At 38.7% G+C, this 288358-nt stretch overlaps 8 protein-coding genes and 3 long non-coding RNA genes across 21 annotated transcripts in view; 7 read left to right on the top strand and 4 right to left on the bottom strand.

The window, feature by feature from the left end:
• The first annotated feature begins 28548 nt into the window (after nt 1-28548).
• Nucleotides 28549-37679, top strand: AGR3 (anterior gradient 3, protein disulphide isomerase family member). Its single transcript, XM_027684791.1, has 8 exons — nt 28549-28586; nt 30835-30967; nt 33084-33147; nt 34529-34581; nt 35232-35308; nt 35566-35629; nt 36632-36715; nt 37495-37679. The coding sequence occupies exons 2-8, from the start codon at nt 30862-30864 to the stop codon at nt 37542-37544; spliced, it is 498 nt and encodes a 165-aa protein (XP_027540592.1). The 5' UTR covers nt 28549-28586; nt 30835-30861; the 3' UTR covers nt 37545-37679.
• A 26739-nt stretch (nt 37680-64418) lies between these two features.
• AGR2 (anterior gradient 2, protein disulphide isomerase family member) lies at nt 64419-69664 on the top strand. The gene is made up of 8 exons (XM_027684883.1): nt 64419-64520; nt 66159-66296; nt 66588-66651; nt 66734-66786; nt 67711-67784; nt 68167-68230; nt 68647-68730; nt 69337-69664. The coding sequence occupies exons 2-8, from the start codon at nt 66167-66169 to the stop codon at nt 69384-69386; spliced, it is 519 nt and encodes a 172-aa protein (XP_027540684.1). The 5' UTR covers nt 64419-64520; nt 66159-66166; the 3' UTR covers nt 69387-69664.
• Nucleotides 69665-72752: 3088 nt separating this feature from the next.
• Nucleotides 72753-91743, bottom strand: TSPAN13 (tetraspanin 13). The gene is made up of 6 exons (XM_027684882.1): nt 91611-91743; nt 78633-78800; nt 77547-77627; nt 76583-76696; nt 76159-76269; nt 72753-75008 (listed from the first exon to the last, which is right to left on the bottom strand). The coding sequence occupies exons 1-6, from the start codon at nt 91671-91673 to the stop codon at nt 74934-74936; spliced, it is 612 nt and encodes a 203-aa protein (XP_027540683.1). The 5' UTR covers nt 91674-91743; the 3' UTR covers nt 72753-74933.
• A 5934-nt stretch (nt 91744-97677) lies between these two features.
• On the top strand, nt 97678-107997 carry LOC113968366. The gene is made up of 2 exons (XR_003534489.1): nt 97678-97791; nt 100036-107997. It is a non-coding gene; the product is annotated as an uncharacterized LOC113968366 (long non-coding RNA).
• Nucleotides 107998-108698: 701 nt separating this feature from the next.
• Nucleotides 108699-163160, bottom strand: BZW2 (basic leucine zipper and W2 domains 2). 2 transcript variants are annotated; one of them, XM_027684873.1, is made up of 12 exons: nt 163028-163160; nt 144911-144975; nt 138330-138506; nt 137124-137227; nt 133726-133791; nt 127018-127153; nt 123993-124102; nt 122173-122343; nt 121557-121703; nt 117356-117494; nt 110774-110896; nt 108699-109156 (listed from the first exon to the last, which is right to left on the bottom strand). In XM_027684873.1, exons 2-12 carry the CDS (start codon nt 144966-144968, stop codon nt 109128-109130), a joined length of 1260 nt encoding a protein of 419 aa, XP_027540674.1. In that variant the 5' UTR covers nt 144969-144975; nt 163028-163160; the 3' UTR covers nt 108699-109127. The 2 variants fall into 2 exon arrangements, with proteins under 2 accessions (XP_027540674.1, XP_027540673.1); XM_027684872.1 differs by lacking the exon at nt 163028-163160 and adding an exon at nt 162457-162542.
• Nucleotides 163161-163381: 221 nt separating this feature from the next.
• On the top strand, nt 163382-185231 carry ANKMY2 (ankyrin repeat and MYND domain containing 2). Its single transcript, XM_027684871.1, has 10 exons — nt 163382-163568; nt 166743-166807; nt 173243-173381; nt 175197-175295; nt 177315-177475; nt 178344-178558; nt 179705-179840; nt 181597-181725; nt 182133-182274; nt 184493-185231. Exons 1-10 carry the CDS (start codon nt 163502-163504, stop codon nt 184714-184716), a joined length of 1377 nt encoding a protein of 458 aa, XP_027540672.1. The 5' UTR covers nt 163382-163501; the 3' UTR covers nt 184717-185231.
• Nucleotides 185232-187455: 2224 nt separating this feature from the next.
• On the bottom strand, nt 187456-206449 carry LRRC72 (leucine rich repeat containing 72). Of its 5 annotated transcripts, none has more exons than XM_027684875.1 (10): nt 206353-206449; nt 204647-204720; nt 201252-201321; nt 198687-198768; nt 197351-197464; nt 192998-193087; nt 190884-191048; nt 189855-189950; nt 189663-189690; nt 187456-188109 (listed from the first exon to the last, which is right to left on the bottom strand). In XM_027684875.1, the coding sequence occupies exons 1-10, from the start codon at nt 206386-206388 to the stop codon at nt 187944-187946; spliced, it is 921 nt and encodes a 306-aa protein (XP_027540676.1). In that variant the 5' UTR covers nt 206389-206449; the 3' UTR covers nt 187456-187943. The 5 variants fall into 5 exon arrangements, with proteins under 5 accessions (XP_027540676.1, XP_027540675.1, XP_027540678.1 ...); XM_027684874.1 differs by lacking the exon at nt 206353-206449 and adding an exon at nt 205848-206064; XM_027684877.1 differs by lacking the exons at nt 192998-193087; nt 206353-206449 and adding an exon at nt 205848-206071.
• A 250-nt stretch (nt 206450-206699) lies between these two features.
• On the top strand, nt 206700-207967 carry LOC113968365. The gene is made up of 2 exons (XR_003534488.1): nt 206700-206813; nt 207677-207967. It is a non-coding gene; the product is annotated as an uncharacterized LOC113968365 (long non-coding RNA).
• Nucleotides 207968-209768: 1801 nt separating this feature from the next.
• Nucleotides 209769-222582, bottom strand: LOC113968367. The gene is made up of 3 exons (XR_003534490.1): nt 222315-222582; nt 222156-222242; nt 209769-210968 (listed from the first exon to the last, which is right to left on the bottom strand). It is a non-coding gene; the product is annotated as an uncharacterized LOC113968367 (long non-coding RNA).
• A 13965-nt stretch (nt 222583-236547) lies between these two features.
• SOSTDC1 (sclerostin domain containing 1) lies at nt 236548-240733 on the top strand. The gene is made up of 2 exons (XM_027684880.1): nt 236548-237216; nt 239422-240733. Exons 1-2 carry the CDS (start codon nt 237012-237014, stop codon nt 239835-239837), a joined length of 621 nt encoding a protein of 206 aa, XP_027540681.1. The 5' UTR covers nt 236548-237011; the 3' UTR covers nt 239838-240733.
• Nucleotides 240734-255006: 14273 nt separating this feature from the next.
• The window catches only part of ISPD (isoprenoid synthase domain containing), a 114000-nt gene continuing 80648 nt past the window's right edge, over nt 255007-288358 (top strand). For 2 of the 6 annotated variants that reach the window (XR_003534471.1, XM_027684716.1), the window contains exons 1-3: nt 255181-255380; nt 261571-261850; nt 278718-278867. Coding sequence is in view for 5 of the 6 variants with exons in the window: in XM_027684716.1 (XP_027540517.1) it covers nt 255241-255380; nt 261571-261850; nt 278718-278867 (570 nt within the window). In the remaining variant the exon portion in view is untranslated. Of the gene's footprint in view, nt 255098-255180; nt 255381-256699; nt 256823-260152; nt 261369-261570; nt 261851-278717; nt 278868-288358 lie in introns of those variants that run through there. The other 4 variants (XM_027684717.1, XM_027684718.1, XM_027684720.1 and 1 more) reach the window with 4 other exon arrangements.

Genomic DNA, 288358 nt, shown 5'->3' with positions numbered 1-288358 from the left:
AAATAGCCCCCAGTTCTGTTATTTATGGGTTTTTTTCATGTAAATTATTGTAAAATACTGCGCTGTTGTGCATTCACCTTTCTGGCTGCTCTGGGAGATATCACCTTGAGGCCACCAGAGTAGCTCTTCTGTTTGGAGTGCATTACTCTCCATCTTGCAAAAGGATTTTCCATTATTGTAAGGTACATTTATGTTATAGTTAAAGCATTTCTACCCCGAGGTAGTGTCAGACTGGCATCACCCAGAAATGCAGCCATGACACAGCGATGGTCTTGTTAAATGCTGAATAAAAGATGTTAATATGCTTGAGTGCTGCCCAGGGAAGGTAAAGGGCTGCACCATCTTGTACCTGCGGCACAGTGCACTGTCAGCAAAACCTCTCCTTGCTGTACTGCCCAACTCTGCTTCAGTGGTGCCTTTGTGTGTGCTCTTAAAATCTTTTAGCTTCAAGGTGTAAAAATGCTGTGCTGATTTAGACTCAATATGATTTTTTGTTTTCAATGGTCAAATGCTCCAGAAGCATTTTCTTAGAGTATCTAAAATTATTTTTTAAAGATAACTCACAGACCATAATTTTTAGGTTCCCCTTTAGTTAGAATCTTAGAAAGTACATCCCAAATTGCATCCACTCATGAAACACACATGGAAAAATGTAATAATAACAAAAAAAACTGTGCAAGAAACTTCGTATATCTGTATACCTTCTGTTTGAGTAGGGGAGCTGAAGTGATCACCAAGATAACAGTTTCACAGGTCCCTCAGATCCACAAGGAAGGGTACAGGAGAGTTTTCTTTCTCCAGATTGTTGCTTCTTTCTCAAAATTGTATGCCCAGCTTTACCAGTGATCAGTGATCATTGAAGTCAGTACAGAAGGCTCTGTCTGTCTCACCTCTCAACTTCACTCCTACAGTCTCAGTCCCATAGACTCACATCAAAACCAAAAAAACTCACTCACATGATCTAGAGAGGCATGGATACTGTGAACCACTGACTAGAGGTAAGATCTCCTGGATCTGTGAAGTGGAAGAAACAGCGGTGAATGCGAGTGTGTGAAAGCCCCAGGGAGAACTGGCACTCTGCTGCTGACACACAGAGAGACGCTGCACCTGCCTCAGGGAGCCTGTGGCCCCAGAGAGCAGTGATGCTAAACTCCAGCTTCCAGAAAGCAGAAAGGAAATAAATGCAAGGTTTGTCTTTTGCAAAGCCATTGATAAACACTTTCTTTCTTCGTAAGAGTAGATCACAGGCAATTTAAATTTGGCACTGCAAGAGACAGCCTCATTCAGCAACTCTCTTCCCTCTCTTCCAGCTCATGAACTATATTACAGAAAGTTTCTGTTTTTACACTGTGTTTTATATTTTTGCTAAGTATTCCGCACTAGCCACCTTAGCTGACAAATTACTGAATCAAACAGATTGGATGTTTGACTGATTGTGGCTGTTCTTATGATGCCTTCTCATCCAATTCATATCACTTGCTCAAAAGACAAGGGTCACCTCCTCTTGGCTCTTGCACTTGGCACATTGTGTGCATCTTGCTAAGTATAAACTGACCTATCGGTATAGCAGAACTTTGCTCTCGTGTTTTCACGGAACAGGACACAAAAAATTAGAGCACAGCCTTGTGAAATCAAGGTGACAGCTCCGATAAAATCCCAGACACCTCTCAGAAAGCACAGCAGTATTTCCTGACCCTGAGAAACTCACAACAATGATATTAAACTAAATATTTTAACACTTCCTCTGTTTAATTTGTTTTTCACAATTTTGTCCTTACAGTACCCATGGTGATACATCCATTTGGTGATGAATTCCCAGCACGAGTTTAGCATGTTTCCTGTAGTTTTAAGACTGCTCTGAGCTGGCAAAACACATGGCCAAAAGTACCTTTTGGGGAGATGCACCGAAATGCGGAGACCCATTTCTTTGCATTCATTCATCTAGAATGATGTCTCCCTGCAGAGCATCACACTGACTGCAGTCTTACCTCGCCTGAAGCCTTGGAGGAAAGATACACAAAACTCCCTCCGACATCCAGATGGTGCACTGTGAGGCTGGAGTGAAGAGAAGCTCTGGAGTTCCCTGCCTGCGCGGAAGCAGACAGAGCCACTTCCAAAAGCTACACAAAAGAGCCTCTGTCTCTGTCGACGAGCGATCCTTTTGAAGCTTAGGAGTCCTGACTGGCAGCATTTCATATCTGACCATCTTTAGATTTGAAGGAATGAAGAATGGGAAAGAAGAAAAAGATGGGGAAGGAGAGAGCAGGGAAGAAAAAAGGTAGGATCAGCTCAGAACAGGTCTGGATAAACGCCTGTCACAGCAACATACATTTTGCATTATCTCCCCTTTGCTATTTTTTTGCTTTCAGGTTTTCTTATCAATATGGAAATTTCCAGTTTATTTTTGACCTTTTGACCAGAGAGTGGGCAACTGCTCTCAGCTAAGAAGACATGTTATAATTCACAATTAAGAAATACAAAACCTCCTCGATATAAAGGTACTTGGTAAAACATGATAAGCCTAAACCAAGAGCACACAGTTTCATTTTAATGAATGCATACACTGCTGCTTTCTGTATGAGATTACAGGGAATTCTTTACACAAACAAATATTCCAGTTACCTGCAAATAAACTGATTAAGTTTGATTATGAATATTCCCAGGTTTAAAAAACTCTAATTCACTTCTTAGCTTCCTATTGTGTTACAGTTACAAAATATTTTTACACTTCTGTGTCTTGCTTTCTCCACTTGTAAACTATAAATTTCCTTGTTGAAAATACTAAAAACACTGTAGTTGATTCTTGAAGAGAAGCAAGCATTTGTTCTTTAAAGATGAAAAACCTTCTAGAAGTAAAACTTTCAATATTAACGAATCTGTTCCCTTAAGATGCTTTCTTTGTCACTGTCAAATTCATGTTTGTCTAATACGGAAAACAGAAAAACTTCATTCACCTCTCTGATCAATAGTTCTTCTGGCGGGTTTTCTTATTCTATGTTATTCAGTGAAATGCCATTTACTGTAGCTGCAGTGGCAGAAAATAGCTTACAAAATAAATTCAGCTTTCACTTTTTGGTCTTTTAACACAAAAATAATAAAAAATTATAGGTTGATATTCTGTTATTATTTATTCTGCTATTTTCTCTTCCTCTCTTTGAAATGCTTAACCTAGTTCTTATGAGCAAACAATCTTAATATTAGATATTCAGAGGGAGAGTAAGTGCTAAGGATAAGACTTTTTTGATTGAATGCACAAGGGCTCAAGAAAATACTCTCTACATCTAAAAAAAGGATGGGCTGTGATTCACCAAGGCCAAAGCAAGAATGGTAGCATAGTAAACCTCAAGAATTTGTGAGCTGCCTGTCAACTCCATTCTCCAAACAGCTGATGCTAGTCTGGCTGCGAAAGAAATGGGTGTGAGGGAAGGAACAGTAAGGAGGGTTGGATATACCTTGATTAGTGCTTTCATTTCACTCTAATGTGTGAACACCCCAAAAGAAAGGGGGAAAAAAAAGAAGAGAAAAATATTTCAGTATTTTCCTCTTCCTCCTGCATTTCAACACAGGAAAACAAAATAAAACTCCCTAATGATTAATTTAATGGGTGAGGAGAAAGGGATTTTTATTTTTCACAATTAAGTAGGTAACAATGAATGCTGACATTTTTCTTTAAGGTCTAAAATCTGTCCTCAAATCATTAGGAGTAGCTGGGTGAAAGTATGTGTTGTGGGAGAGAAATAGGAGACTGAATTACCACCCCTCTTAGCCTCAGGAAAAAAAAAATAAAATATTTAAAGCCTATGAATATAATTTATTTGTGACTTGCCTACAACTATTGTGCTCACTGATTTCACTTAATCTGCACTGGCAGAGTACGTCAGCCTGGCAGAAGTGCTGCTACATTACAGTGCACTGACTCCATTAAAACACTGCACAGCAGCTAAACTGGGGCAACCTTGCACTTCTGAAATCCTCGGCTGGCCCCACTGACCCAGGAGAGAAGTCAGCCTTAGCAGAGGGGAAGCATAGGCAGGCTGCCCTCCACTGCACACCTGGAAGCCTGCATTTGCCGAAAAGAAATCCCAGTTATTCCTCCCGTCGGGGGACTGACTCTTAACCTCACAGGGATATTGTGCCCCTGGATACAGCACCTCTGCTCATGAGGGAGCAGTTGCAGAGCCCCGAGCAGAGCCACTCCAATTGCACTTCGCTTGTGCTCATATGAACATAACTTCTTGGTTGCATTGTAACGATCAGACAAGTGAAAAGGTAAAACACAGCAGCAATTAAGAGAAGACTCGTCAGGGTTCAAACATACCCACTACCTCTGCCACAATTCATTTGATGGGGACAGAGAGCCATGACTGAAATTCAGCTCATCAGCACCAAATCAAATATTTGTCATTTCTCCAGGTAGATCCCACCTGACATCCAATCCGGTGCTAGCCTAACTTCTGGCTGTTAGCTGATGAGACTTCATAAAAACCCAGAAGCAGCAGTTATCTCATATGCAAACAGGCAGTTATTAACATCACCTTATTGGGTCTGACACCGTACAGCAGGTACTGTATTCTTCCTGAAATAAGTACACACAGGCACTGAGAGCTTTAGTTATAATCACTGTTACTGTTAATAGCCAGGAACATTAGGGCGCTTACCACCAGGCAACTGCTTCCCACATGAGAATCTCTGCTAGGAGCACAAGGTGGGTAACTCACCCCTCCTCTTCCTCTGGGACTTTGCTCTTCCTTCTCCTGAGTATTTGAAGTCCACATTATCATGATAAGGTTTTGTTTTGCATTTTTTTCGTTTTTAAAAGTATTCTTTTTCTTACCTGGAGTCCTGTGATATACTTGCCCGACTCTGTTACTCTGAATGGTCAGACAGGAATTTCACCAGGACAGTTAGAGCTCTCAGTTTCTCCTGAAAGCTTGGGAGGCAAAGATAACTCATTTCACTCAAACAGTCCACGACCTTCCTCTTGGACTTAATACATTCATAAAACAGGTATTGCTTTCTCTCTTCTATCCCATATCAAAATGCAACTTAGTTTTTATACAGTCATTTCAGTCACAGCAGTTTAAATTGGAGGAATTACTAATGCTTTTTTGAGATGGGAAACTCCATGCAGAAAAGCCAAGTGACATGCCCCAGATAGCTGAGCTGGTGTGGTACATACAGTAGTGAAACCCAGGTCTACACCACACAGGAGCTGTAGCTCCTGTGCAGCACAGCAGAGCTGCAACAGGGTCCCACTCCAGAAGGGCTCCCTTAGGATCTCCCACAGAATAAATAAATACAATTTCCCACTAACACTCCAGGCATTTCCTGCTATTAAGCTGCTCTTCGGTTAACATAGCAATGTCAGGAGATCAATTTTAGAATATTTGGCACCTAGATCCACAATTACACTCAAAAAGATGTTGCCCAGACTGTCAGAGGCAAACAAAACTTACACCTTGCTCTCTCCTGACATGAACTGCTTGCCCAAGTGCCTAGATAAAAGTTATATCCCTAGCAGATGTCACCCAAGTAAAAAAAGTTTGTTCTTTCCCATAAATTCACATTATTCCCAGTGTGTTGAATTAGCACCTGTGATAAAGAGCTTTGTGTCTGACTGAGAGTAGCATATTTTTTCCTCTGAATAGAGCAACAGCTGACTTCTCTGGACTTCTCTCTTTTTCATCCAGGCACCTAATCATCTTGGGAAAAATGATCTGTTTATCAACTTAAACAAACCAACTGCTCTCCAGAACAGACCAATAAAATAGAATTTATATGAGGAGCTGGGGGCTTATTGGCTATTGCTTTAAGCTGTTTGTCCTTTTTTAGGAGAGTATAATTTTTATTAGTTTTTTTGCCCTGTAGAAAAGACTATTAACTACATTGTCATAAATAAGGAACTGCATTGTTTAACGTGGCCATTAAAAAGGAGGTTTATAGATCACATGATCACAAGGGTTCATTTGGGTCTCATAGTAATTAATAGAAATGGATGTATAGCAGCAGTTCACAACATTCTCTTGTTTGACCTTTTCGCCCTACATTTTAGACCACTTTGAGATGGTTTTATGTAACCTCTCAAAAACTGACCTTCATTGCCCTCTGCTGGCTACATCATTTTCTCATTGCACAACTTAATTCACTGTGTACAAGATGGGATGTGTTGTGGTTTAACCCCAGCCAGCAACTGAGTTCCACACAGTCACTCACTCACTCTCTCCCACTAAGTGGCATGGGCAGGAGAATTAGAAAAAAAGTAAAAACTCGTGGGTTTTAAAAACAGTTTAATGATTAAAACAAAGATAATATAATAATAACAACATTAACAACAACAATAATAATAATATTTGTAATGAACAAAAGAGAGAGAAATAAAACCCAAGAAAGACAAGTAGTGCACAATACAATTGTTCTCCACTCGCTGATGATGCACAGCCTGTTCCTGAGCAGCGATCTGCCCCTCCCAGCCAGCTTCTCTCAGTTTATACACTGGGGTTGACATTCTATGGTATGAATATCCCTCTGGCCAGTTCAGGCCAATTCTCCTGGCTATGCTTCATCCCAGCTCCTTGTGCTAACAAAGCATGGGAAACTTAAAAGTCCTTGACTGAAGGTAAGCACTAGCTGGTAACAACTGTAACATCAGTGTGTTATCAATGTTATTCTCATACTAAATCCAAAAAACACAGCACTGTATCACTTACTAAGAAGAAAATTAACGGTGTCCTAGCTGAAATCAAGACAGATGTAGCTGGACAAGTTACAGGGCACCTGAAGAAGGCTTCTAGAAGTAGGAGCTGTCTCAGGGACTGACAGTAACAAAGCTGTGGTCTAGCTTTGCTGTCTACTGCAACCATGTTCCTGAGCTTAATGGATAGTTACCTATAGGTATATTACAGCAAGCACACTATCACTTAGTCCAGAGACATCATCTTAGGAAAAATCAGAATTAATATTTCTACAACAAAAAAGAGTTTTTTAAAAAGTAATATTACTTCAAACCTGTACAATAGAGCCTGCTCTGATAATCCAGCACAAAGGCAGTCACTGTACTTTAGCAATATATCTTAGAAAGCTTTCTTAATTCCTGCATTTAAAATAATTTTTTTTCAGACCAGCATAAAAACAGTCAATTTCTGCAATAACGTCTATTGGTGATTCAAAGGAACTGAGCAGGAAACACACAGCCCTAATTTATTGATAGTATTTTGTTTCATGCCAACAGTGAATGGTATTTGCTGGTAGTATGGTGATATATGTGAAATGTGGCTGTGGGCACAATCCAGCCTCTCACAGATGCATCTTAATGAAACCAGGGAATTTGATAGTAGGTTAGTTGGTTGGCAGGGACAGCAGAGGGACCAGAGCTGTAGCAAGTATTGAAGCAGAGTTTGTCTCTCCCTTAGCAGTGAAGAGCATGCATTGCATGTTAAATGCACTGGAGAAGTCAGGACTTTTATTTGCATTGTGGTTGCCTTTAGTACACATATTTCTTGAGTAAGTACACTGTTGTTGTGCCTCCTTCTATGAGTAGCTAATTCACTAAATAAACTCTCCCTTCATACAATCTCCATGTGCTTGGCAGGTGGTGATCACACATGTAGGAAGCTGGCTTTGAAAGAGTGCTGAAAATCCCCATTCTCACAGAGATAATGTAGCTCATGACTCTCTGGCTCTTCTATTTTTTTCAGTCAATCCTTTTCCTTGAAAATAGTTCTAAGAAGATGTTTTTATGAAATATAAGACAACATATTTGATAGAGCACCAGGTAGGCATTTTTTCACCAAGCTGAGGATTATATTACAGAAGTTGAACTCTACAGTTACTTTATGTAGGAAAAAGATTTAAAATGAGTAGAACAAAACATTCTGAATTTTCAGCAGTTAGATTAAAAGAAAATCACAGTGTGGTGGACATAGCAAATTGTGGAGTGGAGTTGTATTTTGTATATGAGGAAGAAAGTATTGCCTTAAATAATAACAATAATAAAGAAAGAGAGAGGAGACAGAAAAGAAAGTTATATGAGTCATGGTCTTAGAATGGAGAAGTGGGTATTTCTCTTCTTTTGCCTGAGTTCCCCTTCAAAATGATAATCTCCTGTGGTTTTCTTTAAGACACAATCGACTGCATCCATTTTCCCATGATTCATCAGTGGACTTTACCAACGCTGTCTATAAATTTTAAGTGAGTTACTGGAAACTCGTGAGACTCTGCTAGGTCTGCTAGGTAAGGTGAGGTTTTTGCATGAGATTTCCAAGTCCCTTGTGCACAAGAAAGTAAGGAAAGTCCCCTCCCTGTAGCTGCCATAAGGTATTTTAAAGCCTGATACACTATTTCCTTCAAAGGAAAGAGAGAGGGGGAGATTGCTGTTCTATTAAATTCACCTTTCAGTAACAAGTTTATACCAGCTCCCTGGTTCCTGTCCCTCATTTATCATCATTGGGAATTAGACCATTTTCAACCCTTTAGTGGGTTGCCATAAGAAGAAAGACAGACTATTCATTGGAGCAATAGATGATACCTCAATGGCAGCTTACAGAGAAGATGCTCATCCTTCAAGGACCTTCCAGACTTCCCAAAGTGCAACATGTCTGCTCAATGAGCTACAAAACCAAGTCACAAAAGGTTAAACCTTAACTTAATTCATCTAATTCCCTCTGGTCTAATTTGGCTGATAAATCCACACGTCTTGAAGGAGAAAACAGCTGTGCTAAGTCCTGCTAGCCGCATTTACCTAGAGATGTGAAGTATTCTCTGCTTTAGCTCAACAGAGTCTCTGTATGGCGACTTGCAGGTTTAGCTCTCTGAAGTGAGGATGAGTCAGACATGAACAGTACAGTGTGGGTAGAGGAAGTCTCCTCAAACTGAGGTAATGCTGAAAGTGGCTACAGTCAAATTCTTCGGTATCACAATTGTTTGCCACCTGTGACTCATCTATCTGTCTTACCATGACAATGTATCTGCTTTACAGAGTCCCAGAAAGGAACACTTCCCGTCACACACCTCCTGGGTTTGAAAATAAACGTGCAGTGTGACCTAAGGCTTCAGATCCAGTACAACTTAACCTTAAGAAACAATATCATTAAAATGGTGCGCTCCTGGAGGTTGTTATGAAAGGCATATGTTAGAAAGATAAACAGCTATCCAGTTACCTTACATTTTGACTTTACACAATCAGGATTCTGAATACTGACTGGAGTTAAATGTCAAAATTAAAATAGGATGCATTTGGGATTTTTTTTTTTTTAAATTGAAACATCTCCAAGAGTTGAAAGTAAAGTATTTACACTCCCAGGAGATAAGAGAGAAAGACCATAAATGCTTCCCTGTCATTAGAATTGAATATTAGAGTATCTATCTTGTTCAAGAAAACCCACAGAAATGGGAAATGTCATTTATGAATAATTTTCCCTTTTTCTTGGCTCCTACGCACTTTACCAAGCCATCTGTAAAAGTGGCCCCACCTCCATCAGAGCAAAGGCAAAAAAAAGTTTATTTTTGACAAGATGACAAAATGTCAAGAGGAGTCCTCAGCAGGATACTAGGAAACTGATTAAAGAGAAAGCCTTCTTTTTAAAATGGTATGAAATCAGATTTTCTAGTGGTATCCCATGGCTTTTTCCTATTCCCCATTAGTCTGGAATGGAAAATGTTCAAAGGATCTTGCAGTGAATGTGCTTCCTATAGAATAATGAAAATCTCTGCATCCATCTTGAAAGTAACATGAGCCTGCTATACATTAAAACGACAGACAACAAATGAAATTTACTTGCAAGTTCTGGAAAAAGAAAATTTAAACTCATACTCATCTCTCCCTTGTCCCTTTTGATGTCATGCATACATTCATCAAAGGAATGCAGAAATGAACAGAGTGGAGGATAACGACTCTGAGGAAAACTTTCAGAAAGTTCTGGCTTCTCTTTTAACAAATACCAAATAAAGAACACAAGATTAGCTCATAAGAGACCTCATTCAAAATCAGTGAAATCAGTGGGAAAGCTCCCAGTTGGCTTCAGCCTGCTCTGAGTCAACAAAAACACAATTACAAACGCTTAATTTTTTTTCAGTGAAATAACTTTTTTAATGAAAAATTGTTTTCTAATAACAGTGAAATTTTCTTGGGACCATTTGTTTTCATTTATGTACTTTTCTTTTTTGGTGGAGCAGGCTGGAAATAAATATATTTCATCTCACCCATACCCCAAATTTTTTATTTCGTTCCTTTATATCTACTAGAAAACAAATATGAGAAATGGCATAAAGCAGGGGTGTGTTCAAGAAGGCAACACAGTGGTCAGATCGGAGAGCTGGCCCACCTGGAAAGCTGGATGACTGCCAGAAACAGGGGACAAATGATCCCAGAGGTAGCAAGCTTAGTTAGTTCCTTTGTTGTCCCAGCAAGTCACTCCTTTCTCCTTTGCTTTTTTTGATGTTCCACACAAATTGATTACAGAAACGCAGAAATGACACTACATGGAGTCTGAGTAAACCTTCAGAAAGTTTAAAATATGTTGGCAGGATTGCTAAAACTCAAACAAATACTACATTTGAGCAGAAACAGAAAACATCAGCTGTTTCTTGGTCAGATAAAGGTATACAAGGACCACACATGGTTACCCATGACAGCCTGAAGAATTCTCCTTCATCATTCTTCCCTTGTCTGTCCATTCAGTTGAAATGAACCAACACTGAAATACTGGAAGATCACCTTGCTGGGCTTCCGTGTAATTCTCCTCCTCAACGGAAGGCATGGCATACACACAACTGTTCTGAATTCAAGTGAAACACACCTACAGTAATGTTAAACACCTGCTTTCCTGAATGTGTCCAGACTGGGACAGTGGTGACCATTATCTATGTGTATTGAGAGATGCTCTTACTTAGAAGGCAAGGATTATCAGCTGGGTTGTTGTTGGTAGTGCCCACATAGCAGACCATGGAGCACCCAATTCCAAAGTTAGTGGACATTTTCTGAAGGAACAGCAGCCTGTGGACAGGCCACACAGAAGCTGGTTTATCTGAAGGAATGCAGCCTGCAGAAAGGACCCATGGTGGAGCAGCAGGAGAATTGTGAGGAGGAAGGAGCAGCAGAGGAACTCTGATGGACTGACCACAAACCGACATTGCCCATCCTCCCTGCACTGCTTGGGGGGAGAGAAGGTATAGGATTTGGGAGTGACGTGAGCCTGGGAAAAAAATGGGCAAGTGAGGGGCAAAGTGTTGCTTTAATTTTTGTTTTGCCTTTTCTCTATCCAAATATATTTTCATTGGCAATAAGTTTAATTAATTTTCTCCAAGTAAAGTCTGTTTTTCCTGAGATAGGAACTGGAAGTAATTTACCCATCTTGATCTCAACCAACAAGTTTTTAAATTCTATTTTATCCCCTCTGCTGTTGAGGAAAGGAAGGGAGTGAGAAGCTGTTTGAGGATGTCTGGCTGACGGGCACAGTTAACTTACCACAATTGAACACCTTTCTGTTGGTACTGGCTATCAGTTGCACTGCACGACGGTCTCAAAGTTCCAGCTAAAAAGTGAGTTTCTTTATTCAAGATGTTTCAAACACAAATCTCTTCTCAGCCTCTGCCAGCCCCAATAGGTTAATAAATATGTGAGCTAAAACACTAAGAAGCCATCTCAAAAAATGCATTAATTACATCAGGTTTTCCTTCTTCTTTTTCAATTCATAAAGTGTTGCATGTATTTCACACTGTCCAGTCATCCCCTCAAGAGTAGTCTCCAGCCTTGAGTTTAGCATTATGAAAATCTGTTTTTCCCGTTTTTTCCTCCCCTACAAATGTGTTTTAATTAGCAAAGTCTTTGAGCCTTGAGAAGAGATTTTCTGCGTGTCAACACACGAAATCATGTTATTTGAGTCCATAACACTTTCTCTGTTATTTCATAGCCATAATTTACTGCATTCAAGCATCCTATTTGTTTTGCTAACTACTGATGCATATTGGCCAAACACATTTGCTGAGATCTCTGTTTAATAACAGAGTTCCTCAACAGAACTGAGAGCCAGGAAGCTCTGGTGGACTTCAGCATTATAAGAAGGCATTTTACCCACAGAAACCAGGAAAGGCAGGACAGGCAGAATAGTCAGATTTTAAACTTTCTTATCACACTCAAAATGTCTCTCTTCTGATTTGCAGTATTTATAAATCTGCTTAGCTGAGTAGGTCTAATTGAAAGAGCTAAGAGCATGAGTCAAAGCCTCACACCTTCACCACAGTTAATCAACTCAGAACTGGCTACCTGGCAATCAAGTTGGAAGGTCAGAAGTGACTGTACTTAATGCCAGCTGCACCACTCCCTTGTGAAGCTATGACCTGCATAAATAGTTCTGTTCCGACTGCACTAGCACACAGGCTTATGTAGAAGCGTAGGCAGAAGCTCAAATGACTGTCTGACACAAAACAAACCTCACTCCGATTCATGTCTTTCTACGCAGTGTTGTGATACACCATGTACACAAACTACACATTTGCATTCATCCTTTTAATGATGAATACCCAAAAATACCCAACTAAGTCCTGTCTATTGCACCCTTCATCTGGTCCTCCTCTCACTCCTTCCATCTTTCTCCTCTTTTGCACTCCTTCTCTAACAATTCTTGTATCATGTGAGGGGAAATAGCTCTCCATCCAAACTGACATGGTCTTAACTGGATGGAACAAGGTCTCTGTCACTTTTCAAAGTAAATTAAGTTTCTGAGCTTAGGACATAAGAGATCTTGAGACTGAATGGGTCTTACAGGTATCAAGGTATCATTGCAGTATAAACTAGATTTTTCCACATTTATTAACAGCGTAGCACTATGTTTCCTGAATAATGCCACATGGCTTGAAAAAGATGCAAAATGCATTATATTTTCTGTGCATACAGAAGTATGTGAAAAAATGTTTGTTTTCCATATGCAGGAACTCTATGAACTGTTTTTTCTCTAAATGCCTTCAGAGTTCCATGACCATATGTGAAAATGTTTCCTGTCATCCCTTCATGTTTCCTATAAAAATCCAGTATGCTACCATAAATGTCAAGAGTGAGGCCAGATAGTTTCAATTACTTGTTTCAAGAAGATGCTTTTTCAATCACAACTTCTTACTTAAAGGGCAGCTGCTTGGGTCACATTACACGTCAAGAGGCAGACTTCATGATTATTGAAATTTTCTATATGTGTATGTCTCAGAAGGCAAGGAAAAACAGACTGCCTACATAAAAGAGCATTTCATTGTGAGAATTACTTCAGATACATAGGCTACCACTGAAAGGATGGAAATCATAACAAGAGTATGCCTGAACTGGACAGTTTAGTTTCGTTTGATGTGTAATACTGTGGCTAGAGTTCCACAGAACTACAGTTATACCACGCCAGTGTTTCCAGCAAAGACAGGTGAGGGTTAATAGGTGTGCTTTCTTAGGGGCAAAAGGCAACACCTTCTAAAGTCAGTGGAGTTTCAAGGATAATGAAGAATTTGGGATGAGGTGGTTTCTTCTGTAATTTAGCCAAGAATTTAGACAAAATATAAGTGGCTGGCCATTATAGATGGCCATGTACAAAACTGTTATTTTTTCAGTTCTTTCCCTAGGTTTCGATCTAAAAAACTCATTCTTGGAGTCAGAAGGATCTGGAAGACATATATGCTGAGAAACCTGAGATAGCAGTGAGGTAGAGCCGGGAAATCTTGCTGAGGTACACAACATAGACCAAATCTGACAGGTAGGCATAGATCTGTATTACTTAGCCTCTCTTAGTTCATTAATTTAAATATCTCCTGCAAACTGGGATAATTCAGTTCAGCTGCAAAGCTTGCTGGTGAGGTGGTTACAAAGGAAGGAAGATTCCTTTCTCTATCTGTAGCCTCTAACAAAGCTGAATGGGTCCATGAATAATGGCTCTCCTGCTTACTCAAAAGGATAATCTTTGTAAACCCGCCATGGACTTCACATTAGCTGAATAATCCTATGAACTGAACTCTTAATTGTCAATTTCCAGAATCTCTTTCCTACCCTGTCTTAATATAAGTTGTTTCTGTAAAGCTGAAATCTGTCCCACAGGAGCAGGTACAGAGCTCTTTACATAGGTTCCCTTAAGCTTGCTCATTCTTTCATGCAATTACCTAAACCAAGCACAGAATCAGGGATCTTCTCCACCTGTGAAAGGATTTGGGAGAACTGCCAGTAACCAGTGGCTTTAACAAATCAACTCAAACTTTAAACACTTATTAAAAATTAAAACAGTCTCTCCTTTTTTGTGATATCAGTTTTTTAGAACCATCAAAAATGTTGCTTTTTATATCACAATTCTGCCATAGTTCTGAAAAGAAAGTTCTGTCTAGACATTATTAGACATATCTATACTTTAATAACCTCTAAAAAAAAATTAGGGCCCTTTGTGGTAAAAGTAATTTGGTTGATAAAGGTAGTGGTTTGTAAGACTTCTCTTGCACATCCTGTTCTCTGAACCAAAGAAGAATGAAGCAAAGCTAACTATAAAAAGCTACAAACAAGTTAACTTTTTGTAGTAGGAAGTGTGCTTCTAGCTGGGGAGAGGTTCAACTGACTGCACATGGAACTTCCAGGTAGCACTCTTTTTTTTGAGATTTCCTAAAAATACTTCAGCAGTTAATCTCCGTCTCGCTAATGCAAGAGATTGCATTTCTCTTTGTCTTCTAATACTGCTCCTTACCTGCATTGTCTTCTAGAGGCTCATCTCCTTATATAGTTCATATTTAGGTAATCATTTTTATCACAGTCATTTGCCATGAGAATATGAATAATCGGGATGAAGTTTTCACATGATGAGGAACAAATTAAATTAATTAAACATTTCACGTTAAAAAACACTATTACAGTTCATCTGTTATAAGAGACACTAATAGTGAAAATATTACTGCTGATTTTTTCAACTTTCCAGGAGTCATCTCTTTGCTCAACCTGAAACTGAGCTACAATAAAATGTGCTATAAAAACTCATATGGACTTTACATCTCTGTGTCAGAACTGTTCAGTGAAAGCTTGGATGGTCATAACACCAAGCATGAAACAATTATAGCTAGAACTGGTAGACAGTGTCATCATGATACAGATATTATGAATGTATTATAATGCATTTCCCAGGGGCACAAACACACCAAAAATACTGTGACACCATAACATATAAGTGGGTATTTCCAAAACAATTTATGAAAGTGATAGCTCACAAGCAGCAGAAAATGCAATTCCTGAGACTCCTCATGAATATAACCAAAAGGCATCACCACAGACTAACAGAAAGTCATTAATTATTATTAATGGCCAGTCTTCGCGAATGAAGATCTGGGGAAAGGTCTTTTACCTTTCCAGTCTGCACAATGGATTTTTTAGGTGAGACACAGCCTGCGCTGAACTGAGCCCACCCTTTAATCCTAAGGTTCATCTGCCGGGGCCAAGCAAGCTTGGACAATGGCAGTGAGGTCCTCAGGACGTAGGTTTGTTTAGAGTGACCTTCTCATAGATGGATGGCCTCACAGGGCTAACGGGCTCCATCTGCCCGGGAGACCGAGGAATCGAACCTGGGTCGCAGCAGTGAGAGTCCTGCATGCTAACCACTAGGCCACCAGGGGTCTCGAACTAACAGAAAGTATAGCTCAGGCAAACATGGTGCAAATTATTTAAACCAGTGTTACACAACAAAAAAATATACTTACAGAAACTGTAAAATATCGATTAATTGTTAAAATGTGACATGAAAATTGAAAGATTTAATTAATTCTTTGGAAAGCAAAATATCAAAGTCACAGGGACAAAGATTCAAGAAGTATTTCCAGATGTCAGGGATCAGAAGCATGTGAAGCAAATGGTAGATATGATAAAATACCTTGAAATAAGCTATTCTAGTTAATGAAATAAGGAGTCACAGGAAAACTATATAACTTTTTGGTTGGTTTTTTCATTCATAGAAGTTGGTCATAAGTAACCTACTTTAGATCTTCACTTTTAACGTGGAAAAGATAAAGTAGTATCAAGATGTTCACACATTTTTAAGATGGTCATGGAGAAGATGCAGGAATACATCATTTTGAATGCAACATTCTCAATTACTTCTTCACTGATGTAAATTGTCTTTACATAAAAACGGTAAGCAGAGGAGCGGCAATTATCACAGAAGTTCACGTCTACTTTCACAGTTATAAAAGGTATTTTTAATTTTTTTCTTCTTGTATTGGTTTAGATAGTAATCTTTTAGGATTGAGAATAAAAGAAAATACTCTCACTCCCAGTCTTGTCCATAGACAAAGGAAATGCAGAGCCTGATCTTTGCCTGTTGTGCAATTGACTGCATTGCCTGTCCCTCCCTCAACCCACCGGCTCATCCTGCAGTGGGTTATTCCTGCCACATGATGTCGAATAGACATGCAAGTAGTCTTCATAGTTCTTCAATTACCAGCTTAAGGCCTCCTCCACAGCAGAGGTGACCTCACCGGTGTAGGATGAAACTTATACTGAAAGAAACAGGACATGGCTAGAGACTGGGGAACAGTAACCCTGTGCTGTGTGTTGGTGGTGTGGTATTGCAGGCACCTGTGAGTTAGGAATGTTGTGCATAAAATAATGCGACAGCTAGAAGAGCATAAAGTACACTTTGAACCTTTTTGCATTCCAGACTTCTCTTTTGTGCATTTTGGATAGACACAGAGAGATGGTTTGAATAACCTGAGCTAGGTTAACCTAAACCATCATTTTTAGAATTAATTACTTCACTTGGGGAAGAAATAGAACAGTTTTGCTATTTCAACAATATATTTAGATACTGTGAGTTTGTTTTGTGAATTATTCAGGAGTTTCTGTGACAATCATAGCTTATAAGCAGAGTACTGGCACTCTGGCAGTAAAGTACCATGCAATCTGAAATTTGGCTGGAGTACTTCACATTTTTGTTCTCTTTCTCTACCTCCATTTTTCCTTATGCAATAGCTTTGTGCAAATGTTCTCCTATTTATTTTTCATTTTTAAAGTTTCTCAGTGGTTTTGAAAATACTTATTTTTTGCTGTGCATAATGATTAAAAAATAGATTAAGTTACATTATTGCCCCTATTGCACAGAGAAATAAATAAAATTTGGACACAACGCTCACCAAAGACATTATGTACAGTATTTTGACAACATGCTAAAGTCAGAACCAAAGAAGAGTGGAATGGATGAAAAAATGCAAAGGAAGACTAGTACAGGTGCAAAAACAGGTAGGCTGAGTACTTAGCATGTCTGAGATGACTAATTCTAGTCATAGAATTAGTCATAGAAAAATAAAATTTCCTTATTTTTCCCATATAATAGCTACTTTTATACATTTGGAATGGCATTTCTCTCAGCACAATTAGTTTACTAGTTTCAACTGTGCCAGCTGAGATGATTTTTTCCAGGTTTTTCTGGGTTTTGTAATGTTAAAAACGTTTTTGAGAATCACTCCTGGGATAAATTCTGAGATATACAGATATATAGATATAATTTCCAAAACTCGTTTTCCATCCGCTTTTATTAATATATGAGACATGAGAATATCAGAGGTAATTTTAAGAGGTGTTTACACATTGTGCCAAGTACAAAACATAAAACCAATTTGGTTCTTCTCATACCCAAGAACTTTTCATTACTTTAGGGCATGGTTGTGAAAAGAGAATGTTTATGGACATAATGTTGCGGACTGGAGCTTTAAGCCTTTAATTGTGAACTGCTAAATCAAACTGAGAGATTGCCTCTAGGTCACTGCCTGGTTTTAATCACATAGTCTTATTCTGTGGTTGTCCTATTCTAACCATCTCTGCTTTTCCACTCTCAGCATTTCTGCTAGTTTTTTGAGTGGGGTGAGAAACTAGATGTGCTTTGTTCTGAGCCCAGTTTAATGTGATTACACTTCTGAAGTGTCATGAAATTCACAAAGAAAAAATGCAAAGTCCTGAACCTGGGAAGAGCTAACATATGCAGCAGTGTAGTCTGGAAACTGAGCAGCTTTAGTAGCAGCCTTGCTGAAAAGGACTGTGGTCTTGCTTGACAATATGCCCAACATGAGCCAACAGTGTGCCCTGGCAGGGAAAAAAAGGCCAACAGCACCCGACTGAATTAATAAGAGTCCTGCTACTGATTATATCCCCTTTACATGGCATTTATTAGACAGCATATGTAAACCTGTATCCAGTTTTGTACCACCAAATACATGAAAGATGAAGATAGACCTTGGCAAGTGTATGTAGCAAGATGCTGCCAAGACTTAAGAGCTGGAGCAACTGACCCATAAGGAAAACCTAGAGGATTTGGGCTTGATCGGCCTGGGGAAGAGATGTTTTAGGGAGGACCTAACAGAAGTCTGCCAGTGTTTACTCAGGGGTTAAAAGAAGGAGACAAGCTTTTCACTGGGGGAAAAAATGTTGTAAATTGGAGCAGGGACGGTCCTAACTGGATTCAAAGACACACAAAACCAAAAATCCCTGAAGAGAATTAAACATTTAATTAGGTTACCCAGACAAGTCATGGAATCCCTTTCCTGGAAGGTTTTCAAGACCCGACTGGACAAAGCCCTGAACAATGTGGTCTGAATTCAGTGTTAAATTTACCCTGAGCAGGAGATTGGACTAAAGACCTCCCAAGGCCATTTCCAACTTGAATGTTTCTGTATTTAAACCCACCTAACAAATTTGGATTCATCTAAGAAACAGGAAACACACTTCTCTTTAAACAATTTAAGAAATCCTTTATTTCTTCATTTTAAAAAGCATGCTTTGGAAAAAGTCAAAATAGCATGACCTGACAGCCAAGTAGGAGAGTTTTATAAAGATGAGAAGAAAATAAACAGGCAAGAAATTGCTAGGTTTCACAGCATCATCCTGTTACCCAAATACCATCTTAGCACTGTAGCTAATGTGATCCCTCTGAAATGTGTTGTGTAGTACAACAATAGCTGAATTTTGCTGTTGCTGTCATGACTTGTGCCTTTACTTCCTTTTTAATTTGGTGGATATTGTCAATCTAAGAGACCTCCCTTCAGTAAGAGCCCAGGGTCAGCTTTGTGTCCCTGAGGATGGGTTCATTTTGGTAGTTGGTTTCTTCAGAGGCTCCTCCACTGTGCTCTCCCTCTGTCATCCACAGTTGAAACACATGGGATAGATTTCCCTCCACACAGCTTTACTACAGATGTCCACAGTGCAGACTTCCATATCTGAGTTGGTCAACTTTCATGAAAGTCCTTATGATCAGTGTAAATACAAAATTTAGAGTTCTCTACCTACTGTTTTAGGCTTCTGTGTTAGAAGGCATCTAATGTAGTGCATGTATCTGCATTTACCAGAGGGAAAATCCCCACAACTCCCATCTCAACTAGAAGACAAAAGCATGGTCAATTGTGCTATGGCATCCATATAGCACTGCCATGCAATTTATGGCTACTGGCAAGCTAAGTTAGAATTAAATCAACATACAAAAGAAGGAGAAAGTATTCGTAAGCCACTAGCATTCTCCCACACAGTCCAGTTCCCTGATGGTGAGCTGTGCCAGTTACCTCTGCAGTAACGCTACACTGTGGACTCAGCTCAGCCTTCAGTCTAGTTCGTGCTCTTCTGACAAACAACAGATGTTCTTTTCAGCAAGTTTCCATTGATCTTTGCTATGTCATTTGTGCTAGATTTTCCTGAAAAAATTAAATATTGTAATGAAATATTTTCTTTGATTTTTATTAATTTTTTGAATTTGTGTTTCTTGCAACATTAGCAAATTAACTCAGCCATTGGCATACACTCCTTTTCATCCCAGTCTCACCACTGAAATCTTACAAATACTGTGAAAACTAGGTAATTTTCCTTCTGTCTTAACGCCCCAAGGAACATTACAAAGCACCCTGCGATTTGTATGCACCTCTCAAATGACAAATTATGAAAACATTTGTCAGTTTAGGAGTAAAACTGTCCTTCTGTGTTCTTCCAATTGTCCACCCTATAGACTTGTTCTAAAAAATTTTTTCTCTTCTCCCTCACGTATGGTCTTCCCTTAAAAAAAAAAAAAAACCAGTTCTGCTGTTTTACAGAGGGTCAGGGTCAGGATTAGAACTATTCTTAAATATTGTCCTGAATAACAGTGGTTAAAATAAGGATTTTCCATCACTTAGGAAAATCATTAGAGAAAAGGAATTTTAAAACTTTTTTTCAAAAACCATTAGGAAACTTTCTGGATAAAAGTATATGCTGTCAAAAGATGAGCTTACATTTCAGGAGACATATCATCACATTGCCAGAAGAAAAAGACCGCTGAAGGTGACAGCATGGCATAAAGGAGAAAGTTGCTTTTTTCTTGCAGTGAGATCCAGATTTTGCTCTTTTTTGTTGAAATGAAAGAAACATACTGAAAATAGCCCCAAAATCTTGGGTAAAGAAGATAAATACCAGACCTACTTGCTTTCCAATGATCTATGTTTACCCATATATTTGGGAATCACATGTTTTTCCCAAACATATTTTTTTCTCTTTAGGCAACAGTCCTTGCAGAATATGGAGGATTCTACGGTCAGAAAGTCCAAGACTCACTTTACAGAAGAGGCCAATTTTCTCAGGATCTGTCTTATGAGAAAGGTGGAGTCTCCCAAGAGGGTGACTGAGAACAGGACCTAGCTAAGTTTAGCTTAGCCTAGACACAGTATCTTCCTCCCTAGCCACATAAAGTTAAGAAATGTGACTACCACTTCACAACCTGAATACATTGGTCTCTTTGTGACCTGTCTCCCATTTGCAGTGGTGTAAGCTGAAAGTTCATTAATTTCCTTTTCATCTTGGAAATGCGACATGGCAGAAGCTGAGCAGTACCCCACAAACCATGCTTCCTGAACCACTGCACCGAAATCTTTCAGCCAAATACCAGTTGCAACACTTTACATGCATATGTAACAATAACCTAGTTCTTATTCAAGAAAGGGAAAAAGATTAAGTCACTGGAATCTCTAACATTTTTTGAGCAACATCACCATCACAAATAACAAAGAACTGTCACGTTATAGCTGTCTACTGAGACTCCTCACTAATTCAAATAAAAATCATCCTTTATTCTGAAAAAACATATATGGAATGTCCCACAGCTGGAAGCTATTATGTAGGCCTTGGAAATGCTTGTCAGCAGGATATCAGTTAAACAGGTGTATGGTGATGGGTAGGGCATATAATAGGCTCATTAAGGTTAGTTTCAGTATCAGTAATACAGAGTTTAGTGTTTCAGATATCTAGATCTTTGGGTTTGAAATCTGTTAAGAATTTTTTTTTTTGGTACATCCATTTTGATGTACTTGCTAAAGAAGAACACAGATACAATGCGATCTTCCAGAGATGTGACTGGAAAGATATCTAAAAGACTAACATCAGCTGATAGGAGCCAGTCTCCTAGGGTGTCTTTATCTGGTGCCTCCCATCCGGGTCCCATCTGGCTTCTCCAGATGGTGATTTAGAGTAGACTTAATCCATATGCTTGCAGTCATCTCTGTTCATCTCCATTGCCTAAAGTAGTGGCTTTAGGGAGACTAACTGCTTTAGGATAGGCATGGAGAGGAAAATGCAAGATGTTTCAGTTTTCCTCAGTGGCCTCAAGGCCAGCTCATCCACATCTTATAAAGATTGTTAAAGATGGAAAAGGCACTCATATAAAACAGTCTCTTTACAGAGACTACTGGTAGATATTTCTGCTCAAAGTTTGAGCACTGTCAGTTGGAAAAAATCCTGGAAGAAAAAAGATATGGGTGTAAATATAGTGAGATCATTTTATAGATTGATCATTAGTATATCAAAAAGAACCTGTAAGAGAAGCAAATGGGACACAAGGGGGTGTAAGACAACATATTTTCAGAGAGACAATAGTTGCACAGGCACATGTAAGACCATATCCGGAACACAGTGGTACATCTCTGTTCAGGAACTCTGAACTCCTGCTTGTGTAGATGCAGAAAAGGACAAATAGATGTGGTAAATGAAGGAACTCAAAATTCTTTCTTTTTTCCAACCAGAAGAAAAAAGACCAAGCTGAGATGTGATTTCCCTGAAGAAATAAGAGAGAGAGGGAGATAGAAACAGCATTTGGGGTAATGCTGGCAGAAGAACGCTTGATCAGAAGTTGCTAAGAGTAAGTTCAGGCTAATTAAATCAGAATTTCTCCAAAGAAGTGAGTTCCAAAGGCAGGTTTGAAAAAGAAGAATGGCAAAAATCCTAAGTAATTTTAATGTATATATAAGCAGGGTATTATGGTGTGGCTGCCTGCAGTGGAAGACAGCACTTGATGACTCAGTCTTATGTTTCTGTCTGTCTCCTATTAATCCTTGGCTTTAAAAAAGCAACAACAAGAAAATACTGTAGCTAGAAGCTAATCTGAAGCAAAAAATTTTTCTGCATGAATTATGTGGGCTATAAATGTAACAACCAGATAACAAAAGGTTATGCTTGGCCAGGCTAAAAATATATTCCAACGTTGAAAGCAAACTGTTACTCATTGGAAGCCAGACTGTGATAATTAACAGTTTTTAATGCCCATGGAGATAAAGAAAAGCTAGACCTGGGATACCTCTCAACATTTCAAGGTACTCCCATGTACTTTTATATGTTTCCCGTCTCCATCTCTGCCACTCAACGTGAAATTGTTTTCAGTCAGGTAATGTTATTTTCATTCTGCTTCTCAGATGTGAATTGTGACAACAAGAGGCCATAACAAGCCATAAAGGTTTTGTTTGTTTTGTGTTTTTTAAAAAATCTGATTAAAGTTTTCTGAATATACTAAATATTCTCATATATTCTGGAGAATAATACGTGTGAAAGCAGCATGACATTTTAGGAATATGGAAGTCTGTTGTCACTTATCTTTTTCAGACTGAAAGAGAAGTGCTCAGTGTGACAACAGGTTTCAGATGAAGGAATCAACTGCACTGAATGAGCTCTGACTTAGGGTAATGGGTGAGCGCCACCAAAGGGGTTAGTGCAGGGGCTTCAGGTTGCAGCTCTATGAGCAGTTCTGCATTGTGATGGCCAAAGCTGAAACCTTTCTGTTCGTAAAGCAGCATGGTCTGCTCAGTCAGTGAGAAATGATCTGCTAGAGACCCTTTCCAGCAATTAGCTGCTGGGGATAAACCTGGCTGCACCAGGACAGGTCCACATCAGAAGAGAGGCTTGTCTGTCTTCTTTAGGAGAAGCCTGCCTGGAGATTTGCCAGAGACCTCAATCCCATATTCTCTGATCCAGTGTAGACACTCGAGAACATGTTTAACTTTAAGCATATGAGTGGTCCTATGGACATCAATGGGGCTGCTAATGTACCTAAAGTTAAATATGTATCAAGCACTGTTCTGGAATGGAACCAAGGACTCAAAAATTTACAGGATCAAGGTTTGGCTGAAGAACAGAGAGTAAAAGGGGAGACAAAAGTTCAGAGATACTGAGTTGCTCTCATGCCCTCTTGCGTCAGTCCTTCACAGAAGCAAGCCCTAAGGTAAACCTCTCATTATAGTAAAAGTTAAAGGAATACCTGTGCAGAAAGCTGAAACACTAAAAGATACTGTAAACACTCACTTTACAGCACACAGTGTCTTTTGATTTTTAGATGGCAGTACATTTTAAAGCAGATACAGTGATGTCACTGCAGGAAAACATGACAAAAACATTGCAGCAACAGGATCTCTTTCAACAGAGGCCTGGTTGACTCACTCTCACAGCTGCAGCAAAGTAGTCCAATGTGTTTCTGGAGAGCATTCTTGCTTGTGAAGTCTTTATTGGGACACCGACTGCAGGGAAATGCAGCCGCTTTTCATTTCTTGTGGTAGTCAGAAAGTTTCATTGAATATTTCTGAGCTCTCAATCTCTTCCAAAACACATGCTGAATTTCCTGGCTCTCCTCCTTAAAATCTGGTCTGGGTTTCTACCCCTGTCACCTCTCAAATTACTTTATGTGCACATAAATTAAAGACAACAACAACAAAAAAATAAAAAGCATTTTGATTTTTCAAAATTAATTTTAACTGTTTTTCACAACTTCACGAATTTTTATATGCAATCACTTTTATGTTTAAATGATTTGTATTATGAATTTATAACTGGAATCCAGCAATGTTGAAACAGAAAGATTTGTCCTTTTGCTATTAGTAAAGCAACACTGCCAACTAGAGGCATTGGTAACAATCAAATTTTTGTCTTACTGGCCACATCAATAAAGAGATGCATACCTATAAATAATAAAATATCATATTTGCGTTAGAGAAATCCCACTCGAGTCCTCCAACTACAACAGTACTTGCATTTCATTTTCTTTAGATATTGATGCTTCAGTATACCATTTATTAAATCCAAACACCTCATCACATCATCCAGAAAGTCAAATATAATCATGTCAGATATCAAACTCTTTGAGTTCCTCAAAGAGTTACTGAGCCATTCTAACAGCTTTTGGAAATATGCCTCCACAACACACTGCGAATGTTAAAAAAAAAAATTAAAAATTATAACTTTGAGGGCAAAGTAAATTCTAGATATCGTTTTCTCAACCCACAATTTCAGTAAGACTTCACAATTTGTTGGAATAAAGAAATCATAGTCTATTCAGGTGGTCTAAAAGGCAATTTCTGTATAAGCTTTCAGATCTGTCAGATGATGTACATTTTGAGGAAGGTGTTTGTTCACAGCTGAAGCAGTCATTGAAAAGAGAGAAAGATTGAAAGACTGAAAATAGAGAAAACATACCCTTGACCAGAAAGGCTCAGCCACAGCCTGCTGCATGTGGTACCCTGACATGTATGTGCTTGTTAGTTCTCTGTATGAGAGGAGACTTGATGCAAAACCATCGATGTTCATGTACCACGCACAGACTGGAGCTGCCTGGGCCCCACACCACTGGCCTTGCCCTTTTCCCTGCCATGCCCATGATGGTGGGGAACACCAGCCCACAGCTACCCAGGAAGCAGCAAGAGGAAGCTGGAAGAGAGGAGGACAGGGACCTTCTGCAGGTCCTCATGCCAACCAAGGTCCAATGAAGCCTTGGGGAAACAGTCGTTCCAGCTGCCCCCATCCCTCTGCTGCCATATGACCAAGTCAAACGCAACCCTGTGTGCAGGCGGAGTCTGCTGGCCGGGAGAGAACTGAGAGCCTTGAGCATTCAACAGGCTTATCGCTACTCTCCAGACTTACAGTGTGCAGGACATGCAATTCTCGCCTTTTCTAATTAAGGAGTGCAAAAGGTGGCAAGCCTTCACACCCCTTTTCAGCAGCCGGGATCTCCCCAGCCATGGGCATGGAGTGCACTGTACCCCTCCTCTGAGCTGGCAGTGTGTGCCCTGGGGTGCACCAGCAGCTTGGCAGGCCAGAATGGCTTCCAAGTCTTCCCCTGGCATGACTAGAACCACACTGTAGGAGGAAGATCCACTGGCAGAAAGGCAAGCTCTGCCTGTCAGGGCTCACACAATGTTAAATAAACAGTCCAGAACAGTTTGTACTTTTGAACTGAAGGGAGGAACCAACATCTAGCATTGGTTTCCTTTTATTTACCAAAACACGTTTATTCCGTAAATCTCAGCAAAATTTATGAAAAATAATAAATTACATTTTTCCCCTTGCAGTCTTCAAAGCTTTGTATCTATAAAAAGTTCTGGGAAATCTGAGAAGCCTAGAGGGCAGGAAAATAAACTTGTTGGGAAGTGGAAGCCAATAGACAGTAGTGACTCACAGAGGCATAGAACTGCAGACAGCTGAAGTAAGGCACCAATTAAGCCTGAAACCAAGTTTTCCAGGTGCTGTGCCACAGGGTGGTGGGGTTAGTTTCCAAAAAAATGCAGAGTAACCTCTGGAAGGGGTTGGAGGTGACAATACTGGAATAAGATGCAGACTTAGAAGTGAAAGCCTGGACATTGGCCTGGGAAGTAGAGAATACGGTTTGCAGCCAGCATAACCACTGTAAAAACTACTTCAATAAATGTTTTTCCACTTATATTATTATGCTTGTGTTCCATAACAGTGTCTTTACAGGAATACAAAGCTACAAAAGTACAGTGGTCCAGTGGAAGCAAACTGCTGGGGCACAGATAACGCTGGAGTAGTTTGTTCACTTGAGCAGTACCTGGAGCTTTCCTTTTAGGAAAGGGGGTTGGGGGGAAGTACATCTGTTGTGAATCAGCTTGTAAGCCCTATTTCCACAATTGTGACTATTTTGAAAGACTCATTCAGAAACAAACCAGCATGTCATATCTAGATTTCTCTAAATGACTTTGTTGAAATGATCCAGAAATTTTCTAGTAATGATTTTTGGCTGTCCATCAAAACTTGAGTCCAATAGACATTTGTAGGGTTTTTCCACTTATTCCTTTTTGGCAGTGAAAGCTAATGCTCAGCAGTCTAAGCTTGTAGTTCTCTGCTCTGGTACCATATGCTACTTGAATGTACCCTGAGGTCCAGACCCACTCCACACCAAATACCTGTGTTAGGAGCCAGAAATATCTCTCATCCATGAAAATATGTGTTCTGTGAAGCTTTCTCCTACTGTTTAGTGTAAAAATTATTTGGGCATTTGTGGTGGTGTATCTCCAGGCCACACTACAATCTCCCTGTGTGATCTCCTAATTAATTTTGTATTGATTTGCAGAGACACATTGATCGTATAAAAGCCTTTTGCAGAGTTGTCAACAGAGGTTGCAGGGATGACTCTGAATTACACCTGTCACAGGAGCTGTGATCTTATCCCTTGCTCACACATGAACTAAGGCAGAGTTGGACAGAGTAAGAACTTCATCAGCAATGTCATATATGCAGCACTGTGTAAATTAAAATTTAAAAGTCAGCTTCACTTTTCATAAATGGGCTATCCAATGTATAGATAAGTACCTAAATCTGCTGCTGCATGACTCACACGAAAGCAGTAGCATGTGATTTCAAGTGTCAGTTATTCTGCAACATTTTTCTCTTTCTAAAAGTCTGTCCTCTTCACATACTTTATTGCTGTTTTGCTCTGCCCTATATTTAGCTAATTGTTACATTTCCTAATTTTGATCTGGATAGAAATGTATATACACACTTAATCCATAATTACTTGTACCTCCAAAATTAACCTTTTAGACTAGAGAAGAAAAATGCAAACACCTTCCACCCACATTCCCCTGGAGACTAAGTTGGCCAAGTTCAATGAGCAAGAGACACTAGTTTAATGAAGGAGTACGGAAGCATGTGCTCTACATTTCAGAGATTCAATATTTGGCTGGTAACTGCTGCTGCACAGGTCAGCCTTTTGAGTGTCAGGCAGGACAGTTTTGGCTGGGATGGAGCTCTGGCTTCACAGTCTGGTCATGTATGGATACTGAACATATGCAGAAGAAATTAAGGACAGGGAGCTGATAAGATCCCACTTAACAAGCAGTGACTGAAGAGGTTTACTGAAGGCATCCAGCTTGGATTTATAAATTATTACAGTCATTTTCTTTCAGCATTAAATCTTGACAAGGTCTTTTTCACCAGGGCTGCCAATCTCTCTGTGGCAAGACTGACAAAGGCTGAAATTGTGACCTTCAAATATGGGGACAAATTGCTGATCATCCTGCCAAAGGGCACTCGCAGGTAGCTCAGCACTAATTTTAGGCTGATTGAATATCTTCCCCTTTACTTCTTACAGTAAGAAACCTGTGCCATGTAAAACACAATACCTCAGGGATGAATAACACAATATGACAGGGATGAGAAACAATACACTTCAGCAATTTTGGAAAATTTCTATATTTCTAACTATAAGAAGTGTAACCATATTAACAAATACCTGGGAGATCAAGAACCAAAAGAGGATTGCTTCTGATTCCCTTGCAAAAGCTATCCAAGGAGGAGGGAAAAGATGATCCAGCTCATTCCTTCTTTGTGCAAAAATGGTGAATAAAGGACTTTTCCTGTATTCATCAAATTCAGTAAAATTATATCAAGCATCATATTCAAAGAATCAGGTAGTTTTAAACTACAACTCCCACGAGCAATAATCAGGATAATCAGGTACTTCAAACCATATTCTTTAAATAAATAATTTTATTTCTGTCTCAAAAAAAAAAGTTTGTTTTATTTGTTAATTACACTTCTCTACACAAAGTAACCCTTGTGTCTTCCTATTAGGTTCATACCTGTCTTCAAGCACCAGTGAACCCTGCCATTCACTGGGAACAAAAGCACCTACAGTTCCAGCTTTCATTGGCAGTTTCTTTTTACACTGGAAATAAGCCAGACTCAAACTGTTTGAGGGGGGAAGTAGCAGACACACATAAGCCACTATTTATTTCGAATCCTCATAACAAGACACCTGATACAAGCAAGATGAAGAGAAATGCAAGGATTCAGTGTATAAGCATGGGAACTCACAAGGATGAAAGTTGGAAGGATGGCAGAAAAGGAAGGGGGAGGGTGGAAACACATTAATTTGGTTTTCAGCTCAAAGGTTCCTCTCATTTTTTCCCAGGTGAACGCACTGTTGTTGCGACACAGAGACCTGGACAGCTCGGGTGTTCTGTGCTTAAATCACACTGATTTTTAACTAATCAGTTCCAGGAAGAGGACCTTCAATCAGGAGAATTGATTGCTGCTGGTGAGCAAATATTTCTCATTCTTAATTCTCCTTTAGTACAGCAATGAGGTTTGGTTCACAAATACCTTACAAAGTTAGTTATACAAAAAGACAATTGATAGATGCATAGATATTAGCTAGCAAATATTTGTTCTGGCAGAGAGTTGAAGTTAATCTATATGGTGGTGTCTGTCATTGTTTTCTCTAAATCAATTAATTAATGTTGTATCATGTAGTATCAAAAATTCAGATTATTAAATTTAAACTGCCTCCAGCTGCAGCTCAATAAATTATCCTTCCAAAACCCTACTGATTTTCAATAGAATGATAATCAAATATTAAGCTTCAGATAAATATATCTGTGATTTGAAGAGATCTACACTTTGATTTTTTTATGAATACATAATGAAAGAAAGAACTGAATCCCACATTCCATGTCTGCTTTAGAAAGACATTATCTGGTGTGATTTCAAGCCATATCTATTCACGTTTAAATATAATTTTAACATGTTAACAGAAATGATAATTTGATTGTCAACATCTAAGTAAACTAAATACTGATACTAAAGATAGTTGCTGATTTTCACATAGAGTTGCTACAAATACTCATTTTTCCAGACTATAGTAGTATGGTGTAATGGCCTGCTTTAGCTGACTGAAGTTAGTGGTTTGCACAAACATGGGGAAAACTTGGGGAAAACTTGAATGGAATTTTTGTTGAGGATTTATTAAAAAATTCTCATCCCCCAATCTTAACTAAAAATTACAGTCTCGCCTTAGGAAACACTGGAAAACTTCTCATTTTCTCATTAAACATCAATAATCTCCAATCATCACATTACTGTGCATAATAAGTAAGCTCCAAAGGAGACTCTTTTCTAAAACTCATTAAAGAGTAGCCAACATGAATGAGCCTAGGGGAGTATGTAAAACAAAGAACAGCTCTACAGTTGTGATATCATGTGCGGGTAACGGGAATCGTTTTGGGACAAGACTGAAGAGAAAAATATTATAATGAATATACTGCTTATTTTAGCAACCTAGGGAAATTTTTCAGAAATATAAGATTCTTACTACAAGATGATATTTTTTCCTAAATTTTTGCATATTTTAATATACAAATTTTTCTCCACAGGAATAGAATGCTTTTCTCGCATTGAGATTGCCAGTTATTGGAAACGGAGTTTTAGCTTGTTCACAAGAAATTTAACTGCTAACAATGATTCTGCAATGTTAAGAGATTCATTAAAGCATCACTTTTCTTGCTTTTCAGTCCTAAAAAACATGAAGTGTTTCTTTTGCCAGTGCTCAGAGTCATAATTCCACACTGAATATTATTCCTCCAAAAAATTGAATCTCTAGTGAGGACTGATAAGACTGGGTGGTATTCTGGGCTATATGCATCATATTTTTTAACTCAGTTGAAACCATCAGGTATCCACCTGAATATCAAAGTTTTCATGCCTAAATATGATTATACTGAACCGAAAGACCTATTAATTAAAAAAAAAATTGGATTTTTAATGCCTTTCCTCAACTCTTCCTTCTGTTCTCTGACTTTTATCAAGGACAGATGTTACTGAATTTCTTATAATGATCTTTGTCAGGAAGAGAATACTAAAGCAGCCAGGAGCACAGATGAATTGTTTTATTCAGAAGGACTTCAGCTGAAAGTCAGTGTAAAAAAAAAACTGTGAAGAATAGGGAAATTTTTTAAGTTTTCATTGTGAGAAACTGTTGAAAATTTCTTTGATAGTTATCTCACAGTCTTTAACATCCTGGTTCACAGAGTACAGACTTTAAAAACTATGGCAATTTCAACATTTTGGATGGATTTGCCAATTTAAAATGTATTATACTTGGAGGCAGATATTTGCCAATTTTCCTATTTTATTAAGGAGGATATCATGAGACATCTTTTGCCAAAAAAACCCCTAATATAAAAAAAAATCCCATGCTGTTATGTTTCACTGAAATTAAGAACCTATAGCACTGTCTTGAAATTGTCGTGATCCAGTGTTACAACATTTACTAGTTCATAAGAATCAAATGAGAACAGTCTCCTGCAGCCTAATTTTGACAGTTGAGAGCAGTGTTTCACCGTAAAATTAAGTACTTCCATTTTGCATTTTTCTCACAAAAGCAGGCATTTCTAGAACTAACCAAAGCTGTCTCTGAAGTATAGATTGTTAGAATGCCACTAACGCATTGATTTACACTGTGCAAGGTGACAAATCCATGTGACTAAAGTTGTTGCTTTGTTTTCCAGTTTCCTTGCTGCATTGAAAGGGAAAGAATGCTCCATTCAACATTGGCCTTGTCCCTTCTGCTAATTGCAGTCACTTCCAACCTTGCAATGGCAATTAAAAAGGAAAAACGAGCACCTCAGACACTGTCAAGAGGTATTGTATATTTACTGTATGTAGTTACCTCCTTACCTTGCCATATAGGCCAGCAAATGTTTTTCTTTTAAATGTACATTCATACTTACCGAGGTGTGTTTCTCTAGTGTTAAGTGACACTCTGAGTAATGCATGTTCGTATTTCATGTCATTTCACTCCATCACTTTATTCTTAAGGATATGACTGAGGGCCTCATATAAGCTGCATAATTTATGTAACTCACCTTGACCCAGCAGAAGCAAATAACTCAAACTGAGTCTCTCAAATCAGGATGTATTTTTAGGACTATCAGGGAAAAAATATTCTTTCATGTACCATTTGAAAGATATTTTATTATGGCAACTTACCAACTGCTGAAACAGTTTCATAACTTCAGTTGCTATGGGACAGTTTTTCTACAGACCCATTTTTGTACACAAAACCATTTGAACCATTGGTGTGGTTTTCTGTGTGACTTTTTTTTTCCTTTTGATTTTCATCAGATATCCACTGCAAAGCATGACTGTGAGTAATTCATTTCCTTGTGGTGCATAATTTTCAACCTGGATGTTAAATAAAGACCCTGTTTTAAGTAATTTATGTCTGATCAATCCTTAGAAATACAAGCACAAAAAAAGCTCAGCAAGCTCTTTTCCCCTTCTCCATATTCCATCTCCTTTTGGAACTCTTAAGCACAAAATATCTCCATCTCCCTTCCTGACCTCTTCTACAAACTGTGCAAAGCTTGCAGATCCCACAGCTCACCACTGAGGTTTCCCTTTTCTAGCAAAGTTGCACGTGTCACAGAGGTCCCATGTGAGCCTAATTGCTCCAAGACCACTTGACAAAATCATGCAACACCTGGACTATCCAAAGAGAAATTTCAAATTACTTTTTGTAAGCAGTATCCTGGGGGAAAGTCTATAATCAAGCCAGAATGTAGATTAGGATTTATTTTTCTCACTAAGCCTAAACGCACAGGAAGATAGCAAAAACTCTTACATTCTGGTGGTTTTGAAAAAAAAAAGCAGTGACAGAAAGCAGGTGTTGCTTTTCTAATTCTGATTTCAGGCCCTTCGGGATGCCTTGCACACTTTACAAGTAATTTTCACAGATCAAAGGGGAATACTTAAACCTACTCCAAAATGACTCCTACTCCTCTGTGTAGATGCCTTCATCAGCAGCTGACTGCGGCCAGGGTTGGGAAGGCACTGGTCAGCATGCCAGAATCCCATCATCAGCCAGAAAAATCTGTCTTCTGAAGGAAGAGGTGATCCAGTAGAATCACAAGCAATTGTCCTGTGAGAAATCTAACAGGAAATCTGGTCTGGTTCAAGCACTGTCCAGATCGCACAGAAGAAACAGAGCTCTAACCTGGTCCAGATCCAGAAATTGTCTACAATTCCCATGAGGGCTGTCATGAATTGAGCCACACTGCCTAGGATGCAGGGATCTACTACAGAGGGGCTGACACCTTTGGGAGCTGAAGGCGTAAAACCAACTGGACAATTTGCTTTTTGAGATCTGTGCTACGGATGAGTTATGAAGCTGATGACCCATTGGGATTTTGTTTTGGTGGAGATTTTTATTTAACAGCCGTTCTTTTATGAAATTATTTAATTAAATTACATACTTGCAACTCCAGGGATTGAAGTTCATTACTTTGGAGTGAAATTTATAACCTAAGACTGTTCTAATGACATTCATATTAAAGCTGATCTTATTCGAGCTGTCATATTTTGTTTTTCTCTCTTTTATATGCCATCTTCTCTTTAAGTGCCAGGGTCAACATGAAATATGGAGCAGACAACAAAAAGATATAAAGGATTTGGGTGCTCATTTAGGGACTTCTGAGCATTTAGAAAGATAGCCATCTAGTCTGTCAAAGAACTTGAGCTGGATACACAACCAGCTGAGATTTTTGGGGGGGTTGGTTGTTTGGTTGGGGTTTTTTAATCTTTCGGTGTACCTATCAGGAGATGTAGAACTAGTATATCCATAATGTTAGAGAACTTTTGACTAAAAAACCCAAATCTTTTTTGTGTACAAGTGTTAATAAATATTAAAAAAAAAAAAAAGGAATTTGTTATTAGTTACTTTCCTGGCCACCAGCTAATCCACTTGTTATACTTCTAGGGTGGGGAGATGAAATTACCTGGGTACAAACTTATGAAGAAGGGCTTTATCAAGCAAAAAAAAGGTAAGAGATTAAAAAATAGTATGAAGACAAAGTTGTTACTCTGACATGCTGGAATACACTATAATAAAACAGAACAAAGAAACACCGTGACAGCTGATCTGCAGACCACCCAGTTAAATAAAGCAGACTGTGTCTATAAATAAAAGCCCTTGTAGGGATCTTATGACTCTAAATTACATTATGGGCTAACAATGTAATGCTCTCATTTCTTTGTCATAAGAGCAGTGTTGTCATTTGAATTAAAAATGATAAATAGATACCATAATTTTTCAATTACATCTGTTGTGTTTTAATATCATGTACCTTTGATTACTTCCTTGAAATCAGTTGCATTTGTTCTTGCATGGAGATATGCTGCCTCTGATGTTTTCCCCAACACTTTATTAGTTGGAATATGTCCGTGATATACTCACAATTTCTCACTGTCTTGGTAGAAATGGAAGTTCCAATCTGAATTTTCTTTGGAACTCTGCTGAAAATGTATTTGAGAATTCATAACAATATCTATTCAAATATATTTGAATAAAATGAATAAATTTATATAAATTTAATGAATTATTATATTATATATATTATATTAATTAATTTATTATAAATTAAATGAATAAATTTATATAAAATGAATAGTTCATTTTAGATCACAATAATGTAGCATGAGCTATTGCTAAATTAAAGGCAAATTATTTTTAAAATAAAAGACAATTGATATCAGGTATCATAGGTGAAAATGGCTAGATACTAACAACTCTTGACAGTGATAGCAGATCAAGTATTGGTAACTGATTTGCTGAACAGTAAATATAGTTTAAAAAAAAATACAGGAGAAAATGCAGAGAGTTTTTTTGTTTTGACATCCAAAATATAAAATTTTGATACTTTACCAAAATATTTACAGAAAAAAATAATATACTGTATATCTGTTCAAGAAAACTTAAAGCACATGAAACTTTTCATGGGAAGTATTCGATGATAAACCAAATCTTATAAAAATTATTTTATTCCTGTTCATACAGATTATTTTTATTTTCTTAATCATGGAGAATTTCATACCTAAGCAACATTAAACAGCTCTTCAGTTTGATTATTTATTATCTGGGAATGAAATGATGAAGGAACTGTTGTTTCTTTCTTCTAGAATCTCTTACTATAGACAACCTATTTAGATGTAGAAACTCTATTTCTCTATTTCTCTTTTATGAAGTATTTATGTTCTTTTCCCTTGCTCAAAAATATCTGTAATACTTTACTGAATGTCTGTATGGTTTTACTGTGGGGTAGCATGGAATTAAACACAACTTGCCTTTTTCAGTCTGCTAGTAAAATCACCCATTTGCCTACTTGTCAAATCATCTAACTACATCTTTTATTATTATTAATAAAGTAACAAGCCACTGATGGTAATTCATCATTTGGAAGACTGTCAATACTGCCAAGGTAATTCTGATTTTTTGTGTGTTAAAATGTTGTGAATATTTTTATAAGAAACTGAACCTATCTATATATTTATCTTGCACTTAGGAAAATTATTTAAAGAAACAGGCAAATGAAAGTGTATCTGAAAATTGAAGAATTTATTACCGTTATTTACAAAAACTCCACTATGAAACTATCCAATAAAGAACATGAAAAATACTCAGCGCTGCTGTACTGCTATCCCAAATGCAGCACTCATCAGTTCAAATTAAGAGGCACAGATTTGCTACTGACTCATTAAACAGATTTAATATTATTTGGGTCTCCTGAACTGGTAACTAAAGAAGGAGGCGAGGATAGGGCTGCTGAAATTGATCTAACAAGAATTTTCTGAGAATAATGTACTTTTGTCAAGCCAAGACATGATATCCATTGAGATGACAGGCTTCATAAATAACAGAAGAGAGCTTCCATTTTCACAGCCGGGAGGTTGTACTGCCATGGGTCAAAAAACCCCCAAAAGCAACCATAGAGCCCTTAAGTGTCTCCTCAGGAATGTGACTCAGCAGAGTCAGGAACAATGTGGCCAGTCTCTGGCCAATATGGTGCCGAAACACAGATGGAAAGGCAGAGTTTGAGATGGACTTCAAAGTTTATCCTGTCTTTTCTAGCGTTGAAGAAAGCTTTTGCAGAAAATGAAGAAATACAGGAAATGGCCCAAAATAACTTTGTTATGCTGAATCTCATGGTATGAAGGGTTTGGGGCGATTTGACTGGTATCTTTTCATGGTCTGTGTTTTCTCTTTCTTTGTCTTGCTTTTTCATGTCATTTTAGCTAATATCTCTGGCATTTTAGTTATATAAGTAGAGGCATTTGTGCATGTGTATTCACATACAAGTAGTACCTATCCAGTTTTGTTCTCTGGTACAAGGTTATTCACAGGTGGTACTACTCAGCAAAATTTACAGAAGTATTTTAATAACTAGCTTTCATTTTTCTACCAGCATGAAACCACAGATAAAAACCTGTCACCTGATGGACAATACGTGCCTCGAATCATGTTTGTAGGTATGTACAATATTTATGTTTCTTCAAGGATGTGATATCTGAATTATGCCAGTGTTCTCCTTTGGGGACATCAGAATCATTAATTTTGCAAAAGGTAAACAGATTACTGCTTCTGTTGCATACTTTGATCCTTGTAAACTTCCTGAAATTAGAGATATATTCTGGAGGGTACCTAATTTTGACCTGGGGACAAGATGCTCAAAAATCTATTAACATCTGGGCTTTTGCTCTTCGTGCTTCTTGCTAGTGCTGTTACAAGACAAAGTTTACTGAAAAAGTCAAATATCTGACTGAATGTAGACATCTATAGTGTGGATATTACCACAAAATAAATCAATAGTCAGTGGCATCTAAGGAACGATTTATCCCATTGTAAAGCAGACTTCTGGAACGGATCAAATTAATTATGCCCTAGAGTGCCTGTTCATTTTCACTGATTGAACAGGAAGCCTAGAGTGACTGGCTCTTTGGTGGCAGCCAAAGTTCAGTGAGATGAAGCCCACACTCAGACAGAGAGCAGTCCAGTTACAGGAGTCAGTTAATTGCCAAAAATCTTAGAATGGAAACTGGAACAAGATATGTCCACAATAACCTGTTCCCATGCTGGAAACATTAAGAATCACGAGATTTTGATTCTGAAGTCTCTTGGTAGGTCATGCTAATATTGCATTAGGGATGCATGACCCTCACTGTGCATGCATCCAGCCAAATTAGCTTCTCCTGATGCAAACTCAAAACTTGTAAAACAGAATATTTTCCTTTAAATATGGATGAAATGCATGTGCAACCTAGCACTTAAAAATAGCTGCATAATATAAAAATGAGCATAAGCTTTTGTTCAGGATTTCTCCAAGTAAAGAGCAGTTGGCTGGAACAGAGCGTAACGGCCTCGTAATTGCCTCGTTGATGAAATCAGAAACAGGGCTGACAAAGCAGTGCCACACAGTCACCCACAGCTGCTGTGGGAATGGAAGGCAGTGGTTAATACAATTACTTTTTCAGACCCATCTCTCACAGTACGAGCTGACATCACAGGAAGATACTCCAACCGGCTTTACACGTATGAACCACAAGACATACCATTCTGTAAGTGCCCCATTTGTTGAGTTTGCATTTCACATTGTAAGCAGCCAGATACCCCATCCCAACCATTTGTGCGTGAGAATCCATTAGGATCTCAAAGTAAAGAATAAATACTGTGGGTGAGCATTTGCAATAAATTGTAACGGTCTAACCTGTTCAAGCAAAACAATCACATCTATTGTCCCATTGAATTTATTGGGGCTACTCAGGCAAGAAAAATTGAAAGATCATGGGTGAGAACTTTCAGGATCAAGATCTGAGCAGTCTGCTGAAGAACAGTGAAAGTTATACTTATGCAAGTTGTACTTGGACACTCAAAATTATCCAACTGCACAATATAAATAGCCAGTGGTGGGAGGGAATCGGTAAAGAAATGCTGATGCTTACCTCGGTACCACCTAACACACATATTTCAGAAAGGAATGTGATTTTTCAGGTTCAGCCAGTCCTCACTCTATACCGTCTATCTGACACCAGTGCAATATCTCACCACAAATATGCACTTCACATCTGATTACCAGGCTTGCTGTTGAGAAATGAGGGAGTTGAAAGGAGCCTTGTCAAATCCCTTTAAGTTAAACATTCTAATTCATTAAACTTTTTACCTTCTGCTTTAGGAACAATGCCAGAATTTTCACAATAGAAAGCTCTAAAATATAATGTGTGACCATAAATTAATTTCAATGTGAACAATTTACTAAATCAAAGTAGGAAGGGGGTTTTTTAATTGTACAAATGCACTTTCAGTTCGTTTTTACAGTTCTTATTTATTTTTCTTTCAGTAATAGAGAACATGAAGAAAGCACTACACCTCATTCAGACTGAACTGTAACCAGCAACAGTGAAATTACCATAACCTCTACGAGGTGAAGCTGCACCTCTGTCTCTTCCAGAATTTTGAACTCTTACCAAGAAGTTTGGTATATCAGATTTCTTAAGAACAATTTGGAGAACAAATACAGAAAGACTATCAAACCCATTTGCAAAACAAGAAGATAAATATATTAAACACTTTGAAATTAGTTATCTGAGTAACTGAAAGTGATGGTTTAAGGTGTGGCAACTTTGAGCTGTATTTTATCAATCCAACTCTGACTTTATTAAGTCAGCTATGACTTCTGACCAGGAATTATAAACAATCTTTTGGATCTCTATTTGCAATTTATTACATAAGTGAATAGTTGCATGTTGGCTCCCCATTTTAATTTTTATTGCAAGAAGCTTGTTAGTTGTTAGTGTACCTCTTCTTTATACACTTATTTCCTGTTAAAAGAAAATAAACTTTGCTGTCAAATCAGACAAGAAAGCTCTTCTGATAGATTTTGGAATAGCTTATACAGAAAAAAAAACAGTGATCTGGGCTTAGCTTTCCCCTGTATAATCCTTTAACTATTGTTTTGATAGCTGAAAACAGGACAGACATTCCAGACTGAGCATATGGTTTCAGTGAGGTGATAACCATCAAAGAGCAACCACAGGTTTTGCTATGATAAAGATACAGTGAAGCAAGAGAGATGGAAGGAAATAGTCCCAGAACCCTACTCCTAAATGAGGATAAGTGATGCTTGTTAAGTCTCATATGGGAAAAATGAGGAGGCTTTTCCTAGCTCTTTTCATTTAAACAGTGCGCTTGAGTCATGGGAAACTCATCCCAGGTCGTTCCCTCTTTCTGTAGCATTCCACTATGAAGGTGGCAGCTTATTGAGAGAATCTGTATATGCAAAGCCTTTGCAAAATTTCCCTAGGATCACTGTATGCAAGGGTGGACACCTGTTTGAGTAAAAAGCTGAAGTAGTTTATTATCCCAGCAATGTAATTTTTTGTTAGAGCAAAATAGTCATCAATTCACCTGCAGCAGAACCATGTATGTTGTGTGACATGCAAAGCACCGGTGTCATTTGTGCTACCTGTCGTTTCCTATGGTGCTGCCTGAATACACACATAAAAGATGAAGGAAGGACCTCTGCAGCACAGCCTTGCTAATTTATAATACCTAGTGGTTATTTGTCATTAATTAGTTACATTGCATCTATTTATGTCTTCAGAATTACTTAAAATTTGGATATAAATGTATATTCCAACAGAGTGGTGATAAATTACCTGTACATGAAGAGAAAAAAATTATTGTATTAGTCATTAATAATATCTTAATAATCAGTTAAATGATTTTTTTAACTTATAGGGAAAATGCTAGAAGTAAAATTTAACTGGAAATCACATTCCTTTGATTTGTGTTTAGCTCTACTCATTTTTGTCTTTATCTGTTCCAGATTTGGCAACATTTCCCAGTCTGTAGGCACTGCTCTTGCAGGCATGCCAGCGATGTTCAGGAGAAAGGGATGTGAGCTAGCTGCCAGAGATGACACAGGATAGCCATGACAGCCACTCAGCCTCCTTTTCTCCAGGCTAAACAACCCAGTACCCTCAGCTGCTCCTCATGACACTCGTGCTCCAGATCCTTCACCAGCTTCGTTGCCCTTCTCTGGACACGTATCTGCCCTGCTGGCCTTCCTCTCGATTCTCACCAATAAACAACCCTATCATCAACATCATCAAGCTCTAGACAATCAAAAAACTCCCAAAAAAATAGGGCTGCCCCACCACCTCTCCTTCCTTGCCTGTCCTTTTTGAAGAGCTTGTAGCCATGCATTGCAGCACTCCAATTGTGCAAGTTATCCCGTCATGTTTCCATGGTGGCAACCTACACCATAGTTTCCAGCTTCACAGTCTTCCAGCTCTTTCTATTTGTTGCCTACGCCGCGTGTGTTGTGTAGATGCACCTCAGTTGGGCTACTGACCCTGCCACATTTTTGGGGTAGAAGCCCTGATTCCTACACGACCATTCTCAGGTACTTCCATATTTTCTAACACATCAATAACCCTTGTGTCTTTGCTGCTGCATGCATCTCCATCCCCTATCTCCACTGAGACCAAAGGACCTCGCCAGCACACTGTCCCTCAAATATTTGTGTGCCACTACCAGACTTATCTCTAGTGAACATGGTTTTATTCCCTTCCCTCTTCAAATCTAATTTAAAATTCTTTATTCCTTTAGTGGATCCACTCATAAGCAAAGAGATGTCTGTTAAGAATCCACAGAGCTCGAATCCCAAAAGATTTGTGATACAGAATCACAGTCCAGAACTTGCTTGGGCTCAGGAAAGCTAAACTCCATAGTCTGTCTTACCTCAGTGCTGCAAGAGAAAATAAATGGTAGAATTATCACTTATTTGGATCGTGAAAGAAACAAGCAATGCAAGGCCTGGCCTAAAAGGCTACTGTTGTTTTGCTTATTTTTGACATTTGATATTGAGTCAGCAGACAGGAAATAAGCTGCGTAAATTAAATAAAATAAATAACCAAATTTTCAGAATAATACATTGATCACCTACTTCACTGTTGAACAAAAGTTAGTGTTTAGATCTACACTGCAATGCATGTTATTTTAACATTTGAAGAAAATCTGGATGAATTTCCAAAGGTATTATTGATACTGATTACACCTATAATCTAGAACAATATTATCTACTAAAATAGAAGTTTGTAACAGTTTTAATAAACCACTCATTCAAGCAGAGAGCATCCGTTTTCCAGAGATGTCACATGCACATAAGTACCACTGCGTCAGATGAAATCTCTTTGCTGAGTGGCTAAAGGGGATTTCACCCTCTTCTTTCCTTTCTAAAATCCCTGTAGGTAGCTGGCTGAAATCTGTTCTCAGCCTTTCAAAATGAGACTAAATCTTTGTGATTCTTAAAGATTCAGATCAAGTCCTTTTGGTGGAGCTAGATATTCAGGTAAAAAACACCCTGTATGTTGCACACGTACTTTTTATTCACAGCTTCGTTCAACATTCATCCTTAATTTTAGAGCTGTGACTATATTTCTGTCTTCTCCTCTTTGAAGACTGTTTTGCCAGGTAATATTTCTCCTGACGGAACAGACACTCAGACCTCAGATTAAAGTCCCATTGCTCCAGGAGAAGATAATAAGACTGTAACCTGTACAATAACCTGTGCAATTCTTTCCCCTTTTTTCTTCTGAAATAAACAGCATAATAAATGGTATGATACACTAGTCTCTCTTTTCTTCCCTTCCTGTCTGCTTGCATGCCACACAGATTTATTCACAATATTAGTGGGCAGATTTTTATTCATATTCTTTACTTCCCTTTTTCTTAAGAAAGAGTTGGAAACTGTTCCTTTTGTTCCTTGGTTATCTGGAACTAAACCAACTGGGTTTGTTTAACCTCCATTGTTCGTGTTAGAGCTGAAGGAGGAGAAAACAAGACTGAAAATGTGGGTGTGAGAGCAGAAGTTGTTTTACACTGAATAAATTCAGTCACAGTATAAGGACCAATAGCTGAGAAAACCTACCTGTGTAGACTGTGTGCTTTTACAGAATTCATATCCCGTATTCTATATGTTGGATGTTAATATTAACATAAGCGTAATACAGCATCACCTGTGGATGTACGTATTTTACAAAAAAAGACTTCTCTGAGTTCTGCCTTTACTATGAACGCAACACATTCTGGGAAACAAACTTTATTGCCACTTGTTCACATATCCGTGTCTATTTTACTGTCTGGACTTATCTGTTGTAATCAGACCAAGAGTAGTCAAACAAACGTGGACTTAACGTCAGTGAGGTGAGGCACAGGAATCTGAGAACTGACAGAACAGGATCCTCCCCTATGTATCCGTCTCAGCGCAGAAAGGCGTTGCCTTTTCCAGACAGATGGCTGATCTATTGGTCTGCAGAGCTAAAACATTTTCCCGTGTGCAAATATTTGCGCTTGACCAGAACAAAAGAAAAGGCACCATACCTTTGTGTACCATGGAGGTAAGAGACTGTGGGACACCTCAGCACTTAAAATGCAAAAGTAACTTGATCTTGCAGAATAAGACTGATATAATTTGGCTTGTTTCATGTACTACGTGTGCTCTTGCCAAAAGCTGACACAGAGAAATTTCCAAATGCTGAGGTGTCCTCCACAGGGTCAGCCAAGTCATTGATCTGCTTCCTTTTATTTGTTCCTTTGTTCAAACGGATGTACAGATCTACAGTATGATTCAGGTGGAAATAAATAGTCTGTGGCAATTAAAAAGCCCAAAACCACCAATCAGAAGGGGAGGAATATTTACTTTTTCATCAGAAAATCTACAGAATTTGCAGTCTATATAGTTATTACTTTTCTTTGATGTTCAAGGTTCTTATGTGCATCACTTGCCATCTTTGGTTGTTACCATGTATTGTAAAGTCACTGACACACTAGTCAGTACAAGTGAATCTTTCAGCAGACTGTTTTCACTTAGGAGGTATCGGATATTTCCTATCCCTTCAGATTAAGAAAAGACACACAAAAACAACAGCTTCTCCTATCTTTGTATAATACGAAAGAACCCAAATATAGCAGAGTCATCCTTTAGTGTATGCTGTCATATCAAGCACTGCATTTTGACATTTCCCAATAATTTCAACTACAGCTGTTCTTAAGTAGGCATTCATCAAGTCACCCTTTGCACATGTCTAAGTATGACTTGTGAGGATGAGAAAAGATACCATATGCAATAATTTTTCAAGGTTATAACACTCATGTTACAACACTCCTCATGGGGTGTTTTGATGCTTAGACTTGGTCATTGCTTCAGGAAAGAGCCTAAAAGTACTTCAAAAAGATCTACTGTGTCTTCTGTTACCTTTCTGCAGTATCACTTTGCACACCCTGGCTACATGTCTTCAAGTGAGTGTTTGTAAAAAGTTGGCATACATGAACCCACCCTGTTATTTAGGGTTCAGCCAGCTGCAGAGAAACAAGTTCACGGATATATACAAACCACTGGCTTCATTGCTTATGTTCACATATAGGGAAGAGGACAGGGACTGCAGGGAGAAAAAGTTACACCCTAAGGTGAGGATTATTGTACAGGATGAAAAGAACAGGAGCCTTGCTCTGCTAAGGGTTTTTTTTTTTGCTCCAAGCCTACAAGCAGGTGTGTCTATGATTTTAAACAGCTCTTGAGCATTTGTAACAGAGCACCATAAGAGCGGAACAGAAGTTCACATCTTCAAGACCTTCACTGCTTCACTTGGAAGACAACTCCACATCCAGCAGACATTACATATTACTTTCACATATCCATTCCCACCGAGAAGGATTCTTGCCCTAATTGAAAAAAATATTCCCCCATGGCCTCAATGGCTTGGTTCTTGTTAATTCATATACTCCCGACCTTGACAGAAGAAAAGACAAAAATTCTCAAATCCCATCACGAATTCCAAAAAGGGAATTCAAAGATTCAGAGCAGCGTTACCCTGGGCCTGGAGACTTAATCTTTCCTTCCTTGGAAAAACGCCCTTTCTTATTTACCTACCAAACAAATGAATACACAGGGAGTCATACTCCAGTGAAAACGTATTATGGGCTGTCCTGCATTCTTTGACTAAAGATATGGGATGTGGAACAATTCCATTAGAGAGAAAGAAACCTTTAGTGTTTGTTTGGTTGTTGTTTATAAAAGCCAAGAAACATCTTTGTTGATATCTCATAGAGAATTTTAAATTAATAAATATTTCATATGCTATTTCTAGAAGGCAACAGTGCAAATGTTGCACTTAAGAACCTCTCTTAAGTGTTTATGTGGTATCCACTATATTAAGACCAGCGACTATGACAACAGGGGATACGTCGATGCTGCCCTTCCCGACCAAATGTGTTGTCTACAGAGAGGGTGAGCTGAGCTTGTACAGCCCTAGGTACAGCTATAGGACATTTCTGGAGCACAAAGGACCAAACATCTTAAGCGTTAGGCAAAGCTGTATCCACTGGCAGGTGTGCTGCCTGAAGGTTCCCTATGATGCAGAAGTAGCATTAACGAGACTGACAGCTCCTTTGCTTATTTACCCTAAAGAGAGTCACAGGAGCTAAGGATGCTTAGTTTTTATACTAAGCATTTTATACATATTTTTATACAGAATAAACTAAAACATAAACAGGTTAAGATCACACAAAAAGCATATGGCCAGATAAGGAACTGAAGGTGCATTTATCCAGCTAATATGAATTAAAATAAGCAGAAACTAATTAGCATTACCTCTTCCTGACTATTAAATGTGTTCAATTTGTCATTTGAATTCTTGAAATTAAGAGGGAAAAGGCATTGTGCTGAGAAAAATAAAAGAGAGCATCCACAGTCTTGTATCCAACACATAAACCTTAAAGCCTTTCCTTCCTGCAGTGAAACAAATCAAAGGATACGTGTCCTTCAAGAGAGAGGATGACTCACCAAGAAAGTTAAAGAAAATTCTTCCTGCTATATAGTTTCATAACACGGCCTGCTGAGCCATAAAACCAGTAGTATCAACATCTTTGAGAAAGAGTAGATTCCCAAAATATTTGTGGTAAACATAATTCCACAGTGCTAGATGGTAGAGGTTTTTTAGTAGCTACCATGTTTCCAGGTAAAGTTAAAATTAATTTAAAGAAGAAACTGTGGTTCCAAGTTTGACAATAGCAAGTATTGCTGGTGCCAGTAAACACTCTGGCATTATATAATGTGTATATTTCAGTCATATAGACTTAATACATTTGTGGTGGTATGCTGATATATCATGGAAATATTCAAACTACATAGGGACTACAGGGACAAGTTGCCAAAAAGATGTGAGGCTGGTAGCCACATTTTGAAACAGTAAAGTTGAAAACCAAGTAAAATCTACCATAAAAGTAATTATTATAATTTAAAACAGTGCAGGAAAAAATAAAAACCTCATCTATTTGTATGCACAATTTCTGAATGTATTGGATACACTTGCAAAATCTGGAATAAAAAGTGTACTCCTAAGGGTATTTCATTTATGGAAATGTAGATTGCTTTGCCTGCTGATGCAGGGGTGGGGGAAAGACAGGTGGCATGATTATGGCTTCCATGCCTTTTGCAGGTAACTGGAACAACTGAGTACCTCTCTGAAAATGCCTCTCCGCTGACGCACATGGCATGGGGAACAAACAGGAGGAATTAGAGGTCTGCATGCAGTTGCTGGGCTTACTAGGACTCCAGTGGAAGTGTTCAAGGCCAGGTTGGCTGGGCCCCTGGGCAACCTGGTCTGGTGGAAAGTCTCTCTGTCCACGGCAGGGGACCTGGAACTGGATGATCTTTAAGGTCCCTTCCAATCCAAACCATTCATGGTGGGAAGTGGGGTGAGGAGGGGGAACAGGACTTGGCCCCAATAGCAGAAGTTATAGCTGACATGAACACATTTCCCCTTTTTGGCCATTATACCTCTCACATGGTAATTCAGGTAAGTGATTAATGCACAAGTGAAATGCACTTTTCCCCATAGACAATACTGGCTCTGCCTTGATGAAGGGAAGCTATGGCAGCTGCTATTATTGTTCTTCTTGGTTCATTTTTACACACGATTAAACAATAATCATAATCCTTATCTGAGGTTTAACAAGTAGCTAAACGCTATTTGGCCTTGTCCAAAATAAGTGGTGAGGCTTATGTTTTGAAGGCAGAGTATCTACTACAGCCCAAGGCAAGCTGCAGGAGGAGTGAAGGGTTGGCACTGTATCTACCAAATATGAAGCTAACTTCTACCTAGAGAACAACAATTACTTCAGAGCAGAGCCTTGGCCTTCAGTGTGCAGCTAGTTTCCAACCAAGTCTTGAAATTTCCTTACAAGTTCTTTTCTCTTATACTGGCAATATTACTGTAAAATCAGAGTAAGTGTTAGCATGAAGTGTTTGGATTAGAACAGATTCCTAAATTCCTCATTTTTACCCAAAGGTGGATGTACACAAGCACCATGAAGACCTATCACTCTCTGTGTGATTTACCTATACATCAAGTGCTTTCATACAATTTAGGTGCATATTTGTAACATATTATCTCTTCTGTAATAGGTGGTAGTATTTTTAATGACTAATTTTATAATGTAAGAAGGACATAAACTTATTGTATGAAACATCAAACACATTGTCATGTGTTTCTGCAGTTACATTGTCAGAGTGGTTATAATCTCCTTATAAAATCTTGATATAGAAAGGCTGCCTCCTCCTGGTATATATTAGCTTTAATCACTCCTCCACACACCTCTTCAAGCAACGAAACATATCTGTAATTATCCACATAGATACCAAGGCCTTATGTGCAATGATTACAGAAAATTTTCAAATTTATCTCCTATATAAGCTAGACTTTGTGAAACCAAAGTAGAAGAGAAGATAGAAATTAGCTTGTTTAAAATAAAAAGGACAGCTTTTACACAGTTGAAGTCAATGCTAGGCAAGAGTAGATGCTGAATGAAAGCACAAATTTCTTTGTTAATTTTAGGTTCAAACTCACGAAAATAAGTAGTGACTTGTATAAGTAACTTACGTAAGTGTAGCCATTCGACATATTAAACTTGAAAAATATATTCTCCTTCTACAGTTAAAATTCTACCTAAAATTCTTCTTTATATTTCAACTTGTTATTTGGATAAGACAGCAGGAGAGAATATAGTTGGGCGTGATAATTTAGCAACCTGTGCTACTAAACCATTAGTTAATTTACTGCAAAACATTTCATACTAAGAAACATGACAGTGATAAATTTTCTTAATTTGTTTTTAAAAAGCACACATGCATCTCAATTCTCCTGGTCATTATTACCTTGTCTGCACAAAATTTTTATCCTCCCTTGATTTAAGAGGAAAAACATGAAAGAAAGCAAGTCAAAAAGTAAGGCTAAATTTGAACAACAGTGGAGAAAGAAAGGAGGAGTTATTCACTGAAAAATTCCTCTGTATATCTTATATTTTCCTGAACTTGAGCCAAAATGAAGCCAGGAACTAAAGCCTTGAGGCTGTTGTTCTCTAGGAGAGAAGCATGAGCCAGCTGTCAGTGGCTGCCCAGGGGAGAGAGGTTCATCACTAGCAGATATTTAAAAGAAATACCGTAACCTGTAGTCTTGTCCTACTCAACAGAAAATGGAGTGACAGGGGAAAAAATTTATCATGGGTAGTAAAGAACAACATGCAAAATGTGCCTTTTTAGGTTCTTTTCTCCATGCAGTCTATACCTGGGAAGTAAAAAAATAATTCTTTGCATCAAAGACGCTGGTCTGAATTATTTTAAGCTGCCATTTTCCAGCACAGATTTGCTAAGGAAGGAGCTCAAGAATCTGACCTACCCATTTACGGTGATTACACATTTCTCTCTCTCATATCACCAGACCGTGCAGCTTCCTTACGTAAGCAGGTTGTGCCTATGTCTTGGTCCTTCCCAGAATGAAGAAGAAAAGGAATTATAAGTATGACCAAAGGAAGGACACCTGGATTAATTGAGCTGGTAAATTAAGCAAAGAAGGTAAGAGTGGCAGCTTCTACAGCAAGGGATATAAATAAGGAAATACTTCTGCAGCTGATTTTTCTCAAAAGATACTAGAAAATTATTTTATCATCATCTAAGTAATATTCATAAGTCAAAAGAATTTTCACAATCATAGAAAAACTGCTATAACTAACACATTTATTTTTAGGTAAAACAATAGGTATGGGGGGGGTTCCACTAAAACACACTTTGTCTTTTTCTGAATTATAAAGTCAGCTGCACAATTAAAATAACCTAGAAATGGGCATGTATCCATGACAGCAAACTTCCAGTCCCTGCATAGAGTTTTGATTGCTGCTCAACTCTTCTTTGTCATTGTCTGGTTTCTTACATTACTGATTCTATTTATCTTCATTTAGAGATTCTTCTTTCTGAAACACCTGGGAGAACAGAAGTGAGCCAAACCCGTCACAATGCAGCTATTCACCGTGGACTGCACTAAGCAGTCACTCAAGGTTATTCAAGGAGTGGCTGCAATTGTTCCCACAGGGTTTGTGGGAGGCCTTGTCAGAGATAACAGCATCCTTTCCTATGCTACAGGAAGTTCACACCATGAGAGTGTGTATCACCACCCCGATTCTTCGCTTCCTCCTCCAATCCAGAGGGGCAACCAGCCAGGAAGAGCTGTCAGTGAGCATCACACCCTCCTTTTTGTCACAGAAAGCACAGGGTTTCTGTGCTTCTCCCCTTTTCACAGCATGATCACTCCTGTGTTTCATCGAGGATCCTGTGCATGGCAGGCAAACCAGTCCAAGCTCCTATCCACTTTCCCCACGTCTCCAGCATCCACCCAGCTAGGCAAACAGGGCAAGGCAAAACTGTGTTCAGCTGCAGCGGCAGCCAGTCTGTACAGTGATGCCACTCCCTCTGCAGAGGCACAGCTTAAACTTAATTCCAGAACACATCTATCCTCCCAGGTTGGTTTGCACAAAGCAGTCTGTGTCTCTTAATTCTTTTCCACAGATACAAAAACTTCACTGAATACACAGCAGGGCCTCACCCTGAGCAGTGAACTTAATGTGACCAGCTCAGGGATCAAAGGTCTTACTGCACATTTACAACACAAAAAGAGTGGTCAAACAGTGTGACAAGAATGATCAAGCATTCAAGAATCATTCCCTGCCACTTTATTTGATAGGATACGCTGTTTCCTATGCTCCTTCAAGCCCAGAATATTACAAGGGCAAGAAGGCAGAATATTAATCTTCAATAATCAGGCAAGAAGGAAACAAATAGCCTGGGTCAGAATGACAGCCATCCCCCTGTGTGGGTCTGTTTAGGGGCATTGTTGAACAGGCTACCACATGAAAAACCTCCTGATACTCCCCCCAGTGCGGTAGCTTAGTGCAGTTGTTTTGTGTCTCATTTCTGAGCTCCTCACCACAGGAATACAATTAGAGCCAGCATTGAGGCACTCCTCAGCTTGGGCTGGCAGAGCCAACCCCCTGCCCTCTCCTTCATCAGAGAAGCAGTGATCTCACGGAGCACAAACATGGACATCACGCTAGGCACCGTAACAAGACAGTGTGTCCCTTGTCAGTGGGCAGATTCATCCAAATTGACAGTCCCCATCACCAGGCATGACTTACGAGTTTGGAACAGATTCACCTTTAGAGGAGCAGGGTTGCCTGTTGACCATAATAGAAAGACCCTCTGATGGATACTTTTAATGTCACACTTCACAAAACAAGCAGAAAAGTACACGGGGCTTTTAAATTTTGCACCAGCAAGCAGCAGTCTTAATAGATATCAAATGTTTTAAATGGCCATGCAAAAAAGCTTGTTTCCTCTTCCCAAATATTAACTGAAAAAGAGGCCTTCTGCATCACTGCTTCAGTAAGACCCCTCATCCTTTCTGGAATCTACATGTATATAGTCATACATAGACAGATGTTTTAAAAATGTAGATTTAACAGACAGACACAGCAATTTGAAATCTGATTCGAATGATATACAGAGATTTGTATTTATAGAAACAGGAAAGAAGAGGAATGAAAGTACACAAGATCTAGGATAGGTCTAAGATCTAGGACAAATTATTTAAAACTATCCAACCTATAAATAATTCCTTAATAGTAAAGGAAGTTCTTGAATTAGCAGCAGCTTGAGAAATGGAAACCATCACGGATAAATATAGCATGGGTATATATAACCCCTGAAACTGTTCTTCAAATCAACAAGTCAGTAAGGAGTAGAGTGGCAGCCATTCACAATCTGACACGTTTTCTCACTATCAGTAAAAGTGTTTTGAAAGGGATTTGCATCACAAGAATTCTCAACAGATTTGCTGTTGCTTAGCACAACATGCTGCAAGTAGAACAGCATTTGCAGCAGACCTATTATCTGACCTAGGTCATCTCCTGATTAAACATATATAGATTGGAAGAGATTAGTCATTAAACAAAGTAGAAATGTAAGCCAAGCTACTGCTTACATGAAGAAACTATATCCAATTAGCTTTGCAAGTGAGCTAAATGCAGGAATTAAGAGAAAGGTAGTTCCAGGACACTTCTGCCAGCATATCCTGTTCAGGATGCCTGACCACATGCCTGCTCCACCCTTGCATTATATGGAGTTATATTTCCACATTCTGTCCTACAGGAACAGTGTTTCAAAGATTATTAAATCTTGACATCAGTATAATTGGGAAAAATGAAACATGAAGGAATTAATCAAAAAAAACTGAGTCAGGTAACAAAAAAAGTTGCCCTGCCATGTTATTTTAAACCAGAAGTTATAATCACATATATATATATATATGCATTATCATGCCCACAGGTCGTTCAGGGATCAGGCTGAGATCTCACTCTAAGCTGGTGCTTCAGTTCAAAGCCAGTCTCCAGGAACTGGACAGGAACCAGGACAGAACTGAGCATTAACACATGACACACAGGCCATACCTCAGACAGCTTAACCTCAAAACCATGTCCGGCAGAAGTGAAACTCCTTATATAGTCCTTGCAAAGGAAGGGCTACTCAGCAATATAGCAAAGCTCACCCAAGGAGAAAGGGGAAGTTCTCCACTGACTGAAAGGGACAGTGTAGAAATGAAATTACCTGGCTAAGCAGTTAACTGATCACCCATAATGATGAGGCCAGTACATTCCATCTGTCAAAGTGATGGTATGCTCACTTCTGTCCCCCAAAGAACCTCAGTGGTGCATAGGCCAAGTTTATTCCTTTGGGGATTAAAGTATCACACAATATTATATCAGATAAGCCAAGATTTACCACTCAAAAGGAGAAGTTTTTCCAAACATTCATGTAGCTATCCTGTGACCTGCCACTTCCTTCACTGATGTGTGTACTTACAACTTCACTCTGCTGTGGTAGGTCTGGCATAGGGGACACCATCAACCTCACAAGCACCCTGCACTCTCACATCTCCATTTTTGTTATTGTAATAGTAACAGTTTCATAACTGATTTAATCTAAGTGAATAATTTTACAGGTTTACACTTGTTGGTTATTTGATTTCCTCTTTGGAGACATAATGGTAGAGGTACTAAGAAAAACTGGACTCAAGGTTTAGATGTCATAGTGAGATGCCCTACAAGAACTCTAGAATGACCCAGGTTCATGTCCAAAACAAACTCCTTCCGAATGGTAAAAGCTGTAGTCATTGTGCAGAGCTAAACAACTAACCCATGTTTAACAAAGTGTTTCTAATCAACAAGAACATGAGCGTGACTTAGTAGAAAGCCCTGAGTAAATTCAGTAATAGTAGGCACAAAATGCAAAACTTGGTTGTGCATCCAAGTCTTGGGTCCAAAATTGCTCAAATTTCAGTGATATTTTGTCCTGGAGTTTTAGGTTGAGTGAATAACAATTTCAAAAATTTGAATCTACTGCTCTAACATTTTCAAAAGCCTCACTAAGCTTCAAGGAGCACTTAAATTCTTGATTTTACTCCACAAGGCAAAATTCTGCTATCTGATTTTCTGCCAAAGGTAGAGAGTCCTGTGGAAAACTACAAATTTCATCTGTCGTGCCATGTTTTACCCTACCATCTGACTTAACCTATGTTTTCACCTAACCAGTCTTCCACTAGACTGTTCAACTGGTTAAATCCTTTCTAAAACATAGACTTTGTAACTGATTCATGCTTTCATTTAAAGAATTCTTCACAAAGAATTCTTCACACTCTCAGTTCTTACTGGATCTCCACAAGCAGAGGTAGCACAGGCAATTCCCTACAACACAATGCCATTTTGAGAAGTGAAGCCAAAATAATAACTTTTTCTAAACAAATTTTATTTCTTTAATGAGAAATTTTTAAAGAGTCTTACTTTTCATATCCAGGTTATTTTTTTCCAAAATGACAATTTGACACAGTAAAAACTCCTATCTTTGATCAAGCACTCAAATATTAGGCACAAAAGTATTAGTAGTCCCCAAAACACTTTTGTGATACCACTGTAAAGCTGTTATGTTTCAGACTGAACCTCTATACTGTGAAGTAAGTAGTGGAAAGCTTCACTGGGGTTTTTTTATGAGTAGGGGTTTTTTTATGAGTAGGGTTTTTTTTATGAGTAGAGGTTTTTTGTTTAAAGTGTTTGGTTGACAATAAATAACTCTGGATCTACAGTCACCCCTTACAAAAAGCTTGCCTAAATCATAGTTTTCATCCCACTGCAAAAGTCTGGAAAAAAAAAGAAAAATGAATGAATGAAAAAAAGGGGCCTGAATCTGACTCCACTGTTATTTTGAAGTTACACAGTGCAGAACCAATGAATAGGCCAAAGGATGGGGGTACCTTCACCAAAACAAAGAACTGGTGTTATTATTACAGCTTCCAAATATGCATTTCTTTTCCAAAATATCAACACTGGCACCTGCAGCTAATGGGGAAAGAGATGTCACTGGGTCTGTCATTAATCTTTGCTAAGTTCTTGACTTAGCATGAACTGGAGGGTACAATGATCTTAAAAGTGTAGAATAATATAACAAAAAACCCAAAACTGTAGAGTGGAGCTTTTATTTACATTTAGTTTTATATCCAATTCACTTCCTGTTAGAAGAATTGCAGTCATACCCTTGGTACAACTTAGCTGCAAGCTATTGTTTAACCAGTACAGCAAACCCAGCATTAGTTTTTAGCCGTCTCAAAATTGCTGACTGACAACTGCTTTCCTACATTAGGATGCCCTCTCTAGCATGTTCAGAATGCAATACTGTCTTGCAAAGAACACATGCAGAGAAAGGAAAAGGGTATCTTTCTTTGTGGACAGAATAAAGTCTTTGCCATTTATCTGCCATAATATTTAAACCTCATTACTGTGTTAAGCCACAGGTAGGCTCTCTCTCCACTTCCCTAGTCAAACTAAAGGCAGAAAGTAGAATATTTTGATTATTAATTAAACAAAGCCACTCCCAAATTGCTATGGTACCACAGAGCAGAGAACCAACACCCAGGGCTGCTGCTATTACAGATTCCTGCTTGCCAGCTCTGTGAATCATCCTGAGTGAAACGCAGTTACCAGGCAAAATCCAATGAAACCGAGCAAATTGGAGAGCAGCATTGACCTGGAACCGGCTAGAAAGCTTTACAGAATTCAGCTCTCACTATGATGCATCTTCCACTTGAACCAAAGCATTTTATCAAGTAAGCTTGGTTTCTGTATAAACCAGCTTGCAAAGAGAGTTGAATTTATCATACCAGCTGATGCAGTCAGAAAAAGTAAATGGTATTCAGTCTGAGATTCACTTGAGAAGGGATCACCTGTAAAAACTGAGATGCTTTCAGACTCAAGTGCCCTAATAGACCACCAGAGTAGGATTCCTGTACAAAAAAAAACCAAAACAAAACAAAACAGAACTTTTGACAAGGGGTCAAGAACAGAGTTTGTTTTTAATCTAAAATTTTTAGAAAATGCAGTAAGACAGATGTAAGAGAGAGTTGGGTATAGAAGTTCCAAGGTTAAGTCTCTCTGCTTAACGTGAACCGGATCATTGGATGAAATCACAGAAGGACTGTTTGCTCACCAAACAGGTAACAGGAAAGAAACATGGCACCATGGTGTGCTCTCATGAAAGCAAAACTCTTGTGACTTTCCTGGAGGGGTCCTTGCTAACAGATTGACCTTGGTAACAGAATCAGATGCTGCAGAGCCAAAGGAGTCACTATCCTTTACATGAGCAACTTCAGTGACAGGAAGAAATCCTCATGATTGTGAAGTAAAAATAATACTCTTGGAATAATTTTTCTTTTCAATTTAGATTAGCTGTAAGTATAAAGCACTGGTTTCATTTTCCCCAGACTTCTGTGGATTTAACACTTCTTCCCTTAAATGAACATCTTTAATCTTTTAACATGAACATAGAATGTTCTGCACTGGAAGGGACCCACAAGGGTCATCAAAGTCCAACTCCTGGCCCTGAACAGGACACTCCCAAGAATCACACCATGTGCACCTTTAAGTATCTTTAGTCTTCCGAGGCATGTCTCAGTTATCTGGAAAAGATTTGTTAAATTAAACTTTAATTTTCCTCATTTTCCAAGTCCAAAGAAACTAAAAGGACTGTGAGTCATGCAGACTCGAGTTCTACTAGACAAATGCACATGCAACAAATGGCCCTGCTGACTTCACTGGAGCACCTCACAAGGTGTGTAGTACAAGACGTTTCCACACCACAGGTTCTAGCAGGCCAAGCCCATACAGATAGATTCAAACAATATGGCAGCTCCCAGAAACTCTTACAGCCTGCAACTGAAACAGTTAAAAGGCATAGCTACTCACATTAGGAGTTTTATACTCCTACATTTGATGTATTTAACAGAAAAAATAGGGTGGTTTTACTTCAAAACCAATCTGACTGCCTCAAAGAGACAGTTGGAAACTTCTTGTTATTATGATGCATTCATGCTCAAGTTTCATTAACATAGTAATGTAAATCACCAAAAGGATGGTCTCATAGTTCAAGATGCAGCTTGCTACTTCTTACATCAATTCTTAGGCTTTTATGACTACTCTTCTTTAATTAACCATTTATAAGAATGTTATTTATTTTCTTGGGCTGAGCCAGGACAGTTAGAAGCAGAAAGCAGGACTGATTCTGCATAGCAGCTACATAAGAGACAAAGTCAAGCAAACTAGATGCTGATCTTTTGCACACATCAACCAGGAAGTTTGCGAGGAAAGACAGGTGTGACAATCTTATTGGTCAACAGAGAAAAGAAACCTGAGTACAACAAACATCTCTCAAAACAATGAAGGGCATCTTAGTTGGACCCACTGTCCAATAGACTCAGTATCTTCTAAAAGAGTAGAAAAAAGAAAGATTTTACAGGAGATCATGCCAAAGGTCTCAACTCCTAACCACAGAGAACAGCTTTGCAAATACACAAGTGTGACATTTGCAACGTCCAAATGTCCACATGAAGCTCATCTAAAACTGAAAGTAATTTTTAACTTTTTAGGGTTTTAAAATAGAAAGTATGGGGAGCTAGAACAGATGGTGGAGTGTACAAGCTGTCTACAGTTTATTATTTAATCATCACATGAAACAAGTGAAAGTAGCACCTATTATATAAACCTTTAATGAAAATAATAATAATACTACTTACAGGCTCCCATGCCTGGGGTCTTTTGGCATATGGCACCCATAGGAGTATAGCATTGAATAACTGCTTCTCTCCAAGTAACTGACATCATCTACCTGACTGCTATTCATTACCCTTAGTTTGCTTTTTAACTTTTTGATAAGATATCTGACATTTAAAATGTTGAGTCAGTGGACGGAGCAGCACTGCATATGGAATTAGCAACTTGGATTCAGCACTACCAGTCAACCCACCAAAATAGCAGACATCAGATCTTCACAACAGTCAAACAAACACAGGCACTTCCTCCATTCCTCCTCTATTGCTGATTTATATCCCCTCCACCCATGCCAGAAAGCAGGTGGGTGCTACCAATTGGCCCCTGGTTATTTCTGCCCAGCAACACCTGCAGAATGTAGGAGGTTGGCAGCTGCAGGCAGCTTTCTGCCAGCTGCCTGTTTGGTCTGCAGCTCCAGCAGCTCCATGATATAAAATATGAATGCAGGAAGTGAAACCCCAAGCTGCTGCTGTTCATAATGGCTCAATGCTTTCAACTCTGAAAACTCAGCTAGCCAAAGCAGGTTAGCCACAGATCCTTCAGGAGAAAACAAGAAATTACACCTCATTTCTTCTTCTCATTCATACATGTTCAAAGCAGAAATGGCTCCTAACAGACAATTGACACAGTAACTCTAGTTTGTGCATTTTTACGTATGTATGGTTCCTCATGAAGTGTTAAGTGGTCTATTTTCAGATCATACTGCCATTCCCATCTATTTCCACGTCATTTTTTTTGGCATACAGAGATTAAACCGCCTTCACTATGTGGGAATTCCCTGCCTCCCAGGGAATCTCCAAGGAATACAACTAGATCCAGGGAACAGCTGGATGCAAAAAGACCACATTGCCTAAGCTCAATTCTATTTCAGTCATTCTCACAGCTACTGGAATCACCTTATGGAGAGGGAGAGCAAATGAGATATGGCTGCTCTGTTTCAGCTTCTGAGCTTCTACGCTAAGCAAAGCTGAAATATATCTCGGCGCTTGCACGACTATAACTTAAGCATTTCCCCAGATTTGGGAAATGCCAGCTAGCAAAAAAAAAAGTAATTTTAAATGAGCATTGTGCATTTGAATGCCAAGATAGAGCCATGTTATCGTCAAGCCACCAGTTGGAACTGTGCCAGCAGAAGAATAGGAACACCCATCCTCTATCAGCTCCCTGTGACTGATACTGCTTATTTAGTGTCACCACCTGCGGGAGTGTGCTTACCATGTCCAGGCCATAACGTTTAAACAAGACTTTAAGTACACGTTGCCTTAAGTCACTCTGGTTGGCTTGAACAGCCAACCTCACTATCCTGATAGGGATATTACAACTGTATTTGTACAGTGTATGACTACACAGTGGTGAAACATGAGCACCTCATGGGTAAAACTTAATAACCATTCATTACTCTTCCAGTAATAATATCCTAATTTGTGAACATAGTATGGCATCTTTGCATTAATTTAGCTTATACTGGGCAACAGGTCAGCTGTAGCTGAGAGTGGGATATGCGTGGGTTCAGTCATAAGTTCGCCTTTGTATTATTTAATCTTTCTTTCATATATACTACATATGTAAAGTCACAAAATTACAGAATTGTTGAATTTGAAAGGTACCTTTTGAGGCTATCTTATCCAAGACCCCTGCTCAAAGCAGGGTCACCTACAACAGGTTGCTTGGGGCTGTACCCCATTGACAAGGATGGAGATTCCACTTTTCTGTGCAGCCTGTTCCAGTTTTCAATCACTCCCACATGACAAAAGGAAAAAAACAATTCTACTTTATATTTGCATGTAATTTCCTAAATATCAGTTTGGGCTCATTGACTCTTGTTGTGTCACTTGATGTCAGGGAGGAGTCTGGCTTTGCCTTCTGTACTTAGAGTCAAAAAATCATAGAATGGTTTGAGTTGGAAGGGACCTTTAAGACCATCTAGTTCCAACCTTCCTGCAATGGGCAGGGACACCTTCCACTAGACCAGGTTGCTCAAAGCCCCATCCAACCTCAACTTGAACACTTCCAGGGATGAGGCATCTACAGCTTCTCTGGGCAACATCTTCCATAGCCTCACCACCCTCACAGTAAAGGATTTCTTTCTCATATGTAATCTAAACCTACTCTCATTCAGTTTAAAACCATTCCCCCTTGTCCTATCACTACACGCCCTTGGAAAAAGTCCCTCTCCAATTTTCTTGTAGGCCCTCTTTAAGTACTGGTAGATGCTATAAGGTCTCCCCATGCCTTCTCCAGGCTAAACAACCCCAACTCTCAGCCTGTCAAAGATATGTTCAAGCCCTCTGATAATCTTTGTGGCCCTCCTCCGGACAAGGAGGTCCCCACATCAGGTATTTATACACATTGATGAGATCCCCTGAGCCATCTCTTCTGTAGGCTGAACAGTCCCAGCTCTCTCAGCCTCTTCTTGAATGACAGATGCTCCATCTTTTTACCATCTTTGAACCCCTTTGCTGGACTTGCTCATATGTATCCATATCTGTCCTGTATTGGGGAGCCCAGAACTGGCCCAGCACTCTGGATGTGGCCTCACTTTCTTTGTCCTGCTAGCAGTGTTTTGTCAAATGCAGGCCCATGGGCCGTTGGTTGCCTTGCTGCAAGGGTGTGCTACTGTCTAATGTCCCATTTGCTGCCCATCAGAAACTCCAGGTCATTTTCTGCTAAGCTTCTTTCCACCTGGTTGATCCTCAGCATTCACGGATGCCTCCCTAGGTTCAGGACTTTGCATTGCCCTTTGTTGAAATTTATGGGGTTCATTTCTCTGAGCTGTCAAGGCCCCTCTGCATGGTATCACAACCATCTCATTTATCAACCACTTCTCCCAGATTTGTGTCCCCTTCAGACTTATTGAGGGTACACTCTTTCCATCCATTAATGAAGATATTAAATAATATTTGTCCCAGTATTGACCCCTGGAGTACACCACTGGACTGGGATCCAGCTTGTATGTTGCCAATTACAACCCTAGCAGTCCATGTCACTCTGCTTACTTAGTCCATACTTTATTGTTTTTCCCATGGAGATGTTATGGGAGATGTATCTTCTCTCATGTCACTGTGTTGTGACACATTCCCTGACTCAGAAAACAGCTCAGTTCCTTCCAGAAAGATGGTCTTTGAGAAGCCACCATCATTGATCCTGCTCCTGTACTAGTTTTCTTCACAAACACATTCCTTAGCAAGAAACTCAGGGTAGTTTACAGGTAACATATGCTAAGAAATTATTAGCAGTAAAATGTTATACTTCAAAGAAATAGAGGAAAAGATTCTCAACCCTCTAGGATGGACTATTTTTGCAGTAAGTGGGGTTTAGGCAGGAGGAACATTGAAAATTCAGCAAAAGGTTTTACTTGCACAGTCATAGAAATCAAAAAGAGGAAGATTTCTGTTCTGGGACTATGCCAGGATTTGTAGCTCTCTAGGGATTTCTAAAGGTGATCATGGTTAAGAACTTTTAAAGGTATATCTCCTTAACATTTCAGTTAAATTGGCAAATAAACAATTACTTTAAGAGCCAGAATATAACTGTAGGAGAGCAACCTAAAAATAAGAAAACAAAAGAAAATCTGAATTTTGAGACCTTCTGCAATAGAATGACTTTATGCAATGGGAAGACAAATCAATGGTCTATGACACGTCATTAGGATACTGTGTAACAAAAGGAACTACATTATGTCAATATTTGCAGACAACGATTGTAGTGAGAAGCCTTCAGAAGTATATTCAGCATCCTGCATTAGGAATTACCCTACAGCATGAACCAGCTGGAACAGGCTGCTGTGTCATTTCAAAGTTCACACTATAAAGAGTCGAAGGTCAGCCAGGATGATGGTACTCTTTCCAGCCCCATCCCTCTGCATGACCACTGAATTATGGCATTAATAATCAAACTTCGTTGAAACAGCTCTTCGAAATCTGACAGCAGAGCTGTCCCACCACCTCTCTGTGTAACCTGTGCCAGTGTTACACTATCCTCCTCATGAAGATGATTTTACTGATGTGCACTACAAATCTCCTAAGCCACAGCTTATGGTCCTCAAACTGATGGAAGAGTTTGGATCCTTCATCTGTATAGCACCCATGTAGTTGCAGGCTGCTATTATATAGTCCCCCATCTTCCTCTACAAATTAGACAAGCCCAGCCAACTTCTTGAATTTTAGTAGAGGAGCTCAGTTGTTACACTGGACAGAAAGGTAGAGTACTGCACTCTAGGGGACAGGGGGAAGAAAAAAGAAAAAAACATTCCCTACACTTCTCAAAAAATCTCAAACCAGCAAGCAAACAAACAAACAAACAAAAAAAAAAAACAAAAAAAAACAAAAAAAAAACCAAAAAGAAAGTAAAGACATAGAGGAGTTTATCCCTGGTCTAAATTTGGAAAGTTAGTTTTAAAACTCAGTGGCTAAGGTGCAGAAAGAAAGATAATATTCATGATCTTAGAATCCAACTCAGAAATGAGACCGCTAAATCCCAGATTTAACCTTGACCAGGCAACTGACACTGTCCAAGCGAAGATCCTCATCCAGATTGAAGCAGAGGGAGAAAAAACGATATCATGATATGGACAGAGTGGGCACATGATAGAATATCTGAGACATGACAATTGTGAGATCTGCTGCACAATGGTGGATGAACCGCAACACTGGAGTCCCTTAAAACTGTGCAGTCTGTGACTGACTAAAACTGCACAGTCTGTGACAAATACACAAGCCAAGGCAATGTCAGGAATTTGGGAGAAGATGGAGGGTACTGTGGTGCACATCATGCAGGCCAGAGGTGTCAACACCACAAGAGTCTGCACAGCTTGGAGAAAAAGACCAACACTATCAGGAACAGAGAGAAACTTGGCAGAATGCATAGACTTCATTTCAAAGGTAATGCTGATTGGGATATTGACCCCAAAGCAAAAGCAATATTAAATAATGTGACAGTAGCACACAAGCAGCAGTGGGGCTAAGAAAGAAGTTGTGTCAGTGGGTTCAGCTGGAATTTCACTGAGCAGATGTATTTACTGGTCATTCATTAAAAAAGCAAGCAAACAACCATAAACAACCCCAAACCATGATGGAATCCTTTATCTTTTCAAACTTTCAGGTGAGTTAGTAAGAATAAAGGGACTCCCATCCTTTATTACTTAAGGACCACCAATTCTGGAGTCAGAGGTGGGACATCGTGTCACTGGTACTCACTAGAAACCAAAGTTTTCTGATCTTTGAGGTAAAGTATTTGGAAAACTGAGAGAGTTTGGGGTACAGATAAACAAATATAAATTCGACATAAGAACAATGAATACAAAGGAGGCACACAGAGAGATCACAGCAAGGTGGCAGCTCTGAAAACTCACTGAATTACAGATGCTGTGGCTCAGCTATTGGCCTGAAACAGAGTTGATCATCCAAGGAACAAAGCAGGCCAGAAGCAGAAGGGGGCTTAATTAACAGAAAGGCGTTAATTAAAAACTGTCTGTTAAAGACTGTCCATGTGATACTAAGTACAAAAATAAGCTGTCCAAAACATAAAGGTCTTCCCACCATTCTCATATATTACAGTATATCAAAAATAGGAAATTTCTAGCTTACAGATTTCAAGCAATACTCAAAATTGAATATCAGTTGCTCAGACAGGGGAAAAGTCATTGGCTTTAATCTTGGAGTACAGCAAACTTTCTGGTTTCAGACACAGTTACTTAAGTACAAGAATTGCAGGCATGAAGCTTTGCTAATCATAACTGACTTTCCCAGTTAAAAAGACCAGATAAACAGTCTTCTTCACAGGCTGTGGTAGACCTCCAGCTTACCAGTCCCCCTCATCACAGAATCCCTCTTCACTCATTCGCTGCCTCGCTGTGGAGGCTGCCAGGCTGCCAGGCTTTCTCTTACTAAACACAAGCTGAGCAATTAAGTCCCACATATGCTGAAAACCTTAACACTCCTTGGTGTAACAGACCATGACAGCTTCCTTATTGTGTGAAAAAGGGCATTAAACAATGCAAAAGCAAGTATATTTAATATGGGTCTTCAAACGACTTAGTGATTTTAAAATGTGTCATTCAGCAATGCCTCCCAGACATTCCAGTATTTCAGAGCTCAAAACAGAGTATGGTATAAGAACTGGCTACATGATAAACCCATATCTGTATCTCAAACTATGTAAGGGATGCTCCCTGCTTTTCATGCCAGCCTATATCAAGTGGTGGTGATTTGTATTACAAACATCCACATATAAGTGAAAAAGAATGCCTTCAGAGATATTAAAATCCTCATGGATTGGTCTTTTGTTTTGCAAGCAGCGATTAAAGCATCAGAATGTCGTATTTTAAATCCTCACCACTTCTTCTGCTAGCCAATTTGTAAAGTCTTACCAATAAACTATAGGTAATGTGAGTTAATTGAGTAATTCAATCAATAAAAACAGGAAAGTGTTGGGTTGACATATTTTGGGAAACCATCATCCTTCAGAAGAAATCATCAGATTCTTAGCAGATATTTATCTGAACTCCAGTTACCAGCTTTAAGTGTTCAGCAATAGAAATCTGCAGAACTTCTGAGTTTTCAGCCCTATATTGAAATGTGGCTTTGTACTGAAAGTAAAGTAGAAAGGAGATGGTTGAACCATGGTCTTCCAACTCTCAGGAGAATGTCTTCACCACTTATAAGACACCAAGTCCTTCCTAGTCTCTCCCTTAGTAGTGTGAGCTCCATTTGCATGTATTAGCAAACATTGCCTGAGCCAATGTGAGAAAAATTGCTTTCTTGGCTAACAGACCACAATTAAGCTGTGAAGTGGGGTATTCGGGGTCTGGTACCTGCTCCAGCATAAATGACTATTATACAAAAGAAACAGTTTAGACATGCATGACTGGGGACATCAATCATCATGCCATATCCCAATCCAGACGGCACCTACCTATAATATTCATGATAAGAATTTGAGTTATTTCAGGGGAAGAGAGAAATAAAATGGGACCTGCATCTGTCACAGGTGTCAGAGGTGTCTCAGCTCCCAAATTTTGGGTTGTAAGGCTTTCCAGAAAATTTCAGTCAAATTTCATCCAAAGAGCTTTTGGGTGATGAAAAAGTTAGTAATCAGTTCAGATGCAGTTAAAGCACTGACAACAGAAATTTGACCAGTTCTCAAATAAATTTGTTCTGCTTTCAATCACTGTATCTTACAATATACTACTACTTTAGGAGCACTGGAGGCTTGCTGATTCCCAGATTTGGCCCAGTCTCTGGCTTTGTCAGAGCGTTATTAGTGTGGGATTGACTATACATCTCTTTCATTACTTCATTACTTCTCACTCACCCAATGTAAAGCTTTGATATTTATTCTGAGCACTAGATCATAAGACTTCGAGGCATATGTTTATTATGAAATTAGGAGAAACAACTGAATTCTAAAACTTATGTATTACAAAACACAAGGAAAAACAAAGCACTTCAGAGAATGCTTTCAAAACAGCTATAACATCAATCACCTGAAGCTGTGCTGATTTGTGCATAACCTAATGAACAAAGGCACCTGTTCAGGTGGAGGAATCAAGATCATATTAAAAATCCAATTACTAGTTTTGTAAAGGTGTTAAATATTAATGGTAATAGGGTCTACGACATCTTAATAGCAAAAGACGAAAAACCTTCTGGAATAGTCCTATTTTGTTCCAAGCTCTCTGGGGCAATTCCTGAAGGATTTAGTCAGTAAGGTGGAGAGAGTAGTTCATTATAAACTGCCAGAAGCTAACTTAATGTCTGGGTACAGTCTCAGGGTCCAAGCAGGGAGCTGTGGGAAAGGCTGAGCTCCCCTCTCTCTTCATTAGCAAAGCACAAGGTTGACTTAGATAAAAGTTTAACTGTCTGCATTGAGATCACTGGGTTTGAGCTAACAGGGAAGCCCCTGTGAGTAGCTGTATTTGAATTATTGAGTTTCCTGTAGGAAATAATTCTTTCAGAAGGCTATGTGGAAACAGGCTAAATGCATCTCCCGAAACCCGGAGAAAGCAAAGGTGCAAAGGAAACGGAGGTACATCTGAGACTGGAGCCAAGGAGTGTGTGGGGGCTTAGTTTTGAGGATGCATTTTTAGACAAAACCCAATTTTTTTTAAAAAGTGTGTGAAAGCCTACCTGCTTATTATCTCTTCACATCACCAGAGAGCAACTAGAACTTCTGTCGCTGATTTTAAAACTACAAAATGTTCTTAGGTGTGATCTGAGAAGACAGTCAGCAAGAACATGTAAAATTACAATTATGAATTATCTGAGCTGAGACAAAGATTTCAGAAATGGGTACACAAGGTTTACTTCTACATCTATACTAAGGCGGATTAAGGGTGTAACCTGATTGAGTGAGTGAGTGGTCCCATATCCAAATATGGATCTTGGAAACTTATTTTGGTATATGTTTTGAAGAAAACCTGAATGGATGTGGTTTGGATAGACAATATAGAAGCTAACAAAATACATCTCTAAATCTTCAGGGAGAAGTGCTGGAGAAGAAGAAATTTATATGCAAACTCTCTCATTTCTTTATCAGGAAAACATACACGTATCATGAAACATATAGAAAGGGAAGTCTGAATGACTGATGTCACTGGGAACTTTGGTTTCAGCCTTCTAATAAGTGAAGCAGCTAAGTAAAGCATGGTACTACTGAATATTTGTAAGGAATAGCAATAATTTTTTTTAGCTTGAGTTCACCATCTGGCTTCTGCACCATGTTTTCCCAATTATTTATGAAAGAAAAAAAAATCCAAATCCAGACTGTGATCCAAAGCTCTTAATTCTCTGAAGTATATTTGTAACAAATGGATGCTGTTAGCAGCCATCAGAGAGCACTGTGAATTTCAAACAGGAAAGTCCATATCTGTGGATTTCATCTACCCAGCTGAGTAATGTTAAGCACTCACTGCCCATGAACATGTGATTTTAATCTCACTGAAATATATGAGGCATGCACCAAGAAGAACATACCGTAGTTTTAACATATATTACTAAGGACAGAATCACACTGATCTCCCTGCAGAAGGACTGTCTGCGGACAGCACAACAGTAAGAATGGCCTTCCAGGCACCCAAAAAAGTCTCATTTTCCTGAGCATTGCACTGTATTATATGTGTATCTGAAAGCTAAAATTATTGGTGTTCATGTTGTAGTTAAAAATAAATGTCTAAACAACTAATTAATCCTGGAATTTGAATTAAATGCTGATTTAGACCCCTGCTTATGAACACAGTTTTTTGTTCCAGCTTCCAAATACATTTTTGTGGAGATTTTTACAAACTTTCTTTTGGGCTTTATTACAATTTTTCTATGTGTTGTTACATGTGCATGTGTACACACATATCTGTATAATGTGCATAGTTAATTATCTAATTAACCTCTATAGTTCTGAGTCATCAATTTAACTTTTTCTAAGGACTAAAAGAACAGTGATCCATACTGATTTTCCAACCAATCAAAAAAAGACAAATCACTCTTCAGGCAAATCAGGAGTCTTGACTTCAGCTTACCTGGACTTGGAACTTTGCCAGCCTTTGAAAATCACCTTTCAAAAAATATCCAAAAAGTCTACCAAAACATCTCTGAGCTTTAGATACAGTATATGACAGGAAACTGTAATGTTATTTAATTATGAGATTAACTCTGAATGTTTTGGTGGGGAAAAAACTTGAAAGTTTAGCTCTTGGGAAGTAGTATTCAAATTGAAATCTTGTGGGTGGAGTTGAGTTGTTGAGGTGCATAAATAGGCAGTAGGAACAGCAGCATTCACACCGTAACCAGGAACACCTTCGCACCCTGGCAGGCGTCTGGGAGAGTAAATAAGGTAAGGCACCGCACGCTCAATGCTTCTAAAAGTGCTGGGGGAGCTGTGAAGCCACGCTACCTGGGGCTGGGGGATCTGATCAATGGAAAGAAAAGACTGCAGCAAAGCAGGCACAGTCCAGCACAGTGTGATATGAAGGAAAATGTGTAGAAAAATGTTGGCTTTGCAGGCTAAAAGAACTAGCAAAGGAGGGGTTATTTTGGAAAACTTTTCAAAAGTGCACATATTCTTCCAGAGGCAAAGCTTTTAAGGAGCAGGTTTAATGTTCTGCTGTCTTTGGTTTCTGTACTCTGCCTCCACAACAGCACAAAATGTACCTGGTCTTCGATTTCCTGGTTGTCCTATACCTTTTTGGGTTTTTTTCTTTTTAAAGAAGCATTACTTCCGCCATACAGCTCTAAGCCAAAACAACCCTTGAGGCAACCCTGACAATCCACAGAGTTTAACTTCATGCAATTTTCTTTCTTGCCAAAGAAATTTTTCTTAGGGCAGGAAGGCAGTCTGATGGAAAAGTTGTATTTCAGACCCTTGAAACAGTGACTCTTTGGATGTTTGAGCTCTACTGGACATCCCAGTAGCGAAGAGTGCTGTATCACTAATGGAAATTCAGCTAATGTCTCCTCCTGCAGCTCCTACCCAGAAAAACACTTCTGTTTCCCCAGAGTTTAATTTTCATTGTCTGAACTTTAAAAACTGTCAGCCTGTTGGTGTTTTGGTTTGTTTTTTTGGTTTTTTGCATTTTTTTAATTAATCTTTTGAATGTTCTGTATCACTTTTGGAGTATCTTAAAATTTTCTTATTTCACCATTATATTGGTTCTAGTTTCTAGGAGGACATGTAATGAGTAAATACAGGGTCATAAGTGCTTTACCCCTTCAGAGAAAGAACCCAGCTGAAATGCTGAGGAGCTTCCCATTAGACATGTCTCGAGTCTGGCTCAGGAAAAGCCCTCTGCTTTGTGCTGCTTCTACCCTCAACCTCCATTTCAGTTCTCACTGTGCCACACAGCAACTTCTCCCCACTCTTTTTATTATAGACTCTGCTGGTTTTAAGGATTAGATGATACTTCTAAGGGAGAAGACAGTTTCAACACCACCACTAAGCTGTGTCTGTGCTAATGCTCACTGTAAAGCCTGGCTTAACATTCTGACTTCTCATTTGAGTTGCTCCCACAGCCAAGACAAGTTAATTTTTCAGCACCTGCTGCTCGGTTACTATAGCACTGGGAGATCAAGGTAGAACTGTGAAATTATTAGGACTTCCAAGTACTTCCAGAATTGCCAAAACTCAGTTATTTTACTGAGCATATTCAATACATATAAAAAGAAGAGAGATAAACTAATAAACACATACACACACATCCTAGAAGGGCCACAGCCCAATGGCATGAGCAGGGCAGTGAGAAACAGCCGGTTCCTTCAGGGCACTTTGCTAAGCAAACCTCACGTTTCCTCGCCATTCCCCCAAGCCCCTGCCTGGAGCGGTTCGTTTCAGCCCTGACTCCACCCACTGCATATTTGTGACTTGATTTACTGCCTACCCATCCTTATCTGCTGTTTGCCTCACAGCCAGCACCAGCCTGTGCTGTTTGCCTCACCAGCCAGCACAGCGACAGGGAGTTTCTCTCATTTGTTCCAGGAGCAGCCATGGAGAAGAGTTACATGTCCATGTTCCTGCTGCTTGTTGCCATCTCCTGTGTTCTGGCAAAGGATGCAGGCAAGAAGGATACAAAAGAGACTACTGCTAAGCCGAAACTGCCTCAAACACTCTCCAGAGGTAAAAAAACAACCAACCAAAAAAGAACCCCAAATTTAAAAAAAAAAAAAAGTGCAATTGTGAATGCTTTGGTTACTACGCTGTTCTAAAAAAAGTAATTTTCTTGCAACTCATTTTGCAAATACCTTTTCCTAGCCCCCTCTCCTCCTTTATTCCTGATTTAAAGCCCCCTGGCAGGGGGGTTGTTCCAAGCCTCTCCTGGCAGAGGCTGGCAGGATTCAAACCCCAGGCCACAGGCCTGGGTTATAACGCTCTGCTTGTGTGTGTGTCCCCTCCCCTACCCTCCTACAGGCTGGGGAGACCAGCTCATCTGGACGCAGACCTATGAGGAAGCCCTCTTCCGTGCCAAGCACAGGTACCCACCCTGCCGTCCCTGTTGCGCCCAGCCCGAGCCCCTTGTGCCTCCCCTGTTCCTAACGAGGGCTCTTCTTTTCCAGCCAGAAACCCCTGATGATTATCCACCACTTGGAAGACTGCCCACACAGCCAAGGTAATCCCTTTGCACTGGGGAAAAAAAATAATATTGTTTTCAGTTTCTGGATAAATGCTGTTTAAAAAAAAAAAATCAGCCACCAGTCTGCTTGCTTGCACGAGCATGGGGAGCATTTTTCTGGTCACTATCCCACACAGGTATTTCCTAATGTGCAGAAATAAAATAAAAATGTTAATTCAGTATTATGTGATACAGAATGGATACAGAAATGAACATGGGTCAGCAGGGTTTGACTTCTGACAAATCTGGGTTTGGTTCACGTCACAATCAGCCAAAACCAATAGCAAGACCAGGAGTAGTGAGAAACAATAATTTATTGGAAAGGACATAGTCAGTTTTCAGTATCATCAATGATTGAGACTGAATCCAGCCAGGGACTAAATCAAACCAGGCTAAAACTAAGCTCTTGCAGGATTTCTGGCAACTGGGACTGCTCTTTTCCCAGTGTCTCTGAATTCATCTGGGGGCCCTTCTTCCTGCAAGTTGATCCACATGGCAAGACCTTTGCATCCATCCAGAGCTCCAGTAACTCCAGAAGATTCTTTTTACAAAAAATAAAACCCTTCCAAACATTTCAGGCCAAAGCCCTACATGTTGTATTGTCAAGTGCCTTAAGAACTGCAAGAAACTGCAACAGTAGAACAGGAGGTTGGAATAGTCAAATGCTCAAGTTCAAACCTAAGCAGACAAATCTGAGAGGCAGCTGCGCTGTCTGAAGATGGGGCATTTTGTATCAATATAATTACTCTTTAATGCAGAATATAACTGAGTGGGTGGAATGAACTGGAAACCTTCATTTGCTGCAACTGTAAACTGGGAATTCTCATTCTGATTCTGCCAGTTTGCTTGAATTTCTTTTTTTGAGGACAAACAATTCCAGGGGCATATTTTTAATTTTCTTTCCCATTTGTTTCACACTAGCCCTCAAGAAGGTTTTTGCTGAACACAAAGATATACAGAAACTGGCTGAAAAATTCATTCTCCTGAACCTTGTCGTAAGTTTCCCAGTTAAACTTCACTAAACAAAAGGGATAAAGTTGTATTTTTAATTATGGCTTCTCTAGCTTCAGTTTAGGAGCTAGAGTTGGCTAGGAAAATGGCCACTGCTGAAGCATAATAGATTTAGTACTAAGTCTTTTTTCATTTCTAGCTATCATAAACTCAAAATGTGACAGAATTGAAAGTTTAACAAGAGCATGAACTGTTGTTATCAATTTGCAATTCCAGCTGTTAAAAGACTGCATCCCAGACAAATAATCTCTTAAACTGCAAAATATATTGTTTGAGCAGGATTTCACAACGCAAAGTACAATGAAGGAAAAAAATATTTATGTAGCATGCTTTCCTTTACTGGGAATCTTCTCTGTTTTCTTTAAGTATGAAACCACAGACAAGAATCTTGCACCTGATGGCCAGTACGTCCCTCGAGTTTTGTTCATAGGTGAGTACCTCAAGCATCGAAGCTGAGCTCAGAACAGAGCCCCGGTTCCATCATACATCTCAAATCCTCAGGCTGATTAACATGAATTTATTCCATGAGAAGTATAATGGTTCTAGTTGGTTTTGTGGATGTAACATCAAAGCAACCTCAGCCAGCTTTACAGTTCCAGCATTCCTCTCTCAATGACATGATGCCACAGTCCCTAGAATGGGTAATCCATCCCACTCCTAATAAACCTGCAAACACAATTGAAACATCAGTGACTGTGTAGAAGACCAATCTCTTGGTTGTGCAGACGTGTCTTACAGAAACATTTAGGAAGCAAGCAGGAGTGCAAAAAGGTTGATTTTCTTCTATTTCTTTCCACTTGAAGGTTAGTCCTGTCCTCTACAACTTCTCTCATCCTACTTTTCCAGATCCTTCCCTGACTGTGAGAGCAGATATTACTGGAAGATACTCAAACCGTCTCTATGCATACGAGCCCTCTGACATTTCACTGTGTAAGTAGTGTTCTGAAACATTCTGAAAATATTCTTAAAGCAGTCACATTTTTCATGCAACAAGGAATAACACCAGGCATTACAGACTCTTGTAATCAGTACTTGCTGAAAGACATTTAACTAGGATTAAAATTAAACAGGATGCTAGACTTAAAGTCAGTGAGGTGAAGAGAATGATGCCAGAGCCCTAGAGTCTTAAGCATCCATCTGTTTTAAAAGCAAGTATACGTCAGTAAGAACTTGCATAATTCAGCAGTGTTCACTGCAAGTAATGTGAGGACTCACACACGAGTCCTGCCAGGCCAGGTAAGGAAACATGGGAGCAGGGAGAGATGTTTGCTACAGCCCTCCCTCACTGCTGCACAGCTCCTGTCTTTGCCCTGTGAATGCCCATGTGTTTGCATTAATAGATGTATGTTCTCACCAGTCAAAATTAAACACATGACATTCACAAATTGCTTGGAAGAGCAGGGTGCATCAGAATCCCTGTAGCAATAGGCATGAGACTAAAAGCTTTAATAATAATGACATTTTCTCTACAGCATTTGCAGTTGCTGGTAGAGGAAGTTGCAGCAAAAATAACATGCATGAATATTTCATTTCTAGTGTATTCAAATATGCAGAAGGCGCTGAAGCTTCTGAAGACTGAACTGTAAGGGGAAGAAGAAAGCCCTTAAATATTATAAAGTCTCATCTTCCATCTCTTCTCCACGCATTGACACTGGTGAAGAGACTATTTAGAATGATATTTAGTGATGTGTAGTGATGGTTTCTATACATAAACACTACAGTTTTACATTAGCCCTTTTGTACTGGGCAGCATTTTTAAAAGCTGGAGGCTTTTAATTTAAGGCGTACAGAAGAATACTGTATGATCCAACTGTAAAAATGATTTTTTTAAAAATAAATCCATTTTAAGTGTTTACATACAAAACATTGCTGTGTTGGTTTTTTTCCTTGTCTTCATCTACCACTATTAGAAAGAGTAAAATCACTGTGCTGCTTGAGACCACCGCTTGCATTTTACATTTAAGCACTTTGTTGTGTGTTAATCCTGGCCAGCAGCTCAGCCCCACACAGTCACTCGCTCTCTTACTCCACTTCAGTAGGATGGGAGAGAGAAATCAGAAGGGTAAAAGTGAGAAAATTTGTGGGTTGAGATAAAGACAGTTTAATAGGTAAAGCAAAAGCTGCGTGCACAAGCAGAGCAAAACACAGGATTAATTCACTGCTTCCCATGGGCAGGCAGGTGTTCAGACATCCTCAGGAAAGCAGGGCTCCAGGATACGGGATGGTTACTTGGGAAGACAAAAACCATCACTCCAAATATCCCCCTCCTTCCTGCTTCTTCTCCTGGTTTATATGAGTATGGCACCATATGGCATGAAATATCCTTTTGATCAGCTGGGGTCAGCTGTCTCAGCTGTGTCCCCTCCCACCTTCTCCTGCAGCCCCAGTCTACTCGCTGATAGGGCAGTGTGAGAAGCAGCAAAGACCTTGTCTCCATGTCAGTATCAGCAATCACCTTGTGTTATCAGCACTGTTTTGGTCACAAATCCAAAGCACAGCACCATACAAGCTACTACAAAGAGAATTAACTCTACCCAGCCAAACGCAGTAGAGGAAAGCAGCTTTTTATCTCCAGTTTCAGCAGCTAGCTAAACTCTGTACTGCTCATTCTGCTTTATCTCCATTTATTTTCTTGTAGCACCAGCGTATGTAGAGCTTTACACTTAAGATAACGGGAAGTGCAAACCTTTCCCAGAAAAGTACTTGAGACTAGAGAATGGGGTTGTTTGCTTGGAGGGTTTTATTTCTTTTTAAAAAAAAACTGTCTGCATTCTGAAGTGATTTAAGATAAAACTGCTACCCTTAAAAGGTCCCTGCTTACATCAGATTTCAGTAAAGCCTTGAGATGATTAATAAAGTGATGCCATATTGAGTATGTGGTTGGTTTCATGACTGTGTTACAGCTTGTGATTGCTTATTTACAAGCCCAAAAGAGACAAAAGAGAAGTTTGAACTAAAATTAAAGCTGCAGATGAACACCATGAGAGTGCACACCACCTTAAGACTTAGGCAAAAAGGAGACTTTCCATCCCCAAATATCTAAGAACTCAGCAGCAGCATGAGTGAGAAAAGCTTTGCCCAGGACCGTACCTTCATTATCTTCTCAGCTCTTGGGCAATGACAGCATTCTTATCACTACTATTAACCTGACTGTCACTACCAGTCATGGTGAGAACTACAAAACAGGAAAACACTGGGGAAGGCAGGACAGGTGAGAGAAGCAAGAATTTCAGCTCAAGAGAATCTCTCAGCAAAATCAGAAGGAAGGTACTTGCTAATATGTTTTGGCAAGCTACGTGAACCCTACCAACCAAAAAAATCTCAAGTGGTACCTGCAAATTGTTCCAGACATGCAATCCAGCATTCCTTCAGCAGTTCAGTAAGATGTTCCTTTCTATTGCAGCATCCAGAAGACAGAGGAAAAAGAGATGCAATGATGGGCAGAAATACTCCATATAAGCAGCTACTGGTGACAAAGAGCAAAAAATGTGGTCACATCACTTAGCAGAGGGACAGCACAGAGGGAGGCTGGAGCAACTGGTTATCAGAATCATCTTTACTTACTCAACCCAAAGTACACTTGCTAGAGCTCTGGATCTGATCTAAAACAAAAGCTGCCTGTGCCATCATGTTTTACAAGCCACTAACTTGTAACACTACTGAAGTAGACAATTTTCTTAAGCAGATGTACTGATCCTATGGATAACATCCAGTGAATGGATATAAGGCATAACCTACAAGGGTCTAGTAGTCTGTCTACATGCTATAGCTGCAAATATCCAAACTAGTTCAGCCTACAAGTACCAAGAAATTAGTTTTTGAAACTGAAATAATTTTTTTGCACTCAAGGCTAGGCTTTTGTAGTTTGCTTTTCGCCTTAGCCAAACTTTCGAGAATCTTAATACATAAATGGTCAACTTAATCCTGCTTTTTTAATCCTCTCCTCTAAACACAGATTATTTAGGTTTACAGAGCCACCAAGCCAAGCTATCTATAAAAGCCTCCTTCCATGTCTTTGGAAAACCTAGGAAATCATTGCTGAAATACATACGGTTGATAAGCTGAAGTACACAGGACATGGGGTTTTTAGAATTCCGCTAGCATTCAGACATTCATTAAATAATTCGACCTAAAAATAATAATGCAATTTATTAACTCTAGCACATTCCTATTCACTTGTCAGCTATAGCTTTTAAGGTACATTTTCACAGGTATCACTTCAAGTTATGCAAACTTTTCCTTTTGTAATAGTTACCTTCATGTGAAAGGAGGCAGATACTATACAGTAATATCAGTATGTTAGTTAAGATCTGGACTCACTTTCTCACACAGATTCAGAAGAATGAGATTTTATTATTTTACAGCCAGTTATTTTAATATGATAAAAATGTGTGTTTTGGAGGAAGTTGAGATATCTTTCTACCTTTTCCCAGAATAACAAACTTTAAGAGGGCATTTCAACACAACAAGGGTCAAAAGACATCTAATGTATGCAAAATGAATGCATCATCATTCCAATCACTCCAATACTTCTATACTCTGCTGCTGTAAACAGCTTCTAGAAAATCTGGTTACAATGAGGTCCAATTCTCAAGCAATATGCTAAAAATTAAAATGCCTCTCTAGAAAACAAACAACAACAAAAAAATCTTTATATGACAGACTCTTTTTTCAAAAAGAGAAAGCAGTGAACAACAAAAACGTCAATGACAAAAGGCATCACAAATAGGTATAAATGATTTTTTAAGTGCTCTATTTTGGCATGTCAGAACAGCACAGCATTTCTTGTATACTCACATGTGAGTCAGACCTCCCCTGAGAGGCTACCCTCTTCCCCTCACAAAACCAAAGTCAGACTCAGTGTGTGTTTTATTGCCCCCCTTCAGAATCAGGTTCAGAAAGCGAATCCACATCTCTAATGGAAATGTCAAGGTTTGTATGGGTTGTTTTGGGGGGTTTTTTAATCACGATCCTGAAGGGACAAACTATTATTAATATGATAGAAAAATTTTAATCAAACATGATTCACTGATCTGTCTTTAGACCACTAAAACAAATTCACATTATGAGACATGAGAGCTTCTGAGGTGGCAGTATTTTCAGTATTTTCGCACTGATGCACATTTGCATTCCAACATCATCTACCATATTTATGAAACCAGACCCACCCAAAACTAAGCACTAACAAAATAATCAGGAAAAAAGTCGAAACTGAAGCAGCAATATGGTATTATTTTAATCTTCATTAACTCTCTCCCTATGACTCTTCCTTGAATTTTTTACTGCAACATACAAAATACACAGCCTGTCTTGACCAGGAAAATGAACTGTTCCTAAAGACAGCCACAAGATCATCACTGTCTTCTTGACATATACTGAGAACAACTGATTGTTTGAAAAGGACAGTAACACTGGGGGGTGGGAAAGCACTGCATACACTTACTAAAGTGCAATGTAAGCCTAAAGGCTCTTAAGGTCTTTCAGCACAAGAGCTCTTACCCTGAATGTGCAAGTATGCGCTCAAGCCAGATAACAGCTGGACAGGCGCAGCAGGAACTCAGAGCAGCACCAGGAGGTGGCGCTGACCACGGATGTTGAACCAGCTACATCCGAAGAGAAGCAGTTCTAGCAAGTTCCTGACATCCCTCTGCATTCAGGTTCCGCTCTTCCCCTTCAAAACCTCAGAGATAATCCCTTCTTCAGGAGCACTCAGCCTGGGAAAGTCTGAAAGTTCTCTGTTGGGTTTGTATTTCAATTTCTTTTTGCCTTCTCTGCAGGATAAGGAGGCATCTCCCTAGTAAAGGGAGACTATGAGAACCTACTTGTGACTGCCCTCATTGATTTCCTTTCCACCTCACCCAGGTGCTGTATTCCTCGGCGGAGGGCCTTAATAGTCTTCCCCTTTTCTTCCTGCAGAGCTGTCTGTCAGGCTACAGCAGCTGTCTACCACACCAGAAGCAGCAACTAAATGAAGGTGGAGCGCAGCTCTGCAGTTCAGTGTGATTAGAAACAAATGGAACATTATGCAACTCAGGTGCTTAGATGTCTGCTGTTTCCAGCTGATGTAACACTTCTGGCACAGGCAGGAAGAGGGACCATGCTTTCCTTCACCTCAGACAATACTTACTACATGGATAACATACTGTTCTAACTTGAATTCTTTTCTTTGTTATTAGAAAACAAACTACTGGAAACCATCTTTGTTTGTTTGTTCTTTCTTTTTTACACATCATTCAATCTCTCATGAAATCAAGACTGTTATCTGGATGACAGAGAAATATACACTGCTGAGTTATTACAACAATAATTTTACACCATCCAAAAAAAGGAACTGTACAACAACTTTCCAGACATCAAGTTTCTTACATCAGAGATGACAGACATTGTTTCCAACATTGATTGTGCAAATACCAGACTTCATTCACTTGTCAAAGAAAAAAAAGTTTCAAGTTAATCAGCTGCAGATTACATTCTCCTGGTTTTCTTCATTCATTGTTCTTGTAGTGACAATATCCATTAAAATTATTTTTATTCTCAACAAAATTCTAAAACTACAGAAAGCCTAAACAAACAGGGAAGCAGAGGGGTGAAGACTACAGTAGTCATTAACATACATGTATGTGCACTACAGAAAATAACATCTTTAGCTTTTATTTTTACCTTAACAGGAAAATGGAGACAAAAAAGTTTACTAGAGTTCATCCTAAAACCTAGGCAAATCATACCCAACCATCCACCATACATTTTTATCATTTTAATGACAATTCATGTGAATTTTTGTAACCAGTGAATACAGCAGAAAATACTTCTGGGTTTTTTGACACCAGATAAGCCAGTAGTGCTATAAAACTCACTGTTTAGAGTTCACTGTATCAATTAACAAAGTCTCAAGAGAGTTATTTAACCAGCAGTTAAACTCTGCCCAGCTACTGAATGCACCCATCTACTTTAAGATAGAGATTCTTAGAAGAAAAATAGTGGAAATTAAATATGAAAACTACACATTTCTTATGGAAATTAAATTTTATTTTGGGTACATGTAGAATTCCTATTATGGAGAAATATCAAACTACGGAGAATCAGTATTTTTAAGTAGAGGGTGCAGAGAGAAGATTCAGTCCTTTATAAGCTTATCAAAGAAATGCACTAGGGTTTGCACGGGGATCCTTTTGGTTCCTGTATCTATAAGTCAGCCAGACTCCCAGAATCTGAAAATAAAAACCAAAGATATCATTAAGCAGAGGGTCTCCACCTCATCTTCTATCAGTTTTACAAAATTTGTTTTAAACACAAGTTTAGAATATTTTACTGCTGCTAAAACTGTACAGCCACACACCAGCTTTCTCAATTAGAAACAAGAATGCACCTTCTCAGAAAAAGATTCATTCATGGCAACAGAGAGAACAACAAAACAAAAAAGCCAACACTGTATCCACAATGCAATACAAAATATTACCTATAGTTATGTCTAGAGTTAAATTATTCTTCCCCTTCCCCAAACGATCAGTTTTCACAAACCTGTTTTTAGTATAATGATAAACAAATCCTCCAAATGGTTTCATTTTACAGTTACCACTTAACTAAAGTTATTTTTCTCATGTATTTTCAAATCTTGACATTCCCCCGACCACACCCCTCCTTTCCAGCAGCTTCGCTTTTTTTAGTAGGGAAATTGAGGGCTGATATCAGACTGATTCTGTATAAGTTGCTGTATCTCTGGTTGCTGTAGTATCTACAAACCTTCTAAAAACCGCACTATGCAGCAGGAAGAATATTTTCACATGCTCTACTATGGGGTCACAAAAGACATCCTCTGAGGATTTTTATACACTAATCAATAAAGCAAGTTATGTATCATCATAGTACTAAAGGAAAGAATCAAAGACCTTTTTTATCTTAACCTGCTTTTTCAATTCACTCATCCTGCAACTCTATCTTTGCACTACAGGTGGCACCAAAAAAAAAAATCCTCAAAAGACTGTGCCTGGGTGAGAGGGGAGTAGGTGGGAAGAAGAGGGAACAAGGTAAATAAAGCAACGGCACTCTTTTTATTACTGTTGGAAAATAGTAAGCCTGAATAACTAACTTTCTGAAAAACTTAAAACTTCACAGCACCACATTTGAACATTGCCGTTTGTTGCCTAAATAACAGAGTTGCAAGAATATCTAGTGCTGAATAAAGACAAACCTTCCTTTTGGCAGACTTAAGAGACCTAATAGCCTTGAAAAATTTGACCTAATTAATTATTTGACTCTTGAGATAGGACTGAAATTTCCTGTAATAAATCCCCTAATATTAAGTGTTTCACAAAACAAAGCCTTAGAAGTGGGGGGAAAGCACTCCATTTTCTAACTCACCTCTGTGAAACTGAAGAAAAGTCCTATGCCTCCAACAAATCTCAGCACCATTCCAGAATATTCCTCTATTATCGGTGCACATGGTTTACACTGGCGAGTTCTAAAACAATCCTGCAGATACAGAGAATTTCACTCCATTTTCTGATGACCCTTCATTGACTGAAAGCATCTAGTTTGCTCTAGAAGAAACTGCTAGCCATGGACAAACTCTAACGGTATTAAAAGGCTCCCAAAAAGCAAGCAACCTTTGCAGGGTGCTCTGTGATTGTCTTTCCAGTAAGTTACCAGAAGAGCTTGGCATCACTATAACAACTATTTTACACATTTGTTAAAAGGCTTCTGTCTGTAACTATGAAAACAGTTGTAAATTTTTGAACAAACACAGCATGAAAATGTTACATTTTTTCACACTTGAAGAACTTACAGCTGCGCAGGTTTCATTCGGATGAAAAGCTCTAAATCCACAACAATTCAGATTTCTCTCAATATCTGTTCTTGCACTGTTGGTGTTATTCCATCCCACCTCTAGAAGTTCACTCTAGAAGGCATAAGCACATACATATTATATTAGTTGAACTGTTCTGCACTGCAAACCAATGAGGCCAAGTTGATAATGCCCTAACTAAAACCTTCAGATATTGATGCTTATCAGGATAATATACTAAAAAATTACCTGAGTGCCCAAACAGCCTGTGTAGCTAATGAAATAACAGCACCTAACAGCAGCACATCCATGGGTATAATTAATTTTCTTCCTTTGTTTTTCCTAAACCCAACAAGAGCACTAGTAATGAGACACGCAATGAATTTAACTGGGACTGCTCAGACTTTAAACAAAATGTGTGCTCACATGTAAGAGCTGATTATTCAGTCACTGTACCCTTGCCCACTTCTTATGCAGTAAGAATTGAGTCTCACACCACATGGAAGACTGTTTTACTCTCATACATAAGGGTCACCTCTGTTCCTAATGCACTTACAAAATTTTTAGTTACACAAGAAGAATTCAGTGGCTTTATCACCTCTTCATTATAATTACTGTAGATTTCATCAGCTTATCTTAAATTGCTGAACACATAATATATTCAAGATACCATGCTGCTATACCTGTGACCATAAACCTAGAAAAGAAGCTAAAAATTAAATCAATTTAAAAAAAACCAAACCAACATCTGAAAGTCATTTTAGGATCCAGATGTATTTCTTTCTAGGTACCAGAGCCAAGCACTGATCAAAGTCTAGTCCTTAAATAATAGGATAATGCTGATTTTCTTCAAATGCGCTCTCCCCATTTTGTAAAAGACTATATACAAAGATGTGTGCCTGTGTACATATGTATTTATAGTATTATGCTACAGATAAACTGGGAAATCAAGACACTTTCTTACCTGTTGGTCCTTGTTTAGTGCCAAACAGGCACAGGAGACAGAAAACTGGACAATAAAGACTAGCAGAAGAATAATCATGTACTGGAAACAGTAGTTAAGGATATACTCTCAAATTAATTTTGCTTTTATAACATATACACCTAATGGTATTCAGTATTTCACTGGGTAAGTCTTTTGACACAAAAAAAACTATAGAAGCAAATTCTGGCTGGATGTGGAAAAGATGACCTAAATAATGTTCCCAGAACTCAATCACCATATATTGTCTCTTTTTGGCTACTACTACACATAGCTGGTATTGCCAGGTTAGATATTTCTTGCCTAGCAAGAAAACACGAGCAGAGAGGTTAATAAGAGGAGAATCTACAGCCAATTCCTCCAGTTTTAGAGACTCATGCTGTCATTTCAAAATATTTCACTTAAATAAAGTAGTAAAGAAAATATTTTTCTGGGTGTTGCACATTTAGAACATTTCTTTTCAATTACATAGTCTTGTAATTAATTACAAAAAATAACTTTAGCCTAGATTTAGAAAAGTTAAGAGTTGCTCTTGGAACACAGCCTCACACACTTTTGTACTATTGCATCTGAAAACAATATAAAACAAAAAGAATAAACTTTGACATTAAAGATCAAACTTTGAAAGTTGGGGATCACCTTCACAATTTGGTTGCTGTGCTCAGAGGCAGATACTTACCTCACACAATTAAGCTGTCTGTAAAGTGGAGGTCAGTACTTTTTCATAGACCACAAACATTAAACATTAACAGTTCACATACCTTAGCTCTGTGTAGGACTGAGCACATAGTAAGAGGCACTGTGACAATGTAAGCCAGCATAAAAAGCTGTCAAAAAATTACAATATGTGAATGCTATCTTCAGAGCACAGAAAAGGGAGAAAAAAAAAGGAAGCTGAAATCAAGTTAAACAGGAAGGAAGTCTAATTTAGACTGTACTTGACCAAAGTAAGATTGTGAATTTCTGTTCTGTTTCTGAAGCACGTTCCCCATCAGTCTCAGCTGACCGAGCAGGTTGTTTACATGGTTTGAACCAAGCTGCAATCAATGCAATGCATCAGAAGGATACAAAGAATAGCAATACTTGATGATGTTTCACTGCACCGATCAATCCAACTAAGGCAATAAAGAAGAGGAAGACGCCTACAGCAATTACCACTCCTACAACTCGGAAACTAGAAATGAGGCCAAAGCCGATTCCCCATGCCGCAATTCCAATCAGCAGCAGGCTCACCAGCTGGAAGGAAGAGAAAACACGAAGTTAGTCTGTGTATTAAAAGAGGCTCCTATACACAGATACAATTTTTTACATTAAAGTTGTTAGTAGAAAGGTACAATGTTTCTTTCCAGTGCAAAGAGAAGCAGCACAACCCTAAACAAACCCATCTTCCACTTCATTGCAGAGGAAATTTCAGTTCCAGATGTTTTAAGACACACATATTCTTCAATACTGTTGATGTGGGACTGTAACAATTTAATCTACCTACAAGTCAAGCCATGTTGCACTATCTGTGACTGACTAGAGACACTAACCGAGATTATAACATAACTGACAAAGAAGCTAAAAATCATCAGTTTTAATTCAACACTTGAATAAGAATGAAAATTCCAGATGTTTTTTGAAACTAAGGCAGTTTATTTAAAGAAAATGGAATATACAGCTTCACAGCTCTGAATGTGTAAAAAAGCACTCTTTGCGAAAACTAACTGTAATCAGGTATACAGTTGTATTAATTAATAGGGGAAGTTTTCACACAGTTGATGATATAACACAACAGTTAACATGGTCACACAAAAATACTTTTTAGATCTGAATCTCAAGAACTTCATGCAGTAAAATAATAAAGGTGTCCTGTCTCTGCTACATATTTCTTCAAGAAAACAGTTCTACTATTAACCCAATTCTATTTCAATACCCAAAACACTTAGGCTGTTTCCTTCCTTTTAAAGATGGTATTCAGGGAAGGCAGGCATAATTGGTTGCTGTTAGTTCACTGGGATTTATTGTTTATATGGGCAGGAAGCTCCAGCCTTTCCTCTTTCCATGCCAAAAAACACAGAAGCAAAAAAAAAAAAATCCGACATGAAAAGCTGAAGAGAAATCTGTAATGAGGTACAGCAGGAGTGAAGCAGCAGACAAAGCCAACCCAGATGTCCAATACACTCTCTGATTTGAAAGAGACCTATGTGTAACAACACATCACTCACTACACTTCCTGTTAAATGACACCAATTTAATATGCAAGTTTTAACTTTTTGGAACTCTGACCTCACCAAAAATATCCATAAACTGTGTAATTATTTAAAAAAAAAAAACAAAATCCAAAAAAATAAAACAGTAAGTGCTTAGTCTAGTCCAACTACTTGGCTTTATTTGATAACAGATGTAGAGCAAGCACTTGTACCTGCTCATTGGTTTCCATTCAAACAAGGCATATCTTATGACATTTTACTGCCTACCTAGAGGTGGGGGAGGGGATTAACAAAAATTAGGTAATTTCCAATTTATCATTTCAGTATACTTACCCTACAGCTGGGCTTTTTTGTTGGTTTTAATGCCAAATACATCCACATATTTTTCAGTGTAACTACATTTTAGAAGACTGAAGTATGCAATGCTGCTTTTGAAACATAGAAATCTAGGATAACATCAGGAAAGCTAGTAAAACAAGCTGAGATGCTCATCAAGATCAAACCCAGGGGGTGGGGATTTTTGTGTGTTCACACAGCAACATATCTCAAAAAACTTTTTACCAAATGCCAGTAATCCACACAAGAAATTAAGGGGTCTGCAAGAACAAAAGTAGGATATTTGTCATACCTACACTTCTCTCAATACATGAAGAGACAAAAAAAAATTCAAAGGAATTGTTCAATACTAGCAGAGTTTTGGGATTATTTCACGTTTGTTTCTCTTAAACAAAACTCATTAATTACCATGTTTATTTAAAACCAAAACAACAGGCCAAAGTGTCATGAATCAAAATTACAGAGGAGGAAGAAAAAAACCAAAACAAAGCACCGTGGCTCTGACACACAAATTTTCTGAATCCATTTTGCACAAGGCTATAAACTTTCTGATGTTAGTACATGCAAAATTAGCCTTGCTAAGCAGACAGTTATATGCAAGACCTGCCTGTTCCCACCTATGCCCATCCACTTTATTTCATTGTCTCATTTCACTGGCAAGATTTATTTTTCCACATAAGCACCAAAAACAAGCAAGCAACAAAAGAAATCCCACAACCCAACTTCAAATAAAAAAATGCTGACATCCCATGCTCTGCATCAACTTCTAAGCATTGAACTTGCATTGCCACTACACAGCTCTTCAAACTGGTATAAAAAACCTCAAAGGCAATGTCAAATTTCAGTTTATTTCACAAAGACCAGATGAAACTTTGCTCCTAATGATTTTCACCAATACTTTTCTGACTGAGCTGAACGTAAACCTTTACTTTTGACCAATTTATCTCCAGGATACCAAAACATGTATTTGTTCAGTTCTTTGCTCATCTGATAAGAGGTCCAAAACAATTAGATGAAACTAGATTTATTCTTAAAATACTGGAATTAAAAGAAGAGACAAAATCTGTGCTTATAACACCTACTGGATAAACGCAGTGCATGAAGTGCAGGGTACCAGTTCCTTCTTGCTGCTGTTACTCATCTCATCTTATATTAATCTGATGATATGTGCATGAAATTAGTCATATGACACTAGAAGTTATTACCATGACCCCCTGGCAGAAAAAGCATTTCTGGTAGGAACAGTCACATACAGAATCGAGACCAGCTCTGGTTTTCAAGTGGAAATAAAAGCATCTCTGGTTTTTAAACTCATTATTGAACCCCAAGTATTCAGGAATCAGTTAAATGGCTTTGAAAAATAAAGTAACATAAAATAGTTTAGTTTTCCTTTGGATCACATTAAAGTTTTAGAGCCATCAGTCTCCTTTTCAAGTGCTATCTCCATAACACCAAGTCTGTATTTTTTCTTCTTTCACTTCATGAAGTTGTCCAATTTCTTAAAACATCTGGAAATTCAGTGTGATCACAGATCTGTGCTACTGGTCTCTGGTTGACAAACTATATGAAAATGCTGTATCCAGTTAGGCAGATCCATGATATGGATCAAAACCATTATTGGTTACATTATTGTCTTGCCACTTGAAATCGTGGAAAATTGACTCTGTGTTTCAAAACTGAAATGGAGACTGCAGGTTTACAAACCATTCCAGAAATGGATTTGATATTAAGTTCCTGACTCCTCCATGTGTTGACTGAAAGATGAAATTATGCTTATTCTCTTATTTTCAGGTTTGGAATGGACTATATGATTGTTGAGCAATAACTCTAGATATAGTTTTATAATGCCATAAAGTGAAAAACTAAAGTAAATGCACGCAACTACAAACAGGAAAAATGTCTTAAGTTGTTTTGAGCACAGGTTTACAAGTCTGTAAAACAAAGCTCATAGCATTGGACACTGTTTAGACACTAGAAATGACTATTCAACAGTGCTTATTCCAGTGTTTTGACGTGAAAGGATTTAAATGCAGTATTTCTAAAAGTGAAGCTGCTAAGACTTCATAGTAAAACATACTTGAAACAAAGAGACCCTAACTACTAATTTTGGGCTGGAAGTCAGCTTAAAGAAGACAGAAGTTCTCTATCAACCTGCACCTCAGGAAGTCTTCCATCACCCCCATATCACTATTGGCCAATCACAGCTCAAATCAGTCTGGCAGTTTAATTACCCAGGTAGCCTCATCTCCTCGGATGGTAAGATTGACGGAGAGATAGACAACAGGTTAGCAAAGGCATATAGAGCTTTTGGGAAACTCCATAAAAGAGTTTGGCAAAATAAACACCTGAAGAAAAGTACATAGCGCTGTCCACTCTGTGGATCATGGGTCATCTACCGTCACCACCTGCGACTCCTACAACACTTCCATCAACGCTGTCTCCGTACAATCCTAAATATCCACTGGGCAGATTATGTAACTAATACGTCTGTTCTAGAACAGGCAGCAGTTATGAGTATTGAGGCCATGTTGCTGAGAACACAGCTGTGATGGGCAGGACACATCTCAAGAATGAAGGACCACCGCCTCCCTAAGATCATGCTCTATGGTGAACTTGCCACCGGTTGCCGCAAGAGGAGCCCCGAAGAGGAGATACAAGGACTCCCTGAACCAACATCTCAGCCTTGGCCATATTGGTCTTCATCACTGGTCTACTCTGGCCTCCAATCGGGAGGTCTAGAGACACACTATCTTTAACGCTGCTGCTTCTTTTGAGAAAGCACGCAGGATCACCCTTGAGGAGAAAAGACAACGCAGAAAGAACTGTGTCTTGTTGATACCACCTAAGGAGTCTTTCTGCTGTGCCTTTTGCAACCGGACTTGTCTATCTCCCATTCGCCTTTTTAGCCACCAGCGCACTTGTAGCAAATATGGGTAGAGTCCTTCCCAAATCTTTGTTCGTGAAGCCTAGCCATGAATGGAATGTACATTCTAAACGTACAAGCTTTACCTACATACAAAAAGGTCATGTATTTCCACTAAATAAGGGAAAAAGGACTCTCTATGGAGCTTTTGAATGTCACATTTTATTTTACTGAGACCACATTTCACAGCACCAGGAATCCCTCAAAGTAATCAGTCTCATCTTTGGAAGACTGAAGTACATGTGAAATTCCATTTTACCTATAAGAATTTACAAACATAAAGTTAGCTTTGGTTATGAACACTTCAAATATTTGCTTGATATATCTACCAGAAATAAATGAAATCACAGTCCAGTTTTTAGTGATTAGGGCTGATCCAGTTTCCCACACGAGTCTCACTACTAAGTGGAAAAGGCATGGGTTGGAGAAATGGCCTGTTACACTGGATGGCAACAGGGACTGCCAAGCTTAAAGGGCAATAATCAATGGCTCAGCATCCAGCTGGTAGCGGGTAAGAAGCACCACAAGGGCTGATACTGTGACCAATATTATACAGTATCTTCATCAACAACCTGAGCATAAGTCAAAATGAATCCTAAGAAGATTTGTGGATGATACTAAACAAGGAAGAGTGACTCACAACTCAGAAGGACCTTGATAAACCCAAGGAATAGGCCAACAGGAATCTCATGAAGTGCAAAATTCTGCTCCTGGGGTGCTTCAGTGGAGCCTGGGATCAGACCGGTTGAACAACAGCCTTACTGAGATAGATCTGGAGATCAAACTGGTTGCTGAGTATGAGCCAAGAGTCAGCTCTCACTGTAAACAGGGAAAGCCAAGGAGTGCAATCAAAGGAAACTCAATGCTAGTGAGACTAAGCTCAAATATTGTGTTCTATTTCAAGCCTCCCAGGTTGAAAAGGAATTTGAGAGCCTGGTAAGAGTCAGGAAAATGGCCTGGAGCCTTGAGGATGAGAAGCAGGTGATGGAGTTGGGTTTGTTCAGCCTGACAAAGAGGCAGCCTAGGGATAATCAAATAGTAACTGAAGCTGCAGGCACACTACAAGAACCATGGAGGCAAACTGCTCTGGGTATCACAAGTAACAGCTTGGGAGGTTTGGACTGGACATCAGAAACATCTCCAAGGTGGTTTGGTGCCTTACTCAGAAAGCTGATAATCTGTGTTCTCAGAGGTTTACAAGATTCCACAGACTATGACACAGCTGGCAAGACAGTGTTATTCATAAACCTGCTCTGAGCAGGAGCCTGGACTGATAAGCCTCAAAAGTCCCTTCCAACCAACACTCCCACACATCACAGCCAGCTCTTCCATCATGGAAACTCTGCCACTCTCCAGACCAAAAATCAAAGTTTCAACAGGCAGACAAGAGATGGATTTAGCACTGACCAAGGACTGTTCTGTACCTTCTAGCTCACTACATAGCTCCTAAATCCTGTATCAACAAAGCACCTTCTTACAATGAAAGCAAGTCTCTCAATAAAAGAGCAATGAATGATTCTCCAGAAGTACTTACACAACTTCAAAAACACAACTACAAGTCTTGTTCTCAGAAGTGATTTAAAAGGTCATATTCACTTAAGGCACGTTCACATAGAAAACCAACTGGTATTAAGAGCAAGAGAATTTATAATAATCTCAAACTGGAGTAATTTGTGTACAGGATGATGCTACAAGAACATACCGTCCAAAAACCAGAAAAGCAGCACAGAGCCATAGGAAGCATATGCGTGTGGAGGGGTGACAGTATTTTAAATTTAACATCCTCATTTACTATATACTATCTCCTTCATCAATATAAACCCTAGTAACCTTACTTAAAAAGCACACATGCAAATACAGGCAAATACATCCATATAAACGCATAAATTTGAAATTAAGAAAATGCTTTACCAGAATAAACCTATAGGTAGCCCAAATCCTAGGTGAAGATTAGTAGTTTTCCACATGAGACAAGAGTATTTCTTCCTTGGAGTCAAAACAAAAAGAAAATCAAGCATATTGTCATTAGACAAAACGTTACTACCATGTCAGTATTTGTACAGGGAAGATTTTAAGGACTGTAAGTTCAAGATGAGAGGAATGGAGCAGACTCCAGTTTAGGGGACTTCCTTTTTTTTTTTTTTTTTTTAATAATACAGATATATACAAACATTTGAACTTCAGAGGTGTTTCAAAAATAACAAATCTAATAAATCTACTAATTTGCTATACCCTTTAAATTCAAGTTCACTTGTGCACATAGCTGCTCATTTCCTCACTCCCAGAAAAAACGTATTTCTCTTCACACATACCCTTTGTATACTTATGTACAAGCTTACAGTCTAAATTACAAAAAGAAACCAAGATATCAACACATGATTTCTCCAGACAATGCCACTGAGAAACAATTCAAATGCTAAAACCGCTTCCTCCTTCCTACAACAGTAAGCCACCAGAAAATCTGCTGTTTTGACTAACTGGCAACTTTTTGATATTTCAACTAGCTTGGACTGCTGGCTAGGAAGGAAGTCATATGCAGAAGTTCATGTTCCCACTGCTTTCTTACAGCCTCAGCCCAAGGAGGTAAAAACTGCATTTCAGAATTTAAATTTCATGAAATACTGACTCACCATTCCCAGGTAAAGAGATTAGATAGCATTTATACTGGTACCAACAATGGAAATATTTACAGGATAGCTGTTAGGCTGGATATGGAACAGGAACTAAAACCACAAAGATTACACAGATGATGAAACACATCCTCCCTAACCTCCCTCTCCATATGAGCATGTAAGTTCATATTTCACTACTTTGAAGGAAGCTTTGAAGTTTAAACCCCAAATGGTATACTTACTTAAAGCAGAGCTGTTTCCACCACTCTCCCCTTCAACTTGGCTGTTTCTGCACAGCCACAGAGAATCAATTAGAGAATAGAGAAGACAATTCTGTTTCCCTGCACTTCATCTAAAAACATCACATTAAAACAACAGGCAAACAACAGTATATGGTGGTGTATCTTTAGCAAGTTAAGACTAAGTTAAAATGGTTTCTATCACAGCTGTAAGCTACTTAACCTGTAAGCAACTTTCTCTCCTTACAGTATTTCTTCAGCTCTATTGCAAGCAAAGGAAAGCTTTGATATCTCCAAAGGCTTTCTAACAGAAAGCATAATCTACTACATGACTGACTTAAAGGAAGAGTGACTAGTAATCTGGTTACTGAATAACCTTGAGACACGAAGTGTGAAAAAGCAATTTATGTAAAAGGCAGCATTCCTGACTCTTATCACAAAAGCCTGTTCTTTCAGTTTCAGGCCTAGTAAAGTTATGTTATTGGCCATGTAACAAACTACTTTCATGCTAAAATGTCAGTGAAATTTAACCGTTTAATATTCCCTAGTCTGGGGAAATGAAAGCTTTTCACTATGTAACAGGAACAACTGTCTTCTAAAATGTTTACTTGCGCTTTCGTTGGTTTTTTAAGAGGCTGCAAAATGTTTTCACGAAGTCTGGTGATCCCACAGATCCTTCTTCCATACATATATCTCCCTCAACACAAAAACAACACTACAAAGAACACAACTAATGACGTAAGCTACAAGGCTACTATAGAGGCTCAAAGGGCTTCTCAATAACTACCCTGGTTTTAAAGTATCTATCATCTGCACCACTCAGATGGCTGAAAAGATCAGCAGTATCAAACCATGCTCCATATTGTCTCCTTCTCTGTGCCCTGTCATTCTCCTGTTCCTTCCCTAAGGACAGTCTGCCTTCATAGCTCTAAATGCTACTGTGCTACTGTGTGCAAGACAAGTGAGAAACCAAAACCCACTCCTGGGTCTACAGACTCAGCACATGCCTCGATTCTGAGATGCCACCACAAACTGCTGTCACTTTGGCTATAAGATGACACATGGTATAGCTGAGGGGATTCCCAAGCACTGGCAAAACATTTCTCAATATGTATTTGTATTTTTGCTGTACTCTTCTGTGTTCTCAAGCGTGAGCATAGAAACCTTTCCAAAATGCCAAGGAAAACAAAAACCATCAACCTTCCTTGCCAAATACCTGGCAGCTTCTGTACCACTGTTTTATTTATATGTCAAGGCTAGATAGCACAGCTTATACTGCCACCTTCAACCCATCCTTAAGAGCAACAGAAATGGCTCCAAGGCAACCTGTCCCATTTGCTGAGCATCCAGTCATGATGCTGAGCTAGACCAGCACAGCACTGGCTGGTGCTGGGGCAAACTCTTGATGCTGCACTCCTAAATGCTGACTGCAGACTGTCAGACAGAGCAAACAGCAGCCTATTTACTTCTTACAGCAGAAAGCAAACTTACACAAACCAAAACAGAATTGCACTCGGAGATCACAGATCCACTTACCACTGTGAAAGAAATTGCCACTTGAAGCAAGAACTGTGTTTCTCTTATTCCTGGCTGCCTGTACCTGGCTCCATGTAGCCACTACATAGTCAGGAATTATCAGAGAACACAGAAGACAGTCACACTCTCTTTCCCTAGGAAAATCCAGATGTTCACCCTGCCTCTTAACATCAGGTTTCCCCTATGCAGCAAAACGATGGAGCAGACAGATTTGCATAGAAGATGCAACACGGTCACTCCTCTGCATTAGGAACTCTGCATGTAAGACAAAAATTACAAAAAACCCTATGAATTAAAAACTCTATTAAAATCTTCAAGACCAGGCTGGATGGAGCTTTCAATAACCTGGTCTAGTGGAAGGTCTCTGCCTATGGCAGGGGGATTGGATCTACGTGGTTTTTAAGGTCCCTTCCAACCCAAAAAAGTCCATGATGCCAAGCACACGTTGTGTGAGAATCTGAGAATTTCTGTACTCATGTTTGCATATTCCCATAATACCAGCAAAGCAATTTTGATAAAGAGGGCAGAAAGTACAAATGCACTTTCTCTAATTACAGCACCCAGAGAACAAGAGGCAGTGATAGGGAAAAAAAAAAAAAGAAAAAAACCAAACTTTCAAGCACAATGGTTTGAAAATGGATGCAAAAACCAACACACTTAATAAGCAAATAAAAAAAGAGTTTCAGAGAGCAAAGTAATATAAAAAGAAAATTATAAGTTACTTTCTAGCATTAAGAGGAAATGTGGATGCTTTTGAGGGATGAGCTTTGTGCTAATAAAAATGGTATTCTAATGGTAAAGGTACCACATATTTTACTTTAAATCAAGTGGCTGCTCTAGGTATAAGAAAAACTGAAAGGCTGCTCATCAAAACATATATGAGATGTTTACATACTGACAACAAACATTTCATGTTTGGTGCTGCAGCAAAAATTAAGTAGTTGCTTGGGTGACACAACCAGCACACAACATTCAAATGAACTGTATTTTTTTTAATATATATTTAAATATTTAGTCCTGTGGCCCACCTACCACTTCAATCTTTCACCACTAGATAGAACCTGGGAATTTCCCCTTCCTCTCTGAAAATCTGACTTGAAATTGGATATTAACTGTTCCCACTTAAACACAATTACTGAAGACTTCCTTGGAAGGACCACTGTCTTGAAATCCTTGTCTAGTTAAAGTGAGCAAATATCTACTTAAAGTGAGCATCTAGAGTTCTCATACCTGGAAGATTAGAACTCTTTAGCTGCAAATACATCCTTGAATTTGGATTAATTTTGCAGACAGGCATTTTTAGCAATTTGTATAGATTTTCCATTTGATGAGAAATGTAGATATGATCGAAAAAATACAGACAAAATTGGTCAGATACCCAAAACTATTATTTTAAAGGCCCTTGTATACAGACAGTTCTTCCACGTAGGGCTTTATTCCAGCAATATACGTCATTATATGCACAGAGTCAATAAACAGGCTCAATTATTTTTCTTTATTCTTCCTCTACCCATAAGGAAGCATACTGAAGTCAGCAAGACTCAGTATAATGCCAGAATATAAAATAAATTTAAAAATAGAATCAGGGCTTAAGGACATTAACTTAATCCAGAGAAGAACCAAAAGTCATCAGCAAAGTAATATCTGAAAAAAACATTGACTGAGCAATAAGGTTACTGGGTTTCTGGTTTCTTGCCTTAAACCAGTAACTTATTACTGCCAGGACATATATTTTTATTGATGTACTACTATAAAAAGTAAAACAAGACAGCACTTAAAAAAAGAAAAAAAAAGCTCCAATATAACATCGTACCCTAGGAGTGTTTTAAAGAAAAGCAAAATATGAGCCGTAACCCCCAATATACAGTTCTGAGGTTTAATTCATTCCAAGCATGTCATATAGACATTAGTGCTGGCTACAAAAACGTAGCATTACCTATCCCTTTTTACCCCCACTACTCCCTTCTCACCACTTATTAGTGAATTAACATTGTTTAAAAAGATGATGAAGTTATTGCTCTGATTGCCTTTCATATTTTTTTCCAGCTGAGAGAAAATAAGCCCATGATTCAGTGTGCTGTTGTAACCCAAGTCTTGTATTTTTGGGTTTCTGTCTAACCAAGGAACAGAGAAGCCCACACATTTTACTAGATCAACTCCACAAGGCCAAGTAAGCACCTTAAATATTATTTCTGCAACTCTGAATTTAAAAGTGTTAGTCTTTTAACTTGTCTGTAACTTATAAACAAGACTAGCAATAACACTTGGATATTCTAGTAACTATCATTCAAAGAAGTCATTCCTTCCCTTCAGTAAAAATATATGTTCTGCACAGGTCAAATGATAGAACACCAAGTGACACCCACAAAAGTAAATTTTACTCATCAGAGCAAGACTGACATCACAGGTGCATTGTACAGTTATCACAAACAGAACTACAGAGGTCCGAAAGATCAACCCACCCTTGCTGAGGCCAAATATACCCAGAAGCCCTAGCAGACTCCTGACACCTGGCTGTAGGAATTAAGTGATGGAGTCTTTCAAAAAAAACACCTGCTGTGCATAGGACAGCACAGTGAGATTCATGCACTTATTATACGAGAAAGATTGAGATTTCTCTCACTCTTCTGTCACTCAAGGAATAACAACAACAATAACAAAGGAAGCCTTGCATTAATCTCTTGTTTACCAAAAAGTGAAATTGGGATAGGACAATCTAACTATAAGCCACCCTCTGGGACTGGAAAATGCCACAAAAAGTTGATCACAATGATTGTGATCATAGCCCTTTCAATCTGGGCTATTCTATGATTCTAACTTAGCTGCAAAATGACAGTATACATATCCTGAACTTACCTTCAACTCAGATACCAAACAATGCCATGCCTATCTGCTCACCTTTATTCTGGTTGGGGGTAGCATGGGCAACAGAAAGTATCACAGGGATTCCAGCTGACTTTTACAGTGGGTAGGTTGAGCTGCCTAAGCATGCTTTTTCAAGGACATATTCCACTCTGCAAGCTCCTTCAAAGAAGGAAGACAAGCAGTAGTGCAGCCTCTCCTACATAAAGGTTTCTGTTCTGCTCTTTCCTGAGGAAAGGGGGAGTCACCTCATACACCAAAGAATATAACAACAACTAGCTACGGCTTCAGCACAGGCACTTCTACATCCATTCACGCTTCATCCTGGGGATCACCATCAGGTCCAGTAAACACCAGCTGTTCTGTTTGTTCTGATGAACGGCATTAGACCTGTTTGTTCTCCCCTCTTGCCTTCAGTCGAGGTCAGGTAGTGCCTTTGGAAAAGCACCGACAGAACTGCCCACAAGCACCAGCTGGCCCCAGTCTCAGTCTGCTGAAAGTCATCCCCAAGCACAGTTGTTAACTTGAAACTTTAGAGGACATACTACCTCTCCAGATGTGCTCTGAGAGGAAGCCATTACACTTACTCCTGTTTCTTCCTATTTCTGTGTCATTTAAAAATAGACAGTGAGGGGAAAAAAACCCACAGCTATACCACAGTTGGAGATTTTATTATTCTCTGTTGAAAACAGGTCCTCCAACATGCTGGAACAAAACTAGGCACCTGACTGGAGCTCCTCAGCAGGTCAGTTATTTCAGTTTAACATACGACTTTTTCCCTCCCTCTCACGGATGTTCCCACCACCCAAAGCAGCCGGACTTTGTTGCTCTCAGGTCCATCCCAGGGGACGGGGGGGGGGCCTCAGGGCCTTGTCACTAACCGAGCTGCACTTATTTCGGCGCTACTCCCTGGCTGAGGAATAACAAAACAAACCCTTCTCTGCCTCACGCCTGGATTGCTGCAGCGCCCTTTCCAGAGGGAGAAAAAGGCACGGGCGGGCCGGGCCCTGGGGCCGCTCTTTCCGGGAGATGAGATACCCCCCCCGCCGCCCCAGGCGGGCAGCGCTCCCGGACCGCCCTGGATTTTGATCCTGAGAAGCCACGTCCGCGAGGTGACAAAGCTCGGCCTAAGCGCTGTCACCTCCTCACACACACCACCCCCATCCCATCCCATCGTCCCGAGACAGAGGCCGCGACCGAGCGGCGGCCGCGCCCCGGAACGCCCCCAGTCCCACAGCCACGGCCCGCCGGGAGAAGCGCGGCGAGCCTCCCCTCCCCCCCCGGCGGCGGAGCGAGGGAGTCCCCGCCAGCCCGGCCCGGCTCGGCGGAGCGCGACGGGCACGCACCGTGTAGAGCAGGTTGAGGGCGCAAAGGCAGTTCTTAGAGCAGGCGAAGCCCCCGCACGCCATCGCGACTTCACCGCCAGCCCCGCTCGGCGTCCGCAGCTCCGCGGCAGCGCTAGGAGGCCGCAGCCCCGCCCCCGGCGCGCGCGGGTGCGGCCGCAGCAGGTGAGCGGCGCCCGTTGATTGGCCGCCGCCGGGCGCAAAGGTAAATGTATGCAAATATAGGTGATGACGTCACGCAGCCGGCCTCTCTCCGGCGGCGCCGCGATCCCGCTCCGCGATCCCGGGTGGGCCCGGCGCGTCCCCGGGGGGCGGGAGCGCGCCACGTTCCCCGCTATTGTGACGACACACGCCTGGGCCTCGCCCCCTCCGCCCCGCCGCGCCCCCGGTCCCGCAGCGCCACCTGCCCCGCGGCCCCAGCTGCGTGCGCTGCCTGCGGGTGGGACCGTTCTGTGCAGGACACGGGCGGTTCCTCCCGCGACCTACAGGCGATGGCCTGTGTAATCCCGAGGAGACATCCAGGGATTTACTTGTGCGGGCCGTGAAAGTGCTCGGAGTGCTGTTAGTTATACCGGCTAATCACAGAATCATCCGCGTTGTAAGAGACCTTTAAGATCATGAAGTCCAACCAGCAACCTAATACTACCACTGTCTGCTTATTTCTATTTTTAACATTTTTTTATTTACCTTTTTTTTTACTACATCGTGTTTCCAGTGTGGCTCATTACATGTTTTTAAATCTGTACCTTTCCTTATTTGAGGGTTAAATGTTTTCACTTACAGTTATTTCACTTTAGAAAACCGTCTATCAGTAGTTTCCTGCTATTCGGTACCTAGTTCTTATTGCTGTTCTCAGTAGGCTCGAGTGGTGTCCCTCTTTGCTAGAACTCTCCAAAATCCTGTCTCCACAGTCACCATGGGCTGGGCTCTGCTGAATGATGCTTTATAATAGCTGCAATAAATCTAATACCTGACAGCTATTTCAATATGGACATGTGTTGCAGGATTAATGTCCAGGACAGTTTCTTATCTTTTTTGCTGGGACTCACAAAGAGACAAGAAGACACGTGTTTCTCCCTCGGGATGTCTGTAGGGGTACATCGCACAGTAGTTTTACTTTATCAGGGTTTGGTGTCAGAGAAGAAGTTGGGATGGTCAGTTCCTAGTAAGCAGAGGAAGCTCCATCTACTTTCTGATAAATTCACAACAATTCTTAATAGGAACTTGTCATCAAAACAGTTCAAGGAGGAAATTCCAAAAGCATTTTGTTTTCTGTAATTTGGCTGGCCTTCATCTGCTAAGGGAAGCCCCAGCAGGCAAACAATCCTTGCCAGCAGTGAGAGGTTGAACAGCAGCTTTGTCTTTCCTAGTCTGTCATTCAGATCTTTTGTTTTTCTTTTTTTATTTTAAACATCTTTTTTCTATGCTCTTTGATGTTTTGCCAGACTTCTGCAATTAAATATAACACACATTTTTTTCTCATGCAATAGCAAACACTCATTTTTTTACTGATGTATATCTACCTCTTAGCTGGTAGACAGGCAACAAATTAAAATTCTCCAATATTTGTGACCACAAATTAAATCTGAATGCTCAACAGCTGCTGAAGTTTTATGTGTGTTTGTTTCTAAACTTGACAGACACAGACTATCCCTGCTGCTGGAGTTTTGTGAAGTGACAGGAGGAGTTAAAAATCTGTTGGTTTGTTGGGTTTTTTTTTCCCCTTGATAATTAAACTGACTTGATGTTGTGGCTAATTTGGTCTATTGGAAATGCAGATTTAATGACTGGAACTACTGCCTTTACTGGTCCATGCTTCTGATCTTTTGGGCCCAAATCTGGCAGAGCATAAACCCAGTATAAAGTCATTTGGTTCAGTGCAATTTTACCAGCTGTTTTTAATTTTTTGGAAAATACCAGTTTCAGAAATTCTTTGATGTCTACTCAATAGGAAAGACTATCTTGAGTGTATACCCATTCCTGAACACAAGAAGCCATCAGCATATCAAATGTTTTTGTTGGATTTTGTTGCAAATGCTCACATCTAAAGTTACTGTACCATTGTTCCTTCGGTTATAGTGCTGAATTATTCAATATTATCATCCACTGCCCTTAGTCTTAGGAGATCTCTTTCACAGTTAATTATTAAAAGATATACCTCCGCTTTTTTAATTAATGCTGGTGTTTCTTATTAAGGGACCCAGCTCCTGCAGGCCTTTGTGGGTGGGAAGTACCTCTTACATGTTTCCTATTTCATGCTCAGGTAGGCATCTAACCATGTCTAATTCAACTTGGTTCATACCCACCTCTGACCATAAACTCTGGGGCACAGTTCAGCTGGTATAAACAATCAAAGGCTCCAATTAAGTAAATAGAGCTATGACAAATGAATGTAGCAGGGGTCTAGTTCTCCCTCCCCCGCCCCCTTCCAATTTTGTTTACAAGTTATGGTACAAATTTGGATTTAGAATAATACTTTTGCTGATACAGCAGTCATCTGTGCTGACTGCTGTAGTTTCTGATAGTGGCTAGGAGTACATCTGTGCTCCCATTCCACATCAGACTTAAGCACTTAGCTTGTATTTTGGCTGGAACTAAATTGGCTTAATTCTTTTAAATGGCTAATTATAATTTGTTAGTTATGGAAAGAGTCTCCTGGAGTTGGAAGGAAATCTTTCCCCCTTTGTAGGGAAAACATAGATAGTGTTTATTTGATTTTTTTTTGAAGGTTATTTAAATAGCTAGTCCAAGTGAGGATTCTAAGTATTTGTCCCCTCAACCTTTGTCTCTGTAGGGGATAAATGCTGCACTCCCATCTGTTACATGAATTCAGAGCTGCCAGACATAACCAAGAGCAGAATACGCCTTCTCCTTTTCTTCCCTCACTTTTTTTTCTGATGCGTATTCTCTGCTTCCTTGCACAGTCTTTGTTCTCCTGACCTTCTTTGGTGTGTTTCAATGGCAGTGCTGGCAACAGGAGGAGCTACAAACAGCGTGAATTAGTCTTTCTTTCATGGGAAACTGCAGCGGGGGGAGAGTACACTGGGCACTTGTAATGCTGCTGATGTGCACTTACAAGACAGTACAAAAAGTAAACGCTCATGCAAAGGGAAAGGGGAGTGAAAACACAGAGTTACTGGGGCTCAATGCTGGCACACTTCTTACAAGTCATAAAAGCTTCAAATGAAGTCGTTTGGGTAGTTCACACTTCTTTTCCCGGTAAACTCACATCAGCTGCATTGGTTTTAGGAGGTTTTCTGCATGGGGCCTTCTGCTGAAACAATGTGAACGCAAACTCAGCTTGTAGGCAAATCTTTTCTGTCTCTGTAGCCTGTGACCCCATGATTGCTGCTGGTTTCTGTTATTTATTATGTGTGTGAAATCTTAAGGTCTGTATCACTTCTGAGGCACAAGCTTGAAATGTAAAGGCTCAAATATATACAAAATTCTCCTGAAGTATATACATTGTCTTAAAATTAAGAATGTGTGACCTCCTTTCTTTCTCTCTACTATTATGGCCTGTCTGAAACACTGTGATTGAAACGTTGTTTGCAGAAATTGATTTTTATCGCTTTATTTTTCCCAGGTTTACAATGAGTTGTTGACAGCACTTTGAGTATTTTATTTCACTCTTTGTCTTGCAAAGTAATTTTTCTTTCCCTGTTGTTTGTATGAAGTCTCTCATGCACATCAAAATCAGGGAGGGGGAGAAGAGGATTAAAAAAAGCCAGTTGTTTCTATGAGTAGTATTTATTGTGTACAGTTGACAGATGTTAGTTTTGAGGTGAATAGTGTATACACACAAAGGGGTAGGGTTTCAGCTGGCTTAACTTGGAGTAAATAAAGGCCTTATCTTACCTTTGCAGTTGACCATTAAAGTATGTTCCTGTCCCTGGGCCAGTTAAGTGTGTCTGAAGCTTGATGACAACTGTAGAATCTGTCAACAAAGTCTGTGAAGTAAAATGCAGGTTGTCATCAACCGTGTCTCTCAATGGATGTAGTTTCCAAAGTCCTGTCATTTCTTGTGTCATTGAGCAGGGAAATCTGAGTCATCTCAATCACGTGAACCGCCTCAGTTATTGAGTCATGTCAGTTAGTCACCTTAGTTGTCAGTAACCTATGACTGAACATACGGAGTCAATAAAACATACACTTGAAATGTTATCTGCAGTAACAATCAAGATTTTTTTTTTTTAAATTCAGCACAAATGTCTTGTGGATATACCCCAGTTATTTCCTGATGTATTAGTAGTGAATTGGCTGTGCCATGTTGTTTCCATGCAGTCATGACATCCTCCCTGCTTCATGGAACAAAATCAGTTCCCAGCAGTGCTGTTGTGCTTGTGCCATCCCATCCTCCACCTTAAAGAAGCCCTTTCTGGCACCAGGCAGTGAAGAATAGCATGGGTAATGTAGCTGTTGGGTTAATCTTCGCTGTCTTACAGGTTGGCACAAAGGTGTTGTGGTGGTGTTTCATGATGATCATTACAAGCCAGACATGATGGAGAGATAAGTCAGGCATACAGAATAAACTTGTTTGTGTTGTTTGGATTGGAGGTACTTCTCTGCAGAGAAGAAAAAATGTACAAAATTGTTTGGCCTTTTTATTTTTTTTCAATTTTTTTTTAGTGCAGTGGAGCATTGTAGATTGAGAAAGGGAATTTAGGACAGGAAAATAGGCCATTTAAGTACTGTGGCTAGAGCAATCCACAACTAGGTCAGAAATTAGCTCCTCCAAAAGCACAAAGGCATAGCACATGTTCAATTTAATAAATCTAACAAGTGGTTACAAAGGAAATAACAGTTTGTTCATCTTTGCTCTTGGAGAGACAGATAATGAATCTATTATTTGGCAGACTTTCTGACCAAAATCCAAATGGCGTAAAGCTCCCGGATTAAGCCTGGGAAGTTAAACTGCTATTAGAAAACTACCTAGAAGAGAAATTCATTCAAGCAAAAGCAGTTACAGGCAAGTGCAAAACTGTTGCTCTGGATGGAGTGTCCAGATTCCCAGTCTTGCATTTTAAGCCTTTCTTTATGATTTCCACCAGATCTACCATGCAGTGGTTGAAAATAATATCGGAGTGTAACAATAGCATGTCTAATTGTTAATTCAGTTGATGCTCATGTCTTTTGATTGTCTCATGAATAGCACTTGCCAGACAAAATATAGGCTTGGTTTTTCCCTCTAATGTTTACAGATAGGTGAGGGGAAAAAGAAAACCCAAAAGAACAAAACAAAGAGCTAAAATAGCCCTAGGACACAGACTTTAAAACGAAAGCATATTTCAGAGGTCAGCCTCCTAAAAACAGTCAAAGAGACAAATACTCATTTTATAGGTTCAGAAGCTAGGTGTTGGTATTTCTGAAGTCCTTATCTGTAGGAATCGCTTTTCAGCACATTATAATCCATTTTTAATTAAGCTTATAGAGGATTAGGATAAGGAGAGTTTGTTGCATCTAATGTATTAAAGAAACAACTAGAGGCTGAAAATACCAGTATAATGATATTTCAAATAGTAGCATACGTGAAAGGCTTGACCTAAAGCCCAGTTCTTCTGTTCAAGACCAGGATTTGGAAATGTTCTGAAGTTGGGCTGGTTTTAGGGAAGTCTGGAAGAGAAAAAGGCAGAATTCTAGATCCAGGAAGTGAAGCGACCTAGTGCTTCCTGCAGACAAATCCAAACTTACTTGTCCTGTTATGTATAAGGCAGTCTCTCTGGTGGATAACTGCTGGGAAAGTAGCCTCTGGAAGACTGTGTGTATCATACTCTGCTTTCACAGGAAGTGGGTCAGAGCAATATGCTGGCACCTGACCCATTGCCACGTCTGTTCTTCAGGTCTGGAATAAACCCAGCAAACTTCAACAGCAAATATAAGTTAAGACAATAACTTTGTGATTAACAGGACATGTTAATGCTTGTGGACTAACAGTGGGGTGTAAGCAGCAGGAGAGTAAATAGTTTTCAGATTAATTGCAGGTTTTATTGGTCTTATGTCTGCTGCAGGTTCTCATTACCATTGCATCCCAAAGATTTCCTATTTATCACATTCAGGTGGAAACCATCACCCCTTGATTTTGGTTTAAAGGGAAAATGGATACCATCTGCCCAATGCCCTCCCAGGTGAATCCCTGGGAGACTTCCAAGAAATCCTAAGAAGCAGAACTCCAAAGTCTTTACAAGTACGTAGCAGAACAGTAGAGGATGGTTTGAGCAAGACCTTGTACAGTGGAAGCATAAAGGTGGGGAGAAAAGCTGGGTGTTACAAAGGAAATTTGAGCACCAAGGCTCTGATGTAAGCTGATTAAAGTGATAATCACCAGGTCTGTCTGTTGGCTGTGTCACTGCTCCCCCTGTGCATGTGAGCTGTGACAAGTTGTGATGTGCCTGTCACAGAATCATGGAGAGCACAGGTTGGAAGGGACTCCTGGAGGTTGTCTGATCCAACCTTCTGCTCAAAAGCCAAAGCAGTTTTGTCAGAGAGATGTTCAGTTAAATTTTGAACGTCCTCTGAGGATGAAGGGCCACAACAACTTGTTCCAGTGCTTGAGTACTGTGAAAACCATTCCATTATCAGAATTAACCTTGCTGCAACTTGTGACCATTGCCTTGTTCTTTTGCTGTGTCCATCTGAGAAGTTTGGCTCTGTCTTCAGTCTAACTCCTTTTTGAGAGTGGAAGACTGTAGTCAGATCTACCCCCCAGCCTTCTTCTATGTAGGTTAAATAAACACAGTTCCATTGTCATTCGTACGTCATTTGTCCAGGAGCCAGAACAGTAATTTTTTTTCCTGTAACATCATGAGCTGGTATTTTCCTTTGTTATCCTGCTAACGTGGGGTAGATCACTTCTGAGAGAATAGAGACATTTCATTCAAGCCAGCAATCCCCAGGTGAAACAAATTCACAGGATAAAGAAAAAGAATACAAACTTTGTTGTATCCGTTGTGTCTTTCTGTGGTTTATGTAAAGCACAGTCAGTGTGCTTACCCTGCTCCATCAGTGTGGCTTAGCTGTGGTAAACTTAGCTATTGTGGTCCTGCGGTGATGTAAGAATCTTTCGGAAATGGACAATTTGGCTATGAGCAAAACCTTGAAAACATGAGTAGTAAATGGCTCAAAATTCAGAAGGTAAATTTAAAGAACCTTATTTCTTTCTTAATATCAGATCATAAACCAGTGGCATAACTAATTTAGACACCTGACATACATTTTGAAGCAGCTGGTTCAGTGATAAAAATACGTGCCCTTGGCAAGTCATCTTTCTTTAAAATGTCACATTATTAGAACAGTCTAGCTTCTTTTCTTGCAAAGAGAAGACCTACAGCCATGAGCTGCCAGTATTGTGAATACAGTGCTTCTGAGCAGGCGTGAGGAGCATATAGAAAAAGCTATGACTCTTTAGTTAGGAAAACAACCTGCTCCTGCCAGCCAGTTCTGCTGCATCACCGCCATCATCTGTGCGCAAGATGGGGACAAGCTGGGAAGCAATTTCATCATCTGGTCTTTTCCCTTGACAGCACTAAAAGCGTATCGGGCCCTCACATAAAAATTTAAAGCAACAGGAGTGCTCAAGAGTATGCTCATCTATAAGAACAGCTCCTTATTTTCCAGTAGTCTTCTTGCAAGCAGATGATACTAACAGCAGAATGGGTATCCAGTAACTAGGAAATAAAAGAAACAAACCTTGTTTGATACTTCGAGTGTCAGGTGATATCCAGAGTTTGACAGTGAAACCCTGAAGTCTCATGTTTATTCTGAATTTTCTGCTTTGCTCTTGAGCTATATAAATCCAGCTTCAGTACAGCAGCAGACATAAAACTTCAAAAATCAGCCTATTTGTCTTGGTGTGGAATGCACTTCTGACTTTATGTAAAATAAGCAGTATATAAGCTTACGCATTTAAACTTAGCTTCATATTTTATCCTACAAGTTAGGTGCTTATGGAGTCTAATGTCAGTGCTTTTTGCTATCACTTCCAAAACATCTGCATTAGGGACATTACACAAGCTGACAGGAAGACACTGGTATCTGCAATAAGTAATTAATCCCTTAAGCACACAGGAATTTTCTATCAGTCGAATTGACTTGGTACAATTTCCCTAAAGGAGAGATAAAGCTGATGGGGCATGGCTTATCTTTCACCAAAATTTCTTCTTGGAGTCCCAAGATTTGCCTCGTTTTATTGTCGCCCTTCCCAACCTGCCCTCACAATTTAGGGTTTGCCCTTTTGAAACTGTTTGTGTTTCTAGTTGGTGCTGGTCAAGACAGCCATCACTTGAAAATGGTTTTACATGAATTGGACAGGTATTAGCTTAGGGTTGTTCTTTTTTTCTATGCAGTTTTTTGTTACTGTACAGTTTACACACAGAGAAGAGTGTTCTGCCAGTGTGCTAATACAATTTCCATTTAATTGTGTACTTCACAGGTATAAAGAACTATTCTGCAAGAAAGTAAGAGAAGCAAAGAGTTAGGAATGAAGAAAGGACACAACGGGTTTTATACTGTTCTATTTTCTTTTCTTCTTCTTTTTTTTTTAAGGGAATAACTGAAGAATCCTTAAATAGAGAGAATACTTGCAGTGACTGTTCTTTACAGAATGTACACTGACTTCTAATCAAATCTAAAGGTAAATCTAAACTTAATTCTGCTGAAAATTTTAAATGATGGTGGATTTTCAAGTTTAAAATAATTGGTTTACTTCCTAGTATCAGCTGGAAAGTGTTTTTGACACCATCTTGTGTTTTATTTCCACCTTTATTTCCAGTGAGAGATGGCAGCTCTGGAAGCTGCCAGCCTGTCACCACGGGAGTGGCTTTTCTTCTAGAGGTGTTTTGAAACTTGATGGCACAGTTTCGCTATAGTAGCCCAAGTCATGGCAGCTTGCACTATGCTTGATTCTGCTTGTCTTATTGATGGCACCGAGAGAGCCACAGCAGCTGACAAAGCAATAACTGGAATGCTGATGAAAAACAAGGCTGCTTCAGCAGTAGCAAACCTTTTTACATATGAACCTACCTTTTAAAGGATCCAGCCTTAAATTAATATTGTGTACTCTGAATAAAGTGCTCTTGAAGGCTGCTTTTCCCCAGGAAATATTTCTTCATGTAATTTAGAAAGAGCAAGCAATCTCTCATACTAGGAGTGGACAGATCTGGAGTGCTGACACCTGTGGGTACATTGTGATGCTGCTTTGCACCTGTTCAGTGGGATTGCTGGCACGAGTGATAAAACATAATTATGAGTGCTATCAGCTAACACAAGTGATATTGTGATAGAAGCAGGCCAGCAAATGTCAGACAGACTATGGCTCTCTCCTCGTCAGCAGCAGGCTAGTGTCTATTTCTAGTCTCAACTCCGGCTATTGGTGCAAAGATTTTCTTTGAGAAAGAAAGGAGTGGACTTAGGTCTCTTTTTCCTGCTTCCCATTACTGTATCTGTGTTGGGGCTGAGACACTACAACTTCATCCCTCTCAGTCTCTGCTGTCAGAATTCATAAAGTATTTCCTCGTGTCTTGATGTCTGCCTTAATTGTCATCTTTATCTCTGAGCCAAAGGACAGGAAGGTCACAGGTCTGATATAAAAAAGCAGAAGATCCCTCAGAGGGTTTACTCCAAACACTGGGTAAATCCTTAACTGCTAAGACAGTTTGTCATTCAAATTGTATGTGTTTTTTTATTTGACATTCCTGTGTCGAAGGCATGTACCCTGTACTAACCAAATACTGTAGGCACCTCTGCATTTGTGGAGCAGAGCACACTTGATATTTTTATTCAATAGTTGAGGTTTTTTCACAGTGCTTTATCAGATCTGTTTAATACTATTTTCCTGAGCTGGATGATTTTTGGTTTTTGTTTGCCTTTGAAGAAGAATGTATTTCTGCTCATTACAGACTAGACAGCAGTGAAACCTGGCTGGTGAGAGGTGGTTGAGTAACATAATGATACCATCTCCAAATATTTCTCCATAACTAGAAGGAGTCTCTTGTTGTGATAGGGGAATCTGGTTCATCTTGGGGGAATATCTTAATTTCCAATGCTTCCATTTTATGGGGTGGAGTAAGAACCCTTGGGAATCAGAATATCTCTGGGTTCCTGTTATTTTAAGTGACTTCTTGTGAGAACAGTTAGCATGAATTTCAGTATGGAAACAAAATTCCAGCATAAATGTCATCTACAGCATGGTTCAGTTGGTTCAGACTGAACAGACTGAACAGACTGAACATTATTGCAGTACTGGCAGGTTTTTGCTCTGCTGTCACTCTCTTATTTATGTTTGTAGAAGGCTATGCTTTTATGCTTTTCCTCTAGTTTACTTTTAGGTTCCCATCTATACTATTAAAATTGGCCCTAGTGGATTCTTCCATTGATTTGGGAAGAAGTTGTCCTTTTTCTTCCTCTCTGAGGATTAGCATTCCCAGGAAGACCACACTTTTCCTCTGTGCCTTTTTCATGTTACAGCTTCAGGGTTGCTTTGCAGCATCAGCACCACCATGTGTTTCTCTTCAGTCAGTTGTCCATATGTTGCTTACAGCTTTCAGACCTCTCCCAGACCCTGTGGAAGCCATTTGGAGTTTAGGGTCATGAGAACCAGTTGCTTTAGGACATCTTTAGTAGATATATTCATGTCTTTGATTTATCCGTGGTGATTCTTCTTGCCTGCATCTGATTCTTGCATTTCATCCATCCTACTCAAGTTTAGTAATGTATAAAGGTGAAGTTGCACACAGGCAGAACATAAACAAGTGTGTTTGCTTTTCTAGTCCTTGAAGGGAGGATTGTTTTATTAATAAGTCATCCAGATGCGTGCCTGTATCATTTGAGCTGCATTTTGCCCCAAGAATACTTCAGTTTAAAGGAGCACCATGAGCTGCTGTTTCAGGAAGGTTTCTAAAAAAAAAAAAAATTAAAAATTCAGCTGCTGTAACAGCCACTAAATTATAACATAAATATGACACAAATGCTAAAGAAATCACTAAATTATAATCAGTTATTATAAAAATACTAAAACTAACAAACAAAACTAAGAAAACATACAAAGGGAACTGTGAATGTGATTATGCACAAAATGCTGTTGAAAGCTGAAATAGAAGAAAAAAATTGAGATAAAGAGGTTTCTGCTCATCGGTAACAGGGACCTGGGTGTGACTGTAAGAGGAGCAGCACATACTTGCTGTTTGGTGCAGAAGGGACACACATGACCTTGAATGATACAAGTATTCTGAATTATCTTTCTGTCCTTGTGTGCTGTACTTCTCTTGGGACTGCTATTTCCCTTTCTGTCTTTGCAGTGTTTGCTGGCATTTTCCCTGACAAGCTACTGGCCTATTTGGTGTCTCTGGAGACTGCATCCCTTCAAGTCTGGGCTGCTGTGATTATTTTAGCACTCAATGCAGATTTCCCTGAGGAACAGTGGAATTGTGCCAGATGTGGTTCATGTGCTCTGCTTCCCCTGGGCTTGGCAGGGAGGCTGTGTGCCAGCTGAAGGGGCACCAAGAGGGGATTGAAGCAATGGCACTTGGTCCTTGCCATGGGCCCTGGGAAGGGAGGGATCCCCTTTCCTTCCTCCAGGCAAGGGGCTGCAGGACGTGTTGCTGCACAGGCTCTTCAGCAGCATGGGAGGGCAGACAGCTCTGATTGCAAGTCCAGAAGTTTACCTGAGGATCACAAAATGTTTTCCCGGTCTTTCTGGAAATCTGGGCCAACCTGTGATGAAGAGGAAGGTGAGAAAACATGGTGAAAGGTGATCTGTCTGGGAGCAGAAGGTATTTCCATGTTGGATTTATTGAATTATGTGTGGTTTGTGATGGGAGAGAATTCAGGACGTTCCAAGCTGGGGACAGGATGACATACCCTTTAGTTAGAAATCAGCCTTAATGGGTTCTTCTGGAACAGCTTTTACAGGTTCAGAGTTTTCTGGATTCACTAATGTCTTAAGCTCAAAGCAAAATGCAGAAAATATGATGTCTGTGATAACAGGAAGAAATACAAGGTTGTTTCTATTAACCCTTGAATCCCACTGTCTTGATAAAATCACAGAAAACTGGTTTTTTTTATTTTCAAAAAGTAGGAAAAGTGCAATCTTCCACATCTGTCCATACACTGCTTCCATTTCTTGATACCAGAAAAATTTCTGGTTGTGGAAGTATAAGTGTCATTTCCAGGCTCTTTCAGATGATATCTTTGCATTGGCATTATCTCAGTGCCTGGATCATAGGGACAGACTTCATGCAGGGATGGGCACCAAGCCTCATGATAAATACCATTTTATTCCTAGCTAGTGCAGTGCTGGCTGAAACCCTTGAGCAAAGGTGGAAAAGTCTGAATTTCCTTTATTTAAACTTCTGTAGGTGATCAACATAGTAAAAGAGTCTGTGCCAACTTTTAACCTTTTCTTTCACTGACATGTCCTACTTATTCCACAAACTCTAAATTATCTGCCTTCTCATTTCCCTTTAGGATCTCCTTCAGTATCACAGGTATCATCTATTTTCTCTCAGGTGGTCTTATTAATACAAATCTAACTAAATTTTAGATCAGTTGTTCTCAGCTGATTTTTATTTTTTCAAGGCTGCTGCTTCTATTTTGGACCTGGGGAAGGACTGATGTATTTGAAAGCTTATTGATTTTTCCCAACTAGACTAGTGGGTTTAATAACATAGGTCTGGCTAAAAGCCTTATTTTAGCCATATCCTTGGATACATCAACAACAGTTTTGTTATTTCTTCTGGCATAATTTATGGCTGTCAGTGTTATGCAAATATCCCAGCAATAGCTAGTAATGATATGGACAGTGTTATGTTGGCCTGTCAGCAATGTTCCTAATCTTCATCAGGGAAAAATAAACAGAAAAATCTCAGGCAACTGATGTACTGGAAGAGACTGCAATGCAAAAGCATCTTCTTGTTATGAAGTTGCCATGATACAATCATTTGTTCATTCTGGATTGAATCAATCTTTTTTTTATTCCCGTGTTTTCCTATATCAGAAGAATTTGGTGTTCAGGATGTGTTTCTCCCTGTTGGTGGAATTTCAGAACAGTTTGCAGTTTCCCTGAAGTCCCCTGGATGAAGGGTGCTGGACAGTATGGAAGCAGACACTTGAGTCTTGTAACACCACTAGTAGAAGAGCTGTGATGAGTGTAGGATGAAGTGGCAATCATTAACGTTGAACTGTTAAATGAGGTGCTTGGGCTGAGGTAATTGAGTTTCTGGGAGCCAGCAGCCATGAGAGTGACAGATCCAAGTACCAAAATGCCACCTGTCCGTCTGCAGCGGTGTCATATTAGCAGTTCCAGCACTGGCCTCTTTCCTCATGCTAACTGGGAGATGGTGGATCTTGGCAACCAGTTCAGCAACAACTCTTCAGTGGGTAGGGGATATGTCCTGTATGTCTGCAAAACAGAGCCATCCGTGTGGTCCTGCTTTGTGATGGCTGAGACAGACAAGTGCATTTCTCTCTTGCATCCATGTGGGAGAGGCAGCGGGAAAGCAAGCACACACTTTTCACTCCCCTTCTAATCCGCATCTCCGCAGATGAGTACAAGGGACACTGCTCTCGCAGCATGGCTGCTGGTGCCCCAAGGCAGCATGGAGCAGCGGTGAGGTGAGAGTCCAACCTGCACAGCTCCTACTAAAGCTCACGAGGTCCCTTGTAATCCTGTGACTTCTTTCTCATCAGAGAACAACTATGGTAAACTGGAGAGACCCAGAGGGGGCCAAGCATCTGAACCTGCTAGTGTGTGGTGTGACGTGAGCTGTCAGGCCTCTGTGGGAGGAAACTGAGGCCACCACAGTGCTGTTAATCAGATTCCCAACAAGAAAAAATAGCAAGTGAGCAGGTCATCCAGGACACCAGCACAGCACTCTGTGACATGGGCCAAATATAGGTTATGTGTACAGCTTGCGAGTGCTCACCTGCCCCAGTTGTGTCTTCTGCAGGTGTTGGCGTTAACTTCCCCTCCTGGGATTTGTTTCCATTTACATGAAGTTTTAAAGGCCCATGTGGCTGGTAAGGAGCAAGAATTAACTTTTCCTTAAAATACCATATCAAAAACAAAATCAAAAGCCTGTGAAAAGCGGATGAAGCCAACTCTCATGATTTGCTTTTCCCCCCTTCAGAATCAAAAGATGTGGCTTTTTTTGGAAAATGTATACTTACGTAATTTGTCCTCATTTTGGTTCTTAATAACCAGCACAGCTCAGCGAGTGCTGACTGGTTGGCTGCAATTAACCCGTGTAATGTTATTTGTGGCTCTTTTTGAGAAAGGATTGGTTTGTCTCAGCCTACAAGCCTTATTTTAGATAATCCCCATTTTAAGTGCAACTGTGATTTTAAAGGTAGTTACTTTTGTCCATGAACGTGATAGGAGCTTAAAGCAAAGCCCTTGAGATGCCAGAGGGGACCAGGCAGTTTACCAGTGGCTCGGTAAGGGCATGCTTGGGAGAGACAGGTTTTATTCTCCACCTAGTGTTTAGACAAACCCAGCAAGGCTGAATCACCCACCATGTGCCCTACATCTGCAACCACTCTAGGCCTGAAATAGCTGGTTCTGGAAAGTCACATTTTGAACAAGGGGTTCAAAACAGCAACCCCACACCCACCCTTACATCACTGAACATAAGGGATTGGGCCACCTTTTCTTGCTCTTTGCTTGCTTTGAAGTGCTGGTTTGTCAATGCTGAAGTGCAGAAACTGTCCTGAAATAAAATTGTGCCACTCAAATCCCAACGATGATGTGATCCCTCTCCTGGAGAGCACTTGCATGCCAGAGGAACGTTTTAAAGCAATATAATTGGCTTTCTTAGTTAAAACCTCAGCATGATTTCAGAAGGGAGAGGCCAGAAGGGAAGAATCATCTGCAAATTCAGTAATCCCCATTTTGAAGTGCACTCTATTGCAATTTATTGTCAAGTAAAAGATATATGTACAGTTCTGACATTTAGATTGCACTGATGTTTCAAAATGGAATGCAATATATTATGTGAAGCACATTTTCTATGAAGTATCTTTGTATTTTTACAAGAGTGATTCCTTATTTGAAAAATATATTTAGTGCTGACTATAGCTTTCATTTCTCTAGCAGAGAAACACTAATTCAAGGGGTGTGTTGAAGAAATGCTTTGGGTTGGGAACATTTTTAACTGAAATGCAGACTCTGTGAAGGCTTCCAGGGAAGGGCACTTTGCCTGAAGAGAGTCACATCAAAAGCTCCACTCAGCTTCTAAATCACAGGTTTCTTGAAAAACCTTATCATTACACACACTTGTACTGAAATTCAGTCTGATACAAACCAGATCAATTTGTATTTGTGCCCCTACCTCGTTCAGTTACCAGCATACATGCAAAATGCTGGATGAAAAAATACACGTGCATTGAAAGTCCCCATCTGAACTGATCTCAGAGATTAGATGGGGAAAATTCCTGAAAACTAGATACAGAAACACTTAGTGCCTAATAATTTTGCTGGGAGGGGGTGGGCAAGCTGAGAGGGGCTCCCAGAGCTACACATTAGACGTGATATGAACACAGAAGATGTTGGGTTTTGGGTGATGTGTGACTGAAAAATGGACAACTCCTGTCAGCCCAGAGTGCAACTCCTCACCCTGCTCCAAATCACAAGTCTCAACTTGGCCAGCGGCCCTGTGCTAAAAACACTCGTTTCTCTCCAACACAACATCTATAAATGGAGCTGGGACAACTGCGTCAGCCATCACAGAATATCTCAACTTGGCAGGGACCCATAAGGATCATTGGGCGCAACTCGATGTGTGCCTGGCTTGTAGGTACCTGAACTTCAGTGAAGTGGATCCCACTGAACTTTGCTTATATCTGCAGTATGCCAAGGACACAGTCATAGCAGCACCCCAGATTTGCTGCCTTTGGCCTCAAAGTGCCTCCTGCTGTCAATGATCCTTGTCTCCAGCAGATGGCCCAGCCAGCCCGCAGCCAGCCTTGCTCTCCCTGGCAATCTCACCGCAGGCACATTGTATTATTCAAGACTGGCACCTTTGAAGTCAGTCTAAGTTTCAAATTATACAGAAAAGTGGTTTTATGTACACCAAGCTAAATATTCATTAGTACCTCAGAAAATGGCAATTTTGAATTTGAAATGTTTTTAGCAATAGTGGCTCCATATCAATGACTCAATACTACCACGTCACTGCTGCAGAGTTTGTGAAAAGATGGTCCCAGGACAGTCATGCCCAGCAAATTTATTTTCTATAATAACAAAGACCAAAATGAAAAGCACACAGCTAATGCATCAGTTCTGCTTTTTAATATGACTATCTTACGGTTTCCTCTAAGTTACTGGAAATATACCCATGACATATTTCCCCATCCAAAGATCAATACCTGTTACAAAAATAAATGCTGTTCTAGATGAAAAGCTGGTATTCAACAGCACTTATTTCCAGTTGCTATTTGCTGTTTCCAGTAAAAGCTAGATATATACTGAGACAAGAGACTTACTTATGACCTGTGGTTAATATGAAGTGCTGAGTTTCCTATAGAAAAATCTGTACTATCTGTTAGCTTATTGGTTTCTAATGACAAAATACACCACTTCATTAGTTAAATACGCTCTTTCATGCTTTTCCGCTGTAAGAATACAAGCCTGTCTTTTCTAAACCCGATGTAAATAAATTTCAGATTTCACATGTAATGACTTCTGGTCATGCATGTTTTGAAGCTAATACTTCTAAAACGAGATGATTTCTCTTGCAAAACTCAGCAATCACCAGAAACCAAGTGTACTTTGAACTGAGAAGAGCACATTATTCTACTTATCATTCACATAAATTGTACCTGCAAAACTGCAACTCCACAGATTTGTTCCTGTACATTTTTTTTTTAATTAATTAATGGAATGAATCAACACTTGCTATGGAATATGGTTAATCTGTCCAAAGTTATATGGAAGGACAGGAATAAAGGTTTGATAGTGATCCCAGTTAACTATGGATGCTGGTTTTTTGGGTAAGAAGTATGAAAACTGTCTCTTGACATCCTTGTGTTATTTTCACTTGAAGAATCATAAAAACTTTGGCAAGCCAAATTGAGAAAGCATACACTTTAGCACCACAAAACTAAGATATAAAAGCCATTTATTCAAAAAAATGTGGTGGTGTCAAATCACATACACAAGCCAATATTGAGCTACAAACACAGACCAAACAGTTCTATAAACAGAAATTGGAGTGTTCATATACCATAGTACCTGAAAAAGACCGTTAATAAAAAGGAGTCCATAAGTATTTAATTTCACTTTTTCTATATGGCTCCTTGCTGGATATCTTTGCCTAAGTTAGTGTACGATGAGCCAGAGGTAAGAGTCCCAAGTAAAGCATCTAATGCCTCAGGGCTCCATTAAAAACCTTTATTCTTCTAAACAAAAGGAAAGTCTAGTCTATAGTTTTCTGTATGACACTGAAGTAAAGCCTCTTTGCTTGAACAGTACGGCATTCCGAAGCGCATTTGGCATTAACCTAGATTGAGACTGGGCTTTGTGGAACCGTCTCAGTTCTCCTCCCCTTCAGACTCCGACTCTGGAAGAGAATAAAGTAAAACACTTCATGTAGGTTGCACAAGGACAGTGATGTGAGTTATTCTATAAAAATAAGAAGATATTCTTCCAAACTGAAAATTTTCATCGCATGTAGTACTTCCTGGGAAAGGCTGGCAGATCAAACAGAGTAAGCCAGAAGAGGAAGGCCTACTCTGCTGCCCTCCACAGTGGAGCTCTTCATTTACAGATCTGTCACTATAATTTTCACCACATTGCTATGAATGAGTCTGGCCCTCATCTGCAGAGCCACACAGTGCATATCTGAGCTGAGTTTAATAAAGGATCAGCATTATTTGCTCACTCTTCTAATCTCTATGAGTAGACGGTACTACTATCATCCAGGAAGCACCCTTAAAACTATTTGCTCTGCAAACATCACTCAGCATCATCATCCAGACTATCTAGAAAGGCAGAAGTGATGTTAGCCTACAGCAGGTATGAAGCCTGTAAAAACAAAATTTTTTTATAATTTGCACAGCATAAGATAAAATTCATTTAGAAGTAGAAGCAGAAGTAGCTTAGAAATAGGAATATACATGGTGATTTTGTCACCTAAAGCTACTTTGCATCATATTGTATTTCTGTGTTCACCTGACAGGAAAGGGCTCACTGCCAACAAATACTACACCATAGATCAGATTTCTCAGAGCAAACATGGTCTGTATGTTCCTACAGAAACATTTTGTCTCCGTTTGTACTGGACTTTGTAATGAAGACATCTGGCAGAGGGGACATGCAGGAAAGGATAAAAATAAAGAGCAGCCAAAAGGCATACAAGTAGAAAATTAAAAGGAGAAAATACTGCTTAATTAGACCAAGATTGCCCATCCAAAATCTCAAGTTTGAAAGGAGCTGCCATTTTTATACTGCGATCTGAACGTGTGAATTGCTGCAAAGTTTTATCTCTTCCTTAGCATTACTACATATTCCCTCCAAGTTTATAAAACTAATTACATTAAATGTATTCAAATGAATACTAACAGTTCTATCTCTATCTATTACACATGGATCTATCTTCCCAACTGATGCAGAATTCTTTTTCCGTGCAAAAAAAGGTAACTTACATATTCAGTACAAACCAAAGTATTTTCCTATGCGGACCATGAGAAAAACCAAGTTAGGGACTAAAGGAATTAGTTCCTCTCCCAAATAACCATTTTAAAGCAGCAAATACAGATCACATAATCTTAGTCTGAACATTCAGCTAAACCAGTTTCAAGAGCCATGGCACAAGCAGGCTTATGCTACGTTCATGTTGCCATTAAACATAATAGCAGAGAACACCAAGACAGAAAACTGTTTGGTTGTGCAGGCTAACACCAAGGTACTTCATCCTGTCACCAGTGCAGAGTTCCTCCCTGCAGAAGCTTAAAGATCTTATCTACAGACAAGTGGTACCTGATGATTAAAGGACTTCATAGGGATACCACAATCATGAAAAAGCAGCAAATGTTGTTAAGCTTGTCCAGAAACAATTTGGACAGTGATGCCTGCTGTTTTCTATTCTAAATCCTGTATATGCCTGGTACAACTGAGATCAGAAAAAATAAGATTGTTTTATAAAAAGACTACCATAGTTCTTCAAATGAACACGTACCTTCTTCAGCATTTTGCAGCCACTCCACAAATTTCTTCATCTGGTCAAGAAAAACACTTTTGCCTTTAGCAACATGTGCTTCTTTATACCATTTGAGGATAGCTTCTTCACTCAGAACATCAGCTGAAATACAGATCAGTGTTTGTTAAAAATCAACGTATTTTTTAGAGATTAGCACATTTCAAACATGAGAGGAGATTTTTTAAAGGCAGCATAAAATAAGTTAATATGATTGCAGTGGAACAAGCTTTGCATGATCTATTATTAGGCTACAAATACAGAATATTTGATGCATATTACAGGTTCCAGATGCAATAAAATGTGTAATGTATTAGGCTTAAAATAAAGTATTAAATATTGTGCCTCTGTAAAGAAGAGTTCTCTACTCATCTGTTTTAAATACACCACATTAGACAGTTAGATAAAACAAATAAAATAATCAGCCTGCACATCTTGGAAGTTACCACAATAAGAATTACCATGCTCTTTCTTGCTGTTGTATCACAGAACTGTGCATGGTTCTGGAAACCTAAAGTGGACACCTCCTGACTGAACACTTAAAAGACAACCAGTAGGGATTTTTGCAGTCCCTAAAGGCTTTATATTGTTTTTAGTTAATAAGTTTTAAGTTCACTATTCAGACCACCCATTTTAAGGGACTGGCTTGGATGGACAGCACAGCTGACATTTTTATGACAAGCATCAGGAACAAAACAGCTGTCAGTGAGGAAATGTGAGGTTGAGTACGACTCAGAATAAAGAAATACTAATAAATAGCAAGGACACTTATTGTTTCCAACAGATGCAAATTTAGGTCTAGCAACAGACCTCTAGCCCCAGGACAAAGCTCCTGTGATCCAGCCAAGCCAAGTATCTCAGTAATTGACGGCTGTGGAGGCAAAATCTGGGATCGACAATGGTATTTTGGCAGTTATGTAATGCAAGAGGCAAGAACAAACAACAACATCAACAAAAAAAAAAATCAAACTGTGTTCTATAAAAAGACTAAAGACAGCTTTCTACACCTCATTAAAATTTCCATTCTTTTTCTCTTTGAACAAACTACTCTCCCTCGCTCTGCAGAATCAAGGCATTTATGTACTTCACTGCTTCCTTGAGCTCCTCAGTGCCATCCCACCCACTGGGTATTTGCTTGCCAAAGCAGTGACCCTGATCACCACTTTCTGCTTGAGCCTCAAGTTACAGCAGATGTGGCAAGGAAGGGAAGACGACCAACTGAAATAAATGATAGCAGAACCCCAAAGCATATGATCAAATGAGACAGAGGAGACACATTTCACATATGCTGTTGAATACTAAACAGATGGAAGCAACAGGGATACGTTTGAACTTAATCAAAACTATCCCAAGACATCCAACAGTAACTGAAGTCTCCCTGAAAATCAGGAATTTAGTAAGTGCATGTGACTGGAAATTTCTTTGTCTCTCAGGCTCTTTTCCAAAATAAAACCTCTTCTGCAGTTTGCTGCAACTGACAGTAATGCAGAGAAAATGCAGGGAAAACAGGACTACACTGGCTCTAGGCTTTTTTCCATACACATAAATTGTGCTTAGTGAACCCTACAAGTGGCACACAAAGCCACTACCTTTCTGAAATCACAACTTGCCACAATGAACTTTTTCGCCAATGTTACAGGAATGCTGGAGCTAAGAAAGAGGTTTCTAACATGCTACATTAAATACTTGTCAGTAGTCCTTAGCAACAGCTCAAAGGCACTACGGTATTTAACAAATCTGGATTTTAATTTAGCAAACCTGAAAATATTTAACATGGGCTTGTGAATCTGCAGTTTAATGTAAAAATGCATGTGAAAAGCTTATATTTACCACAGAGTCCTGAAGTTCACACAACTACACCTGCAAAATTACACAGGGTATGACACATATTATGAATCTTAAGGACTGGTAAAGAAAATCATGGGAGATTTCAGAAAAAAAAAAAGGCAAAACAACCAAACAACAAAACCCCCCAAACCAACAACAACAAAAAATTAGTAGAGCAACCCCCTCCCCAGCTCAAGCTCTGGGGTACTGTGGACATTTACAAGCATGAAGTTGCTGTATAGAACAAACTGCTGAAGCTGTTGCTGCATTGTGGTTCACATTATGATACTGTACAATGAAGCTGGTGGGCACATAGCTCAGTTCAAGAGTAATAGAATTTAAGTCTGGCTTTTTGATTTGCAGTCTGTAAGCTCAATGGTTTTATTGCCAAAGAGGAAAGGGGAACTTCTCCCTCTCTCCCCAAAAGTCCAACCTGATAATAGCAGCATGCAATGTCAGGTGTACCTTGAAGATTAAAACATTCCAAGTCTGGAGGATGAAAAATTCGCCTGTATGTAACTCCAAAGCAATAAACCTCCTACTCTAACAGGGAAGACCAAAATGCACTGAACTACAAAAGTGACAACTGCAACTCTCCTTTCATTTCTGAGAAATATTATGTGTAATACATTCATGCCTCCAGTGGTCATTCTTCTGTCAGCACAGAGATGCTCAATCCAACAATCATGCGGGACAGGGTGTAGTTAATTGTACCTCTAGGTTGCTTTGAAGCAGTGGGAACACTGGGGAAAAATGGAAGGAGGATGAAGGGAATGATTCATTTTGTATATATATAGTTATTCCTCATTAAAGTTGATTATAGATATATTATAATGGCTGAATCTGAACACTGTGGTTTGTGGGTGTGTGCACATAATTTTCACTGCAGTCCCAGGTGATGTCAGCCTGACAGAGCTGGTTTTCCTGCAGGTGCCACTCAAACCACCCACGGCCAGAGCCTCCAGGGACGTCCCTCATAAAAGGGAAAAGCTGCACAGCAAAAAGACTGAACAGCCCAATGTCTTTACTTCAGGGTTAACTGGATAGTTACTTGAAGTTCAGGTCTCAGCTTTGTACTCAATCACCCAGTTCAAATGAATTTCTGCTTTCAACTCAACAGCCACAGGCAGTAAAGGGAAAAGCACACCCTGGCAGCTGCCAACACAGTCAATCAATCTGTAAAATTGAACTCTATTGCAGCTAACTCAGCTGGGAGAACAGAGCCTTAGGGCAAGGGTTCTTTCAATGCAAGGAATGTCACCCACAGTATAGTTAAGGCCTTTATGGTTTGTTTGGGGTTTTTCCCAGGAAAATTTTGCATCCAGTACCACAAGAAAGTACTTCATTTATGAAGATATTTAAAGATAATTGTGATCCATCAAAAACCAAAACTTGTCTATGAAGTGGAACTTGAAGATTCCATTCATGCAAGTGCAGAGTTCCTGCAGTTTGAGAATCTCTTGACAGTCTGCATCATTTGGTTACTGTATCTCCATACTGCAAAAGAATGTATCTGAGACCTAATTATGCCGCAAAACATAGTCTTACTTTACGTGTACTTGTGATCAATTTTTTTTTTTTGTATTTTGTAAATGTTGTCTTGAATTCTAAAGAAAAAGTACACAGAGGTTTTGTATTTTCTGTTCAAAGGGTGAAATTCTGATCCTCATGAAAGGAATGGGTATTAATTTCAACAGCACCGATTTCACATTTGAAATTTGAAGGATGGAAACAAACTAAAAGAAAGGAGTTTCAACGGGTGAATATGATATACAGCATGTAACCCAATAACAACAGTGCTTGTTTTACCCACAGTTATGAAACACACCGCAACACAGAATGAACTAACAAACAACATATAGGAGGAGATGGGCAAACTTCTTGGGTGTCACTCAAAAGAATTCAGAAATTCTTATTCTGCAACTGGCTTTTAGATTATTGGTCAAAATGCAGATGGCAGATTAACAATTGTACTGGCTTTAAGTGAAAACCAGAAGAGCAACATCATAGGCGGGGATCAGTACAGAATGGCATAGCTGTCCTGGTTTCAGCTAGGACAGAGTTAGGGTAGCGTAGATCCAGTCCATCTGGGCTTACAGCCATGACAACAGCTTATTTTTCTCTATACTGTATCAGGAACACAAAGGTACACTAATAATAATAATAATGATGTCAACAAGCTTTAACTGACTACATAACTGCTTTTGCAGATTATACCTACAAGCTGGTAAGAAGCTGCTACTACTTAAGGGAAAATAGGGTTTGGGTTTCCATTAGGGAAAAAGTTCCTTCTTGTTGTAGAGACAGAATAATAAACACAAAAATCAACACCACAGGCTTCCAAGACCTTCTAGGTGCTAATGAGCCCCGGCTGTCAGTATGTTTAGGTATTTCCAGGTAATTCACAAGAAAGTAATCAAAGGGCTATTTTATGATAGAAATATGGAAAGCACTGAGATGCAAGATGTTGGACATGCTGATGAGAGCAGTCATAGAACTAAATTTGTCAAAACTTGACTGGCATCTGGTGCTTATCACCATAGATGACTGTTTTCATGCCCAGGAAGCACTCCCTCATGAGTAACAAGCAGCAAAGTGTCCACATTCATACTGGTAGAAAGCCGGTTCACAGATACTTCAGATACCTTTATTTGTCACTAGATAAAGTTCATTAGGTACCTTGAAACCTCTCCAGATCCTATGCAGGTTACACTTCATTGAAACAGAAAGGGGAACATGGATGGATGTTTGCTGTTCCCTCACCACCACCATGGCCAGTAGCAGCTTTAGGGGACTGTTTTCCTTGACTATTAGGAAATAAAAGAATATGCTGTCATCGGCAAATGATCTACAATAAAGTGTATGTCTCTAAAAACACTTGATGGCTTGTTTCTCGTGGATAGGTATGAACGGGGGAGAAAGAGAGGGTGAGATCTACCAGCACTGAAACAATGAAGAGACAGGCAGCATGGCTCTGGACAATCCAAACCATGATCCATCAAAGCTCAATAGCATCTTGTGGGAGAAACAGGACTTGAAGGACAAGTGCTCCCAGAATCTTCCCTGGTTAATGCAGGAGCATGTCCTCACCCAGTGGACACTGTTTAACTCCAAAGCCGCCATAAACAGATGGAGCTGAATGCTTCCTCACTCTGTCCAGAGCTCAGAAGGGCCCTATGGCAGCAGCTGTAAAGTCGGATGAGCAGTTTCCAGCAGGCAGAATTTTGTTTGCCAAACAGGACAGAGCCAGCTTCAGCCTAAACGGGGCCAGGAAGGGCTGGCAGCTGTGTCACCACATGACTGCATCCGATGGCAGAGAGGCAGGTGCTGCTGCATGCCTGTCCCAGATATTCCAAGCAGAAATACAGGCACAGCGCGTATTGCACGTTCTGGACGTGCTGAACTCACAGCTTCCAGTGACAGGCCATATAGTAGCTCCGAACACTCTTCTAGACATCAGGTAAATCCTAAACAATATTGTGGCACCTGTAGTGCTGAGGCTAAAGTCTTCTCACACCTCTGAACAAACCTGCCCAAGTACATCTCCAGAGTCAGAACAAGAGCATGTGGGGTGAGCAGAGTAGATGGGATGTTTAATATACAGTTTAGTGATTTATTCTCTTTTTAATTTTTAAATGCTTTGGAGTGTCAGGGTTGCTCTTGCAGGCTAACCCAGTAATGAATCTACAAAAATTCTGAAGGCAATCCTACACAAGACTATTTCTGGTTTAACCATCGCTTATGCTCTAAGTGCACAGCAGTTACGCCTCTCATTCATCGTGTCTGAGGTGAATGTTCTTTTTCAAAGAAAACTCAATAAAGTGCTTGCTGCAGATTGCAGTTTCAAGTTGTTCTACATTCATTAATAGTTATTTAAGAATTGTAGAATTTCAGGACAGAGGGACAAGGTGTACAGATTTTTCATTTATTGTTGAAGCCACACTATATTGTCATAAGGATGGAAAAAAATCCACATGATTCCTCTTCTTCCTTCTGCCTTCTGAAGCCATGAAACTATTTTAACAGCCTGAACTTGTTTGCCTTGAACATGTACCTGGACTCAACAGGGTGAACAAAGATCAACATCAGGTTTCTACCCCTGATTTTTCTTCTTCAACTATTTATAGCAAGAACGTCAGAACAAACTGTTTGGCGCCCACCCATCACATGCAGTGCAAGACCATTAGTCTCTATGACAACCTGATCAGAATAAACCTGTGAAGAAGTCAATTTCACAATAAAAATGAAATCCTTCAAACTATAGCACCTATAAGAAATTGGCAGGGAAAGAAGAAAAAGGAAAGCTCCTTTTGGCAAGGAGTGAGTTGAAAAAACCCAGCTCCAAAACCCTAAAGAATCTTCCTGACAAGAAGGTTTGCACTTTCAAGGTTTCTTAAAACCAAGCTCTAATCTACTTTTTACATCTGCCAGAAGTTTATAGAAATGTCTTCCTAGAACTGGTTTTATACAAAGACTAGACTGCACTTGAACAGTCTGGACAGTGCTTGGATCCTGCTCATGCTTCCTGACTATGGGATAAGAGCAACAGAGAGAGAGAAGGGCTTGTTTTGGCTTCTCCTGCTGCCACACACTCCTTTGAACTATCAAAGCATAATGTATTTCAGAGTTCAACTCCAACACAGTCTTCTCATATGCAATACAGGGTGATACATCACAGGAGAGTGGTTGGCATAGAGAATCCAAGCACAGAATACAACAGTGGATATAGACTTTTACCTTTATAAAAGAGTACCACTATCTTCTGAAAGGCTTTCATGAAGTGGATGTTGTCATAACAGTACTCCTGCACCTTCTGGAGAAGGATCAACTCTGACTGGCCTTGAGTGCTGAACACAGCAAGCAGGGGGGCATATTGCTGAAAGGCAGAGAAGGTAAAAAAAAATGTCAGTATACTAAAAATAAATAAAATTTTTTAAAATATGCATTATGAATTTCATCTCTGAAAATGTTTCACTGAAGCCTTAGATTTACTTGCACACTGTATTTTCTTAAACACACACAATGCATATACATAAATATCCATGGGTTTTTCTAGCATGTGCTGCATGCTGTAAGCTAAAATTCAGTACCACTTAGATGCTGCATTTTATAAAATAAATTTATAAAGCCCACAGTCTGGGAGTACTGTTGCCACACATTTCAAATGCAGCATGCTGCTGATTCAGAAGTGATGTGTGAAAATAAAAATCTCTCGTTTCATAGGGGTTTCAGAAGTCTCAGGAAACTGAAATAAATTAAATAAAATAAATTAAATTAAATTATTCCAAGTGAACTGTGATCAAGTGGCATTAATTTTTCTCATTAACACAATCAAGAGTATCATGACAACCTTTTCTTTGGTAAACAGAAATATTTTCTAAGTACAGTATTAACTGCTAATGTTACTCTGACAAGACAGTAATGGTACATTTCATTGTCTTTTCCCGGAGCCTATTCATATAATAAAACATAAAGCAAAAACTTACTTGTTATGCAATTTCCCCCTCTTATTTCAGATGTTAAAATTAAAAATTACATTAAAGGACCATATCATGTTCACTCTTCCGTAAAGGCTAGTGTTTATATCCACATCTCTCTAATTTCCTGTCATCTTAGCCTGTGATGAGTCCAGCTAAGACTGCAATCTTCAGGTAATATTAAGAGCATGTTTCAGAGATGAAGGGACAACAAATTACCCTTGATCTTCAGAGCCCCGGGCCAAATATACATTAATGTCACCATTTAAATTGTTCTTGCACTGACCAGCTCAGCCTTTCTTAGTTGTTTCCAGTAACGCCCAGTTTGACATTTTTCAGCTGGATTTGCAATGGCCTGATATCACACAGTTCTGGTATGTGACACCAGGGCTGCTGATGGTCTTGGTCAGGTAACAAATCACCCATCACTGAAGGGCATGTTTAAAAGTACATACACTTCAGCACTTCTCTAAAAGGGACTAAATCCTGAGGGTTTTCCTCAACATAATCCATGGAAATAACTATTAAAATGCATGAGAATCACTGAAATTGTAACAGTTGATCAAAAAAGTATTTTTTAATAATTATCCGCTATTAATTTAAAGACAGAGAGAGAGCAAGAAATTACACAGCAACAGTAACGAGCAGCTCACAGGCAGACAGTATTAGTACTTATGGAAGAAACTCCCTTACCTATGAGAAATGGCAAGATCTAGCTAACACCAGAGGCTAAGTTTTTCCACTTCTGGCAGGTATAGCCACATGTTAATAAACAATGTCACTGCTTTGGTAAAAGCACTGAAAAACTTGTGCAGGTTTTGGGTAGCTCTTTTTCCCGTTTTAGCCCTTGCAGCATCCAGCTGTTGCAGGGAGGCAGAGCAATATACATTGCAGTTGGTTTATTTAATAGCCTCAGCAGAACTCACCCCCATCCATATATTCGTGAAGAGCTGCTATCTATAAACATTAAATAATTTCTAATAAAAATCCTATGTTGTCAGTTTAGAAGTAAAATATCTTCATTTTGTCACATCTGGCTTGACTCCCTTCGCATTCCTCTCTCACCTCTCAACCGGTACAGACTTACAGTTACAAGTTTCACAATGCCTAAATGATTAAGAATCCGTAAAATTAGCTTCCTCTCATTGCTGGCTGAGCTGAGTGGAATTATTTTCCATTTGTGCCAGGTTAGGGAGCAGCAGGTGAGCACCTGCAGTGTTGTGAAGCTCACCACAGCCTTGCCTCCAGTGAGAATTGTCTGGAGGATTCTCCCCACCCACAGAGAACATCTCTGCATTGGAGGTGGCCTAGGCGATATGCCCCAGTGTCATAGTGAGGTTACTGGGACAATCAGGAGCTTATTTGAGAAGATTCAGGGTTGAACAGCTTGCCCTGTCTCCTCCTGAGTTCAGCTCCTGCCAGTCCTGCCATATGGATGGGACACATGACTTTTACTGCACTGCCCGAGTATGCTGGTTCATGGCTGTCCACCTCCTCCATTAGGTAGCTGCCCATCCAGCAAGGCTTTTTAAGGTCTGTAAACTAGGTCAACATTCTCTTCCTTGACACACCTATTCAAGGGTGCCTCGTATACAGCTTACCAAAAGAAATCTAATAAATTAAAGAGACTGGTACCCAGATGTCAAAGCTTTTGGAATGTGCTTTGTGAAGTTATCTGTCAGTTAGAGCCATACAAGAATAAATTCCACCATCTGACATGTCGCACATCAAGTATGTATTTATACACATCCTGACTCACGCCACCAGATTAAAGCAACCCCCTGATTGTTTCCTGGCATGTCGATGCACAGGAGGGCCCAGAACTAAGCTCTGTATCATGCTAACACTGTTAATCCAGTTTCTGGAGCTGGCTCACATATTGGGTCAGCTGAGAGCCCAAAGAGAAGAATCTAAGATCTGCCTCCACCTATCCTGAGGAAGGATGTGAAACAAATGCTGTTAATTTTGAACACTGAACTGCAAAAGAAGCAGCTATCAAAGTTTAAATTTTTATTTCTACTGCTTCTATTAAAATCTTACCTGTAAGTGCAAATAGTAATACCCCATACAAATTCATCCTCTGTTTTTAGAAAGTGGATGTAGCTAGAAAGTTGCCTATCTTAGGCAAGATGCCTTACCTAATTCAGTGGGAGTACATTTAAAGCTGATGGCTTGGGTCAGTGAGATGACTAAACATCCAGTCAACAATACTTGCACAAAGCCAGCTATGTTTCTCTTTTCCCAATGTTCAAATATTCCAGAAAGTGTTTCTTAATTTGCCCTGCAGCACTAGACAATAAATCTCAATGGAAACTTTGTTACAACTCAAAGAGATATAATCAATTTTTACATCAAAAGAACAAGAAAAACAATGTCTCTCCTCCTTCTGGAAACTATCTCATCTCTACTGCTATTTGGGTCACTTGAGAAAACTTCAAGGCATTCAATCTTACCATCAAAGACTACACAATATCCCAAGTGACTGCATTTCTAGGATAACTGATTGGGAAACCAAATTCAGATGAAAGGACAGCAGTAGTAGGAGCTAAACCAATGTGGGAACTCTCAAGTATGGAGAGACATCCAGTATGAAAAAGAAAAATCTATTTTACCATAAAGAATAAAGACCAGATTGCTTTTGTCCAAGGGCAAATCTTTACAGCCCTGGCTATGAGGGAGTATTCTCTTGGTCATGGTTTACCAGCTTAAAAGGAGTAATTCTGCTGAAAAGCCTCTCTGCCTCTGTTCTCAGCTCAAGTGTCTTGCACTGCACAATTCCTTCAGATTTAGATGAGGAATACCAGTGATGGCAATGACTCTGCACTGGTTTTTGGTTTGGGTTTTTTTTTTCTACTTCAAGAACTTGAGAGTTTTTGTATCAACATGCAGTTGGTAATTCCCTCATCCACAAGGACAGTACCTGGATAAGAGAGTAACAACACTGAACAGTGTACACAGTCCCAAGCCAGCTTCTGGCTCATTAGTTGACAAGTTGCCGAGTATCCAAATGGCAACAACCATTGCACAGATTCTGGCCTCAGCATTCCTGCCTGGATCTAACCAGCTCTGTGCAAAGCCAGCACAGACGCCACCTCACCATGCTCCCAAAATGTCTTTGCTTCTGGCAAAGACATTGCAAAGGCAGCTCCTGCAGGCTTAATAGTCAGATCTGAGCAGGCTGAATCCCAGCACTTGCTTAGCATTGTCCCAGTGCACAACAGAGAGTTGCTCAGGCTGTGAACACCTCAGTTCCCCCGGCCCTCTGCAATGAATGCCTCAGGGCACTCAGTGATCTGAACTACCTCAGGTTTGCATTCATTGGATTGAAGTCAGACTACACACAATGCTTGGTGTGCTCAGCATCATACTTCAAAACTCTACATCTCCTGGATTTAAACAGGTAAAAACTTGACAGCCATAGGATGTATCATTAATTCACAACTTCCTTCCCATGTACGCACCTTCAGATGTTTGAGGGCCTGCTCTGCAACCAGCTCCTCTTTCTTGTTCCATTCCACAGCGTTCATGACACAGGTCCAGAGGAGACCGATCACTGCTGGCTCTGGCAGCTCATTTCTTTTCATTTCCTCTTTTACATAAAGCACTACCTGGAGCAGGGAATAAGCGACATTTCCAATGAACCAGAAATTGCTGACTTTCCAAATACTTGCAGTCATTTACAAGTGACATCATGGTGTAGAAATAATAACAAAAAATCAGAACAAGAATAATAAAAAGGAAGAATTTGGCATGACATTACTGTAACGCGACTACAAGTTTTGTCCCTCTCCTCCAATCTAACAGTTAATGCAGCTAAAGGAAATACTTTCTCAAGCATAAGGTAATGGAAAAAAAACAACAACCCACCCATAATCTGTTGCACTTGTAAATCCAGAGGATATTTTGCTGCTTTAGCCTTAAGCACAGAGTGAACAGATGAATAAATTAAAATAATTTAAAGAAAGACAGAGGAAATCTATGAGGAAAAGAGAGGAAATGTGTTCCTCTCTACCTAGTGTTGATTTAAGTCTTTGGCTATGATTATATAAACAGAAGTTATAAAAAAAACACTTTTACCTCTTTAATTGGGCATTCCTGAGAGAGACGTTCTTGTAGTTCTTTTTGAAGTTCTTTACGAGTCCCCAGTGACTGCTGAACTCTAAGGAAATCTGAGAGTTCTTTTAGACCTGCTTCAGTAAAATACTTGGCAAAATGGTCCACATTCTGCCGGTTGGCTGGAAAGAGTTCCTAAAAAGACAGGAATGCTCTCTGTTAAATAAATAACCAATTATGACTCTTGACAGAATGTAAGAAACATTTTTTCAGAATGAACAGTGGGAACAACCTGGTACTACACTTAAAAAAAAAGTGAATGCTTCTATCCACACTGGAAAAGTCAACACTTCATTCATATTGCTATGTTTCATTATAGTGGAGGGAATGCACAGCATGTTTACCATGCCCTCCCAGTGTGCCCACACATTTTATCTCAAAAGAAAAATATGCTCAGCAATACTCAATAAGTGGCCCAGGTACCCTGGCCCACCACTAATGCATCGTTTAACAAAAATCGCAAAATCCACTATGTACTATTAACATTAACTCCTGTAGGTATTTCTAATTCAAAGACACTGTCAATTTATGAGAGTCCAGCTACTTAGAAAAGTTAAAATTATTCTTAAAAATTGCTATAGCAAATGCCCCATATTGGCAAGGATTCAACAGCACTTATTTACCACCCAGTTCTTGGTGTCTTAAGAGTGATCTGTGGGATGGATGGCACATTTTTTTAACAAAGAAGCTACAGACCCTCCATCTGTTTACTTACTGACTCATGAGATTAAGACAACAGTTTTATGAAGGCATCTATGCTAGGTAACATCATCTGATACTTTATAGTTGTTTAATATAGCAGCATAATGAGAGTCAACAGCTGAAAGTTTAAGTCAGTCAAGTTTGAAATACAAATAAGATGCAGTTTGCTTTTCATCGCTCTCTAATAAACAGCGTAATTAGCCCAGTTCCCAGCTTAATGGCAAATTATTTATGACTTGGACTCTTAAAATCAAATACATCAGACATGAAGGGGTCTGGAATGTTGCTTCACTTTTGAAAGATACTTGCTTAATTATAAATTATTGAAGCAGAAACAGGAAATACTGCTGAGTCTCCAGGCAGTGCTACACAGGATGTGTATTTGATTGGATTATCGCAGCAGCAATCTTTTTGAGGTTTAAAAAAACCCTACTGATCTTCTGAAAGACACTGTGAGAGAAAGGCACATGACATTGCTACATATTCATATATTCTCTCAATACCTTGCAAACCCAGAACGTAGGATTTGAGTCCAAAGGCTGAAAGCCTTCCTGCACTGCACCTACTAGGTCTGCTGCAATCACTGTAGGACCATTTATGCTACCCAGATGGCTAGTGCTGCAAAAAATTAGCTTACTGTGCATTCATCATACTATTTAAACACTATTGCTTCAGAAACTTACATTCTAATCATAATCCTTTATACTTTATTTATTACTTACAAAAGGAAAATATATTAAAAAAAACAACTTCTCATGCCCAGTTGCTGGTGATGTGTGTTTCGTTAGCAGTAGTTAGGAAAAAACCCATTTAATTAATCGCCAAGCCCCATATATACAGTCTCTCAGAAGGCACTTGACTACAGGAAAAATAGACAGAATGTAAAAACATGTGATATTTAATGTTCCTGAACCTGTATCAATGCTACAGCCATAACAATATTGCTGTGATTCAAAATATTTTAAAAACTCTAACAGAGTCTGAGGGGGAGTTAGCATGCTTACAGCAAACTACCATCTGCATTTTATTTCCTTCTTTTTCCCCGGGAAAGATAAAGCTTATTGAAAATATATTGTACTTACTAGCAATCTCTTATCAAGGTTGGCTTTTCTTAAAGCAGAGGTAACAGAATTGGCATCTTTCTCTGCCATCCATGCTTTAAAAAGCTTCACAGCAAAAGAGGCTGCAATCCCTGTTTGAGAAAAGCATGTTTCAGCGATTTTCAACATGAATTAGAGTTGACTATAAGACTTAAAAGGTTACAAAAAAGTTACAAGACTATGGAACGAAAATGCATTTATGACTACAGGACCGAACAAATAGAGCTGAAATGCTTATTTTTTTTCTTTAATGCAATACTAATTTTCTGAAGTATGTGAAATTGAAAATCTTTTCATTCTGTATCACCCATCTCCATTCAATTGTTCAAAGATTTTCTTTGCAATTATTTTTCCTACATTCTCAATTCACAGACTGAGTCCAATGCAAAAGGAAAATTAGGCATTAAATCAGTTAGGAAATGATGGCATAAAACAATAAAGGATAGTCAGGAATAAGAACTGAAAAAACAGATTTTCAAACGGTTTTTTAGCAAGCCCCGGAATAGGGTTAAATAACTTTGGAACTTCAAGGTGACTGATTGTACTATGTCCTCCTAGGAGGCATTTAGTAGCTGGTAGGACCAGCCACAAATACTATTTTAAGTGGAAAAATTCCTTCCTCAGGGCACAAGTTAGTATTTTGTGCATTACATAAACCTCCACTAGCAGGGGAGCTAATAAACCATCAGGCCCATATCTCCTCTTTCCTAAAGCTGCACCACCACAGCTCTGCTCCAGCTTCTTGTCTGCGAGTAGCAAGTGCAGGGAGCTGAAGGAAGCTGAAAGGTCTCAGAGATGGAGACCCAGCTCATCCTTGAGGAAGGTCTCCTGCAGCTCAGTTATGCTCCTCCGTACTACGCCCATACCAACAAAGACTCACAAACCTGGTCAACCAAGAGGTGACTTAGGAATAGCTTCCACCTGCAAACACACTTCAGAATATCCAATATGTGCTTATGTGCCCAATACCAAAATTGAATGGAATGGTCTCTGTCACCAAGCATTGTCCTAATACATGTCCTAAACACTTTTTCAAGTTTCAGCTTAAAACAAAGTAAGTTTTATGCCAGTATCAGTATTTGAGGTTGTTCTAGGGCTTCACTACCCACATATTTTCAAACTTGCTTCTAATTTACTGCCCAAATTTATCAGTGGCCAGTTCCTATGCTCCATGAATGTATTGCCAACCGTCTTTGCTTTTAAACAGCTCTTCTCTTTTTCATTTTTTTCCCCCATTTGCAGAAAGTAGCTTCAGCCATTTATTTTATTGATTAACGCCATTAGCTGCTCTTTGCATTTGCATTGTTTTCCCAGCATGGGTGACAAAAAGGGTACACTTAACCCTGATGAGGTTCTACCATGGCCTAGACCTTTCTCTGTCTCTGCTACAAATATGTCAGCAACTCACAAAGGACATCCTTGTTTTCCTTCTATATATGGCAGTAAAAGTAACCACAACACTGAAATAGGGTAATCTGAAAATAAATTAGGTATTTGCGCTCCAGCTTTTTAGATCTCCTGTCTGAACAGTCTACCCTTGTCTCACTTCCAGCCAATTCTTTGCCAGTGTTACAATTATCAAGCTGATCAACAACTCTCTCAGCTCACCTCGTTTCCTTGTGTATTTTAACCTTACTTGCCTGCAGTACTGTTTTTTTGTAAATCAAAGAAAGCTTCAAGTTTGTTAATATGTGATCTACATGTATTGCCTTGCTCTTTTTCTCATTTTTCAATTATCTTTGCATCTTTAATTATTCTTCCATACAATATCTATTCCAGGACACTGACGGAACAATCTTTCCTCAAATACTGTCACAGGTACATTTTTAGTACATATAAACCAAGAACTAAAAGTGAACGTAAGCTCCTAATAAAAGCTGAGGGCTCCTAGAAACTTAAGTTCATAATGCAAATAAGAATTGTATTCCTAAAATATTAAATTTAAAACATAAAAATTTACATGACTTTTAAAAATTTGAATTTTCAGATGGCTATTGTCTTCCCATAACTAGGAAGACTTTAATTTAAAAACATTGTAGACGATCACCCTAAAACATAGATTAGTGCTTTTGTTTGAATTTTTCCTAGTTTAATTCTGATTCCAAAAGCTGTGAATGATGACAGAGCAAAGCTGCAGCTGTGGCTTTTCTTTCTGCAGCATTTAGAAAACAAATATCATGGTTAGCATGCTGCAAATAAGAACATGAAGTTAGAATAATTTTTTTTTGAATGAAAGTTAGAATACGTTTTAGATAATACATAACTCTTTAACAAAACCTAAAAAAGGGCCACAAAAACTGTTCCACACTGAAAGTACATTTGCAATTATGTCGGGTAGTCAATAACTGCCAGAGAAAGAAATTGTTGAGCAAGCAGTTGGAAAATCAGGATTCCAACGTAGATGGCTACAAATATATAACAAAAATCCTTAAAAAAAGTCATCTCAAAAAGGCATTATACCCTAAGACTGAAGAACATTTACTCAGCATATGGTAAATACAAGTCCATGGAAAGTTTATCAATCACTGATCACTACTAGTACGAAGGCAAAACGAGGGACTGATTTCTTTTCTTCTGAAATATCCCGTTGGCCTGCACGTGCTCCCTGTCCCACTTCCCACTCACATGCAGAAGATATTGGCAATGCTTGAAAAAAATGCTAGCAGACATATCTCTGGGATAGATGTTATACTTCACACCTTTATAGTATCACAATAATACATACATTCTATAATTTTGCATGCACAAGTATGACTTCCATAAAAACATAAATCCTTGGGGTTTGTTTTTGCTATTTGTTGCTTTTTTCTACGCTTGATTGCCCTCTTACTAGATTCCACAACTTAAGTTGGCCATTGCTGTCTGTATATGCTTCTGCTTTGAAATACTGATTTCTGTTGTACAGTCACAAGTTTTTAACTTCCATTTTATTGCAACATATACATTATGTTGCAACAAAATACATTTATAAAAAAGCTAATGTAATAAAAAATGTACAGAAAATTACCTTCTTTGACTATATTGTCAGTGAAGAGGCTTGTTAAAATTGTAGCAGGAAGAGTCCCATTGGCTAACAGGATGCCAGAAAGCATTGCCAGCTTTGTCTGCTCCGTCTCAGTAAAGGCTTTAAGAAATAGCAGGAGCTGTGGGTCAGAGAAGGCAAAAAAAAAAAGATATATATTTGAGGCACAGGCAATGATAACAGGTACAGATGAATATTAACAATCCAATTTTTTTATTTCTCAAAAGTCCCAATACAAATAATAGCGATCACATCAAAATCTATCCTGAAGCACAGCAGTGCCACTTCACTGATGCCCTGTAATTTTACTTTCTGTAAGGACACAAGCCAACACCTGAAGTGAGCCTACAAGAAAGATGGAGAGACTACTGACTATTTACAAGAGCATATAGTGACAGGACAAGGGGGAATGGCTTCAAACTGAGAATGGGGTTTAGATTAGATATTAGGAAGAAATTCTTTACTGTGAGAGTGGTGAGGCACTGGAACAGGTTGCCCAGAGAAGTTGTAGATGTCCCGTGCCTGGAAGTGTTCAAGGACAGGTTGGATGAGGCTCTGAGCAACCTGGTCTAATGGACGGTGTCCCTGCCCATGGCAGGGAGGTTGGAACTGCATGATCTTTAAGGTCCCTTTCAACCCAAACCATTCTATGATTCTACATGGAATATGGCCTTAGTCAGGTAGAAAAGACCCGTCTTCTCCAAATATACACATATATGTGTAAAGATAAAAGTGCTTGCTTCAGGCTTGAGATGCAGAGAAATCACAGCCAGGAGCCTGCCTATTCACATCCTCAGAGTTCCAGCCAAGCCACATAGAGTTGCAGTTCATTTTCTAGCTTTCACAAACTATCACTCATGGGAACAATAAAAGGATGAGAAAGTTTCCTGTTTTTCTTTTGGGGAAGGGAACACAGCACAATTACAACAGATTTTTTACTGGCTAAAATAAAGAAATATATTTCAAGTTCAGACATTCTCAATAAAGCTGACAATGGACAGATAGGAACACAAGCTGCTTTAAGACCTTCTTATCATTCCCACCACTAATTACAAGAGAAACAAACAGCTTGGGAACAAAATTTCAAATCTCATCGTCTGAAGTGCTAGAAGATCTGAACTACATATATACCTCTTAAAAGTCTAAAAATGGCAATTAAGCCCCTATTTTTAAAATCCTAATTTCATATGTTAAGATGAATTACTTGAGAGCATACTGATGAAGTACATTACACCTTTTCCTTTACATCAGAAAAAAAGTCGTGCAAAATGAGATTTTGTCAATGGTATTATTGTTAAGCAATCACAATACAGATGATGGGTAAAAGGAGATGAGACAACAAAGGACAGCTTCATTCAATGCAAAAGGCTGCTGACTCCATCAGATGCTGGCTTACAAATTTACCAGCACCACAGAAAAAGAAAGGAAAAAAAGAAGAGAAAAAAGAAATACTGCAGATACGATTTTCTGGAGTGAAAAAGGAATGAATTTTCTTCTTCACGAGGAAGAAGAAATTATACCCCTTCAAAAGGGTGTCATGACCTTCTGCTGTCATGACACCCTTTTTCCTTTTCCAAATGAGCAACAGATGCAATCAAAGTAAAACAGCTTGTTTTGATGGAAAATTCCCACCAGGTTTCCACATTACGCATATTTCTTAATTACCAGATTCCACTCATACAAAAGGACAGAATACCACACATGTACTTGTGCTTGTTTGTTACCATAGTCAGGAGAGATCTTCTCCAAGATACCTAAGCAGCTTATTAACTATAAGCTTTCTGAATGCAGTGATGTTTTAAAAATCCAGATAACTAATGAAGTTATTAAAACTCATGCAGTGTTTTATGAATAGTTCTGCTCTGTATCAGAGAAAAGAACTGAAAAAGACCTCATTCATACAGCAGTACTTACGTAATAACATCAGCTTTAAATTACAGCTTACACAGGCCTGAATGATTCAGCCACAGACAAATCATTTGGGATTTTTTTTTTAGTGGGCTTCAGCCAACTGACTGCAACACGCACTTTTAGCTTAAAAGAAATATTATGAAACTATAAAATCTCAAGGTGTTAAGTTTATTTCAACAAACTGTGACTCAACCAAAAAATACACAAAAATTTTGGATGCAGAAGAATGAAATTATTATTTCTAAATATATGAATGAGAAACAAGTGGTGCGCTGTATTTCCAAATGCAGCAACTAACTGATGTATATAAATGGTGCAGGTAAAGTAACTCCAGGGCCACATTTAAAGGGAAGATTGAAAATATTTTTACAGAATTTCAACATAAACCTAGTGTAAAATGGAAGCCTGGGGATTTAAAACTTTCTTTATACAAGCTTTATCAACAACACTGTAATAACTGAGATCTGCACAAGAAAAAAAATCAGAGTTAGACCTTTTGCTCTTTGGTGTAAGTACTGAGACTGTTAACAAATAGTTTCAGATTTCTGTGTAGCCTACTTAACTCTTTTTTCTTTTGCTTCTATATAAGCAATAGATAAGGATTTTGACTAGAAACTGGTCACACTGACTACTTTACCATGACAGACTGGGTTTTGACATACTTCTGAGCTGTAACCTTCCTTAGGTTTTGCCAGTAATGGGTAGATCATGCACAGTTATACCCATTCATGCCAGATTTGAGTCAGGAAAGCAATGATGTCAGGAAATCCATCTGCAAAACCAGAGTTACACAGTCCAAGGTGGAGACGGAGTCTATGAGAAGGACATCCAAAAATTTATCAAGTCTATTTTTGAGAAATCTGTGTTTGTTCAAATGTTTTAGAAGGTCTGAAATCACATATCTATGCAGTTTGCAGTCTTATCTTCTCCCCTTTCCTCTGAAATGTGCTCCTTGCAAGTCTCTTAGCATGAATGTGGTTTCTGGTGTACCCCACTGCAGTATGTTTTAAGCAGCACCCTCATCTTCTACACATCTCTCACTACCTAAAGTATTGTTAGTGCTACTAGCATAATTTTTGTTTTACTACTGTTTCTTAAAAGCGGCTCAAACTTAGACTTGTAATTTTCTGCTATTTAAGGCAATTATTCTATATTTTCAAGCAATTGTGAAACATAGTCTAATTTAGGGGGAGACTGGGTAACAGAAAGAAACAAAACCTTTCATAAACCCATTTTAAAAACATCGAAAGGAACAAAAATCTCAGTCCAAAGTTGTTATTTCAAATTTTTATTGCTGATTATTTAAGAGCTCTTCTTTTACCATCATGATTACAAACCTCAGCAGGGAGGTCACAAAATGTCCAAGTCACTTCAGAATAGTACCCAACCACCCACAGAACATTCCCCAAGCTGATGCTTCCCTGCTGTTAGCCAAGCACGGACATTACTGCTTTCATTAGAGATACAGACTGATTCCAGGCATAAAAAGTGCAATTCTGGCTCACAATTTTGTATTTCTATTATAGCTATAAGAACTCCTACCTGTGTAAGTGGGAGTTCAGAATACCTAATAAGTACAAGGCCAGACCTAATGTGCTGTTCCATGCTATTTTTGTCTTTTAAGCGCAAATTTTGAGCATAAAAGATATGCACAAGTTAAGACACACAAGCAACATTCAAAAGCACAGAGGAAAAACTTCTCCTCTCCTGTGATCTGTCTTATTAGAGAAAATTAAGGAACTCTACCAATACAGGGAGTGTGGTGTCCTTTTTTATCTTCATTATCTGAACTGGTCTGTTGCTGACAGTTGGTCACATCTGTAGACAGCACTGAATTGTCAGCAATATAATTGTCAGCAGGTAATATAACACATTTCTGTAGACTGATTCTTGCCTTTCCTTTAGCTGACTTAAAGTATCTCTGTTTACTCCTCATTTGATCTCAGAAAGTTATTCTCCTCCTATTTCCTAATTCTTAGCTTGATTTATGGTTCTTTCATCAGGAAAACAGGAACACGAATAAAGGACATCACAACATCTCTTAGTACTTCCGATGTCCTCACATGACTCAGTAATATTTACCACTGTTAAGACCAAAATAAACTTACTTACCTGTACTTTATCCCAATTTTGATAATAAAAAAAACTATATAAAACCTACATACTTAAATATGCAAAGACACTATACATACATATAATATTGCATTCTTCAACCACTAACCTAAAGAGAAGTACATATGTAAAGAAAGATGAACACAAATTTGGAACTGAGAATTTTACTGAAATTATTGCAAAATGTGTCATAGGTCTGACAGTACACTGGGCAGTGCTCATATGAACTTAAGCTGCCTGCATCAAAAAACAGCAAGTGAGCAATGCATTTAAACGTATTTTTCTTCTGTTGAAATCACTTGCACAAAATAATTTAGATGTAAGACTTTAGAGATATGGTTTGCTTATGCCATTAGAAAAAAGAATAACTGGCAATTTTGGGAATTAAGAAATAAAACGTCTGAAAGCTAGAAGCAGACAAAAAGGGGAGAGATGCTTGAAAATAATGTCCTAATGGCAAAGTTATGACTTAGAAGACAAATACTTCTGCAAATAATGCCATTTAAGATAATCTCTCTTGAAAGAGAAGTCCCACTGACACCATCTGCTTCTTTAGAGTGAAACTGCTGGTATTGCCTTGGTCTTTTAGCATGCCTTGTTCTGCAAGAAGAGCTACTTTTCCCCCAAGTGCTCTATCTGCCTGAGTATGCCAGAAAAATCACATTCATTGCTGGGACAGTGCCCCACGAAAAAAACATCAAGGAGTCGCTCTCTCGTATTTCTAACCACCACTAACTGCAGCAGTCTTTGAACTACTTGATCTTGCAGACACACCTTCTAAAAATACGAATGTACCTATCTTCTGGCCCTCTATGGGCAGTTACTCCTGTACAATTTACAGCACACAGGGATTAAAGGATTAAGTAGTTAAAAACCCAGCAGACTCATAAATGAGAATACAGTCACTTGGTGGGTTCACACAAGCAGGGGGAGAGAGAAGGTAAACAGACGACACCTAAAAATAGTCTCAAGGGTTTTAAGGGCAATAGCAGTGCAGGTGCAATACACAGGCCCAAACACCTTTACAATCACCTTTTAAGTTTGTAGTTCTCTAATAAACTGCATTAACTAAGGAAGAGAGTGTACCTGGCAACCCCCAGGAGCCACACCAAGATTCGCACCAGTGCTATGGATGGTGATGGAAGGGCTGATGGAAAAACTTCCCCTCAGCCTAAGACCACTATGCAAACCTCATCTTGTGATTTTTCATACAAGATGTAATCGGACACCGAAAACTACAAAAAAAGCATGTACTTAAAAGGCAGTCTGCAAGGTGAACAAGCCCACTCTGATACTGTGCTGCCATGGCTAGAATGTTTCTAATGGCTTTAAATGAGTGGCATGGCTCCAGTCATACTGCACCCAAAATTACTGCTTTTTTTTAAGCTGGCATATGGCTAAACTTCACATCAGAGGCACTTGTTCCTCAACCGAAGAGTTAAATTATTATGCATTAACTACAGTCTCGTCACTAAGTGTGCAAAGTGAATATTTAAACTTAGAGGTTTCAAAACCAAAAGCAAGTTACAGAAGAGAGAGGAGGCGGCTTGAATTGACATGGCATTTGCTTAATATGCTGAACACGCTCTGAATCTTGAATGCTGTGAGTCAGCGCTTCTCATGTCAGTGATTATAGTAATTAACAGCAGGAACATTAGATTTGTGTGGGGATAGAGGTAAATTTAGGTCTTTAGAATGATGTACTGAGCAATCAGCATCAGTTGATAGGCATGCTGGCCACAAGTGTAAAAATAATTTCCTATATGAGAAAGAATGCATAAATCAGAGCCAAATTCATTCAGCCACAAGAGGTGGTGGTGAGGCATCATGCTCCAGGCATGCCCTTATTTGACCCTTGCAGCAATCTTTCTAATGTCTAAATAGTATGAAAACATACCTTTGCTTTTAACAAATATGGTATTTTAGTCACAGGACAGGTTTTGCCATTATCAGCATGCTAGTTAAGTTACAGAACAGTACAGTGTTTATTACTCCTTCAGGCCATTAGAAAAAAATATTTACATCTGTTACTAGGAACTCAAAATAGACAAAAAAAAAATCTGTATTTTGTTTTTCAAACACTTCTACCCTGGTTTCTTCTGTCTCTTTAGAATTCAGTATCACAAAACAAAGCAATATCCACAAATATCCACTACAGTCTAACAGGCAAATCCTGAGCACACTGCCAGTGGTGAGGACTTTCTCTTGCACATATCTCTGGTCTCAAATACAAAAACCTTGTGGTTAGGATGCATTCCACGAAGCAGGAGTGGTTTAAAACTCATACATCAAGTGACAGTCTGCACAGCAGATTTGCATTTATTCGTTGCAAAAAAACAAAGAGAGCTTTTCTATTAGCAGGACAGTAACACCACCTCTCTTTAACAACTATACCCCAAAGTTCTGCACAAAAAACCTGGAATAAGAAGGTGACTTTGGTCAGAGCAACCAAAAGAATCATTAATTCAGAAATACTCTACATCAAGTGCTGCCTGCAGTATTCCCACAGAGCTAAATTTGCAGAGTAAAGCTGCCCTCCTGTAGATTCCATCCCCTTTTCCAGTAGAGCTAAATAAAACACCTAACAGTGCCACATTTGTACATGAACAATTATATAAGAAATAGGGCAAAAAATATTAACATTCCAGGAAAGACTGCCATCATCATTACCTTTTTGATTTCATCTTCAAATGCTTTCTCCAGATATTTGTATCTCCTGATAAGTTTATTGAAGACCTAAAGAGAAACACAGATTGACTTAAAAAGTGTAACAATTGCAGCGATCTTTCTTTACAAAAAAAGGCAAAGGGAAACAAGACTGCCACTACTGAATCCATAAAGCCTATCTTTGACTAATCCATGACAAGACATTTTTTTCTTTTTACTATCTCCACAGCAGGAAAGGAAACGTAGAAAGCACTGCTGGCTTCTCACATTCTCATATTCCACTGCACAGTTTTCTTTAGACACGTTTCCAGGAAATAGGCAGCTTGCAGAATGGTATTTCTGCAGTTACCTATTGCATTGTCTGCCTCATGGAGAACATGAAACATTCTTCTCTATCAGTTTGTCCACAAATGGAAAAATACAAGTTTTGAGATTCTTGCTTCACAGAGCGATACCTGAGTCAGGGAATTTACTGCAGTTTGAAAGTCTTCTTTTCGCATTTCTCAGAATTTTATTCCTATTCTACTTTTCATCCTATCCATAGATCAAAAGCAAGGGAGAGGAGGAGAAGGTTAACTCTGTACCCTTCCCCTGGTAATGCAGCTCTGGGGAAGTTGTCAGCTGAGGCTGATGGAGTGAGGCAGTCAGGATGCTGAGCATCTTCAGCAGATGCAACATCTTTGCAAATCAACTAGCATAAATGTTTACAACAAAACACACTCCTGCCAAGGAAAAAGGAAGAACATTCAACAAAGCTTTTACAACAATTATGTTATTGGAAACACTTGTTCTCCAGTTTTCACCATTTGTTTTCCATCAGGTGACCACAGATTATAAAATCAGCAGCAGCACAGGTGCAAAGTGCATGTAAGGTGAAGAAGGAAGAGATAAGAAATTAAATAAACAAATAATTGCTCACACTACTGTACAAAGGCACAAAACATATGACTCGCTATCACAAGTAACAGGGTTTATGTGGAGAACAAATGACATTATTGCCACATAATGTCATGGATGGGGGGGGAATTAAGCTTAGAATGTTTCAGTTCACTTTTCAGAACATAAAATACATCCTAACATCCTAAATGGAAGTATTCTGGCTCAGAACAAGTGAAAAATCAAGTTGTGGCTATGCTGAGAAGCAGAGAGACAAAAAATTCTAATAAAATAAGATGTAAGATGAAAATGTAAACTACTTCCTTGTTTATATTTCCAAACAAAATTTTGTATATTTTCTCAAGTCCCTGTAAATGACAGAAGTAGGCTTGATATGCGTATAATCTGCTAAAATATCAGCATTAGTCTTTTTACTTGATGACTTTTCGCTCTTCTAATGGTTTCCATGATTAAATCCACAAAAAAAACATGCTACTGGTTCATTTGGGAGTCAGAGTATGAAATTACCTTATAGGTATCTTCTAAATAAGGAAGTTCTAAAGACTATTTTAGACTAAAACTCCACTTTTTGATAATAGCACAAGAACTCTATTTTCTATTATGCATGGAAAAAAACCTGGAACACATCTCTTCAGGCATGAATTACAAAATGTTGACTTATTTTGCTGGCTTTTGGTTTGAAATGCAGAGAATACACTGAAAATTCCACTGCTTCAAATCCTGAAGTAAAGCCTTCTTTTCCATTTTCCAGTATGCAAGCTTCCACTTAAAAGTTAAATTTCTTCTTGGAGGACTGGTACTGCCCATTTTTGTTACAAAATCATTAAAATATTAAAATTCAAGAAGACAGAATCAATGCTTTTACCAGTAACAGGGATTTTCCTGAAGCAGAATACCCTGTTTTAAGAAATTATAAAGCTGATGCACAAGAAATATTGACTCTTTTTCCAAAAATAAGTATATTTCACTTCTTTACATTATTAGAGATGTGTTTTTAAAGAAGCTTTCTGCTATTAAACAAACATTTGTTACTGATGCAGATTTTGATCCCAGCACCCTTAAATCAACCAAGCACCTTTACAGCAGCTTGACACTCTAGACACCTTAGCAGGGACAGCGGTGTTTTATGCTTCTACTTGCTGTCTCCAGCATTCCAATAATAACTAGTTATTTTAGAAGATAAATATATTACTTAATTAACAAAAGATTTCTGACATATGGGAGCTGCAATGGTATTGCATTTTTATGCCATCCTTCTTATATCCAGAATTGAATGGTGGATTTGAACTTTCCATAGAATTCTTACTGTACTTTGTCATACAATCATTATCTTCCATTGAGGAGTTAGCTGCTTGTCAAGAATGTTTTAGGCTTCATTGCTTTTTTGTGTTAATTTCACATAGGCCTATTAATGCAAGCCTTATTCCTGCAAGATGAAACCATATATCACATATGTAGGAGAAATGAAAGCTCTTGGAATATATGCCCAATTCCTAACTAAATATACAACTAAAGGTTGGAGGCATGAGCTTTTTACTTTTTGTCATTTTTATACTTCACAGAACTGTTTAAGTTGGAAAATACCTTTAAGATTATCAAGCCCAACTGTTAACCCAGCACCGCCAAGTCCCACTAAACCGTGTCCCTAGGCACCATGTTTACCCATCTTCTAAATACCTCCATGGATGGTGACTGCACCACTTCCCTGGGCAACCTATTCCAATGCTTCACAACCCTTTCAGTGAAGAAATTTTTCCTAATATCCAACTTTAACCTCCCCTGGCACAACATGAGGCCATTTCCTCTTGTCCTGCCGCTTATTACTTGGCAGAAGAGACCAGGTCCCATCTCGCTACAACCTCCTATCAGGTAGTTGTAGAGAGCGATAAAGGTCACCTCTGAGCCTCATTTTCTTCAGGCTAAACAGCCCCAGCTCCTTCACCCACTCCTCATAAGACCTGTGCTCCAGACCCTTCAACAGCTCCATTTGCCCCTCTCTGGACATGCTCTGGCACCTCAATGTCTTTCTTGCAGTGAGGGCCCCAAAACTGAACACAGGATTTGAGGTGTGGCCTCACCAGTGCCAAGTATAGGGGAATGATAAGTGCCCTCATCTTGCTGGCCACACTATTGCTGATACAGGCTGTATTTCTGATACAGTTCATTTGTTTCTAAAAATACGTTCATACAAACCTTTCAGTCTGCATACAGAAAAGGTCAACAAAAATAATAAGGGTGGTGCCCAGAAATAGACCCAAACAACAGCAGACTGAGATAAGCAAAACTGCTTTCTGTAAAAGAAAGCATTGCCAACTGTGATAGGATTATCTTAGACATCCTATTTTTTTACCTAAAATGTATAGGTTAGGACAGATTATTGATTAACTGGATTTTTCAATTGGCCTATAACTAGCCTACTGCAGCCTAGACAGTCTGCAGATGTTCCACTGTAATCCCTTTTGATACATAAATGGAAAACAGTAATCAACTATGCCTTTACTGACCTGAGCATAATTTCGGATGGCATCATGATCTTCATCTGCAAAAAATACACAGTGGTTGGTCATCTTGGTCTTATCATTGTCATCTATGCGTGTACCTCCAGGAGCTAGAAGAAAGGGAAAAAAGGCAAGGAACAATTTCTTACTTTAGAGGATGTTCTATATGTAAAATTTAATAAGTCTAGTAAGTCTTACGTTAGTATCGCTAACGCAAAAGGCCAGAGTAAGAGTTGGAAGGGGAAAAGGAGGAACAGAGAGAGACCAAGGTTTGCTAAGCTATGGTGGCATCTGACAGAAGGTACACCTGGTCAATATGCTGCACCTCAGATAATACAGACCTCACAGGACTGAGTGATTCAGTTCTCTCACTTCTCAGTGGGTTTTGAGAGGACTGAGAGTGATCAAATAAGTATGGGTTGGAGGCCGACCCTTGTGCGTATTTCAACTACTACTAAACACCACACTAACGAAAATCCTTTCCAAAGAGAAAAGTATTAGCACTCTTAGTAATTTGAGGACTTGGAACATCCTACTAATTCCTTTAATGCTTAGCAGGCTCATGTAAACATTCAAAACACTAGCTTATTTTGTTGAGAGTTTTTTACCTAGGTATTTCCACTAGCTTTTGTTTCTTGCATTACCTCAAATCTTACAAAAACATCTTTTCTTCTTGCATACCAAAGACCAGGAAGCAGGAATCAAACCAACATGACCAGTAAAAGGAGCTAACTTACTAAAAATACAGAGGAAGGTGAAAGGCATGTTTTTGCCAAAGCTGCCACTGATACCTGGGAGAAATGTCCCATGAACATCCATAAAGCACTCCTCATTATCCTTCACTTCTCCTCTCAGCTAGCCTTTGTTGCAACATCTACAAAGGAAGATTTGCAACAGCTGGAGTGCTGTATTAGCCTTTTTATGCTAATAAGTCCCTCTGTTTCCCCTAGTTAGTGTATCTCTCATTTTCATTCTTGCAATTATATGCTGGTTTAGCTCAGACTGAAGGCTTCTCAGAGCAGTATCCATCAAGTGCTGAGGTGTTACTGCATGACAAACAACAAAGAGTGCTATGATACGAAGTGCAAGCAGTGTCTAGATAAGTGAAATTGTAATACAGGTTATAATTTCCACTGTAGAGGAAGACAGAATCTTAAAAGAAGCAAGCAAGGCTGATCATCAAAATTCTCTGTCAGATATTCTGCAGGTTACCTAACATGCTGCCAGCTACCAAAATATCAAAGAGTGTGTCAGCATAGCGGCGATAATCAAGCCGTGAGCCTGCTGCATCCAGAAACTTGGCTATAGCCTCCAGGTCATTCCCAGCTTCATTGAGGCCTTGGACAATTGTATCCCTGAAGACTGTGGGTTCAAATTTCTCCTTTTCATCTGAAACAGAGATAAGAGAGAAAGAAAAGGAGAGAACCATTTTTTAAACTGTCTGTTAAAATTCTGTATCAGCCAGCAACTGAAATGACCACAGCACCTAAATATATTCTTCTCATTCTGGTCAACACAACAAAAGTTTCTTTGTTTGGCTTGTACTGCCTCTGGAAATTCTCCAGTGTTTACTCTTGCTTCCCTCTCTTCCTCATCTCCTAACATCAAAACACACACAAACATATCACAATAAATAAATAAAGAAAAGGAAAAGCAACTACTGAAATTGTTTTCAAACTTCATACTCTTACTTCTCTTCTTGGAGGTATTATCACATGTGTGTATCACTGTGCATTGCTAAATCTGAGAGCAGAGTGAAGGGAATGTCAGCTATGCGTACATTAATGTCACTGTAGGAACACTCCATTTTTCATTTCTTGTTATTTTTCTTTAAATAAGTATGGTCATACAGCTAAAATGTTTTCAAAAAGACAAGTCTTCAGGAAAAGAGACCAAGGTATTAATAAAACTAGTTTTTGCATAAACATTTAGGACCAGGCAACACAGTGTAACCAAGAATTTATCTTTCATACTCACAGATCTAAGCAGCACTAGGAACGCAGAAACACAGAGCTCACATTGCATTTTCTACAGCTGTCCCTTGTTGCACTCTATTAAGGTACAGACAATGCCCTGTATGTCAGTGTCATTAGTCACAACAGACGTAACTGCAACTTCCAGATAAATCTACGTAGACTTACCCACACCTCCTGTTCCCTTTTCTGCAGGCTGTTAACAGCTTACCACTTGAAGCTTCTTAAGAAAGCAGGCCCTGGCTTTATATAAGGGCACATATGAAATGCCTGTTACTGTCAAAATAACTGAACTTCAGAAACAGAACCACAAACTGTTCTGTGCACTCAAAACCCAGGTTTGTTATCACCTGCTGACACAAATATTGATACAAGTTCTTGAAAAACCTGCAAATATTATGTCCAGAGATTCAATCCAGAGATTTTTACTTACTAAGATAAATGAGGATTGGTTAAGAGACCTTGCTTTCTAATAGCCTTTCTTCCCCAATCTCTTCCCTCCTGCAACAGTAGTCTTATGGTAATAACTATTTTCCACACAATTCCTACTTTAATTAATTTTTTTATTTCTAACACACAAAAGACTTTCTCTCTCCTTGTTCCCCTGCACGTACTTGGGGTGTGCTCATTCTACCGTCTTCAGTACGTCACTTGCACATTCTCCACCACTTTCAGTGCATCTCCTTCCTCCATAACAATCATACCCGGAAGGCACAAAGCAGTCCCTTCCACGCAAGTGTCCCAGGCCACTGGGATGCTCAGGTGACTAGTCAACCTGTCCTTCCAAGGAGCCTGGCAGCACACAGCCAACTGCGGTTCAAAGGCTGCCTGTCAAGCATGAACCACTGGAAAACTGTAGTGTCCCTTTATTTTCCAGAAATCCCCTGCTATGCCTAGCTTCTAGTGACTTACTAAGTCTACTTCCCATCTCCCTGTGGTCTGCTTCCCCATCCTCTAAAATCTGACATCCTCAGATCAAAGCTGAGGATTACTCAACTCCATGGACACCCATATATATGCTCATGAAACCATCTGCTCCTAACCCAGCTTATCCTGAAGTGATGCACACAACCACAGTGCCAGCCGAGATTCTCCCCTACCACACTCTCATAATCCAATACACTACTTAATATGCCTCTTCTCTGGAGTGCAAATGACTTCTTCCCAGGCTCTTACTTCACACCAGACCTTGGAGACATTCTGGCTCTCAGCTGTGTTACCTCGACTTCAGCTATGATGAAAATCTGGAGTCTGCCATTAGAACAACCACCTCTCATATCTGCAGGGCATGCTCGTGGTAGACAATCTGGAGAGGGTTGAGGGGGAAAATGGAAGAATGTGCCTTTGCTCTGGGGAAATGCCTACAGAGAAGCATACTACTGCAATCCCATATGAACAATCAGATCCAGTACAAAACACTCAATTGCAGCTCTCTTCCAACTTGAAGTACAAAAAACAACCCAAAACAAAGAACAAAGCAAGCAACCAACCCACAAACAAATCAGTTTTTTACTGAAGTACTCCAGTATGTGTACTTCAGGCAGTTTTATTTGCTCAGAAGAAACACAGTTCCACCCTTAAACAAGTATTTGAGTGTAATTATTCTCTTCTGGATTATCAAATAAGGATGTATTACTTCCAAGGTAAAAAAAAAAAAGCTCAATGATACATCAACCAACAAGAATACAGTTCACTCTTAAGAGACAAGTTAAAAAAATAATCCTGTTTTACTTTTTCAAATGTATTTTGTCTAAAAATTTAATGTTCATATTTAAACTGAAAGGTGTTATATGCTTGGTATCATAGGTACACAATGCTCAGTACAAATACAAACACCATGATTAATACTTCTTAACTCTTTTAAATATTCTTCTCCTGCCCCAGAAGTCCTCCTCTCATCTGTAGTACCCTACTATTTTCTTATCTATCACAATCTAAAAATTTTACACAGGAGGAGAACTCATTGCATGAAAAATTATTTATAATTTTACTGAAACATTTTCCTACCAAGCTAATGTACTGAAGAGGAATATGCTGATGTAGTACAAGAGGGTGAGTAAGAAGCCATCATCAAGAAGGGGTGACAGTATGTTGAGCTGCCAAAAGCACAATTACTAAACAAGCACAGCTCCAATCACAGGCTAGCAGAGGCAGGTGTAGCTTGCAGATGTGATGCACACAATATCCAATGACGCAGTGCTATACAAAGCTTTTCATTTTCATCATGTTCCCAGATCCTTATATCCTTTCTTTTGCTTCTAAGAAAATCACAAAGTACATTTATACCCCTCTCCTTAAGAATGAATTTTAACTACTCACATAAGGTCCACAACTGTATTTCTGTGGGGAAAAAAAAGATGCCTTGTTTGGACCCTCTTCTTACTTCATCTTAATGTAAAGGTGTTAATATTGACTTTTTACTAGATAATTTTCTTTCTGAAAGTGTTATGCATGATTTTGCTTAGCTTATTTTGCGCCATTTTTTTAGCATATATCAATCCTATGTTATCTGTACCATAGGAATAAACTTAGCTATCAGGTATTGCCTGTCAGCTTACTTCAAACAACGTGCACTGTTTGTTCCTGTTAATGCTTTGTGAAGTTTTTTGTCTTTCACATATTTGTCAACTGCCTGAATACATAAATTTTCCTTTCTACCTACTGGCATTTTTGCTACTCCTATTTCTTGCTCTTCCATTTCACAACCCACAAAGACATTACTCTGCACGCATGCATGCAGTCAATGCAGTCTGCATCCCATGTATCTGTTCCATAAACACAAGTACTGCCCAGATGCCAACTACTGCTGATCGTCACCAAAACAGCAGTATTCAACAAGTACAGAAACTATACTGAAAACTAACAAAACTACTTTCTTTGCCTAAATCGCTAAAACCTTGATATGGAACTGCAAGATGCCTCCCTCCCTTGCAAGGTTCTTCCTTTAACAACATCATTCTTCCTTCAAATCTTTTTTAAACAATTTTCATGTCTGCCACTACATATGCTGGAGGCAAGGCTTATTCCTTTTATTTGGTCAACCAATAGAAGTGGAAAGAGTGGGATTTACAAGCTCCTCCTTCAAGGTCCTCTCTCAAAAACGTTTTAGACACTTTCAAACTTTAAAGGAAAAAACATTGTATTCTTCCTCTTTTGCTCTCTAAAAGCTCAGAAGTTGTTCACAATCAGAGATTAGTTGCAGCTAGCTGACCAGTGATAAGAGTTCATATAGGCAATTAATTTTATTAGATGCCTGACTGCAGTGTCACACCTCACTGTCTCCCTATATGGCAGTGCTCCAGGGAGCTGCAGAAGGGAAAAAGGAGTATCATGGGACACAAGTCAACTGGTAAAAACACGCAGTCGTCTCTCAACCAGCATACTGCCCACAGCATTTGTGTACTTCAGACCCTGCTACCTGCCTGCCTGTTACACACAACAGAACAGTCTCTGACAACTGAAATGTCATGGTCAAACCACAGCTACTGCACTCTGTCCTACCCGGGTGACATTTCGGGACCCCCTGATATACTCAAAGTCATCAAAAAAGGTCTAATCTATCTTCTAGTCTAAGTCCAAGACATAACAGTCTGTGACACTGCTGTGATACAAAAAGTATATGCAAACAGAGGGGAATAAACATACTTGGAAACCATTTCTCTTCTTCAAGCCCTCTGCTTCTAGAAAGAAACAAGTATCTACAATTTTCTAAGCAGGATATTCAAATATTAAGGCAACCAGGATCCCACAGTGTTTGAAGAAGAGATTTTATGCTTAGAGCACAAAAAGAAATGTTTGTATATTAAAATTTCTATATTAAAGCTATTTAATATCCATAATTCCATTTAAGTAACCTCTCTGAAAAAAAACTAACCAAAATCCCACCCCCCAATCTTTCAGACCCCGCACCATGTCTCTTCCTTCTTCCATGTAGTCAACAAGTTATCTAGTGCCACTCCCAATCACTGTAATAGCAATCCAAGAGATAGGCACTGAAATACAAATCAGATCTCTTTATTTATTCTAATTACTGCTTGTATTAAACAGGAGTCAAAGACCAAATCTGTATTAGGACCCATTATGCCACAGTGCAAAACACGGGCTGAAAGTCTTCATGAGAAAGAGAACATTTTCTGAGACAATTTTATCAAATAACATGTTCCACAACTGACTGACCTACTCTGAAAAATACATGGCATCAATTCAGAAGTGTGCATGTCTCATTGCTTTCACTGGTGAATCTGACAGATGTATTTTTTAGGGATTGTTAATTCCACTCCTCCAGCTATGTCTATGTGGTTGCTAGTTAACACAGTGTACAGCTCCTATGGAATAATGCTCTGCACCATGCTGATGGAAAGTTAATCCCACTAATTACTGGAACATCATGACATTCAATTACAAACAACACTGGTTTCTTTTTTAATGAGTTATACTTACAAACGTGGTACATGCATCATAAAAAATACACTTTCCATTTAAGATACTTCATCAGTCAAACAAACTGAAGAAGTGCTGGGTGCAAGGAAGTAAAGATGACAAAGCTGGTACTGCTGTTTATCATGACTGACATCAAATTATTTTGCAATTCTCTTCTAAGCTTCGTGATCATCCTAGATCTCACAGTACTCGCTCATTCAGCTCTTCAGACTCGTGACAGAATTTGCAATTTTCTAAGAAAGGTTACCAACTCTTTTTGTTTCACTCAACCACACTAAGAAAAATGCTCTTATTTACATTTTCTGTCACAAGAGATTAAGACCAGGTGTTAGCTTTTGATTAGAAACAGGGAAGTCAAGACGGAAAAGGTCTGTTTCATGACAGACAGGATCTTCACCTGTGTCTGCTGTAATAATCTGCTATTACACCAGTAAAAAATCTGAGCTTTCTTTTCATAAACTAGACTTTTTTTGGTGGGGGGAAGATAGATCAATTTATTACACATATTTTTGCTTTCTGTCTCAAACTGTTGGGCATTAATCTCAGCCACCTAAAACATGACAAATGAACTGAGTATAGTATCACCAAACATGTTAGGACGACACCCACTGCACAGAATACCTGGAAAACCAGTATAATTAGCACCATATAGTTTTTTTAAAAAATTGATGCTTATTGTACATAAGGAAAGAGTGTTGGTCATGTTTACAGAAAATCAGTATCACAGTGGGTAAAAATGGGACTCACACAATGGTAATTGCTTTATTTTAACGATAAAAAAAGACTACACTAACACAGCAGAAGGAAATATTTCTGAAAAAGGAGCTTTCTGACCTCTGTTGTTACAGAAAGTAGGGCCAATGAGAGGATCTGACCATCTCATGGAGAAGGAAGGTGAGAGAATTCCTTTCTAGATATGAAAGGTTCATTCATAGACATAGCATTGATTTGAGTCAAAGAAATAAAAACCAAAAATCAAACCCCAAAAAGTCAGATAATTTTCTTTACACAGTCTTTAAATAAAAGCTCATATTTTGCTTTCTTACTTGAAAAAAAAATTAAGAAAAATGCAAAACAAATATCTAATAAATTTTCATCCTTATCTGTAGATATATTGTAAACTCAGAATTCCATTTTTAACTGAGGCTTCCACAAGACTTCATAGCTAAGAAACACAAATTTTAAATAAAGTCCTAAGATATATAGTGAAAATAATAAAATTCATAGAGCTTAGTTAAACATAACATCTGCAATCTTGACATGACTGAAAAGAAGGGGAGAAAAACTTTAACGTTATTGAACTTTAAACTATTCCACCTGCCCTGTTTGTAGTCATTTTAACAAACAGGAAAATAAAGTAAGAAATGTAATGCAACCTACCCCTCTTCCTAGTTTTGAACCGCTGGCCTGTTAGCACTGGCTTCTGATTCTTATTCATAAAATTTCTGGAGAAAGAAAAAAAGGAAAAATATTTTTACTCTGGCATTTACAGACAATAGTTTAATCTAAAGGCAAAATAAACACTCATTGTAGTAAAATCCCAACATGTGAAAGGGCAAGAGAGTTCCTGATGCATATTCAAAGAGTAATTCACATTATCTTAAAGATGAAGAGCACTAAAATCCAAGAATGACTTTGACAAGATGTGCTTCTGCCAAAACCTGGCTCTTGACATCTCTGTAAAAAACCCTGAAGGTTCAAACCTGGACAGGAAGGAGCCACTGCCCTTACTCCTGCGGCAGGGGTACAGCACCACTGCCCACCCAGCTCATGGGGATGCTGTGGGCACAGAAGCCACTGAGGCAAAAGTCTGAGAACCATCCTGGTGGGGCTCATCATGGCACAGGTCTCACCCTCTGGAATGTTCAGCAGGCAGATCAATCCCAGGGCTACAAACTGTCCTGCTAAAGATGTGACTTTGTGGTCTAACCATAATTACAATGTTTTAACCATCAAATCCCAATAAAATTCTTAATAACATTTAGTTCTTAAAAGCAGGTGGGTTTTGTAGAAATAATAAAAGACAAACAAATCCCTTGCCCCATCAACTTTGTACATAAATATACAGTTAAGGACCTACATGGCACATCATGTAACAGTAAAACATATTGGGCTTGTACAACTTCAGACCTTAACGGCGAATCTCGACACACAATGTCAAAAAATCTGGGAAGTGCTGATATATTAATGCCATTTTATCTAAAGAAAACAAAACTATTTTTCATCTTTGGATATAATCAGTTTATTCACACAGACACAGTTTCCACAAAGAGCAGCTAAACCGACAGCTGAATGCAAACAGCAGCAAATACAAGGTAGCTTTGCTGCATGCAGAAATCATTACAGGTCATCCCCCTGTCCTGCCAACAGCAAGTGCCAGCCCTGAGACTCAGAGGCCACCTATTTCACACTCTGAAGGTCATTGGGACACTGGTATGTATGATTTGCTCATCCAGAATTAAGCCTTCCCATGCAAGACTTTGAGCATGTTCTTCTAATAACTTCAGTTCTTAAAAAATCTGTATTATTTCTATTTCTTCATTGTAGACTCTGCAGGTCTAGTTTAAAAGTACACACATTTCCAATATTTCTTCCTACTATGAATGAAAAGAAATTCAAGCTCCATGGCTAGAAAGACTCCATCAATCACATGTTACTATCCAAGTAATGCTCTTTCTATCCCTGAAAGTTCATATAACTCTGTTAACAATACTTCAGCTATGCAACGTGTTACTATTTGCCAGACTTCCCTTTCTAGTTGCAGCATCCCTAGGTGGTCACTTCTGCAGCATTTCAAATTGTTAACCTGGCAAACTACTGCTTTCTAGTGTAGGTTTATCACTTATCCACAGTCAAAAACTGCCCACATGCACGGGAAATAGCGAGTAAAGTTCAGAGTCAAGACTGGGTTTGCCTCCTGCAAGTCACAAAAACACAAAGATATAACAAGTAGTTAAACTGAGAAGTTCACATTTATCGCTGAGGTTTAAAAGTTGGAATTTTAACAGACCAAGGAGCATTTCAAAACAACTGCAACACTAAATGGCCTTCTGGAAAAAATGATTTGCTGATCTGCAAAGAGAGTTAAACATGGCAGACCATGACATCACGGGATCTTTTAAAGTGCTGTAGGACCCAAGCCTTCCTTCACAGTAGAGCCCAAAAGGCTCTTTCCCCTCCTCAGCTGTCTCAGCGGCAGAGAACAGGAGGTGCTTTACAAGTTAATTAGGCAGATAATCCAGCAGTCTATAGGGATAAGCGATAGCCCAGCCTTTAGCCAGTGACAGGCTAGATTTGACATACTTGTCTGGTTTGTCTTTCTGACCTTCAGTTATTTGTAAAGAGACTGATCTATAACATTCACCCAGGCATTTCTGATTTGGCCTGGACATCTTATGCCTTGTTCTGGGTCTGAAAACGCCCAAGAGATGGCAGGAGCCCACGAGGTTTGGAAAGAAAGTGTCAAGCAAGCAACGCAGCAGGTAAGAATTAATCTGCTTGTCACAGATCTTCCCGAGCACAAACATGCCATCAGGCTGGGATTCACAGTGCCCATTTCCTTAATGAACATACAAAAGCCTTCAACGCAGCCATATTGGTACAGTTTCCCAGTTTCTATAAAAGGCAGAAATGCATATGCTAAATTTTTAGCACCAGTCTTCTCCTTCCCTTTGATGCAGTGTATTTTTAAACTGCAAGAGTTGCATACACCTGAAGCATGACTATCAAACACGACTGTTCCCTCGGAATATAAGGTATGCCCTTTAAGACAGATGGGAACAAGATTTAAAAAAAAGAAGTTGTTAAAGTAAAACTCACCACTTGTGGCAGATTTAATGACTAGAGGTTTGGTACAACAGAAGAGACTCTTTAATAGTTAATTACTAGGAAGACAGGATATGCCTTCTTCTATATTTAGCTTTACATGCACTGTGCTCTAATCTGCTACAGTGAGGGTCTGGCTTTATAAGGCACTGCCTCAAGCACCGGCCCAAGATCTTTCATCAAGAAACGGCAGCATGAGGCTGTGCAAAACCAACCCAGTGATCTATATGACAGCCCAGGATGTATCTATAATACAAATAGCAGCAGCTCCTGCAAACGAGATTTTAAAGTGCTGTTGCTACCACAACAGATGCCTGGATTTTTTTTTTACTTTTTTTTTTAAATCAAGAGCACACCAACAACAGGACAAAAGTAATGGCTGAAGATTGTAAATTCAGGGTGGCAGCATATAAACTTGCACAGCACATTTGATTGCATCAGAGTGCAGCCAGGTGTCTTGTTGCTGTAAAACCTTGAAATCACAAGGCCTTGAACTATTACACATATTCTCCTTTCTGAAAGGTACAGCATCTGGGCAGGCTAAAGCCAATAGCAAATTTTGAAATGGCAGCTAGAAAAATTATAATGGTTACAGAATAAAGAACTTAAGGACAGATAGAGGTAGGAAGGAAATATCCTCCAAAAGAAAACCCAAACCACTAGTTAAACTTGGATCTTGCAGCCCAACATCCTCCAGGACTCATATGAATTGTCAGCAGGAAAATGAGCGTGTGAAAATGAGAGCTCACTCCTTTCACAGACTCCACTCTTCTACAGAACATGGGAGAGGCTCAGCAATGGAAGCTTTACTCTCGATTTACTGCTTGATACTCAAGCAGATGTCAGAGAGCAGTACAGAACCAGGCAACATACTCCAGTGTGGACTGTGGAAAATGGCTCATTTTTCACACAAACCACAAATGTCTAAGCCTGCTAATTGCTAACTTGCAGCTACAAAATTCATCAGAAAATAAAAAATGCATGACTTAAAAGTGTCTCAAATTCCACTCCCACTCTTGTTAACAGGTTTGTATAAAACAGATTCATACTTTAAAAATACATAAGTTGGTGAGCTGGTACATTCTCCTGAAACTGCTTGAAGTCCACAGGCTCAGCTTTCTCTATTGCTGCTCCTCACTTACATGCTAAAGACCCTAAACAGTTAAAATAAAACCGAAGGACATCTACAGTTGTAGACAAGTAGACATTTATTATACAGTAGCTGCTTTAATCAACCAATCCTTCTCACACAATTAATAAAAATTGTAACAGTTTTAATTAATAAATCCAGGATTAATTAATAACATTAATTTTAAAAACCCGCAACAGATTGTAGAAGTTACTTTAGAACTTCAGCAAGTATGAACTTGCTTAACAAGTTAGAAAAATGCTGTCTTTTATCCATACCACAGGGAAATTCTTATGATGATTAACTCCTGAATTATTTAAAACCTTGGTAAGGCTGAAGTTTCTACAACACTAAAATACTAGAAGCATTTGTTCTTGGAAACATGTTGCACAAATTGAAGAAAAAAAAATACTGAAAACCTTTATTCAAAGCAACATGATTTTTCTAAGCATCATTTTATGCTTCCTTTAACCAAAATCTCAGAATCACTTGAGATTCTTCAAACATGAACATGCTTAGATGAATTCAGGAACAACTGTTTCACAGCTGTGAAACTCCACTGCCCTAGGTACGGAGAGAGGGAAATCAATCCCAGACAACATAAGAACAACAGTTTATTATTAAACTCCTTACTAAGATTTTATGGCTTCATGTACACAGAGCACTAAAAACAGCCCATGGGGGCAAGCAGTGACCCTTCGGGCGACCCAGCGGAGGGGTGGCTTCGGCAGCATTGCTCCACAGGACGCTGCTGCTGTGGGGACTGGCACCAATGGCATTTGACTGACAGGGCGATAGAGAGAGCTGCCAGAGTACCACCAACACAGCACCACCAGCTTTCACAGGAACAGATGCTTGGCAGGAATTATTTCCATCTCCTTCCCTTGTTGAGATATCATGTAAGACAGGGGCACTCATCACAAAGTCAAATAAAATAGAAGCATAGATGGGGAGAGTTGCTATGAAGGAAACACCCTAACCCACAAATCAAGGGCAATCTTTTTTTTTCTCCAAAGACTATCCAGGACTTTACTGGACTTTAAAAAGGACTTTAAAAGGCTTTATTGGGTCTTTTTCATCCACCAATGTTACTGGGCATTTTCATCCTCTCACAGTTCCACTCCCAGGGTAAAGAGGGTTTTCCTCTTCTTCCAGCAGCAAGGCAAGAAGTTACATTAAGAGCAAATGACCAAACTTGAGCAGCATGGAGGAAGAGCTGCCCTTGCACTTCTGCTGGAGAGGAAACATGTCAGCACACAGCCAGCAGCTGTCTCTGCTCTCTGGAAAGGCAGCAGGCAGCTAGATTATGAGCTAACAAAATCCGTAGGTGGAAACCATTTAAATCATTACCAGCACAGAGGAACAAAGCGATGTGAGGGGATGACAAGACAGAGTAGAAGCAATGCAGCCACCAGTTCTCGCCAAATCCTCATCAGGCTTCCCACTTTCCACTGGGACACTGAGTCCCTCTGGGGACTCTTACAGTCCTCCTTTTCCTCAAGCACTTCCCAACACCCGGGTGCAGCAAGTGATCCCACTGCACATTGGTCACGTAGCCTACCTGGTTGCTGCAGTGTTCACTGCTGAGACAGCTGTGAAGCATCTTCTGCTTTAATACAGTTTTTGCACCCTCATAAAGCTCTGAAATCCACCTCAGCTCCCGACATTTCCCAAGATTAGTTAGTGTGAAGGAAAAGTGCTTTATTTCCATATTCAAGGCAGTACAATGGCTAGCCCACAACGTGAAGAGTAGTTCCAATATTCCCTATCTCCTGCTAAAAGCTCACTTTGATACTGTTGAAAAATAAGAAAATAAGCAGCTCTATTTTCTGTTTCCCAGGATCCCAAGTGCTCAGAACAGGACCAGAGCGGTGTTAAGAAGCTACCTCTCCTCTCCTTCATTGCACATCTGTGGAGATGGCAAGACCAAGCACCTATACTTAGTGAGACACACCAGGTTTTCTCTACGCAGGTTGACTTGTGCCATTTCATCAGTATTTTCTGACTCTTGCCCCCTGTTCCTAAAACATAGGGGTTTTTTTAAGAAGTCACTGATAAGCTGGAGGTCCGTAACTTCAACCATGGCACAAATCACCAGGAAGGGCAACACTGGCAGCCACAAGGTTTATCTTGCTGTTTTGCCCCCAGTTACAATGTTTATGAAGTCTTTATTCCTAAGGTGCCATTCACCAGGCACAGTAAAGCCAGAGCCAGGCTCTCACCACATTAAAATCCCCTCACTGATTTTATTGCACAAACGGCCTCAACAGCAACATGCAGGGATTAAGCAGTCATGTAAGGATGTGCAGGGTAAATACAAGCAACCTTGTGTTTTAATATTTACACGAAATAAGCATATTGCTAATCCACATATTTACTGCTGAAAATACCTTTGATTGCATACTTGTAAGCATGCCCTAGTCACCAGTGGCTATCATGTACATAATCTTAAGACAGTGTTGTAGCAGGTTTTCAACACACACTGAATGCCCTGTCTTTCCCCAATGAGCCTTCCAGAAGCATTCAAGGCACTTAATTTTTTTTTAAATGTATATTTTTTCATCACATAACAGTGGTTGTCCACAGTAAAAAGTATCTACTGCAATAAAAGTACTAGTCCTTTATTAGTATGCCTAGTGGGAGAGAGAAAACAAAGACATGAAACAAGTGGAATTGGTTTCATTCTGCAGAAGTACAAACAAATACCTAAAGAGAATGAAACTTACTACGCATTAAATAAAAAATAAAAACCTGTGCTCATGCAAGATTCTCCGGTCAAGAATTGTGCAGGCAGCCCGGGAGTAGTTATCTTGAAGAAAAGGAGGCTGAGGGAAGACCTTACTGCTCCTTGCAGCTACCCTGGTAGGTTGTAGCAAGGCAGGGCCTGGTCTCTCCTTCCGAGTAATAAGTGGCAGGACGAGGAAATAGACTTAAGTTGTGCCAGGGGAGGTTTAAATTGAATATTAGGAAAAATTTCTTCACTGAAAGGGTTGTGAAGCATTGGAATAGGCTGCCCAGGGAAGTGGTGGAGTCACCATCCCTGGAGGTATTTGAAAGGTGTACATGTGGCACTTAAGGATGTGGTTTAGTGATGGTCATGGCTGTGCTGGGTTAATGGCTGGACTCCATGATCTTACAGGTCTTTTCCACGATTCTAAGCCGAGAAAAAAATGAGAAGACAGACTCACCAAAGTTTGCACCATATATCACATCACCTAACTGCTAAACTGGGATGCGTAGGAAGATGTTTCTTGAAAAACAGTCAAAAAAAACCCACTTCCCACTGCCATCAATGAATGTACAATCACACACTGCATTAGAGATTCACCTCACTGCACCTATTTCAGGAGATTGGGTACTTTTTATGTCATTAACCAAAAATTTCTACAGAAGTGGCTCAGATGAATAAGACTCCTGAAGCACTCCAGATGCACTTCACAATGTCAAGAGAACTGTAAACTGAAGCACCGAGACAAAGGACTTCTCTGTGTTGTAACCAGCAACCATATGAAAAATGCGTTAGTCATGGCAAAGTCAGAGAAAGAAAAAAAAACAGAGAAAAAAAATCTTAACAACTGACAGGTAGAAATACAAGTCAAGAAAATAATCACACACTCAGGCTGACACGCATAATGTTGTCTTTCAGTAACAAGGTTTCTTTCAGCAACTGAAGAGGAGGAATTAGATGTAATTCTTCAAGGACAAGGTATTAGTAGGAGCTTTTCTCACTGCTGAGAGCTCTCTTAGGCGCTGTGCTCTTAACTGGAGTAGGTTGAGATAATGGAGATGGGGTATTGCTACAGATCAATTCATATCCAATTAACATTCATTTTAAGGTGATGGCTAGTCATCCAACTCCAAGCTTGCATGCCTTGGCAATGGGAAAACCTCTTAGAAAAAGAAGGAGATAAAAAGGATTGGCAGAGATCCGGGTCAGGTGAACTGAGAAAACAAGAGGAAGACAATACTCTTCCAAAGCTAACAAGGTTTTTCCTTATACGAGATACCACTTTTGATGGACTGTGTAAATGTTAGAACAGGATTCTTGAAGTCAGAGGGACACTGGATGCCCTGTTTATCCTGAAAAGAATTATTGTCTCAGCAATTGCAGTAGAGATGATTTCACCATAGGAAAAATAGTATAGCTGAAATTCTGCAAAAACATTTTTATAAAGGTACTGCTGCAACTTAGCTCAAGCCTTCATTAATGTCTGATAAAGAAACTGTAGCAGCCACTGTTCACAGTACATTTGCAAAAAATCATTAATGGAGTTACTTTATAGGGTCCCCTTGAACCAGGTCTCCAATAAACCAATATACACAAGTATGTGGAAGAAGACATGTTAAAAGAATTACCAGAGAAGCTTCATTCCAAGCAGTGAATTTTGTCAGATACAAGACAATACAAAACAGTTCAGTAATAAAGGCCGCTGCAGGAAGAGCAGAAGGACACAGCACTGCAGCACCTGAAAACCCAAAACTGCCTTCAAAATTACAAAGGCTAAGCTTAAAAAATAAGAATAAATAAATACAATCTCTGCATTCTCCAGAAAGCAATGCCTCCCAGTTGCTAACAGTTTAGTATTTCATGAACTAAATACAGTAATTGGAGGAGGGATGTATTAATAGCCAGCACCTCCTACACACTTGCAAGTGGTGAAGGCCTTGGCTTTGACAGAACAACTGCCGTAAGCATTAAAGCAAGTTTCAATTTAGACCTCCCTAATTATTTCTTCAAAGCATGGTGCAAGGAGTTCACCAAGGTAACGCACAGTTTTTTACCTGCAGGAAATTGAATCAGCTTCCAGATATCTGAATTCTGATCTTTCTGGCACGAAGAGATGGCAAAAAGGGCACAATGCTTTGCACTATGTCAAGTATTCCAAACATACCAGCTAACACCAATTATGCTGTTAGCAGCATTCACTCGGACATAAAAGGAGTTCATAACTGACTTGTATCACTCTGTATCCCAAAAGCAATACCATGTTCCCTGCGGCTGCTTCTTCCTCCTCAGGGCAGGTTGAACATTTTGACAGAACACATTAGTTTTGGTGAACAAATTCCTGGAGTGAAGAATAAAGCAGTCAGTGCTCAGACTGCTTCAACCTGCAGTTATTTTCTAGGTAGTCATGGGTACAATTCCTCTCAGATCAAGCTAAGAGAATTCTATGGCAATAGATACTGATTCATATCCAATAGGTGTTGGGAAAAACAAGAAACAAAGCCCACCCAACAGTATATGGCATTTGGTGCCTACACAATCAACTATTTTTTAGGTGACTCAGAAAAATAACTATTACAGACTGAGCACACAGAGAGAGGGTACTCGCTATCTTACCCACTGTTTGGCAGCTCACATACCTGGTGCTCTCAGGCTTACTTCAGAAAGGCACTTCTTCACCTCTATGTGGAGGCCTGGAAGTTCTTATGTTAATTCATGGAAGAAGAGTCTACCAAGGGCTATTAAGAACAGGGATGATAAAACCTTCGAAGTTTGAACTTTGCTGTGGGTTTGACAAGAGCATGAAAGAAAGAAATGTAGAAATTCATACCACCACGTTCTCCTCCCTCCCCATTTTTTTGTTTTATCTTCACATCTACCCAATACTGCAGGCCACTTTCAGAGACAAAACTCTAGACCAAAGGCAAATTTCTCCCAGTAAGCCAAGCTTTGGCATAAGAAGGCGCACTCTTAAATCCACAAACACACAAGGCAAGCATTACTCGCCCATGACAGCATACTCCACTTGGGTAGTATGGCAACAGCACTCAGAGCTGGGTGGCAACTGAGTAAGGTCAGGTGAGGAAGAGAAGTAAAACAAAAATCCCAAGAGGACTGTCCTGGGTCAGCTTGTTGTACTACTAGTTTTGTAGGAGGACTTCAAATTGCTTCTTCTAAGATGAGAGAAAACATTCAAACTAGTTATCTTCGGTGATGAAAACAAAAAGTTTTGAGCCAGCCTGTACAGAATATTATGATTCAACCCACCAATACTTCTTCCCAATGATTGCAAATGCCCAGCGTTGTGCCCAGTGAGCACCGTAGAGACCGATAATAGCAACCACATTGATATTATGATTGAACTGTGTATTGCAATTGCTTTACTTTGTTACATGCATTTACAACTGTATTATGTTTTCAGCATTATCTGTACTACTCTGCTAAATCATACATCCCATGTAATATCAACTATCTCCAGATAAGGAAATTAGATATTGAACATCACATCCTCCACATGTGGAATATCTAAAATTTGCTGATCAGAGAGTATTGGACTCAGATACTACTCACATATCAGAACTGGGAGATCAGTCTTGGTTTGGCAACAAAAGACTCAAATGCTAAGCAATCGTGTTTCCCTTATTTTGGTACACCATGCACAGACACAGTCACAGAAGTGCTCAAAGCACCACATCTTCTCTCAATTTTAACAGTTCAACTTCGCTGTTCTTGATCTTTTTCCACGCTTTATCTAGACATAATTGACACTAAATGCAACACTTATCTGAAAATATAAATGCATAAACCCGAGAATATGTCTTTGTTGGTAATCCAGACTCAGAAGACTTTAATTCCACCAAACTAAACCCAAAGAATTCACAGTCTATCTATAAACACAACATTTCAAACAATGGCTATTATGAATGCATCACAATAGTTTTGCTTCTCAAAAAGTTATAAGCAATTTTGATAATAATTGCAATCAGATGAAAACTCGATTCTCAAAAATAATTTATATACACAGGTAGCCAAAATTTCAGAATTAAGAAACATTGCCATGGAAGGAAGTCAAATAAAGAAGCAATGCAAATGATTTGAGCTAGAAAAAAAATAGAGTAACTAGCTGGTTGTGTCAATAATTTGTATCTATTTTTCAGTATTACCGTCATCTCCTAACAGCATAATCACATCACAAGAAGCTAGAAGTTATTGAGACATCTGTTTCACCCAGATGTAGACCAGAGCAGGTATATAATATTTTACCCCACTCCATCACAGGGGCAGCAAATCCCACCAGCTGGCAGTGCTGGATACACTGCAGCACACTGTGCCCACACACTGGTAATGGAAGCATGGACAGCTGTCAGTCAGCTCAGTTCAATGCAAAACCCAGCAATTTACTTGATACTATTGGGTTTGAGGATCACTACCTATTTCACTGTCCATGATTTCACAAGGCAATCAGCTAAGCCAAAACCCATATCCACTTTTCTCAAACAAACAGCCAACTGTCAGAACTCAAAAATGGGGTGCATTTGACGTAACTTTAAAAATGAACGGCAACAGACACCTCAGTCTGACCCTGCAAGCCTTGCCTCTTTTCTCCACGAGGAGAAACATAAACATTTCCAGAAAATAGCTAGTCTAAAATATTCTGCTTGCCCATCTTAGAGTGAAATGGGTGAACAACTTCACAGCTTCAGCTTTAGGCACTTTTTAGATATCTGAACCAGATCAAACTTCACACCTGCAGACTGGCAATCTGTGTGAAAGTCAGTGATGCCTATAAACATCTCAGGCAGAGTTAAGAGTTTAGTTACCCACCCAAAATTAACCATAGGGCAATTACTATCGGTATATTATTCAGTAGGCCTGCTAGTTTATCTTTCTGAAACAATTCACAGAACTTTCATTGTTGGTTGGGAAGTTTCAAAATCCAGAGTATCCCAAATATGCTGTGAGAATAGGCTCAGCGTTAAGACCACAGCCACCCACCCACACCCAACCCAGTTTCTGAAGCCAACATTACTGCAGGAGTTACGGATTTCTAACTGGAATAGGTTTAGTATCTTTTTTAAAGGGCATAAAACATCACTATGCCAAATAGCCTGGCTTCCTTCAGAGAAAGCACTTGTGCACTTTGTGGTTGTTTGGACTATATCAATGTCAGCTCGGCACAATGCTATTTGACACTATTAACAGGGAAATCTATTTCCTTGTTTACAGCTTCACTGTTCATGCACTGAAAAGACCAATATCAGCAACCTACTTCTGCAGATAACTCAATAAAGGTTCCATGGAACGTGTATTTGTAGGTGTATGCATAAACATCTACATAAAAGACAGCAAGAACACCAATAAAAGTTACATTAGCGTTCTACAACTCACTTCCTATAAGAATGCAAGATATGAAGAATTTAAAACGTTTACTAATGAGACAGCTAAAGGATTTTTTTTTTCTGAACTGAGAAACCACAATGAAAGGCTTGCCTGGTCTCTCTGAGGCTTCAGAAGGACATGCCAGTCAAGCTTGGCCTCTTGAATGTGGATCTAGAAAAACATTTTACAAAATACATGAACTTCCAGTGAAAAAGGGGCACACACCTTTCAGTTGTACACTGCCTCTCCTTTTAAAAGGAACAGAAGCTCTTTAACAACCAAAAAACTGTTAAGAGCTACTGCATCTATCATAAAATGAGGAAAAAAAAAATCTAATTTTAAAAAGCGAATTGATGCTAAATCCCAAAACGTAGAGCTGTTCAATCACGGACACAGTCAAACTCTCCAAGTCAATGAACTGACTGCTGAAGACCATGCAGACCAACACGTTTGCATCCCACCTCAAATGTTGCTCTTCCTAGTTTGATACTCTCTGTAGAGTTTAACTGTCATATGTTCTTTGCTAATGGAGGATACAAATGCAAAGGTAGCTGAAGTGCCAACCTAAATTAATCTTTTCTTAATTCTAGAAGAGAGCAGATAATCAATATGACTTTCAGTTGGGGGCTTTGCAATAGGTGGGGGTTTTTTTGCTATCCTTGACAATGCTTCAAAAATAAAGTTGATATTTCAGATTAAGAATATGTTGATATGGGCCTTTATTAACCAATTGTTAAGGACATGAATTAAGGTAGTTTATTCAGTAATGTAATAGCCTACTTTTCAACAGGAATTCAGTAACTTATATTGGGATTACAAACAAATAATGAAAAAGTACATTGAAAATAATAAATGGAGAACATGGCACTAGGAGGACCGTGCTCTTGTTCCCATCACCAACATTTTGCTCTCCCTCAGCTTCAGAGGGCTCTTTGTTATGGTATGTCTCCTCATACTATAACACTGCTTTTGCAGAGCTGATACCCACTGAAAAGGTCAACAACTGTTTAAACTGACAGGACAAAGGAAAATGGGGACAGAATCAGGCCTTCCTATACCCAGGAAACAAAATACAACTTAGGAAGGGCACTAAACTACTAAACTAATCCTAGCATCAAACAGGCTACCCATGAAATGCCTTGGTTTGACACATTTGGCTTCAGGGAGCTGGGGACCACTGCTCACAAATAAACGTTCAAGAATCACCCAACTTCCTCACAGGAGAGACGTGACAGTCCAATGTCTTGATGATTTTGCACCGTAGGTCACTAAACAACCAGTCCAATATCATCATGAAGGATCTTGGAGGCACAACAGCAATGCAAATAAATTGACATACTGATGGCAGGGCACATTTGGAAAAAGGCATTTTTCAGCATACACCAATAAACAGTTTAATAGGAATAAAACTGACAAAAAAAAGCCCTTCCCTTGACTCCTCTAGAGAATTATGAGTATGCTTTCCGTTCTCTAATTCAAGAAGCCTTCCAATAAAGCTCCACAAAACAAGACAGCCAAACCCAAAACCTGGCAAAAGACCTTGAGCATGTGCTTGAGCACAGAAGAAGCAGGTGTTTCCACATGCTGTGCAGGGAGCTGAGACTGATGTGCAGGATGATAAATCTCAAGGGCAGAGCCAAAGATTCACATGGCCCTAGGGACACGCTGACTGGGGCCTCTTTTCACATGAAATGCAGGTGAAAAAACCCACAAACATCTTGGCAGAATATGGTATTCAACAGCACAAAACTGGGCTCCAATAGCACTGGCTGACGGTTTTGGGATCCTCAGGTCTCAGTCACAGGAAACCACACATTAAGACAATGTAATCAAAGTAGACCTAAGACAGAAATGACTTGACAAAACAGACCTTGGAGAGGTGCAGCAAAAAGACTCACACCAAACTCATATCAATATTGGTGCATACAGAGAAGATTGTAGCTTGTAAAGAAACTCACCATCCCCTCTTCTTTCTAGAGGGCTGACTCCTTGAGCATTTAAAACAAATAGCATACTTTGTTTTGCTAATTTTCTATTGTTCAGGGAATGAAATGGTAGTGAAAACAAATGACAAGCCCTGTATCTGCTAATGTTCAGTGGTATTTTCCCGAGATTTCAACCCTGTGTCTTATCAGAAGAAAAACAACTAACGTTTAACTTGAATGCACTGAATGAATCTTACCTCTTAAAAACATTTCTAGAGAACTAGAGGATTTTATTTATGGAAACAAAATCCAAAATAAAAAGGATTACTTTAGCTTGCAAATTACAAACCGTTGAACCGCTTAGACTTCTTTTTCTGCATGAAAACACATTTAAGGAAAACACATGAAACAGTGGTTACTACAAAGAAGTACAACCCCAAAGCCACATTTAATTGCTCTGCCTGCGGTAGTTGAAGGAGTTGTAGAAGGGTGTAACTCTCCTTGAGACTTAGGACATCACAGGAGACGCTTCCTTCCTGTATCCCTAGCCAACCTCTCCATCCCAGACTGTGTCTAGTATTTCCTTTGCCTGACCTGTTTGTACTTACTCCTAATTCTCACCAGAGGCAATCCATCCTTCTTACAGGCTGACTAAAAGCAATAATCTCGCTAGTCTGCTACTATGAGTCTGCAGTGACTGTAAGTGATCTCCTACAAAACGTCTCCATCTGACCTAACAATAACTCGGATTTTGCAGAGTGTAAAGAAAACCTAACTTTGTGCAAGGTCCCACAGGGAATGGGTAGCAGATGAGAATCTCTATCCATGTCTCAGTATCCATCTTAGCTATGGGAATACCTTGTGTATAGCTATTGTGGTTATACCAGTTGTGTTCCAACATGCATTGGTGCTCCCCAGTTTCAGTTATTCTTCCGTGGTCTTTTTATAGTCTACCTTCAGGTACAAACACGCCAGAGCAATGCTGACAGATCACACCAAGGATCAAGTGGCTGTGCTGAGATCCAAAACGAGATGAAAACTGAAAAAAACCCACTTAAAATAAAATAAAAATACTTAAGGAAGTCAGAGTTTTATACAATGCCAATCAACTGGGTGGGGCGGGGAGAAGCAACCTATCCACAGATAGCTATTTGTGAGATCTGAGATTTAAAAACAGAGGATGTTTCTAGCAATAAAAAACCCTTGAACTTGCATGAACTTGAATTGATCTAAATGAATAATCCTATTAGATCCTCTTAAGTTTGGCCAGGATATAATTATAAGGATTGGAGACGGCAGGACCAAAACCCAGTGGGGGTCTGTCTGCAAAGCTAAGCTCTACTTGAAGGATATTTCCTATAGCCCAGGCCATGCAGGAAACAGAACCATTTCACAAAAGCGTATTTGGCAACCATATGAAATGGCTTTTACATAGGAATGAGTAAATAGTCCTAAGACTTCAACTTCACAAAAGACAATGGCAGGGATAACACAACTCTGTCAAGGCATGACTGCATGTCAAGGGTGAACAGGACTCATTGTCTCCCGAAACAGGAACTGGAGATTGGGGGATCAAAGGAAACCATGAAGTACCAAGTTCAAAAACAAGTAAAAAGGGGTCCTCTTTCAAGCAATCATGACAGTTATAATCACAGGATGCTGCATACACACAATTTACCTAAATTCAAAAAACTTACGACAGGCTATCAAATATAAAAGTAAACACAAAGACACCACTTTTTGTTGAGGAAATCCCTAGCAGTGAACCAGTGAGATGTAAGCTAGAAGAATAAGTCACAGAAATATGAGTACTTGTTTGACCTATTATTTTATTTTCCCCTAGACAAAATGTAGTGAGTCAGACCAAGTTTCTGATCCTGACAGGCCCAGGCACAGAAAGAGGCTATAGGATATTTGACCCCTACTACCATTAACAGAGCAGCAGAGTACACAGCCATAATTCTAGCAAGCCTCCAAGACACAAGTGAATGACACGAGTGGTCATTTCAGAGAAAACAGCTTAAAACCAGTGAAACCAGTTGAGCATTTCATTTTCCTCTCTTCTGTGTCCAAAGACTGAGCGTTTCATGGTGTACTCTCCAGGGCACAGGACAGTCTCCTCCCCCAGCTTGACCCAAGAAAAAGCTTACTGTTTTGTACATTCACCAAAAACAAATGTTCCTTAATTAAAGAAATACTTGTTATTTTCTTGCATGAATGTTGCTCTCAACAATTGCAGAAAGTGTCAGACATTTAGGATCACCTATACACTGTTAACAACAGCCATCACAAGTTCCCACTAACACACCTGCAAGCACTAGAACCAGCAAACCACTGGGGAAAAATGTCCCCACTGGTCCCTGCTTTCACAAATCACATGTATCACCTGATGAGGAAATAAGGAATTTTTATTATGAACACTTATCTTTTTAAATCTAAAAAATATCCTCAGTCACAGTGAGGTTAACATTTCCTTCTCCCTCTGTAATACCCAAAACGTAAATGATTAATTACCAAACAGTAATACCCACAACTTAAATATGTAAAACAAACAGATGCAGCAGATAAAAGAAAATGCATTAAGGGACAAGACACAACGGTACAGAACTTACATTTTCATGTTCCAGTTGCCTGCCCTGACACTCACTCCCTACACTGCCTTGAAAAAAAATCACTTGTTGCCTTCATGCTTCCGATTATGTTCACAAAATGGAGGCAACACCACTTTATTACCTCATCACAATCTCACAAGGATGAACTGAAGACTGTGAAATGCCTGCATATTACAGGATTGAAGGTCATACAGTCCTTCCACAGGTAAGAGCAAGCAACATTTTTAACTAGTGTTATTTTATTACCCTTGCAGATGAAGCACTCCTGTAGCCTTACTCACCAAGTGAGCTCCAGTGATGCCGCCAAGGAAAAACTGTTTGCCTGTTCACTCTGCAAGCTAGGGTCAATGACAGTACTGGCATTTTCATATTCAAAAAAAGGGAATATAATATGCATACTTTTGTATATTGAATACCCAACGCATTTTGGGGATTTTTTTCTGGAATATGAAAGGAAGTTTGAAGGCATTTCTTATTTAATAGTATCACAGACATTATCAGTGCACTGTAATATCACAAAATTTGTTCACAGCAGGTAAAAGTCACACCCTGCTGTGAACCAACAAAAGAGCACTTAAATCCTAATTTCAGCCTTCATGTTGAGCCAGTGACAGAATTTTGTTAGCACCACATAGGGATATTTTTCTGGATCAGAATATTAAAAGCACTTTGAGGCAATGCTTTGAGGGTATTTCCTTCAAGGCATTTTTGTTTTGGCACAAAAAAAACCCTCAAGGGAATCTGTTATAATATGAACTCCAAAGCAATCTATGTGATTTACACTTGTTGATGTAAGTAAAACTAGATGGTGGTATGCTCCTGTATTTCCACGATTTTTAAAATCATGAAAACATAATTTTGCTGTTTTGTTAAAATAGAAGTGTATCACATTTTGGTTTTGTACCCAAATAGTTATGAAGATCCACTATACTCAGAGAGCATGCTCTTCCCTGAACCAGGAAGCAAACAATGGGACTTCACAATTTCTGAAAGTCAGTCAAGCCATTAACAGATGTCAAAATACAGAGCAAGATTAGTATTTGAGAGAGAAATTCCAATACCTAAGTAACCATGAGATGACCTGCAAGTACTAAGGAAAGAAAAAAAATCAGCTTGCTGATAAAGCTATGCCTTCAAAAATTAGTTACAGGAAAAAAATGGGTTCTTTAAAAGAAAGGATATAAAAAAATATACATTGAAGAGTAGGGCAAAGGAGGGTAAAAAGTATCAGGGTCCAGCTTTTCCCTCTGGTACAAAAACAGGCAGAAACCAAGGATGTTAAACCTCAGCCTCTGCCCTTTGGAGATCTGCAGGATCGTCCTAGTGCCTACCGAGCTTCAGCTGGAGGAGTGGAAAGTTGGATCCGTAACAAAGATCATTTTTCCACCGACAGTTTAATTTTAGAAAGGCGCCAACAAAAGGCACCGCTCTGAACACCCCGAGCTCGTTACTTCCCTTCCCGATCCATCAACGCCCGCTTCCTCCCGGAGACACGATGCCGCGGCAGAGCCACGGCTCCACTCGGCCGCTTTAGCCGAACAAACCGCTTTTCCTGCCTGGGAAAAAAACAACCACTACCCCACAATCCGATGCCATAAAAAGGCAGAAAAGCAGGATCACGGAGGGAAGAGCCGGTGGGCACCAGACCGCGCACCGCCGCCCTCTCGCAGCGGACCCGGCGCCGCCCGTGCGGGGGCCCCGCACACCCGCGGACGGCGGCGTTTCCAGACTCGCGGACCTGCCCCGGCACCGGGGCTGTGCCGCCGCCCGCCCTGCCCCGCCATGGCCGCCGCGCCCGCCCGTCCGCCCGGAGCTGCCCCACCGCAGCCGCAGCCGCCCGGGCAGCGCCGCCGCGGGGCTCCGGCGCGGCCCCCGCCTGGCGCTCTCCCCTCCCGGCCGCACCTGTCGGGTGGTTGCGCGGTCCGGGGCGGGGAGGGCGAGCGGGCGCGGCAGCGGCAGCTACGGCGACAGACAATGGAGGAGTGAAGGACGGACACATTGACACACGGGCGCCTCCGCCCGCCCGCACCACTCCCGGCACCTCCCCGGGGGGGAGGAACGGAGAGGAGGACGCGCGGAAGCCAAAAAAGGGAGACGAAAGAAAACCAGAACGCGTTTCTCAAGTTGAAAATGAGAGAAAAGAGCGGAGTGGTCCTTCTCAGCGGCAACGCCGAGACGGGCGGCCGGCGGAAGGGAGCGGTCTGCACGCAGTGCCCCCCATACCCAGGCGGGAATGGTTCGCCCCGGGGCCGGCCCCGGCTGGGCGGGGCTGCGGGCGGAAGGCGCCGCGAGGCGCGGGGAGGGGGCGGTGCTGCGGGCGGGGGCGCGGGAGGCGTTGCCGGCACCGTCCTGGCCCGTCCCGCCTTGCCGTGCGCGATGGCTCCCCCCAGGAAGGGCGACCTGAGCCCGGAGGAGAAGGACTTGCTGGCAGTGATCGCCACAGGTGAGCCCGCCCGGCCCTCGCCACTCTCGGCCCTAGGCCGCAGCTCCGCTGGCCCCGCCGGCCGTGCCCCGGGAGGCTCTCGCGTGAGGCCCCGTTACCGGCCGCGCTGCCCCCGCTCCGGCCCGGGCCTCTGCGCGCTCCGGGCCCCGCCTGCCTTCCCGCCTTCGGACCCCGCCACCCCTCTCCCTGCCTGGAAGAGGATTGTTCCCTTGGTCCACTTCCCTCTCAGGCAGGCCCGTGTCACCCAGGGAATGCAGTGGGGGCGCGGTGCGCTGCAGTGGGGCTGGGGAAGCTCAGCTGGGCGGGTCTAACTCTGCCAAAGAAAGCTTACGTCTTATTAGTAATGTCTGTTGACATTTGCCTAATGATTGGTGTTAATGTGCTCTGTTAAAAACAAACAAAAACTTTTCTTGGGAGTAATCCGTTCCTCTGGCCCACTGTACAGTTTTCCCGATGTGTGGATGTCCTTGCAGACAGGTAGTTCTTAGATTAACAGAACTCAACTTGTCCAGGGTGTTGTGCACCTCTTATCCCTTATGCTATTTTATTACTGTTCTCTTAGAGAGAGGAGAGGGGACCCCATCAATGTCTAAAGTATCTGAAGGGAAGGTGTCAAGAGGTTGGGGCCAGGCTCTTCTCAGTGGTGCCCAGAATAGGACAAAAGGTAACAGGCAGAAACTGATGCACAGGAAGTTTCACCTGAACATGAGGAAGAACTTCTTTACTGTGCAGGTGACCGAGCACTGGAACAGGTTGCCCAGTGTGGTTGTGGAGTCTCCCTTCCTGGAGATATTCAAGAATCATCTGGATACAATCCTGTGCAATGTGCTCTAAGATGACCCTGCTTGAGCAGGGAGGTTGGACCAGATGACCTGCTGTGATCCCATCCAACCTGACCCATTCTGTGATTCTTTGGGTTTGCATTTCACACAAGTGTTGTGGTTTCACTGCACTATGTGGCACACATGCTTATTGTTGGGGGGCTTTCTGTCATGCTTGCTGTAACACTTGGGTTTTCTGGTGCTGCAACATGAATTCCACAGCCCTGTCTAAATAGTTATACTCCAAATGGCATTTTGAAAATCATGACTGGTGATCATTAGTCAGAGGTAAGCTAAAAACACTTGATGTGTCCCATGCATTTCTATATGTAGTTTTCAGTCAAATTGAACCCTTAAGAAGTTTTATTTGTAGTTTTGGGTCTTCACTCTTAGCTATATTAATATGTTGCTCTGTGTCAGAGACCTAGGCATAGGACAGCCAGGAATGAATTTATTGTGAATCAAAATCAGTCTGATTTTAATCAGACACTTTAATTAGAGTTTCAGGCTTTTGTCTTGCAGGCACTTCTATCTAACTTACCTGATTGCTTATGATTACAGTCACAGGATGAATCAGGTTGGAAGGAACCTCAGGAGTCTCTAGGCCAACCTCCTGCTCAAAACACATTAACAGTGAGGTCAAATGAGATTGCTCAGGGCTTTATCCTATCAGGCCTTGAAAAATTCCAAGGATGGAGACTGCACAGTGTCTCTGGACAACCTGTTCTGCTTTACTGGGCTTGTAGTGAAAATGTTTTTGCATGTATCCAGTCTTAAGCTTCCTTTTCTGTCAACTTCTGCCTGTTGTCTGTTGGCCTCCTACCATGTACCACCATGAGCAGCCTGGCTCCAACTCGTAGCTCTACACAATTCTAGAAGTCTGGCTTCCAGCAGTTCAGTGTCATGTTTGGAAATCCTTCAGTGTTTGAGAACTCTGAACTTGTAAATGCAACTTTGCTTTGCTTATATTGAAATTTACTTGAAGATCACCCCTTTAAGACTTGCTCTTACTGATGTTGGTTCTTTTGCTGGGATGTTTTTCTGAAAATTTCTCCAGGTCTTAAGAAGCTTCCCAATGTTTAGAATATATATGTCTGGGGGAGTAGGCTGGTTGACAGTTCCCTGACTGGGTCTTTATCAAGTGTGTGAGATGACTCAGGTGATTATTTTTTTCCCCTAAATTAACAATAAAGGAAGAAAGAAACCTGTAGTATAGTTAAACCACACCAAAAGCTTGGTGAAAAAAATTATTTGTAGTATTTGTAATGGGGTTTTTGGCCAAAACTGAAGTTGCAAGAGCTGCTTTGCTGAAAATTTGCTGGAAGAGCACCTCCTTGTGATATAGTGAAGATAAGCATGAATCCTGTCATTAAAATGAGGGGTGCAATGCTTATTTTTATTAAGCACATCACTGCTGAAAGAGTTGTGCTTGTGATTGATTCAGTGATCAGAAGTTTCTGGTAATTTACAATAGATTTAACTCCCCAAACTCAGAGTCTTTGAATGTTCTTTCATTTCTATTTGTTTGAATGCTTGTAGAAGCTGCATTGATATTAAGTGAATTGTCCTTCAGTGGGCTTTAAATCAGGTTCATAGATCTGTGGCTTAACCGAAAAGATTCTGGTAGCAAATTGAAAATACAAAATTATGACCTGTTTTTCCTTGCATGTTTTTTTCCAGACTTCAGTCTATTTATGTATTTGGCAATTTTTAGAAATGTCAGTGATCAAGCTACTTTTGCCCTTGTCCTTTCCACCTCTATTCTCTATTACCAAAAGCAAATTCCTTCCACTTTTGTGGACCTGGGAAGTGGTATGTTGCAAATTTCAAATTTAAACAGAGAAGATGATGTGAGTAAATGATGAAGCATGTTTCATTCGGACCAGAAAGTCTTATAAATGAGATAATTCCCTTTTGTGAGAACTTAGATAAGTCTTTCAGGCATAAGATGCTCCAGAAGAAGTCAAAGTTCAAAGTGTGTTAAAATGCTCAGCATCATTGTACTCATTCAGAATTATTCTGGTGCTGTTTATGAAGAGATGTATTAGTGTCCTGTTCTTGTGTGTGTGTAGATCAGTTACTTCACAAAAAATGGATGTTTACTTCTAGTGCATGCTCTCTGACTGCTACTTAATGTTGTGACTTCTTGCCTTTTAACTTCCAGAACAGAAAACTGTTTATTCCTAAGCCTCTTCACTAAGTGCAGTTGATTTACTGGTGGTTGATCCACATCCCACGTGGTTAATCTGCAAAGATTTTGATTCTAATGAGGAATGGAAATGATAATTTTCCTCTTGATTCTCAGTTTATTCTGTTTCTCACTCCCCTTTCTACCTCTGTCTTTAAATTCAAGGAAACACCGATGAGGCTGGAAGACTACTGGGCAGCAAGAATGTCCGTGTCAATTGCTTGGATGAGGTACAGCAAAACTACAAGCATTATGCTGAGTTTAGCAAGGAAAATACTAGGTCTGAAGGCCTTCCTATTAAATATCATTGCTGTACAGACTCGTAGAAGTCAGAGTTGTTCTGAAGATATTACCAGACTGCAGCTGAATAATAACCCTTTGAGGAGTTCTTACTGGTTTTTTTTTTTAAGAAAGTTTAAAGATTAATGTTACTTAAACTACTACACTGTTTGTATTTTCTCTCAATTTCCAGCATGAACTTTGGTGTCTGTAAGGTAAGATAAATACTGCAGCAAGAACATGGGAGTGCTCCCTGGCTTCTTGTCACCTCCACCAAACTGTAGTTCCTCTGCAGCAGACAGTGGGGATAAAGAATACCTGCCCCCTTCTTGTACTTGATCTCATCACCCAAAACCCCGTCTTTGCTAAACCATAAACATACCGGGAGGGTGAATAGCTAGATCAAAAGTGAAAAACACAGTCTTTTCAGAGGCAGATGTGATGGACATGTAGAAGATAAAACACTTAAGTGTTTCCTGATGATGAGAGTAAGGTCGTGGAGAAAGGAGCCTTGTGGGATGTTCATGTTTCCTCTTTTTCTTTTTACAATGTTTTTCTGAAGTGTGCAGCACTAATAAGAAGTGTAACATGCAAGCAAAACTGTATTTCCCCAGCATGCAGGTTAATCCATGTGTAATTTCTTAATTTAAGTGTCAATTTGTGTTTTTTTTTCCCAATTTTATAATTTCATAGGATCACTGGAACATTCATGCTATAGAAGGGAGGTCAGAAGGTGTCTAGTTCAACCTCTGGCTCAGAGCAGCTTCAGCTCCGAGGTCAGATGAGGTTGCTCTGAACTTTGTCCTGTCTGGCCTTGTAAACCTCCAAGGATGGAGACTGCACAGTATTTCTGGGCAATTTGTTCCACTGCCTTATTGTACTTCTGGTGAAAATGTGTTTCCCTTATGTGAGAACTTCAGCTTAGGCTCAGTGTCTCTTGCCCTCCTGCCACCATAACAGAAGGGTTTGTCTTCTCAATGACCTCCCTGCTGGCTCTGGCAGGCTGCTCTTGGGCTCCACCAAAGCCATCTCTTCTCCAGGCTGAGTAAACCCAGCTCCTTCAGCCTCTCTGCACCACACAAGTGCTTGAGTTCCTGCCATGTGTTGGTGGTACTCTGTTGAATTTACTGCTGTTTATACATGTCTTTGTTGCACTGGTAGACCCAGAATTGGACAGGGTATTGTAAATGTGGTCCCATGAATTCTGAATGGAGGAAAATTGCCCCTTCATCTACCAGATATCTTCATGGAATGTTGTTAGCCTTTTTTGTGCTGCCAACAGATCCATTTTCTGAATGCTCTTAAATAACAGTTAAATATTTAAACCTTAATTACCACTACATGAATTCCAATAAGCTTCTGACAAACTCGTCACACTAAGCTTTACTGTGAACTTCAGGAACCCCAGATACAATATGTTTGCAAGTGTGTTTTATGATAAGATTTTCCTGTAGTGAATTGCTGACTGCACCCTTGATGCAGTATTAGTGCACCATACAGGATTACTGTCAAGAGGATATGGTTTATTAATAGAAACCATAACTGAGTTATGCTCAGAGCTGTTGTTAAAGAAGAAATAGTATTAACAATACTTGCCTAATGCTCACATCTGACTAAATACAAGGCACATAACGCTTTGAAAGTTTATGCAATGGACTTCCTGCCATCTCATTTTTATTCCCAAGAGTGGTATGTAATCATGCATGTTGAACAGGAAAGAGTTCAGATTTGTTTATGATTCTTAAATCCATCAGTCATCTTACCTCAACTTTTAGAATTTTTCTATTATAAGCCATTTTTGCTCCAATGTGTTATTCAAATATCTCTACCAAAGTGTGTGAAATCCCAGTTAAGCATTACCTTCATCTGTTATTCAACATCACCACAACTGGAGACTCCTCTCAATGCATCAGGTCTTACTTTTGTTCTCCGTGGCCTTAGTTGTTTATCCTGAAATTCATGTTATTATTTATATTTACATTTACACATTTACATTTACATTATTTATATTTATATTTACACAGCCCTGAACATGGAATGCTTAGGTATTGAAATGGGAGCACAATTCAGTTGGAAACTCATTTCCATCCTTAAAGTCCTTTGTAAGTGAGAGAATCCACAGAATGAGCACAGCTTTAATGTAATTCTCTCTTCTAGTTGTGGTACAGCAAGCATGCAATCACAATTTAATAATTTCCACAGGCTCAGGAATTCACAGCACATCCAGAAACAGGCTGTTACATATTGCACTTCCTACTGTTAAAAAAAAATACACATAAGCTGTTCCTTTCATTTTTGGTTTGACTGTATATTCTAACTGCTTGGATCTGCTTTCTTCTAGATTAAAAACTACTGACAATCAGCTGTCTTTTCTCTATGTACCTTTAGACAAGTACCAAGACACATTTTAACATCTTCCAGACGCATTGACCTTTTCAGTATCTTGCCTAAAGTTATGTTTCTGCAGCAATTGAGCTATAATTGTGGTTCTTTTCCAAATCCTTTCCAGTTGTTTCAGCTTCTTACTTCAAAAATGTAGACATGAGCTGGACGCAGTATTTCAGCATTGCTTCCGCTCTTGGTATGTGTATTTAAAAATAAAAAGTTCCTCCAAGTCTACTTGCTTTTCCTTGTGCCAAGACTCATTCACCCTTCACCTCCTGCTATCTGCAGAGCTCTGCTGGCAGCAGTAAGTCACTTGAACGCAGAATAAGATCATTTATTCAATTGAGTTTCACAGATGCCCATCTTCCTGAAGGCTGGAGATATCCATCAGATACAGTCCTGTTTTTTCTTAGCACCCTTTCTGACTAAATAATTTTTTCTGTTGTTGTTTCTTTCTGGATTTAGGTAGATGAAGAAGGGAAATGTATTTAGGCTTAATCACTGTCTTTATGAAAGCAAAGAAATAGAGTAGCTGTTTCACAAAACTAGTCGTTAACAGCTTGGCAGCTTTAAAACTTCAGGGACATTTAAGCTCAGGTGTCCTAAAACATTAGGCCTATAGAAATGAATGCAAAATAAATACCAATATATTTAATTTAAATGCACACCACTTAGTCATTTTATTGTCCTCTTTTACATGGAGTAGTTGCTAATTTGGAAACTTAGTGTGGAAGAAAGTGTTCAGAACTTTTGTTTCCCCTGAGAGGGCAGAGCTTGTAAATAGTGTTGTGATTTCACGTTGGCGCTTAACTCCATCCATTTGCAGTGTGTGGCCAAGATATTTCAGATTATTACATGCAGAAGGGCAGGCTAGAGGAAGCACATGGGCTTTCTAGCCATGAAATTCCTCTGGTCATGTTGGTAGTCAAGGCTGCAAAGGAGCACTGTAGTACTACAGTGCCCTATTTTCTGCAGATCAAGCAGAGAGACTTGACCTGAAAAGGCTTCACAATTTTTCTGTTTTAAAATAGTTATAAGGTCATTCATAATCTTCTTATATACGGAACTATCATCTGGCATTAGCAGCTTTACTTTTTGCCTCTAGTTTGGTAATTCGGCTGTTCAGTTCTGTAATACATCTTTTAGAAATAGTCCCCTTCTATATGCTAATTACAGAACCGAACACTTCCCGGGAATTACAGCAGCAGCCTGCTTATTAGTGCCTGAGATGTGTGTAGCTTTACTTGTACTGATTATGTTCAGCAGAGGGTTCTTCAGTTAATCTATCTTGCTATTCCAGCATGAACATCCTATGCTGGCAGAAAATGCCCAGATCCTGGGCCTTTGTTGAGGAGAGTTTTGTCTTTTGGTGGTTTTTACATACTACTTCAAAATATGCAAACCAAAGAAAATTCAACAGCTATTAAGAATTATCTGGTTTCAGTTCACGTTGGTGACTGATGTAGATTTTAGCTTTTCATCACTTTGAGGTGAACTGAAAGATCATCAGAGGAATCAAATGCATTACAGATGTGAAGCCAACAGTTGAGCAAAATGACTATAAAGGAGAATAACTAAAGCTATTATCGACACTGAACAGAATATTTCATATTCTAATTAGCTCACAGTTAGCTGTAGCTAAAATTATTTGTGTGTGTGACTGTTGACTGCCTTCCAAATCGTAAGCCCTGCAGAAGACTGGAGACGTTACCATGTAATATCCCTGCAAAACAAACTAGAAACTGGGAAGGATTCCTTCTTGTCCTAGGAAATGAGGTTAAAAGGCCAGATTTTTGGTCAGAAAAATGTTACATAGTAGTTTCATCTCATGTTCCATAGGGGAACAATAAATAATTAGTTTCATTTCTATGCTTAATAAACCATCTGCTGGTTTTGTCTTGTAAGTATGTTGTATTGACAATCTCAATGTCATCTGTGAGAAAACATATTGTTGCTGGACCTGTCTTTGACATTCAGGATGAGAAAAATATTTGCAGTCATTTCAGTTTCTGTGTAGGGATATAATACAGGACACTGAGCTTTTTCAGATAAGCATGTGTCTAGCCTGACCTTATTTTGTTTGCTGTGAATGTGCAAAGCTGATATTAATGTGACTTTAAATCCAATTTTCTATTAACTGTCCACATATTTTCTACTTGATATGTTTTTTTTGATCCACACCACAGCCTGACACTTTCAAAATTGAATCAAAGGATTATAAAAAAAGTTTTCTGGGAGGAGGGGATGATCAAAAACAAACCCAATTCCTTCCTTTGTCCTATAATCTTCAGATCTTAATTGAAACAACTGGCATTCGAGATATAACCAAACTTAAGTAATTGTTTTCTAAACATTCCTTCTCCCATTGAAAACCATATTGTGCTCGTATCCCCTTACAGCAGTGCCTTTCTGTGCTGCTAAAGGAGGCGAATCTGTGCTGTGACTCCCATTTTTATGGGATTGGCCCCTAAAAATTGCTGTTGACGTAACATAATGAATGTAATATATTTTATATATTGGGACAAAAAGTCTTTACTGAACATTTGTGGCATCCCAAGTGAAACCTAGCAAAACCAATTTTTTTCATGTTCGTGAAGCGATCTCTTCAGGTCTTTGGTTTCTTTAGTGGCAGTTTATGTTGCAGTTTATCAAAATATTTGGGTTGCTAGAATATGAAACATCAAGTAATCACTTTTTACTGTTTTCAGTTAGGATGGAGAATAATGAAAATATAATACTTCAAAATTGTTATAACTTTCCCAATTTCTATCACCTTTAGAAATTTTTTGAAAATGATACTGATAAAGTAAACTCAGTTGAGTTTTATGCTATCGTAAATTGAAACAAGGAATATATTAAGGCTCAAACTGACAATTACATTATTTCAGAGTAAGTATCACATTACCACGCATTTACAGAGCTGCAGTAATGGTGTACATGTATGCATTCATGTACACAGCCTTGACTGGCAAAAAAGGAACAAAATACCGTTCTGATTTCCTTCAGGAACAAACTAAAGCACACTCCCATATATTCAGTTTTGGAGTGTTCTTGGGCAATTAGTGTGTCTTGGCTGATAACATGAATCCTGACTCAATGTTATGTGAAAATAAACAGCATATTGGAAAAAGTGTATTAAATTCTAAAAATGGAATGTCATGCAATTTTCTCAAACAGGAATGTGCTTCTCCCTGCCCTTGGAGAGGGAGAGAGCCTGCACTCACAGTTCACCCTAGTTCTGAAAATTTCCCTGGAGGTTTGCCCAGGTTTACATTTATAATTACACCAGCACAACTCCAATAAAACCTCAGTGCCTGCCCTGCTGAAGTAAGTCTGTTTTTGTACCAGGGCAGTTGATCAACAGCAAGGTTTGAGGCTGTGGTTGTAAAAGTCTAGTGAGAGCTGTGTATCTGCACAAGGGCTTTCAGAGCTCTGGCTGATTGTGCACACAATACCAAAAGGGTGGAGAAGTGGGAGAGAGGAGGATAGCACTATTACCAGTAATCCTGACTAAAGATGAGCAAGATGGGTTTCAGAAACTGCAGATCTTTGTAATGTTTAAAACAACAACAGCCTATTCCTAATTTTCTTCTTGCTTATCATATAAGCAGCAGCAGAGGAAGAAAGAAATCATGTCTGAACCTAACACATTTTCTAAAACAAGCTTTTTCTGCTAGCAGAAGCATTAGTTGTCTTTAACACTAATGTCTTAGACAAAAGGTCAATGAGAAATTGGCAGTAAATGGTTTTCATTTATTCAGCACTGATCTGTTTTCAAATCTATAGCACAGCATAATCAGGAAAGTGACTTGGAAGTGGAAAATCTGCTAACCATATATTTTTATGAAGATTTTTTGAGTGTTTTTGTGACTTAAATATTATGTGAGGCTTTATTAGTTATACTGAACATGCCTGTACAAGTAAAAATTATCAATGGTATGAAGATCAAGAGATGTAACATTCTTCTTTATGTGTTACTTGCTTCCACTTTGCTTTGCCAGCATGGCATGACCCCTCTGATGCACGCAGCCTACAAGGGGAAGGTGGACATGTGCAGGTTGCTCTTGCGACACGGAGCTGATGTGAACTGCAATGAACATGAGCATGGATACACTGCCCTGATGTTCGCTGGACTTTCAGGTAACTTCTTACTAAACTTGGGTCACTGATTTTTATGACATCGATGGGTACAGTTTGCCATAAATTAATAATCTAAAGGGAAATATTGATATGCTTTTATTATTCAGGTTTACTGTTACTTATGTGAACCATGGCAATATGTCAGGACCAGTAGAATCATGAGGACTGTGGAACAGGAGAGCTACTGTTCAGACTCATATAAAAGTTGATGCTTTTCTGCATTTTGAGGCATTCAGTCTATCTTTACTTTGTCCTGTTTATATAGATCTCAAAATTCAGTTTTCTGTGACAGTCTTCTTGTGCAGTGGGATAAATTTGGTTTACTTACACTGTGTTACATTGAAAAGCTGCTGCACCAGACTGCCTTATTAGCACTACAAATCCATAGCTTTCAGTAATATTTGAGACTTCTCAAATCAATCCAGTATTTTTCAAATTTTGTCTTTCTCCTACCTTATTTTTGCAATTATCTTGTGGGCTTTTAAAAATGTATTTAGTAAGTTTCAATAACATTTTTTCCCACATTAGTTTTCCCTCTCCTCTTGCATTATTTTTTCTTCTCATGAGAGTGCTTATAGCTGTACATATCTTCTCCTGTCTCAAGTGGTGGTTTGCAGCTTTCCTCCCTTTTCCCTGATGAACACTTATTTCCTTGAGTGAGAAAAAGACAGTACATTAAAACATTGTTCCTTCTGGGGAAAAGATTAGATTTGGGAATATTAGGTTATTTTAAGTATCTTCTTTACTAGGCCACTTATCTCTTCCCAAAAAGGGGATTCTAAGGAAGTAAGATTTCTTAGAAGGTAGAGTTTAAACTGCTTTCTTCTATCTTAAGTATAAAAGAAAGAAAGGCTTATGTGTTTATCTGAACCCTAAGTGGATCATCAGATTGCTTTTCTGCTGAAACTTTGGTAAAAAGATTTGGGAAATTTCAGTGTTCTGTGGCATTGAGCAATATCAGAGCTGCAGAAGACAGATGAGGTTGGAGGTTGTTAGATGACTGCGGCTTTATGGAAGATGCTGGACTTTTAACCATTTTCTCACAGCTAAGCTTTTAACCTGTCATTCTGGGTGTGAACACTTCTGTATGTTGACTTTAAGGTCTGTTGTCTGTGAGTACACAAGGTACATGAGCACTACTGACGCAATGACTTTGTTTTTAAACCAGAAACGTTCATTTTTATCCACCACCCCCTTTTTATATTCACTTTTCTGTACTTAACATCTGCATTAAAACTGATACAGTAAGAATACCTTTGAAAGCAGAACCAACAGGAGTGGTGGCAAGTGTCCTTATTAGCCTCTGAAGGGCACCAATTAAGTCATCCAATCTTCCCATCAAATTTTAGCTTCATTTTACTTGGTATTTAGCCCAGTCTGAACATCCAGTTCCCACTGTGGAGAAAGGAACAATCTGTTCTCTTCTCTGTGCTTCTGCTACATCATAATCCTGAATTTGTTTTTCTTCTTAGAATAGCAAATGTAGTTGAACTGTCAAACTAGATTAGCAGAATTTGCTTCTATACTGCTGTCCAGAGGGACCAAGCTCTAGTGTAGCTACCTGCATATGAGTTCCATAAGCTGCATGGGGAGGTGAATGTGCATTACAGAGGGCAGAGGTATACCCTCTGCAACCATAAATAAGCACCGTGCCTTTCTCTTAATCCAGTCTTAAAATAACGACATTAAGAACATTCATTTCCCTCACTGTTATGCTGGTCTTTAAGAAACTCAGTCCATGTTTTTCTAAAGCATAAAGAATTACAAGTTCTGATTTGTTGTCACTCATTCCCCATATCTACCCTGCAAATTCAGGAAATAAAGAAATCACCTGGATGATGTTAGAGGCTGGAGCAGAAACTGATGTTGTCAACTCTGTGGGAAGGACAGCAGCTCAGATGGCTGCTTTTGTGGGTAAGGTGAAAATCTGTTATCATTTCCTAAATTCCTAAAGAAGTAAAATGTTAGATTCTGATGCTTTTTGTTGAAGAAACATTATTTAATGACCTGTTCTGAACTGACACAGTTGTTGACCTTTTTTTCCACATCTCATCCTGTAAGAGTCAATTTGTGTTCTATTCCCATGCTTGGTTTCATAAAAACACAGATGATCTTACCTGTGAGAACAGATGCTGCTGTTTGAGTGTATAAGTTTTTGCAGTGTTGCCACTTTGGAAATAGTAAGAGGAAGCTGGTAACATTGGAGGTGTCTGAAGTGCTATACAAAGTGCCTAATTGGACCTTACTTTGTGGGAAAGAATGACCTTAGGAACTCTCATCTGAGCTTTGCCACTAGCATGCTGTGTGCTGGCAGGAAGCCACTACCTGCCCTTCTCCCTTGGCATCTGGGAGAGGTCTTGGAACCTGTTCTGAGGTAGTCACTGCTTATTGACCTGAACTTCACTAGAACAAGATAAAAGATTTCCCATTCCAATATACAGTGTTATCCCCAACAAAAGATGCAACAGGCTTTTTTTTCTGTTGTTATGTTTCTTTTTCTTGTCTTTTTTTTCTTGTTTTTATAAATCCTTTTTACTTTTTTTACCCGCCTTGACAGTACTAGGAGATTCCTGGATTAATGTTCCACTCTTTTTCTACTTCTAGCAAGGAAAATTGATAAAATATTACTAGGCAAAGTGGAGTCATTTTAGTGATACAGCTATTGCTGTCCAGGTGACCTTCCCAAAAACGAGGACCTATATTCTCTTTCAAACACAACCTTCTCATGGTGTTTAAATGCTTTAGAACCTTGCTAGTCCATTAGCTGTTCTGGATTCAAAAGCCTATCTTGCTATTTAGATTTACTTCCTTGAGTAGTGATTTAGTGCTAAATTTCAATTTCCATCTTATCTAATTCTGTTCTTTTAAAAAAGGAAAAGGGTGGGGTTGCTCACTTGAGGTTTGAGCAACAAAACCTTAACTATTCACTTAATGTGTCAGAGAAGTTTACTTCTATTAATTTTACTTCGGATTTGGAGAGTCTTTTCCAATGTGATGCTGTATAGAGTTATTAGTGAGTGGGGAATATTATCTCCAACATAATTTTGGAGAGTTCTTGTTTAAAATCTCATCATGTCACCAAGGTAGAATAAATATTTTCAGGGTTTTTATTCTCTGCCCAATCAACACTAATTCATCTGTCTGTGTGTGAGAAGTGAGGGTACTTCTTCCCCTGCCATTTGTCTTACACTGTGCTCTATTAGCTCAGAACTGTCTCTTCTAAAACAGTGGAGGATTTAAATGCTGGAATTTGGTTGGCTGTGTCTTGTACTGATTATAGGATTAGTGCCAAGACAAATCAGTCAATTTAAAGAATGCAGTCCTGAACTAAGATAAGTTTTACTTTCCCTGTAGCCAAGTAATCCATCATATTGTCAGAAGTAGAAAACAAGAGGGTGTAACCTTTCTCATCTTGTTACTTTTGTCACAGTCCTTTTAGTTTTGGTAAATTTTAAGCATGTTTTGTTCTTATAACTTCTCCCACTTTAGATTAATACACTACTATCTGTTTCAGGTCTGAAAACTTACAAGTCTCAATGGAAATGTCATTAATTTTTAAAAGTACAAAGTGGAAGAACTTCTCTTGAAAAATTTTAACACCAGTATGAGACTACTGGTATAGTATAACTTGGGGGAGAAATACCTGTTCTCTTAATTTTTGGCTTACCAGGTAAAGAGGATGCAGGAAGGAGATAGAGTTTTCAAAATGAATTTTCATGAGGGCACTCCCTGCTGGGAGTCAGTAGGTTAGACTTACTGAACATTAAATCTACACACAAAGTCATGACAAGAGTTGCCTGTTTTCAGTGCAAAGTATATCATGCAAAGCTCCTTTGTGGGTAATTCTCACTTATATTGCTTCTATCAGATTTGGATTTAAGTATTTTTTTGGTTATTATTTCACTGGTGATTTTTTTTCTTGTGTGCCTTTAGGTCAACATGACTGTGTGACCGTCATCAACAACTTCTTTCCACGTGAAAGGCTGGACTACTATACTAAACCACAAGGCTTAGATAAAGAACCAAAACTGCCAGTAAAATTAGCTGGCCCTCTGCATAAAATTATTACTACTACCAACATGCATCCTGTTAAGGTGGAGTAATATGTAAATTGTATGCGTTTGTTGGCATGGGAGCTGTTTCTTTGTGTTAGGAAGCATTCAGCTATTCTGATAGTCCATCTGAGATCAAAAGCATTATCCAGTAATTCACATGCTTCTGAAAATGAGGAAGAATCAGGTTCAACGTTTAGATGTGATTAAAAAATTAGGCTATTTCAGTGTTTGTATACATGAGAATCTTGAATTAACACCTTTAAGTGGAGAGTTTCTTACATCAATAACCATAAATAGCTTTCTTTTTTGGCTTTTTTTCCTAGCCCCACTTGAAGTGAAAATATAGAACAATATCCTGTCTTAGCAAAATCTCATTGTTCTCGCAATGCTTTTCTCAGCATGTATTTTCCTACCTTCATCACTGGTTTGCCATAGTAACATCTTACCACTGCTGCTGTTTCTGAAAGTATGTGCAAGAGAACATTTATTTTTACTTTGCAGGGCATTTGCTGAAAATAATGTTTTTTGGTTTACTCCTCCAGTGTAGTTTAGAGAAATGAATACACCTAAATTCAAATACAAAGTTCCTAGGGCTTGCCATTCAAAGTCTGGAATTTGTCAATAGTTTTCAACCAGGTGTCCGTGGTACATACAGATAGGCATCTCATTTAGTGAGTGGAGCATACAGTTTCCTCTCGTTTCCTCCTGTGAATTACAGTATGCTGAATAATAATACTAAACAATGACTGAAAAAAGAAAGGGAAGCCTGCCTAAGAAGGAAGTAGAGGGATATTAGAAACTCCACTGAAATTTAGCTACAGTGAGCTGTATAAGCTTTAATGCTAATGCACAAGTTTAAAAATATTCATTCCTAACCGGATTACATTTTCTTCAATCTCTCTCCTAGATTGTGTTGCTGGTAAAAGAGAACCCTCTGTTGGCCGAAGTAGAAGCACTGCAGAAATGTTACAGGGTTCTGGATCTCATTTGTGAGAAATGTATGAAGCAGAAAGATATGAATGAAGTACTTGCTATGAAAATGCACTACATCAGTTGCATCTTCCAGAAATGTATTACATTTTTAAAAGAGCGAGAGGATAAACTAGATGGATTTATTAAAAGGTGTGTATTTCTACAGAGAGGTCTGGAGGCACATATGCACACCAGCTTTACCGACACCAGAAAAAAGACAGCTGCAATAATAGATTGGATTCTCTTGGATAAAGGCTATGCCAAATAAATTTTGAAATAATCCCAGCTTCATTTACTTCAGGGTGGCACTGACTCCCTTTTTTCTGTCTGAAGTGACACTGTCCTTTTGTGGGTAGAAAGGAAACATTCCTAGAGTTTCAGCTCTCTGCTGGAACTGGTTAGAGCTTGGCATTCCCATACACACTATGAAGCAGCAGGCAGCAACATGTGATGGAGAAAAAGGGGAGTGATAGGCTTGAAAATAGAATTTCTCAATGTCTGATATGGATCATCTGGAAACATTTCTTGTGCCATCTTGCTCTCCAGCAGTCATACAGGGTGAGATTTTTTTCAAAAACACTTAAGCAGTGGAGAACTGCAAATCCCACAGACTCGATCCAGAGACTTGGACTCTTAAATCACTTAGACAGATCTTCAGAATCTACTCAGTTACAAAACTAGCTGCCTGATCTTAAATATCAAAGTAAGTGACCCAGCTTTTAGAAGGATCACATTCCCCATAGACTTCTGTGGATTTTTACTGAAATCCTGTGTGATACTGAATATAAATTAAGAAGTCAGCTTTCATGTAGTGAAATCAAATAGTTTATTAGTGATCCATATAAAAAAGTAGGAGCAAACCAGATAAATACAGAGGTGTTTAGGACTATAACATGTTATTAAACATAAGTAAGGCAGACTTTGCATTTTAAAGTAGTGTATTTGTCAGTGTTTATTCTTACGATGCTTATTTTTAAACACCACAAAGCATTTTGATATTTTAGTAGTTGTAGATCCTAGTCTACTTGTAGATGACTATTTTTCTCTGTGTGGTTGAATTACTAAGTTGTGGTTGCAGAGCATACATTTATTAATTGTGTATTTCATAATGACTGTGCATTAGAATAAAAATAATTTCATTTGCATTGAACGCCTCTATGTATGAAGGTGCCAATTAATTTTGAATTATAGTTCTTCTGTATAATTTGAAAGAGGGCAGAGTACAGCATGCTGTGTGTTTTTTCTTGAATATTTACTATGTGATTTCTTGTTTTACTTGGGTTTTTAAAAATTTAGTCTCTTAAAAGGGAGAGATAAAGATGGTTTCCCTGTGTATCAAGAGAAGCTAATTCGAGAAAGTATCCGAAAGTTTCCTTACTGTGAAGCTACATTGCTCCAGCAGCTTGTGAGAAGTATTGCTCCTGTTGAAATAGTAAGTTTTTCCTATCAAGAAAATGCTTTCTAAGCAACTTGCATAGTAAATTCAGTTTGAGCCATCTTTCTGTTCTCAGCTTCTGCAATGTGTTATGTTAAGCACAGGTTTTTGATGTCCCTGAACTTTGTTGGTAACTGGAGTTTGATTTACATATTGCAGGAAAATGCTCTAAAATACTTCAACTGGTATGTGCCCATAATGAATACTTAAACACCTCAGCTTTTAAAGAAAACTGAAGCAATTTGTTTCTTGTCTCAGAGCTTTTTTTTTCCTTTCCTGGGACATCTGTTCAGTTTTTCTCTGCCAGTTTGCTTTTAGGAATTGTAGATTCAGACATAAATGAAGCTTATCTTGCAATCTTTTTCACATTGTCTCAATTCAGTTTAAGATTGAATAGTTTCCTAGATTTAATGCATTCATTAGTTCCATTGTACACGAAAAGTTGGTAATACATGATGGTAGAAAAAGAAAAAACCATTCTGTGAGTCTCCTTTTATCACAGAGAGAGGCAGGATGATGCAATGTACAGCAACATGTATATCTAAATTAGGAAATCAAAATTACAAGTAAAAAAATCTTAACTTCAGCTTTCCTCATATGCCCTTGCTAACACACTTCATTATAGTACTATTTATTACTTTGTAATAAATTTTTCAAGAGTTACTGTTCTTTTCTTCAAGCATGTTTCTGGTCTCTGAGAGCGAGATGTTGTATCCACAAATGCTGGGGAAGTGGAACAATTTTGCGACATGTTTGGATTATGCTGAGTGAATTAAAAATAGCCTCCATCTTAAGTGGCTTCAGGTCTGCTAAAAGGTCCTGAGGTTTAGTGCAATCTCTACTGTTTGTCTAAGCCAGGAACACAGTGTGAAAACATAAGCCATCGTGATGCATTACGACTTGCTTTAGAGTAAACATTTTCCTTCCTATCCCTTTTTTCTTAGGAGAGCTTGCAGTCTTTTCTGCCTTTAAAAAAATGATCATTTATTCCATTGGATTTCTGTCCATTATGTAAAACTGGAAAGGAGGAGACGCTATAATTTTTATTTGTGGGGAAGCCTTTGACCTTTATCAGTGCACATTGGACTCAGTCTGGGTGTCTCAGGAGTTATGATTGTGCATATTCCATGGTAGTCTAACGGTTTAAGGATTTACTTAGAGCTGGAGAAACTTGGCTTTTTTTTTCTCTAATGTTTACATTATTGTCCAAAAGAATAGTCTTAATTTATGGTTACCAATAAAATATACTAAATCTTACTGCTTGCATTGCATGTGAAGAATTGCAAATAACATCTAAACAGTAATATGCAAATAATTGTTTTGAACATTTCAAGTTCTGACCATTTGATCTGTAGCATCTGAGTGCACTGAGCACAACAGTGTATCAGTGACAAGTGAAACATCTTTGTATGTGCCAGCACAGACTGATCTGCAAAAATCTGCTTCATAGGATCTACAAATGAGTGACAGTGTGTAAAGAACACTGAGTTCATTAATAGTATCATTTATAAGTTACAGAGTAAATTCTACAGAAGCTGAGGGCTTAAGTTAACTTCATATACAGAAGTTTATCTAATGATACAAACGTTAAGTTGTGCATGTTAGTTGAAGTTCTGTGATGGAGTTTTATGTTCTTACTGCTGCAGCAGCTTCAGTGAGACAGAAGCTTGTGCAATCATTTTGCTTTTGCCGTGCGTGTCCCTCTTTGCAACAGTGCTCATTTTTAATCTCTTTACCACCTCTTGTCTTTCAGGGTTCTGACCCTACAGCTTTTTCTGTACTTACACAAGCGATAACTGGCCAAGTGGGTTTTGTGGATGCTGAATTCTGTACAACTTGTGGGGGAAAGGGAGCAGACAAAAGATGTTCAGTATGTAAAATGGTAAGAATCAAAAAAATAGTGCCATTGATGTGCTAAGAATTTTGAATGGTTCCCTATTTACTGTGTAGACTTAGGAGGAATGGCATATGTGTCTGCACTGAAAATGTTCAAGCCATCTACTCCTGGGAAAGATACTTGAAATTCACGAGGAGTACTTGGATTTCCAAGTGTGTATGCTTAAGAATGAAGAAAGAGTAAAATTTCTGTATGTTTAGAGTTAATAAAACAAACTGTTCTTTATAGATTCTTAAATAGGTTAGAATCACTCCATGTGACCTTACAATTTGCTTAAAAATACCCATAAGTGCTATACATAGAGAGATTTAACTTGGTGCACTAAGAAATGCAAGAATATTGTATATTTTCTTAGTACATGAAAATTAATTGATAACTCTGGTAACTTTCAGGTGATGTACTGTGACCAGAACTGCCAGAAAATACACTGGTTTACGCACAAAAAGGTCTGCAAGACCCTGAAGGAAATTCATGAGAAACAAGAACTAGAAGCTGCCAAAGAGAAAAGGAAACAGGAAAAGAAGCAAAAGAAAGGTTAGAATCTGTAGTTTGCTTGCGGAAACTAATTGTGCCTTAATTTGCATGACAAAGAGCAGTTGAACAGGTCTTAAAAGTGTAACAACTGAGTTTGGAAGAAAAATCTTTGATGTAACATAACGGCAAGCCTGCATTTTTTGGGATTCAAGTCTTCAATTTAGAAATATACTGTGTACATTCTAAACCTATTTTTTAATGCTACAGTTACACAGGATTCTGCAACTAAAGCATTCTGAATTACACTGCACTGTTTCAAAATCCAGGTGTTTAGTCAAGCTCATGCAGAAGTTTCATGCTGCTCTATATGTTGTTGGAGGTGTTAGGACAAGTTGGATAATAAGCAAGCAGCCTGCTCCTTCCCATTTTAAAGGTTAATGTAATGTTAATTCTCCCATAATACTTGCTCTTCATAATCACAGTATCGAGTTGTGTTGTGTACTTGGAATGTGAAGTAAGCAAGCATTAGTCTTTAAACTGTTCATGGTGGTTTTTTCCCTTCAAGAAGCAAATAATTAATAACAGGAAAAACATTGTATTGCCACCTCCCTTAACTCTGATGCAATGTTTCTCTAAGTGAAATAATAGGAAAAATCAGTTCTTCTCTTTTACAACTTATTGGATTTTCCTTTCCTTTTTTTAGGGATTGTAGAAGTGCCCTGGACAAATCACATTTGTCTTACAATGTAGTATTTATTTCAGCTGTACTCAAAAAACTGTAGTAGGATATCAATTACTAATAAATTAGTAATAATTGCAGTTTTCAACAGCTTCCTGTGATGATCCTGTTATAACAAGAGCTGCTGTTGCATGGGATCAGGATGACTGTAGAAGCTGGAGGCAAGGATACTCGAAATCCCTGATTATATTGCATACCAGTACAGCAAAACATAATGAGCTGTGAGCAGTGATGCCTCACACTGGTGACAAACACACACGTGCAGGTTCATATTTACTGAAGGAGTTGGTGGCCAGGTGCTGTCCCCTTCAGAGGGAAAGACAGGATCTTGGTGGGTGGCTTTTCTCCCTCCCTTCCAATAAATGGAAGGTAACATTTTCTGATATGTTGCTACTGCACTATCTACATGGTAATCTTCATTAACTTTTTCAGGTGCATGGCCAGCACACTGTAGACCTTATCAGATAATGCGTTATGAGCAAACAACTGAATTCATTTGAGCTTCAGGTCACCTCATAAATGGTGGTGTCTCAGAGCACTTCATATCAACAACAGTTTTATTTCAGAAAGGTAGCAATACCCCCTACAAATACTGTACATGAAGAAACTAAGAATTAAAAAAAAAATAAATGCCACAGCTGCAACTATAAGCAAACCCAAGAGTTTAAGAGTTTCCACTGTGCAAGGGTGAGTGTTAAGGAAGTCCACGCTTCAGCCTGTGCTTAAGGCCGTTAGTTCCACAGCCATGTAAGGCCTTGGCAGGGCTTTGCCATGGTCTTGTGGCAGGATTGTGGCTAGCTGTGACAGAATTTTTGGCTGACTATCAATCATAACAAAGAACAAGAAACCAAGATTTAACTACTCCCAGTCCCAATTAGGCTTTCCCCTTGTACTTTTCAGAATTGCTAGCACACAAGCCCTACTTAGCAGAATTGGGGCAAAAAGTTATTTAACAATTGTTTTTCTCCAAAAACATTGCTTGAAAAGTAAAGGTGCAATAGCTGATTCCATCCCATGCAAATTCTAAATTCTAGGATGACTCACTTCAACTAAAGTTCATTGTGGTCAACGGTTTATTAACAGATCATTTCTTCAGTCTGTTATATGCAAAAATGCTTCCTAGTAGTCACATACATGCCTTTTTTATTTAAAAACCAAACCCACCTGCACTCTGTGTTTAACCAGCCTGCAGCCATTCTTTGAAAAGCTAACAGTAAGAATAGTGTCAATAAAGTACGTTTGAATTGGAAGTCAAAATAAATGTAATGTCCTACTCTGCTCTTCTGTATATTAAAAAGAAGTGTGACAAAATTGAAGAGAAATTAATGAGAGCTTTAGGTAGAGTTACTTAGGGTAACCTTATACAAACTTAAGCAGAACTTTAGTGTTTTGGGTCTGTTTTCCATGAAGTTTGGTTAAATTTGGTTAAATTTGTAATTGATGCAAAGTTTCCTAGTGTTTATTGTTCTTCAGTAATAAAAATGTTTGCTTGCAAATGAGTTCAGTGTTTATTAATTGTGTGATTTCTCTTTTGCTTAGATGAAATGCAACTAGTAGAGAGTAGTTCTACAAGTGAACAACAGTCAGATCCTGGTCCAGATCCTACAAAAGAAGTTGATCCAAATAATCCTACTGACCGAACAGAAGAATCTGAAATTACCAAAGAGATGGAGGCACTCGCCCTGCACCCTGAAAGTCCACTGGAAAGTGAGACTGGCTTAGCTGACATTAATCTTCAGAAAATTCAAGATTCTGAGGAGTAAGAAGAGGGTAGGAAGGGACCGAGGATTCTCAAGGGTACTAAACATTTTTTATGCTGACCATGTCTGAGTTCTTAGATCATGGCTTATGCAAGACTTCCTTTGAAAGAGAGAATGTCTCTGTTCATCATGAGATGAAATACTGGCTACTTTGTCTATAAATACTCCAGATTCTGTTGTAAATTGTCAAAATAGGTATTTATTATCTGCTAAAAACTAGAGTGGCATAGATCCATCTGTATGTATACCAGCAGTAAGCCTAGTGAAATTCTATGAGTATCTCCTGTTAATGAACCACTTAGTGAAAAATGAAAATCATTTGATTTGGATTATTCATGTTTTCAGAACCTAAAATTTATTTTAATTGTAATTTAAATATTTTTTTCCTGCAAGTACATAGATCTGTAGTTAAAAGCACTGGGAAGCCAACTGTTAAATTGCCTTTTTTCTCCACTTTATGAAGCTTAATCTGAAGGCATTCAGTAGCAGTTAAGCTTCTGAAGATACTCGTCTGAACTCTCAACTTTTCATGGCATTACTGTAAATATTTTTGGCTAGTGAGAGCACAATAATAGTGTCTATTTTGTGGCAATTTTAGTAAATGAAACTGCTGTTTCAGGTGTCTCAAGCTGATGGTGAAATTTGAGTTTCAACAGTGTTATTTCACTATTGGTTTGGTCAGAAATATTCCAAAGTCTAATGAAGGGAAGACCAGAATGACTCAAAGTATTTTGACTGACGAGATTAATGGTTTCTAAATCAATTTTCAGGTAAAGATACCTTAGAGTACACAGATGTTGCTTATGAATTCTTAATGAATCATTTCATAAATGTAAAAAATGCTTAATATTTTTCATGTTGAACCTGGTCACAGATGGGTGCCATGGCCCAAAGGGGAAGGGAATAGGGATGCGACACTGCACAGAGGGTTCTGACACGGTAGAAGGTCAGGGTGCAATGGCCACTTTATTGAAGAAGAACAAGGACTTATGTAGGGTTTGGGTAAGGGGAGGTCCGATAACTAGGGCAGAGCATGGGATTGACATCTCAGGATGAAACAGGATTGGGGAACAGGGAAAAGGAGGGAGGAACCTGGGAGGCGTTCGGTAACCAGGGCCAATGGGGGCTCACTCCGCACTGTGGCACTTATCAGCCAATCCCAGTGGGATGAGCAGGAAACCAGGGGAGGACAGGGTGGTAAACAACTTTTGGCGGGAAAACGTGATGGCAAGTACAGACATGCCCTGAATAGTACAAACCAAGGGGATTAACATAGAAATATATGTGGGGGTACATTAAACATGGTATAAAATGGGGAAATAACAGGAAAGTCTGTGAATATTTGTCATCTTTAGGCTCCGTATAAGTCTCTCCAGGATTTGAATCTCTCCCAGTCACTCTGGCGTTCCTCCCCAGATGGGAACATTCATGTATGCATTGATACAGCTGGGATTTCACTTTGGCTTTCAGCTAAATACCAGATCTAGAAAATAGCTTCCCTTAACTATGCTTTTCACTCAGGTTTATTACCATGTCTCATGAAATCAGTGGGAATGTCACAACTGAAAATATCACTTGCTGCATAAGGATGGCAAAATTGGAGACTGTCTTATTGTTGGCTGAATAACTGGCGTTTTGAACATGGCAATATTCTTCTAATTGGAGGAGTAAGGACCATCCTCAAAACAGAGGGAAAAAGCTATTAATTTTTTTACTATTTAATATGTTGAAAGTTTTTGTTTAATATTCTGAAAACTGTATGAGTGAGGATACATAAATGCACCTGTGCAGGGAATGTACCTGTGTTTTAATTTCAAGGATTAGTAGATTGTGAAGAATAAAGGGAAATTTTTTAAAAGAAGGGGGCTATGTGACAGTTCTGTTTACTGGGTCTGTAACACCTATTGGGACACGGTGACATTCTCATGTGACATTCAGAGGCCTCCCATAGCTTGAGTGTGCAAGTTTAAGTTCATGACAATTGGCAAGTAAGAGATGCCTGCCTGGAACTTAGATCTGGACTCATGCTGTAGTCACCATCCACTCTTGGGTCTGGGAATGCAGAAGTGCTCCTGGTTCCCTGTTCCACACATAGCATTTGAGGCCCACAGGAATGTGTTGCTCTTCAAGGTTTCTCTGAAAATGCCAGCCCTTCAGGGCAAAAGGTTCAGGGTTTTGGAAGTGTGCTAAAATTCACGGCACAAATCCTGCTTTCATTCTCTCAGTGGTGGTGCCTTGCTCACAGAAAATATTTGATAGCCCTTGACAGGCCACCAGACAACCTCATTTCTAACCTGCTTTCAGCAGAAGGGTTGGACTAGATAAGCTCCAGAGGTCCCTGCCAACTTAGACTGTCCTGTAGCTCTGTGGTAACTTAGGAGAGAAGGATGGACTCAGAAGACAAGTCACAGGCCTAAGAAGGCCTTTGATATGTTAAAAGGCCTCACTGACTTGAAGCCTTTGGCAGAATGGAGGGATAAATATGTGTGGAAATGTATTATTTTCCATCTCTATACACACTTCCCACTGGCTTCCTTAGTGGTAACAGGTTTAAAAGCCAAAAGTGTCAGGTGTAATGCTCCAGCACTGTGTGACCCACGTGGTTATAAAAGAGAGTGTTAAACCAGTCCAGCAGTCTTGAGGCAGTGTCCTGGGCAAGTCCTGTCTCCCCAGAATGACGAGTGAGCACAGGCCTGCATCCCGGGAGAGTATCAGCAGCCTCAGATAAGAGAGAGATATCAGTATGCTTAAGAGCTTGGGGATCCACTGTATTGGGATCAAATGAGTATCCTCATATAACTGAGAGTTTCCAGCACATTCATGCAGCACGCAAATTATCAAATTGAAACTTTTATCGCTCTTAGAAATGAGAAGAGCTTAATGGTTGCTTCCGCATATCTTTATTTTGATGGAAGAAGGCAAATTACTGTTAGAGAAAACTATAAGTTTAATTCTCCAGCAGAAGCTATAAGCATTTATCCTTAGCTTCTTAAAAATTAGCAAGCAGTTTAGCTTTAGTACTGTCTGATAACAAAAGTATGGTAAGAATTGCATTTCAAGCAACTTTTATTGTATCATTGACATTTATCATTTGTTATATTAATTCTTCATTATATTACACAGTTTTTTTCTGGAAATTCATTTAATTCGATGCATGTTGTCATGTACTTGTTACTTATGGGGCTCCATGCTAGAGAGAGGAATTGTTTTTTTCTTAAGGAAGAAAGGACTCATCTAAATTGGACTGTCAGCTTCTCAAGGGGTTCTTCTGCTTTATTTTGAAGACGTCTTTCTTGACAGGTAGCTACCTTGTTCCAGTCCACAGAGGAAAATTCTGTCAGAGATCTTGTCATTGCCCGTACTAAAACTGCATCTTCGGGGTTCTCAAATGGTACTCTGCAAAAAGAACACAGCAAATGTCCATTATCTGAATGTTTCCAAACTACTGTGGAACTAATATACAATACACAGTGTAGAATGTGAAGTTGGCAGTCATGATGACACTAATAGTGAGGATTTAAAAATTTAAAATTTTCAGAAGGTTTTCTTCTTTTACCAAATTTCAGAAAGCAAAACAAAATGAGAAAAGGTTAGAACCACAGGATTCTAATGGGGAAAAATCAGGTATAAGTTATTTAAAATACATTTATAGTAAACTTAAAGCGAAATAATATTTTTCAATTTTTTCCCACAAAAATTATAATTGTATACTTTTAATACTCTGATTCAGTTGACATGATTCAAGCAATTTGATACTGATTAATGCAAATGCACATTTATTTTGCTGTGTATCTTTTAACTAGCCCTCAGGCAAATCTCCATTCTCCAAGCTCTGAATCCAGAATACTGTGAGCTTGTGTTGTTCATGTATCCTGCCACAGCTGTAGTCTGCGAGAGGAAAGCAGCAGATGCGCATCAATGTAGGATTGACAAGGACTTTGTGTTAGACCAAAACCTTCCAACTCAGATACAATACTAAATCTTATAAGAACTTGTTTCTTAGAGGTCATTTTATAAGAACTTATTTCTTAGAGGTGTACCAGTAGTAACACACACCTAATATGAACCACAGGACTATCTCCACCAAGTTTAAAGCACTTTGCCATGAAAAGGCGCCTTGCAAAGCTTCAGCATGTACATAAATAAGACTCAAGGAAGCCGTACATCCATTCTACCAATGAGGACAGCTAACTCCACTGAAAGCAGGTAAGAATTAATCTTTCAACACAAATTAGCTTGATTTTAAATAGCTGTACGTAGTACTGTCAAAGGATACGTAGGATATGTAGGGTTTTATTATTTCCTTTAATGCATTTTTCAAATCTTTTCATATGTAAAGCTAGAAAGTAAAACTAAGCCTGACATCTAAAGTTTGTAAATTTACTCTTATAAAGATTGCATCTACAATGTCATCACATCAAAATGCAACCTTTCTCCTGCCTCAATAAAGACAAAGATAACCGAGGTAAGTTTTGCATTTATTTCCATGATTTTGAAACTGAAAAGAATAAAAAAACCATCAAGTACAGACTAAAAAAGCTTCATTCTTCAAGTCACAATATTTTTCAGAGAGTATGTATTTTGAACAGCCACTCAGGGGAATGTTTTCTGGGCCATAATATAGAACAGATATTCTGATGCTCTAATACTTAGAGCATGTTTTTTCTAGTGATCAGTATTTGATCTTACAAATAAATGGCAGTTGTATGTACCCACTTCCAAATGTGGAATACCTTTCAATATTAAATTTCAGACACCAGTGGGTAGGCTGCCTCATCAGAATAGTATAAAGTTGCAACTTTATTAAATACAAAGGCCTAAAATTTCTCTTAAAAGCTCATTTTTGCTGGATATTTCCTCTGGTTAGGGTATTTTTTAGGCACAAGAAGAGGAAATTCAGTAAATGCTTCAGAGATGCAAAAGGAAAATAAATCAAAAAAATTACTTACTTATTTGTGTTATCTCCAAATTCACAACCTATAACAAAAAGTTCAATTAAGACATTAATGGCTGTACAGCAGTTTGAGTAGCTCAGGATTATCATCCTGATCCTAATTTGCTTGTTCAAATTAATTGAAAACTAGCAGATGATTTGAAATGTTTAAGATCATATTTTATTAAATTACTGTGGAAGCAAATACCTGTCGGAATTTTTTTGAGTTTATGTAGTTCTCTTATTTCCCATAGACATACATTTCCATGCTTTTTTTCTTTCACTGAAAATGATGCCACTGTCTCTATAAGTGAATGATTGCATACTAGAGATAAAGACAATTGTACGCCTACTTTGATAATCATCAGCAAAACAAATAAATTATTATATATTATCAAACTATCCTCCTTTTCCCAACCTCTCCAAAATTACTGTTAAATACACTGCTTTCAGCTTTACTATTGTGATATATACATTTAAAAAAACTTGCAGGTATTTTATTACTTTCCAAACTTCATCTACACTACTTTTTAAAATGCTATGATTTAATCTACGCACAATATTGGTTTTCTTATCTTTAAAACATCAAAAAAGCAGACAAGATTGTGCGCGATTTCAAGGTTTGTTCTGGATTGTGATACAGTACAAGTCACAAGGTTCCTGGTGGTATTCACCTGCTTTCTTGTGCCCAGGTCATGCTGTCTTCCAGATCTGAATGTTATAAGAACTCTAAAAATTGCCTTATATGCTATTATAAGAGATCATTAAAATATTCTCAGCTTTGAAAGCATAAAAAGGAATCTACTCATAAAATTAGGCACAATAAAATTTAAAACACTAGAAGAAAATACTTGCTTTGAGAGATTATTTTATAAAAACACTAGAGGGCATCAAAAGTCTATGATGCTGTCACTGGCCTAGAAGTGTATTGAGATGGTTTAAGTTAAATAAAAGTAAAACCAAACACTCACAAGACACATACTGGGGAAAAAAATGTTCATCTATCTTTAAAGGTAATTCTGTAACTACAGGGAGCGACTAGAACTTATTTGCCTCATACTGTCAGTGTAAGGACTAATTTGTTTCCTGTTGCTGCTACTACTACTTTATGAAGCAATTTGGTTGAGTTCTATTCTATTACTAAAGCCAATAACTTCTTATCAGATGAATGAAAAAAACCTGTTTCTAATTCTAATCACCTAAAAATGTATGCTTTTCCTTCTATTATTATAAATACCTGAGGGCATTATCAGTCTTCTGGGTGGGTGAATGCATCTTCTGGATCCCACTGGAGTCCCCAGGGGTGTCTTTACTCTCTTCCCAAAAGCTATTGACTGCACGAGCAGAGACCTTTCGGGGTTATAAAGATGAAATGCTGATTCCCTTTCTCTTTGTGTAACTACTGTTAAGGGGAAAAAAAAAAATGTTTCCTACCAATTGAAAAGGCAGCATGCAAAAGGTGATTCACTTTTTTTCTGTGCAGAGTTCTGTAACAATAGCAGTGTAAGTTTCATCATTTCACAACAATTCAAAATGGGAACATGGAGTGATACTTTCCAAGGCTTTAGGGTGAAGCCCTGTACAATAAAATATTTTGAGTGCAGTTGGATCACAAGTTTTAAACCAAGAAACTAAAAAGCTAGACTTTTCATACTACTTAAATGAGATCTACTGCAGAAGTCAGTAAAGATTTGGAAGTTTCTTTATGAATAGCAAAATCAAATCCTGGTTTAAGGCCAGTTCAATTCCCACTGGTCAATTACAGAGAAAACTCTAGGAATGCAATCAAGAAAAAAGCTTGACATTTTCCTGTTTTGCACTTTAATTAAAAATAACTTTAAATTTTAAACAAATAGTTTAAGGCTGTTAAATAAAATCGGGGATAGTAACTTCAATTATGTGAACTTTATACTAATCCAGTACTTCAGCTATGGAACAGAAGTGAGCTAAAGGTTTAGAACAAGTAACTGGCAGAAGCATTTTGAATGCAGGGACGTTTTGGAGTCATGGTGTCTAGGGGACCAATTAGAAAGGAACTGCAGTAGTCATGCCTGAAGGTAACAGAAGTGTGAGCACATGTCTTGTGTAAAGGCGACAGCCAGGACTATGCTGTGGTAATGTTCCACAGATGGTGAAGAAGCTTTGTAATGTTAGAGAAATAGTTCACTAAGTGGGAAGTCCAGGAGGCTTGATACAAATAATTGGAAGTCTTAATCCAGGACTGATTACAGTAGAACTGTATTTGGAGATTAAGTCCAGGAAGTTTTACGGAAGTGTTTCTAGACATGTAAGTGTAACACATATTTTTCAGTACATTAAGCTTCATTCATCACTCCCCAGTCTAAAGTGATCATTAGTAACACAGTCTGACAGACGTGTTAAGCACAGCTGTAACAAGAGACCAAATACTCGGGACTGGAGGTACCAGTGCAAAATGACAGGGTAAGCAAATGGCCACATGGTCAGATCCAGCAGCTCCTCATCAACCCCTGGCACATCCTGTGGCCCATCCACCATCTTTCCTTCATGACAGAGCTGCACAGTCTTCCAGCACCTGCACATGTCCTGCATCTGCCTTGCTCAAGTCCTATGTCCTGATTCTCTTAGAGGCTGGGAGCAGGTTTTCAAGATGGCCCTGTTTTTCCTTGCTACCTTCTTATAAGGTAGAGCTGGGGCAGGAATCAACCCCTTTCTCAGGGCTCTCGAGTAATTTTCAGTCCTCCCACCAATCAAATAGCTTTCCAAACACCAGAGGCAAAAATCACCAAAGGTGATTTTCTGGGTTCATTGTGACATGTTTATGGATTCACTGATTTCACATCTGGCTTTTCTTAAAACATTTTTTCTGCTGAATTTACAATAGACAATCTGTGAAAGAGCTCGTGATCATTTATGAACATTTATATTTGAAAGCATAGTCTGAATCTTCCTCATCAAGAAATGTGCATATTTAAACTGTACAGAAACATGCAGATAGCTGAGGATATTATCCATACCTAAGTAAATATGCTCACCCATGTGAGTATGCCAGTGAGAATGCACAAATGTAGGTACATGTTTCTAAGCACAGGCTTTTATCTGTCTTACCCAAATAGACCAAGACACAAGAAAAGCAAACACAGTTTAAGACGACAGAAATCAAAAGCCTTTGACAAAGTAAACTGTTTATGCCATGCAAACTCTGTTTACTTGACAAATCTTGCAAAAAATGGGTATCTGCTCATTAGATCTTTCGCTATATCAAAAAATGCATGTAAAAGAACAGGCAAGATAATTTCACCCATTTTTCCAAACTGATTAAAATCAAAAGCAACTGTCAATGCTTTGTGAGAAGAGGAAAGCAATCCTTACACTTCCTGTCAAGGAGCTGAACTGAAGGAAGGATGTATATGACATAAAGCCGGTAGTCTGGATCATATGCCAGAGGGTTTTGGAATAGGTCTGCAAAATGTATACAGAAAAAACAAACAATGTCACAAAAAAATCCCAAACCCAGCAAAAGAACAAAAACTTTACAAGGCAGGAAAATTAAAGATCACTAGGAACCAAAGATTTTGTACAAAATATTATCAATTCAAATTGTTCTTATGCTGGGCAAACAAAGCACAGTCTCTTTACAGGCATGAAATAACTAAACATGGACTTCAAGTTGGTTTATTGCAGAGTATGCAAAACAACACAGGCAAGAACTGAGTAAAGGTGTCATCGTGCACTTCAAACCTTTAAAGTTTTTTTCTATTTTTTAAGATATACATAAAAAAAACCACTGGGTGCTTGCCTTTGATTTTCTTATGTATTGTTAGCTGATGTCTATTTTAAATAACAGTAGTCTTTTAAGTGTGACAGCTTAAAGGTAAGACATAAAAGTTGTAGGGGGAGTGAGTTATTAAAAGCAGATGAGCTTTAGGACACCTAAGGCTTTTTCAGAGCTGATATAAAGGTGCTTTATCCCACAGACACAATATAAAATGCAAATACCCAGTCTTGTGATGTTTTGACAGAGATGAGTTTGAAAACTCAAGAAACTTAAGAGTAAAATGTTTAATGCGATCTAAGTTCTTCAAAACCTGGGTCCCCAATAGCTTACCTTGAGATACTAAGCTACAAAAGACCATTAGCAACTTGACTAGAATGCTTATGTTCAGGTTCACCTTACCTGTATAGCCAAACCTTTGCAACACAGAGACAGGTATCAATCCTGGCTGCTGCTTTGCCAAATGTGGAACACTTACCCAGCTGAATGCCAAATCAGTTTATTTCATGACAGTGATATCTAGGGTCGATTAAAATAGAAACTGGCTCATTCCCAGATCAGCTAACAAACAAACAAACAAGTGTTCTTGGGTGGGGCTTTTTTCTAAATGAAAGACATAATAATTCTATTTTTCTCCTTTAACAAATGCTGTTCTTCTAAGACAGTAAAAATAATCAGGATGCTGCCACCTTGAGATCAGAGAAGAGAAAAAAAAATCAACGATTTTGACAATTCTGCTGCAATTCTGACAAACTTCTGCTACATGGATCTGCTTTTGTCTTTTTGAGGAGAGGCTGTAGCTAATAGTCACTCTAGGGTAAAAAATCCTGTTACATGTAATTTTAGCAGTTGGGGGGGGAAGATGGTATTATAGAAGCAAATAAGAGATAGTAGAAGAAAAAAGTCTGAAAATATTCCACATGCATTTCTAAACTACAAGATGCCATTTTGTGTTCTTCAGGACAAGTATGACTGCCGAAGGGAGCGATTTAGCAGTTACTTTGAGGATGCAGTAAGGCTGGAACAGGCATTTTTGGTATATCCTGCACAGAAAACACCTGTTCACGTGTTTAGAGGAGAACTTAAAATATTTTAATGCTTAAAACAAATTTTTATAAGTCACTGACTTGAAATTAGTAAGAAACTCACAAGGTGGCAGCAAAAGAAAGTTCCATTTTTACTGAACAAAGTAGTGTACAGCTATTTTTTCCAGAAAGTGTTGATCAGAAAGAATATTATGCGTATATCTGATAATTCTGTTCTTGAGACTAGAAAATATGCAATAGCATTCCAGAGATAAAAATGTTTCAGAAAGATCTCTAAAAGTAGGTATATTTGGTAGTGGAATGGAATAAAGATTCAAAAGAGATTTTTCCAAGGCACAAACCAGCACTAAGCACTTGTGAATTTGGATGCTACTTGGATCACGTCTCTCCTCATCAACACTGATTTGTAGGGTTTTTTTAGAGAATGTGAATTTTTTTACTGCTTATTTTTACAATAAATCCAACCATTGTACAGATCAAGATGGTCTTGTTTTACAAAACATCTGGGATTAATTCCTGGTTTAGCTATCTACTTTCTTGTCAAGGTCATGCAGTTTTACTTCTACAAATGAGGGATAATGCTTTCTTCCTCCACAGTTTTGTCTGTTTTCTCTATTTGGAGTGTAGGAAAACACAGTGCCTATGCCACACGGGGCAGAAACATAGCAAAGAACAGTTTTCTGAGGTCTAGCAGCAGGATGTTATCAGCTGAGTACAATAAATCAGTTGAGACAATTTACAGAGTATGCAACAAAAATCTTGGATTCCGAAAGGGAGATGTGAGCACAAGGTGAGCCCATAAAGAAACCCTCTGTATCTCTCAAAGGCTGCAGTTGTGAGCAACACATGCAGTAAATCTTTCGAAGCTGAGTGCCTTCCCTAAAGGCCTGGTGAAGGATGGTGTTCTGCTACACATCCAGTGCAGGGCAGTGGCTAAAAATCACAAGAGAGCCTTGAAGAAGAGAAATGCAACATTTTGGCAGCTGGATGCTACTCCTGAAGTGAACAATAATAGTGTGTTTTAATATTCTGTTGTTCCCAAGAGCTACAAAGTTATAAAATCTTGTTAAGCATCCAGGAGCTCGGCTGAAGGCTAGCAAATGTTTGTTTTTTTCTTAAATGAGATTGTCTGGCAATAAAAAAGATCTACCTCATAACAGTGAGAACTGTCACTGGTTTTGTTTTATAAAAGTTAGTTATGGGCACAGCCCTTTTCAAAGCTACACAATGCAAATTCTGCACCTATTTCATATTTCTTAATATTGCAAGGAGTCATAGAAATTATATAGTAATATGATACGATATATAGGATCTGACTTTTAAAATTTAATTTGTTCATTTACTGATGCAATTTACTTCAAATGTGACTGCATTTTATTAAACAAATAGAGTACTGGTAACTTGAGAACTCATTATTATGAAATCTCCTTGAAACAAACACATTAACAATTTTTTCATGACTACAAAGGTCAAGAAGAAATAACTTTAAAGTTATGGTTATTAAGGTTATTAAGCTCCTTCCACTGTTACTGTTTACTATGGTACAAATCTTTGAACATTTTTTTTTAAATTAGGGTAGATTGGTATATTCTATATATTGTTTGATTGCTCTTTCAAACACTTCCTTTTCTATGGTGGTGGCCAGTCCAATTTGCACCCAGTTTTCACTATGCCTTTGTGACTGCCATTCATAATAACTCAGCAGCACTTTAACTATCTGCTATGTATTTCCCACAGATGCTTGCAACAAGTACAACAAACTTCCTGTGCTTGTTGAAGCTCCTTATTAATTTGTAGGGCTAACATTAAATTCAAGTGACTGCACCATTCATACATAGGATGTCTGTCCAGACTTTGCTTAATCACTTCAAACAACTGCATTCTTAAATGGACTATTTTTTCTATCTTGCATATAATGAAAAAAATTACTATAATTTGGCTGACATGTTGTCTTCCTAAACACTTGATATGTTTCTTAGTTTTGGCCCAGCGTCAAGTTCAATTAAAAGTGTACTTTTTAAGTCATATTTTCCTTTCCCACAAGCGGACATTCAGTTTTCTGAATGCTTAAGGAGGTGTTATGGCCTGGTGACATTCACCTCCTTAACCGTCACTAAGGCGTGAAAATCGTTTCCTGTTTTCTCCAAGTACTGAGCGTCTGTCATGACCTATGTTGACATTCCTTTAGGAACCACGGAAAACACTGCTTACATTTTCACATTCACTATCTTAATAGCATATAAGCCTACCTTCCCTGGAGGCTACTTCTTACATTGTAATTTACAGTGGCCACTTACAGTGGCATCAACACTGTCTTGTGTAACTTAATTTGAAATTTCAGAGATGGCGCTGTTTTCACTTCCAGCCAGTGCATCAGAAAATATGCCACTTAACAGACATTGTTGTGAAGAATACCAAAGTGTACTTATTCTTAGATTCTAGAAACCCACAGTCTGCCAGAGATGCAGAAGGGGGGTTCTATAAGCAACAGAATTAATGAGGCAGGAATTTGGGTTCTATAACCTATCACTCACACTCCCAACAACAATAACATCTATTTTTCAACTCTACCTCTATGATAATCTCACTCCCATGTTCCCTTATAAAGAGGCAGCAGTAAACTGCTTTGACACCCTCCAAGCTACTCATCCAGGATATTGGCTAGGCAGCAGCCAAAAAGAGTTAACTTCTGAGCTCATTTAGCAGGTTTTTCTCAGTTGAGGTAGTCTTTGTGGAATTTTCATGTCCTAGAGATCTCTTTCTTCAGATTTGTCAAATTTGGTTGAAATTTCTAATTAGCCTCAAAAGCTATTGGCAAATGATGCAGAAACAGGCAAGAAACATCCCGATAAGAAACTAAAATGCTACTAGTCATTGTTCTGCAGAATAAAAATAAGGTATTACTTAGAGTATGCAAGCTTATCATTCCTTTCAATTCCTTCACTGTTTTGCCAAGATTCTTTAACTCGTTGTTGTGAAGAAACAGAATCTGTAACGAACATAAGTGTTTCAGAGCACCTGAAATGAAATGAAAAATAATTAATCATTCTCACCATAACAGACTGCTTCTATTGGATAATTATTTTGTTATGCTGCACACTGAATTTGATGTTTTAGTTATCTATCTATGCTTGCCTTTTGGTAACACACTGCATGAGATATTAATTAAAAAAAATTAGAGATATTCAATATCCTTTTCATATTTCTAATCACATCCTTTAAACACAGGCCTAACTTTTTTTCATTTCAGTTCTTTCCATTTGCCCACATTACCCTTGCATCAACAAATCAGCATCAACTGCAAACTCTCTTCTTCCTCCCTTCCTTACTCATATATCCCAGTAATCCTTGATTAACTTCCTTTTACCTTGACCTAATATTACCTTTGCCTCACAATAGTATATAACCTTTGCCTCTCAAATAATAAATAGTGAATCCCTTAGAAAATAGTTCAGTTTCAAGTAATTACTGATGTATTAAAAAGTTATTACAAAATATTGTTTTGGCTGTCCCAGGCTATTTGTTCGCATCCTCACACCACATCAGGATTGGACATCACATTTTCCAAATTCTATACAATATTTCCTACTCACATTTCCCTATAAATGACACCCTTCTGTTTAACCACATATTATCATCTGTATTGTCTCTTTTATCCATGCTTGTATTTCGAAGATTAATTTTCTCAAAATCTCACAGAAACTAATCAACATCATTAATCCCTGCATTTTATAGGGACAGAGAAAAACAAAGTATTAACATTTAAAATGTCTAAAATATACAGAAATTTATTATGCTTTGGCCTCTTTGTTCACAAATTCATGAGTCTGGTAGAGCCACTTTCATTTACAACAGCAAGCAAAACTGAAATAGAAGTATAAGACAAATGCAAATTTTGAAATAAAATAAAATAAGTTTGGCATTAACTTTACAAAATACTTCTGGTTATAAATTCTCAATGTGCAATATGTGCATGTAAGATCAAAAATATTTTACAATTGCCTGACATAAAGTGAATGACATTTCATCCCCTATACCAGCATAAACATATCACCTTATTGCCACTCAAGTATCCTGGAACAATTAAATATCTAATAATTAACATGTATTGTTATGCATATATAGGAGCTTTCAACCAGTAAGTTACTTGCTATCATCAAGTTTTATAAATTTTAATGCCAGTACACAGAAAAGAAAGTATAGGCCTCTGCTCAACAACCTAAAAAGGGAATATTGGTACCTGATATATCTGTCAGTTCATTATTGTTGAGGTAGAGTTCAGTCAAGCAATAGTTTTTGATCAAGAAATTTAAATCTTGTATCTGAAATTAGAGTTAGGCAAACTATTATATGTCAATCTAAATGTAATATTGGAGAATTAATAAACATGGTCTCTTGAAAACTGCATCACTACAGGTAGTTTCTTATATTTCTGTTTAAGACTTGGTTTAAGGATTCTCTTGACAGCTGAACCTTTATTAGAAATACTAATTACACATCAAATACATGCAGTACAGCCATACCTAATTTTTTGAACTACAAATTTAATATTTTTATTTGGAAACAGATTTCCTTGAATGATTGGCCTTCACATTTTCTCTTCCTTCTATTCACATTTGAAATAATTTTTATTGTGAGGAGACCCTTGTAGGACATAATAATTCTTTGTTGGTTTATTCCTGATATTCCAGGATATTCCTGAAATATATCCTTAAATAAACCCAGCATCTAGTTTTTAAATTATTCCTTGACCTTGTTTTAAATTTCCCAAAATGTCATTTAATCAAATTTAGAGAATCAAGTACAATTACAGAAAAAAAAAAACAAACGCATGGGTGTATTCCCATAAAGAGTCATCGCTGGTCCCTATGAAATCACATCCCCTTGCTTGGAGCTCAGTGCCTCCAGTGCAAGGTAAAGTATCTGCAATGAAATAACAAGTTGACCATTACCATAGCTGAGAATAGGGACTACTAATAGGTGCCCAAGTTTTTATCCTACAGTTTAAATGCAAGAACAACAAGCAGAAATTTATTCCTGACTCTACTTTGAATTCTGAATTTACAAATGCAAATTTGTTAGTGGGAGAATGTCCTTGAATTGTGCCCCTGACTCTAAAACAAATGTGCTTTGCTCTGTGCATCAACAGTATCTGAAAGCTGGAAGGAAGAGCATGAGGCAGAGGTTTTTCCACTCACTTGTATAGTGGTGTTTCCCTGTCTTTGACAAGTATAGATTTTAGGGTCACCTGAAATTTACTTTTTTTGTGATAAAACTATTGAATACAGAAAAACACGCTTCCTCTATTACAGCATTTAAGTGACATTTCTCCTAAGAAAAGCCACTGAGCGGCTTTTCCACACAAGTTATATAGAAAAACATAAGAATGCTCTTTGTTACTGCTTAGGTAAAAAACTGAGATCTGGGCAAAAATCAGATTGTTTTATCCTTTATGGTCAGCAAGATTAGTTCCGCTTAGTTATCAGGCCACTTCTTATTCCTTCACGTCCTTCAGAAATACAAGGAAAAGCCTTATTATACCTATGTTCAATCTTTTAATGTATCTATACTTTTGTTTTTTTTGAAAATAGTTGGATAACCACAGATCTTTTGATGAAGTTGACATAAGATGCCATATAATTGATGTTAGCCTGGGGCAGCAGATATACATACACTCCAAAGAGACATGGAATGTAAATTTATTTTTTCTGCTGCTCACAGATCTACTTATTTACCTGAGCAAGCAACTCTGGTGTTTTAAGAAGTTGAGCTCACTCTGAAAGTCATGTAAACTACTGTGCAGTAAGATAGTTTAAAGCAGGTTGGAATTCTTGGGGTTTTATTATTTTTCTTGCTTTTTAATTACCAGTGGCTAATGGTGAAAGTTTAGATTCAATTCAACCATTTAATAATGGTTGGCTATGGATATGGAGATTTCTAAATCAGATAATTCTACTGGTCAAGGAGATGTTTTTGTGTAACATACAATGTGCTTACAATTGGCTGGAAACTGTACTGTCTCGAGATTTTGACAGAGCATTGTCTCAAAACCCATACGGGATATAATAAATACTATAATCTGGATTTGCGCAGATGGAGAAAGTAAGGCATGTAGCTTGTGTAACTGGTTTAGGGCCATACACGCCATTGGAAACATGAGAAATTCATGTGGTCCCACTCTAACCACTCGCCTGGAAATCTCGTAAGTCCAACAAGTTTAGGTGACACAACAACCTGTGTAACAGCAGCAGATACCCCATCATCCCAAGCATTCCAGTGCTGCTTCCCATGCACAGGGAGAAACTAATTTCCAAGAGTTGTATGTCACCCTTTTGTGCATGAGGGCAAACAGGAGCCTCACTTCGACCACCATCCTGCCAGGAAATAAACTCTGCATAACTGCAAGGGCATGAAACAAGAGCTACGCCGTTTCCTGCCGTCCACTCCTGTCCTACAGCCGCATCACCCCTTGGTCTGTTCCAAGAGCTGCTGCTCTGCTGGGCAGGGTACACCAGCTACACTGGGAACTGCTTTCTTTTTATTGCTAAGGAATTAGCACAAAAACTCAGCTTCTTAAATAAACACAATTTATAAATCTGATGTGAATCTAAAGTATAATATATTAGCTTAAACTCTGGGATGTAAAAAAAAACTTTTCACATTTCACAGTTAAATATGCCTGGAAATTAAAAATAATTCATTAGCTTGACAATTATATAATGCTTTACGCTAGAAAAAAAATTACAAAATAATAATCAGGGAACATAGATGCACTGTTCTGCTCTTTAAATGAATATCTTATTACCTTATTGTTGTTAAGCCACAAATACTTTAACCTATTAAACTGTGAGAGACTTGGGATACTCCTTAGTCCTCTGGTGGAAGAAAAGAAAAAGAGTAACAAATTTCTTAACAAAAGTGCTTAATAATTTTATAAACAGTTTAATTTTTTTATAAATAATATTATACAAGAACTAAAAAGGTATAATTCTTAGAAGTTATATCAGAGAAAGACAAAAAGAACAAGATGGCAGAGACAGTGTAAGCATTCTACACACTTGCAAGCAACAAAATAAGTGATAAATTAATTGTTTTTCCATAATAGCATTTATTTTCTCAGGGAGTCTGAGTGCCATGTACTTTGCAGTTTGGAAATCCTGCTCAGAACACAGGAGGAGAAATTTGGCACCTTGAGGACACAAATCTAAAAGGAAAATTGCTTTGAAGGTGCAATGGGGATTGTCCAGCCACAGTGCCAAAGAAGCCAACAGAAGCCAGACACAGACCACATCAATGCACAGCTCTTATTATTTTTCATATTAGTGCATATTGTGAAATCTTTTGCCCTTTTCTCACTCCTCTCCTGCTCTCACATAAACTTAGTACATCCACTAAGGCTGAAACTATCTCCCATGGGCCAGTAGGGCTTTTTGTTTAATTGTGTATCTAGCGCTTTGAGCTTGCTAGTGTACTAAAAATAACAAATTACACAGAATATTACTGAGCTGCTGAGTAATTTTCACTAATTGCTCATCTTGATTTTTCATTGCTTTAAATAAATATTCTTAATTTCCACTAGAATAATTGTAGATTACCTTTATATGACAAATTTTAATTGACATAATAGAAATTTCCTTGTGGATTTTAATGTGTTGCAAGACTGGGACCAGTGTTTCAGAAAGAATGAACAGAATTGATAAAAATTAACCTCACATCATCAGCCTAAAATCATGTTTGTTTTCCAGCTGTGAAGCCTAGTTTCTAGCTTCCCATGCTGGTTTTTTTTGTTTGTTTTTTTCAACACACCCTCCAGGTATAGACAAAGGGGTGGACACCTTTCTTGATCTTGCATTTGAAAATAAAAAATCTGTCAAAAGCAAACCCTGCAAAGTTGAGGTGCTGTACCTTTAGTGTCCTTTATTTCTGAAAGTCAGATTAACCCATGCTGTTACTTCATTAAACACTTTATTTAGCTTCTTCAGATAATTCATAAAAACTAACCCTCCAAATACATACTTTTGTATCTATTGTCACAAGTAACCAGAAAAGACATTACTGCAAGTGGCACAGACAGGCAGATGACTGTTGACAGGACATACAGAACTCTTACAGAGCTACTATCTAATTCTCCTGTACACCCCTGCACTACTTTTCAGGAAGCAAAGCCAAAATTTCCTCATATTCGTTGTCACTGCCATTCTATACCTAGTTTACAGGTTTACATTTTAATTGGCTTTACTGCCTGTCTACTAACAGCCTCATTTTGACTATCTCCAAGCCTTGATCTGGGTTTTTTTGGTAGTATTTAAGGCATTTAATTTGCCCCAGGTAGAACTTAATTCCTCTAACATTTTAAAAGAGCCTGTCCCTTTCTAGATGCCTTCCAAACTTTGTATGTCTTTTATAAACTGATCCTTTTTGGCCTGCAGCACTCTTTTTCTACCTACTGCTAAGTTAATCAGTTTTCCTAGGATGACAGCTTTCAGTGTCCAAATTTACATTGTTTCATGTCCCTTTGAGAGTAGTGTTTTAAAAATATAAACTCATTCTCTCTTATTTGATTGACTTTAATTATTATTTTTTCACTTTCTTATTTCAGCCAGCAGAAAAATATGTCAAACCAACAGTTAAGGAGGCATGATCTGATACTGAGTTTGGCTGTAGTTCAAGTTTATATAAGTTAGTATAGAATAAAAGGAGTTCACTTCTATCCAATCATCAAAGAAGCCATCTTCCTTCATCTGTCTCAAAATGGTTTCATGGGAAGACAGATCACTTCTATATCTGCCATCTGATAATTTCTTTTTATTTATACCAAAAAATATGGCCAGTGAGGGCATACATTCAAGCATTTAAAATCAAAAAATGTGCCTAATAAGGCTGTATACACAGTCTTAATTCTCTTACGCATACACATTATAGTAATTTTCTTGTCTTGTTTAGAATATATATATGTATCTTGTAATTTTTTCATTATTTAAACTTCTCCCCTAATTTTTATGTTTTCTTATTTCTAAAATGCTTATTTAAAAGAAATTTGACAGTAACTACATGCTTTAAGTTTACTTTTCACAAAGCATCAAATACCTTCCCAGTGTAAATCAGGAGATGTGATAAGGAATTCAAACACACTAGTGGACACATTTAGATTTTCAATACCACCTGATTTCCACTAAAAACAAGCTAGACAATGTTGAAATTCCATAATACCTTTTTTTTTCTTCATTCATTGGACCCAGGGACCTTGAAAACCTTGTCCCAGAATTATTAAACTGCATTAGTTCCCCATATATAATATCAGCCTTACGAATAGTAGATGCAGTCGTGAGGCTGCAAACAGGTATGCAACACTTGGAATTATGCCCTGGCCAGAAATTCAAAGCACGCTTTCCAAAAACTTTGAAGTATGTCCTGTCATGCATTCATCCCTCAATGGTAGCCTCTCAGCATGTTCATACTACAACATACACCTCTATCAACCTAGATCACCCACAGGTTCATGAAAGCTTTGCCTTCCTTCAGCATGGCTTCTTCTCCTCATCTGCCCTACATCTCAAGCTATTTCATAAAGCTCTAAGAGGAGATCAGTTCTGTGATCAGTACTACTTGCCCAAAACAAGCATTCTTGCGCTTGTATTCACTTCATGTTGCCCTGCCCTCCCTTCAGTCCTTAACAGTAGAGATGCAGGTAATTTCAAAGGTGCTACCAATGAGTTTCGCTCTTGCAGTAACAGATTTCTTCAGGGAGGTAAAAAATTTGGCAGTCTTTAGACTCCGCAGGTTCTGTGTTTTTACATTTGCCTTCTTGATACTCCTTCCACCCAGCCTTAAAAGCCAGTTAGAACAGGTAGAGATTAGCCATCAAGCCTCATTCCTCTGCTCCTGTGGTAGAAGTTCATGCAGAACTCTGTGAACTCACAGATCCTGAAGCAACTCTGGGTTGCTGGAGATGGATTGTGTATCTAGAGCTGAGGCAGGTAACTGCTTCACTGTAAGAACAGTTCTGCTGTGTGTGTTACTGTACCTTCACCATTTCTTCATTCACAACGTGTATGGACTAGGTACAAATATGTTTTACTGGTATTTCACATATAAATGATGTTCAAAAAGTACCTGATACAGAAAGCACTATGAAAGGTTACAATTTACTGTGTGCTCTACTTTTAGTAAAAGTCAAAAGGAGAAACATATTTTACTTACTGTCTAGCCAGATACAATCCTATAACATCCCCATTGCTCTTAAAGCCGCAGATCTTCAGTTGGTTTTCTACTGCCTAACAGTATATAGTACATTTGTCAGTATAATATACTGCATCATTATGGATTCACTACAACATGCGCAAATTTAGTGTTTAAAGTAATATGCACAGCAAGAAGAACATATATATCACAGCACCTTGCAAACTGTAATATAGTCTGAGATAAAGATATTAAATTGGCAGTCTCTATTTTAAATTGATAAAAATAGCCCAACAATTATGGTAGACTTACGCTAATTTTCTTTTCCTGTGGAGAATCATAGTTGATAGACGTGAAGTGAGAAAGTAATGTATGTTGACTGTTGACAGGCTTCTCACTCAGGTCAGCCAAACCCATACACGTGATAAACATGAAACTGTTTACTTTGCAATACAGTTGCAACTTCATTCTATGCAACTTTACTATATACATGACATTGTAAAATTACGCATCCAGTACACTGCTTGTACATTATACGTTGAAAAACGTAGACACAATTTTTATTTTCAGAGTATATTACTGACGTGTTCTAATTTGTAAAAGCAGTGAAACCCATTAACAAGAGAATTATGGATCTCTGTTACTAGCGGCTGATAAAAAGTAAAATGTGTATCAGAAGAAATGGGTTTTCTACATGAGCTATTAGGCCCAACATCATTAGGATCACTATTGTTTAAACCACAAAACTGATACAACTTTACAAATACAAAACGCCTTGGGAGCACCAACAGGCATGTCGAGAATGGCCTGTACTGGCTGCACGACCACTCCAGTGTGTTCTGGGCATACTAAATATACACAGATTAACTTGCAAACGAGGGGAACCTGTGGCACTTTCTGAGCTGAAGCAGCCAAGCACTCCCGGGACTCCACACGGGCCACTTGTTCCACAGAGCGGGTGTGGGACAGTGCCCAGTCGCCCAGCACTCGGTATGGCTCCCAGATTGCAGCTGTCACGGAGGGGGAAAACCTGGGACAAATGGCTGTAGTTTTCTGTCTACATGGGCAAAATCTGCCTAGGGAACACTAAGTGTTCTCTGGAGAAAAGCAGCTGGTTTTTCTCTGGAGAAAAGCGACACCCCAAGCGTGCTGATGTCTGTCCCCGGCACAGAGGGACACACCCATGGAGAGCGTGGAGTGCCAATGGGGAACGCACACCTACTCCAGACAGCAGAGATCGCGGGTTCCGAGTTCGACAAGTCAGGAAGGCTGTACCCAAAGATTTGTATTTTGCATACTGCGTTACGTGAGATCTCATCCTCTCCCCGCCCTAGAGCCCTTCTCCGGTCATTCCCGGCTCTCCTCCACAGCAGCCGGCGGCCCTGGCGGGGCTGCAGACCTCTGGTGTGCCGCGGTGCCTGAGAAGGATCGGACCGGCTCGCTCGGAGGAGCCGCGCCCGCTGCCGCCCAGGGCGGTCGGGGGAGCCGAGCCCCTTCCGCCGCCGCGGGAGGACCGAGCCCGCCTCGCTTCGGGGGTGTGGTGGCGGTGCCGAGATCTCCCCGCTTCTCCCCACGGCAGACCGGGAGGGCGAGGCCGGGGGAGCTCCCGGGCCGGGCGGGCTGCGAGGGGCCGCGCCAGGGGTGGCCACCATTCTGGGCGGCAGCCGGGGGAGCGGCGCAGCCGGGGCGGGGGGAGGGAAGAGAAGGGGAGAGGCCGCCCCGCTCACCTGCCCGCCGGCGGGGGTGGCGGGAGCCGTCGCCATCTTAGAGCCTCGTCCTGGGCGGTCGCGGGCAAGGAGCGCGAGGCGCGGGGTGGGCGAGGGTGGGCAGGGCTTGGGGGGGAACAGGACGCCCTATCGATCCCCTGGAATTACAGAGTCAAAGAATCAATTTGGTTGGAAAAGACCTCTGAGGTCATGGAGTCCAGCCTGTGACCAAACACCACCATGTCAACTAGACTATGGCACTAAGTGCCACATCCAGACTTTCCTTAAAAGTCTCCAGGGACAGCGGCTCCACCACCTCCCTGGGCAGTCCATTCCAATGTTTAATCACCCTTTCTGTGAAGAAATTCTTTATAACATCCAATGTAAACCTCCCTTGGCAGAGCTGAAGACTGTCCTCTTGTCCTGTCACTGTTTGCCTGGGAGAAGAATCTGACCGTCACCTGGCTACTCCCACCTTTCAGGTGGTTGTAGAGAGTGATAAGGTCACCCCTGAGCCTCCTTTCCTCTAGCCCAAAGAACCTCGCCTCTCTCAGCTGCTCCTCATGGGACATGTGCTCCAGACCTTTCACCACCTTTTATTGCCCCTCTCTGGACACGCTCCAGCACGTCGATGTTGTTCCTGAATTGAGAGGCACAGAACTGGACACAGTAGAAATGGTGTAACACTGAAATGGGAGCTCAAACCTGGGCATTAATCAAGGCAGGGCTTTGTGCTGGGGGAAGGAGCTCCATAGTGAGCGAGGGGCACCTCTGCAGGGAGCTGGCGCTCAGGAAGATGACCAGGGTGGGCTGACGGAAGGCCCTGGGGAACAACAGCTGAGAGGGAACTGGGATACCTCTGGGAAGCCCCTTGGGTCATACTTACTCACAATCCTGAAAAAGGGTGCTTTTTTTTTTTTTAAAACAACATTCCTATGGTTGGTTGGTGGTGGTTTTTTTTTTGGTTGGTTGGTTGGTTGGTTGTTTTAAAGCACAGATCCTGTGTGCATTTATGTATATGTGTGGGAAAGGAATGTGAGCTGCGTGGTGGGTGAGGGTGAGGCAGGGCTGGGGGGGACAAGACCTGTCATCACGCCCCTGGAATCACAGAATCAAAGAATCTATTAGGTTGGAAAAGACCTATGAGATCATCAAGTCCAACCTGTGATCCAACTAGATCATGGCACTAAGTGTCACATCCAGTCTTTCCTTAAAGACCTCCAGGGATGGTGACTCCACCACCTCGCTGGCAGTCCATTCCAATGTCTAATCACCCTTTATGTGAAGAAATTCCTCCTATATATATGTCACTTATAAAGAAAACACTTGTGTGTTTAATTTACAGCTAATCCACACCGTATGTGTTAGTCCCTTGCAACTTGCAAATCACCTTGGTGCCTGAGAGACCCTCTCCCGTGCCGGCTCCTGGAGCAGGCCCACTGCTGCGACAGCGCCTTGAATTGAATTTGGCTGTAAAGGAACACAAAATGTTTATGACATCCACATGTGCAAGCAACTGTTGCCATGTTGCTATTTTTATAACCATTTTACTGCATAGCACAAGCTGAAGAATAGAAAAAGCCATTTCCACTATGTGTGTGTGCACGCACTCATGTGCATGTAGGACAATAGAAAATGTTTGATCAAGCAACAACAAAAATATGTCTGAAAACTTGGAGCTTTATTTAGAATTTAATTTACACTGAGTACTCGTTAGCAGAAATAGACATTGTAAATTATATGCAACTGATACACAAAGAACAAGACTTGTGTGTGCAAATATATGAATAAGCTGTCCCTCATGGAATTAATTATGTGCATGCCTTCGCTTGTTCAGACCACTGAAGCTAGATGTAGTATGTGTAATGGAGGAATGGAACTACAGTACAAGTATTATATTGCAAATATTTAATTTTCTTGGAAAAATTATGTGGGTGGCTTCCATTTCAGCTAGGTAGCTTTAAACAAATAGAAACCTCAACTAAGAAAGACTAGACATCATAAATGGATAAAACTGACAACGGAAATGTCTTTAATACCTTATTTTAGCTTCTAAAAATATCTCTAGTGTATTTAAAATCATAAAAAGAGGAAATCAATGGAGAAGAAGAAACTGGTACAGGGATCCGTATTTTTTTTCATTCTACATTCAAGTTCAGTGTTTTCAATCAACAAGACAGATCTATCATTTTTGAATTGCAAAAGACAAGACGGTTAATAAAGAAAACTTTGATAATAACAGTGACATATCAACTAGTCCAATTAACATGATAGGACAGGCAAATTCAGTAATAAAGTATAGGGAGAGAGAGAGGGAGGGAACCACTGGAAAGTATTTTGTGCGTTCTGTCACAGAAGTGGGACATTGAGGTTTGTTCAGATATGTTTTGGGATTTTGAGGTGCTTATCTCTTTTAACTGGTAACTACAGACTTTGTCTGGATGGAGACTTTAAATGGAGACTTTAAAATTCAGTAAATTTAATATCTTTTTCTTTCTGCATCTGCAAATTGTTACTTAAAATCCCCACTAAGTTTAAAGGAACTTGAGCAGAAAATGAGTATTTTTTTTTGTTCAGACTGAACTATCACCATATTTTACACTAGCTTGGTGTTCTTTTTTGTTTCCAAAATGCATAATCTGTCACCCATTTAGTCCTGTTCCTGTATTGCTATCCATAAATGATCAAATGAGGTTAAAGCATGGTGCTAATAACACCAAGGTTGTGGGTTTGATCCCCGTATGGGCCATTTACATAAGAGTTGGACTTGATGATCCTTTTTGGTCCCTTCCAACTCAGAATATTGTGTGAAATTTCTGTGAAATGATCACATGTCCTTCAGGTTACTCAGAATAATCATTGACTTACTGTACATGTTTTTCCAAAAAGTTCTCATTATATTTATGCAGTAAAAATACTTAATGTTCTTATATAAGGATACACAGTTGCAACCTTATAGTATTTGATAACAGAACATAAAAATAGGGGAAAGCACAGATAGATCTGTTTTTACTGACAAAGGGGATAGGGCAGAACAGGAGATTATTACTTTGGTAAACCAGCAGGTTACAGATGCCTTGGGGAGTTCATCTGGCTCATAGAATGACACCTTTTCTTCCCTACTTTGGAGGCCTCCTGGTATGTCCATGCTTCAACCACACACAAAGGGTACAGGAGATTGTCACTGTATCACTTTAGAGACCATATTATAGAAACATGGATTTGGTTTGGATAGTAAAATTCAGATTAAACCTGGTTTAAAACATAACCTGTCTCATTGAATGCTCTCTAGTTCAGTCACCCACATTCTCCATCCTCTCTTGGGAAAATACGTAAGAGGTTTATCCCAGTCTAGCAAGTGAAACTTGGACAATAATGAGGTGATGCGCTAAATCATTCTGCCATTTTTTTACTTCCCAATGATTTGGACAGGGCTTTACTGGAAAACTGATAGCACAATAGCTCTTCGTGACTTAATCTGTTGTTCAAATGGCTTCGAAAGATGGAACATGCTAAAACCAATGTCTGACATGATATTTTTAAATACCAAAGTTCATTATCTTCAGAATTCAGTTGTTTTTTGACTATGATATTAGAACTGCTCTGTATTTTTCAGGGTTTATATTCAATTTCTGTTTTTCAAGTCCTGTATAATTTCTAAAAATTACCTTTTTGAAGGTCTCCATTTCTCAATATACAAGTAGAGATTTTTCTTTCATGCAATGTCCCAAATCTTTTAAGTAAGATCTATTTTCATACAGAAAATTTAAACTACTTGCATATCAATCTCATCTTTGTAGTCTTATTGACCTCAATTTAATGTTGAGTGAATTTCAGTGCATCTCCCTGACAAGAACTGCATTTTTAGAGCACATTTTTTACTGTAAAAAGAAAAATATTTAACAGTGAAAAATAAAGTAGTAAGATTGCACTCACCCCTCCTTTTATTTTTTTTTAAGAAATTGATACAATATACAACATTACAGTAGGGTGATCACACAGTTCTTTATTATCTCCTGTGATTAAATACTTCTCATCAAAGGTACTGTGCTGTATAGCTTTTTCACAGAAGGTGTTTTTAAAAACTGCATTTTTATTTTATAAAATCAACTAATTTATGTTGGAAGGGATTTCTGGAGGTCATCTAGTCCAACTCCCCAAAGAAAGTAGGTCCTACTACAGAATTATTTTCCATCTCACACGTTTATGCAGTTCTGCGTACTTACAGAACATCCATCAAAACCCATATTATCTAGGACAAATTTAAAATTGCTCATGTACTTAGAAATTAGTACAATTAATTTGCTTTTGGGGTTGTTAAATAAATTTCACTCGGAGAGTGAAATGAAAAATATTGTAGATAAATGCATATTTCCTTTTTTCTTCTTGTAACCGGAAATATGTTATCAGTGTTTATCAGGTGAAACGCAGAAGCCTGAGGAAAGATCAGTAGGATATCCCACCTGCATTCCAGCTATTCCTCCAGAGGAGTGCAGTTCTCCTGTAGGTCCAGTAGCTGCAAGCCCTGCGCAGATGTTTCAAATACTCCACACTGTCTGAACCATTCAGGAATTTGAATCACTTCTCTCGCTCATGCTATTAATCTTGTGGATGGCACTGACGACATCCCAGTGACCCTGTTCATATGGATGAACTACCTTGTTCTAATCCAGCTTCACTCTGAGTTGACAACTGAATACTATCCTGGAGAATAAACACCACCACCACCAAAAATGTGACAGGCCTGCTGGAGAGGAGTTCCAAGATATATATAAATACTGTCTTATGTTTCTATCAGCACAATTTGGACATATCTTTCATTTCAACACAGCCAACTCTTAACTTTGTTCTCTGGCCATTCTGCCTGCTGGGGTGTTCCTGCAGATTGACTTCCAAGTCTCATCATCAGCCAGAAAAGAAATTATTGTCTGCTGCAGCTCTGTTATGGGTATGTAAACAACATTTTGTAAACAACATTTTGTAAACAACATCATTATGTCAAGTGATCCTGTTACTCTTGTCTCAGAAATTTACATCCTAATCTTTCAAAATATTGTATGTGCACTTCCACAATGGTTTGTATCTATCCTATATATATATATATATATATATATGTATATATATATATAAAAAATATATATCTCCATTGCTATAATCACATATGCTATCCAGAACATGATAACTGGAATTTTTGGTTCTCTATAATGTGCAAGCTTCGAATGACCGAGGCTTAATGGGAAGATATTTTAATAGAGAAGTTACTATAGAAGTATCACTATTAGTCACATAAGTAAATCTTCTGTATTCAATACTTGAAATCAAGTTAGTAACATTGTTGGTATTTTTCATAAAAACATATTGTGCATGTTTAAAACTTTTAATACTGCTTCCTAACAAAGTTGACTGCCTTAACTTGTAAGTAATAACTGTTTTCCAGAAGAATAATGTCTGCAGAGCTCTCTATAAGTAGAAGTCAATACTGTTCTTACCAATGACTGATGGCAGTGTCCCTATTAATTCAGAGAATTTTTTGTCACTGGGCTGCTTTTATAACCTGCAGATACTGAAAAAAGCCCTTAACTTTTCATTTTAATTTTCATGGCTGCCAAAGTAATTTTCAGATGTAAACTTCTGCTATTCTGTCTTCTTTATATATTGGCAGTGGGGCCGTGTTTATGTGGTGCAAAACTCTGCCACACAGAGATGCACAAAAGCAGGTCTGAATGAATTACATTGGGGTTTGGAGGGCCTGTGTCCATTGCTGGCCCCTGAACGCTACCTGTGGAACCAGAAGCATTCAGGGAATGCATTCAGAGATCACAGGCATTCCCAGTGACAGCAGCAAGTGTAATAACTTAATTGGTCACTTAATGCTGTGAAGATATAATATGGCAAATACATATCCTGTAGTGAATTCATAGTGTAATATTAAATAGATGCAAATGATTACGTGCAATACAAAATAAAACTGAAGTTTGAAGAAGAGTTTGAATTTATACATGTAAGAACTTGCATGTACATTCATTAAAGGGAAAGGGAGTGCAATCTCAATACCAGAACTCTTAAAATTATTATCTGAATTATATAAAAAATCTTTATTTATGTAATACTAATCACGCATCTTAATCTAAAAATGGGATACCTTATGTTTATTGGCTACCGGGCACTGAAATTGTTTCTTCATGCCTTCTGCCGTGGGAAAAACCCTGACTCATCTGCCTCACTGATTCGATATATTGAGATCATGTAACTTTTGTTTAGTCTATCAAAGGCCTACTGACCTAGGCTGTGTGAATGAATTACTTATACTACGTTACTACTATGACTATTCTTATTGTATAATTATTGCCATATACTCAGTTCTGTAGCTAAGTTAAAGGTGCTAAAAAGTAGCTAAAGCTTGTAAAAGAAGTAGGATCAAATGACATCTGGACAGTGTAGCTGTGTATAAAAGGCAATTAATGGATTAATTCTCAGTGGCCTCTTTTTGTACATAGCAAAAGCCACCATTACAGTACTGTCCTGCATGGAAAATAGGCTCGAAGCTTGGAACAGACCTTCTGAATCAAGTCCACTGTTTTTCTCTTATGTTCATGTAATCACATTCATAAATTAGTTGTTATTGACATTTAGCAGCAGAATGAAAATAGCATAATTGTGTTCCACAACTGTTTCTGATTCTGTTTCTTCCTTCTTGCTGTCATGTTGGAGAAGAAGGGAGCAGGTAACATTGAATGGTGGAAAGCAGAAGAAGGTGCTTGAAAAGCAGCTTCATGAACGTCAAGATTCTTACAAACTACTGAATCAGTTGTGACTGACTTCAGAGGTTTTTCTACAGCTGGTAAGCATGATGACTTCACTGACAGTTTAATAAATTTAGATTAAAGTTTTCTTATGCCTCTGTTCTCATTTTTCGTAATGTTTTCATGCAACGATATGTAGAGGTATGGTAAGTGTACTGATGTGAATTGGCATTATTTAGGCCAATGACTAACAAAGATATGAGTTCAAGGTCACAAAACTGTACTGGGGAGGAAGATACTTGACAGTATATTTGTAAAAGTGGTGGAAAACTTGAACAAGTAACAGTCACTATAGCAGAGCACAATGTAGACTCTTCAAAACTGTCAGATGCAGAGGAATTGTTCAAACAATATGGATTACAAAGAGAACTACTTGGACTTCTAAGTACACTGATCCTTTGAGAATTTGACTTTTTGTCTGTCAGGATGAGTTTGCAATTTCTTTTTAAAAAGATGCACTGTTACAAAATCACATATGAATAGAGGCCATTTCCACTTCTACAGGAAAACTTTTTTTTTTAAAAAAGTGCTAGATGTGTATACCAGCAGAACTTAAAAGAAATTATCATCTTAGAGTACTGTTCTACCTTTATATTTGATGCATAAACACAGCTTTAATCCATAATACTGCTTTCTCCTCTTATTTCTTCCTCTTGTTATATTTGATAATTGCTCTAACCCCACAGTAAGCTAACTTTTAGTGAGTTCTAGGGGGGTTATTAGCAAAATGTTTCATGATTGCACAATCTGTAAGCACCAGATGAAGTATTTTCAATCCATTTACTGTATATTTCCTCAGGCTTCCACCAGTTTGATTCCTTCTTAGATGAATGTTTCCAGTAGCTGCAGGTGTCAGAGCTACCTGATTGTTTGCCTTGAGGGAACAGATTTGGTTTGTTAAAGCTTATTGATACAAGGAAGTCCATGTTTTGTGTGGCTTCTTATTATTGCTAAGTAAGAAAAATTTTCTATTAAAAGGTATATGTATAATGCAATAAAAAAAATTCTAGTCACACACACATGCACAGCTTTTGTTTATTTGAGCTCATTCAAAGTGATAAGAACATTTTTACCTAAAAAATATTACTGTTTTGTTAAAACTGAACATTTTTAAGAAGTTCTAGAGATCCAGAAAAGTTATATAACTTCAGAATGGAAAGAAGAATTGCAACAGCTGAACTTTTGGATTTCAAAAATGCTACTTTGAAACAAAGCATTTTGTGTGTTTAAAATATTTTGTTCAACAAGGACAGGAATAAAATATTGCCTAGTCTACACTGGGATAGTTTTCTACAAGATTTCCTGTATTTGTCAGTGCATTGTTGGGTATTTGCTGGAGTTGGATATGTATCTGCAAGCTTTTTATACAGTACCATCTTAACTCTCAGAACAGGCTAAACTACATATTATTAGAACATTAATAACTGCCAGTAAAACTTATGCCTTTTATTGCTAGTGGTAGGTCACTAGTAAGCAGTGCTGAATATTTGACTCCAGAGTAGATGGGATTGTAGTTAAATACTGGGTTTTTTCCAAAATAATTACCAGCAAAAACCCCACCACAAACAAGAACAAGCTGAACTGCCTTTCATTGCAACTGGCTTTCTGGTTTGGGATTTTTGTTGGTTTTCCCCCCACTCCCCTATATTGCTGTGCTAACCACATACATAAACAACTGGCATACAATGTGTGTGCTAAAATTAAACAGTGCATCCTGAATAATTTTCTCTGATCTTCTCCCATACTGCCTAAAAGAACCAAAGGAGTCCCAATTATTGTTTTGGAAATATCTTCAACAAAGGTAGAAAGCAGTTCTGCAGAATTCTCACAGAACTTCAAAAGTGATACAAATAGTATTTGGAACTGGCACCTGAGACATCCCACAGTAAAATTCCAAAATGGTGTTCCACAACCTCAAAGCATCCTCATCCACCTCAGCAAGGCAGGCAGACCTCACGGCCCTCGCAGAACAGCCAGCATGAGCAAGTGCCTTTGCAGCCTCCTGACAACATCATAGTGTGTCACTGCTATCCTCAAAGCTCTGGTGGCCTTCAGGACTTCACCGTTGGGCTTTAAAACTCTTAATCGTGCAGCTTCTCATTATACCCTGACTCTCAGCAAACTCATCTACATCAGTGATACATTATCACTTATATTGTATAGCCCATGTCATTTTGTATCACAAGGATAGTGAGGAAGAGTAGACAAGAAGCAAGAAAAAAATTAAGTAATAGAGACATAAGCATAAGATCAAACCCATCAGAAATAAGCACCCCTGTCTTAACAATCCCATTATGAAATGTAATTGTGTGAAAATTGCCTTGCTTCAATGGCATTCTTCTCAGAGGGAAGATTATCTTCTTTTTATCTAACACTCAAAAGCAGAAGACTTTTACCTACATTCAAAAGGGACCCTGAGTTATAAAACTTAGTATCGCTTTGCCTGACTCCTGGAAACCCTCTCACTTACAGAAATTCGTAATCGAACTTGCCATGCTGGAAAAATTAGCTGTCTAGAAGGGAATTAATTGAAATCAGTTTGCAGGGCAGATTGTAAACTGATCTAGCCAATAGAAAATGCAATTTGCAGCTGTGACATCTGTTAAGTGCCCAAAGCAGCCCAGTGCTCTTTTCCTCTGCCTGTAAAGAATGAAGAGAACATCCACAGGTAACTTTTGGGCAGGGGCACAGTACTCAAAGGGACTCCCCTTGTTACAAAGACTGTCCAGCTTCAGCACAACATGCCAGTTCCATCAGTCCTTCTGTGTGTATTTTCTTCTGAGAAAATCTTCTACACCCCAAATCCAGTGAGTACAGAGGACCCCAAATTGCTCCTCTGTCAGATTTGTGTCAGGAATTTCTGTCCAAGTCTTCCATGAGCAAACTGTAACTGCTTGTTCACTGGATATACTGCAATAGTGAATCTATTCCACTTAGGGGTTTTAGGTGTCAAATTTATTCTAGGATATCTAGATACCTTAGAACTTTTTATTGTGAGCCCAGTAACCAAAATTATTCTCATTGGTTTGTGTGAATAGATACTTTAATCAATAAATCCTGAAGCTTTATACTAAAGAATTTATTTTTATCAATGCAGAATTCAAAGCACAGAATTATAAAAGCACAGAACAGCAGTGATGGAAATAAAATTAAGATCTACTGACTCTCATCTTGAAGCCCAAATATCAGGGCTTTCTGCAATTGGAAGGGGGAAAAAAGAAGGTGGATTGAAAGATACTTTAATAAAATAGTTTTTAAGACTTTTAAAGTACTGAAATGCATGCAGTGAAGTTTGAGCCTGAGCATAATTTTTCAAGTGCCTGAAAATTGGTATGTTAAAAGTGATCCTGCGTTCTTGCTTGAGTGGGACACTCACAGGATATACTGATTGTTTCCATGTTCCATCAGAAATATTTAAATAACTTTTAATTCCAAATCTTGTCTGAAAAGCAGGACATTTTTCAGACAGGAACGTACTCTTCTCTCAGCCTGTGCTTTGTCAAAATGAATGTGGTCACTCTTCTTGAAAGATGTCTTCGTATTTAATACTAACTTTTGAAAGAATTTTTAAATGGAAACATTGTTTTGTTCTCTCAGCTTCACAAACTAAGAACTTCCTTAATATTTCATTCTGTGAGAGCAGATAGCTTACTATAAGAACATATAAAAAAACCTGGAGGTTGAATTGAATCCAAGTCGAAAATGAGAATGAGAATGTATTTTCATCTTTATACGACAAAGAAAAAACTTACACAAATAAACAATTTTAATTGAAAAATGCTGTCAAAATCCTAACTATTTGGACTGGTTTTGATTTCAGACATAAAAGAGTCCTAATTTCATAGAAAAGACGTGATGGGACTATGAATTATTCAAGGTTCTCAATTATCAATATAAATATTATGATCTTGTTCAACAGTGAGGGGATTGTATTCATTTTGGCAATATTCAAAATGCAATCAACCATAGATTATGAATGCCTTTAGACGCTGTGCAATGGTGCATAAAACCAATCAATTATCCTTTTTGACTAGGCTTATCTGGCACTGAGACTGGAAACCTGTTTTAATGTGAATTGTATGCACCTCAAAAATACATACAAACTATTTTCTTGTTTCTGTTTGCTTAATTAGTATACATGACATTTCTAGTTGATCTGGGCATGGGAATCTTTACCATCCAATTTTCACGTGTCCCACATCTATGAAATTTATTTAGGAATTAAATAAACCGAGTTTATCACTCCTTAGAACCTTGTTGTATGTCTCTTGTCTCAGTCTCATGAGATACCTCACCACATCATTAATCTACGTGTGCAGCATGGAACTCATGATTGTGCAGCATACCATGAGATTTTTGCAGCATTTTGAACTCCAGACCTAAAGAACTAAATGTGTTTGCACTACAATTCCCTGAATAATTACTTGAATTATTCCACCAGCATGGGTCAGTTTGGATCTTTGCCACCACTGGTATTTGTAATTCAGATCAGAAATAGACAATTGTGCCAAACTGTGCATCCTGTCAATGTGCTGATATGAAACAGCAGCACCATCAAGGAATTTTCTTGAATGCTATAAAGTTCCCTCCCACAGAGGAACAAAGGAGCCAGAGAAAGATACTGTATTCTCCAAGCTTCCTGCACATTACTCTGCTATATTCAAAATGCAAACCCCCTCTCTTTTTGGCTAAATAAGCCATTTGTTTAAGGTTTGATTCCAATCAGTATTCCACTTCACCTTTATATTAAAAATGCACTTCCCATTTTATTACAGCTGTAAGACATGGAAGTTTTCTCCACATTCCTTAGTATATGTTGCATTTAGAGGATGCTCTCTTCAATCATACTATTACTGCCTTGACAGTTTAGTCATTGTTATTCATGAGGCCTTCTTGATGTTTATCTGCAAGTTCTTCAAAGAAGATCACACAGCGATGACCTTAAAATGAGAATGAATGAGGCCTTTGTTTTCTATAAATCACTAACAGTCAGCACAATGCTTGTATTTTTCTCCCGGGAGAAAAAAAGGTAGCTACCTGTGGCCATAGGCTTCTGTGCTTGCACAAAATACCAGTTACTAATGCAAAATTAAATCTCTAACAGACAAGGTGGAACAAAACACCGCTCAAATGAAAGCAAAAGTTTTCAACACCTGTGTTCAGCCTAAGTTGCTAGAGCAGAAGAAATACTGAGTGTCAGAGAAGGCAACGAATATACATGATTCAAAGTCTCTAAGCAACACTTTAAAGACATTCCAGGAGAGCCTAATATAATTAAAAGAGCTGTAGATATAGATAGATGCATTAAAGGAATAAGCAAGTAGCGTATTCGAGGAAAGTGTAAGTATTACTAAAGCACAGCTAAATATATTAGCCTGCTATGGCAAAAATGAGGTACTCTTCAAAATATTACATTTTAAGTCAATGAATACTTATGTATAAAATAGTAGGTTGATTTGAGTAAGGAGGAAAATCAAATTATATTCTCCCAAAGTAATTTTTTTAAACCTCTATGAATAAACAATAGGGCATTTACCTGTCATACTAGAAAAGTAACAATCAGATCGATAATATGAAAAGCTTCAGTTTTCTTTTCACCAGTATGGCAGTTGAATCCCAAAGTTGCTGAGAAGCTCTCAAAAAAATTTTAAAAATGCTTTGTCATTCTGGGTAAAAATATGTAACTCTAAGGGGAACTTTAATGATTATGCAATTGAGCAGCTACCTTATGTGGAGAGACAAAAAAGTTTGTGAATCTTCAACCATGAAAGGAGAAGGCTGGAAAGAAAAGTGACAAAGGGTTACAGAGTCATGAAAATCATGGTTGAGGTAGAGGCAGAACTTCTGTTCACTCTATTCTATAATATGAGAACTGGAAAATAATAGATCATCAGCTTAAAACAAATCTAAAAAGCATTTATTTAAACACAAAGTAGTGGACTTCTGGCACTTGCTATCACATGGAATTTCAGGGGCAAACTGTGTCAGGAGGTTCCAAAAGGGATTAGACAAATAGATGGACAATATCGTGATAGGGTGAGGATGTACCTCTTGCCACCCTGACACAACAGTGGTGTATTGCGAGAAGAGAAAGAGGAATGGATCTCTGAGAACAGCTCGGTTTGTTAGTCTCTAAATAGCTTCTCCTATTGCCACTGCTGGAGACAGAAAACTTGCCTGGATATGCCATTGGTCTGACCCAATAAAACCTGTTTTATATTCTTAAAATGAAATTAAGAGCTTTATGTAAGTGCAAGCATCAATCTGATAGGCATTATTAATACTAAAAGTGAATGTAAAGCTTGAATAGTTCAATTTGTTGTTAAAATAACTTAAGAAATCCATGTTACTTATCTGGGCCTCATAAAAGTCAAAATTGGGTGTGCCTAGTAAAAGTAATTTCTGTAAATTATCTCCTCTCTTTACAGGAATATTGTTGCTTTCTGAATTGTAAGAATTTGTGGTTACTTTGTTTTAAATATACAGCTTGTGTATTTTAAGATTCTTTATTGTATCATATAAGGGGAAAGTACTACATGGTTGCATGTGCTTACAAATTTACAGCCAAGCTTAACCTAGAAACAAGAATACAGAAATGTATTATAGCTCATTAGAAATACAGTGGTGCTGATAATATTTCCTAACACACCACTTTATTTTACATATATGATGTGGAAAAGTTCAGGCTATTAAACTCATTTGTTGCCATAAAAAGGGAGTGATTGTGTGAAGTTTTGCTGAGGATGAGCTCACAATAGATCTGCAAGTTTTCAGCTGTAATTACACACAGATGCGATTCTGTCTCCATTTTTTTAATTTAAAAAAAGACACCCTATCTCTCTATTTGTGTGCTTAATGAGAAATAAAAACATAGCAGACAAAATATATTTTTCAGGCAAATGTATAACATCATCATCATGGCTAGGCTTCGCGAACGAAGATTTGGGAAGGACTCTACCCACATTTGCTACGAAAATGTATAACACACATTATCAATAATGCTGTCTTCAAAATTCTTCTTCAAAATTCTTCTTCAAAATTCTTTTGTTGCTGTTAGGAAATTCAGTAGAATATCCTGCTTCTAGGGAAATCTCTCCAAACATTCATCCTATCACACCAAGGGTTAAAAAAAAAAAAGGCATATTCTGGAAGTTAATTGTTCCAGACTCTGTTTGACTAAGGAGAAAAGTTTTGATCCAGGGCTTTTTACTTAGCTACTACATTGCACACCTGAGGTACATGCAACAAATCCTCAAGCATAGAGGAGCCTGCCCCAGTTTTGTTTCCAATTTGTAGTTCACTTTGCTGGATGGACTGAAATTTCCAGTCAGATTTGCAAAGCCCATCAAAGTAGTCTCTGCTCTGTAAGTAGGTTCAGATGAGCCACATGAATGATGTCTACATGAGTTAAGTAGTCCAGGCTAATGGAAAAGGATTTGTGCCATGAAAAGGTTAGTGCTGAGAACTTAACATCCACATTACACGTTTCAGGAAGGTGTTTCTAGCCTGGTCCTATGGCTGGAGAACATAAGGTGTGCTTTTGGAGCATATCTTCTAGTTCAATCTCATTCAAAAGCTACATGGTTCCTATGCTTTGAGATTGCTTTGTGATGTGAATAAAAGCATGATAAATACTGAAGAAGCACAGGCTAAAATGTCAGTGGTTAAATGCTGCCATGGGTATCAACAACACTCAAAATTAGTTACATTTCAGTACTTTATGCACAGAGGTCTTTGACAGTATGGGTTACTTAGAGGTTGTGCTTGTGAAGGATTTTTATTAGAATAGTGCTTCTAACTTTCCTTTAGCATGAGAATGGATAAGCCTAGGGAAACTGTAAGATATCTAGGTAAAAGCAAATTTTATAGAACAAAGAAAAAAAAGAAGAACTTGTTTGCAAATATAAACATATGCTTTCACTACATTTGTCCACCATATGGTGGTGCACAACATAGCCCTTTGGATCCACCTGAATGAATGAGGAACGGTTGTACGGCTATTTCACAAATACTGACACCAGAGTTTTGAAACTCACAAACATTTTTCGATACTTGAATGCTCAAGGAAAAATTTTGCATTTTATCAAACTGCCATATCTGGAAAAAAAGTGGTAAACAGTGCTCTTTATTGATGAATTACATTTTGCCCATTTTTATCTTTCAATGAGCAATGGAGACAGGAAACTCCCAAGTGTCTGTATTTTATTGAAACTGTAGAAAATCTGCATGGTTTAGAGAATATTGACACTAAATTAATTAATTCAAGCTGATTTAGGAAAAGATCAGGCTTATATAAATAGAAAATGTTCAACTGTCTACTCAATGACAAAATTTTGAAAAAGGGAGGCCACTAAAAAGTGGAAAAATAGATCCTTTTGATTAATGACTCAGTAGTGGAAGAATGTTGCCCATACCCATCTGTGTCCCAGACAGAGTGAAGGAGATGGTTTATCTCCTGCCAGGACAAAAGCCAGCACAAAAGAAAGATCTTACAATGGAGCATTCTGGTGAATCTTCACTTATGGTACCCCATGGAGGCTGTAGTAACAATAGGGAAAGGAAATGTGACAGACTAAAAAAATCTCACAGAAATCCAGAAGATGAGAATTTAAGCTTTTGTACTGAATGTGGCTATAGGTGTGTATTTGAGTGCAATCTGGTTCTGTGTTTATGAAAGAATATGGTATCACATTCTCTACTAGCAAAATAGTAAGATAGGAAAAAACAAATAGAAATAAAAATAGAATCTATGGTTCCTCTAGTGTGTTGTTCATAATGTATGTGTCAACTAAACTGAAGGAGCTCATTGCAATAGGCTGTACAAACTGCTTCATAAATTCTTGATATTTAAGCCAACACTTCCAAAACTTTTTCAAAATGAGGACTCTAAAGCTGGGTCTTAAATCAGTGGTCCGATTCTCAGTTGTACCATGTGCCCAACCATATCTGCTGAGTCAGCAAGAACTACAGCGCTCAACGTTTTAATAAAACTTACACAGGTTTTCAAACTTTTCCCCTCACCTTTGCTACTGCTCTCACCAATATATTCTCCTTTGCTGTTTCCTCTTTCCTCTGTAGAATGAGAACTGCTGCTAAAGGGCAATTTCTCTGTTGGAAGAGAAGATACATAGTCACGGGTAAAGAAAGGTTGACTACATACAATGTAGATTCTGCACTCACATTTGTGATTGATTTCATTAACTTTGAAGAGCGTCAGTGTTTCTTTTCCTGGTGTGCCTTTCCATCTGTTTTGGATGAGGAGGTAGATTCTAGAGCTATCACAGTTCAGGAGGTGGTTTCATGGTTCCATGGCTCCCTCTGCTCCTGCCCTGCGCATATTAGTCTTTTTCCCAGCAGACATTTCTCAGCACAGCTCTGTGTCTTGGCCTCATCCATCTTTTAGCCTCTTCTCCAGCACTGTGATTTGTGGTGAGTGACCTCCTATGTAGAGAACTGGCCTAGCGTGACAAATAAATAACAGTTACACAAAGAGAAAAAACCCAAACCAATAAACCCAAGAACTCAGGCTTCTTTTGGCTTTAAGTCATAGATTTTTATGAAATGGTTAAGGTAGAGTTCATAATTTGATATAAAAGTGATTAATGATGATATGAAGATATTTAGCACCTTATTTAATACTATGCTTCACCTTTTGATTCACTGTATTCCATCTCCGATTTTCTGATTATTTTCCAATCTTTGTGTTTAATCCTTGTTTATTAGTAAAAGTTTGTTGTTTTTTACTTCTCAGTGACTTCTACAGCACTTATGAAACAGGAGGAGAAACTATATGTACCTTTCAGTGGTTTAAAATGTCTGCATTCATTGCGTTTATTCCTTGGTATGCACCTGGACCGTAGCATTCTGCTGCTATGTGGGGCATCAATGTAATTGCTAAGGCCTTCTGCAGATTCATGAGTTTGCCCTGATAAAATACAAAAGAAATAGACATCTAGGGGGTGGAAATTTTGGTGTGAAATCACAGCACTCTCCTGAAGACATGACCTTGCTCCCAGTTCACATTAAAAGGCACCAACTTTCATCCCACAAGTTCTAGGAACGTATTTGTTTCATGTCTCTGAGAGCACCAACTTCCCATTTGTGTACAGCTTTAGAACCAAAAACAGTGTTCTTATACATAAACCAGTACATTTCAATGAGATCGGTCTAATGAATCTGATTTTTCTACTCTGAGATGTTTCTAGAGAGAATGCATAAATGGACTGTGCAGAGGTACAAATTACCAGTATTCAATGAAAAATTAGCAATCAGCTAATTTTATCAAGGTATTCTTCACTCTGACACTGCTGAGAATTTGACAGCACTGTTCTTATATTAGATTTTTGTCATGAATGCCTTGATATTTTGTACTCTGTGTATAGCAGGCCTCATGCCATATTCTTAGAGACAAAAATGACTCCTTTGTGTTCAGCAGAGCAGCTTGGTACTATCTGAGAGGCTGAACAGTGATAAATGAGAGAGAAATAAAAGAATATTTAAGAGGTCACTGAAACCTAGTGGGCTTGTACCTTTACAAGGGAAAGTGCTGGGTAGTATAATAGCTGGCAAGTCTTTTTGCAGCCAGAAAATGAAAGCCCAAACCATCAGGCTACAGATAAGAGATATATTCTTAATTGCAAGGGTGAATGTCCAAATTAGCAGAAGAGATGGATTTTGCATCTGCTGAAGTCTTCCTTCACATTTCCGTGTCTTTCTGAAACACATTCTTTAGTCAAATACAGGTAATGAAGTTCAGTACAAAAGAACCTAGATGTATTGTATAAAATCACCTAGCAATCTCCCCTGGCCTTCCAATCTAAAAAAAAAAATCTTTGGGAAATGAAGCAAAATTGGAGCCATGCTCTGTTTGGTCTTCCAATTAAAAAAGAGTAACAAATAACATCTGAATACTTTTCTTGTGTATGTCAAGTATTTTGCCATACCTGTAGTCTTTAGAATTAATTATTTGCATCAATTTTTGTGGCTTTCATAGTCTCAGATTCTTAGGCTCTAAGAAAAATAGTGCCTTGCTTTAATTACTATCTTTTTCAGATAAATGTCCAGCTGATAGAAAATAAACCATCCTTGTGAACCAACTAAAGTGGATGGCTGGTTTTCCTTGGCTCTTTTAAAGCCTTCATCCAAAATCAGTTTTCCTTATTTTATGTTTCTTGTACAAACTCAGAAACAAGAAAAATTTGCATTCCATATACTTAAAAAGAGAGTATTTTTCTTCTGTTTTTCTAAAGAGTTATCCTTGAAACAAAGAAATACTATATAAAGACTTTATAGTTTGTGGCACAGAACAACACACACAACTTGGCCAGTAGACCATGTGTGGAAAACTAAAAAACAATTTTGATGAATAATAGGTCCCAAGAAGCAACATCAATTGCTATCATTTCTTTCTTTTAAAATGAAATTGGTCCAATTTTAACAGAATTCTTACAAAAAACTCATTAAAAAAAAGGGATAAAAAAGGAAAATATGTAGATTTTAGTTTACAATTTGAAAGGGAAGAAGCAAATGTACATTTTAAAATGTTTTATATACACATTTATTATCTATACCATATGAGTTGTGTTTTGTCCGTAAGTGTTCTATTGATAATTTACATAAAATTCTTGGGTAAGGACTGGCCCTTTGGCAGGAGTGAGGTAGCATGGAGTACCTAAACAAAGAATCAGTGAAATCTCTTTCTTCTGATGAAATAAATTTTTATTTTGTTGAGACTTTTGACTCAATATACGAAAGTACAGTTTCAATTTGATTTGGTATTTCTAATGCCACGTACTAAGTCTTTTATTTTTTCAGTCTTAACTAACAGCATTTCATTAAATGGTGCACTACTCCTCAGCAAGCTCAATTGTGCCTTGCTTATGCACAATTGTAGTTAAACTGCAGGAGAGTTCCTGCTTCTAAAGAAGTGTACACTTTGGTCCTAACTTGTGTTGAGCATTCTTGGGCTAAAATACAATCCTATATGACAGTTCTGTAAGCTAACAAAAAGAGCACTCACTATATCCTCCATTTTATTTCCATTATAACAAAAAAGCTCATGATTTTAACATATACATTCACCTGATACTATTACTTGTATTAGTTGCTTGCACACAGTACTGCTTTTCTTTCTTAATTATTGCTATGTTTAGTATTTTCTTTTTAGTAGAGCATAGCAATCTGGCAAATGATTGCTAGTAACATGGAGTTCATCACTCTCCCATAGGACAGTTCTTTTGCTTGTCTGCAGCCTCTTTAAGGCTTTGTACCTGGCAACTGTATCATCTGCATGCAATACATAGGAACTAATATCCACATATATCTGTCAAGGAAAGCCTAACACTCTAAGCATTAGCTTCAAGACACACAGACTACTACTATTCCAGTCCCAACCAAATAATTTCACTGCTTCTACCTTCCCAGGTACTTAGTGGAGTGGTAAAGTTTACAATTAACTGAGTATTTTGAAAAATCCAGGGTCCTGGACATTTCATGTAAATAAAAAAATGTATTATTCTTTCAATAGTGGTAGAATTTCAGTCTAATGTTCTTGGCCAAAACTTCTGTGGTCCAAGGTATGTGTTGTGCCTCCATGTCTGGTTGTTGCTTCCTATGCAGTTTAGTCACATTTAGGTGATTTTGATTGAATGCAGTTTGCAAAGTCTGTTGGGACTTTTCAGGATGAAAAGCACTTTATAAATGTAAAATATTTTATTATTACAGCTGCCTCCAAGAGAGGAGCTGTGTTTAGCTGAACGTTCGGAAAGAAAATTTACAGAAATTTATCAGAAACTTTAATTTTGTTTCCAAACCACAGTCACTAGAGATTCAAACTATTTATCTCGAATAGTACCTGCCAAATTTTGATGACATAAAATTCCCTCCTCCCCATTTAAAAGTGCTGGATTGACCACAGTCATACTGCAGACATTAAAGTAACCTCCATTATTAGGTTTTCTCCACATTCCAACCTATCTGCCTCAGGGTATTTAAATCCTACTTTCATCTCCGCGAGGTTCAGTATTTCCAAATCCAAGCCATAAGGCCATGTCTAGACTACAAACTGAAAAGTGGGTTTGACTGCACACATGTTCACACTAAGCCACATGTCCCGCAAATTTTCCATCTCTACTTTTGTACGTAGCCCACTCACAGCTTGACTTTAAATAATTTACACTGTTCTAAAGAAAACCAACCTCCCAGTATTAGCTGATGAACCATTACCATGATTGATATTGCCTGGGTGCAGGCCAGGCAGGCTGCCTGAACAAAAGCTTGGCCCACGCAAAACCACTGAGTATAATCAGTGTTTCTAAGTGTAGCGAGAGTTTTTCCACCTCCTGGTACTCATGCTAAAATGCTGCCTTGGTATTAGTTTAAGGGTTTGTGGTGTGAATTACGGGAGAGTTAGGTCTTGAGAATATTCTGAGGTCCCCACGTGCTTGACAGTAGAGATGCAAATCCTAGACATAAAAAGCATTTTAATGGCCCCAAAATCATGAGATTAGATTAATGAGATATTTTCAAGTACACCATCAACTTTTGATGCTGAAGCCCAAACCAATTAAGGTTCAGGATACAGCCTGAACTTTTACCATGCAAAGATTATGTGCACCACAAAGTTGAAGGCTAGATTTGGAGAGCAAACTCATGTTCTTCCTCCTCAGATGTTTTGCTGAAGGTAATAGGCAAACAATGAGCAACTTCAATCCTCTGCAAACATCCCTAGCCAAAAAGGTAATAGGCAAACAATGAGCAACTTCAGTCCTCTGCAAACATCCATAGCCAAAATGGACCTTAATAGCCAAGAGTAATCCTGAAGTAAGATTACATTAAGCAGCGTCTATATTCTTGGGACTGTCTTCCTTCCTTTAATCTTTTTGTGGGGGATAATCAAGATATTTTGAATTTTTTTTTTAGATATTGTAGTTTCACAAAGTGGTGTTAAGTCTTATGTGGTGACATGGTATTAAGTCACTGCTACATTACCTATTGTATCAAAACAAAGAACAGTTAGTGATACAAAAAGGACTCAAATGGAAATGGAAAGATTCCCAAGACTCCTTTTCAAGGACAATCACAAATTCTTATAGTGGCATTACTGCATGTGGCATGAGGTTGAAATTGGGGTCTCAGTGATGAAAGCCCATAGGAAGCAATGCATACTGGGGAGGAAGGGGCTTCTAGGATATGATGCATTCAGTAATGACCTCAAAGCACACTAGACTTCCGTCAGGAAGAATGAGACAAAGTCCTCCCCCAGATGTTTGGAACAAGTATTTGGGAAGGACTGCCATCACATAATTAGGACAAGTGTGCTGACCTTAGTAATAAGCATTAAATAATTGAAACACTGAAAAAATGTAAATGATTTTAACAAGCTGGATAAATCAAAAATTTTAGAACCATGCATAAATATGATGTTTCTTTTTAACATGCAAATGTGAATCTAATAGTGCTAATTTAAAAAAAGCTAATAAAAAGACCACTCTTGTTGCTGCTTATAGACAGTTAAAGTTCCTATTGGCCTTTTAGACCAAACTGGTTAAATACCAGTTTCCTGAGCTGGTGGTGACATGCCATTGCTGTATTTATATTTTAGACTACGAGATCTCATGTGCTACCTGCTGGGAAAATGCTTTGGGTTATTTTAATGTGCACGCTCCGAACACAGATTATCAGAACTCAGCCAGCTACTCCCTTGGTGAGTGTTTTACTCCATGTAGGCTTTAAATCCAACTCCCTGTAAGACAATTGAAGGATTTCTATTGACTTTAGCAAGATTCAGATTGGACCCTTAATGCATAGATTTTCCTTCTGACAGTTTATAAAAAAAATTATCTATCTTAAACAGCTTATTTTTGACAGTTAGTGTTTTCTAGAATGTAAAATGAAGTGCATTTCATGGCCATATATACCTTTGTCCTCAGTAATCATCATATCCCTTCATTTTTGTTTATAATAACTGAATTAATAGTAATGAAATAACAATTTTTCTCACTTAAGAACAGAGAAAGTCATTAATGAATAAATTGGCTCCAGCACTTCAGTTTTAATTCTTTTTTTAACAGACCTTATACTGATACTGAATGTTGACAAGAATTATGTATTGGGTTGCCCAGAACGAAATACTTTTTCCTGCATAAGAGATACTTTTTTATGTTGTCCATATCATTTTTTAGAAGGACCACAAAATATCCATTCTATGCACAATTTATAACAGACTACATATGTAAATCTGGTACAGTTCAAGTAAAAAGCAGTTGTAAAACTGGGTATAGCCTAGAGTGGGCAAAATCTAAAAGTTCATGTAGGCATTTGAGAGGCATTTACTGACATCCTCTACACCTATTAAACAGAAGTTATGCTATAACTTCTTGTACATATAGAAGTAATTTTTAATTAATTTTCTTTTATGTAATTTATTTAAAGGAAAGAACCTTAGATATGGTTCTTCACTATTGTAAGGAGCTCTACAGTAACAGGTACTTTGTCACTGAAACTGCTAAAATTCTTTTCCACTAATTTTCTACATAAATTAGTGTAAAATGCATTAGCACCTACCAGAATCCCATCAGAATACCTATTTTATAAAATTTGTCCCCAGATCGCCTCCTGGACCTCCATATTCTACTGGCTTTTTCTGACATTGTGCAAGTATGCACCCTTCATAAGCATCTCCAGTGCTTTTCCTCTCTTCAACTGTGCAGAAAATTCTCTGGAGACACACCTTGGTTGCTAAAGGTGCTGCCTGCACAGTGGAACCAGGTGGACAGACATGGAAATGACAGGCAGTTGTTATCACACCCCTTATGCTCCAACAGCTTGCCAGAGTTTGCAATGGAAAAAGAGAAGGAGGGATTCAGCATAGGGTGCTAATTCCATTCATCTGTACAAGAGGTAGATGGAATTGAGCATCTGTGATGCAAAACTCTGAAGGGAAGCTTGAAGACAGGATTTCATGATCCTACCCTCCTTAAAAGTAGTAAAGGTAGTAAGTAACAAGAAAAACAAAAATTAAGCAAAACACCATCTCTTACTGGCTATGTATACCAAAGTGGCTTGATACATCCAACCTTATGAAGCAAATATGCATCTCCTAGACTTGCAGGAGGCCAGTCTAGTTACCATCAGGGAAGAATCAGCCCAGAAATTTTCACCTGCAGGATTTTCAAATTACAGTAAAAATCGTTTTGTTCTTTAAATCAGGCAAGCATGAATGTGTGAGATGAGAGCTACATTTCAGATGAAAACTCCCAGAAGGGAGGACACTACTCTGTTTTTCCTCAGTGTGAAAATTTATTGGAAATATTCCTCCTGAAAAACAAACTCAGATGTTGACAGTTATGAAAGCTTTATTTGTCTAATGTTTCCATGTTAGGATACGTTTTAGAAAACCAACCCTGTGAAAAGCTTTGAAGAATTGCAGAAAGGCCAAGTGAACAAACAGAATGTTCTGACATTTCCTTTCTTGAATACTGTTTATATGTCATCTAAACCAGTTTGTAATTCCAAATAGACCGAATACTGAAGTCCCAAAATAAATGTCGCTCACAATAACCATGCTTTGCACTGGAAAGAGAACGTCTTCATTGCCTGAAGGTTACAGGCATAAACAGTGGCAAGGTTTGAATATGGGGTAACACACATTTGTTGTGAAGCCTATTTAATTCCTGGACAGTGATGTGAGGTCAACAATGACAAGAGCTACTGTTATAGCCAGTTTTGAACAGTATGGACAAAGTTTAATCTTTGGAGAAGCAGTCATTTAAAAAGAATCATTGCTGATTACCTCTGCTGACAGCAGCCTCATTGTCAAGTTGTTTTGTAACCATATTACTTTAACTATATTTTATTTCAAAATGCTAATCTGTTGTGATCATATAGATATTTAAAGCATTAGATGAAGACTGAAATCCCACTGCACTTCAGGCTAGAGGATAGTTTTGCTTAAAACTGTGTGATCAAGCAAGTACAGCTTACTTATTACCATGAAGGTACACTGAAAGACTTCTAAGCTCAGATAAGATAAATAATCCCTTAAAACCTAATGCCATGCTTAAGGCAGGGATTATCCTGCTACTGTTGAGCTATTAAAAGTCAAGATTAATCGAAGAAAAAATCAAAATAGTAACATTTGGTTAGATTTTCTTCTTTATCTGAAATTTATTCTGTAAAGAATCTCAGAATGTGAGGATTTTTTTCTGACTTGGATTGAAGAAAAGATTTTGAAATATTGACATCTACTGCTATTCTTGTTCTTCCCTAAAGTGTTTTGATATTAAATTTTACATAGAACCTGGAGAATGGGTAGAACGTACTGAATATTTATTCCCACCTCTCAACTTTATGGCAATAGCATTTTTCACGCTCTTCACCAAGCTGACTTCACAGATGTTTCTACACATTATATTTGTGAGTGACATGAGTCAACAACAACAACAAAGTGTTCTCACTGTAAAAATACCTAGAAAACTATTAGGCACTTAGCCCTTAGAAACTCAACTCTTGGTGTACATATTGCCACTTCATTAGTTAAAGTTCTACTGTAGTCATAATAAGTTTTATTAAGCTTTACTTTTGTAAAAATGTAATTTTATATTTTAAAAGAGATCCTAGAGCATTCCAGTGAGGAGATTTTCTATCAGCTCTTTCTGTTACATTTTCTTTTACATGTGAATTCAAGATAATTAAAATTGCTAGAAAGGAAGTCTGGAATGGGCTGTAGTGCCTGTGTAGTCAGGTGATACTTGGTTCTGTGTCTTTATTTCATTCAGGCTGACTCATTCATTTATTGCATGAAACAGTTTAGGACTTAAAGGAGAACTAGGTAACTGAAACTAACTTCAGGTAGGGAGGAAATATACTCAGCAGCTAAGAGTAAAACCAACACATCAAGATAGATCCTTGGAGAAAGAGACAGATTTCCATGTTAATTAAGGTTCCTGGTGTTTAAAACTGTGTCTGGGGTGACAATGTGGAAACATTTGCTGGTTTATAGCAGATCCCACGTGCGCAAATAAGAAATTCTCAGTACTGTACCAATGCACCATTATATTGGACGGCTTAATTTTAGTAAAATAAGCTCTATACACTTTGATCAAATATATTGTGCTTCATGGGCTAAAAGCAAAACCCTGATACTGAGTGCGTGGTAAGTCTGTGAATTTGTTGTGCAGAACAAGCCATTTCTGTCTCTTGGCAGGGAAAGGATTATACAGTATTACAATTATTAAAATTCTCATTTGGGGCCAGGTTTTGCCCTCAGGTACTTCCTTAATTTCAGCAGGGAGTTGTGCATATTTATCTGATTGAAGAATCTGGACATTCTTGGTGAAGGTAAGTTTCTTTTCTTTAACAAGAATGTGCACTAGTCAAATCTAAAATCTGAACGTAGCAGGGATAGGTTTCCTACCAGGAGACAAATGTCAGTAACTGTTCTGTTTTGATAAGGTAAAGTGATTCCCTTGTAAGGGAGTGGGAGATGGTGCAGAAGGAAGGAAAGAGCGATCTTCTTCTAGATACCTTGTAGGCTTGTTTTTAAATTATGACTTTGGATCTAACAACAGGTTTGGCAAGTGTTTGCCTAGGAAATCCTGACACTGTGCCAGATTCTCTTAGCTGGTTTGTTGTAGAGTGTGCATTTTTTAAATACACTGTAATCATTTCAGACCACATAATTAGAAACACAAAGCAGTTTACTGAAACATAGTGATATATTAAGAGTTCAGTTAATTACATGTAAAGAAACAAGTCAGACTTCAAAACCCTTACTCAGTTTCTATTTTATTTGCAACTAGGGCATGTTGATGGGACTTTGCCTGTTTAACATTGAGTAGGAGTTTCAGAATTTTAACCTGAGGGTAAAATTTTCAAAAGCATTTAAGTGACTGGCTCACTGAAAATCAATAGGACTTTCACTCCTTAGGGCAACACTTTAGAAAGTATGTAGATACTGACGTCCAGTTGACTTCAGTGTCTATGTGTATTAAAAAAAAATAAAATCCATATTTACTGCCCTAAATCTCTTTAAAATAGAAGTGTTAGATTTCAGTGTCATTTAAGAGTTTCCAAAAATGTTATCCTGAGTGGACAAGCTGTTATTCTCTTTTTTTTTTTCCTTTGGAAAACATATTTGGGTTTTCTTCTTCAACACATGCGGAAATCATAAAACATGTTTTGGATGCTAAGCCACATTGTCTTCAATCTTGTATTAAAATCTTACTGCAAATGCTTAAGAAGAGGTGACAATTATAATTAGCACAGACATTTCTTCATTCTACTGTACATTTTCCTAGAATTTTTTTAAAAAATTAGATATTTCCCCCTTTTCAGTGTCTTTTTTGATAAAAGTGATAAATTACCTCCATTGAAGCCACAGCCTGACCTAAATTATTCTGTCTACATTATGTATAAGAGCAAGTAGAGAAAAAATAAAATTGTAATATGGCATCTTAGAGAGATGAAGACATAAATCAGAACTAATTAGTCATTCTCCCTAATAAGAATATATGTTATGTTTTCCATTTAAACTCTCAAATGTAATTTAATTGGAAAATTAAAAGTGTCTGTCTAGAAAAACCTCCCTCTTTATAGAAAAAAGTATTCAAAAAATCTTTGGTTTTAGAATTTGCAGCATGGGGACGTATCTTGGTTCTCTAACATGTTTTCTGTATGAGCTTTAAAATTATGCTAACTTGTTGCACAACAGCTTACAAGTTCTCAACAGTTGCACTTATTACAATTTTACCTCACTTTCAGACAAGTTCTCTTATCATCCTCCAAATCACATTTTATGCTGCTTTGAAGTACATTAGTAATATGCTTATTGCTTAACAGAAAATAGCCTGACAGTCATTTCTGTTTTAAGGTGCAAAGTAATAAATGTCAGTTTCTTTTTTGCAGTCATTTATCTGAGCCTATACTTACTCTCAAAGTATCTGCCTTTGAAAACAAGTCAGAAGTGCAGAGCTCTAATGGTCTTCTCTTTGGGATTTAAAAAAAATATATATAAAACCAAACTGTCAACCTTTATTTCCATGGTGCCTACATTCTAAATTTGGCCTTTTCCTGTCATTATTAAGACAGGACAGGCCTAAGTTTATGAAAAATTGAGGATTCCTTCTTATTTTGTGCATGTGCAGTGATCATGTGGTTTGCAAAGACAAGGCTCTCTGACAGTCATTTGTACTTGTCAGTGCATACCCTTCTATTCCCTGTGGCTGTTTTGTGCTGCTAGACAGGTGTGTGCACTCTGCACAAAACTTTGCCCTTTGGACATCATTATAGTGTCTAAGAAACATGGAGGATGGGATCCTGACAGACTTATAAATGACCATACAGAAGTGAATTCTCTTCTGGGATCTTTAGGGAATGTATGCCTAATTCTACATCCATTGAGAGAAATGTGTTTTTTCCATCACAGAAAATGGAAAAGGCAAGAGTTAAGGTGTGTATAACTCTGGATACCATACTCTCTGAAGCATGATGGATGGCTTTACCACTATGTTTAGGTTCACTCAGAAGCAAGGCTGTTAAGACAGGAGGAGCAGTTAAGTTGAAAAAAGTGTGTAGTTAAATGTAGCACTTTATTTCTGGGTATATGTACAAACAGTTAAATTAATCTGGTTAATGGGTTTCTGCCCTGTGCCTTCCCAACAGTCACCTTTCAAGCACCTGACTAAACAATGGCCTTTCCACCATGCCAAGTAGCTGAACAAAGCTCTCTTGGATCCTTAGGAGCAGTGAAATTCAGTCTCCTGGACCTTTCACACTGAGCATTCAACCTCTCCAGACACTCAGGTACAGTCAGTGTGCCGCAGCTGATCTTGAGCATCACAATGGAAGATAAAGGAGATAGAATTTATTGCCTAGGACTCAAAGCATATAAGGTTTTATAGATCAATAAGAACATCCTGAGTTATGCCCAGAGGCAAAAAGGAAGCCAGTACAGACTTCAAAGACCTTGTGTAATATATTCCTTATGGCCAATATTACAGATTAAGTAGAGCAATCTTCTAAACAAAACATTGAATCTGACTAGAATGACGACAGACTATACATTGTATAAGTCTGTTTTGGAGGCTACAATGGTAACTTACAGCCTTCACCTTTGTGAACTTATCACAACATCTAACTAATGATAGCAAAAAATATGTTAAGTCTAGGAACTCGTTCTGAGCTAAGCAACAAGAAACACCTTTTGATTCTGAAGTTCGAAGAATGACCATATTTGACTGACTAGAATCCCTTCCTCTCGAGCAACTTCTCTCTCAGGGAGACTCAGAAAAAGTGAAAGACTGCAAGCTCTAGGTTTGATTAAGAAAGTATAAATCAAATTAACTGACAAACTCTTCAGAAGCCTGCTTACCTCTCAAAGCATGGAGGCTGACAGTACTGACCAAGGAACTGAAATTATGATATTTTCATACAATATTTTTAACAAGTGGAAAATACAAATAAAATTAAAATAATGTCTACTCTGTGTCTAGTGCACAGAAAAATGAGGTAATCTGTATTCTCTTTCCTGTGGCAAATTCAGGGCCAAACTTTTCCTTTACAAAGGATGTGAGAGGCTTATCTTGAGGTCTTCCTTCTCTAAGTGACAAGACAAAGAGATCTATGTGACGAACTTAATGGTTTCAAGTAGACTAAATTTGAAAGGATGACTTTTAGCTTTCATTGAAAGCTGAAAAGACTTAGCAAGCTCCTTGTAGACCCAGTTCTATAACCACTCCAAAGCCCCATTCATTTTCCCTGTGAGAAGATTATATGCCTTATTTCAAAAAAAACAGTTCTCAAGGAAACTTCTGACTTTCTTAAGTCTTGTCTAATGTGGGAAAATCTCTCTACTAGGAAGAGGTCCCCTGACTCGTATACACAGGTACTGTGGATAACTGGAAAATTGGTTCCATGCTTTTAATTATAGTGGCTCAATTCAGCACAGAGACTATCCTGCAGGGAAGGTGAGATGTGTGAAGATCTGTATGATTTGTCAGTATGAGAAAAAATGAAGTAGGACCTGAACATCAACAAAGTAGACCTTTGGTTCACTGCTATTGAAAAAAAAAAAAAAGAAAAGCTCAAATATTAATGGTCTGTAATGTACATATATTTTTTGATATTTGCTTAAGAAAATTTTTTTTTCAAGGGAAGTTAAAATACACATCTTTGCTTTTGTGGTTGAATTAGATGTTCCATGAGAGTGGAACTTGGAGCTCTGTCAGGGGATAGCAGTGATCCCTCTCCTCCATACATTACTCTGCTGAAAGATCTCACTCAGCCTTGCAACATTCTTGTTATTCCAGAACTGGGTTGGGCTAGTCATAATAGATGCAGGCAATCAACTCAACTTCCCCACACACAGCTCTGCCAGTAAAACTCACTTCACCTTGCAACACTCCTGTTTTTCCTGTGTCCTTTAAGCAAAAGCTATCAATTTGGCACTTACCGTGGGTCTGTTCTTACTCCTGCTGAAATCCAGGATAACTTTCTTAGTGATGCAAGAGGAAAGTGTTGCTGATGCAGACAAACCTCTGCTTGTGACTAGGATGAAACAAAGTTGTCTTCTCTGAATGACTGAGATTTTGATCCTGGCAGTAGAGGTAACTAACCTCTGTTCCACTTCTGCTTTTATTACAGCAATAAAATCCAGTGTGACTATAGACATCAACTCAGTTACTGAGAGTGTAAGCGAGATTAGAGTCTAACCTTTACATAATGTGGCCCTCTGCAAGGTTGTGTTTTTTCCCAAGAAAAAGGTTCCATTTAATTAGAACACTACAGCTTTCAGTATTGATCACTGTTCTTTTATTTATAGCAAAAATCTATAGAATACTCACCAGTATATAGACAGGCATTGACCTACTGGCAGCATCTCAGTTTACACTAGTGTTTGGATTTGGGCCATGTAATTTTATGTAAAATCAAGTAACTGCCTGACACAGTAAAACAGTGTGCCAAAGTAAGGATTATTCTTCTGAAAATTTGAAAGAGATTTGCATGTTTTCTCTTTGTTTCCTTTATCACATGAAATAATGCATTACAAATATAAGAATGCTCTAGGCAATGTACAAAACTAAAAAAGACTAGTTTGGTGAATGAGCATGGTGAGAGGCTATGAATATGGATATGTTTGTACTAAGAGCCTAGAGGAGATACTTTTTATGTGGTGATACAGAAATACATACTTGTAACTTTGCACACCAGGGAGAGAATATTCCTCTAAAACAAGCAATTTCTCTTGCAGTGCTCCTTGTTGATCAAAGCTGCATAATTTAAAGCATCTAGAGGCAGCTTTAAATTATTCACAATATTTTTTAAATGATCTTGGTATACTGCAGACAGTATTTGTGTAACTAGCAGTCTTCTTTAAGTTCTATAAATTTTTGCATACTTACAGAGCTCATCTCAGTTTGAGAAGACGGTATGAAACTTTGCATAAGAGGAGCAAGAGAGACTCATTCTGACACCGTGTTAGTCACATCACACAAAAGTGCCAGGCACACGAGGCTACAGGGAATGGCAGGGTAGACACGGCCGTCTCTAGGTCTCAGCCCGAATTCTGCTGTTTGATGGTGTCTAAGAGTTTTCCGTATACCCTCAAAAGCCCCAAATAGGAATCCTGCAATTAGTGCATCTAACTCCTCCTTTACTGCAGTCTTCTCTCCTATTGGTGAAAGGTCTTCGCAGCTCATGTAGGGATCCCACCCCTTTTGTGGGTTTTCATTCTGAAGCTATCCACAACTTTACACCTGAATGAATGCCAAACCTCCCTGAATATATAAAGGAAATCTCCAAGAGCAATTGCAGAGTTACCCAGAAGAAGCAGAAGGAGAAGATTTCATCCAGCTCTGTCAGACACAGACTGAACCAGCCATGCTTCTCCCTGCCATTCACTTCTATGGCTTTCTCCTGACTTTAATCTTCACGAGAAGCTACTTGGCTTTCAAGAACGATGCCACAGAGATACTTTATTCACACGTTGTTAAACCCGCTGCAGCGAGCCCAAGCAGCAACAGCACGTTGAATCAAGCTAGGAACGGAGGCAGGCACTACACCAGCACTGGATCCGACCGTAACAGTGAGTATCCCACCGGCGGCACTTCCACCGCGTCCCGCAGCCCCGGGCGGCAGCTGCGCCCGTCCCGATCCCGGGAGCTGAGCCCCCGCCCGCAGCCGCGCATCCCGCCCAGCGCCCCGTGCTCCCCCGGCCCGAGCGCGGCGCTCCAGGGAACCGGCGCCTGGGGGGAGCCGGGGCGCGGGGAGATGCTGCTGGTTCCGGGCCGGGATCTGACTCGCCAGGCGGCCCCCGAGCCAACAGCCCTCCCTCCCCCGTGCTGGGGAGTCCTGTAGGACCGGCTCGCTCGGCCAGGTTACTTCCTGAGGGAGGATCATCCAGGAATGCCGCGTTCTGTGGGTTATCCGGCAGGGAAGCGAGATAAAGGAAGAGGAGTGAAAGGCATTTCCAGAGCGCTCGCTTTCTTATCTCATCTCCCACTGCGAGCAGGGAAGGTGTCTGAGCTACTTTTCAAATGCAATGAAATACTCTGAATTTCGTTCCCGCTGTTTGGTTTTACTTCCTGCTATAGCTCTTAACCGCTTAACACCTCCAGCAAATGTAAACAAATCAGCTCATAATTTACCTATGATCTCTGCTCTAACTTGCCTTTTTATATCTAGTCTTCTTCTGCTGAGTTTTATGTATATATGTCAGATACATGGGGATCTGGAAACCTGCTGACTTTATCTGTTCCCTCCCCTGCCCACCTCCTCAAAATGAAACAAATCCAAACAGAGAAACATACACACACCAACCCACAACAATTCGATAAAAATAGAGTCATCCCTGGAAAGTGAAGGCAACAAGTGACACCGATACCTTTCAGCTAAGCCAGGTGTGTCAGCTTCTGTGAATGCTAAGGGTTTAAGTGCACAGGAAACATCTCATCATTATAAGATTACTGGAGCAGCCCAGTAGGTATTCATTGTCAATGAGCTGTCACTGGCAAAAAGCTGAGCCAGGAAAGACAGGAAAACAGGAGACAAACTTAGATCTGTGACCAGCTGCTTCCAGGTACATTCCTGAGTGCAGCTGCAGGAAGGCAAGCTTGAATCTTTTCTGCAAGGCAATCAGGAGAGCAGCCCTGTCACTAGTCCCTGGGGTCAGCCTGCAGATTTACAGTCCCTCTGCCTGCCCACCATGAGACACGGGGATAGGGTGAAGTAATCTTAATGCAGTGTCTCTGTTCAGAATTTGCTTCCAAAAATCCAAGTAGAAACAGAAGCAGCCTGTAGCTGAGATATGTAGATGTACCTTCAAAGCCTTTTATGATTCATTCTGAAATGTTTCTAGTAATTACTTCTATTTTAAAAGCGTTAGTTAATTGCATTGTGTGTAGAATCCGCGCCGTAATTGTCCTTCAGAAAGAGGGAGAGCACAGCCAGTAAAGATTGCTTATTAAAATTAAGCGCACTGTGGGCGTTTATTTCAAAGTGTAATTACCGAAATAAACAGTTGTGTTTATTGCAGGGAGTGCAGAGCCGCATATATAGACGGGTACAAACATGCCTGTATGAGAAGCTCTGCATGTTGATTCTGTCAGTTGCCTGAGAGAATTCGCAGGATCCTCTACGTAACATATAACATACAGACTACTACAGATACAAAGATGATGTTATCCTGAGGGCAAAATGACCCCTCTGAAATTGTTACTGCTAATCATTCAAATTTCATAGAACCCATCCCCTGGTAACTGCAGCTGTTACCACTTCTGCAGTATCTGTGTTCGAGGCCACAGAGTTCATGGGAGACTCAGTCCACTGTAACCATGGAATGAGAAGACACTCACTGTTTGAAATTCATTTAGAAGCATATAAACCATTTCCAAAGTATTATTTTCCCCCTTGCTAATGATCCAACATAATTGTAAACATCACAGAGCAGATTCCCTAGATTGAGAACAAACAGGAAACATTTCTTCCCTTGGGGCATTTTTCTCTTCTAAAAGGTATGTTCCTGAGAAGAAGGATAGAGAATAAAATTGCCTCTTCTACAACAACTGCTGAAGTGCATATCATTAGGATTTCTTTATGCTCTGGTATTACCCAGAGATACCATCAGCGCTTGAGGCCCTTGTGTTGGGGGACACAACAGTAAAGAGATGTCCTGTAAAGATTACAGCCAACTTTAACTTCTGCAAAACATACCTGGTTAATGTGAAAATGACCGGCTGAGGAAATTGCTCCATTCTGAATTTCAGTGTTTATTGTTCTTTGCATTCTACAGATCGTGTTCAAGTTGGTTGTCGGGAACTGAGATCCACCAAGTACATTTCTGATGGCCAGTGCACCAGCATTAATCCCCTGAAGGAACTGGTGTGTGCTGGCGAATGCCTCCCTTTGCCACTGCTCCCCAACTGGATTGGAGGAGGTTACGGAACCAAGTACTGGAGCAGGCGGAGCTCGCAAGAGTGGAGATGTGTCAATGACAAAACTCGCACTCAGAGGATCCAGCTTCAATGCCAGGATGGAAGTATAAGAACCTACAAAATAACTGTGGTCACAGCCTGCAAGTGCAAGCGATACACCAGGCAGCACAACGAGTCCAGCCACAACTTCGAGGGAACCTCTCAAGCAAAACCTATCCAGCATCACAAAGAGAGGAAAAGAGCTAGTAAATCCAGCAAACATAGTACAAGTTAAAAGTCAAACATTCTTCCCTCTCTCATCTCCCTCTCCTCGTGCCAAAACTGAACTCACCTGTAACCATTTGCTTTACCCTTCTGACTGCTTAAAGACAAGTCTGCCATTGCTGCGTTCTCAGTTGACACTACTTGCTTTGACCAAAATCAAAAGGGGCATTCTCAGCATATGGACATTTTGGGTGATTTTCCAGATGCTCAAGATGGGGAATAACACAAGCCTTCCAAGCCCATACTATAAACTTTTACATTTTCTCCACCCATGGAGGCAAAGAAAATATGCCATGAGTCTTCACTGAAGTCTATTTTGTAAAAAGATGCTTTGTCGTGTGTTTTCCTGAGAACAGTTATCACATCTATTGCCTTCTATATCATGTTTTATGAACTTCTGACAACAGCTTAAAAATACAACACCTTGTATCTGCTTTCAGATTCATTCTAAAAAGATGCTTTGCATGCTCACCTTTCTCTTATCTCAATATACCAAAAATTAAAATATGCATGGCAGCAATCAAAAAGTAAAGCTGAACAAACTATTTATTTGTTGTTGTAATTATTTAATGAGCTTTTATGTGTGTTATTTCCCTTCAAAATTTCCTTATGTTTATAGCTTTTCACATGTATCAAAGTATTTTCCTATGATTTGTGGCTGGATTAGAATATAATTTTGTAGATAATGTAAAATAGACATTTTAGCATTCTTGGTATATATATATTTTAATTTTGAACATTCATAGACATAGGTGTTATTTCGAAGTAGCAACATAAAAATTGTACTTTTCATTCTCCACCCTGTATTATTTTTGTTTAAAAAGTGTGCAATCAAAAGACAGATATGACTTCCTTTCAAATTCATTGGTTTCTTTTGTTTTTTAGAAAAATAAACACTGCTAAAAACCTCTATTGTCTGGCTCTGTGTATGAAAATGCACACATTTTTATCAGTCACAACATTTAATCTTAAAAAACGGGAAACTGTTATTTGGTTTAAAAAAATCTATCAGTGAAATGTAAAATTAAAACAATCTTTCTGGATGTAAAAATCTTATATGAACATTTAACAGATGGTGCGTATTAATGGTCCAAGCCAGGTTCTTATTTAACAGTTCTCAAGTTGTACACTTCAGAAGAAGTATATATTTGGGAAGTTTTACAAGCTAGTGAGACACCATCATTTTTTTTCTTTTCCTTAGTGATGATCAAGTCAAAGAGCAATGGTATAACTTACATATGGTTTTGTCTTTTCCATAGAACCAGTAGAGTACCTCACATTTATCCACAAATTCTTATAGAATCTATCAAAAAATATATAGTAATTAATCTACCTCTCAACACATAGTGCACGAATCACTTATTCTCAATCTTTCAAACTATATTGAAACACTGTGGGCAAGATTTCATCACAGGATTCTGCTGTTCTTAAATCATTAACTTTTACAACCCATTTGCACCCAAAGTAAAAATTACACAAGAGGATAATAATGAAAAGTCTTGCCTGATAAGGTCTCACACAAGCTCTCTGACCTTCTTTTTATCTCATCCTGTTTTGCATTTTAATTCCAAAAGATTCATCATGAAGTTCTTGGCAGAGATCTTTCTTGGTCGTTAAAGTAGTAGAACTGCCTGACTCACTGAATACTTTATGTTATCAACAAAATTTAATGATTTTCCCTCAAAGTTACTTTCAAGAATTCTCTTTAAAATCTGCGATTTGTAAAAAAGATATATACTTTTTTATTCAATTTAAGTGATCCACGTGGTAGTACAGGTAAAATATCCCATTGCATTAATGACCTAGCTGTTTCAAATTTAGTTTTGTGACTGAGAAAATATCAAAATGATGAGACCAGAATCCATTTATACTTAAATTTCCTGATCTTAAAGGTGCTTCTTTTAAGCATAAAAGGAGAGATGATGAATAAAGGAGTTAGCAGGGAGAGAAGTGACATGACATTGCTTCTAGGCATATCAGTCCAGCAGACCTAGAGATATATTATTTTTTTATTTTAATAGACACAGTCTCATTCAATCATTTCATGAGAGAAAAAATGTTCCCAAATGCCAAACATCTATCCATTTTTAAATTGTTATCCAGCTACCTGTTCAAGATGATAAAGCACAGAAGATTGAGATAATGGACCAAAATTTAACCAAAATTATTTTCAAAGCCAATAGTCACTGAAAACCAGTAAAGCTGGCCTACCTGTTCTGTTTGACTCCCAGAAAGTAGAATGGTGAAAAAACCCACACATCTTGATTATAACTCTTTTCCAGTCATTGAAGTTTTACTGTAGGAACAATATGCATGTTTAATAAAGAGTTTCCATTTAGAAACAGAGATGATAACTTCTCATTTGTCTTTTCATGCAGAACTACCCAAGGGGGAATAATCTGACACAATTCTGCTAAAATGAGTTAATGAAATTTTGCTGGACATGCTATAGAATGGCCATGGGGCCCATCTCTAAGTCTGGCATATTTGAGGGAACATGAGGGAAGCCAGCAGGAACATTGTCCATCAGCAGCAACTTAACTTTGAAGTGCCACCTGAATTAGCTTTGGTCTCTTCTTTAGCCATGACTTTGGCGCTTTGTGGGAGATACCTTCAGGAAAGCAGCGCTAGAAATATGTTAATCTTGAATTTTCTGAAGGAATAATGTTACTCTTTGTGACGCAACTCCTAACTCTGAATACTTCAATCCGGCATATACAGTCTGCCTTCTGTTTCATCTTGTTACATGTGAAGTCACAGGGATCTATCCAAGGATCCAAAAAAAAAAGGCATTTATTATATGAGTACATCTAACTAGTTTCTTTTCTGTATGGAGAATCTCCAACATGTAAAGTTGCAGTGAGGAGGAAATGGGCCACTGCTCTTGTGGAGGACAGTGGAGAATCAGGCCAAAGTTTATCAAAGACTCAGTGAACAAAATAGTACTGCTTACAGTGAAATAATTCTAAATATGATATATCTTAAGTTTGCTTCAAAGTTAAAAAGGAAAGACAAACATGCTAAAATTTTCTTAGTTTTCACCTAAAATACTAAGCCAAATAGATATAAGAAATACGTAAATGTTTTGAAAGAGTACAGTGTAGAGGCAGATTAGATAAGTTTTTACATAAATTAGACCACAAATAGTCTAGATTTATTACACTAAGAATATACAGAAGTTGACTTTCTCAGTGATGTTTGATCATATGGGCAGATCAGTAAGTCCAAGGGCTTCCTAAAAGGCATTTCAAACATCTTAAAAAGAACCTAATAATTTTACAACTTCTCATACTTGCTTCTTTAGAAAACTAAAAGTGAATAAATTGGAAATTTATTTTAAATCTGTTAATATGACATCACTATTTCATTACTTTTGAGTTGATGAAATCTGCCCCCAGCTAAGTGGTAATTGTTTTATAATGAGTTGAAATCAATTTTCCTTAGACATCACTAGAAACAAACTTAGCCAGATGTTGATTGTTTCGATAGCATGGTAGCATTCAGAGGCACACTTCATAGAGGCAGTGGTAGATAGTATGTGTCATTAAGACATTTATCAACTGTGGAAGTCAGAAGGGCCTGACATTTGCAGTCTAGACTAGAAAGGCCCTTGAGAAGTTTATTTATTCAGTTTTTTAATAATAGTAACAAATCTGTTGCTCTCTCCTTTCCAGCAGTCTTGGAATCTAAACCACCCAAATCCAAGCTCAGTCATTTGTTTGGAAATAAAGCAGACGTTTGAATAACACCCTTCAAAATACCTAACAGATTTCTGCTAGTAAATCACTTTAGTCCTTCTAACCTTGACCTTTATATCCTTCCTGAAGAAGTACAGCATTAATCAAGAAAGGGCTGTTCAATACATTCCACTGTGAGAGTCTTGTTGCTACAGTATTAACCTGGAGGTGTTCAGTTGAAAATTATAAGGAATCCTTAGAGTTGGAAAGTATCCTATTCTCATGATGCATTTCCTTTCCCGTAGGCCAGGCAAAGGGCTTTGATTTTCAGTTCATTGACATACATACAAACATCGCTCCAGGCTAAACCTAAAAATTCTCTAGAGATTTATGAGTTAAGCAGACATTCTGTCACTGGATTTGTTAATTTTGCCTGAACGTGGCTCCCACAACAAGAAGCTTGCCCATGCATCTTTCTGAAAGACATCCAGCCTTTCAGCTCACTCTTTGTATGAGTTATGTGAACTGACACACTAGAAAAGTGTGATTTACAAGTGATATTGCCTACCACTGAGTAAATATTCAAACATCTACATTCCTCAGTACTTCTACGATAAGAAAATACTCTTAATTTTTAATTAATGCTTATTGAACTGCACACCATGAAAATAAGTAGTCTCTATTAATTGCTGAGAAAAATCTCTACAAACACTGGACTGTAATTCCATTTTGGGAGTTTGCATTTTCTTAACTCAGTTTGGTTGATGTGACAGTGACATTACCTAGCTGGAGTTCAGGTCTTCTTAATGCCTCTATACAATGACAAAGAAATACAGAGGATGTCTTGATAGAAATGAAAATCAGGATGACTTCTTTAATAGGGCTGTTTGTGGAATATGGTATTCAATGAATCTAATGGGGGAAAAAAAGAAAAGGAAGTCAGCTCCCTGGAAAAGAGGCTTAAATCAGAATTCCCTGAAACATTAATATAGTTCTGTTTACTAAACCGCAACGACAACTGCTGCCATAAGAGTGACCGTCTACCTAAGTAAAAAATACTAAACTACCTAAAAATGTTTTGTTGAACACTGTTGTCTGTTTTCTGTCCCTTGCTCTGTTTTAGTCGTTTTACATTAGTTATAATTGTCTCATTGTTTACAACCATAGCTGTTCTGAACTATATTAATACAGCACACTTGATTTTTGATACATAAATATTTTAAATCTCTTCTTAGAATGACTGGATGTATGATTTTTTAATTTTGACTACTGAGAGGAAAAGCCATGCTCTGACTTGGCCTAGGAGTTTCACATTTGATTTGTTTTGTTAGTCCCAGTGAGAAATGACCTGGTGAGGAAATTGTAAAGGAATTTAGTAAAAGCATAAACCATTCTGCGAAGTCTGATGCTTTGGTGGGCTAAAGAAGAGCCAGCCAGGCACATTCATTAAAGTTCTTTTATATAAAACAGTGGAGAGTTGAGGGACAGGGCCTAAGGAGAGAAGCACTTGCCTAGCCCTACCACAAGAACTGCCACTGAGAAACAGAGGGACTATGCAAAGCTTTGAAACACTCTGCAGCACAAAGACTTTGTTTTAATTGCAGCTGAAGCAAGTTTAAACATCTGTTGCTTGTGAGATTATTATTTTATTTATTTGCTTATTTATTTATTAATTTAGTTTGGGATGGGTTGAAGAAAGCCATTTTAGACTCCCGGTGGCCATTAAGCTGGGAAGGGGAACAGAGGTCTGAGTGTTTCTAAAATGTAAAGCTACAAAAATTTCAGTTTTAGCAAGGAACATTTGCTTTTGGTGTTTGTTTTTTTTTTTCTCCCACTGAAAAAGCCTGCTGAAACTTCTGCTGTTGTGCATCTTTATCGCAATTTTTAGTACGCTAGCCAGAACAGCTTATAGCACCTGAGAACTGGTTGTATTGCTGCACTGCATCTTTTGTTTTCAGATATTGAAATGTCTGAATTTGGGTATGTCTAGAAGAGGAGAAAGAAGAGAAGATGGATCAAAAAATTGTAAGGAAATGACATGTGGAGGACAGCATGTGCTGTGTTTTCTTCATTTTCTTCTGATCCTCATAACTTTTCATGAGACTTCAAAAGACTTGTTCTGTCTGCAAAATGCCAAGCCAAACAGTAGCCCATGAACATGCTACCCTTGGGATTTAGCAGACTGCCAAGTTTAAATACACATGGTAGATAACCATTTCTGATTGTCTCTGTGTCTTCATTTCCCATGCAAAGGGAAGAATGCGCAGCACAGTGTGTCTGTACCATTTCACACTGAACCAGGGCAAGTCAGGGAGACTTTAGAATCTGCCATCTCCACATAAAAATACATTTCACTGCACTGTTCATATGTTCTGATGGGTGACCACAGCCTTCCCTCCCTGAGGAGAATGAATATTACCTAAGCTGAAAAAGTTCACATATAGGTTTCTTAGAATGCTATCAGTCTGTCACACACCTGGACTTCCTTATTGAAGAATTTGGCTCAAAGTCCTGCTTACAACCTACATAGAATATATATATTTATGATATATACACCTATAAAATTACAGCAATCTGATTTTGTGACCAAGACCATCAAGAATATAGCTAGTGAGTTATCCATAAAACCTCTTCTAGGTGCTCTGCAACTATTGTCCCTATATTTTCTTTTGATCTTTTTGTAATCACTTATGAATCTTGATACCTCTGCCAGAAGAAAACATTTGCAACATCCTTTGCCAAGAATAAAGTAAATATTAAGTAAATATTAAGGATTTCCATTTTTATTTGCTTAATTAAATACTTCTTTGCATAATTCTTCCATAAAAGCCCTCATTAGACAGACCATTCAAGCCACTGTCTGAATCTTAAGAACATAGTACCTTGTGGTACTCTTTATCTACTCAAATAGTGCAGCCCCGTGCAAATCTGTTTGCTTCTGCCCTTCACTTTGAAACTTCTGACTCTAGCAAAATCCAAATCCTCTTTTCCATGGTGTCTCAATGCCCTAACTCTTTTCTTTCCAGTAGTTAGCTTACTTGTTCCACATTCTTTTCCAAAACACACATACACACACACAGAAGGATATATTACTTAATTATTTAATCCATTTTCTGAAGTGTTCAGTACTGAAGAAAAAAATGTATTTAGAAACACAAGTGTACTGGCACAGGTGAATGCCAGGAAGAATTTTTAAAGTAGGGTGAGTTGGACTGCATTACTCAGAAAAACAGTAACAGGAGCATTTTTCATTAAGTAGTTGGTTTGCATCCAGCTAGATTAGTATGCTGGAAAATGGTTAACCTTTGATGGTTGCTCAGCGGTGTATGTTAAACAAGCTGAGTCTCTATATAATTGCTGGATGACAGGTAGCCACATTGCTGCAGTTGGGAGAAATCTGTAACCCTGACCTTTCTAAAAACCGAACAGGATCAAAGGATTGACCCTTTCCAATCTGACATTTTCGTGCTATAACTGCATAAGTCAGCAAAGGATGGGGTAAAGGATTAGGATAAGACTACTATTTTTAAGGACTATCATCCTGCATGTTTTGCTCACTATAAAGCAACTGTTAAGAAAGAGAAAAAAGATTCACAAACTTTACCACAAGGTAGGCTGCATTTTAAGGCACTTCTCTTACAAATTGCCAAAAAGGTTAGAAAACCTTTTTTAGGTTTAACTCCAAAAAATCAAAAGAAGAGGGGAAAAACGAACTACCTCCAGATGATTGTTTTGTCTAACGTATACCATATAAATCAACAATGAAGGTAAAGTCCAGTTTTTGTGTTGCATAGTACCTTGTGTTGCTGGCTGCAATTGCATAGTATCTTGTGTTGCCAGCTGCAATTTCAGTCCCTGATGGTATAGCTAGGACCAGTCTTAATTTATTAAATAAAAACTTGCATGGATGGAATCCCTCCTATATGAACTCTGTCAGACTGACTTTATCTATATTATTCAAACATAGGACTAATGAATAACATTCCTGGCATTCTTAAAGTAAGGACTGTTATTAACATGACAAGAGATGCAGAAGCAATGCTCTTGGTGTAGTAATAAATAATAAAGCTTGTACCCCTATTCATACCAAATCTGCAAATTTTCATTGGTGTTGTTTGATTCTCTCCATCACTTGAAGTTTGGTGAATTGTTTCATATTCTTTTACAAATATTCCCTGGAGATAACACAGAACATGGTAAAGCAATAAAACACGGTATGATAATATGCACACACCAAAATTAAAACAAAGATTTAGAGCAGTGAAAATCCCAATTCTATTCCAAATCTAACTTCAGCTCTTAAAGTATTTTCTAATATTGCACTACATAATTCTATATCACTGGTGTCTTGACATCTGTGGCTTAACAACACTTATTTAACCAGTTCACAGCCCATCTCTGCTTTGAATCATCTTGGAAAAAGGAAACTGCCATTAATCTTTCCTCAGAGGTAACTGTTTCTCCAGTGATGACTCAACATTTGTCAAAAAAGAATAAATTAAACATTTCTTTTTTTAATGACATGATAGGGCACTGTCCTAATGGCTGGTGCATGCTGTTAAGTCAGAATGACAGTGGAAACCAGGGATTTATGTCCCTGAACTTCCGTGTCTTTGTTAGTGTCACCATCCAATGCACTCCGACAGTCGAAAACCCTAAAACACAATTCCTGTTAACAAGCACAATACACGGTGATTGTGGAGCTCCACAAAGTGGAGCAGATAGACCTACCCAAACTTTGCACGACTTAACATCTGACTAACATACCTAGAATCTACAAAGACCCTTCCAGAGCCAAGTGTTGAGGACTAGTCAGCCATTTCTAATGAAAAATTACACGAGGCCTCCATCTTATAACCTACTAGCTAAAATAGTTGAAATCCTTCTTCAAGTCTTTAGCCTTTCTCAATTTCACAAAAACTCCTGCAATCAGGGACTCTCACTCTCATGAATTATTGAATAACATAGCGTAGACTAATTCTCTTATCTTTAAATTCTTTTATTTTGTGTACACAAAATACTCATTAGCTCTTGAACTAAGCTTCCATACCTCAGATATGTGTCTAACATCCAATGCAATGTTTGTCATCTTTTTTCTAGCAGTTGCACAGAACATAAGCAAGATGCTTCCTCTGTGTATCAAGTATTCATAAGCTCTAAAAGAAATTTAGCTACCAGAACCATGTAAAACAATGAAAAAGGTGTGATATAAAACACACAGCATACAAGAGGTGAAACTCAATGTATGTTTTTCAACACATCTGCAATGACATGCAAGTATGACAACACTCCACTGTGTTCAAAGACCACATTTTCTTTATATTTGTAGCATTCATAGTCTCTACTTATGCTTCAACTATTAAAAACCTATATTTTGCAGAACTTCCTATGAAGGCAATAGCACTTAGAATTCCCCTTAGGGATCTGATCTATAAGTGATTCTATACCACTGTGTATGGGGCATGTAAGGACTCCTTGATATTTGATAGTCAACTATTTACATCATTTAAGTTATGCATGTGCATAACTCCCTTACTGAATACATGCTGTTTTGATCTCGGTTCCACATAGCAATAAGAGCAAATCAATAGCACAACACTTTATCTAAGTATTCCACACATCTATAGCATTTTTCATCAAACAATCTAAGAGCAAGAAATAACCCTTTGCAGTCATATTTGTAAAAACACAAATATAAATATATGCTAATATGAAATAAGATAAGATTCCCCTGAAGGTGTTAAATATGCTTCGGATAGAAAATATTTTTGCCTTTTTCAGCACTCCTCTATCTATTATACTGCCTTGAGCCGTGTGTTCCCTATGACATGACATTGACTTGGGAACCACTATCACCACAGAGCAAATACTCTGAGGCAGCTGCTGTGCAACAAAGACTGAAATAGCAAAGATGTAACTCAGTCCAAAAGAACGACATGGAGGGTTGATCAGCCTCGGGCAACAAGTAAAAGATTGTGAAGAGCATAAAATAAAACTGTCACAGGATTATTTTTTCTAGTGACCCATCAGAACTGAGATAAAATATCTGGAAACAATACTCTGACTATGGTTTCCATGAAGCCTAAGACTTTGAGATCTTGTGTAACGTGCTACAAATAGCAACAGACATGCAAGATAAAAACCGAAATTCTGTCTTTTGGAGGACTTTCTAATCTCTTTAGATATGCAAAGAACCTGTGCCTATTTCTGTAAACAGTGACTTCAACAATTAGAGACAGTTATTGATGACTTCAAGAGAGCCAAGACTGCTATCCTACCTGAACAGAAAAACTGTCTAAAGAGAACTGGCATTCCACTTGCTTTCTTACAGCTCTGGATTTTATGGCTTGTCACCACTGAAGAAATAATTTATATATCTGGATAAAATTAGTGAAATGCAATCTTGCAAACACAAGGTTCAGGTTAAAAGCCTGCACCAATGCTCAGAAATGCTACAGATACCATGTTAGCTTGAACAATGGCTCTCAGATTTAAAATACTTGTAGCTTTATGTTGTCTTTTATGGATCTTGCACTTCCAAAGTAGGAAGTAATGTAATTTTTTTGCAATTCTGCTTTTACAGTTCACTTTAACTTGTGAAATGTTACTTGATTCCATGCACTTCCCTTTAAAACACACAATAGTGAACCTTGCTGCCTGTCAGGAAAAGACAAATTCATCTTATTTTGCCTGCATTAAAAATAAAATGCTTCAAGAGCTTAGAATTTTCTTTGATAAAAGACAATTTCTCAGTTAATTTATACCACATCTACAGAAGACTCAACTGAAATTTTAAATAGAGAAGTTTTACTCTTTTGCTAATATTTCACAAAAACCTTTCAGAATGATTTCTACCACTCCAATAACTTAATGTTCTCAAAAAACCCCACTATGAGTCAGTAATAGAAACAGATTATATTTTCCCCTAGCAGTCAAATTTTCAGGTGAATGTCACTACTGTAATTTGATTCCAATTCGTACATATCTTCTTCAATAAAAAAAAGAACCCCCCGTTTTCCTTTCAAACATATAATTGGCATATTTACTGCATAATTGCAAACTACTACAATGGTTTCAGATGTTATACCCCTGCACAGAAGTAATGGATTAGCCTGCTCTTTACTTGCTTTGAGGTAAATGTTGCCTCTGCCCTTTTTTATTCAATTAAAAACTGCAAAATTGTTCTTCCAATATGTGTGAATTTACATTTTACCCCACTTCAAATGTTTATATATGAGCACAAATATATATGCACAGCAACCAAAACAGTAGATTGATTCAATACAAAACGCATAATGAAATGGAACTGAAGGCAAATCATGTATTCACAAAATGTCACTGTGCTTCACTGCATGTTACTAACAAATGAATATTAAAAAGATGTAAACCCCCAAATCCCAGTTTTCTTAACTCATGCTAAAACATAGCATAAATGGATAAGGATGTTAAATATGGTCTTCCTTCCACATTGTCTAAGAAAACAGAAAATAAAAGGAGAAATGGCAGTAAAATGTTTAGTACAAACAAGACCCGAAGAGTCTATACAGAAAGGCTTCTGGAAAAACTAACAGGTGCTATCAACACAGGAGAAAAATCTTTTGACTCCATAGGAACTGTAAAAAACATGAAAACTTCCGAAACATTTGATGTTCAAGTGCAGCCAAAAGCAGCTTCAAAGTGCTTTTTGGCTGGATCATCAAATCTCACCATAAATATACAACAGATTTGATGACACTGAAGTCTGCATCCATCAAAGTCCATCCATCAAATATAATTTCTTCTGGACTGATCAAGTCTCATCCCCTTAGCATAGTAAGGAAAATGGGCTTCAGAATAAGAACAGAACCAAATTTAGCACATGGTCTTCTTTCCTCAATCTCTCTTGCCTTTTTGTCCTTCACAGGAGAAGTCAATATTACTCAAAGAAATGAAGTGGGGAAACGCTGACTGGACAGGAGAGAAGGTACTAGGCACTGTGGGTGTAGGTGACAACATGTAAAATCACAGTGCCAAAAAAGAAGGGGAAAATAGTTCTGAAGGTTGTGTTGGTGTTTGGGAATATCCTACTTACCTACCCCAAGAATTGATGTACAGTGGGAGGAGCTATGGGCACTAAAAAGACCTTATTTTGATCCTTATAATAAGGTAAACAATAAAAAGGTCTGGAAAATCAGCTACAGTTGACTAATGTTTGTGCTTTTTGTGAATGGAAGCATGAAGACCTGAGATAGGAATTCAGAATGTCTGTTACACAGAAAAAATAAAGGAAAAAAAGTGGGAGTGTTGCAGAACAAGCTGCCATGAACGTGTCTCTTTAGAACTGCCGCAAGAAAAAATTAGAATCCAAGATGATTTTGGACACTGGAGGTGCCTACCTCAAGAGGAAAAATCCATTTTGGGCATCTGATAATAAAGAAGTGATGCTGTACCGATGGCAGTCTGCACAGGGGAGAATCACAGGTCAAACTTGGAAGTCTTGAAAAGAGACAACAGACAAATATATGTCATCAGTCAGAATTAGGAGTCATGAAATACTTTGCAGGAAAAGAAAATGTAAGACCCCCTGAAAAAGAATATGAACAGTTAAACAGTTGCTGAGCCAACGAATTATTAAAAAAACAAAAACCACATGACAAAAAGCCCTGAAAACGATGAGATCCACCCTTGTTAGGAGGAAGGCAGTTCAACTTCTAGCTAATTCCACTCACTAATGTAAAGAGTCTCCATTCCATAAGTTTTTCAGTAATCTGTAAAATTCATACATTTTCCTCTTTTTTTTTACATGCCCATTTCCTTCAATGCCCATGATAACGTATTTGTTCCTTACAGAAGCTTTTGAAACATCATTATCCAAAAGGCACATCTGTATGTTTCCATTCAAAAGGTTTGGCATTAGTCCCTCTCATGTTTCACTGCACAGTACAAGCTGATGTGATTTCTGCTCATTGTCAGAACTGTCAAGACATCTGTGCATGTGAAGTGCCCATGTTCTCTACAGCATTTTCCAATTTTCCAACACTTTCCTGCTATTGCAGGTAATAAGGATACCTGTGAACTCCTGCCTTTGCTAGGAGGCATTGCTTCACTCCTATTGTATGACTCCCATTTATGATGCCTCTGCAAGCCCTTATGATCATTTTACCCCAGTGCACAGCTGGCACCGGCAAACCAGCCTAGCTGGAACATAACAAACTTCATCCATGCTGCTTTTTCGATCATATCTACTCCTCAGAGGCACGGCGCAGCCCCTGCCCAGCCCCGGGTGCTCGGTGCAGCCTGGCCCACAGAAAGATTTGTGCCTTGCAGAATATACCACCTAAGAAGTCTTTCTGCTGTGCCTTTTGCAACCGGACATGCCTGTCTCATATTGGCCTTTTTAACCACCAGCATGCTTGTAACAAACGTGAGTAAAGCCCTTCCCAAATCTTCGTTTGTGAAGCCTAGTCATGATGATGACTCCTCAGAAAGGTCTCTGTCTGTGTTCTACTTAGGTTCCTTTAAACACAGCGTACAGAAACATGAAAAGCTATAAATGTCAGCTTCTTGAAGATATGCAGAATAGCTCAAAAAATCCTGCAGACTCTAAAGCCTCTGGCAATTTTAGGACAGCCTGCATATAGGACACTTATTTTTTCCTCAAAATAATGTCAAAGAGGACAGTGTTAGGGCCCTGAGTGCACCCACCTTCAACAAGTTTAGATGGCTGAGTTAAGGAGTCTAGCTTGTCAAGTCCAAAGTTAGCTCTTCCACTAATAAGAGCTGTTATGAAGATAGCTAGAATAAAGGTCCTGACCGTCCTTTCCTCCTCCTCCTCCTCCTCCTTCTAAGCAGTCTTTACTGTTGGTCCCCTATGTCTGCACCTTGTTTTATGCCCTCCTGACCTTGAGCCACACAAATTGGCTTGGCATCCTGGCTTGCCTTAGGACCTGTCACCTCACTGAGGCCAAGTGATCTCTATGCCTGACACTGAGGTCCTGGTCCTTAGCATCCTGGCTCATCCTTAGCATCCTGGCTCTTTGTTGGTGAGGCTACTTTTCTCACCTGCCTTGATACCATGCTCTGCTCTAGGCTCCCCCTCCCTTTTGGAGTAGCTGGCCCTTGCTCTTCCCTGAGAAGCAGCAACAAGCTCCCAACTGTCCTTTCAGACATGCAATGGCATAATTTCAGTGAAATACATAAAACTTTCAGATGAGGATAGACTGTAGCTATGGTATTTAAATATACTCAAGTTACAGCCTAAGATGTACAGTGAAGGCAGACACATCAACCAGAGACCTATTTTCCTGTTTACAAATATGTGCTCTAATGTCATGCTTAGCAAACCCCCTCCTTCTTGGACTGTTTCCTCTGCCACTTAATCAATATCACCTTTAGGAATTTTTCAATCAAACTGTCTCGGCTACTGCCTACAGTAAGACTATAAGATGAGCTGGAACACCGCAGCCTCTCCCAGTGTTTTACCTGGAGGTGTTGGTTGACAGCCAATTGAACATGAGCCGACATGGTGTCTAGGTAGCCAAAAAGGCCAGTGGCCTCCTGGTTTGTATCAGGAATAGTGTGGTCAGCAGGATTAGGGCAATGATTGTCCCTCTGTACTTGGTACTGGTGAGGCCATGCCTTGAGTACTGTGTTCAGTTCTGGGCCACCCACTGAAAGATGGACATGGAGGTGCTGGATTGTGTCCAGAGAAGGGCAAATGAAGCTGCTGAAGGGAGCAGAGCACAAATCCTATGAAGAGTGGCTGAGGGAGCTAGGGTTGTTTAGCCTGGAGAAAAAAGAAGGCTCCAAGGTGACCTTATCACTCCCTACAACTATGTGAAAGGAAGTTGTAGCCAGGTGGGTGTTGGACTTTTCTCCCAGACAATCAATGACAGGATGACAGGACACGGCCTCAAGTTAAGAGGGGAGATTAAGATTGGATATCAAGAAAAATTTCTTCACCGAAAGGGCTGTCAGGCATTGGAACAGGCTGCCCAGGGAAGTGGTGGAATCACTATTCTTGGAAGTGTTCAAAAGGTGTGTGAATGTGACATTTGGGAATATGGTTCAACACTGAACATGGCTGTGCTGGATTAACGGTTGGACTCAATGACTTTAGAGGCCTTTTCCAACCTTACGAATTCTATGATCTCATTCCAACCTCTCTCTCCTAGGATGAAAGGCAACAATCCCCACAATATGACCAGTGTCCCCAGCCAGCCTCAGGAGGACGCAAGCCCACGGCTGGGATCGCGGTGAGCCCACCTTCCCCTCGGCGCCAAACGCGGTGTGTCTATTTCCTCACTGAAGCACGACATCCCGCCCGCTTCCACGGAAGCCCCGGATCCCGCGGCGCCCGGCGGGACGGGCGGGGCAGGGCGGGACGCGGCTCGCACCGCCCCTCAGCGCGGCCCCGCCCCGCGCCCCGGCCCCGCCCACCCGGAGTCACCCGCGCGCCGGCCATTTAAAGGGCCCGTGGGCACTGTCCCCCGGTTGTCCCGCTGTGTGACCGCTGTCGTTCTGCCACGGTACCCCGGGCGCTCCCTGGCCCAGGCTCATCCCGCGGGACTGCCCGCGCCCGGCGGAGCCCCGGTGGGGCCTCGTGTAGCGCGGGGTGGGCGAGGAGTAGGGCCCGGTGTGCGCTGGATTCTTTGGGTCGCGGACGTCGCAGGCGAATAAAACAGGCGGGCGGGCGGGCGGTTGTGTCGTTCCTGCCGCGGGGGGCGCAGAGCAGAGGCGCCGCGGGACCCCGCGCAGATGGAGCCCGGCGGTGTGTCGGTGTCGGCCGTGCTGCCGGCGGGCGGGAGCGGGGAGCGCCTGGGAGGCGCCACTCCCAAGCAGTTCTGCGCCGTGCAGGGGAGGCCGCTCGTCAGCTACGCAGTGCGGGCCATGGAGAGGTAACGAGGCGGCGCCGCCCGGCTCCCCGACCGCGCCCCGCCGGCCCCAGCCGGCCCTCGCCCTGCCCCGGTCCCTGGAGAGCCGCCGGCAGTCGCGTTGCCCTCGCCGCAGGCCCTGGGCGGGTCTGGTTTGCGCTGTGGTGTCTCCTCATCCCTCCCCGCCCGGTTAGACTGTGCAGGGAGCAACAGCGGGGCAGGGAACAAGGTGTGACTGGCCCGCTCATCTGGGCACAGGTACCAGGCGGGACCTGGGCGCTTCCCCCAGCACAGCCTGGCCCCCGGACCGCCATCCCGGGCGGCTCTGCTCTCCCCCCACAGCCCTGCCCGTGCCTCGAAGCTGTGGTACATTCCATGGATGCCGGAGATCGCGGGTTCGAGGCCTCTTCAGCCTCGAAGCTCGAGGGTTGCTGTGGCTGCAGTGGCGGGTTTGGTGAGCTGCGAGCCTACCACAGTTGCTGGAGACAGTCATAATGCTACTTATCAGCCTTGAGAAAAGATCTGTGCTGCCCCAGCCGTTGGAGATGGTCCTTATAGTAGTGTCCAGAGGCCTCTAAAAAAGATCCACTCCTCATGGTGAGGTGAATGCACTCAGTGGTGTATAGCACCGCATTGTGCTTCGCTGCTGGCCATGGTAAAACACCTTGCATCGGCAGGAGGCTTAAAGCAAAAAGGTTCGTTTAAGTCGTAGTTGCTGGACTGGAAGCATATGTAGGATGAAGCTGCACATGTAACTTTTCTATGGCTATGTTGTAGCGATAGGACGAGGAATAAGACGTACAGATTGAAAGGTGAAATTTAGGTTAGATATTAGGAATAAATTTGTCATTCTTAAGGTGGTGAACAGGTTGCCCAGGGAGGTTGTGGATGCTCCAGCCCTGGCAGTGCTCAAGGCCAGCTTGGATGCGGCCTTGAGCCACCTAGTCTAGTGGGAGGTGTCCCTGGCCATGGCAGAGGGGTTGGGACTAAATGATCTTTAAGGTTCCATCCAATCCTTAACATTCTGTGATTCTGTGTTGGAGCAAAGGATTCAAGTAATGGGATCTATTAGCAGCCAGGGTTTTTTCCTTTTCATAAGACCGTTGAGTTCTAGGCATGTGACTGACAGTTAATATATTACTGTCAAACGTTAATATAATATAAGTCTTTTATGTAGTGTCATGTGAAACACAGTAGGTAGGAGTGTGTTCTGGATGTGTTGCAGTAACTTTAGGAAAACAAACCTTTAGATTTTTAGAGAGGATAAATGGGAAGGAGTGGAGATTGAGAGATGCTGGCAATTTCATGTCTTGCACCAAAGTTCTGAACTCATGGAAACTTGTAGAACATCAAAATTGTGACTCTTTTTCCATTCCCACCCAGAGAGGCTTCCCTCAGGCCACTTGTTACTTTATGAAAGAAATATTTCTTATTTATTTAATTTTCAACAGCAGCCAGTCACAAAGGTAAGCATATCAGTAAGCAAAACCTCCGATCCAAAGCTTGCCACAGCTGTAATTTCTGCCAAAATGTCATGAGAATCTACAGAGAAGAATAATATCCTCACTCACTGTATTGGAGACCTGGAAACGAGAACAGTGAGGTTTGGGAAGGAAATTATATTCATAGGAAAATAAAGCATTATTCATCTAAAAACCCCTTTATATTTACTGCCAGTAAGCTCTGAGAAAATAGCTGCATTTTGAGCAACAAAATTATATTTATGTCCTAAAGCTGCAAAAAATTAGAAGGTTGAATTCTAATTGTACGGTCCAACCAAGCTGATTGTGAGAGTAACAACTTGGTGCTTTTGCTTAGTAGTGCAATAACCGCTGCCAGGGCTTTGACAGGCAGAGCTTCCTGCTGTCTCTACTGAGCTGGAGTGTTCAGAAGACTGTTGACTGGTATAGATGTGTATGAAGAGCTGGGAACCCATGTACTCCAAAACTTGGAATGGCTTTCGCTTTCATCTCAACACTTTCACTTCCGACTTTGAAACTACAAAGGATGTACCTTTTTCTTGCTTTGTGAGACTGTAAGAGCAAAAATGTGATACTGAGGAACTGCAGTTGCATAATCTGTCACCCAGAAGTGGCAGGTTTTGTGTTTAGCTTGATACTATCTTCTGATGTCTGTTGTTGACCTGATGTATTGAATGAATCATTGACCTCTTAGCCTGTAATAATTTCTGTTGAACTGATTACCTCAGCTAATGTGGCTATTTTTAAGCTTTTTTAAATCTGGAATAAAGGTAGTAATATATAGACAAATACATGAGCAGTTCAAGGATGTGCAGCTGCTTTGCATGTGCTTTTTAAAGGCTGGTAGAAAACATCTTTATGCTATTCAGCTGAAAGGAGTGAGAATCTTAAATATTGATGTGGAAAAATGTGCAGATGAGACAAGAGCAACCATGAATGAATAAGCAGTGCATCCTGTTGCATAGAATGATAGCATGTAGAACACTGGCCTGCCAATAATAATCATAGATGATGCCCTTAGGAGAGGAGGTGAGCGAAACTAGTTCTTTTTGTCCAGTTATCATTAGCTTATTCTTGAAATAGCTTATGAGCTAAAAATAATGATAGCAATCTTTATGAACATATCTTTGTTATTTTGTCTGACTCATAAGGAGCATTTTATTTCTGGAAAAAATGAATGGCTTCTGTACATAAGATCCTCCAAACCTCCTTAATATACCAGACTTAAAAGCTTCCTGCTTCCATTTTTGTACTGTAAAAATACAGGTTTTCATATACCAATAAAATCATAACAAAGCTGCTATGGAGCAAAAGGAAGTTATGCTTGCATTCTGCAAATGCATGTTGTTCTTGATAGTTCTTTTTCTAATTTGGTGTTTGAATAATAAGACCAGCAAAAGTGATATAATGATTAATCTTGCACCTCTGAAGAGTTTCTGTGGCAATGAAAGATCCTGTATAACACTGCTAAAGGTGTCTCAGCAGTGACTGCCTGCTTCTTGCCTTATTTTGCTGATTTTGGTATGTTGTATTGAATAGTTTGTTACTGGCAGAATGAGAGTTGCAAGAGATTGAGTCTGAGCATTTAAGCCTGATGTCAGATTTCAGGCTTAGCACTGGTTGTATGTGAGTGAACTGACGGAGGGTTAAACCTCAATCACATCGGTACCTCAGGATGCCATTTAGGTGATACAGTTTCAAAGTGGTTTTGTTTAATTTCTTCTGCAGCTTGTGTTGAGAAGTCATGTAATAACTTTATCTGCTGCTGAGTTAATGAGCTCCTTTACTTTGAATTCTAGATGGACTAATATAAATGTTTGTACTTTTTTTTTGAAACTTAATGAAATAATACTATTTTCCAGCAGGCAGTAGGTCTGTTTGTAGGTGATGACGAGTAGTTGTAGGAAACAAACATACAGTACTTTTCTGCCTCATTGCTTTCCTTCTGCCAGTATTTAGGTCTTCTTAAAGCAGTTGTAAAGTGATTATAACTGGAGTTGTTATGTTTCATCTGGTCAGACCTGATTTTCCACTTTAGAACTACAGCCTATGTTGTATGGAAGCACTAGAGTTCTGTATTGTTTAAGCAGATTGGGGTACAGTATTACGATCTTTTACATGCACTGTGCTGATTCTTGCTGAAACTTGTGTTATCTTGATCTAATATTACAGTTATAAAATTGAAATGGTGTTTTTAAATTGGATTTGAGCAGGTCCTGAGCTACTTATTATTTTAGTGTGAAATCTTTCTGAAGAAAATGATATGACAAATTGAGGGAGGAAAAAAAGATTCATTTACTGACAGATTGAGTGTATACTGGTAACTTTCTACTTCATTAAAACATTTGCAACATTTCCATAAGCAGATCTTTAAAAGAGCAAGCACCTGTGCGGTGCACTGTTCTTATTCATTAAATTTGTAGCGTACTTTACTGGATTAGTACTTTTCATGAGTTTAGGTGGGACAAAAACCTAAGCTGTTCTGGTACGTAATCAGGCTAGAGCATGACTTTATACTCTCATATGAATAGGTTACATCCCTAAATCCCAGGTCTAATTGTAGAATATGAGTCTGGAATGAATTTAGGGAGGACATACTCAAGTTTACAAATGTGTTTATGCAGACACAGGGTGGAGCTGTGACCGCATCCTGTCACTTTTTGTATATTGTACCCCACTGGAGACCTTGAGCCATTCCACCCACCCTGTGCAGAGATTTATCATAGGCTGGCCAGTACTTGTGCTCTCTTCCCTTCTTCTTGGAAGATGCTGTGTGCTACCCAGTTGCCTCATAATCTGTTTCATTTAACTGCACAAAAGGAAATGTCAGTGCTTTTCTTATGCAGAGCTAGTGAATGTGCAGAATGTCCACTGTTTCTGGGTACTGTGTAAGGCTATAGTTGTTCTGCAAATAGAAGTGCAGAACTTGTTCTCATTCAGTGCGAAATAGCTCTTCTTGAATTTTGCTTTATTTAAATGACTGACTCTTGATATTCAAAAGAACTGAGATGAATCCAGTTACTTTGCCCTAGTTCTAAGTTTGTCATGCAGAGATGCTAAGTTTTGTGGCTAAATGTAAGATTATGCCAGAACTAATTTCAGAGGTTTTTAAAACCTTTTGATGAACCTGTGGTGAGTGACAAGTTGAAATGAAACTTGAAACCATATGGTTAAGATTTTACATTTGAACAACTTATACTTCAAAAGTGCTGAGAATATGTTGGTTTGGCTGTATTTTCTGCCTTTGTTAATAATAAAATGAACACAAGGACAAATATTTTTCTTTTGTAAAATGCTAATAGCACTTCCATTCATTTTATTTTTAATAGTTATTTTTAAATTAATTGAAATAGTTTTCCATGGAGTTTTATCAGTTGCAAAAAAAAAAACAAAAAACCAACCCATACTAAGGTGGAAGATGTTCTATTGTTTCTCATAGCTCTAGGGAACTTGTTTGTATTACAGATGACTGTTCTTTTGGAGTAAGGATAGTTTCTAGGCAATGCTTTCTCATGTGTTATTGCAGAAACCAGAATCTTCAGCCTGTGTAGTTCTGAACTGTAAATTTCTTACACTTATTTTTTTAACTGGAAATATTTAGTACATTTATTCTTGTTTTGTCTGCAAAATTAGTTTCAATAGCTTTACTAGTTTTACTTGAGAGACCATATAATACTTATCTCTCTCTCTAGTTGGATATGTAGGTAATTTTAACATAGTAAGTTTTTTTTTTTTAATCATTGCTCGTCTGATGAGTTTCTTGTCTGACATGCTAAGAAACTCTTCTGCCATTTGTGGAGACACTTTTTTCTAATGTTTTGTACATAACATTTAGAAAATAGGACACTAAAATGGATTTGAATTGTGGTGTTCCATTTTTTTTGAAGAACAGTATGCATGTGTGACTTGAATTTGTATTCCTAGGTCCTTTGACACAAGTATGACTTTAGCTTTGCTTCCGTTATGACTCTTTTTTGTCTTGTGGTTTGTGGGTCATTGTCCACCCCCCCGACGCCCCATCTATTGTACACCTAGGCAGATAACAATAGTAACAGCTTGAAGTTCTCTAAAAATATGCTTTTGATGTTATTGTAATCTTACCTAGCACAGCTATGTTTTTACATTTTTCTGGCTTCCTAGAGTACTAGAGCAGAAACGTTTGTGTGTATATTTTTTTTTCCAAACTACCAGTATAATATTTCCTGTCAATATTCAAGTGTTACAGTATCATGAATTCATTAGGAATCTGTCAATTACTACTCATGATTGTCTTTATAGTGAACTTAGTTTCAGAATTTTTCTTCATCCTCTTATTTTTTTGGAACATGGAGTATTCTACGTCCCAGGATTTACCAATTTGTTGGAAACTGATTAATAAACTGTAACTGATTGATTTTGAAATTCCGTTTGAAGCTAGGAATGAGGCTGGAGTAAGAAATGCTTTGAAGGCTTTTGGAAGGGTTATCAGAAGGTGCCCCTCTGCAAAGTGGCTGTTGGAAGCAAGTCCATTCCCAGAACTCCTGTTTTGTTGGTTGGTATCCATGTATTGGTAGAAATCCTCTGTAATATCTCTCCCATTAGGACTGCATTATGAAAACATGGACTTGAGTATACTGAGAGATGCTTTATTTAGCCATCTTGAATTTTTGTTATGAGTTTCTTTGTTTCACATATCTCTACTTTTATTTAGTAATTCATATCTACTTTCTGTGATTTTGTACTATTTTTTCTAGGATAAGTTGGATATCTGACATTATTGTGGTGGTCTCTCCTGAAAATATTGAAACAATGAAGACTATCATTGAAAAATATGGCCACAAAAGAGTTACAGTAGTAGAAGGTGGAATAAGTCGTCACCGGTCAATTTTCAATGGACTGAAAGTATTTGCAGAGAAGGAATTTTCCAGCCATCTGCTCCAGAAACCAGAAGTAGTGATTATCCATGATGCTGTGAGGCCATTTGTAGAAGAAGATATTCTTTCAAAAGTGGTTATGGCTGCTAAAGAACATGGGGTATGTACTATACAGCAGTGCGACTCTGCAATGTGCTTTTTACATGTAAAACCAGCGTAAAATCATGACTGATAAATGAGGAATTTTCTAGCAATTGTATTAATGTGTGATTTTTTTTTTAAGGAGAACAGATCCAGAATTCCTATTAAGCAGAGAGGTCAGGTGGAGGAGGTTGACATTTTTAAATGCTGCAGGCGTTATTTGTTACAGGGAATAATTATTGCCATAGAGACTGTCAGTAAGAGATTGAATTAATCAGCAATTTGTTAGTTGAAAGGTAGATTGCATAATGATAGTTTACCTTTTTTTCCATACAGACTTATCACCTAATGCTAGAGCAGTTCTGTTAGTGATTTCTAATAATAGCCAAAGACTGTACGTACTGCATTGGTTGACTCTCAAACTTTGTGTTTTCATCTCAAACTTATATGCAAACCCTGAAGAAGCAGCAAGAGAGCTATCTCTGTAGTAATGCTGAATTGATCTAGAACTTGTAAGCATTACAAACTGCTGGGAAACAAGGGAAGTGGGAAGTCTCTAACCATAGGTTGGATATTCTCCTGTTCATCACTGCGTCTGGGGACTGGGATTATTCACAGGAACCAGGAGGATTTCTCAGAAAGTAAGTGATATGTGAAGGGGAAGAGTTGGTAGAAGTTGTATTATGCAAGTAGAAGGATAGGAAAGGCATTTACTAGCAGCAAGAACTGTTGGATAAACTGGCTAAGTCAGAGATGTGAGAAATCATGACTTAGCCACAGACTTGTTTGTATGATTTGTTATCCTCACTTTGTCCTTGAATTCTCCATTAATAAGATAGCATAATGCTTCCCTGCTTCAAGGAGATGGTTTGAAGTAGAAGCCGTTAGTGACAGCAGATTGCTTGGGTACTAGAAATCTAGGAAAATGTACCACTCCTTATCTTTTCCAGAAAATGTGGTAGAAGATAAGCTAATTGACAGGTGATTCACAGCTTTGACAGTTGAATAATGAGTCCAAAGAATGAACTGTAGTATTTCCTTAGTGCTCCTACACAATTTTTTTGAAACCTCCTAGTGTGAAAGGGGAATGTATGGCTTGTTAAAATATTTATTATGAAAATCAAATTATGTAAGGTCTCTCAGAACATTGTTAGAAATCTAAATATATTGAGCCTCTTACAAGTAGGCCTGTACTTTTGTAGATAGGCTTATTAAGAAATGGTAATAAAATAGAAACTCTACTCTCTAATTGTCAGTGATCCAGAACATAAGTTTCCAGTCATTAAAACTTAAATTCTGTTAGAATTTTAACAAGGTTTTTGACCTTTCTCATGTAGCACAAAATAGCATTCCAGAATTGATTCTCTGCTAGAGACTTTAAAATCAATCCTCTTTGTAAATCAGTTTTAAATGTGATTATTTGAGAGTGGTAGAAGAATGGAGTTAATTGTACTGATGTTGAGTTGAAATGACAATAACTTTCCTGAATGTGTTTTTGTTTAGGTGTCTTGCTTGTTAAGGTATATCATGTCTCATTTGAATTTGTGTTTAAGTTTTTTAACTTGTTCACTTTTTTCTTGAAACTTTTGTGATTTCAATGTAATATTTTCTTCTGGTTTTCTTTTTAATTGGATGTAAGGCATTTTCAGTAAAACAGTAGGGAACCAAGGCAATCTCCATTGACCTTCTCAAGTCAGTGTACTGTAGTTTATCTGAACTTCTGACTGGTAAATATTTCCTTACCTGGATCACTGAAGTATCATTTGGTCTCAAAAAGGTGATCTTGTACATGTGCCATTGTATTTCTGTCTGAAATGTGTATGGTATTTATTTATGGAAATGGACCCCAAGAGCTGTGCACTGTTGATGTTACCTGACAAAGTATTTGAGTTAAGGAACATAAGAAGAACTTTATTTTATGTAATGAATTGGAAAGGCTTTCTCCCAGAGACAGGTGGCTGCCTTCACTTGACAGCTGCAGAATTCTGAAGAGCTAAATGGAAAACTATGACTCTTTCTCAAAACTAATATGCATGGCTTTGAGTATCAGGAAAAAATGGATTGAGAGAAGCTATCATCTGTAGTTCTTCCTATGGTCAGATTCTTTGTATATCTGAAGGGGAGTCAGTTTTTCAATCTTTCAGTACAAAAAGTAATTACTTCCTTTTGCATAATATAGAAAGGTAGAAAACCTGGCAGAAACATCATATTAAATCACTTGTGTTAAGGGTAATGCTGTATTGTTATTCATCTGCATACCATATAGATAGCATAATTATGAGAAGCTTTAATGTTCTTTAAAATGGCAATTGATCAAGTAAGTTATTGCACTGCTAGCTGCCAATTGTCAGACAAATAAACTGCTTAATTACACTTACTAATCTGTTTGTTATTTGCCTGTAGGAATCAAAATGTGCACCTTAACCAGAACTAATAAATTATGCCTTAAATACCTCAAACAATTCCTTGATTATGTGAAAATATTATTTTGTAACCAATTAAGTTCCATTTATGTTTTTGGAGTAATTTTGCAATTAAAATTACATGTTTCTAGACACAAATTCTTTATTGCTAGTAAAAGTTGGGAAAAGTGGAAGCTTCAGAAGGCATGAGTCCAAAGCCTCTAGCAATATCTCATTGCCAACATTGCATTTTAAACAACATAACTAAAAAGAAAAATGCTTACAAGAAAAAAAATCAGGAAGGCGGGGGGGAACTTGTCAGTTCTGCTATGGAGAATTTAAAGAAAGAAGGCACATACAGTCAAAGACTTTCTTTGTCTAGTTAACATAAACTAGATTTGAAAGTATAGTTTATTATTTCAAAAGGACTAAGTCAAAATGGCACTCTTAAAAGCTAGTTTCTGGAAGCTGTCTAACATCGTTACTTTATTGTAAGCTTTAGCAAGGATATGAACAAAGCTTACATGCCAATACAGCTGTACAGTGGTACTCAGTCTCATGGACTCTCACATAGGCAGTCAGTCAAAATAATACCCCCAGACAGAAAACACTGCACATTATGCTCAGCCTGTTCCTGCCAGTGCTGCCATTATCAGTCTCACTGCAGCGGGAGGCTAGAGCAGGAGACACGCACTCCTGTGGATGCTGTTCTTTTCAGCCACTTACAGAAGACATTTTATTTTGCTGTCTATGATTGTTGAGTTACAATACTCAAAATTGAAAAACACCTGTTTTTCTCCACTGAAGTTGAAGGAGGACTTGGGTGGATAAATAAGATGATCTGGTTGGTGCACTTGAATGGGGATGGAATGCTGGAGCAGTTCTGCCCGTTTTGACCTTTCTTTGTACTTCTTCTGTTGAAAGTGATTGTCTTTTTATGTTTTCTTATTCCCTTTGGTTTTGTCGTATATAGAATATTGTAAACATTGTCCTTGTTTTCTTTGTTATACTCAAAGATTGATTTTATCCAGCTGCAAAGACTGCATCATATTTATACCCTGGGTCATCTGAAGTCATCCACTGCCTATGTTCTCAGAAGTTATACTTCCATTGTATGCTTGGTGCTTTGGGAGGCTCCTGCTGTCCTGTCAGACCCTTGTGCAAAAACAGAATCAAGAACTGAAGAGACTACAATTACCATCTTGACGTGATTTTTATTTCACTGGTGGAATGAGTTCTGCAGTTTAGGAGACTGACTGACGTCAATGTAAAAATACTTACTAGTGAATAGTAGGGATTATGAAGCAATTTTAGAATAAAACATTTTAAGACCTACATGCTCTTAGCTATGGTAAAGCTCATGGAGGACAGAGAGGTGATTTGAGAAAGCTGTCATGGCTTCACCAAGGGCCGATCCTGCCTAACCAACCTAGGGGGCTTCTATGGTGGAGTGACTATACCAGTGGACAAGAGAAGAGCTATGGGTGTTGCCTGTCTGGTCTTCTCTAAGGCCTTTGAGACAGTCCTTCACAATATCCTTCTCTCTAAATTGGAGAGAGAAGGATTTGATGGATGGACTGTTCAGTGGATGAGGAATTGCTTGGTTGGTTGCATCCAGAGGGTTATGGTTAACAGCTCAACATCCAAGTGGAGAGTGGTGACAAGTGGTATCCCTCAGGGGTCTGTATTGGCACCAATACTCTTTAATACCTTCATCATTGACACAGACAGTGAGATCAAGTGCGCTCTCAGCAAATTTAGAGATGACAGCAAGGTGAGTGGTGCAGTTGACATGCCTGAGGGGTGGGATGTCACACAGAGGGACCTGGACAAGTTTGAGAAGTGGGCCTTTGTGAACACTGACATTCAACATGGCCAAGTGCAAGGTCCTGCACCTCAACTGTGACAGTCCCTGGTATCAATACAGGCTCTGGGAAAAAGGGATTGAGAGAACCCTTCGGAAAAGGACTTGGGGGTACTTGTGGGTATTGTCAGCTGGCCCTGAGCTGACAATATGCACTTGGAGCCAGGAGAGGTGTGGCCAGCAGGTCGAAGGAGGTGATTATGCCCCTCTACTTCAATCTCATGAGATCCCACCTGGAGTACTACATCCAGCACTGGGGCCCTCAGCACAAGAAAGACATGGACCTGTTGAAGTGGGTCCAGTAGAGGGCCACAAAAATGATCAGATGAACACCTCTCATATGAAGAAAGGCTGAGAGAGCTGGGGTCATTTAGCCTGGACAAGAGAAAGCTCTGGGGAGACCTTATTGTGGCCTTTTGATACCTACAGGGTGCTCATTTACAAGATGGTGATAAACTTTTAAACGGGGTCTATTGAAATAGGAGAAGTAGTAATGATTTTAAACTAAAAAAGGGTAGATTCAGACTAGATATAGAAATTTTTTACAATGGCAGTGGTGAAACAATGGAACAGGTTTCCCAAAGAGATGGGAAACGCCCCGTTGCTAGAAACGTTTAGGGTCAGGTTGGACAGGGCTCTGAGCAACCTGATGTTGTTGAAGGTGTCCCTGCTCATTGCAGTAGGATTGGACTACCTGATCCTTAAAGGTCCCTTCCAACCCAAACTGTTCTATGATTCTACATTATTGTGAAGATCAGAAGCTCTTCAGTAGCTCTGAAACTTTTCTGAATGTGTGAAAAAACCAAGTGTAGTTTTGCTGTTGTACAGAAAATACAATGCATTGTTCCTTTTTAATGGATAACTATTGAAAGCATAGTGATGTTTCCATAGCTTATGGCGTTGTTGGTCCCATAGAAAGTTATAACCTTCTCAATCAAGTTGTTGACGAATGTGTTGTTATTAAATACTTGAAGTCTTAGTCCTAACAAGATGTAACGTTTGATAGTTGGAATACACTGGTAAGGGGAGAAACAGGTCTGTCGTTTCCCAGTCTCAATTTAAGTGATTTAGAGTATTCATTGCATTTATTAGGAAGGATGCAACTCAACCAACGGAAATAAATATATCATAGACAGAAACTTAAAATGTAATCTTCCTTTCTTCTTTGCAGCATTTCTGTGTTGTACTAACAGAGCCAGCTGTGCCTAACACTACTAGTCACCTTTTTAAAAGGTGACTTGATCCACCATTTCTTAGCTTCTGGAAGTCTACACACAGAGTAATTTTTACCTTACTTTTTTTTAGGGAGGGTTAGTTTATCCTGCAAATAAATTTTGAGCACAGTTTCCCGTACTTAAGTGGTTGCTGAGGTCGTTCTTATGTAGTGTCTATAAAATGTATTTTCTTTAAATTTAGAGAACTATGTGTACAATACTGCTGTTGACTTGAGGGTAGTTAAAATCTATATGCTTTATCTGAGAAAACAATATGACTTTTGGGAAATGAAGCATCTTTTAGTGAAGATATGTCTATTTAGTCACTCGGGTTTCTCCTTCCTGCAGCAGATAAAAGGATTAAAGAACAATTCCTTAAAATAAGGGAAATCTTATCTTATCCAACATGTGTGAGAAGCTGAATAAAGGCCTTGGATCATTCTAGAAACTCCTACATGGGGAGATCTGGAAGAGATTCTTAGCCATATCTCTCTGGCTAAGGATTAGGCATGTAAATTTTTCCCTTTTTCACCAAAAGGTGAAAAGTGAAAAAAAAAAAAGGGAACTGAAAAGAAAGATTATCTGAGTTTTCATCCAGAAATGTCACCAGCTGCATTTTGGCAGAGTCTGTGATCTCAGTGGTTGTGGGAGGAACACCACCAGCCCTGCAGGTTAGGTGAAGCTTCTGAAGGCCAACTTGGCCTGTTTCATATGCTGTAATAGTCTGCTGGACTGGTTCTGTGCTTACCCTTCTGTTTCCAAGAAGTAAGTGGGCTGTAATACAGCCTTGAGGAGCCTTGGAGCATGTAGGAGAGAATTCATGAGGTATCAAATTCACACATGTGTATTAAAGTCACTATCGGAGCCAAAGTGACATCATAAGGTGTGATGATCTGTTTTACGAGGCCCTTGATAACAGAGGAAGTGTTGGATGAAGCTTGTATAAAGAGATGACTTGAAATTTTGAATCTAATGGGCTGTATGAGAAAGAAGCTCAGGTGCAAGGTTTCCTGCAAGCAGAGGGCACAAGCAGTTCCAAGGGAAGCAGCTGAGCGAGTTCAGAAGGCAAAGACATTTGATAAGCAAGTGCAGGGTTGCTTTAGAGCACTGCATGACCACAGTCTATAGTGCCGTGGGTTTGATTGCTCAGTACTCTGTGTGGGAAAGTTATTAATTAAAGACTGCATTTGGTTGATTAAATTGTGCAAGAGTCGTCCTACAACCTCAAGATTTTTTTCTTTTTTCTTCATAATATGATGCAAATTATGTATTTAATGATAAGTAGTGGATCAGTAGCATTCACATCATTATATGGTTGATTTTGTAATGGCATATGCTGTCTGGAGGTAAAACATTCTTCTTAAAGAAGTTCTTAAACTCAATTGTAAGACCTGTAGCAGTAGTGTCAAGATTTCAATTCTACTGAATACAAATGTTAACTCATCTTTATGTTGTTTTACTCTACTATGCAAAATCCTTTGTGGCGCAGTGCATGCTCACTGATAGCTTTTTGCCATGTAAATCAGTATTTGGGGTATGAAAGATGGCTTGCTGACTGTAAATTGTGTTTCATTAGTTGTTAATGCAAAGTAATATTATCCTGCCAAAGTAAAATAAACAGTCTTATTAATTTTAGAGGCAAAATTTATTGTTTTCATAGTTCATTAACTTTTATAGCAAATGTTCTGTTTAATTTTTGCCTCCTAGATTTGCAGTACAGCACAGGTTAGAACAAGAAAGTGCTGGTAGCTCATGTTGTTGTCAGTTATGTTGAATGAATGCCAAATGTAAAGCTCTAAGTATGCTTTAAAATACTTCTAAATATAATGAAAACTGATGGTAGCATATGGGCCATGTGATTTGCTTTGAAATGTTTGAATTGCTTAGGCTGAATTATGGATCTTATAGAATCCATCGTAATTGTGTATAATGTACAACTATTGCTGACAACTGAAAAGAATAAATATGCTGTAAGAAAGCCTTGAAGCTCTATACCAGCATGTGCTGCTCTTTAGGTGGGGGATGCTATGTGTGGTCTGGGTCATATACTTAGTATGGATCTTCGGTAGCATTATATAGACTTTATACAAACTTTAAAATACTTTAAAAAAATCTATGAAGAAGAAAACAAAACCTTAATGAATAAGACTGTGTTGTTAAACATTATCAGTTATTGCACTGTGATGAAAAAATAGCTAAATATGTTGAGTAAGGTAATAAGACCTTTTTTGGCTAATAATATGACAAAATGTATTTTACGGAATATACAGTACTATTGTATCTATGAAAAACACTAACTTCCTTAACCATTCTTGAATTTCTCACAAAGAATGCACTAGAAGAAATGCTGTATAATTTGTATGGCACATTAAAAATGTTTGTATTGGTTTAATCCTGCTAACTTTTGTAATTTTATGCTTTATTGTATTAAAAATTTGTGGCGGTAATTCACGATACTTGAGCAACATAAATGACATTCTTAGAATTTATTTTCAGTCTACTTTTTTTAAAAAAATCTGATTTTAATGTGAAATCAAAACTTCACATAATTGTTGTATCGTTGTTTGCAGTACTGCCCTTCACTTTTCCTTAGTGCATATGTATGTTCTTGATTTTGCTTCTTTTCCACTTATGGTATGTTTTTGACCTTGTTTTCAGTGCTGTGTGTTGAAAAATTGCAGCCTGTGATATGCCCAGTTTTGCTTTCTTCCTCTACTTTATATACATATACATATATATTTTCAGTTGCATATTCCTATTATTCTGTCTTTTTGAAGGAAATATTTTTTATTTTCTTGGTGAAATCTTATTTTTTCCACAGAACAACATTTAGAATTTAGCACGTGGTTGATTAGAGCAAAACAATATTTACTGATGCTTAGAGGTAAATGCTTTAAATACAAAAAACCAGAAATTATGTAAAGAACATGCGCGCTCTTAATTTTTGAGCAACAGTTTCTATTATCTTCTGTAGTTTGCCATAGCTAATTGGAGCTCTGACATGTCTTGATGTACGTGTACTATCCCCAGTTACTCAGATAGTATGTTCTGATAAAGGTGACCTCATTAGAAGAAATGTTTTCTTTTTCTTAAACAGTGTCATAAATATACATTACATTTGTTTAAGGCATCCCATATCTTTGAAGTCAGTTCAATGTACAACATTGTGTCAGCTCATTAACATTGGATCAAAGTGTATATTAAATTTCTGATTAAACATCCCCTCTTTTGCAGCTAGGAATAAACACAATTATAACTTCTTCCTTCCTCGTGTTGGTTTAAGATTAACATGTGCCCAATTTTAGTGAGTTTGACTGTTGCTTCTAGCCAGCTGGGTAAACAGACTTTAAGGAAATTAGGTGAAGTTTAGCATATAAGCCTTTTTTCATAGTATTCAAAACTCCTTACATGTGTTCTAATTAACCTTCTTTTTGTCTGGCTGATGATTAGGTTTAATATCTGTGTTAGACCAGGCTTGTTTAACATTTCAACCAGTTCTGTCCTTGGGCAATTAAAAGCTGCCAGAGCAAATGTGTCAAGACAGCTGGAATTGAACTGGCTGGAGACACTGCCTACATAAGAGAATTTTAGTGCTCAGTAATGAGAATCAAACATGCTGTGCCCATAAGGACTGCGAATTTTGTTGGTTTTTTTTCCTTCAACAAAATTAAGAATAAGGTATGTAAGAACTGTTCTTTTTCTTACAGAATATATAGGCAGAAGATACCTGGCAGAAAGAAGGTAGCCTTTATTTCTTCAGCCTTAATTTCTTATGGATACATTAGATGTTGTCCAGGTTGCAGATTATACTTGTTTGTTGGCAGAATGAATAGGTAGAAGGAATCCTGACCCCACCACAGCACAGTCACACAAGTGATGTCTGTACTACATGGTAGAGTTTGGGTGTGAATGCGGGTGAAAGTATGTTATGCCCCAGACTCAAACTAATGTTTCTGCATGATAATGAGAGTACCTCTACCTTTATTGTGGTCTGCTGTTCTTTAATGAGTCATCTTGGTTGTCCTATAGTCCTGATTGGTTGCATGCTCCATGTGGTCCTTCAAGAGATGTGTGCAGCTGAGGTACTGGTTTGGGGGGCTCTTTTGGATGTGACATTAACAGAAGGACTTATGGGGCAGATGGTGACAGGTTTGAGTTGAAACCATGCAGCCAGACCACTGCCTTACCTTGCTATACAGAAAGCAGGTGGGTTTTGGGTACAGAACTCTGTGGACTATGTGCAAGCTTGTAGCAGTTCAGTTTGGAAGTTTGGCTAGTTTGGGCTTGAACGAGTGTTCACACCTAAGTTGCTCATATGGTCGAACTGTTATCAACTGCACTTCTGTATCAGATGGTGGCTTATAGTTGGTGTCATTATTTTGTTTATGCCGCCAGCTTTTCCATCGAAATAGAATTGTTTTGCTAGGATTTCTCTACATCTTCCATCTCTGCAGTGGAATCATACAACTTCTCACAGAATAAAGCTTTTGGTTATAGAGAAAAAAACCCATAGCCCTAGAAAGAGCTGGATACAAAATGCAGAAAACGAAAAGAAAAAAAGAAACATAAGAAAATAAAATGATATTTCAGTGCTATACCTTGAATGTGCATTAGAAGTAATTCTCTAATTGCTTTATTTTACGACAATAGTTATATGTCTTTGTTTTAATAGATATTCTTCCCTTCAGATTTACAATAGAAGAAATTTGAAAAGAACATCCTTTTAAATATGTGAAATATTTTAATCTTATAATTAAGTTTCTGAATTTGCTTTCAAGATTCTGTTTGATAAATCATATGAAATAAGAAATCTTTCAGTAGAGACAATTCTTCTAACTTAAATGGTAATTACTGAATGTGGCTGAAGTATGTTGATTACTATAGATACAATTAGTTTGAGTGCAGATGTCTGAATAGAAATGCAAGTTTCTACCTGTTTCATGCGTCACAAATACTATATTTATTTCTGTATTTTTTACATACTGTAGATGGCTGTGAATGCCCTTCCTGGAAAGTAGTTTGCTCTGCGTAAAAGAATACTTTCCGTGTAGTAACATGTGGAAACAGTTTGATGTAATAAAATAAGAAGAAATTAGTCATAGTTATGCTGAACTTCTTTTGCTAGTTCCTAGCCAGACCTAATTTAGACCGAAATCCTTATGAGATGGTTGTGTTTGGAAACATATAAATATTCTTTCACCCAACAAAAAACATTCTGGGACATATTTGTAAACTGTTAGATACCTAGCTTGTCTACGTTAACATTGGTTGATATTGTTATGTATTTCGACACTGTCCTAATGCAATCCTGGTCTTAATGGAAAAGCAGGATAAAATTTTTTGTGTGTTTATTAAATTTACTTTTATAAAACTGACTTTAATGGAATTTCAAGATGTACGTAGTTGTCCTACGAAGTGTGACAAGCCCCACAGTCTTCAGCATACAGTTTCAAAGAAGTCAGCTGCTTTGAAATTATGAAAATGTATTTCTAATGTGGTTCTATTTTCAGTGAATATATGCAATGCAAGTTTATTTTTTCTAAGGCAGGGTGGCTAAATTATTTGTGAGTCTTGCTTCAGTGCTATTTTGCTTGTCAGAGTTGAAAACAACTCTGATGAAAGAATTAAAATTTATAAATATGAATATTGAGAAAACATGTAAAGGCATTAAGAATAGGAGGATTCTTTTTAAGTTAATACTCACAGGCTTGCTTTTATGTGTTTGATATCAGACCTATTCCTAAGTAATTTTAAAACATTGAATTATTAGTTAGGATGATTAAAATATAAAATAAATAAAACATAAAATGTACACTTAATGCTACCAGACAGCTGAGAAGATAGAAAGCATAGGGAAAATGAATTTCAGGGTGATAGAAGCTATGAATGAACAAGAGTATTGTTGATGTGATTAAAAAGTAGAAGGGAATCATATTAGAGGGGTGGAAGATTTTGCCCATTTATGACAGCATTCTGTAAAGTTTTAGGCTGTGATTCCCACTCACTTGAAGTTCAGGGTTGCAGATTGGCCATGTAAGACTTTGTGGGTCTGCATTAGTACTTGGGGCCTACTGGGGACAAGGGCGTGCCAAAGACATAGCATACTTTTTTTTTAGTATGCCAGCTTGCAGGATCTGTGGTTGTCTGAGCTTGTTACCACACTGTTCTAAAACAAAAGGAATTGTAGTTGTGGTATTTTTTTGTAACGATTTTGGGCCACTGCAACTGTTTTTTTCTTCCTAGTCTGTATCATTCAACTTTTGAGCTTTACAGCTGTTTAGCATTGTTCTGTTTCAACTCTGCCTACCCAAAATGACCAGATCAACCATGTGACACTGTTGGTTTTCATGCTTTTTTGGAGCTTCTGGCTCTTTGATAACTTATTCTTGTTGTATTTTGTTGTAGGTGGGGAGTATTGGTCTCAGATGAATATTGCACTGTGTTGTTGTAAGCTGGATGATTTCTTGCTTGTGAGATAAACTCCATCCCCCCCTCCCTGCCCCGCCCCATAATACTTATGGAAATTTTAATTGGTTCTGTTTGGGTTCTTTATTTTATTACCTTATATTACCTTATTTTAAACAAAATTAGGATTTTTATTTTTTATGAATTTTCAATAAAATTAAGCTATACTGTGTTGTGTTAGCCAAGTTGCTATGTTGTGTGTACGCTTCTGTGGTCTAAACATTCATACTTCATTTTGTAATAAAAGATGTCATTAATATTGGATTTAACTTTCCTTGAACTGACTGTGTTATCTGATCTTAAAGCACACCCTGGTTATGGATTCACTGAATACATGCATCTAAAGAGTTTCTTGTCAGAGTAGAAGTATCATAAACTGAGAACAATACAATGTTACTGTTTAGTGAAAAGGTGAGTCAGTACGCCTTGGATCTCTTGAAAATATTTGTCATATCCTGTTATGCCGAAGTGCAGGACGCACTTCATTCTCTACCTTTTTCCAGTCACCATTGAATCTTTAAATCTTGAATGCATACCGTGGTCTCAGTAAAAAAACTGAATACAAAACTGAGAACTTGTTTGTAAATGTTTTTGATTTGTGCTGTTTAAAAATGGGTCATAAAAGACACTGTTTCTGAAAGCATCTGGAGGCGGGTTCACTTTCAGCAGATGGATGGGTGAACTTGCTTCTGAGTGATGTGAATCTGTAATTTCCCCTGAAGTTGATGGGATTCTGTGTTCCTACAACATTTTAGGATTATTTTAAGGAAGTGATAGATTAAAAGGATGTTTCTTCTTACAGTATTTTGTTTGCAGAGGAAAACTAACTGGTTAGCAGTATTCTCTTCAATGTTTGCTGTCCTATGAAGGAATATTTTGATACTTTAACTGATTTATTTCCCGAAATATGCAAAACTGGGGGAAAGAAGTGTATACATTTCCTGGACATGCTAGGTTCACCAAAACTAGTGCTTGCTTAACTGTCTTTGGACTGGAGTGGCTTGAAGGCTGTAAAGTGGACATTTAAAGAAATTCAGATTAACTATCCACTTCACATTCAGGAAGAGTGTATGATGCATTTTGTATATGATTTGGAAAGCAAACCTGCTTGAGATCTGGGTCATAATGATTAGAAATTGGAAGAGGAGACCTCTGAGTAGGGAAGTGTCAGTGTAAGACCCAGTAGTGACTTAATGTATTATTGTCCCTACTGTGCCCTAATGTTTAAGTTTCTGAACTAAAAAAAATTAGTCTGTAACCCTGTCTTAAGCTCCTAAAAAAAATTCCCTGTTTAGTTCATTGCAAGGCTGCTGGGAGTGGAATTCAGAAAAGGCTTTGTGCTTCTCAGAGTGGGGGAGGAGACTAACCAGAAGGAAATACCGCAGAACGAGCCATACATGTTAAACTGTGCCCTTCTTTGGCCTTTACACAAGAACAAAACTCACAAAACTCAATTCTTCCGTTTTTACATGCCAAATATGATGCTTACACCATGAATGAAGATACCCATGAGCCAGTTTTGGAAGCAGAAGCACGTGCGGTGAGGTCTGTGTAAGCCAGTGTGGGTTTGGCAGCTGTGTTGGCATATACCAGCAGTACTGCAGATGCAAGGTTTCCTGTGTTAGGGACTCAGCTCTCTTGTGCCATATGAAAATAGTGCAGGGCATACACAGGCCAGTGTTTTCCCTTGCTTGATCCCAGTTTCACCCAGTCTGAAAGTGGCCTTAGGAACTAATGTATTTCATGTGTCGCTGAGGTAGGTGGTAGACACAGCCTTGTGTTGGGTCACATCGTCTGGTTGAGGGAGCCCATATGGGTGGTGCTCTGAGACAGAGAAAGGTCCTGCAGAAACATGAGCCAGTACAGAGCAAAACAACCAATTTCTGTATCTTGCCTCAGGATTTTAAGGTTTTGACTCAGTGCCGCACCTTAGCAGGTATGCTCTAGCTTATGGATTGTGGGCTTTTGGATACCAGCTGCTCATCATATGAAGGTTTTCTGTGCATTAGAAACTTCTTGGCTTTGCTAAGCACTAGAGCTCTCCATTCTGCTTTCAGTCATGGACTGAATTGTCCTTTTTTGGAATAAAACCTGTTTATTTTTTTTAAATCAAATGACTGCTAATTATCATGTTACTGCACACATAGAATTTCTGTCCCTTGCTGGTCAGAAGTCAGACATGAATCTTATTCTTTGTATTTAATTTCATGTTTTCAGTCAGCGTCAGGTATAGTTTGGGTGGACCTGCTGCAGAAGAAATCTTATTATGCCCAACTTGTGATTTTTCATTGAAATGGCAGGAAGACAGGTGAGAAACTGAGCCTGTCACACTGGACTCAGTTCTGGTGTAATGTGAAGCCAAACTATAGTTGTTTGAAAAATGCATTTTTTAAACTTTACATGCTCTGAAGCTTTCAATTACTTGAGAAGTTAATTGGAGGGTTTAAAACAATGTTGCATTTGGATTTAGTTTTCTGAATCTTTGGAAGAGCTAGTCCTCAGCAGAGCAGGAGTTGTGGTTCAGTATTGACACAAAGATACCAATATAGACATTCATAAATTTTTATTGTGCAATAAACCAGATGGCAAGAAAACAATGTGTTTCAGAGTTCTTTTAAGAATACAATTTTGAGTATTCAATTTTATTTAGAATTGCAGTTTGGCTTTTTGTTCCTCAGAGTGGATGTTTCACTTGTGAGATTTGGTTACGCAAGTCACATTGTATTCTTCCAGCCTGTTTTATGCCTAAAATGTAACATGACATGATTGTTAAAAACTGTAATAAAGTATTGGAACAGCCTAAGGAATTCTCTTTTGCTAACTGGTTTTCTGGAATGGTAACTGTTCCAGAAAAAAAAAAAAAAATCAAATATACAGCTAATTACAGAAAAGCTGCTGCTCTCTCTCTTTTCCCATGACCTTCTAATTTTACAGTTTTTGTGTATGTGTCTGACCAATTAAAATATGACAGCAGAGCAAAATAACATAGTCCAAATGCCCAGCAGCTGGGATATAGATGTAATAATCCATGTCCTTGAATCGTAGGAAATAGGGGACAAGTTGCAGATAATTTAGTCTCTCTACTTCTGCTATGCACAGCTTTTGCTCTAAGTACATCTGTTAAATTTACACCTCATTTAATACATTGATGTATTACTAAAATTATAGTGGTGTTTAGTTTTCTGAGTTTGTCTTTTCTATTACAGAAGTAAAATTGATCCTGCCTGGGTCAGAAAGAAGAACTAGATTACCTCTTAAGAGACAGACCTGTGATTTCACAGTTTTACTGATCTTTCTGTACCTCATTTTGCCATTGGATGATAGTGTTTTGCTCTGTGTAGTGTTTTATATAGATATCTCTTTCCATGTATTACAAAGTAAAAGTGCTTCTCAGATTTTGAGAAAGTAGTTCAGATATTTCTTCTGTCACACGAATCTTTTGAATCTTTTCTCTCCCTTCATCCTTCCCCGGTAGCTCATGCATATCAGAACTCTTCGAGTGTGAGAAATTGGTTCACATGTCTGTTCTTATTCTGTAAAAGAATGAACTAAGAGCTGTGATTTAGAGCTCATAAAGGGCTCAACACTCTGACTGCATTCCCCTTTGTTTTATTGTTAAGTAGTGTGAAAGGGGGAGGGAAGACAACTAGTTCTTTTCTTCTGAGACTACAGAAATTTTGGACTCACTTTTTTGTCTCCTTCTACCACTGTATGCTTATTTGAGGTCAGAAATCTTCTAAGAATGGACAGGATTCATGTATGAGAGCAGAATTTGCCAACAGAGATAAATAAAATCATTAATAGCAGCACTGTTATGTGATAAGGGACCTGTTCTTTTTCTGTGTCAAAATTCATGAAGCCTCAGAAAATCTTCCGAGGCAGCTGTGAAAAGTGGCAGAATTAGGCCTTGGGATGATTTTTTACATATCCTGATTTAAGATGTTGTACGGTTCCAAATGTTTTGAAACAGCATCAATTATTTTTTTTTTTACTATTCTTAAAAATTATTAATAAGCAGTAGAGTGTGAACATGCTGTTCTCAATGGTTAGCATCATTGGGGAGCATGCTGTTTGCTCTGTGACTTGATAAGCAGTGTTCTGCCACTGTGCTTTTTCTTCATTACTGTATGGACAACTCTTGTCCGAGTTGTTTTAAGCTTCACTTAAAGTTCATGTGAACATTTGATAAGTGACTGATGCAGTGTGGGTGTATCAGAATGCCTAAAGACAGCTAGGAGAGTTCTGCTTCAGAGATGCCATAGATCTTTAATACTATATGTTGATGAAAAGATCAAAGATATATGTTTAATTGGTTTCAAACCTAAGCAAAACTGAAATATAAGCATTTAAGTATCTCTTCTGGAGCACAGTGGTGCTTGATATTGAATACTTTCAAATGCTGTGTTCCCTGTGATTTCACTGGTAAGTGTGGTTGCTCAGTATTTCACAGGGTGAATTCGAACAGAGGAACAAGCTCAATTATCTGAAAGTTTTCTTGTATATTGTTTTTGAACAGTTTAGCCAAATTGAAGTCTGTGAAAGCAATAGGTGTTGTAGATTGTCAAGACCTCTCAGGTATGTCTGCTGCTGTTTGATATCTGAATAGGTCTAGAATTGTCCTTACAGAAACCACCTACTATGTCTGCAGAAGAAAGTCTGAAAAATGAACATTTCAGATCTGTATATGTATTTGCAGTAGATGTTTATGAAGGACTTAAGATTTTTTTTTTTTAAATTGTCCCTCCCTGTGTACTTATGTAGTCCTCCATTGCTATGTTAGTGTTGAAAGTCTCATACAGACTAGGTAGTATGACATGCATTATGAGATGTAAAAAGATAAAGAAGGGAAAAAATGTATTTTAAAGCTTTTTTTGACTACAGCTATCTCATATACATTAATATTAATAACATTTAGGTTTCTCTTTGTGTTTTGTTCCCCAGGCAGCAGGAGCAATTCGTCCTCTAGTTTCTACTGTTGTTGCCTCTGCTGCAGATGGCTGTTTGGACCACTCATTGGAACGTGCCAGGTACAGAGCGAGTGAAATGCCTCAAGCTTTCTTGTTTGATGTAATCTATGAAGCATATCAACAGGTAAGATATTAGGACTTTCTAAGACTTTTTTCAATTTAATTCAGTTAAAAAGAAAGATAACTTTATTTCTCTTTTTTCAAAAACAGAGATTCAGCATCTATTTCAGATCACATCAAACTATGCATATTACTTCTCAGTCTTTTGAAAAATCCTTATCATTCCAATCTACTGAAGTTTTTTTCATATCAAACTGCCAAATACAAGAGGGGTTGATGGATCTAAACAGTTGGAAAGACATATTTGTCATAATTTCTATTGTGCATTAAGTAGATTACTTAAGTGAGTGGGTTAATGTGTTTAAAATTACGTATATATTAAGTATGTGTTGTTGACTGAGTATCAAAGAGTTTTGGATGCACAATGTAATAATGACATTATATAATAATTTAATGGGATACAGGCTGTTCTAAAATATTGGGGTAATATTAATTTGCTATATCTAGGTAAATGTTTAATTTGTTTCTTGTTGCATGTGTATTCTACATAGTCTGATTAGTGGTTGAAAATAATGTTTACATAGTCTCTGTTGCAATTCTCCATTTTTTCCCTAATATATTGCTTTAATTTCAGCTTTATTTAGGAAAATAAAAATTGTAGGTGGTGTATTAAACCTGACTCTTTTGCCTTTTTCTGCCCTGAAGACTGCTTTCATTTGCCACACCCTACATTCATGTTTTACTGGAAGCACTCCAGCCTTTCGTCTCAGCGTTCTACTTCCTTTTCATTCATCACCTTGTGGAAATTGCTTGTCCTCCAGGTATCTTCCAGCCTGACTGGAAGCAGAGCATTTCTTCATTTGTCACTTGGAAGGAATTATTTTTCACATTAATGCTGGCAGTCATACTTCCCATCAGTCTTTCATTTCTAAACAAGTCCAATTTTCTTATACTCACTTTTAGAGTACAAAGCTTAGAAGTCAGCAGCAACGGAACAAATGTGAGGACAGGCAATGAAGAAGAAACTGTTATTTAATTGTTCAATAATTGTTTTACTTGGAAATGTTGGCACAAGCTCCATGTCATATCCTTTATGCTCGGTACTTGAAGCTATTAGATGCTGTAGATGAAGGACCAAAATTGGGAGCTACTCGAGCAATTTGACTGGCTCCAACCTTTTTACTTCTGATAGGAAGGAGGGGGATGTTCTTGGTGTATATCATGACACACAGCTAATACTTCTGGAGACTCCACCTTGAATGTAGTGTGTATACTCATGATAAAGGCAGCCTAGATGTGCACAGAACACATCTCAAGAGAAAACACCTACCATTGGTTACACAACTCCTTCTTTCTTGTTGATGTGTATCTCTTTTGGCAAATTGTGTGTTTATGTGCTGTTTCTCAAAACACCCCGCCCAAACAACCCCCCATTTTTTCTACTGTGTTTGTTCATAATTTTCAGATACAGTAGAACTGGCAAATACACAAAAAGCTCTTGCCCTAAATGTCTCACTCAAAAGACAACTATATTTGCAGTCCCCATGCTCCTCCAAGTAGTGTTCTTTTCTCACAGATGCATTCCAGCAGCCTTCTTTTTTGTATCCCTGCTCTTTCAAGAACAAGCCACCAAAGTTGTTAGAAGCAACCAAAGCTATGGTTCCTTGTCCCCAGTTCCCTTTGCTTTGGCTAAATTCTGGTCATTTAAATGCTCTGTGCCTTGGAGCCCTGGGAAGTATAACACTTCGCTAAAACCTCTCAACTCATATTGTTTTCTAATTATTTATGTTTCAATGGTGTCTAGCTGTCCAAGTCAAGGATTAAGACCCTATTGTTCTGAGAACTGTACAAACAAATAAAAAAAGATAGATAATTGTTGTCCTGAAAAACAGTCAAGCTACTGTAGGACGGATTTTTGTAGGAATGGATACAGCTTATGATGCTTCCTAAATATTAACATATCCATAATTAATTCCCACAACAACCTGGTGAAGGCAAGTATCATTGTACAGATGAACAAAAAAGAGAAAATAATTTTGTTACTAATGTTACAAGTCATTCACAAAGCTGGGAATGGCATTCATTTTGACTGACTTGGCACGAGATCATGATTTCTCTCGTGTCTATTTTATACAGTTGTGACCTTTTTGCAACAACAGTGTAGGGAAAAACAACAGTCAAACATGTATTCCTTAGAGAGAAACTGTCCATTGGAATTATTGCTGCAGGTAACATAGGCTTTTCAGTTACAATGTGGGTAATGTGGAATACTGCTTTTAAACTCCATCTCTATTTAAATACATCATCTGATGTGAGTAGGTAGGTTTAGGGTGTTTACTTCCAGAAGTGTTCTCTTTCATGCATGTAAGATCACTGAGTATATTGACCACAAAGTTGCAAAATTCAGTTAAAGGTCAGTTCTCTGATCCTTACAGGTTTGCCATCTCTTTTGTCTCTTCTTGTCTGGTACCAATCCAGGCAGAGCAGACTAGAGCTGCTTCTCCTTTTATTGATGTTTTAAATTTATTTAGAACTAAAAATTTAGTGCTATTAAAATATGAAAAAATGCTATTGTATGATCTTTACCAAACGAAGTAATTTCCTTAGAAAACATTTTCCATTTCTTGCTCACATGAAAAAAAATGATAGTAATGATTTGGAGAAAAATGCATACCCTTTTGAATCTACTTCAAATAATTTTATGTACAAATACCAAAGACTGGTTTACAATATTATCTTGAAATATGTGTGTGTTACAGTAAATCCCCTTTACATTTGGTACCAAAAATCGAGCACAGATTTTGAGGAAATTCAGCCAGGTTGTTCACATGCATTTCGTTGTGATGCATTTCATTTTTGTGTGCTGGATCTCACTTTAGTTTTCACTCTCACATCTTTATCGCCTACAACATACATATTCTAAACAGATCTTTTTCAGATATATGTTACTTTCTGATTTAACTGTGATGATGTCAAGATTTCTGGCATCATAACTATTAACTTCTCAGCTTTATAGTAGTGCTGTTGAAACCTTTTAAATTTTGTTGCTCAAAAATCGAATGCATTCTGTTGTCTTTGTAATGGCTTTGAGAGATCATTAAAAAAAAATTCTTCATCGCTTTTTGGTGAGGTACTGGATACTGTTAGGTTTTCTGATGGTTAATTTGGAATATTTTTTTAACCATACTGAAACCAAAGTATAGTTTTATGAAAATATTTCCTTAAAATAATCTCAGACTTTTTCAGTTAGTATGAGTTTTAACATCAGTGGTAAAAGCAACCTTTTTTTTTTATAATGTCTGCATATATGCTAGTGAGGAAAAAAAAAGATATTCAGATGTCCTATATTTTCACATTTTTATTTGGGGAATGCAAGCAACTTAAGAAGCATTGTTGTTTCATGGTGAAAGGCCTTTTTTTGATGAGACAGGTAAGTGGAGGTGCAACATGAAAGGGAAAACTCTTCTCTGTTCTTCTACCTCCGATGAAAATTGCTCCAATGCAACAGGATCAGAAGACCAGTTTAGGAAATATCTACTCCTTCTGCTCCAGAGCAATGATATTGATTTTAACATTTTATAAGGTTTCTGCCACTTTTAACTCAGGATATATCTTGTCTGCTGTACTGGATGTCACATAAGACAGACTAAAAATGTTTGAAGTCCATATTGAAATTAAGCAGCTGTTCGGAGCCCACAACAGCCAGTGGGGCTAAAATGATGTCTTAATCTTAAAAGGCCTCACTACTCTGACTTACGTGTCATTAAACAGAGTACTTGGCTGTAATAAGTTATCAGGCATAGTCTGATTTTGGCAGATACAGGCACCTGATTGTATGTAACACTGCTTAACAATTTTTGTTACAAATCTCTGTGTTCAGCTTAGGAAATATAGCACTGCTTTCATGCCCTTCAATTTATAAAATTTATAAAAGTTACAGCTTTTATTTGTATGACACATATGTGACCCAAGGTGGAAAAGTGACAGATGCAAACAGCTGCAAGGGGAGAAAGAACTGTATTTATACTGTGTGTGGTGTCTTGCAAGCAGGAGGCTTTACCTTAGCCAGGGGTTTTCCTTGGGATTTTGGGTAGAAGGATATAGAAATTTGTTAAGCGGATAAATGTACTGTTGCATCAGTACTCTTAGTTCTGGTATGTCCTAATTTGTGAGTTCTCATTTCCTGCACAACATAATGATCCACAGTAAATATTAGTAGTGGACAAGTTAAAATTTTTAAAATAAAAAATCCAAATCTCTAGTAACTAGTAAAACCTGTGGAAAAGTTGTAAAAAATGGCAGAACCCATGATTTGCTTCAATTCTTATATACCTGGAACAAAATCAGCCAGTTCGATATTTTCTTATTATTTTTATTTTATTATGTTAATAATTAAGTTCCTGGTCTTTTAAAATACGTTTTTTTTCTATTCTTATCAGCTCTAAGGGAAATCAGGAAAGTTAAAAGTGTTAATTGAAAATCCACCTCTTCCAAAGATAGTAAATAAGGGATAGATTCCTTAGACCAGACTTGTTCATTTTTGCTTAAGATAGTTTCATATTTCTGTTTAGCTTTTTAATTTAAATACGAATAAATGTGAAGTATGATCCTACATGGGTGGGGAAGACTTCACTTACCACAAGTCAAGTGTTCCCCGGAGCAGTATGTTTTTAAGGAATTAGAGTATCAGGAAGTCAGGTAGACTACCTTTTTCTTTTAATCAGAGTAGGCTGAGACTGATTTCTATAATACTTGTTTCTGACATATTGTGAAATGCACAGAGATCTCAGAGATCTTTTTTCTTTAACACAAAGCATCTTGTTGTGTCATGTCACATTACCATACAAAGTAACAAAACCACAATATATAAAGGCTGAAATACACAGACTTAACAAAGCACTGAGCATTTGAATGGTATCTGCTAAAGCAAGGAATGTAGTAGAAACACCTAAAAAGCTTTACCTTTCACGATTTGGCAGAGAAACAACTGAAAATGGATGCAGGAGAGTAGTGATATTAGAAGATTCTGACCAGCTTCTATGTCAGAGATGTAAATAAACAGCCTAGGGAAGATTATATGATGGTTAGAGAGTTGTCAGCATGAATGCTGGGGGGTCACCAATGTGACCAGTCCAGTGAAGCCGAGGACCTTATGAGAAAGAATAGCTCCACACAGCTGTAAAAAGAGAGGGACATGTTAGAAGGGTATTCTGCAGGAATCCTTAACATGTGGATGGCATGGCAAAGTGTGATTAGTATTTAAAAATAGAGGGATGTTTATAAAAATGTTAATTTTAAGAAAAATTATTTTGATATACACCTTTTTTTTTCTGCTAATCATTTCTATATTATTTTGTGATTATCCTCAAGATCTGCTGAACCTGGGAAAATTTACCACAAGAGCTACACCTTTTTTGGGGGGAGTGTTTGTGTTGCATATGTAGTTAGTTTAATCATCTGTTGATAGCAGACTTTTGCAGATTATGGAAGTTTATATTTAGCTAATCAGAAAGAAGCTGAAGTAAAAAAAAAAATAGGAACAGGAAACAGGAATACTCATTGAAGGAGAATGAGCTTCAACGCGTTTTAGAGATGTTTCACAGGTAATACATGGCTACAACCTCCTTACAGATATCCACACAGATCGGACTGATCTTAGGGATTCTATCCAATCTATGTAGAAACTATGTAGAGATTAGTACTTTTTGGTCCCAAAAAATACACTGAATTAGTATATCTGTTCATAGCTAACATTAACCACTTTTTAAATAATAAGCAATCACATTTACTTATAGGGCATTACAACATCTGCCTGCATAGGAGAGAGCTGCTATATATAAACATAGTAATGACAAGATACAAAACAATAGTGTGTCAGGACGAATCATGCAAATACTTTGATGCTGGATTCTGGAAGGCAGATGTTCTTCCACTCCCCAAAATAATCATTACAAGATGTTTGCAGATGGGGTTGAGATATTCTGCAAACTGTCCAACCTGGTCATTAGTAGAAGAAAAGGAAATCCCCAAATTGTTCTCCTCTAACAAACCCCTGTGAATGTTCAGGGAAGATTTTGCCAAAGAAGGGAAGTTGGCTATTGTTACGCTCATTGTAGAAGTATTTGCTCAAAGTATTGTCTTTTCTGTATGTAAATAATAGGGATTGTATTCCATGTGGATTTTGTAAACTTCTGAAGTGCTTTTTGAAAGGGCACAACTTTACTGGGATATTCTTTTTCAAACGTGTGAAGCATTTTAGTATCCTCTGTAGTGGGAAAGTGAAGTCAGCTGTAGCAGTTTAGCAATATTTTGGCATAGGTCAGGCAAGACCTTCGAGGCAAAATGTCTAGACTGATTTGGGGATTTTCCTGTGGCTTCATTTTTTGTTAAAGAAATCTGTGTCTGTTACATTATTATTGCCAGAAGCAACAGGCGATTAGATGCACAGTAGCAGACAAATTGTTAACTAAGACCTTGGCAACTTTGGGAGCAAGGGTCAGATTCAGAAAAAGGACTGTAGGGTCAAAGTATAAGTGAGACAGAATTTGGGTATTTAATTCTATGCTGGAATCCTGGAAAAAACCGCTTCTCACCCCCCTGCCAAGACTAAAGATACCTGAATCTTCAAGGCACCTCAACCTTTATTTTTAACATTCACGAAACATGAAACTTTGTGTATGTCAAGGCATGTAAGTTGTGGCAAAGCTGAACAGCTTAATATTTATCTCCTGTAAACATTCACTTGGAGAAATTTTTTTTTCACTTGGAGGATGCTATTCCATAATGAATTGGTGATATGGCTCAGAGCTGTTTATTTTGTACTGTAAAAACACTGACAAAGAGATCACCCTTATTTTTAACATATGACAAAAAGTATGTAAGATATTTAGTTTTTATCACAAGCTGTAACGGGTTGTTTCTTGGCTGTTGCCTTTTTAAAAAAAGCACCAGGCATCTCTTATTAAGTGTATTGTATTGTAAGGATGATCATTTTACCTCATTCTTATTCAAATGCATTTTGCAGTTTCTGTATGCTCTCCACCATCCCCAGCTTTGGTCACTCACTTTGCTTTTGTATTTTGTAGTTATATGTTCAGGTCTTCTAAATACATGCCATGCACATCATTGTTGTATTTGTCCTAATTCTACATTCCAGTTTGTTTCTATAGATTTTCTTCCTTCTCTTTAAAGATATTCTGAAATACTGAATCAAGAAGTGATTTGTGAATTAGACAAGAGCTAGCTAGAATGATAGTAATCTTATTGTATGATTTGTCTGAAGACAGTACTACAAACCAATATTCTTCTTTGTATGAAGTCCTAAGAGCAGTGTTCTTCTGTCTGCCTGTGAAATGTAATAGGTAATTACAGTTTTAGTACAACTATCTACCTGGTTGGTCCAAGTCAACCTACTTGGCTGAATAGTTTGTTGAAATTCCTACCCCTACTTTTAAGTAGCTGTGTACTACTGGTATCAAGATGGTGAGAAGTTTCTGCTTTATTAACAGCACTCTTTCATTGTTGTGGTCCATTTCAGCTGGGATTTTGTGTCTTGTTGTAGTCACATTTTAAAAATTTATTTATCTGGAATTTCAGTAGAACCTGAGTTCTGTTCATTTAATTAATGCTAAAAACTGGTAATCTTTTTTTTGTTTGTTTTGATGCAAAATTGCAATACAGCTACTTTTTTAATAGTGCATTTTTGCAGAGATTTTGTTCTGCCTTTCTCCGTTTATCTTCAGACAGATGCACACAGACTGTTGTTTAAATGCAGGGTTGTCAACTTCATCTAAATGAATATATGCAAATTTTATACAGTCTTCAGGTTGTAGTTCTGAGATATTTTCCAAAGAGATCTCACAGTTACTTCATAGAATCATAGAATCAGCTGGGTTGGAAGGGACCTCTGAAATCATCAAGTCCAACTCTTGATCCACTACCGCTGTGGTTACTAGACCATGGCACTAAGTGCCACATCCAGTCTCATCTTAAAAACCTCCAGGGACGGAGAATCCACCACTTCCCTGGGCAGCCCATTCCAGTGCCTGATTACCCTCTCTGTAAAGAATTTCTTCCTAATATCTAACCTAAATCTCCCCTGGAAGAGCTTAAGACCATGCCCTCTTGTCTTACTGATAGCTGCCTGGGAGAAGAGACTGAAACCCACCTGGCTACAACCTCCTTTCAGGTGGTTGTAGAGAGTGATGAGGTCTCCCCTGAGTCTCCAGGCTTAACAACCCCAGCTCCCTCAGCCTCTCCTCATAGGACTTGTGCTTGAGTCCCTTCACCAGCCTAGTTGCTTTTCTCTGGACCTGCTCCAGCACCTCAATATCCTTCCTGAACTGAGGGGCCCAGAACTGGACACAGTACTCGAGGTGTGGCCTCACCAGTGCTGAGTACAGGGGAAGAATCACTTCCCTGGTCCTGCTGGCCACACTGTTCCTGATCCAGGCCAGGATGCCATTGGCCTTCTTGGCCACCTGGGCACACTGCTGGCTCATGTTCAACTTCCTGTCAATCCAAACTCCCAGGTCCCTTTCTGTCTGGCTGCTCTCCAGCCACTCTGTACCCAGCCTGTAGCATGGGGTTGTTGTGGGCAAAGTGCAGGACCCGGCACTTGGCCTTGTTGAACCTCATCCCGTTGGAATCAACCCAACTCTCCAACCTATCCAGGTCCCTCTGCAGAGCCCTCCTCCATACCTGTCTGGCATCTTTTTACCCTGGCAACTTTGTCCTGAAATTTAGAGGAATAATTATTTTTTCCGCATCCTTAAGACCTGCCCAATTCTACGGAATGCTTTTCAGGGTAAATATGCTAAATTAATTTTGTCAGTAATGCTTTCTTGTATTCAAAAACTGAAGCTAGATTGGTGGTCTATTGAGAACTATGCTAGTTTAGATTGCTCTGTACTTGATTAGTTCTTTGGCGCAATGGTAGAGCCAGGATATTGTCTGAATCCCCACCTTGCCCTAATTAATTTCTGCCACAGGAATGTTTGGAGAGATTCTGATGCCTTGCATAAGAAAAAAAAGAAAGGTTTTTTGCTAATGGGATAATTACTTCCATTTGATGTCACTCCTCATCCTGTAGGATCTCACAGCATTTTGCAAATTCACATATTAGCTCTTGGAACTGTTTGGTGCAGTGGTGCAAAGCTTCCACTCCCTGGGTGAAATCTGGCATCTCTGTGGCAGTGAAAAGGCATTTTGTCTTCAGATGTAATTTGGAAGGTGTACGTTAAGGAAACACTGCAGTTATTCAAGTTGAAAGTTAGACTGGATTATGAGAATGTTGTTGTAAGTGTCACTGGATTTGCCCTGGTAAGTGTCCTGTATCCACAAGAATCACTTGTTTGGCCCAGGCTCAGAAAATGCAGAATACTGAGTGAGAATCCTGGTATCCAGCATGTGGGAGACCACTGACCTAAATTGTCATCTTCTGCTTGTTCTGAGATAGCAAAGAAGAAGACAAGGTAGTTATGCTAGAAGTTTTCCTCTCTTTGTTATTGACAGTTTATTGTATTGAAAGGTAAGGAAAAGGACCAATCTTGCATA

This window comes from Neopelma chrysocephalum, unplaced genomic scaffold (assembly GCF_003984885.1).
Source record: "Neopelma chrysocephalum unplaced genomic scaffold, ASM398488v2 Primary Assembly neopelma1_67, whole genome shotgun sequence".
NCBI lineage: Eukaryota > Metazoa > Chordata > Aves > Passeriformes > Pipridae > Neopelma > Neopelma chrysocephalum.
This window is presented reverse-complemented; position numbering and strand designations above follow the sequence as displayed.

Bases quoted from the DNA above. Each gene is read 5' to 3' on its own strand.
- SOSTDC1 (XM_027684880.1), top strand. From the start codon at position 237,012: ATGCTTCTCCCTGCCATTCACTTCTATGGCTTTCTCCTGACTTTAATC. The intron at 237,217-239,421 runs GTGAGTATCCCA...TGCATTCTACAG, and splicing joins CACTGGATCCGACCGTAACA to ATCGTGTTCAAGTTGGTTGT.
- TSPAN13 (XM_027684882.1), bottom strand. From the start codon at position 91,673: ATGGCGTGCGGGGGCTTCGCCTGCTCTAAGAACTGCCTTTGCGCCCTC. The intron at 77,628-78,632 runs GTATCCTTCTGA...TACTGTTTCCAG, and splicing joins ATCAAGTATTGCTATTCTTT to TACATGATTATTCTTCTGCT. The intron at 75,009-76,158 runs GTGAGTTAGAAA...TTTTATTTTCAG, and splicing joins TTTTCTTCAGTTTCACAGAG to ATTCTGGGAGTCTGGCTGAC.
- LRRC72 (XM_027684874.1), bottom strand. From the start codon at position 205,943: ATGAGATCTCACGTAACGCAGTATGCAAAATACAAATCTTTGGGTACA. The intron at 193,088-197,350 runs GTAATACCTTAT...TACATTTTGCAG, and splicing joins GATAAGCTTGCATACTCTAA to ACCTATTCCAAAACCCTCTG. The intron at 189,951-190,883 runs GTATTTATAATA...ATTCACTTATAG, and splicing joins AAGACTGATAATGCCCTCAG to AGACAGTGGCATCATTTTCA.
- ANKMY2 (XM_027684871.1), top strand. From the start codon at position 163,502: ATGGCTCCCCCCAGGAAGGGCGACCTGAGCCCGGAGGAGAAGGACTTG. The intron at 163,569-166,742 runs GTGAGCCCGCCC...TTTAAATTCAAG, and splicing joins GCTGGCAGTGATCGCCACAG to GAAACACCGATGAGGCTGGA. The intron at 175,296-177,314 runs GTAAGGTGAAAA...GTGTGCCTTTAG, and splicing joins TCAGATGGCTGCTTTTGTGG to GTCAACATGACTGTGTGACC.
- AGR3 (XM_027684791.1), top strand. From the start codon at position 30,862: ATGCTCCATTCAACATTGGCCTTGTCCCTTCTGCTAATTGCAGTCACT. The intron at 30,968-33,083 runs GTATTGTATATT...TTATACTTCTAG, and splicing joins ACCTCAGACACTGTCAAGAG to GGTGGGGAGATGAAATTACC. The intron at 34,582-35,231 runs GTAATTCTGATT...TGTCTTTTCTAG, and splicing joins AGACTGTCAATACTGCCAAG to CGTTGAAGAAAGCTTTTGCA.
- BZW2 (XM_027684873.1), bottom strand. From the start codon at position 144,968: ATGAATAAGAATCAGAAGCCAGTGCTAACAGGCCAGCGGTTCAAAACT. The intron at 138,507-144,910 runs GTAGGTTGCATT...TCTCTGTTTCAG, and splicing joins GTTCAAAACTAGGAAGAGGG to ATGAAAAGGAGAAATTTGAA. The intron at 137,228-138,329 runs GTAACCTGCAGA...CCTTTCTTCTAG, and splicing joins GGTAGCTGGCAGCATGTTAG to CTCCTGGAGGTACACGCATA.
- AGR2 (XM_027684883.1), top strand. From the start codon at position 66,167: ATGGAGAAGAGTTACATGTCCATGTTCCTGCTGCTTGTTGCCATCTCC. The intron at 66,297-66,587 runs GTAAAAAAACAA...ACCCTCCTACAG, and splicing joins GCCTCAAACACTCTCCAGAG to GCTGGGGAGACCAGCTCATC. The intron at 68,731-69,336 runs GTAAGTAGTGTT...TTTCATTTCTAG, and splicing joins GCCCTCTGACATTTCACTGT to TGTATTCAAATATGCAGAAG.